At 42.5% G+C, this 256,611-nt stretch overlaps 1 protein-coding gene across 1 annotated transcript; it reads right to left on the bottom strand.

Annotated features, from left to right (window-relative positions):
- Positions 1 to 21,131: 21,131 nt before the first annotated feature.
- LRRIQ1 (leucine rich repeats and IQ motif containing 1) lies at positions 21,132 to 177,717 on the bottom strand. The gene is made up of 27 exons (XM_084811788.1): positions 177,646 to 177,717; positions 175,216 to 175,349; positions 172,580 to 172,691; positions 169,251 to 169,345; positions 166,611 to 166,731; positions 163,439 to 163,668; positions 162,591 to 162,665; positions 158,338 to 159,660; positions 153,927 to 154,079; positions 152,315 to 152,465; positions 144,096 to 144,289; positions 142,769 to 142,896; positions 131,611 to 131,684; positions 130,308 to 130,401; positions 123,845 to 124,027; positions 114,975 to 115,448; positions 111,040 to 111,238; positions 101,368 to 101,487; positions 93,626 to 93,715; positions 89,650 to 89,771; positions 88,998 to 89,093; positions 88,119 to 88,204; positions 78,609 to 78,710; positions 46,135 to 46,264; positions 42,603 to 42,663; positions 36,839 to 36,959; positions 21,132 to 22,329 (listed from the first exon to the last, which is right to left on the bottom strand). The coding sequence occupies exons 2-27, from the start codon at positions 175,345 to 175,347 to the stop codon at positions 22,196 to 22,198; spliced, it is 4,800 nt and encodes a 1,599-aa protein (XP_084667914.1). The 5' UTR covers positions 175,348 to 175,349; positions 177,646 to 177,717; the 3' UTR covers positions 21,132 to 22,195.
- Between the last annotated feature and the right edge of the window lie 78,894 nt (positions 177,718 to 256,611).

Here is a 256,611-nt window from a genome sequence, read left to right on the forward strand (position 1 = left end):
AATAAGCTTATGATTATCCACTAACAAGAGACTGAGTCTGACAAGAGAAGAATGATGGATATTTTTAAATGCTTGTTTTCCAGACTGGATATGAAATAAGCCAGCGAATTAGGCGAAGAAGAAGAGCAGAAAATCAACCGTTGTTGGGCTTGATCTAGTTGTCTAAATAATGAGAACATTTTCGTTAAAGTATATAGCACGTTGCTTGTCAAAAGGCCGCCAGTTTCAGGTAGGTTATCCCCGCCCACCGCGGGAGGAATTGTCCTTCCTGCCCTATCCGGATTCCCCTAGAGGGCTCCTATTCCTTAATATTACAATATTAAAGCGTTAAAAAAAAAAATCAAGGCTGGTATTCAAACTGTCTTATTTAAATCTCTCGGAAATCAAAATGGCATTCTGGGAATAATGCCAAACAGCGGGCTTCCAGGCACAAGTGAGTTAAGCCGAAATATTTGGATGTAAAGCCCCTTCGGACTCAATACGGGGGGGGGGGGTATTCTGGGTATGGACAAAACTGTGTGTGTGGGGGAGAACAAACAGGAAAATTACAGACATAATTTAGTTCTAAGCACATTTATTAAGAAGTACATCCTACTGAGTTCAATGGGACGTACTTCTGAGGAAATTTGCTTAGGATCCCTCTGTAAGAAAGGTACTTCCTAAAACACTAAATTTCGGTGAATTGTGGGATATTACATTTTACAGGTAGCGGCATAAAACATATTTGGATGGGCGGTGGATCTATGGCACCTCTAATTGGAACTGTCTGCTTTACTAAAGTATCCGATTTCACAGACGTTCTAACCCTAAACTCAACCAAGTAAACGCGTGCTGGATTTCAGTGTCGGGTTCAACCAAGTAAACGCGTGCTGGATTTCAGTGTCGGGTTCAGCTGCGACTTGCGAGGACCCGCGAAAGTGCTGCTGATCCACCTTTGCCGACTTCTTCCAGAGCACGGCCAAGCTGATCTGCAAGGATTTAAAGCGAGTCTGCCCTCTTGATATCAGCGGCCGTAGCCAGCTCATCGTCATACTTAGATTTACTTAAGAGTAAACTCTACTGCTTTGAAAAGAACTTACCTCCGAATAAGTGCAATCCTATGGATGTCTATTCAGAAGTAAGCCCCATTGAGTTCAATGGGACTTACTCCCAAGGAAATGTGTATTGGATAGCAGCCGAAATGAGTTTAGCATCCGTCCAATGCTTCCGACTGACACCCCGAATAAGTTTAAGTAGAAATAAATCCCAGTGAAAAATAATACTTTCGAGGGCATATGGTATTATTTGTACTTCTGTTTTACTATCTAGTGCCCTGGGAACATATTCGTTGCAAGCACGGGATTTTATTTTGGGTTAATCTGTAGGAAATAGGGACCCTCATTGGGTTCTGTAGGGAAAACCCTTAGAGCGGATTAGAATGCCCCTTTTTAGGCATTGACAACGTTTGGAGAGGCCCGCTGGTTGCCAGCGTGAAAGGGTGGTTAAAGCGTGTTAGGGGATAGTTGATGTGTTCCGTGCCTGAAGTGTTGAATACGTAACAGGGACACCCCGATCGGAAATAATAACACATTGACTTGGGAAATAAATTCCATTGAAATCAAGTTGGAACGCATTCCCTTGTCAGTGGTTTAGGATCGCAGCCAGAGGAACTAAGGCGATACTTCTCCTTGGTCCAATTTGTGCTGGAGAGAACGTGGGGGCTCCATTCGGCCTCATGGGAGGCAAATGGGACATTCTCACTCTGGGCCAAGATTGTGAAATGTCAGGGTTCCACAACAGACTTTTCCGTATGGACAATTTAATTATTATTCCTTTACTTTATTATTATTTTTTTTAATTTTAATCTCACCTGGAGCCCACAACGCGACTCCATCTAGATCCCATGGATTTAACACTGATCACTGGAAGGGCGAAATTAGGTTTCTGCCGACCTATTTCCTGAGCATTAAAGGGGTCCAATCTGGATAAATCATTTCCGAGTAGCTCGGCCGGCTTGACAAAAAAGTTTCCTTTCGGAACTAAGCCTGCTACGCTGTCCAGGTGTAAAGTGTGGGACTGGGCTCCAAGAAACAAGGATCCAAAGCCCTGCCTTTGCTGGAGAGAGAGGGATCGCTCTCTCCCGCCCTCTCTCTTTCTTCCTCCCTCACGGCCTCAGCTCTCCTTTCTCCAAAACAAGAACATCGGAGGGTCGTTGTTGTTGTTTTTTTAAAAAACAGGCACGATGGTTGGGAGGAGGGAGGGAAGCGGGCTGAGAAAGACCAGGTCTGCAAAGCATTGCGACCAAGGAACGCGCCGAGACGAAGCACGCTACTTGGGGCCGCTCGGAACCGAGAGCTTTGGCTGCCTGCCTAATCCGTTCAAAAGACTCCGGCACTTTTCTCGCCAGCCTTGGCCCAGCAGGGGCTGCAAGAAAACTCGCCACAAACCATTTTTCTATACGTCTGATCTTTACTAAAGGCAGAATGGGTCCCTCAAGTCTCCGGTCTTTAGCCCCTACTAGGTCAGGATGCTAGCATAGTTGTGTGTATGTGTGTTTGATCTATCTATTATCTGTCTGTCTATCATCCACATGTGGTGAGGCTGTCAAATACTCAGCGAGGGTTCTGGAGGAGGGGGAGGAGGGGGAGGGGCCATCCTGTATACAGTTCGCCTGCTTAAATCCCTGGGATAGAACTTCAGGGAATTTAAGCAGTGTGCCCAAGAGTGTAGCCAAAGAAAGACAATCGCCTCTCTGGACCAGACCAAATCCTATGCGCCTGCACTCAAAATCAAGTCCCACGGAATTCAAGGGGAATTAAACCCAGGCGCGGGTGCCTACGATTGGACCCCTTGTTTTGCATCCTGCTCCAAACAGCAGCCCTCCAAAGGCCCTGAGAAGTTCAACGGCGGGCCATGGATTGTGTTTGTCCCTAGCATCTGGTACGCCGCTGCTGTCCCGCAAGGTTCCGTTGTGTGGCTGACGTGTGCCTTGATTTCTCTAATCGCCTTTTGAGCTCACTGCTTGCTCTCACCCGATCTTGCGATGGGCGAAAGGGGTTAGCTGTGTGCGCGTCCAGGGCGCGAAACGAATCGGGGAGGTGAAAGGCACAACATCCCACAGAGAGGAGCAGTCTCTGTGCAGGGAGGTGCTCAGCACGTTTACGCCAAAGTCCCAGTGAGTCCAGGGAGATTTACTCTCTGGCAAGCGGGCACAAAGCTGTAGCAGAAACAGCGCGATCCCAATGCATGCCTTACTCTGGAGTAAGGCCTATTTCACGGCTTACTCTCAGGCAAGCGGCTATAGGGTCGCAGCCTTGTCGCAGCCTGCGACAACCAAGAATCTACTCGCCCCTTAAGACGTTAGTATATATTTCTGCGCAAGCTTTTTTTTTCTTTTTTCTTTTTTCTTTAAAGGGCTAATAGTCTTTGTGATGGATACATGGGATGAGGATAATCCAAGTTATCAAGGAGACAATACCTCTAAAGATTGCGCGGACGGGATTCAGCCCAACGGTTGTATCCAATGTTAGTCCTATTTCGAGGAGACCCATTGAAATGAATGGGGCATAAGTTAGACTAACATTGGATACAGCCCATGGTAGGCCATGTGCAACCCCATCGCCGTTACAGAAAAGTAACAGGTCCCCTTGTCTTCAGATATTTACTCAGAAGTAAGTCCCCCTCTGTTCAGTGGAACTTACACCCGGCTAAACGTGCACAGGACTGCAGCATTGCAAACCCACAAATGTGAATGCGAGAACATACGGGCGATGCGCAAACCCTCCCTCGACACGATCCAGCCCCTTGCTACGTGATGGGTGCCTGACTTCTCAACACGACAGCACGGGACGCTGGGACAATTGCTGGCGGGCGGGTGGCTCCTAGCCTGACCGAGGCACCAGCCGGGTGACAACCGCCACTTTTTTCAGAGCAAGCCTCGCCCTGCCATAATCACGCGGCGTGTTGGCGAGGCTGCCTTTTATGGCCCGTGCCTAGGGAACCCAGGAGGTCGCCGCGGCGAGGTTTCTTGAAAGCATCAGAAACGGCAAAGAAGAAACTAAAAATAAAGCGAGGCGGTGGATGACGACGCCGGGGATGCGATGCTCTTGAAGCTCTTCCAGAGTACCGAAGGGCCCAAGGCCGGCTTTAACACGGAGCGCCATAAACCTGTCAGTGTCATGTGCGGGAGACAGACGACGAGCGGAGTCAGGGGAGCGCCCGGCCGAGGCCGTCTTCCTGCTGCTTAATGTAACAAGCCGAGCTGATGTCAAAGCACGTTTGGCTTTGGATGACTTCCTCTCTCGCATGCCTAGTTCTGCAAGGATCTAACGTCGCTTTCTGAGAGAGAGAGAGAGAGAGAGAGAGAGGAGATAATATTCCAGGTGTGGATTCAATCTCTCTCTCTCTCTCTCTCTCTCTCTCCCCCCTCGCCCCCACCCCCGATCTCCGCAGCCCGAGGTCTTATCTTGATGAAACTGACCCGAAGAAGAAGGCCATTTGCGCATGTTCTCCGGCAGAGTGGAACAACCGAGCATCCCTCCCCGGGGAGTCGGGCATGTGCGGGCGTGGGACTTGGGGCGCGGCCCACGAAGCGGCGTCGCCTTTCGGCTCCGCTTCACACAACGGAGTCGTCAATCGCTCGACAAAGTCTTTCCTTAATAGCCCGCCTTGCTTGCTAGAAAGTTGGCGCGATTTCGCGTCAGCGGCCTCCACGGCAGCGACAAAATTCACACGTGGCAAACTCACCCCCGCCCCATAAAACCAGGCTAGAGCCTTAATCGCCCTTTGCGCATCAGAAAGCTGATCAGCACCTTTACCCGAAAGAAAGCCCCCCTGGCTTTCTATAGGCATCGGAATGCAGGCATGCCGAGCAATCCTCTGCAGGTTAACTCGGAAGTAAGTCACACTGTATTGTGTGAGGAGTGCAGCTGCAGCACATCCTGGGCGTGTTTACTTGGAAGTAAACCGCGGCCGCTTCGACGTGACTTGCTCCCAGTAAACTAAGCCTAAGGTCACAACTCTGAAGAACAAGCCTCTACAGGTTTAACCAGAAGTAAAGTGCCACTGAGTTCAATTTATACTTACTCCCAAGTAAATACCCGTAGGACTGTACCAATCTTATACATGTCTACTCGGGAGTAAGTTGGGAGTATGTCTGATTGCATTCAATGGCGTTTATTCTGACATAAGTGGACATAGGTTTCAAGGCGAATGTGAAACAGTGGGTCAGGCGCTTGGCAGATGCCGCCATCTTGAGAATGGAACGGAAAGTCACCCTGGAGTGAAGCGGGGCTCTTGCAACCCCCAGGCCCCAGGTCTCTCGCCATATCCTACGACCAGTGGCATAGTGGTGCCAGGGCTGGTCCGGACGCAGAGCCCGCGGGGACTCTTTGATTAGCAGGGACGCTGACGTCACCTGCCACCCGCTCAGACTTCCCTGTTCCCTCTGAACTTAGCTGCAGTCCTCATTGTAGGGGTGGAGGATGAATTTCCTCAACAACAATGTATTGTTTTGTACTGCTGCCTGTTGGAACGCAAATTATCTTCCGTGGCTCAGTCTTGAATGGGCAATTAAGACCCATTGGCCTTACAAAAGACCTGCTCCTGTTGGAGCGAAAAGCTGCTAGAACTCTTTTGTTGATATGGTCCGAGTCAGCCGCCTGCATTTTTGGACTCTCCTTGGGGACGTGGCTACGCCTCCGGCGACTGTCATGATCAGCGCCTCCACTTCAAAATTTTTCACCACACCACTGCAGGGGATTGCTCCAGACTGGACTAATATTACCAGAAGAATCCTTCCCCCTTGTCCCAACCCCCGTGGTCCTAAGGGGAAGAGGAAAGCGCTTCTAGTTCACACTAGGGCAGCCTGTTCTAATGGGGCCCCCTGGAATGGCTGGTTCCCTGCGTTTAACTAGGTAGACGTGGGCCAGGCCTGTAGATGATGCCGTGCTTTCCTTTATTTTTTCCGCGCCACACCCTCCTCTCTTTGATGCTCTGAATACCATCGCGAGTACATGTCAGCCGAAGTGCTTCCGATCCTAGGCATGAGTGCTCTCACGCATTTCAATATGGCTTGCTCTCAAGTCAATTATGGGAGGAGCAATTGCAGCCTTAAGGTGCAATCCTATGCATGTTAAGACAGAAAAAAAGCCCTACAACTCCCAGTATTCCCCAGTCAGCTGTCTAAATATGCATAGGATTGCATCCTTAGTCTTATTCAAATGAATGGGTCCGTCTATGGGAGTCGAAGTAACCTGTTGTGGATCTCACTAAGTCTGTCTTTTTCGAGATCTACACTGATGGTTTTTGTGGGTATTAAGTGCACTGATAACTGTTGGGGCACATGAGGCATTCTGTATACTGCTTTTCTAGCCTTATTTCCAGCTTGTTATTCCATATTATCCAAAAGACTGCAACAGATGTCATTGCGTGCTCTATGAGGTATAAATGCACAAGAGGGATATAGCATCACCATGATGGGATCCTATCGATAACGCAGGAGGTGTAGATCTCTCTGAAGACACTTTATATATATACCGAGCCATTCATAGATTTGAACACTAACGCTGAAAATAGTAACACAAACTCATTGGTCCTCTCTCCTCCCACCCCCAACACACAACTTCTTATTATTCGTGTATATTGCAGGCAGTAACTTACTGCCTGCTCAACTGAGTCTCAGACTGAGTCTCAACTCAATGGGACTTACTTCCGATTAAACATCCATAGGGGGTTGCACGGGAAGTGGTTTCCCGTTGTTATTTTATGCATTTGAATCCCCACATTTTAATTAGACGTTAATAATTCCTAAAATCCATGACCAGTTGTAACACTAAGAACGGATCCAGCTGGAACTGCACTTTTAAATCCCATTGATTTTAATGGAAGAAAATTAAGCACAAGAATAACTCTCCCACTGAAATCATCAACAGGATGGGAAGACTGAAGTTATAAGACTGGTAACGTGGATCCTAAATGCTGACATTAAGCAAGAGAAATAGGACTTACAAAATGATAATATGAATGCCCGAATCGCATTTACTTGGGAGCCGGGGTGGGGGGAAGCCCATTCATTTTGTTTCCATATTGGCCGCAACAGAAATGCATTAAAAAAACCATAAGCAAACGATATATACCAAAACTATATCTTACAGGTAGTTTACAAGGGCCCAACCAAAATTAGTTGAATTCAATTAGGTGAGCCAAAAAAATAGTTGTCATTTATTTTCAGGCATTAGATCTGAAGGTTGTGACCAAGGAAAGGACTTCACAAGTCCTTTGTCCAGTTTGTCTTAAGATTTAGGATGGGGACACAACAATGGTACCGCAGCGCAAGGAAAACGCACCAGCCATATAGGACTTGCTGAGGGAGCGAACAAACACAAATCTTGGCTCTCTGGCTGCGAAAGAGCCCCGATTTGCAGAACACGGCCTGTTCCCTAACCATACCGCCCAAGGTTTGAATAACCTGAGATAGAGCTGTTGACTGTGAGCCGAAAGACACTTAGTCGCGAGTAAGCCCGCCGGAGATCGGCAAGGGTGGATAGAAAGGTGACATTCCTGCTGCTAAAAATTGCCTGAGCAGTTTTGCGGTGATGGTGGTGGCGCGTATGTTTAAGGGAGGGATTCTGGTCCGTTTCTAGTCGCCGGTTTAGTCCCTATTCTTAGCTTCCCCCACCCCACCCCCACACTCCAAAGGGGAGCGTGCCCTTTTCAAATATGCCCTAAGCGCCAAGGTGAATACCGAAAAGGACTATGTGGTCGATCGGCTTGCTCATAATATTTTAGCAAACGTGCTTTCTTTTGCTTTCCACCTCTACCTCCTGGAAAAACAACATATTTTAAGCTCTCCATCTAAATATTGACGTTAGCCACCTCCCCCGACTGTCCAGGTTAAAAGGACCATGCTCATTTTGTCTGGAAGACCGGGGAATCCAATGAATGCCGGCCCCAGACTGTGGATATTCGACACGCGAATCAGCCTCTGCGCTCATTCCGCCGCGAAACTTGTAGGATTGCGACCAAGGCTGCAATCCTGTACCCATGGGCCCGCTGAATTCCACGGGACTTACTTCTGAGTAGAGGATTGCACTGCAATACGTAGAGGATTGCACTGCAGGTTATCAACAAGGCGAATCAAGGACCAATACCAAGGGAATGAATGGGATTCCGTGCATCCAGATCCTGAAGCCGGTGGGATCCGTGATGGGATGGACTACTAGAGATGGCGTTTAGGAGGATCAGTGCGTTAGTGTGTAGTCGGTCTGCTTGAAAGAATGAAGGATCTCCTTCTCCTTCTCCTGCTCCTTGTATTTATTTTTGGCATGGAAGATCATTCAGTCAGGTGATCCCCACCGCCTGCAGTTCTGACATGGTTTAGCCCAGACACAGGGGGTAGTATCTAATGGTAGTCCTACGTAGAGTAGACCCATTGAAATGAATAGGGCTTAGCTTAGTCACGACTAACTTCAGTTCCATTCATTTCAAGAGGTCTACTCTAAGTAGGGCTAACATTGAATACTACTCAGGTTCTCTACCACAAGGGCAACCAGGCCTCAGCGGGACTCACCTCCGAGCTTCCTAGGTGTCTGGACCTCGAGAAGGCAGCATTTCTAAGCATTCCTCCTTGTCCCACAGAACTGGGTGGGACTTCATTCCTAGTGAGCCTGGTGGGGATGGCACATTCATTGGTTGAGCTTGCCTGCCGTGGGCCAACAGCTGGGTTCACCATGTCGGTGATGTGAGTTCAGGAGATCTCTCTCTCTCTCTCTCTCTCCTCTCACAAACACACACACACTGTTGATAGACCCTGGAGTCCAAGCTAAGAAGAAGTTGAGAATGCAAGAGAGAGAAGATCAGTATAAATCACTTCCTTACACAGGGTTGTATCCACCATTACTCTTACCTAGAGTAGACCCATTGAAATGAATAGGACTGAATTTAGACTAACATGGGATGCAATCCACTAATGCAGATTAGTTGCTGGCCTGGCCCCCTTCCTTCCTTGCTCACACCCCATTCACTTTACCCTCTCCTATTACTTTCGTTGCTCACGTACCAGCATGCTTCCTCATTAAACAGCTGAATCCTACGCATGTCTGCTCATAAGTAAGTCCTACTGATTCAATGTGGACTTAATTCCAGGTAAATGTGTACAGGATTGCAGCCGGAGTGAGTAAGCCTGCAATCTATACACACAGTTATCTGCGAGTATCCTACTGAACTCGATGGGACTAGTTAAGACAATGCATAGGCTGTCACTCTAAAAGGGAGGTAAGGGGAGGGGCGATTACTTGTTTGTAGTGAGACAGCCACCCATGATCTTCGTTCAAGCCCTGAGTGGAGCAGTCAAATTCGTTAGCGGAAACTCAAATGCCTTTTCCTCTTGCTCCAGGTTCTTCTATTTGGACGGGGGCGGAGAGACGGTCTGGATGTGGATTTCCTGCCCTATGCTTGTATGACAAAGGGTATATGTCTGCACCTTCAACCTTGCGAGGTAGGACAGGCTGCAAGACACCCTTTGCAGCAAGCAAGTCCCGCTGACTTCAACCAAGGAAGTGTCAGGATTGCGGCATGAATGAATGAAACTCTTCATTGATGCCTGGGAAGTCCCGGATTGGCGTTTTGGGGATGAAATCCGGCTCCGTACAAAACAGTGGCACGGCATTGTAGGGATGCGGGGATGTGATGCGCAGCCCAGGGATCTCCTCATCAATTCCAACAACGAGATAATATTAGGAAAATGATGCTGTTCCGATTGAACAGGAGCTTCCATTGTTGTACAAAATGGTGGTTTGCAATGAAGGTGGGCAGCTGCTGGGCGCTCAATGACCCCAGGGTGCTCACCGAATGACTCTGTGAAAAGCCCATGCTCAGGGAGCAGGGTCCAGGGGGGTGGGCATGGGGGAGTCCATTGGACTGCATCCCCTCCCAGATGTTCATGGCATCCCTAGAAGGAAGTGTCATAGATATAGTGCAGGAAGAGAGAAATAACGTAAGTGGGACAGAGCACAAAATTAGTCTATGAGCCTAGTCTACTACTGAGGTCACTAGTAGTTACATGGGGTGGAAAAATGCAAAAATGTGTAGTCAAGAACTGATTACGCATCTTCAAGCTGAAAATGGAGGATCATATTTTGAGTGTTCCTTTATGGCAAATGTTTCCTGCAAATAGAAATGGGCGCACCCCCCCCCCCCAGATTATAATCCTGGAATAATTCGGATTGACGTGATCCTTTGACTTTAATTGACTTTATCACCCAGAGCACGTGTTGTTGTTGTCGTCGTCGTCGATGATGATGATGATATACCCCCTGCTTTTTTGTTGTTTTCTTTTAAATACTCAGCCTAAACCCCAGTGACGCAGAAGCGGGGGTTTCTCGATCCCAAAGAAGCTGAAGGGATTTATCAGCCCGTCCTGCGCCAGACAGAGCGGTCTTTGTGAACTGGCCAGGAACGAGTTGCGGCTGCAACCGTCGCTGCTCTCCTTCAGCCGCGAAGTTGCCACTTTTATTCCCCCCCCCTTTTAAAAACAGCTCTGCTGGTCTAATTTAATCACGGGAGACGCAGAAATTAGCACTTGGCTGATGTGGCCATGAAGCGTTTTAATTGGCCTGGATTAGCGACTCCCGCCGCCTGCTTAATGGTATTTGTTTTGAGTAGGTGGCGAGGAGACATTCGCCTGCCCTAGCATGGGGGAAGGAAAGAAGTCCTTTATGCTAAAAAGGAAATTGACCAGGGACAGGATGAACTAAAGTGAATTACGAATAAGACTGGCTTCCGGGCAGGGATAGAGAGAGAAGCGTGTTAATCTTTAGATTTTGCAGACAGCATGCATCTTGGAGGGGGCGTTGGAAGTTTGCAAGCAAGTCGCAAGAGTCAGGAGTCAGGACAAGGCACTGCCCAAGATCACCGCCAAGGCTACGATCTTGGGCACGCTTGGGATGGGAGTGACAAATTCCAGAGGTTAGTGGACCAGTTGCACGAAACATAACCAGAAGGACTGCCACACCTAGAAGAGGAGCACATTAATTGGGGAAGCGGGCTCAAGGTTTATTTTGACACAAGGAGGGTGCAGCCGCTCCACTCCACGGGACTCCCTTCTGAGCCGGCAGGTTGATTGCGCTGTAGGTCTGTGACAGCTCAGTCCAAGATACGTCTACTCAGAAGTAAGCCCCTTTGCGTTCAATGGGACTTACTTCCAGGTAACTGTGTGGGGGACTGCAGTCTTTCAGGTGCCACGTGTGACTCTTTTTGTGGGTGATTCTTTACAAAATGCTATAATGCAATCCCACTCAGGTTTTACCTGGAAGTGGCACTGATTTCAGTGCGGCTTACTCCCAAGTAAGTGTGCATAGGGTGGCAACCTTCGCGCGAAATATGTGGTTGAAAATGCATCCCATCAGCGCGGTGAGACTCACTTCTGAGGAAGCACACACACGGTCGGACTGAATGGCTGTAAGCTGCGCCGTCCACCCATAACCATCAGTGTTTATTATCATTATTATCAAGCACGCGCGCGCGCGCGCACACACACTATTTATTTATTTATTTATTTATTTATGTTATTATTGTTCACTGTACAAAATTAAAATGAACCGGATCCTGCGGCTCACTGTCTTCCTATGGCTTGCTTATGAATAAACACGCGTAGAATCGGGCTGGAGAGGTCTGACAAATCGACTCCGAACGCAATAATGTCTGTCTTACATTTATATCCGCCTTTATTCCTCCAAGGAACCCAAGGCGGTGTACATGGCGCAGCTCCTTCTCTCAGTTTTATCCTCACAACAACCCTGTGAGGCTGAAAGTCAGCAAATTCACCCGTGAGCTTCATGGACGAGTGGGGACTAGAACCTGGCCTCCCAAGTCCCAGTACAACGTTCTAACCACTACACCACGCTGGCTTCGACAGGGAAGCTGAGAACCACTAAAACGTGTTAGGAATGAGACAAGAGTATTAGTCCTGAACATAATTTCGTTTGTCTGGCAAGGGCGTTTTATTCACTGTAGATCCTTCCATGCAAAGGGCGAGGGGAGAGTTTTTCCTCCCTGCTCTTTTAGCCTGTTTCGACAAATCTTAATCACAGACTAAGAGGGTTTTTGCTTTGTTTTCCTGCAGAGTCAGGCGTCCGAAAGGTGTCCCCGGATCCTAAAGACGGTTTACTGGGAGCCAGTTCCTAACTGAAATCGGCGTCGATTTGTTTAGGGAAGGAGAATGATGGACTGATCATCTCTCTGGCCCCAGCCCTGGTCTCGCTCAGGGTAACCCTAAAACCTCTTCCTTGGGTGGGCCCCTCCCTGGGTTTCCGGGGAACGGATTTCCCAGTTCCAAACTGGCCGGCTTCACAGCCCAACTTTCGGAGAGTCCCGTCCAGTTCCGTTGGTCAACGAGCGTATTATCAAGAAGGCGACAAACGCTCGCCTTTGTTTCTAAGGGCAAAGATGAACTCGGTCTCAAGTCCCGGGGGTGTTTTCATCGCGGACGAGGCAATGAATTCCAACGACTACAGATGGAGGCAAAGGGGAGCATCATGGGAACGATCATAGAGGATACCTCCCCCGACCCAGAGTCCCGAAAATAAATCTTAGGCTCTAGCCGTGCACCTCAATCCTACTCACTTGGGCGGGGGGGGGGGGCGGGAGAGAAGCAAGTCTCTTGTATGCACGCAGACAAGCACCGCATGGGAGAGTTTCCGCTGGAAAGCGTTTTCCTGATGCAGCTGTTGACTCCCTCTCGCGGATTGGATCGTGTTCTATTGTAGCCCACCCAGGCCCAACGGCTCTGGGCGGATAAGGACAAGTTAAAAATAAAAATAGCCCATTCAAAAATGGAGGGTTAGGAAACAAAAAACTAAACAGAACAGAACAGAACAAAAATATGCATACTTATCTAGGGGTAGGTCCTACTGAGCATAGCAGGGCTTACATCCTAGTAAACATGCATAGGATTGCGCTGCACGGGTTTTATCCCAGGGAAGTTCTCCTGTGCACGTCCGCCGACTTGAAGGGGAAGGGTTGTCACGCTCATCAGGAACGATACTGGCGGCTGGCCTGACTTTCGGTAAAGTGTCTTACTGCCCCCCGGTGTTATACGCGTGCAAGGTCGTAGGACTTGCTTCCGAATAAACGTGTGTAGGAAGATTGAGGTGTATTGTCCAGGGTCTGCCATTGATGGTGTGTGTGTGCGTGCGTGCGTGCGTGCGTGAGGGGGGAGAGAGAGAGAGAGAGAGAGAGAGAGTCTTTGTTTTAGGATCTGTTTTAATTTGGCTTGTGTAGGAGGTTTTTGTTCAGGAGCTTGAAAAGCCATCCCAGTTTCCTAGGGTCTCCATCTTGTTCTGCTTCCACTCGGCCTCGCATTGGGCAGGGAAATGTCTTGGGAACTGTGCTCTAAGACTGACATCCTGCACACACTCAAAGTGGTCACAGGAGACCTCCGGCCTACTCTGGATTCCTCGCTCTTTCTGCCCCAGGGATAAGCCACGTTCATTTCTTGCAGCAAAAACACGCAGTCCTGTGGTATCTCAGATTTACAGATTTACAATCCGGCCCGATCCTATTTACAGTCCGATCTCTCCGACTTACTTCTGAGTAGGCATGCACAAGATAACGCTGCTATGTAGCATATAAGAGCCCTTTTCGTCAGCGGTCGGATATTATCATGTCATGTGTCCCTTTCAAAACAGCCACGACTCGTGTCATTTTCAGATCTCAAACTGCGGGAGGCGAAATGTGTCAATAGAATGTCACCGGGGAAGTGGCTCTTGTCTGTTTCCAAATTCCCCTACAAGGGAGGTGTATCCATTCGCGATCAGAGATTGGATTCGGTACTCCTCGGTTCCGCGAAAAAAGATCCACTGACGGTTAAAGGGCTCCCTCTCGGTAACTGGCTTGCGGGGTATCGGAGCCTTAAATTCAATGCAACTCACAAGAGAGGGAGAGAGACTCTGTCCTAGTGGCTGAAATAGTGGCTGAAATTCCAGCTGCCCTAGAACCCCAATCCCGACATCATTACATTCAAGACGCACACACACACGCACGTGAGTGTGTATGTGTGTGAGAGAGATTGAGACAGAGACAGAGAGAGAGAGAGAGAGAGAGGGTGCGAGCGCCAGTGTGGTGTAGTGTTAGAGTGTTGGACTGGGTTCTAGTCCCGACTCGGCCATGAAGCTCAGGTGTGACTTTGGGCCAGTCACTGACTCTCAGCCTAACCTACCCCACAGGGTTGTTCTGAGGATAAAAATGGAGAGGAAAGGGATCCTGGATGCCCTCTTGGACTCCTTGGAGGAAAGGCAGGATGTAAATGTAATACAAACACACACGCGCGCGCGCGAATATGTTTTAGGGAGCGACAGTTGTTCTACAAGCGGATCCTCAGCATACGCGCCCTTAGAAATAGGCCCCTCAAATTACTTCCATCGAACTTCGTTCCAGGCAAGCGGCTCAGGTCCACACACAGCCTTGGAACGGCAGTCTCACAGATTATACTTGCAAGTGAATGGCACGCTTGTTGTAGGAGGGAGGTATGCTACCGATTTCAAACGGGAGGGGCCGAGTGCAGCCCAGATTGAATTTATCCGCTTCTGCATAGGTTGTTAGAGGAGGGAGAGGTTCGCTTTTTCCTGATCTTATCTGAGACAGTCAGAGCCCAAATCCCTTCGGCAGGTCCTGATGTTGTTGGCCGGGATGGAGGGACACAATCCCTCCCTGTGTATATACATTTTCCATAGGATACGGACTGGGCTCTGCCCCGTGATCTCACGGAGCAAAATCCAAGGTAAATCCTACTTAGAGTAGACCCACTGAAATGAATGGGGTTTAAGTTGGTTCTGACTAACTGAAGTCCCAATCATTCAATGGGTCTATTCTGAGCAGGATTTATCTTGGATTTTATCCTTGGCCTTAACTCTCGGCGTGCGCTTGAAGGGAGCGGCCGAAAGGGCTGCGTCGAACCCCCGATCCTCAGTCTCACCACACAGTTCCCTGGAAACCAGGTCCGGCGATTGAACCAGGATCCTTTCCGAGGAGGAACCTTAGGACCCGGTGTTAAAAACGCTCTAGTCATTTATAGCGCAGCTTTTTGTTACGGGCCTTTGTCTTTCGCGGCTTCGCCTGGAAAATCATCTTCACGGCTGCGTGTGTTTTTCTTCTGTTACACCTTGACAAACAAGACAGGATAGGACGATCTATTCTTCGGCTAGGGGACCATGAAACAAGCAAACGAGGGATAACCTGTAGCTGGGCTGCGGCTTTTCATTACTCCCCCCTCTTCCAGTACTCCTAAAAGCAATCCCACTTTGATTTCGGTTCCTTTCGCGGGGGGCTCGCCGCTTCAAGATAAGGCTTCTCGTTCTCGGCCCCGCTTGGCTCTCATGGAGAGGAGAATGGCTTCGGCTCTTGGGCGGTATAGAAATGAAATTAAAGAGTAAATAAATAAATAAATAAATAAATATGGGCTTTTCTTGGTCGTGGCAGAAGAGTGAAAAAACAGCGGCTGCCAGTCCTATTAGAAAGCGAAGGGATCCATGTTTGTCTCCTCCGGTCTGCCCAATGGGAAGCTCATCCGTCTTCTAGGCAGCCCAACTCTAGACATCCTTGTGTCCGACGGGGCTTCCACCTACGCAAATGTGTGCATCCTAGACTTATTTACCTGGGAGTACGCCCACTGGACTCAATGGGACTTATTTCCGAGTAGGGATATACATTCGAAGGATGATTCCAAACGTTTAGGGCGCAATCCTATCCATGTTTAGACAGAAAAAAGTCCTACAACTCCCAGCATGCCCCAGCCAGCAGTTGTAGGACTTTTTTTCTGCATAGGGTTGCACCCTTATCTATTCTGTGAATGTATTCGAAACGTTCACACCCTGCCCTTCTATTCAAAATGCTCAAGACGGCTTACAATAACAACTAAAAGAAGAAAGAGGCAGTACCAGGGGGACTGCAACAAAATGTTGCAGTGCAGAGGGTTGCTGTTCAGGATTCCAGGCATTCCATTCCATCCTTTTGCGTCCCTCCTCCCCCAACAGTCAGTCAGCACACTGTGCCTACGGAGAAAGACCTCCTCACTGTGCTGTTTTGCCGCCCCCGCCCCGCAGCCGTTTTTGTACTTCTCCTTCTAAGCATCTCTGATGCAGTTTGGGCTACATAAACAAGGCACCAACAGTCTGAACACCAGAAACAGAAGGAAGTATTATACTTTTCCGTTGATGAACGCTTCAACTGGTTGATCCCTACGATTTAACCCAAGCAAGCTTGTATCTCTGCCTGGAATAGTTGTGGGTCACACAGATCATTCACAGCGCAATGACATCAGAGGGGGATTTCTGGTATACGCGGTTCAGCCTGCTTTAGTTCTGGTGCCTTAGAGTCAGACTAAACCTGTTCAAATCTGTTTTCTGTCTGGATTCAGGCAAGAGACCATATCCCTTATTAACATTCACACGTTGCTCAAATAGCATGAGCGTATATGTGCATGTGTGAAAGGGTGCCCGCCTCAGAAACGTCATTTAGTGTCACGCCGAAGAGGTATTGGCCCATGCTGCCCACTGTGATCCATCTTGGGTCAAATCGGATTTTCTTCCAGGCCAATACACAAACCGCCAGTGCTTTGATCAGTTATCACCATCGTCATCAATTACCTTTCTATACAGCCCAATAGCCAAAGCTCTCTGGGTGGTTTACAAAAAGATTAAACCCTTAAAACCCTTAAAAAATACAATATGAAAACCCATTTATAAAAGCAGTTTAAAGCTGCAATCCTATGCACACTTACCTGGGAGTAAGCTCCACTGAATTAAGTGGGCCTTACTTCCGAGTGGAAAAGCCTAGGATTGTGCCGTAAGACACTCAACGCTAAAAAATAAAATAACATCCCAGGGCCAAATAAGCACCATTAACACAGGAACGCTGTTGATACATTAACGCTCTTGATTTCCTGGCTTAGAATCGGCGCCCCGAATAACGGACCATTGGGTTCCAGAACCGCAGTGCTGATCAGCCGGGCTCCGAGCCCGAATGACACCCGGACCTGAAGCACGTCCCAACCTGAGCGCAAACTGAGACAATCACACAATCCCCGGAATCCAACGCCCTCCGGCGCGGTAGCCTCCGTATGAATAAGGCACTTGAGATGAATCCCCCCCGCCCAGCCCCCTCAACCTCCAGTACTGACGGATGAGTCGGTGTACTGAACTTGAGCTAGACTTGGTCTCAGTTCGATGCGTTTTGTAAGCCATTGACATTAATGGGACTGGGATATCTGTAAAGGATTCTTGTGTGTTTATCAGTTTTCGATATATCCTGACGCTACTCTCGCCATGATTTTCAGGACACCCCTTTTCATCCGTAATGATAGCGAACCACACGGAACTACCAGGAAGTCAAGTGTTCTACTTCCTAGCTACAGTTAGAGAGATAGCCTAGCTACAGTTGTCCATGCTCTGATAACTTCTCGTCTGGATTACTGCAATGTGTTATAAGAGGGTGGGGCTGCCTTTGAAAACGGTCCGGAAACTTCAGCTGGTCCAAAATAGGGCAGCAAGATTGTTAACAGGGACTGGCCTGCGAGCTCATATTACGCCAGTACTTTTCCAGCTGCACTGGCTGCCAGTCCATTTCCATTCAAATTTCCATTCCATTTCCATTCCATTCAGTCCATTCAAAGTGCTGGTGTTAACATTCAAAGCCCTTAACGGCTTGGGGCCAGGTTACCTGAAGGATCGCCTCCTCCCATATGTGCCTGCCTGGACCTTAAGATCATCATCAGCGGCCCTTCTCCGTGAGCCCCTGCCAAAGGAAGTGAGGCGGGTGGCTACTAGGAGGAGGGCTTTTTCTGCTGTGGCACCCCGGCTCTGGAATGAGCTCCCTAGTGAGGTTCGCCTGGAGCCTACATTGTATTCCTTTCGGCGCCAGGTGAAGACCTTTTTATTTTCCCAGGCAATTTAGCTTTCTAAATTTTTATCTTTGCTGTTTTAAATCTATTTTAAACTCCTGCACTGCTGCTAGATTTTATTGTGGTTGTATTGTTATATTGTGGTTTTAATGTTCTATATGTTTTAAATTGTTTTATTGTGTGTTTGGTTTTGATTTTTGTGAACCACCCGGAGAGCTTCGGCTATTGGGCGGTGTAGAAATGAAATAAATAAATGTTCTTGCCTTTATTGGACTGGAAGATGAGCTGCAATGAAAGGAACACTCTGACCTGAACATTTCCCGGATTTCGGCGATATTGCAAATGTTTTGGCACACAGTTCTAAGTAACTGGCAAATATCCAGGCTCCAGTGGCATGTTTATACAGTAGGTCATCTCACCTACCAGCAGCAGGGGCATTGCAAATCATGGAGACTACTTACTTCCCAAGTACTTATACCCAGCATTGCAGCCTTAGCATTCCCTCGTACCTTCCTGCAACAAATAATAGAACTGCAGCTAGATATTTGCATTCGTTTGCTTACTCTGAAGCAAGCACCACTGAGTTCTTTCACCTAAGGGTGCAATCCTATGCATGTTTAGGCAGAGAAAAGTCCTACAACTCCCAGAATTCGTCTGTGTAAACATGCATAGGATTGCACTTTAAGTATGTTTAGTATCCCAACGTGTGTGTGTGTGTGTGTGTGTGTGAGAGAGAGAGAGAGAGAGAGAGAGAGTGATGGTGGTGGGAGTTACAATTTCCTGGCAGAAGTTCCCTAGCCAAATAGGAATGATTCAACCAAAAGGAGGTGAACAGGAAAATAAATATTTCTCCACCTTCCTCTTTGAAATCTCCCCTAAATTACTACATGGTTTTGCTTTGCTTTCTGTAACACACAATGCTGGTATCCATTTAAGATTTTGCCTATGAGGGTTAGAAATGTATCTTAAAAACCAAGAAGCTGAAGTTCTTGGATTCTAATAAAGTTCCATAACGTATGGTGCTACAGTAACCATACCGATAACTGCATAACCAAAATAAAGCTAACATGTGGAACTACATGTGGCTGCAACTGTGAGTCCTCCACCCCACCCCAAAGCAGCCTATTCCCATTATGTTGTTTAGAATGCACTGAGATAACTCTGGCAATCAAGACCATTTCCATATATTTGATGCACAGAAACTGTGGGTAGTATCCAATGTTAGTCCTACATAGAATAGACCCATTAAAATGAATGGGACTTAAGTCTCATTCATTTTAATGGATCTACTCTACATAGGACTAACAATGGATACTGCCCTATGATGTTTAACTGTAATCAGATTTGAATTAGGTATATTCATAGGCACTTAATAACAACCTATTTGGAAGCAACTTCCATTGGGGTCAAAACACACTTACTTTCAAACAATATCCCAACTCAAATTCACAGAGCTCAGTTTTCAGATCATGTGTTTAGCCTTGCTCCATAATGGGTTTAGGATTGAGATGTGACAGTTATACTTTCAGTCATGTAACCACCATTTCCACTCAATTAGCCTCTTCAAGCAAATTTATGTTGATGAGAGACATCTATCAGATTTCCCCCCTCACCCGTCTTCCAAGTTCAGAGCAGCATACATACTCCCTCCTTTTATTTTCACACAAACCCTGTGATATAGATTATACTGAGTAAATAGCCAAAGGTCTTCCAGTAAGCTTTGTGGTGAGTGGAAATTTGAACCCAGGTCTCTACAGTTGAAGCCCTTGGAGTCTTCAACCACTACACCTAGGGATGTACGGAAGTTCCACCACAGATCTTGAGGAGGCCGAATGCCAGTGCATTCGGCCCCCCGAAATCAGTGGCGGAACAGCCCGCCACCCCCCCGGGACGAGACTTACCTTGGGCGGATCTTCTTGGAGGTGGCGGCTCCGGCTCCAGCGGCGGTTTGGCGGCGGTGGCCGGTGTTCCAACCGGCTGCCGCTGCCACCATTTCCAGGTTAAAAAAAAACCAACTTGATAGGCTACGTAAAGATTTACGTAGCCTATCACGGCTAGATTTTAAAAAAACACCATGATAGGCTATGTAAATCTTTACGTAGCCTATCACGGTTGACTTAAAAAAACCCAAAAAAATGCGCGTACGCAAATGGCGGCGGCCATGGCCGCCGCCATTTGTGTTCCTTATTTTGGCACGTCTTAGTCTACATAAACATTTATGTAGACTAAGACGGCGAAAATAAGGGGAACGCAAATAGCGTAGACGCTACGCTATTTGCGTTCCCCTTATTTTCGCCGTCTTAGTCTACGTAAATGTTTACATAGACTAAGATGTGCCAAAATAAAGAACGCAAATGGCGGCGGCCATGGCCGCCGCCATTTGCGTACGCGCGTGCTTTTTTAAAAATCAGCCGTGATAGGCTACGTAAAGATTTACGTAGCCTATCACGGCTGACTGCAGGGACGCAAACGGTGACGGCTATGACCGCCGCCATTTGCGTCCCTGCTAGCCAGCAGCCGGATGTCCGGCTGCTGGTGGAGCCGGTCGGCGGCTCCGCAGAATTGCTGCAGAGCACAGCCGGCCGGCCAGAATTCCGGGGGATAGGAACAGAGCGCCTCCCCCCCCCCAGCCAGGATTCCGGGGGGAGGGACGGAACGCCTCCCCCCCACCATCAACATAATCCGCGGAAAGGTAAGTCACTTTCGTACATCCCTAACTACACCACACTGGAAGTGGGTAGCATCTAATATTCATCCAAAACAGTATTCCCTGTATCAGAATTTGACCTGGCCAGCCCAGTTCTGAAACCCATTTAAGATGGGAATACACCAATTTACATCCAGATCTATTGCATGACTGATAAAGTCCTTTAGTGGAATCTATTTCCAAGTGAGTGTGTTCAGGATTTTGGCCTTCACTTTCTCAAATCCAAGGATTGGGCAAGTAAATCTGAAAGCTGAGGCCATCTTTTAAAAAAATGAATCTTGACATGAGACATTAAAATACAGATTGTAATTCAACACCAAAATCTTTTGCATGGCAAGATGATTGTGCGGATTTCTATGTATCACAAACACGGTCATAAAATATCTCAGATGTCCCTTCAGTATCCATACTGCTGTGGCTTTCCCTGCAGTGGTCTCAAAGAAAAGAGTTTCAATCCACATTAATCTGAAGACATTAATGAAAACAGACAACATGATGGGCACTGTACTGTGTCAGGGAATGTATAATATGCTCCAAACACAGCCACAACATATGAATAAATCATTTTTTTTTTTTATTGACCAACGTCCTGGATTCTCTTAGCTTTTCTATGTCAACAATGCTTCCAAGTGGGTCAAAGCTTCAGTGGGACAGAATTTAAAATGAAAGAGTTGTTTTCCCATATTCCATCAGCAATTTGTACCATCCTAACCAAAACATTGCTTCAGTAAGGATGGCATACATGCGTTGAAGCAATGCATTAGTATCACTGATATCAGTGGCATGGAAGTGGTAGTGAGGGTGCAAAAAGTAGATTCTTACTGAAAGAGAGAAGCAATAGGCTAGGACAAAATAATTGCATGATGTTTAACATTTATACCTTAATTTTGAAAAAAAAATGGGTAGCAGACCTGAAAGGTAAGAAGGCCGCCAGAGTACTACAGAATGATAAACATAATTTAGCATTATGAAACAGATCTTAATATCATATTACTGAATTTTTATGTGCTGTGAATTTTAATGTGCAACTGTTTAGTTGAATTTGAAACAGTTTTACACAAAACATATTTACATCATTAATATGTTTAGAGAAAGATGAAAATTCCACATTTTACTTTTTAACAGTTATACATTCCAACCTACAAAGCAGCTAAGCAATGTATTGAGATTTGGACAAGTTGATTTTGATTGCTGTCGGGTTTTTTGCGTGATTGAGATGTAGATTTAACAGTAAATGAGTTTAAATATAAGTATTTTAGTTCAAATGTGGATCAGGCCATCTCAATCACAGTCCACTGCACAATTGTAAACCATTATTGTATGTATTCATCCAAATTTGTTCTTCTGGTTAGGCAAATCATCTTTAAATAACTGCAGACGTGTTTTTGCATCTAAAACCATAATGTAAAATAAATTTCAGATACAAATAATGTTATTTCTCTGACATTTATAAAACAGCTTTGCCAAAAAATGAAAAGGTGGAAAATCATGCAGAACAAAATAAAATACAGCATATATGGTGCTCAGAATCTGTGGAATCTAAAAATGATGGCAATTCATAGGCGTGCTGAAGAGAAACAGCTCTCCATATGTTTTAAATGCTGAAAGTCCAACTACTATTTCAACGGTTTTGCTTTCTTTTTGCCACTTCCCCATCCACCGCTGAGCTGAACGGGATGGTCTCGAAATGATATCCGTTCTTTATGTGAGGGGCCCAAATGTGATCTCTCAGGTGCAGGTGCATCCTTTTCTACACAAGCAGAAATTGGTATTAAAATGCCATTGCTCAAATCCAGTCAACTCCTTTTAAATTTAGTAGGAAAGCAGCAGCCTCTCAAGATGCCCTAATTTTATAACTTAGTTCATAATTTAAAATGTTTCAGCAGAATATCTAAACTATATTTAAGCCATTAACCGATTAAAATACTTTGATCTCAATGGTGATTTGTGGATATTTAATATGTGTGTGAGACACACAAGCAGACACACACACTTCTTTTGACTAAATGCAGATTAAACTTTCATTGGCAGGGAAATCATATTGAACTCATTGACTGAAATAAGAGATGGACAGGGTGACAACAGTGTGATCAGCACTGACTATTCTTTCACACGGGAATACTTCTGATGAAACAAATACATTTTAGCACACAGTTAATGCATCCATAAATTATGCTGATAATACATCAACATTTACATGGTACCGCATGAAAGGAACAACTTTTATGGTAATTTCAGTGGAACCCAATTGCAAGAAATGCTCAGGATCAACTTCTTAAAAATAACATAAGCAAACTGAAGAAGTAGCCATATATACAACTTAGGTATTTGTTGCTTCCTATTGTGTCCAATTATTTCTTTGTAATTTACACAAAACATATATTTCATGCACACACAAATGACATAGAGAGATCATTTTCATAGCTTCTGACATCTTTTAACCACATGAAGAAAATTCCAGATGATTTATAGGTCCAACTGGTTACTATTTCAACTCCTCAGCCCAACATACGCTGGCCAGACTTCTACCCAATGAAATACAGGAAGAGAACTGCTGTTTATTCCATTGAATAAGACAAGGGGAAAATTGACCTAGATATGGAAATATGCAATTTTATTCAAATCTTAAGTCTTCAAAGGTAACTATAAATATCTAGCCGTCAATAGCATCTACAGAAGTAGCTGAGTACTGCAGACCTCTATGTATGTCTAAGGGCCTGACCCACACAAAACAGCCACTATATTAAGGCCACTGAAAAATGTTGGGGATGACATGGGAAACATTCCCTGGTTTGCAAAGCAAACCACTGCCCACAAACAGTTTGCCATGTGGAGAAAGCTGCAAAGGAGAACAATTCAAAGCAGCCTCTGTTTGGCAGCTACTTTGTGTGTCTGGCCCCTTTAAGCCTTCTCATACAGTGAAGATGTGTGCATAAACAGCTTACAGGACAGTCTATACACAACATGCCATCATGCATCTAGCACGTTAAATGCAAAGTCCTGCCTTAAATGGAATTGTACATCTCCTTCCATTGCCTTGACAACCATTATTCAAAATGGGGAGGGGGTGGGAAAGGATGGGATGGACCTGTGGTTTACACCATTGGCCCTAGTCAACATAGCCAGTGGTGTAGGATGATAGGAGTTGTAGGCCAAAACATCTGGAGGGCCACAAGTTGTCCCTCCCCGCTCTAACTGCTCCTCAATCTAGAAACATGGCTATTGACTAAGAAACAGCTACAATATGCTGGAAATTTTAAACAAACCTACTGTGTAAAGCAGGACGGACACACTGCATACTGGGAAATTCCAGGTAATTAGGGCACAACTGTAGATTATATATTTTATGTTTATTTTATTTATTATTATGTTTATATCCCACCTCTTTTCCTCCAAGGAACCCAAGGCAGCTTACATAATCCTCCTCTCCATTGCATCCTCACAACAACTTGTGAGGTAGGTTAGGCTGTGAGTCAAATACTGCCCCAAAGTCACCCAGTCAACTTCTTGGCCAAGGGGGGACTAGAACCTGGATCTCCCAAGTCCCAGTCCAACACTCTAACCACTACAACAAACTGGCTCTTTGCTGTTTAGTAGTATCGGAAGGGCATGATTTGGAGCTGAACAGCAGTGGGATGGGGGAAGGGAGTATTTAACTCTTCTCCTGCTCACTGCTTTGCACTACCAGGGATGGGGGTGGGTGTTCCAGAATCATGTTTTATCTTGCAAAAGCATGTCTGGAAGCGTGTGAGGAGAGAGGCAGCATTGGGTGGGGTTTTCAGAGGGAAAGATACTGGTATGGAAAGGATTACGCATGTATTTCTATGGAGACTTCTCTGCTCCAAACCACCCCCACCACTACTTTGCAGTTGGCTATTGAGGTTTTCTTACATGCATTTGCATGTAATGTGTTGCAGAGGCCTTAAACAACAGACAGGATTCCAATTTAGCTGAAGCCCTGTTTTCTGTAGAGTTCGTATAGCCCATTCTAATGCATATTTACTTAGAATTGTCCCACTTGCAATGGGATTTACTTCTGAGCAAAATATGCATCATATTGCAACCTAAAAATAGTGATCAATGGTAATATTCATTTACACTTACACTGCCATGATATTAACAACACTGCTTTAAGGCAGGGGATAAGGTTCATTGTATCATGATACCCAAGTCAATGTGAACAGAATGCGGCAAGGAATCCTGACATCAGCAAAAAGTCATTCTAATTTCACCATTTAGGGTAGCAAATTCTCTTTGTAGCAGTCTTTAACAGAAAGATAGCTTCTAGTGGCATACATTAATTCAAGGAAACAGCAAGGAAAAAAAATCCATATACATTTCCTTAGAAGGAGATCATATATATGTGGCAACCTGCAACAAAATGTAGCAGTATATTCCCAGCCTTCCCCAACATGGTGCCCTGCAGTCTGGCCAATTGTCAGGAATGCTGGGAGTTGTAGCCCAAAACATCTGGACGTCACCAGGCTGGAAACATCTGCCCTAACAGGTATGATCCTATTCAGGCTCCACCCACGCTCCTGAAACAAGAGTCTTGCAGCCTCTGGGGGGGCTAAGTAAAGGCATTCTTTTCTTTCTTTTCCACTCCCCCTGCTATGCTATATAGCGCTAATGGTCTCAGGATGAGGGCTGGCTGCCAGTCTTGAGTATTTTATTGCTATATACCTGGTGCTGGTGAAATATAACACTGGGAGGAAAGGTGTGTGTGTGTGTTTTAACCTCATCGCATGTATTCTGCCAAACTGCAATTCTCGCCTCCACAGAAAGATATGTTATTATAACATAAAAACGTTCTGTAATGTTTGTATAATGTTGTGGTACAGAAATTAAATAAATAAATAGATAGATTATAGATAGATAGATAGATAGATAGATCGCTCAAGCAAGCCAGTTTCCTTTCTCTCTCATCCTTTCTTTTCCTCCCTATGCCCATCACCTCCGGCATTCCATAGGACAACGGTCCCAGCTTCAGACTTCATCGCTAGACACACACACTGTGCCCAACATTTGTTGCCTTTGGACTAGGGGTGCACAACCTTTTCAGCCTTGAGGGCTGCATGCAGTGTAAGCGGGGGGCGACGCAAGGACCTCACCCCGCCCCTGGGGGGCAGGGAGGCTCAGGATCGCTGGAATGGGCAGGAGGCTTTAACCACCACACTATCCCAGTGATCCTGTGCAGGATCACTGGGGTGGGGGATGCTGTAGCCTTGTCCTCATTCCAGCAATCCTGCTTAAAATTGTTAGGGTGGGGTGGAGAGACTTTGGGGTCACTGAGGGAGGGGGATGCTAATGCCTCTCCCCCAGTGACCCTGAATGGGAGCAGTGCTTCCTTACCACCATTAGAGGCTCAGGCACAGAAGCAGCAAGATTGATAAGTGGCAGTGGGAAATTGGTGGCCATGGGGGGCATGGCGGGGTGCAGGTTGTGCAGTCCTGCTTTAGACACTTTCCTCTCCGCTCTGGATAGCAGTGAAGGCTGCACACCAAAAAACACGCAAAATTTAGATTTTTAGCACAGCTGTGACTGGGCAGCAATACAGGAGGGCTAAATGTGAGTAGAGGCGCAGGTTTGCAGCATGCCCTGCCTCAATGTCCTGTGTGTGTGTGGGCTCTTATTTCATGTTTAATGTGATTCTGAAAGTTCATATTAAACATCTCATCTTCAGACAATGAGATGAGTTACTCTAGGTCAGTGGTAGGGAGGCTTTTTTCAATCGAGGGCCACATTCCCTCAGGGGAAAGTGATAGTGGGTGGCATACTGGAGGCAGGCAATGACAAAGCCAGAAGTGGACAGGACACCCCTTGTCTCTCTCCTAGCTCATTTTCTTTTTCGTTCCCTCTTTCTCTCTCTCATCATCTATTCATTTTCTCTTTCTCTCACAGACAAGTTTTATACCCCATCCATCTATCCCATCCCCAGCCCTCTCACACACAAGCAGACATCCCATTCATCCATTCATATTCTCTCTCTCTCTCTCTCACACACACACACACACACACATTCACACACACACACACCATCCACCATCTACCCTGACACAAGCATGCACCTCTCTTAAGCAGGCAGGCAGGCAGGCAGGCACAGCAGGCACAACCACGGATCACAGATGTTAAGAGAGAGGGAGCAGTGGCTGCAGCAATGAACATGAGAAAAAACTGGGAGACAGGCAGTCAGGGGCAGGTTTGACCTCAGAAGCCCATCCACAGAATATGCTGCAGAAATAGAGCATATTTCTAGCCACCGAGCTCCATGGACAGGCTCATGCATGCCCCCGCCTGCCTATCTCCTGGTGTCTCCATGCTCTATGGTTGCGCCTGCCTGCCTGCGAAAGAGAAAACACCAGTATCTTGTTTGCCAAGGTGGAAGAGAGTGGCAGGGTTGAGGAAAAGGGGCTGGGACAGAGAGAGGAGAGGCAGTGGGCTGGATCTAAAGGCTTACTGAGCGGTTTATAGCTTGAAGGCTGCAGGTTCCTTAAACCTGCTCTAGAATTTTCATACCTATATGTGCTTAACATTTTGCAGGTCCTGGACACTCATAGGGTCTCAAAGCTCACAAGGCTTTTTTCTTTTTCTTTTAAATCGGTCTCACTTAATTTAGACACTTATATACTTCTGCATACCTGAAGGATGTAGAAACCAGTACTTTTTTTTTGAGTTGCCTCATTTTGCTGATAGGCACTCGACCACCCAAATTAGCTATTAGAGGGAATGAGTAATTTCAATGTAATTTCATACATTAAATTAGGAAAACATGCATCTTTCCATATGGATACATACCACAGGGAGCTGCAGCCAATTGGAAGTTCCCAGAGATGTTTACCTCTATCATATGCATATTTTACAACATGTGTTTTGTTACATTTTTAGTGTATACAATATGGCTACTATGAAGTGGATATTACATCAAGATATATGTGCTACAGCTAAACCATCCAAGGCCTCTCAGACAACCGATGGCCATTCTTTTATGTGTGTTTAGTGCAATTTAGTATTAAATCAGAAGAAATGAAAAAGGACAGCTTCCTTTGCAAAAGGAAGCTAGTTCAAGGATTTCAATACTTCGGCTCTGATCCAGCTAAATTTAGTCATGACTAACTAGTTCTACATTTGAAACTAACTAGTTGTACATTTAGTTTGATTGCTTTCAATGATACAGTTTAGGATACAGGAGATCTGTGATCAGGATATCCTGCATTTGTTCATAAGTTAAAAGCAGCTGAGTGAAGCATATCAGGGTGATGGCACTAAGGGCAGTGGGAGGGGGTGGTGGTAACCCTTTCTCCTTGTCCCATTTCCCCAATTTAAATCAGATGTACCCTAAGCTGCTAAATTAATCCCGCTGCATCAATCTCAATGGAAACTGCTCCTTGCGCTGCAGTTAGCCTTAGGAAAAAAAAGCTCCCCTTGGTGCTAATGGGAGCTTTTTTTGTCCCAAGGCTAACTGCAGTTCACGGGTAATAATAATAATAATAATTTATATAGCACTTTGTCACAAAGTACTGTACATAAAACAAATAACTCAACAATTCAAAATACATAATTACAATAATTTTAATAAAACCAAACTCAAAATTACAATATTATAATAACAGTCTTAATAACCCAAACAAACATAAAATCAGCGTACTTTACCTCAAAAACAACCAACCTCCTACTCAAAAAGATACATTTTCAAACCATTCTTAAACACCTTTAAACCCTCAGTTAACTGTAATGGTAGGGGAAGCAAGTTCCACAGCTGCGGAACAAGATCCTGGAATGCACGATAATGAGACACTGCAATCTGTCAAGTAGAGTGGGTCAGAAGAGCCTGGCCCACCTAGTGGCCTTACCTGGGACATACCAGGACAAGAGAGAGGATAGATAGGCTGGGTAATGCAACCTTAGGGCCTTAAAGGACAGGACCAAAATCTTGTAAAGGGCCCTGGCCTTCAATGGAAGCCAGTGCAAGGTGCTACGATAACCAGTAATATGAACAAAACGGGGAAGGTCCAGAACAATCCTGACAGCATTGTTCTGAACCAGGATTAAAGGACAGAGAGAGGAAAGAGAAAAGGCTATTACAATAGTCTGGACGTGAAACAACTAAGGCCTGAACCAGTATGTCTGCAGTCGCCTGAGATAGAAACCTGTGGATCTGGCGGATATTCATTAAGTAGAAATTACAAGTCCTCACTGATGTATCCAGGGTTGGGGAGGGAAAATCTTCTTTCCCCTAAATATGTGGCCCCAATGAAATCAGTCCCACCCCCCACCACCTAAGGTGTTTTTTTTTTTTTAATCCTTTCATGACGTGGTTCAAGTCACACAATTAAAGGTGCAATCCTATACATGTTTAGACAAAAACAAGCCCTACATCTCCCAGCATTGGGAGATGTAGGACATTCCCCATACTGCCTGGGGAATGCTGGGAGATGTAGGGCTTGTTTTTGTCTAAACATGTATAGGATTGCACCTTTAATTGTGTGACTTGAACCACGTCATGAAAGGCTTTTTAAAAAAAAACGCACCTTAGGTGGTGGGAGGTGGGGCTGATTTCACTGGAACCACATATGTAGGGGAAAGAAGATTTTCCCTCCCCAACCCTGGATACATCAGTGAGGACTCCCAATGCTGGGAGATGTAGGACTTGTTTTTGTCTAAACATGCATAGCATTGCACCCTAAGGCCAAGTGTAGTTTGACCTTAGAAGTAGTTAAACTATATTTACGTCTGTAAATAATATAAGCCTGCTTCTTTAACAGCTTTTAGTGAAATCCAGATCCTAAACACATAACATGAAATTGTGCTTAAAATCATAACCACAGTATAACGAAATAAATACATCATTGTCCATCCTAGGATTTCCTTTGGTTTACTGGCCATTGGCAGTGTTAATTGGGATAAATATTCAGATTAGCTGTACTGTACTGAATGTTTTTGTTACGCAGCTCAAAGTCTTGCTTTTTGGTTAATTAGAAATAACTCTGGACTTATAGTGAACTCTTTTCACTGCAATCATAAATACCAGATAAGAAACTCCATTCTATGAGCACCACAGATAATTCAGTTATGTCTTTGGTGAGATTTCTAATTAAGCCAAGTGAGAAAACAATATTACTGAGTTTGTCTGTTTCCTTAACTGAAGGCATAACTTTAAGGCTGGAAAATTCTGTTGGAAAAAAAAGAGGGAGGAGGAATAGCATCAGGGTTTTTGAAATGGCTGTTTTCTTGTGAAAGAGTCAATTCCTCCTTTGTGTTTAGACTGAAAAAAGAGCTTAAGGCTATTGTTTCTGTATGACATCCTTGATCCAATATTTGTCATTACAGGTTGCTGCCTATTCTAAATGCTGAAAGGGTATGGAATTGTTTCTTTGTCTATCTTTATGAAAGCAATTTTCTTTTCTTTCTTGCTTCCTACTATGTATTTGTGCCTCTGGAAATGTTTGGAACTGTTTTCATTTATCAAAAATATTGTTCTGAAGTGGGTCAGCAAATCTACTTTGGAAGATTAGGTAAAAAATGCTACAAGACAGCCAGTTAAACTCTATGGCCATAGGATGCAACCCATCATGAGCATGTTCTGTGAAAAGCTAACTGAAAGGAATGAAAGTTGTGCAAGAGAACAACTGTGCTCCCAGCATCCACTCATTTTAACATGGCTGGCAGAGGAGAAAATCCTGCTGGATTGCATCTAGAGCTTTGTATCAAGACTGAGAGAAAATCTGAATAGCGAAGAGGATTTATTGTTCATCTTCAAAATATGATTTTGTTTTGGGTAAAACAACAACAACATGTTTACTCCTGTTGAGTAATGTTATGAACAAAGCCCAGAGACCCACTATCTAGCCTTTTCTGAATGCAGTTTACAATACTCTCAAATAAAAGTTGCACTTCTGGACGAGAAAGAACAAACATGGTCAGCCTCTTTGCATATGCTTGGGGGCTTCTGATGCAATGAAGTGCCAGTGACGTCACTATCCCCTCACTGTAGCAGTATTTTAAACAGAACTTTTTTTTTAATCACTCATTCTGAAAGAGAAACATTTCCATAAGAGGTTTGTTTATTTTTCTTGCCAACGTTTTCCCCAATTTCTAATTAGATGGTGGGGGATAAAGGCTACTCCTTGTGGCTTATCTGAAGAAGAGCAGAGCATGCTCAGTGCAGGCAGGGGGAGTGGAGACGTAAGTCGTGACCAGACAGAGCGACTGAGAGACCATTAGCACAAGAATGATTCAATAACAGAATGGAATACAGGCAAGTAAGTGAGTGCAGAGGAGGCTCCTTTATAGGGCAAAGTTGGGCAGAGCACTACCAGCCAGACTCCATGATACCCACATACCCTCTATATTTTCCTCTGCCTCTTTTTCCCACCCAGTTCCCTGTAGGGGTGTCAGAGAATTTCTCACCAAAACTGCGGGGGGCCGAGTGCCAACGTATTCGGACCCCCGAAGTAGTTTCGGGGAGAAATTCTCCGCCCCCCCCCCCCCGGGATGGGACTTACCTTTCCCGAATGTCGCTCCCGGTGGCGGGTCGCAGCGGCGGTTCGGCAGGGCTTCGACAGGGGCGGGGGCGGCAGCCGGTCTTTCGACCAGCTGCCACCGCCACCATTCCAAGAAAAGTAAAAAAAAAAAACGCCCCCGTGATAGGCTACGTTACGATTAACGTAGACTATCACGGCTAGATTTGCAAAGTCAGCCGTGATAGGCTACGTAAATCGTCACGTAGCCTATCACGGGTGACTTTAAAAAAAAAAAAGCATGTACGGCTAATGGCGGCCTCCATAGGGAGCCGCCATTCGCGTTCCTTATTTGGTCGCTGTAGTCTACGTAAAGATTATGTAGAGTACAACGAAAATAAGGGCAACGCTATTTGCGTTGCCCTTATTTTCGCCATAGTCTACGTAAATCTTTACGTAGACTACAGCGACCAAATAAGGAACGCGAATGGCGGCTCCCTATGGGGGCCGCCATTTGCGTACGCACTTTTTTTTTTTTAAAGTCACCCGTGATAGGCTACGTGACGATTAACGTAGCCTATCACGGCTGACTTTGCAGATCTAGCCATGATAGGCTATGTTAATCGTTACATAGCCTATCACGGGGCTTTTTTTTTTTTTTACTTTTCTTTTGAAGTTTGCAGCCGGGGAGACGGGGCGCTTCTCCCCGGCCTGAATTTCGGCCAGGCGAGGCGGGAAGCCTCCCCCCCCCCGGCCTTAACTTTGGGGGGAGAAGCGAAGCGCCTCCCCCCCACTGCGAAGCAAGCTGCGAGACCAGGTAAGTGACTTTCGTACATCCCTAGTTCCCTGATCCTGCCAGCTGTTATTCCTTTAATGGCTAGCAGGATTTAGCTGTGCTACCACTCTACTGCTGGCTTCTGCTGGCTTCTCTCTATCTTCCTCCAGTAGCCTGATAGGTTCATTTTGATGAACTGAGCATGTGCAATTGCTGCACATGGGCAGATCGTTCAATCGGCAATGGGAAATTTCCTGGGGGCACCTGGGAGAAACGACCCCCTGTGAAAACTTGAAAGTATTTTAAAAGAAACAGAAATCTGCTCATAGTCCCTGGGGGAGGGGGTGTCCACCCCATTTGCTTGCTCCATGGGCATCGCTGCCATTGCACTAACCAATCAGGCACGACAATAAGAAAAAATATGCACACCATGTGGCTGCTCAGCAGCACAGAAGGGGAGTGTTGTGGGGAGGTTAGTTAAACTGCCTGTCCTGCTGTTTTATAGTTTCCAAATGCACTCCACAGGGACACTTTATTTTGTTCTGTAATTGCTATTATATAGTTTAGTTATTACTACTACTAACGGCTAGCATTTTTAATTGCTTTTTGAAGATTCAAAGCACTTATCCTATTGGCTCAGTAATCCTGAAAGCAACCCTATAAGTATGTTTGGGTCCATTTTGCAGAAGGGATGTAGACATGAGGCTGAGCACTGGTATAGTTAGCTAATCTTAGACTCTGGACTGAATGGTCTTGGGGGGCGCTATAGATGGCAATGGGTATTATTTCATTCACTTCAAAATATTTTTGCAATTCTTTTTTTGGTTCACTTGCTTAGACCCAAGGCATACAGTAACTGTACAAAAACCTTCCCTGCTCTGAAATGGGCATTTGTAATGCTTTTGTTGTTGTTGACTTGTCTGCATGATTTGTGTGTGCCTTGGGCCTACTATAGGTCTCTGGGTCTGAAAACCTTTCCAGCTCTGAAATGGGTGCTTGCAACTGTTTTGGGCTGACTTTTGTTGCTGTTGCAAATTTAGCGAATATTAAGTTCAGTGCTTCAAGCTGGAAGGTTCCCAAATTGTGGAATCCCCATTCCTGGAAAAGCTACACCCATTGAAAGCTTAAGGGCTCAATCCTATGCATGTTTAGACAGAGAAAAGGCCTACAACTCCCAGCATTCCCCAGCCAGCCTTGCATAGGATTGTGTTCTAAATGTACTTAGAGTCTTTGAAGGGGAAGAGGACGGGGAGAAAACAACTAGATCTAGTTGGCTCTGCCTACAGGGCCCCCCACCCCCTGCCCTGCACCCCACCCCCTGCCCTGCACCCCACTTGTCCCAATAGGCCAGACTTTTATGAGTTACCATTAGAGACAGCTGTTGCCATCATGTGATCTTGGGTTATCTATTGAAATTGTAGTTGCTTATAGAGCAGACAATACTGCTGTAAATTTTGGGGTAAAGAAGTCTGTATTTCAGATACTAAAAACACACAAAAATTTGTGCTGAGTTTTCCCGGATCCTGCTGTTTGCCAAACTCAATGATAAGTTTATCCATTATAGGATAGGAGGAGGACTCTGTGTGGAATTTGTTACTGGCACTCAAACTCAAGTTGGTATTATCCATGCCAACTTCATCACCCCACCTTGCCTCGATTCTCAGTCATTTGCCTTGTGTAGTTACCTAATTGGATAATGGCTAGGTAAGACTTTCAGAGCCTAGCCATACCAAATTTTGTTTAGGGTAGGTATAGCCATATGTCCTGTCCTAATTTGTCAGTGTTCCAAACTTTTTGAAAATTGATAGGAAAAAAGGAAAACTACCTGGCAATTCCCTTGTCCCCCTCCTAGAGACAAGAGGTGGGACCTGTCCGGGCCACTTTAGGAGCGTTACTGATTAGCTCTGCTATGTAAGAGCAATTGGTGGCAACAGCAAAAGTCAGGACAAGGACAGAAAAGTCCCAGTACCTTTAAATGAAAAAGGGAGAGAGAGAGAGGGAAGGATCTGTGGGCTCTGGGCTATTGTTTCAAGGTTCCCTATAGATACTTTGGAGGCTAGAATCTTCCCAGGGTTGTGCTCCACTAACCCAAAGTTAGTGTGTAGATCTATTATTATAAGACCTATGCAATGTAAATATTTATCTATAGATCTATCTTGGGGTTTAATGATTATGGGAGTGCCTAGGGCATACAAAGACTTTAATCTGGCCTGCCTAAAGGTCTGCCCCATATGCTATTTCCAGAACTGTTCTGAAATATCCTGGGTCTGTTTCCAGAAGTACTTCCAATTGGAGCCCAAGGTCCTGGATTTTGGTTGATGTAGAACTCCAACACATCCCTAATAGTTTCTAGCACCCTGGCAAATTGGATGAAGGTTGAGACTCATTGAAATCAATAGGATTTGCTAACATGTGTGTTTAGTGCTGGGATGTAAAATTGTGTGACTGCTACTGGCAAAAGGGGTTTGCTAGTCGTTCAGGTAACTGTGGGTTATTTGTCTTTCCTCTGACCATTCAAAACAATATTCTGACACAGTGTTTAAAGTGTCTGCATGTACAAAACAATAACTGAATTCAGTATCTGCTGAAAAGACTTCTTAAATTTCGAAATGAATGCTCATATTTCCATGCAGTAAGTTCTTAAAAAAAAAAAAATCTGTTTTCTTTGCTAATGATTTTTTCTGGTCTCTTTCTCTCTCTTCTGACTAAATCCTCTATTCTTTAACAGATGTCAAAGTTGACATATACTCTGTTTTGATAAGTAATGCCATATAGGAAATACTTGGAATCGCTAACAAAGAGAGAGAAAGAAAGGGGGGGGGGGGTCTTTGCAAATCAGTGGACTGATAACGCCAGAAAGTCTGCTAAGACGTCATAGAATTTTCACTGGCATATCTAGCACTGTGTGACTTGATTTATAATTCATACCAAAGCCCTTACCATATTGAATTACTTAACAGCAAATACAGCATAGAAAGAGAAAATCAACAGTTTAATGAAAGTGACCGGAACGAATTCTTAGCAGCAAAACTGTTTGGATCAATTTGAAATTTTATGAAATAAGCTGAGCTCAGAAGGTCTGGGTCGAAATAACTCTTACAATTATTTTTAAAATATTGTTTTTGGGGTCCATGCTGGAATTCCTTATTCTAAATATTGAATGTAAAATTTTAATAATTTTAAAAAATAGATTACCACATGTAGAGTGATAAAAATCAGTGGAAGATTATAAATGAAAGCTTCCTTAAACAGAAGCTATGCTCTACAATTGTAAACCTATTAACACTGCTGCAGACACATAAAAATTCACAGCAGAGGATCGGGTTCAGAGGAAGCATATTGTCTGAGTCCAGTTTCCCCACCCTTCACAATCCTTTAGCTAGTGAAGAGGCTGCCAATAGGATCTTTGGTAAGAGGAAATTAGGCTTGGAGGATGCTCCATTTGCCTTAAAAAAGAAAGAAAATAATTGGAATTGGAATACATAGAATATATATAATCTTTAAATTCAATTTAAAGAATGTGCCTTTCTACAGGTCCAAGTACAATGCATGACTGATTTAGAATTGCAACTCTTTTACACGGGCAATAGTATAGTACTTTGCATTATTATGAACATGTGATTTGCAAAAATGATCGTCCCATGCAGTGTAATCCTAGGCATGTTTACTCAGAAAAAAATCCAGTGCGCTCAATGGGCTTTTTGCCAGGCAGTGTGCATAGGACTGTAGTCAACAAACCTCTTTTGAAACTAAAGGGATGTTCATTAAGACATTCATCTTTGGTTCACATTAAAAATATATTAACCAAAAGCACTGGGGGCATAATTCAGTGCACCTAAATCAGCTGTTTGGACCCCAGTCTATAAACGAAAATGTACTTGGTGGAAATTTTCAAAATTATACTAAGTTTGAAAAGAGTATTCTCCAAATTCTTAAAATTAGGTAGAATAGAAATCAACATAGTAATATTGCCAAATCCTCCCCTTTATTTACCAATAAGTATTGTTTGAAACATGATTAAGCATCAACTTTTTTTCTTTACAGTTTTTGAATATTAAAATATTTTGAATGCCTTTTTCTAGAAAACAATTTATTTTTTACACACACCCCCCGCATCAATTTCTTTGTAAAAGCAGCATTTAATACTGGGCTTCTGATTAACAACTCCCTGGTTACTGCATTTATCATGCGACTTGATCCTAAGGATTTAAATTGAGTTATCTAAATATTACACTACATAGCATTTCTATGAAGGTAGCATAATTTCAAAGTGTGATGCTTCACTGGTGTGGTAGTGGTGTGCCCCAACTTGATAACTTGCTTGCTGACACAGCAGATGTTAGTACTGGTCTTAACAATGCATAACTAACTGGATCCCCACCCACCCACCCCCCATCTTCAGGTCATTATTGTTTAATATTTAGATGTTTAAACAATTAAAACACGTAGGAGATTCTTACTTTAAATCAAGGTCTCAATACATTTAATTAATTCATATTCTACCTTCTGTCAAATTATGGCACTTAATACCATATAAATTCATTTTGGTGAAAGCTGCTGGTGAGCAAGTAGTTTCAGGATTGAGGCCTAAGAACTAGACAAATACCTGTCTTTAGGAAATGAAACATCAAAGGATTCGAATGGCTTACAAGAATGAGTAATTAAATTACAGGTTTTAGTTAAACAACATCTCCGATGATTCTAATCTTTCTCATGATATTCAATCTCACGCAGAGAGAAACATACTCACAGCTCTGTCTCTCTCTTGTTACATCTAGCTATCTATTACATGCACAGATCTATATCTATAAGCGTGCACACACATAAATACATATTTTTATCTCTCTTTATGGGCATACATACATAATTTTATATATCTGTAGACATACATTTTATATCCATTGAGAATAACATTTCAAGTAAGGGCAGAACCATCACTGTGTTACTAAGAATGCAATGTGATGCTCAACCCCATCAGGTGATTTGAGTTTTATTTAATGGATTATTAAAAGGAAAGCACAACTTACTTGAAGACGCGGGAGAGTGTCTGTGTGGCTGATTATTTTTTTCTCTGTTCTGAGTCAAAGTACTTCCACTGGTCATGGAAACAAGCTCTAAATCCGTGTCTTCTCTCCTTACAGGGCTTGTCTGGAAGCAGTGAGAGAGAATGTACACAATCAAGAAACAAAATATGACATTTTCTGAATGCAGCTCACATTACTCTCAAATAAACAAGCAGGCTCTGTCAAACAATCTTCTTCAGAATGATCCCACAATCCTTTATTGCTGCCCAGTCTGAACAAATGCACTATGTCAAAGCATTTTTGTAAATAGGAGGCGATCTTAAAATTGTGGTTTGTGATCAGAATCAGTGCAGCAACAAAAGACAACATTTTAGTACAGTAATTTTGAAGAAAATAAATCTTGCAGACAACTGATGAAACCTTAAACAGCTTAAGATCATTTACTGAGCAGTCTATAATTTAAAGTCGGACTTGAATGCCAGAAATGTTATATTTGATTATTTTTGCCATATTTGTGCTTAATCCAGAGCAAGTATCAGTTCTATCCATCAAACATCTAGTAAGTAATTTCATCTTTGCTACCTAACCAAACCTTCAGAAGAGGTCACATATACAGCTTGCATAAAATAATTATATTAAAATGTAACATATTGATGGATTTCAAAGAATAAATAGAGAAAATGTTCTTATATGTCTATCTGATTTTAGATTTAGAATGGAGACCAAATAGTGAAACTAATTCAATGGTTTCAGCAAACACACATATTTGAAGAAAAATCTTACACTTCCCCCCAATGTTTTTATATTATAAATACTGGCATCTCAATCCTAAACACATTTCCTTGTTAAGTAAGGCAATTATTTAAGTTTGAATATATTTCTGTGTAAGGATCACGACCTTCGAAACTGAAATGTTCATGCTATTTTGGTTTTGAGTTTGAAAGTGTGTTATTTGTAAATGTAATGTTTATTAACTGTAAAAATTATATATTATATTACAACTCATATATGTACTAATATTTATGGTGAAATCTGTTGGTACAGCAGCAAGAAAATTAAGCACGTTTACATCCCAATGATGTAAATAGGACCTAGGAAAGGAAAGGTTCCTCCTGTGCAAGCACTGGGTCATTACTGACCCCTAGAGGGATGCCACTTACGCTGGCGTTTTCATGGCAGACTATAGCTGGGTGGTTTGCCATTGCCTTCCCCAGTCTAGACTACCTTTCCCCCAGCAAGCTGGGTATTCATTTTACCGACCTCGGAAGGATGGAAGGCTGAGTAGACCTGAGCCGGCTACCTGAGACCCGGCTTCAGCTGGGATCGAACTCAGGTTGTGAGGAGAGTTTTGGTTGCAATACTGCTGCCTACCATTTTGCGCCACACGAGGTTCTAAGGGCACAGTTAAATACATATTTAAGTGAATGGACCAAGTGCCCTCAACTTCTGAATGGGTGGGGGTGTCCTGGAGAAGATGGCTTTTGCTTGGTCCTCACCACACTGACTGCTTTGTTGCCCTATTTCTCCTGCCACCCATCCTGGTCAGTTGTTTGCTTATTCTCCCCTCCCACCCCCGGCAGCAGCAGCAGCAGCAGGAATGGAACAAACAGATCTTTTTCTCTTTCTTTTAGAAAACATTTTACAGAGATTGTGAGAACAAAGCTTCAGTGCACCCAATAATCTCTGTACAAAGTTTGGAGGGAGCCAAAAATAAAGGAAAAGAGAACTGTTTGTTCCTTTCCTCCACAGAGTTCTCCTTTCCCATTTCTTGTCTTCTGCTCCCACATCAATAGCGAGAGCAGGTGTTGGTGGCTGTGGTAATGGGCACCAAACAACCCCCAGACAGGCAGTAATGGTAGCAGGGCAAGGCTGGGCATGTAGTAAAGAAAAAAACCTGCTTCAACCAGTCCAGGCTGCAGCCGCACCGCATTTAAAATGGTCTGTCCTAAGTGTGAGAGTGGCAGCGAGCGGAACTATCAGTTGCTACTTTGGAGACACAGAGCTAATAAGGGCACTGGAAAGGGGAAGTCATGACTAACTTAAGTCTTATTGATTTGAATGGGTCTGCTCTAGGTATGACTAAATACATGATGATGATGATGATGATGACGAGGAGGAGGAGGGTTGTCACACAATTAAATAAACCTTAGTGGATTATTCCTATGAATTTAAATCAATTAATTTAACAATTGAATGGTTAAATATGCACATTGCAAAAGCAAGTTATGATGGAGAGAAAGCATATTTTAATTGTAGATGACACATTCTTGTATTACACCTTCTTTCCCCAAAGAATGCTTCTTCTAAGTCAGCACTTGCCCAGATTTTATAAGTACTTGTACATTACTTCATTCTGCTTATTAGGGAGGGGCTCCTTTTTAATACATCAACATGTTTTAATGGATAAATGTAACCAATTGATAGAACATTGTAGCCCTTATTATTTAATCCATGTGATTTGTATCTTGCCATTCAGGCCGCAGACTCCCAGAGAGGCTAGCACAAAATTAAAACACTCAGTTATCAGAAGTGGTCAAGGGATGGGGTGGTTCTATTGGTCCTGAAGAAGGCAATAGTAAAATCAGTGTGGAAGAAGCCAGATCTAGATCCCTTAGCTATGGAAAATTATCACCCAGTTTCAAATCCATTATTTCTGAGCAAGGTCTGAGTGGGTGGTATCATGTCAGCTCAAGACAGTTTTGGATGACACTGATTATTTAGATCCATTCCAGTCTAGCGTCTGGCTTGGCTTCGGGCCTTAGTTGCCCTGGTGGATGACTCATGCTGGGGAATGGATGGGAGGAGTGTGACCCTATTAGTTCTCCTGAACTTCTCAGTAGCTTTCAGTACCATTGACCATTCTATCCTTTTGGATTCTCTCTCTCTGGGATGGGACTTGGAGCCACAGTGTTGCAGTGATTCCAGTCCTTCCTGGGGAGATGGACCCAGAAGTTGGTGCTGGGAAAATCTGTTCTACTCCTTGGGCATTGACACTTCAGGTGCCTCAAGGTTCCATCTTGTCCCCCACACTTTTCAATATCTACATGAAACTGCTAGGAGAAGTCATCCGGAGGTTTGAGCTGACATATAATCAATGAACAGATGAGATGACTCTTTTCCACCATCTAATTCTAGGCAGGCAGTTGAAACCCTGGAAGGGTGTCTGGGTGCTGTGTTCAAATGGATGAGGGCAAACAAGCTGAAACTTAATCCAGATGAAATGGAAATACTGTGGGTTGGCAAATCTGCTAATCTGGGTGAAGGTTTAGATCTGACTCTGGATGGGGTCACACTCCCCCTGAAGAGTCAGTAAAGGAGTGCTGTTGGACTCAGCACTGTCTACAGACACGCTGGTGGTGTTGGCTGCCAGGAATGCTTTGTATCAGCTTAGGCTGGTTTGGCAGCTGTGGCCCTATCTACAGAAAGCTGATCTAGCCTCAGTGACAAAAGCCTTGGTTACATCCTGTTTTGATTACTGTAATATGTTCTACGTGGGACTGCCCTTGAAGGTGATTCGGAAACTGCAACTGGTACAGAATACAGTAGATAGAATGTTTGTGGGACTAGGCATTTGGAACATATTACTCCTATTCTGTATCACTTACATTGGCTGCCTGATAGTTTCCAGGCACAATTCAAGGTGCTGGTTTTGGCCTTTAAGGCCCTAAATGATTTGAGAATATGTTATCTTAAGGACCACCTAGACCTGTATAAGCCTGCCCAAGCATTAAGATCAGCATCAGAGACCCTATTCTCTGGCCCACCAGCAAGAGCCATTAGGCTGATGAGTACAAGGGATAGAGCTTTTTTGATGGTGGCACCACACCTTTGGAACTCCCTCCCCAGGTAGATATGCATGGCCTCATCACTGATGGCTTTTCAAAAACCTTGAAGACACATTTATTCCAGTCTGCATTTGGTGTTCAAAACATTATTTGCTGCTGCTGCTGCTGTGTGTGTTGTGTGTGTGTGTTTAATTGTAATTGTATGTTCATGTTTTATAATATTGTAAGCTGTCTTGTGAGAGCAATATGTCCTGAAAGGAAGGTTGAAAATCTTTTAAACAAAATAAATAAATAAATAAATAGATAGATAGATAGATAAAACAAGAAAATAACAATAGTCAATTATTAATTTTTCAAGACATTTTGCCATGGCCCAAGAGCCTTTATTATAATTATTTTTGTATTGATACTCGATTTTATTGTCTGTTTTCAAACAATTGTTTAGCTGCCTTGGACTTTCTGCAGTAGAAAGATGGTGCAGAAATGCTTAAAATAAAAACCCTATAGTATTCAAAGAAAGTAGTTTCTGTCACTTGTAATCGGCAAGGTGATCACAGCCATAACCTTTGCCTGGAGTTCTCCATTATTTTCTTAGCATAACTTCTCTCTACGGATACAACACTATACATAATAAAAGAGTTTCTTTATCTAGATTATAGAATAATGAGTTGTGTGGTTTTTTGTTTTGTTTATAAAAATGATATTTGGGGCTGAAGAAGTTATCATTGCAGGCAGAAAACTCCTGAAGTTTAGGAATTGCCAGAGTTTTCACATCTGCAAGGAAAATTTCATCAAAGCCATAACACATTGTCAATGAATAATACATCTTTCCTCGTTAATGAACTGAGTGATAATTGTCATGTAGACATATACGAAGCCCTAGGGCAGAAATTGGTAGTAGGTGCACTGAGACCCAGATGGCAACCACCAGTTCACATTCTGTGGTTGTAATTCTCCACTTCAGGTTTTATTGAACACCACTCTGTGATATGGCATGGGAGCAGGTGGGGAGCTATGACTGCCTTGCCATGAACAAGACACAGGAAAAAGGGCCAGTGATCCAGTTGCTCAAGTCCATAGTGGGAAGTGTAGACCACCTCTTTGGCTGTGTGTGCGCGCATGCATGTGTAGAATCACAACAATTCTGTATCCACAGTCACAGCCACCATTTAGAATCTTGATCCAGAATGATAAAGGGTGTGATCTATTTGCTCTATCTAGGCTTATGGCTTTACTTATAAATTGTTGGATAAACAGCATTTCTCTCCCTCACCCTGCTCTTAGATTTGCCACTCCTGGGTTTTCACAACAACTGCTGCTTCATCCTGAGGGTCCATATGCTTCACACAAAAACAGAGGGACAAATTCAGCTGTCAAGAAAACACACGCACACAAAAGGAAAAGGAAAGCTGAACAGACTGGTAGCTCCCAATGTTCTGTGGGGGAAAAAAGTTTCTTTATCAAGGGTCTGCTTTGGGAAGTTGCAGCATGAATGTTTTTCCAAGCAGTTTTACTAAGGCGTACAGTACAAATAAATGTCTGTGGATAAACTTTTTTGGGGGGAGAAATGCATTGGGAACTACCAATCTGTATAGCTGTCTTTTGTTTTGGGGTGCATATGGTTCCTCTTTTAGTTATGTACCCAGAATGCCTGGCAATTAGGACACACATGCCTCTCTGAAGTAGGAAACTACACATGTCAGGAACAACACAAAAAATTAGGTACAGGATGACAAATTTCAATGGCCTGATGAATGAACTCAGATTTGATTTTACACAGTTGCAAATATGACAGAATTTTAGAATTCAAATCAATATCTCATGCTGCTTTCAAAACCATTTACACCACATGCCTATGCATGTTTTACTCAGACGTAAGTATCACTGTGTTCAGTGTGGCTCACTTCTAGATAAGTGTGCAGAGGACTGCAGCCATAATTTATTCCATATTTATTTATTTTTATTGTGGAGAAATGTCTTACCACAAGCTGAACTCTTCCTCCCTTAAGAACTTCTGGGTCTATCTCAGGTAAGAAACGTTTGCTATACAGTGAGTAGAAAACAGGAAATATGTCAGTAACATACTAAAATGAAAAAGAATGAATAAGGTTGGGATCCAGACAACTATTTCAATTGCTCCAAGGGACTGGGCGTGTCCAGTGGGATGTTTGTTTTATCACTGAGCAGCAGACCTAAACCATATCACACACTGCTTTTCTAACTCTGCTCTCTAACTCTGGTTCAAAAGTGGTTTGCCATGCACGGGAGTTGGGGAATGAACACTGTTTGAGAAGCATAAGCCCAAAGCATCTTTAGGCACACAAAAATAGTTCTTGGATCCTGGCCCAAAGCATCTTAAGCACATTTACTTGTTAGTAAGTTTAATTGAATCAGTGGGACTTTCTTCAGGATAAACACGTTTAGAACTAGGCTGTACCGACACCTACTACTTGGAAACTACTAGTCATCCAATGTTTAGATAAATATCATTAAGAATTTTGGCTCTTATTTTCAGTGGGTTTAAGGAATATTATTTTTAACAATCTGGCTAGAACAGATAAGGTAATCAATTACTGCCAGGAAGTTTAAGATAAAATTCTCAAACTGCAAGTTCTTTAATAGCTAGAAATTTATCAAATTTACCAGTTTATTGAAGGAGTATAAATTACACCTATCATTATCTGATCTTATTCAAACAGTTTATTACAGAGCAATAATCTTGGGGTTTGTTAGATAAGTTTATCAGCTGTTTGACCACACTATTTCTGATTCTTTTCCAATTGATGTTTTGCCATCAAGTACAGGGTAAGTAGGATCAGACATAATATCTAAATGATCTTAACAACTGCTTTTACAATTATTAATGTGCTACACACATCTGCAGAAACAACTTAATAAGATTTAAAAACAATTCTGTTTGCATAAATGACATATTGCCTTACTTTTGAAAAACTAGATTTTTTTTCCTAACAGTGCAATCCTATGCATGTCTGCTCAGCAATAAGTTCATTTAGTTCAATGGAATATACTTTCAGGCAAGTATGTATAGGATTGCAGTCTAAACGTTTCTATGAAAATTAATAAGAAAGAATAGTGTGAAAAAAAGCAATTAAATACTTGGGCAACAGTGCTAACTGACAGAATATGTTTAAAAACAAAGTTCCTAGTTTATTGTTTTATTTTTTCACCTGATTTTTATATCTCTATATTAATAATATATTTTCTAAGGATATAGTAGTGTGGTACTCTTTGCTTATAATTTTTATTATGTAAAACATAATTTAAAGGATTATATTATGAGTTGAACTTCTATTTTTTTCTGAAGGCTAACACTACTTTCAAGGTTCCACAGCCTTGAGGATCAAAGTCTTAAATATATAATTGTATCTAATTTTTAAGACATTCACACAAGTTGTCTGGCACTTCAGCCCTAAATATATTTACTTGGAATAAGAAATCTTGCTTCAAATAAATGTCTTTAGGGTAGTAGCTGTGGTCACTGCCTTCAATTTGAAATAGTTACTATAAACAGCTGTTTACAATAAGCTTGTGTATAGGTAAAATATAATGTTCTGATTTTAAAAGTGCTGAACATCAGTAGTTGGTAATTATTTCAACAAGCATACTTCCTCTTCAGCAACTTTTCTAACTACTACAAAAATATTTCATATTTCCAACTTTTTGATACTATCAATACTTCAGTAATATTTAGAAATAGTCATGATCCAGCCTTTCACATAGATGGTAATGCTGAAGGGGAGTGCTGCCAGAATGGAGGCAGGTGAGACTATTAATAGAGCCCGACCTGCTCAGTAGTTACTCTGGTAGTGCACTCCATAGCAGTCATAGCATTGGATTGCCTGCTGGGCTAAAGCTGTATATGTTCACATTCCCTACATGAATAGCTTTCAAGTGAGGGAGGAGTCAGCCTTGAATGGCCATACTGTCAGCACATAATGTTGCATGGCTATGGTGTAGTGTAGGGATAGGCAACCTGGTGTCCTCCAGAAGTTTTGAACTACAACTCCCATTATACTTGACCATTAGCCACGTTGCCTGGGACTTATGGGAATTGTTGTCTTGAGAGCAACAAGTTGCCTACTCCTGGCATAGTGTGTGTTACTGAAAGTGCATACTCCCTGGCACAGGTTTCTGTGTGATATTTCAGGGGTGGGCAGAAAATACATCTTCAGATATTTTGGACTTCAACTCTCAGCATTCCTGACCATTGGCCATGCTGGCAGGAGCTTCTGGGAGTCAAAGTCCAAAACATCTGGAGATCTACCTTCTGCCCACCCCTGTGCTATGTCAATGATGTGTGCTAGCTCTTCTGATGTTCCACTGGTGGCAATGTGGTTGGATCATGCCCAATGTACTTCTGTAGCCTTGTGAAATCATAGCCTTGCTAAAAAAAATGTCAGTATGCTTTCTGTCTTTCAACCCTAGCCACTGACATAGGCCTGGATACAGACTTCCCTTGAGTGGTGTTCCGCTCATGAGACACCTCCAACTTGCAGAAAGGGGAGTGATTTTCTTCAATTCTTCCTTCCCCCCACAGCCCCCTATGCCCCCCCACTGTTCCCAAAAGTTGGGGGACCTTACAGAACAACAAAGGAGGTGATGCAGGGAAACTGGCAAAAATTGCTTCCCCTCCTCCAGCAGAAGCCGCCACTCGATGAGAGTTCCTTTGCAAATGGAAGGAACCCTTCTATTTGTGTAAGGGCAAGTCGAGATCCAACCCATAGACTGTAAAGAATTCCAAGGGTAGGAGTGTCTGTTTACACTGATCTGGGGATGGGTGGGAATTATACTTGAGTTATCTGCAGGTGGCACCTGGCTGCCTGCCTTGAAGTTATATACCTTTCCTCAAGGAAACTCTCCATTTTGGCTGTGAAAAGAAATCCACTTGTTTAGCTGGTGAAGAAACTATCAGCTAAACGAAGAGAAATAACTGCAGTTACAAATTTGAAATGCTGATTTTTTTAAACAATACAGACCTTTGTATTACTTTCCCTCCTAGAGTCCCTAATTTTGTGGAGTATTTCATCTGGATGCTATTCTTTTCTTTGCTGCTTGCACTCTTTTCCTAACCCATGCCTAGATCAAATACACGAATGATCATATCTCAGCGTATCAATGCATTATTTAGTATATCTGGTTAGCTATTATATTACAATAATTTGAATGCATTGGGTAATGTGAAGAGTGTAAGAAAAATGTGTTTTCCTGCATTTTCCATTTAATACAGCTATTTGAGTTTCTGACAGAAAAACAATATTCATGGATATTATGAAGGGATATTGCATGCTGGCATGTCATAGCAATTCACTAAGGTTTGTGGCAGAATGTGATGTAGAATTTATTAAATTAATTCTCAACGGGAGTGTGTTTGGAACTTGGCAATGTGGTCCTTGGCAAAAAAGGCATATTTGTTTTAGGACAATTAAGATGGGTTTCATGTTACATGATGTATTATAACAATCCAAAAATCTAATTTAAAGGCAATGATCTCACCATTTTTCATTTCTGGGACTAGCTCCTTCATAATCCCAAACCTGTGTATGAAGCCATTGGTATGTACGTTCTTTGTTTCTTTCCATCTTCTCTGCAGACACATCTATATGAGAAAATTCTTCTTCCTTACCTGAGGGGATGAGAGATATTTTTGGGTTCTAACCTTCTGCAAAAACTGTAAGAGGCATCACATAAAGAGCGACGACTTACAGCAAAATCCTGTGCATGATTATGAGGCAATGAGCCATACTGGACTCTACGGGATTTAGTAAATATGGATAGGATTGGGCTGATAAGGCGGTAAGAAAAAAGAGGCAATGGTAGAGTCTGTCATTTCTAGGTCTGGGCAGCCCCCCTCCCCCCAACCTGCTTTGGACTCTGGATCCAAAGCGAGATTCGGACATCCACATTCCTCTGATACACGCCCCCCAACTGCGTGAGACCCCTGATCCTTATCTGGATCCATACGGAGTGCCTGTAGCTGTCACCCTCTATGAGGAAGTCGCCATTTTCTTTTAAAATGGCAACTCTTCTTCTTCTGGTAATTAAATCCTGTGAGAATGGCAGCTGTAAAGCTGTCATGTACACAACATTGCAGGCATAAGTGGCCCATTTACCCTTGTAAAGTTGCATCCATGATGGTCTTACGGCCGCCATTTATACAGGATTTAATTACAAGAAGAGTTGCCATTTTAAAAGAAAATGGTGACTCCCTTGTAGAGGGCAACGGCTGCGGTGCTCCAGGTAAGGAGCAGGGGTCTCATGCGGCTGGGTGGGCACCTGTCCAGATGGGTCTGAAGTGTTTTGGATTGATCTGACCTGCTTTGGCCTGATCCCAACCCACTCCAGAACTGGACCACTTCAGGATTCAGACCGAAGCGGTGCACAGCCTTAGTAATTTCCTTACCTCCCTTCTCTATACTTTGCACCACATTGTACATTTACGAAATGTGCCTCCGTATAGAAACAAAGTTCAAAAAGTGTGTGTGTGTGAGCGTGTTGCGTGTGTGAGAGAGATACTGTTTAGTGTGGAGAAGAGACTAGACACAGATAAGTAAATACATAGACTTCTATTATTGCCTTTTTTTACATTACAGAAACACAAATTTTCCCCAAAATCATTTAAGAGGGTAGATTCCCTCTTTATGGTGCCTCTAAATGCTGGAGCTTTACTTTGTCTTCTACTTCAGGAAAGAGACCCATGGAATTGTCCAGTTTTTACTAGACAGGCTCATTCTGACAGCCTTAATTGGTCTTGAAGTGTATTCAGCATTCTTGCCTGGCCATTGGGTTCTCTTCCCCCCCCGCCCGCCACCTTTTCTCCTCCTGTGCTTCTACCTCTTGCATCCTGTCCTGTTCTCCCTGGGCCCCAGGATTTTACTCCATTTGTTTTCTCCCCATTTTGTGTTTGTGCCTTGAGTGACAGCATTATTACTTTTTATTGTGTATACCCTAGCCATGGCCAATTCAGATGGGCTCTGCATTAGGAGTTGGGTTGAGAGTAGGTAGGTGATAGATTGAGGTGACAGTGCTTATTTAAAAGCTGTTGCAATTGCACAGTTGTCTTCAGTGATGTAAAAAAATAAGGGAGACGAAGGTGGAGATGACTTATGCCAGAAACAAAATCCTGGCCAAACTCAATACATGTACAGAACAGGATGAATTTGTAATACAGAAGAACTAGAAGGAAGGGAACATCACATCCAAACATGTGTGAACCAAATACAGCGCCAGACTGTAGTGAGGTAATCTCCTGTACAGACATTGCTTCAGAAATGCAGGAGACACTCAAAAAGTTATTTTACCAACTCACACCAGCTGGTAGGAGTCAACGTAGAATGAAGAAATTCACATTGGAATATGTGATATTATATGCTAAATATGCGTACATATAGGGCGGGCCTTTTGTTTCTTGTCTTTTTACTCCAGAAAAGCCTGAATCCTCTGGCTGATTTTGTATTGTGTAAAAACACTTAGTGTAAGGTGTTGGAATGAACTTCCAAATTCATTCCTGATCTTCTATACTGTGAACTTGGATCACTGCACATAATCAAGTAATATCTCCACCACCTGCTTCCTAAACTCTATATTTTATCAGGATGATCTGTGGGAGCACTTAATCCTTTGTGCTGATTATGTGCCATGGGAAAGTACCCTTTGCTATCACTTTGATTCTCAAAAGCAATAAGGAAGCATCTTCTTTGTATTTTAAATTTTTCTTAATTGTTTTCCCTTGCCATCAGCAACAGCATAAGTCAATAGCAAAAGTTGTTTCTTCTGTATCAAGTATTTTTGGGAAGCTTTCCAGTTATTCTGTTCTGCTGATATCTAAGCCTGCAATCCTATGCACACTTACTTAAGAGTAAACATACATAGGATTGGGCTGTAATTTCTAAAGGAGAGAAGTTGCGAAGCAAATAAGGAAAATGAATTATGTGCAGATTTATGAACATTAATCATACTGTTGTGCACTCCCCACTTTGCTAAGTGGTGAAAGGTCCAAAGTGCAGTGCTACATAGGCTTGGTTTTCTTTGGATGTCTTTCTGATCATTGCTTTATGTTAAAATATACAAGAAGAACATACGTGGAGCACTCCTATGAGGTAGCAGGTCTGCTAACCCACACCAAATCCACACCAAATCCACAAAAAGACATATACACACACACACACGTGATTACACACACACAGTCTGCAGATACCTTCAGACCCCAGATGACCTCTGCACCCATATTGTATTCCAACTTGCTATCTTTTTAATGTTCACACACATGAACAGTCTCAGACCTGGCACCACCCTTTAGCTGGAAGGGTGCTGTCTTCTTCTAAGGTCTGATGGGTACCGCATTCAAACTCAGATATATATTTAACTATCTGCTAACCATTAACTCCAGCCAACTGACCATTCTGTGCTATTCATCAACCAATAGTTGCAATGATATTTAACAATTTTGGACAGTTATATCCTCCATTCATGCTTCATTTCATACAGTTGGTGTGATGAACATAGTCCTGAAAGAACATCTCTAAAAAACAATATCCTGGAACATTTGCTTAATTTGGCATTTTAAAAAGTGATTATGACCACACTGAATAATTTCATTTCATTTCGTATATTTCTATACTGCCCCATATCTGAAGCTCTCTGGGCAGTTCACAAAAAATGTGAACATAATAGCATATCTCGCTTTCAAACCAGATCACAACAGTTCATCCATTTCATTTTTCATCTAAAACCAAATTATCAAATGCCATTCTTATACTGGGAAATACTATATAATAACAATAGTATTGACTACTTGGTATAGTCAATTTCTATCCTAGTAACTGATATATACGGTACAATCCTATGCATATCTACATGGAACTAAGTCTCATCATATTCAATGGAGCTTACTCCCTAGTTAAGGCTCAGTCCTTTGCATGTTTAGATGGAAAAAAGCCCTACAACTCTCAGCATTCCCTAGCCAGCAGTCTTTTTAGGATTGCAGCCTAAAAGTCTTTTTAATGTCAAAATTGCACCAACATATGTACTAGCGCAGTCCTTTAGGGTGGATATGTTTATTTATAACAGGAGCAGTACAGGAAAGTTACAGTAACCTAGGCTTTTCCAGATGATTAAATTCCCCAGGATTTTTCCAACCCAGCCAACCAGCTTGAGAGAATAGCCTTGCTGCAGAGAGCATAGTTCCTTGAGGGGTGTGTGTGTGAGTGTGAGTGTGAGTGTTTTAAAATCCAGAGAGATGTATACTGCAGTGCTAGGGAGAAGAACTGAGCATGCAGCATTCAAAAAACTAAATAAAAAAAGAAAAGAAAAAGAAAACCTGAAGTTTCATAAAATGGAAATATATATCTATATATCACTTACTAGTATACACACACACACACACACACACTAGTGTGTGTGTGTGTGTGTGTGTGTGTGTCTATCTATCTGTCTGTCTGTCTGTCTGTCTATCTGTCTATCTATCTATCTATCTATCTATCTATCTATCTATCTATCTATCTAATCTATATCAGTTACTAGTATAGAAATTGACTATACCAAGTAGTCAATACTATTGTTATTATATAGTATTTCCCAGTATAAGAATGGCATTTGATAATTTGGTTTTAGATGTAAAATGAAATGGAAGAACCGTTGTGATCTGGTTTGAAAGCGAGATATGCTATTATGTTCACAAATATAAAGGATTGTGGCTATAGTGCCCTCAATCCACCATAACCACCTTATTTATTAACATTAAAAAAACCCTGGTTGTTGACCTACATAAATTATATATATTTAAGCAATACTAAATACACATTATAATGGGAAGAGGCACAGTTAAAGAGACACAATTAGCTTAAATCCATCTAGGTTGTGGTTTAGGTAGAAATTATTCAATTAGGTAATTGCATCAGTTAGATATGGCAGTAAGACTTGTCTGTACTGGATGGACTAGTTTCACTGTAGACTTTTTCAAACAGGGACAAAGAACCATATTGCTCACACCAGAGTGGAGAAACCAGCACATTTTAAGGAAATCCATAATCTTTCATCTGGAAATAGATACAAACGTGGGTATCAATTTTGTGAAGAGGGACCTTAGCCTCACCAAGGAGGCAGTGACATCATGTGAGTATCAGCCTAGCCATCTATTTGCAGATGCAGCAAATTTTAGGACCAGGCCATAAATATGGCCACAGTGTTGTCATATTATGTAAGTTTGGAAGATGATTGAAAGAAAAAAAATCATCATCTTGTAAAATTAGATGTGTCCCAGTCTTAAAATAATTGGAATTCGTATACTTCATTACTACATTCGCACAATTGTTTGTGATCCTGAGGTCTGCATGCATAAAATCTGCTTGCATATACCATACTGTATTCTTTACCACCACCATTAAACCCCCCAACATACATTTTATCTTATCCCAAGCATAAAAAGAGGCTTGATAGTTCACACAGTCTAGTCACACTACTACTTGGAAACATGTCCTAACTTCACATGTGGATTGAAGACATCATGAGTGCAATTGCTAGTGAAATCAGAGTTTCTATTTTTCTTTTCATATTAACTCTTTCAGCATATAGGTCAAAATAATTGCAGAAATATTACTGAACAATGTTCAGACTACTTTCTGACATTATAATGAACACCATTCAATGTGAACATACAGTAGTATCCATCTTCTTTGGAACTCAACTGGTTAATAAAATGACCAAATAATCTGTGTGGAAAGAGGAGGCTGAGTAAAAATGGGCATACATGGAGACTGCATAAATTCTAAGTTTTAAGCCACTGTTTAACTTTTCTGATTTATAGGAATAATTCGCCTCCCACACAAAACATCAGTGCTACGGCTGCCAAAGTAAGATTAATAAAGAAAGTAGTCATTCAGTTCATGCATCCTGGATGAATTTCAGAGCTTTGTAACACTGTGCCAGCATTCAGATCTAATGTTCAAGGTTTTTTTTGTTTTTGTTTTAAACCTGGCTTGAGGTTGCATTAAGAAAAATGGAAGACAGGTATCATGTCAATCTTATTTGTGGTCTGAAAGCAAAGCACAGTAATTGAGATTTTTACTTATAAAGGTAAGTGCCTTATACTTTGATCATAATGATTTGCACCAGGCTGAAGTCTTTGAAAACAAAGTTTACATTAAGGAAAGTGCTTATAAACAAGGGAGTAGGAAAATCAAATCTACCCAACATATTTCTTTTATTGTACCGTTACTTTCTAAACCAATGTTCAGGGGCAAACTGGGAAATGTGGACAATTGAAATAAAGTTATCTTTATTCTTTATTATCTGCATACCATACACACTTATTACAAACAGCTACTTACATCAGAGTAGAATGTGTTAACGTATGGTTAAAGCAACAATTATATCTATTGGATGTGCCAACCACTTAGTGCAAATGAGTTTGAACTGGTACACATTTTTGCACTTTCAGGAGTGAAAAATCCATCACTCCATCTGAACAAACAAGAACAATGCAGTGTTCTTGCAAGGGAACTCATAGATGTCATCTGTGGACAGATCCCCGATCTTGAATATTTCTTTTGAAATTTCAGAATCTTATTTATTTATTTATTTATTTATTTATTTATTACATTTCTATACCGCCCAGTAGTTGGAGCTCTCTGGGTGGTTTACAAAGATTAAAAACCTTAAAAATACAATATACAGAGATTAAAAACCATTTATATAAAAAACACATGTACAGACAAGATGCACAAAAGAAACATATCTAAAACAACTTCAAACAAACAATCTCAAAAGCAAACAACCATAAATATAAGACATTCCAGGACTGATTAAAACTTATCATATGCTGCCGAATGCCTGGGAGAAGAGAACGGTCTTAACCTGGCACTGAAAAGATAACTATGTTGGTGCCTTGTCGGGGAGATAATTCCATAATTTGGGGGCCACCACCGAAAAGGCTCTCTCCTTTGTTGCTGTCCTCCAAGCTTCCCTCGGTGTAGGCGGCTGAAGGAGAGCCTTAGATGTTGAGCGTAGTATATGGGTAGGTTCATGTCAGGAGAGGTGCTCCATCAGGTATTGTGGTCCCAAGCCGTGTAAGGCTTTATAGGTTAAAACCAGCACTTTGAATCGGGCTCGGAAACATACAGGCAGCCAGTGCAAGCGGGCCAGAGTCGTTCTTATATGTTTGGACCTTCTGGTCCCTGTTACCAATCTGGCCACTGCATTTTGCATGAGCTGCAGCTTCTGAACCTTCTTCAAAGGCAGCCCCACAGAGTGCATTGCAGTAATCTAACTTGGAGATTACCAGAACATAGACAACTGAAGCCAGGTTATCCCTGTCCATATAGGGGCATAGCTGGGCCACCAACCAAAATTGGTAGAAGGCACTCCTTGCCACTGAGGACACCTGAGCCTCAAGTGACCAAGATGGCTCAAGGAGAACCCCCTTGCTATGAACCTGCTCCTTCAGGGGGAGTGCAAACCCATCCAGAACAAGTTGAACACCCTTCATCCGGTCAAAAGAACCACCCACCAACAGCATCTCAGTCTTGTCTGGATTGAGTTTCAGTTTATTAGCCCTAATCCAGTCCATTGTCACAGCCAGGCACCAATTTAGCACATTCACAGCCTCACCTGAAGAAGATGAAAAGGAGAAATAGAGCTGCGTGTCATCAGCATACTGATGACAACGCACCCCAAAACTCTGGATGACAGCACTCAATGGTTTCTTGTAGATGTTAAATAGCATGGGGGATCGAATTAACCCCTGTAGAACCCTATACTGGAGAATCCATGGGGCCGAGCAATATTCCCCAAGCACCACCTTCTGGAGCTGACCATCCAAGTAGAAGCAAAACCACTGCAATGTAGTGCTTCCCACTCCCAGCTCAGTCATCTCAGAAAGATACCATGGTCAATGGTATCAAAAGCCGCTGAGAGATCAAGAAGAATCAACGTCACACTCCCCCTGTCTCTCTCCCAACATAGGCCATCATACAGGGTGACCAAGGCTGTTTCCATGCCAAAACCTGGCCTGAACCACAACTGAAATGAATCTAGACAATCAATTTCATCCAAGAGTGTCTCTGCAGCTGGTTGGCAACCACCTGCTCAAGAACCTTGCTCAGGAAAGGAACATTTGCCACTGGCCTAAAATTACTACGATTTTCCGGGTCTGGGGAGGGTTTCTTTAGGAGTGGTCTCACTATCGCCTCTTTGAGGCGGCCCGGGACCACTCCCTCTCACAAGGAGGCATTAATCACCTCCCTGGTCCAGCCAGCTGATCCTTCCCCGCCAGTTTTTATCAGCCAACAGGGGCAAAGATCTAGTACAGAAGTGGTTGCATGAACCTGTCCAAGCACCTTGTCAACATCCTCAAGCTGTACCAACTGAAACTCATCCAGAAGAACAGGACAAGGCTGTGCTCTGGATATCTCACCAGATTCACCTGCTATAACACTGGAGTCTAAGTCCCGGCAGATGCAAGAGATCTTATCCTGGAAGTGCGTAGCGGGCTGGCATGTAATAGCCCTCGGACGACACTGAAAAGCTCTGCTGGGTGGCAGATAGAAGATTCAATAGAGGCAGCAAGATTATTTTTTTTGCCGCCCTCACTGCTCCTGAATATACTTTACCATAGACACATACCAACATTCGAGTGCATCCACTAGGAGTTCTTCTCCATCTGTACTCAAGCCATCTCCTATTTTATTTCATTGCTCTCAGCTCTGGGCTATACCATGGAGCCGTTGGAGCTCTACTCAGGAGAGGGTGCTCAGGAGCAATCATGTCAACTGCCCAGGTCATTTCTGCATTCCACAGATCAACCAGGGTTTCGACAGGAGAGCCCGCCATATCAGCCGGAAACCTCCCCAGAGTCCTCTGGAAACCATCCGGATCCATTAGCTTCCTATACAAGACACTTGCAGCATGAGTGTACAGTAGATACTGTGATGGCTCTTAATGTGTGGTGCAAAGTACCACTGATAGTTCCAGTCTCCCATGAGAATCATGAGCCTCATTACAGCTGAAATCTGTGAGCTGCTTTTTTTACACATTTGTTGTAGTGTAATCCATCCCACGGGCACAGAAAGTCTCCCACATCTACACAACCTGCACAAATGTAAGTGAACCAGAGGGTAAAGACTGACTAAAATATAACTATCTTATTAGAGAGTGTACATGCCAAAGTGACAGTGGCCTGGTTCAGATGTACATTCCTGGCTTGCTAAATCATAGTTCAGCAAGCTCGGAATGCGTGTCATCTCCATGGGTTCTCTTCTCACTGCCTCCCTTCACCGGCTTGCCAATCCTGGTTGGTTTAAACTATAGCTCCCCTTTATGGATGGGGAAACTGGGAAATTGTGGTATAATGTCAGTTTATGAACCAGGATCTTATATCATTGGTTGAACCTTTGTTAGTAAACAGACATTAAATTACAGTTCCCTATTCAGACACAACAAGGAACTATAGTTTAAATCAGTTTTTTTTTCCTCCATACAACTCTCAGTATATCTGACTATGCTGGTTGGTGCTGATGGGAGTTGAAGTCTAAAATATCTGAAGCACACCAGGATGGGGGAGCCTGATACAAACGAACTACAATTAGCATGCTGAAGGCAGCTCATGAAGGGAGGAGCTAAGGGGAGGGAAAGTGACAGGGTGGGGGATACATAAGCCTGATACTTTTCAGCTGGGAATGTATGTCCAAACCAGCCCAGTGACATCTACAGTCAGGGCCAGAAATATTGGAACAAGAATAACTGTTTGGGCAGTTGGCCTCTGTACACCACCACATTTAAGTTGAAAGGAAACACATTGTCAGGAGCGCCCTAGCGGCCTCTTTCAGTAGACTCCAATAGCCAACTCAAGACATAGACGAGAGGATTCTTTTCAAGGCTTTAATCCTTTTACAACTTAATGACTCTTTCAGATGCTAATCACCAGCGACTAAGCAAGGAACAGCAGAGTGGCCTTTGCGCCGAGTAGGCAGTTGATCCCCATTTGAAGGAGAGTCACTTGAAGACCCTGAACTTATGGGCTAGAGAGAGATCCTCCCTCTTTCCCTTGGGTCCACGGCAGGGGGCCGTTGCTTGCGCATCAAATGGGCGCTATGCCTCCTTTCCGCGCCCTCCATCGCTCGTTGCTCCCTGCATCTGTGTCAAGCATCTAGCAAGCCCCATTCCCGCACTTTCTCACTGCTAGGATCACTATCTATCTCAGGAATGCCGGCAGGAGGAATCTCTGCCAGCTGCTGTGCCTGTGAGGGATGAGCTGGCTCCTCTCCCACAGATTGCTGATCCTCCTCAGAATCAGAACTGCTCTGGGGTTCTATCAGCTCAGTTTCCACCCTGACATCATCCCCACTCCCATGAGGCCCCCCCCTTGTGCTCTTCCCCTGAGGCCCCGGGTTTTTGGGGGTACAGCTGGTGGAAACGCCTCAGCAGCAACGGAGCATGCACATTTTCCGCGGGTTCCCAGGTTCGCTCATCTGGCCCATACCCCTTCCAGTCCACTAGATATTGCAGGTGGCTGCGAGAAAGGCGGGAGTCCAGAATCTCCGTGACCTCAAACTCCTTCTCCCCCTCTACCAGCATTGGCAGTGGGGGGGGGGGGACCGACCGAGTGATGAAGGTTGCCAGAAACCAGGGGGACAGCAAGGACTGATGAAAAACAGGATGGATCTTCATGGAGGGGGGGGGAGAGCCAGGCGAAAAGCAACAGGGTTAATCTGGGCCGTAATCTGGAAAGGCCCCGTGCGGTGAGGCACGAGCTTCCTTGTGGCTGAGTGAGAGGGGAGGTATTGGGTGGACAACCAAACCCAGTCCCCCGGTTGCAGAGACGGACCCGGCTGGCGCCACCGGTCCGCAGAGGCCTTGTAGGCTGCCTTGGCTTGCTCGAGGGAGTCCCGTAAGAGGTGGTGTACCGCTTGCAACTCCTCTAAAAAGTTATGGGCTGCTGGCACCGAAGAGGGAGCTAAGGTGGACAGGAAAGCCTTGGGGTGGTAACCAAAATTGGCAAAAAATGGAGTTTGGTGGGTGGAAGCATGGCAGGCATTGTTATAAGCAAATTCTGTGAGAGGCAGCAAGGAACACCAGTCATCTTGCTGGTAATTGACATAACAGTGCAAATTTTGCTCCAGAGTCGCATTGGTGCGCTCGGTCTGACCGTTCACCTGTGGATGGTGGGCGGAGGAAAGACGGAGCGTCACATGGAGAAGCCCAAGTAGCTCCCTCCAGAAATGGGCAGTGAATTGGGCCCCCCTATCTGAAATGAGACCCTCGGGCCATCTGTGGAGCCGGAAAACATGTGCCAAAAACAGCTCCGCCGTTTCCCTGGCTATGGGCAACCCAGAGCAGGGGATGAAATGGGCCATCTTAGAAAACAAATCCACCGCCACCAGAATGGTGGTCTTACCATGTGAGGGAGACAAGTCAGTGATGAAGTCAAGGAAGAGCAGTTTCCAAGGTCCAGAGGGGGTAGGCAGGGGGTGAAGCAAGCCTGTGGGCTTGCCTGAGGGGGCCTTCGCCCACTGGCAGGTTGGGCAGGAGGCAACACAGGTCTTGACATCCCAGCACACATGAGGCCACCAAAAATCCTGCATCACTCCGTGCAGGGCCTTGGCGAAGCCAAAATGGCCAGCGGTGGGGGAGTCGTGGCACTGATGGAGGACCTTCTCGCGGAGGGGTCTAGAAGGCACATAGACCTGACCGGAATGGTAAAGCAGGCCACCTTGCAAAGAGAAGGGGGTAGAGTGGGGGGGCAGAGGCTATCCCCAATTCCTCCACTTTTGTGTGAACAAAAGCAACCTGAGCCTGTGCAGAGTGAAGGAGCTCCTCCCAAGAGCAAGGTGTCAGGGTGGACACTGAGCCCATAGAATCCCAGAGTAGTTCTGATTCTGAGGAAGAGCAGTCACTCCTGGGAGAGGAGCGCGCTCCTCTTTCCCAGGACCAACAGCTGACGGAGATTCCTCCCACCAGCATTCCTAGTTTAGTTAGCAGTCCAGGGAGTGACCAAGCACAGATAGCAGACTTGGTGGATGCGTGACGCAGACGCAGAGAGCAGCGCCAGATGGAGGGCGCAGAAAGGAGGCGAAGTGCCAGGTTGGCGTGCAAACAATGGCTGCGCCCAGAGGCTCCAAGGGAAAAGGGGAGGGACTCTCCCTAGTCCTTAAGTTCAGGGGTCTGCCAGTAATCCCCTTTCAAACGGGGACGATCTGTTCCAACTTAGGGCATAGGTACTGTGCTGCTCAGATCTAGTTGCAATCGGTATAGTTGTTAAGTTGTAAAAGAAGAATAAAGCTTTGAAAGGAATTCCTTTGTCTGTGTCTGGACTTGGCTACTGGTCTAGACAGAGAGAGACCTCCAAGGAGCCTTTGACACAAGGCACCGCAGCTGCTGCCAGGCACTGGGGGGAAAGAATCAGAGAGGGGAGGATTTCCCTCACCCCCTGGCTGGAGGTCCAGCTTATGAGAAAGAGCATCTGCTTGTAGGTTGTTGGAGGCCTTCACATGGCAAATCTTAAGGTGGAACCGGGAAAAAAAAAGCAACAACCTAATCTGCCTCTGGTTTAAGGCACGGGCTGTCTGAAGATGTTCCAGGTTGCGATGGTCGGTTCTAACTTCAACTGGGTGCTGTGCCCCCTCCAGCAGATGACGCCAGGTCTCCAAAGTGGACTTGATGGCCAACAGTTCCTTCTCCTAGATGGCATAATTCCTCTCAGACATGTTCAGCTTCCTGGAATTGTAGGCATAGGGTTGCAACTGTGGTTTTAATGTTCTATATATTTTAAATTGTTTTATTGTGTGTTGTTTGGTTTTAATTTTTGTGAACTGCCCAGAGAGCTTTGGCTATTGGGCGGTATAGAAATGAAATAAATAAAAATAAATAAATAAACACGCCGCCTGCCTGATCTGGCTGAAAAAGCACCGCCCCCACCGCAAAGTCAGAGGCATCAGTTTGCACCACAAAAGGCTTCCTCGGGTCAGGATGTAACAGGATCAGCTCAGATCTAAAAAGCTTCTTAAGTTCCTCGAAAGCCTGTTGGGCAGATGCCATCCAATGAAAAGGAGATTTCCTGCCCTTAAGGAGGTCTGTGAGAGGAGATGTCAGCCGAGCAAAGCTGGGCAGGAGCTTTCTGTAAAAATTAGCAAACCCGAGAAAATATTGCAAGTCCTTCTTGGTGGATGGAGCCTGCCAGGAGAGGTCAGCCTGGACCTTTGCAGGATCCATCCTGATACCGTCAGCTGAGATAATGTAGCCAAGATAGTCCAAAGAGAAATGTGGTCAAACGCACATTTCTCCAGCTTGGCATAAAGATGGTGCTTGCGGAGGCGCTGGAGAACGGCAGAGACATGGTGCTGATGGGCGTGGGTGTCCTCAGAAAATATAAGTAAATCATTGAGATACACAATGAGGAAAGTGTCCAAATAGTCCTGGAAGATGGCATTCATAAAACATGAAAACGTGGGGGGGGGGGCCACAGGCGAGCCCAAATGGCATCACTAGGTATTCATACGCTTCGGCATCCATACCGGGTGCCGAAACAGGTCTTCCACTCATCCCCTTCCCAGATGCGAATCAGATTGTAGGAGCCACGCAGGTCCAACTTTGTGAAAATCTTGGCTCGCCCCAGGCGCTCCAGCATCTCAGGGATCAGGGGAGGGGGTACTTGTCAGGGATTGAGACTGAATTGAGGGCTCTATAGTCGTGCACTGGGCAGAGTTCTCCAGATTTTTTGGTCACAAAGATAGTAGGGGCGCAGGCAGGGAAGGAGGAAGGGCAAATGAACCCACGTCTGAGGTTTGTGTCCAAAAACTCTCGCAGAGCTTGAAGTTCCGGCTCTGACATCGAATACAGTCGTCCAGTGGGGATGGTCGCCCACAGAATGAGGTTAATGGCACAGTCAAATGGGCGAAGTGGGGGGGAGCTGGTCGGCCTCCTTCTTGTCAAAAACATCCTGAAAAGCTGCATACTTCTCTGGGAGGATCACAGTAGCTGAAGAACTGCCAGAAGCAGACGAGGAGGGGGAGGAAAGGGTTAAGGCCTGGGCTGGGACTGATGCCTTGATCGGGAGGCAATGCTCCCGGCAGTAGGGAAACACAAACTCCACTTGCTGAAGCTCCCAAGAAATCTGAGGATTATGCTTAGAGAGCCAGGAAACACCCAGCATGATTGGGTATTGGGGAACCTTGGCCAAGTGAAACTGAATCTGCTCAATGTGGGACTGGGCGTGCAGAGTGAGTGGAGCTATAATCCGGGTCACCGTGCCTGAAGAAAGAGGACGTCCATCGATGGTCTCCACTGCCAAGGGAGCAGGAAGAGGCAGGGTAGGAATTTTGTGGAAAAGGGTGAAGGTTTCATCCATGAAACTGATCGTAGCCCCCGAGTCCACTAAAGCCAGGGCCTCCACCCCACCCCACCCCACTGGGAGGAGTGGAGGTGAACATGCAATAGCAGATGGGAGGGTGGGGGGGGCTGCGGAAGGCACCCACCTGGTGGGGAACCGACCCCCACACTGGAGACCCCCAACAGGCTTGGGAGGCAGCCTAGTCAGGCCTGGGGGCGAGGAGGAAGAAGGAGAGGAGGGGGAGGCAGAGGAGCTGCAGGTCTAGCACGGCAGGTTTTGGCGAAATGTCCCAGTTTTCCACACTGAAAACATCGGCGCTCAGCACGCCACCACTCTAGTTCCTCCGGCGGCAGTGGGGCTTGGGTAGCTCCCAGCTGCACTGGGGTGTCCTCCGCCCCCACCGCAGGGGTGAGGCATGGGGAAGGGGGCAGGAAATGGGGGGGAATGGGAGGAGGGAAATCTCAGCCCCCGGCGCCCCACTGGGTCTGCCGGCGCCCCTCCAGCCGACTATCTATCTGGAGGCAGGTCTGGATAAGGTCCTCCAAAGCAGGCAGGCTAGGCGTGCATGCCAACTCGTCCAAGATCTCGTCGTTCAAACTGTCCAAAAACTGAGCCACCAGCGCGGCATCATTCCACTGTAAATCCTGCATCAGCAAGCGAAAAGTTGTCGCATACCTGAAAACTGAGTCCTTGCCCTGTCTGAGGTGGCGAATCTCCCGAGAAGCCATCTGCGTGCGCAGGGGGTCACCGAAAAATCTGGCCATCGCTGTCATGAAACCTTGATAGTCCCCGAGCAGGGGGTCATTAGCGAGAAGAAGTCCTGAAGCCCATTTAGCTGCCACGCCTGAAAGTAGGTTAATGATGAAGCCCACACGAACCTGTTCCGTCAGGAAATCCTCAGGTCTAAGGCGCATGTACAGCTCTGATTGGGCCCGGAAAATCTGAAAAAGTCCTTTCTCCCCAGAAAACTTCTCTGGCAAAACCACTGGGCACTTGTGGCGGGGGGGAATCGGAGGTGGTGGGGGTTGAACCGCAGCTTGTAGATTCTGTACGGCAGTCATCAGTTGAGCCACTTGATCATGGAGAATCTGGTTCTCTTGCGCCACAGCTTGCACCACCGGGTCCCTGGCACCCTCCATTTGGCAGTAGGAGAAGAGAGAGAGAAAAAAAAGAGGAACGGGGATCAAGCTGTCAGGAGCGCCCTAGCGGCCTCTTTCAGTAGACTCCAATAGCCAACTCAAGACACAGACGAAAGGATTATTTTCAAGGCTTTAATCCTTTTACAACTTAATGACTCTTTCAGATGCTAATCACCAGGGACTAAGCAAGGAACAGCAGAGTAACCTATGTTCCAAGTAGGCAGTTGATCCCTGTTTGAATGAGAGTCACTTGAAGACCCTGAACTTATGCGCTAGGGAGAGATCCTCCCTCTTTCCCTTGGGTCCACGGCAGGGGGCCGTTGCTTGCGCGTCAAACGGGCGCTATGCCTCCTTTCCGCGCCCTCCATCGCTCGTCGCTCCCTGCGTCTGCATCAAGCGTCGAGCAAGCCCCGTTCCCGCACTTTCTCACTGCTAGGATCACTATCTATCTCAGGAATGCCAGCAGGAGGAATCTCTGCCAGCTGCTGTGCCTGTGAGGGATGAGCTGGCTCCTCTCCCACAGATTGCTGATCCTCCTCAGAATCAGAACTGCTCTGGGGTTCTATCGGCTCAGTTTCCACCCTGACACACACCCAGATGGGAGCGAAATCAGGACTCTCAGCTGTAATTCAAGGGGTTTGACAAAAGTGGGGCACTAACCATTCAGGAAGGACAGCCAGTGGCATACACACACACTCGTCGTTGGTGGCTCATAAGTAATGGAACGAATGGCTGACAAGCAGCTGCATGGCCAGGTGTGGCCTGTTTCCTGGGTACTCCATGACCAATCAAGCAGATAAAAGGCCTGGGGGTGGTTCTGAGTGTTACATTTGCATTTGGTAGCTGTTCACTGGAACTCCCAACATGAGCCCCAAAGAGGTGTCCATGCGAGTGAAGGAGGCCATCATTAGGCTGAGGAAACAAAATAAACCCATCAGAGAGATAGCAAAAACAGTGGGAGTGGCCAATACAACAGTTTGGAACATCCTGAAAAAAAGGAATTAACTGGCAAGCTCAGCAACAGCAAAAGGCCTGGAAGACCACGGAAGACAACTAAAGTGGATGACCGCAGAATTCTGCTCATGATGAAGAGGAACCCTTTCACAACATCTAGCCAGGTCAAGAAGCTCTTGCAGAGGTAGGCATGTCATTGTCAACATGTACAGTCAAGAGACAGCTTTATGAATGTAAATACAGAGGCTTCACAACAAGGTGCAAACCACTGGTAACGCTCAAGAACCAAAAGGCCAGATTAGCCTTTGCCAGCAAACACCTAAAAAAGCCTGCCCAGTTCTGCAATAAGATTCTTTGGACTGATGAAACCAAGATTAACTTGTACCAGAATGATGGGAAGAGAAAAGTATGGAGAAGGAAAGGAACAGCTCATGATCCAAAGCATACCACATCATCTGTCAAACATGGTGGAGGCAATGTTATGGGATGGGCATGAATGGCTGCCAATGGAGCCAGGTCCCTGGTGTTTATTGATGACCTGACTGCTGATCAAAGCAGCAGAATGAGTTCTGAAGTGTATAGGGCTATACTTTCTGCTCAGATTCAGCCAAATGCTGCCAAACTGATAGGATGCCGCTTCATATTGCAGATGGATAATGACCCAAAAGATATAGCAAAAGCTGCCCAATTGTTTCTCCAGGCAAAGAAGTGGGATGTTCTTCAATGGCCAAGTCAGTCACCTGATTTCAACCCAATAGAGCATGCTTTTCACTTATTGAAGACAAGACTGAAGGCAGAAAGACCCACAAACAAGCAGTAGCTGAAAGCAGCTGTAGGAAAGGCCTGGCAAAGCATCTCGAGGGAGGAAACTCAGCATTGGGTCATGTCCATGGGTTCCAGGCTTCAGGCAGTCATTAATTGCAAAGGATCCAGGTATTAAAGGTAATTCTTAAGGTTGAGATGATGTTGGTTTGTTCCATTACTTATGAGCCACCAACGATGGGTGTGTGTGTATGCCACTGGCTGTACTTCCTCAATGGTTAGTGCCCCGCTTTTGTCAAGCCCCTTGAATTACAGCTGAAAGTCCTGACTTCACTCCCATCTGGGTGTGTTTCCTTTCAACTTCAATGTGGTGGTGTACAGAGGCCAACTGCCAAAACAGTTATCCTTGTTCCAATATTTCTGGCCCTGACTGTATAGAAGAAGTTTTGTTCTATGTGAGCAATGGCAGGGTTTTCAGTACCAAAAATACAGTCCATTAACAGATATTAATTGCTGTGGAAGAGAGCAGCTGTATCAACTACAATGCATCCCAGTGTGCAGAGAGTCCCGTTAGCAATCTTACTGATCAGTTGTTTGGTGGACAGGGACACTGGTTTCAATTCCCCTACTCCCACTCCTTAACTTATCAGTCTTTTACAGTCTTACAGTCTCTTGACTGTAGATGTTGACAATGACATGCCTACCTCCTCAAGAGCATTCTTGACCTGGCTAGATGTTGTGAAAGTGTTCCTCTTCACCATGGTCTTCCGTGGTCTTCCAGGCCTTCTGCTGTTGCTGAGCTTGCCAGTTAATTCCTTCTTTTTCAGGAAGTTCCAAACTGTTGTGTTGGCCACTCCCACTGTTTTTGCTATCTCTCTGATGGGTTTATTTTGTTTCCTCAGCCTAATGATGGCCTCCTTCACTCGCATGGACACCTCTTTGGACCTCATGTTGGGAGTTTCAGTGAACAGCTACCAAATGCAAATGTAATGCTCAGAATCACCTCTAGGCCTTTTATCTGCTTGATTGGTCATGGAGTACCCAGGAAATAGGCCACACCTGGCCATGCAGCTGTTTGTCAGACATTTGTTCCATTACTTATGAGCCACCAACAATGGGTGTTTGTGTATGTCACTGGCTGTCCTTCCTGAATGGTTAGTGCCCCACTTTTGTCAAACCCGTTGAATTACAGCTGAAAGTCCTGACTTTGCTCCCATCTGGGTGTGTTTCCTTTCAACTTCAATGTGGTGGTGTACAGAGGCCAACTGCCAAACCAGTTATCCTTGTTTCAATGTTTCTGGCCCTGACTGTATACGATAGGCATAGTCATTCATTCACTTATTTATTTAAAACATTTATATTCCACTATATACCATTAGGATCTTAGGGTGGCGTACAGATAAAATCAATTTAGACAGTATAAACAATAAATAATTTAAACAGCTAAAACATATTAAACCATTAAGCAAGCTAATACCAATTTAAAACCTAAAACAATAAAACAGTTAAAACAATGTTCTACTTCAGGGAATTCATTTAGCCCTCAAAGGCTTTGATAAAAAGTCATGTTTTAACTCGGCGCCTAAATGATACCAAAGTCTGTGCCAATATAGCACAGGATTCGGTGAAAACTTTCAGAGATGGCACATTATCCTGTTGCTTCAGTACTGGGCAAAAGCACAGCAGCATTACCTAAAGGTATTATTGGGAGTGAAAGGAGACTGGAACTATCAGTGCACTGTAGAACACATTAAGAGCCATCGCAGTATCTACACTCATACTGCAAGTGTCTTATGTAGGATATAATTTAGCTGTTGTAGTGGAAGAGCTAAAGGAGAGCAAAATGGGATCATATATAGTAGCAGCCCAAGGAGACATGTGATGCAAAAATGTATAGAAAATCATAATGGAAGAACGTTGGGCAAGAAAGAAGCACTTTGTGACAAAGAACTAAACAACAAATGTCAGGGTAACTAAGCTATTCTCATTTACTACTTAGGGAATTTGGAAGCTTTAAACGGACAGTTGAGTAAACTGGGCAATTTGACAGGCACTGGAGAGGGTGGGAGGATCCAAAGAAGTTTGTGTTTGGTGTTATTTGAGCTACATGGAGCTCTCCAGTTTTGAAGGGCTTGCAATCTATCCAGTATTTGACAAAAAGTAAAAATAAAACATACAATACATGGATGTCTAGTAAGAAAGTTACTTTTACATTACATGACTCCATGATATTTTCCATTTGCAAAATGCATACTCAAAAAAAAAACATTTCAAAGAGCATACCAAAATCACAGAGCACCATGACAGCTCAAGTAAATTTTAGCATATATAGAATGGACTACTGGGAAAGCCTGACAAAAATCTAAGAAAGCAGACCTGGCTAAGAGTCAGGAGTCATGCTTATTATATAGAAGTCCCAGGGGTATCTTTCAATCAGAGGTCACAATCGAGGCAACAGAAGCAGTGTCACGATATCAGAGAAAGGGCCAATTCAGACCTGCTCCCTGACAGTCAGTGAGGTCAGGGCTTGTGGCAAATCATTGTATTACAAGGGAATATTCCCTGTACACTTTTAGAGCTGTCATCTGAACAAACAAAGCCAGGTCAGTGGTAGGTTAAATCAGAAACCTTTGCTGACAGTATAAACCATATATTCTCTTTAATTCTTTATTCATTTTCTTACCTATAGGAATTATCCTTATGGGTGTCCTTTGCTTTCCTTTTGACACAAGCTGCCAATTAACAATTATCTTGTGATATATTAATTTTACTTACTCCAGTAAGGAACAGTTTACTATAATGGACTGTTAACCATTTTGTACAATTGTAATGCAACTATTTAAAGAGAAATGTGTATCTACAGTCAGGCTCCTAGTGATGTGGAGAGAGAAAAAGACAATTAACATTGCTGATATCCCCTTGTTTTTTTTATGGAGATTGCTGGCAGTTGTCCTGATCCAGCATGAACAATTCATATGCAGAATCAGGCTTCTGTGCACAGATTCCATTTCCGGGACTAGATACCTCCATAATACTCACAAGAAGGTGCTTGATAGGTTAATCCTCCCACCACCTCGGGCAGTCAGGACTATTTGCAAGGCGATCCATGTTGGATCTGATTCATGCATCCCCAGTTGGGGGGCACTAGAAGTGCTCAATCCAGGTCTTCCTTCCCCCCTCCCATCTTTGAACAGGTGACTAGGAGTGTCAAAGCTGACCTTGCCAGCTCTCTGCTTGCAGATACTTAAGGATCTGTTGATAGTGTAGGAAAATTACTCAGGCACAGACTGATTAGTTTCTTTGGCATGAGAAGCTAGATGTTTCAGAATGCATATGTTAATAGTTTCAAATGTGAAGAATCAAACTGGTAAGCATACTTCAGACATAACACATGTTCTAACTCTTATTAGAGAAATGTCAAGGGGTTATAGTGTTGTACAATCCCATTATTAAATATCTGAGTCATTTTTAACCATACCTACAATTTCTCATAAAAGTTCCTAAATATAGTGTACTTACTTTCTGTTTGTGCAGCTTATCTGGAAAGTGTAAAAGGTATACTTGTAAAAAGTGTAAGAGGACTTTGCTCCTTTTATTTAAGAACAGCACATTTTCAATATCTAGGCTTCAATTTTGTACAATTTTCACAGTATTTTGTTTAAAATAACATTTCACATCATCAAAAGAAGTTATAATGCATGGCTGATCCACAACTTAATTAGTCATAAAAAGGAAAAAATACATAAATGTGTGTTCAATATTAAAAACATTGTCACAGGAAACAGCCTTGTTGGAATGCTGCAGATCTCTGATCTCATAAGGACAATTAACCCTTCAAAATACTTGAGTTCCCATCCACAGGTAAAAAAACAGGAATTTCCACATAAAAGTTTCAAGTCAATCACATTATGGTGCCAACAAAATGCCCTTATACAGGGTTTTCCATGTCCTAATACGCACACCTAAAAGTGTTTTAGCTGCTAAGTTAAGCAATTAGAAACATTTCTATGAGCAATTCAGAAAAAGTTAAGAGCACTTAAGTCCCAGTGAAAAGTAAATATATGGTTAGTGCTTATACCCTCTTAGAGGTAGGTATTGCTCTCTGCATTGCATGATTAAAAGGTGAGTGTGTATGAAATACAGACCATAAGTACTTAAGTCAATAGGAAGATACCATGACACAATCTCAACAATAGCATTATCTCACTGGCAATGATAAGATCATGAATGTGTGAATTGTTTGAGAATTTGTAGCTCTGTCCACACCAACATGTTCGTGAAATTTATTTTCTTCATTTACATCCTGCTCATCTGCTAACACCTGCTATGTGAAGGGGTTATACACCAGAACACACCTTTTTATTCCAAATTAATTAATTCAGAGCAATTTTCACACCCTAATTTCACATTTGCCATCACCAATGCAAATCAGAAACCTCATTTCACACATCCATACTTCACACAAAGCAGATTAAAATCCCCGCTCCACATCGGAAAATAGCAGGGGAAGCTCCACTTTTTAATCACTCTCTAGCTAGCTACTTTCTTTGTGAATACAAAGTAATAGTTAATATGCATTGCAGATATATATTAATATATATAACCCATCTATATTAATTGACAGAGAGTATGTTCATTCTCCATGCAATGGGAGGTGTACAACTTGCTGGGATATGAACATTCAGGGCCACACTATAGAATATGCTGTTCACATAGTTAGCAATTGTGTGGAAAGCTTTAAACAATAAATAGCAGATGCACGGCAGATATGGACCCTGCATGGGGGTAGTGGGGCTTTATCCCTTTCTCCCCAGATTAGGCCCCTGCACCTGTTATTTGCACTGGAAGAAAAGCTTCCTTTGGGAGCTTTTCTTCCAATGTATATAACAGGCATGTGACTCTAATTCAGATTTAGATCACGGAGAAGGGCGGGGGGGGGGAGGTTAAAAAGCCTCCCCAACTCTCCTCCACCCCACATCAGTGTCCTGGTATGGACTGGGGAAAGGGGGCCATGCCTACTATTTACTTTGACAAGGCTACACACACAATTGCTAATTGTGTGAATGGTATCTATTCTAGTTTGATCGTCCATTTTCTAGGTGGAATTTCCATAATTGACATATATGTGTGAAAAAAGACTAGAAATATCTAACTGAGGGCAATTCATGGCTCACATGGCTATGTAAATAATAGAAATCGAGACAGTTAATTAACTAAGGAAAAATATAGTGTGGTCCTGTGGCATTTCTGTTTGTTCTTAAGAAGAGTTATTAAGCCCATGTATTATTATTCTATTGTATTTTATCCTTTTAGCTTTTGTAATCCACCCAGAGAACACTGGTTATTGAGCAGATTACAAAATAAATAAATAAAACAAATTATAATCATTTAATCTTTCTTGCAAATATGCTGTCTTTATTCATCTGTTCCCCGCTCCTCCCCTCAGCCAAACCTATTTGAATTTGTTACTAAAATTATCTGTCTTTTGCACTCTAAGACCTGGGTCACAACCTTATTTAGGGGCAGGAAATAGTCATCAGGTCACTGACTGGTCAGATGAAAAGGATTTGAAATGCTTCAGCACTCAGGGGTTTATTCCTCCAAATGACTGCCTTATGCAGTATAAAATATGTCAACATTCTTCCTTCCATTCCATCTATACTTTGTGTGTGGGATATGGAAAAATTACTGAGCTTTAGATCATGAGGAACAACACGTGGGGGAAAGGAAGAACACTCATAGATTAAGAACTGAATCGTTTGTACTGCCTGATTTATGTTGTCTGATAAAGTTTTAAAACTGCTCTCTGTGGAGGCAGGAAAAAAAATCATACTGTTATCAACAGAAATATATTTGTTTACTGAAAAAAGGAAAAGCATGGCTCAATTTTAAAAATGTGAATGCCAACGTCACTCGTGTAGTGGCTGCAAACTCAAAAGTAGTTATTTGGGAGTAAGCCCCACAGGACTCAGTCAGGTTTAACTTCTGAGAAGGCATGCATAGGATCATGCCCAATCCTGTGTTCAACAGCGGAACCATAGCAAGACCTAGGACTTAAACTGCATGCTAGGCTTTCAGTGCTAATAGGTGACACTTTCTTCACTCAGTGTGACAAGGCAGCAACAACCTTAAGTGCTGCAGAAAAGGGCACAAGAAGTGCTTTCTGTCTTTGTCAGGACAGCAGGTGAAGATGATGGTTGCCCCTGGTTCCAGCATAGCACAGCATCCTTGGGACAAATACAGTTACATAGGGACAGCTAGAAGGGTTTAGGAGGCAAGTATGGCAGAGTTCGACAGATGTGCCCCACTTCCCTTTCATATGATTCTGCCATAGTTGTCACAAAAGGTTTTGCTTGAGCCATAATACCTGCAGTAGAGAAAGGATCATGCTCCCTATTAAGTCAACATTAATGGAGAACATGATGGGGAAGCCAAGTACAGGGCTTTTTCAGTAAGAGGTGGTAAAAAAATGTAATATATTTTAATGACAACAGGTGTCAAAGGATTTTGCAGCAATTGGCCAGCTAATGTAGTAGTCATTCTGGATTTCTTTGTTTTTTAGAAAAAGTCCTTTGCCATGATGATATTGCATGAGTCAGTTCCTGATATTACCACCAATGTTAGCTAATCTGCTCCTACTGATGCATGCGTACTTGGAATCAAGTCACACTGAATTCAGCGGGGACTACACCTTAGCATGCACCAAATTGTAGCCTTCATCTTCACTTGAATAGATATGTGATGGCTAATATCTCCCAAAAGTAAGGTAATATAGGAAGGAACACATGAGCAGTAAGAACAGAAGAAAAGCCATGATTGATCAGACCAAGGGCCTATCTAGTCCAGCACTCTGTTCCCACAGTGGCCAGCCAGATGCCCCCAGGAAGCCCACAAGCAGGACGTGAGTGCAACAGCACCCTCCCGCTAGTGTTCCCCAGCAACTGGTATACAGAGGCATACTACCTCTGATACTGAAGGTAATAGTCATCATGAGTTGCTAGCCAGTGATAGCCGTATCCTCCACGAATTTGTCTAATCCCCTTTTAAAGCTGTCCAAATTGGTGGCCATCACTACACCTTTCAGTAGCAAATTCCATAGTTTAGCAATGCACTGAGAAGAAATACTCCCTCTTATCTGTCCTGAACTCCAACCATTTAGCTTGATGGGACGACCCCAGATTCTAGAATTACGAGAGAGAGAGAGAGAGAGAGAGAACGAACTCCAATCCACTTTCTCCATACCATATGCATCATTTGCTACAACTCTATCATGTTTTCCTCTTACTATTTCTAAGCTAAACAGTCCCAATCTTCCCTCATTGAGGAATTGCTCAAGCTCCTTGATCATTTTAGTTGCCCTTTTTTTGCACCTTTCCCTGTTTCGCAATAAGGATGGGTGAGAATTTTGTTTCAGGAGTTTTTGATGAATTTACCAAAATCTGCAAATTTCTTCACAGCTGGGACAGAAATAATTTGAGATTTATTTGAAAAATTGAATGTGGGAGAAACTGAAACTGACAGATTCATCCATCGAGGCCCAGGGTTTTGAGTGCTTAGCTCTTACAAGTCTAGGTTTGAACACCCGTGTATTCAACCATGTAGGGCTGAACTATGTTTGCCACCTCTTTTTTTCTGATAGGCTTCCCCATCTTAACAGCTATATGGTAGACAGGTACAGATTAGTACTCTTCGTGCTGGAAATAGCTGTACCTATTGAATTTGGCTGGTGCAGATGGATGAACATTTTGTTTCTATTTGTTTTTTAAAAGAACTTGCCAGAATTCACACATTTCTTCATATCCGAGACAGAAATAACTTGAGATTTTAAAAAACCGAATAAGGGAAAAAGTGAAACTAACAGATTTGTCCATTCTACTCAACAATATCTTTTTTGAGGCATAGTGACCAGAACTGTACCTTTGGCTTTATTGATACAATTTGTAGGCTACAATTCTATGCACATTAAAGTGAGAGTTACACCCAGTGAATTTGCATGTCCAAGTAAACATAACTAAGATCAGACCTCATGTGTCTTCACATATTTTCAAGCACAGAAGTACTTCTTTTTCATTAAATGTACAACACTGGAAGGTGCTGTTGGAGACAAATTTCTTCTAGTGTTGAATTTAAAAGCTAAATATTGTAATATTAACAAGAACTGACCAATCCACCTTCTAATTACAGTAGGGACATCATATTTCTTCATAGAGGGGTGTGTGAAGAGACATGAGTTTTGTTCAAAACAGAAAGATTCCGGAAACAGATTGGGACCTAAGAAATAGGGTTTATGACACAGCATTACCATAATGAAAACATTAGGCATATATTAGAGAGCAAATTAAAATAACTTCTACTCTAACTGCAATACAGTATTTACTGTCACCTCTAATGTTTCATGAAGGTGTTTCATTAGTTGACTTTTAACCTAGTGCTGAAGCTACACTACCGTTTTATTCTCTAGCATTTTCTATAAATACTACATATTTCTATAAGTCTGTATTTGTTAGTCACAGGCAGATTAGAAAATCAGGCACATATTTTATTTTTTTTATTTTAAACAATGAGAAATTAGACAATTTCAACTATGTAACTGAAGCTCCAGTTTGTGCACTGTACGGGCCCTGCTGTCTTACAACTTTTCAGAGCACTGCTGTTGTGAACTGGGTTTGCACTCTGCCAGCAAAGCAGCGCTGACCCATGGAGAGCACTCCTTCAGATCAACACTGCCTCAGGCTTTGCTGCGTTCTCCAAGAAGTCTTACATTTCAGGCATCAAGTTGAATTTCTTCTGGAGATGATTAACCCAAACCCATGACAGATTTTTTCCAAGATATCTAACTCCTTATGTTTATTTTATCCTGGCTCTTTTTGGATGTACTGGACACAAGTAACCTACTCATTTTACATGTTAAAGGAATGGTGGAGAGCCATTAATTCCTTAAAATGAGAAAATATTTCAATGTGCAGGGCTTTGTTGTGTGAGCTCACACTAGATAATAAGAAACAAAGCTATAGGACTGTGATACTTGAGCAAAGATTCCTTTCTGTCTTGGAAGTTTTTTTTAAAAACACACACACACACACACCACCACCACCGCCGCATTTTGAGATCTCAGGGTTTATGAGATTTATTGAGATTTATTAATCAATGCAATATTATAAAGGCCAGTTACATACAATTTGGTACCTAGGTTTGGAATAAAAAAGAATTCATTTTCCAGTAGCTAATTTTAGGAAATAGTTTTAGTGAACCATCTCTAAGTCAAATTAGATTTTGAAGATTCATAAGCAAGCTCTGATTTCAGAGGAAATTATGAATTGAATAGTTTATGAAATCAAGTTATTATAACTATGAGTTGCCATAATATCTTTACTTGCCTTTTGACATGATATAAACAACCTAATAAGGCTAAACGTTCATTGCAAGCTGCCTGAAAATATGTTATCACGATCATCTCACATGTTCTCCAAAAACTTTCACCCAATGATAATGTAACATCCAGATAACTAGTGATACTTCTGTCATTACATATTGTAAAAATTGACCATGGCATTCTTTTATTGCCAGTAATAAATTTATGTCATGGCTTTATACGTATTCACAACCGAAAATGGAATTCAGACAAACTGGAGGGCCGCACCGATGACTTAGCCTCAAAAAAGAGAGGGGAAAACTGGAGAGGTGCTGTTAAAATGTGTATATGTAAACCCAACCCAAACTCAAACTGGTTTCAATATAATTTCCAAAATGAAAGGGCTAGTCTGGCTAACCTGTGACATGTGGGGCTGGTTTTGCTTTCTTGGTGATGAGAGAAAGACAATCTGAGCATGCTCAAAGGCACTTCCTGATTTACTATTACTTCACATATAGCTGGGCTGAAATCTGGTACTAAAAACCTGCAGAAAGCTCAAGTAAAGCCTTGCTTACAGCACAGACAAAAACATGGTAAGAATAGTGGTCTAGCCCCTTTAAGATTATGTAAAATATGGATGAATATTTTAAAAGGCACAAGCTATCTGTAAATTCCTTTAGTCTGATTTAAAGAATTAGTCAAAAATAAGATATTAATTAGAGTGCCCCCTTCTAGTAGTTTATATTTTATAAGTGCCACCATATGCATTGGCACTTATAAAATAATCAAAAGGTAGAAGGTTCAGCTCTGTTACCAGGCAAGGGCAAAAGGTAAGACACCTGGTATTCATACCTGGCTGGTCCAATGATGAGGCATTCTCCTGCTTGCATCACAAGTTCTGGAACCTAAGCTCCCGCTGTCCTGGGTAACGCGCTAGATTAGATCATAGCCTCGGATCATAAAGTTTCTGCTTCAAGCCTTGGATCATCCCAGAGTACAGGACATGGAATAATGGGCTCAAGTTACAGGAAGCCAGATTCCAGCTGAACATCGAGAAAAACGTCCTGACTGTTAGAGCAATATGACAATGGAACCAATTACCTAGGGAGGTAGTGTGCTCTCCCACACTGGAGGCATTCATGAGGCTGGTCAGCCATCTGTCAGGGATGCTCTGACTTGGATTCCTGCATTGAGCAGGGGGTTGGACTTGTTGATCTTGTAGGCCCCTGCCAACATTACTATTCTATGATTCTATGATTATGTTAAGATCAGTGTGAGGTTGAGGAATCAAATTATTTCCTCTCTTTTCATATTTAGGCAACCTCTTATTTCGGACAATATAGACAATGGATGTTACTTCTGTCTAAAGAACCAGAGTCTTGCCTCCTTTCAAAGGATAGTCTGGCAGAACTAGGAATATTGCTTGTTCATTAATGCAGTGGTGCTGCAGGTGTGATCCTATGATCCAAATGCAAACAGAAGGCTGCTCATGGAAGACAGTGTAATCATTAAGCACTGGAAATTTTAAAAATATGAATAGTGAAATTCTTAAAATAACAAACAAAAGTGTGGCCACCCAGGAAAACCATTATATTTCCTGATATGACCAGGAGGTTGAATACTTTTATAGTTCAACTTAAAAGCAGTAAAGGTGGCATTATCTGCCTCACAGACTCAAAGACTGCAGAAACAGCAACCTCTTTATTTATAACAAGTAACTCAGGATATTCATGGGTTTGATTGTTTTGCCATATTTCATCTTCCCAACAATATTGTCAAATACATAAAGCTGGGAGAAGGCTATAATGCTAAATGGTAGTTTAGCATTACATAGATAAGCTTGGGCTCCTGGGCTCCTCTTTTCCTTTCCTCCCCTGGCATGGCTGCAGCCTGGAAGCACCCAGTTCTGCAGTACCTGATTAGGTACAAACATAGTTAATTTAAATTACGGTTAGTAAAGAAGCCAAGCTCATAAACCATGTGTTGATCCTGCCTTGTTTGTATTAAGCACAGTTTATTAACCAGAGTTCCTCTGAGTTCAGTTGTAATAGTGAACTCCGGTAAGCTTAAAAGCAAAAGGAAAAGCTTCTCATCTTCTCCTCGCTGCCATGCCAGAGGAGAAGAGGGGAAGTGTGAAATTCATGCACATAATGCTAAATCATAGTTTATCATTATTTCTGAAAAGGTCCAGTGACTGGCCTAAGGTCACCCAGTGAGTTCCATGCCTAAAGAGAGATTTGAATCTGGGTCCCCAATCCAAACCCAAATGGAGCACTTTATCTACTATACCACACTGGCTCTTTGAACAGAACGCATTTTCAAAATGGGACTCAAGAGAACAGTGGAAATGCCTACCTGGTACCCAATTACCAGCCTGCATTGGTGAAGTACAACATCAAAATTTGCACCTGGTATACCTACAAATCAGACAGTGATTTACAGCTCTGTCATTTAAACAGACCATGTGGACCTCGGCATGGACAATGTATGGAACTGAAGTACCAGATGGGGCAGCAACAACACTAGCAAAAGGGTGAACCATGATGTTCCATCATATGAAACCACTACGATCCCTGTATTGTGTGAATGTCTGGCAAGAGCATGGGATTCCTATAATTAATATGATCTGCACAACATTTTTACATCACACCCCATATGGTAGTTTTGCTGGCTTACCATACGTGCTGAAACAGCTTCAGCTGAATCAATGTGAGGCCAAGACTGTAGAAGTATGACTTGGCATCTATCTCTAGCTGTTAGAGAGCCACTGGTGCATTGTTTCAAGTATGGTCTATGCTGTTATAGTAGACAGCTGGAATTTGTCAGAAGGTCTTTGAACAGATCATCATAGATTTTATATATATATATATATATATATATATATATATATAATGGTTGGTTGCAATGTGTTTGTCATTATTATCATGCTCCCTCATTCTAACAAATCTGTAGAAAGCTGCAGTACATGGCATATTTGTGGTACATTTTCATATTCACTGACATAAATGTCCAATTATGTATATAATGCATACATATACTTACTAGTTAAACAGTAGTATCTCATATATGTAACTGGCATTATATATTGAATAACTACTCCATTTTTAAAAACCCTCGTCACAACAACTGACCTCAAAGGACTATATATGAGCCATAAAACTTGTCCCCCTAACCTGTGCCCCTTCCTATTCCATCTTCTACAATAAAGGGCTTGATCCTTCTGTGGTGTTTCAATCCTATCAACCATGAAGGAATTTGAAAAAAAAGATAATTAATTCATTTAGTTTAAATATTTATATTCTGTTTCTTTAGCACAAAGAACTCTCCAAGTGGTTTATAAACAAGTTAAAACTGTATAATATAAACATTAATATAGAACACGGTCAGTTGGATCCAGACTTAATCATACTTAGAGATGACCCACTGAAATCAATGGAACTTAAGGTAGTTTAAAGATCTAGAATGCCTGTGTGAATAAAAAAAATCTTCACCTGGCACAAAAAAGATCTCAAACCTGGCACCAGGCAAACCTCCTTGGGCTTTGTTGTTGTTAATAATGATTTTAAAAAAAAGTTATATAAAATACACAATGGACAAATCATTGGCCTGCAGTTACATATCTCATCTCAGACTCTGCCCACCAACTCCATCCAGTTTTCCTAGCCTGACCCTCAGAAAGTCACAGTAGAAGAAAAAGTGAGCAGAGAGAAGAAGCTGGTACTTGGGGGAAGAAATAAGTTAAAGATGTCCAGTTCATGATTGCCAGACCAAGTTACGTGGGTTAGAAATGCACATCTGAGTCACAAAAATGGTGCACAAACTCATGCCAGATGTCATGAACTTCTCAAGGAAGCCTCTTTTAAAGTAAGCCACTTTCTCCTTAGCCACCAGGTCTTGGATCCATGCTTTAGCTCAGGGCCTGTTCGCTCCTTCCAGCACTGTAGCCTGGGGCCAAGTGACAGGTACATTGCTCTCAGAAACCAAGCTTTTTGACCATTTTACAGTGCTTAGTGTTTTATTACAATGATATTGGGGTCAGTTAAATTCTTGTTAAAGTGAATTGGGAAACATGAAGATTTTACATCCAAAGGACCAGAGGACTCTAAATAACCAGAATATGATGAAAATTCTCACTTAACAACACAACAGCTACTTCATGTTGATGAAGCACTTAAGGGAGTGTTAACCATACACTTAAAAACATTTCATAACATAAGAAGATTCTAAACTGAGTTAATCATGAGTAGGGAAGATATCAGATGTCTGTTAGACTTAATGGAAATTAAGACTGGGTGTCATTACAGCCCCCAGATACTATCCCTGTATTGTTGTACTCCACTTAATTCTTAACACAATTTCTTATGCTTAGATTAAATTGGAGCCACTGTCAAATACATATAATCATTGTTTAAAACTATGTCTAAATTGGGCTCTATTTGACCCAATAATTTTACTAACATACTTTTTGCAAGCATAGGAGGATTAAGAAGTCACGTTAAAGCATCTAATCAATTACTGTAGAATTCATTGGCATTGCAAAGATAGTACTGGACCTTTTGGTACAAACAAAATCAAATGGAAGGGTATGAAAAGTATGGACCACATAATGCAACCAGTATAGGCATCATTTTGGTGACTTGTTATTCCCTCCTATTCTGCATAAGCAACTGTCCTGTGTAAAAATGTACTCCACATTGCTTTTTTATAATATTTTTTAAAAAGCTGAATAAACTACTTTATCTAGAGCAAAACTTTCAATGGTAACAAGAGAAACCAGTGGATGTCTTGTAGTCTGAAAAAAATTGAAATTTTTTTTTTACGCAATTATGAGAATGAAGTCTGATCTTTAAAAGCATGTAAGAACAATGCATTTCACTTATATCGTGCTTGTTTACTCTAAACAGCTGCTTATGTTGGACTAACATAAAATGTTAAAATGTGCCAAAAAAGGCAATGATAAGAGCTTGCACTGTACAAAAGGATTTCAAAATATTTTATCCGGTATAACAAAAGATTATACTGATGTTGCTGCATTGACTTCTATTGTGAATTCTACATGCAAAATTTGGCATGTGCTTTAGAACCATGTGGAATATGGAGCCACAGATACCTCCTGCATCTCTTTCTCTTTTATGCTTTTGTTATAGAAGAATAAATTATGAAAATCATATGTTATTTTACTACCCTCTTGTGCCTCGTGAAGATTCCCCAGGAAGAAGTTTGTGTATCATACTAACGGCCACAAGTAAGGCTCTTTATGTTGACCCAACGCAAATTAAAGAATCTAGAGGAACAAGCATCGCCTTATAGAAACAAAGACAATTAATTCATGCCATTTTGCTTTGTAAGAAGACATAAACATACCCAGAGCCTGAAAGTATAAAGGACAATACAATATGTGGAAAACAATTATGAAGAGTTTAGGCAATATATTTTCAATCAATCTTTTAAAAGTTTATCTGAACTGAAAGGGAGGAAAATGTAATATTTACGGAATTCACACACTGTATTTACACTCTGCAGATTAATATGCCTGCCAGGCTATCTTCATTCTCCTATTGGTTTTGTGTTATTATCATGAAAAATGTGAAATACTGAAAATCAAAAGGGGGACTAGAATTTGATGTCAGCTCAGAATAATTATTCTGACATATTATTAATCTCAATTTATAGTTAATTTTATTCCAATCCATTCAGTGGACTTTTCATAGTATATGTACAATTTTATTTCCTCCCATTATGTATTATGTAAGTTACTAGAAAGAGAATACTGAAACCCTGGAAGTCTGAAATACAAACAGTAAAGATGAAAATAACTTTAACCAAACAAGTTGGTCACGTATGCCTATCAATACAGCATCAAATACCCTTGGATATACGGTTGCCAGATATAATTTTGTACATATTGTGTTCTTCATTTCTCGTCTAGATTGTGCCAGGATTCATTTTAACACTGATAATTTTTTATCAGTCAAAATGACAAGGAACACTCAAGAAACATACCATATATTTAGATGTCTTATTCCTTATAATTTTTCACTACTGTGATATATTCTAGTTACAAACTAAAAAATGTTCTAATTGTTTCACTTCCTAGGGCATCCCCTTTCAAAACTAGTAACCCTTTTAACAGATAACATATGTGTGCTTGCTGTTGATGTTAAATTCCACCCTCCCAACTTTCAAGAAATGAAGGAAATATATTTTGAATGAAGCTATCACTTTGGTGGGCTCTCAGAGACTCTGAAGTTTAAAATTTCCACCTGAGTACGCCATGTCTGTGTGTCACCAGCAGATTTATATTAACTGCATTAAAGCTTTTGTCACTGCTAACCCAAAGCAAAGTATTTTAAGGAAATTGATCCACCTATCAGTATGATTTTTTATAATTTTGGAAGATCTGAGCACAAAGATAAACATAAAATGAAACTCCTGTGCTTACCTTCAAAGTAACCAGTTTTTGCAGTCTGTACCTTCTTTGGTGGTTTCATAGGGGGATGTTTATTTTCATTGTTTTTGAACAACGCCAGGCGCACAGCTGGGTCTAGACGACAAGAACAAGTTAAAATCAAAAGGTCAGATCTTGCTCATTCATTCCCTAAAAGAAGTATTCGCCTTTTAGCCATTTATTAAAAGAAACAGAATATCTTCTGTAGGTTTTACATTAGGAAGGAAAATATACTATTTCTAACATTAAAGAGTTAAAAGGATAAAAAAGAAAGCACTTTGATTTAAATGACATATTTTAAACAATTCTTCTATGGCCCAATTATTCTATGGGCCAGTTACTAATGTAAAGCTAAAGGACAAACAACATTTGTATATTTGAATTAACATTTGAGTCTTCTAGTTGGAAACTGCATTTCCTATTGAGAAAGAGATTCATAAACTATTGAGAAAGACTATAAACTCTGTAACTGCACCAACTAGTTGAGAATGCTGGGGATATTGAATAAAGATGTCTATCTCAAAATTGAGAAGTACAGGTATCTTATTATTTGGTGCTAAAGCTAAATAAGAATTGTAATTAATTAAAGCCTTTAAAAACAATATATCCTGTACAAAGCAGATAATAGGCCTAATCAGGTAAGAGACCATCGGCCGATAAAAACAAGATTCTTCTATACATTAATATTATTATCCCTTTGCACATACAAAAAAATGCTACGAAGGGAACTTCCCTTCCCTTGAAAAAAGATAACTCCCACTGCGTCCAGCACCTGGAGTGTGGGAGGTGCTGAACAGATGGTCAGTGCTATAGGCTACTTGTGGGCTGCTTAGGGGGAGAGTGACTGTTTCTACTTCCTGCCTCCCATTTCAATAGGTGATCAGTGCTATTAAATATATCAGCACGAACCATCTGTTTGAAAGTGTGAGATCCTCATCCGCAGCATTTGTACATATAGCTCACTGCTATGCACAAGAACCTCTCATGTGCCTTCATTTAAGCTTATTAAGCCCCCCTTCACACTCACAAACCCAGTGGCATAGAAAAGGCTTCCTTATAATACAGTACCATGTGGTTGTGAGTAGAAATGGGGGTGGGGCTAACTGTATGGGTCTTTCACACTTGATCAGCCCCTGCAGCATCCTTATGTGTCACTGAAATTGGGAGAACTATACTGACATGCCTATGGCTCTGTTTCTATGGCTTCACCCTTATCAGCCTTCAACTATAACATTCACTGCAATTGCCACAGTTAGCATGATACCATCCCCTGGCAAACATGACAAGTGACCAGGCTTTCAGCAGCGACTCATTGTTGGGAGTCAAAGCTCCAGCACCAATCATAAGCAGGAATCTCCACTCTCCTCATCTCTTTCCTGCAGCAGGAAAGAAAGAGAAGTGGGGAGAAGAAGGCTCCTTCAGCTGCTGCTCGCTGTTGGGCAAGCCAGAATGCTCCCCACCTACCTTTCCTGCAGGAAAGGTTGGTGGGGATGTCTTTGCTGTTGGGCAGAGGTACTTGTCTCTGACCAATATGTCTCTGTTGGGGGGGGGGCACCTGGCAACCACAATTTTTGGTTTGGCTAGCAAGGGCAGACCAATATTGTGGACCCTTGGCTCTTATAGAGATCATATACATATTTTATTAGATCATGTGCTAGAAAAGGAAAGAGAATAAAGTGTGTATTACCTAGACTACAATACTGAACACCATTATTTGGAAGTGGTGCCATTAATACCAATGGGGCTTGACGATTAAAAACTTTTATTTGGATTGCAACGTAAAATTGGTCAAAAGCCCTTGGGATAGAGTGGACTATAAATAACAAATAACATATTGATACTGCATCTACCACATTCATAAAAATGGCATTACATGCAATATATAAATTAGTGACAGCCCTATGACTCAGGGTATATATATATATCTATCCTTTGAACAATTTGCCAATCTGCTCATTGTTGCATTTTTGTTGCCTGTTCTATGCATCCAAGCCTCCCTGTTTGTTCATCAGAATCAAAATGATCAGTGGTTGGAGTAACTCCACTACTAGGAAAGGCTGCACTGTTTGGGGCTTTGAGGGGACATGATAGAGTTTTTATAACATTATGCATGGTGTGGAAAAAGTGGAGAGACAGAGAGTGTTTTCTTCTTTTCTCATAATACTATTACTGAGGGTCATCCAGTGAAGCTGAATAGAGGGAGATTCAGGACATTCAAAAGGAAAGACTTTGTCACATAGCACATAGGTAAACTATGGAAGTTGCTACCACAAGATGTGGTGATGGCCAGCAACTTAAAACTTTTATGGCTATGAAAGCAGATTAGACAAGGAGGATGGAGGATACAGCCAAGATGGTGCCTGTGTGCTACATCAGGGATCAGAGGCAGCATATTGCTGGGGAACAACAGCAGGAAAGGGCCATTGCCCTCACCTCCTGCTTGTGGGTTTCCCATAGGCATCTGATTGGACACTGTGGGAAACAGGATGCTGGGCTGGACAGAGCTTTGGTCTGGTTCAGCAGGGCTCTTATGTTAAAGTTCTTGAATGGCACCATAAAGACTGTAAGGATATAAAGAGTAAACTGAGGCAGCCTATTGGCCTAATTAACCAGTACTTTTAATTCTGCTTTCCAGATCTCTGGTAAAGGCCTTTACCAAACTTACCACCCAAGATCCTTTAACTGCATATAAGAGGGATTGAAGTGAGGACCTGTGACAATAGGGATGGATGGACTCACTTCCATCCAGGGACACCAGTCACTCGCCGAGCCACCACCGCTGCCTGCGCCCACTCGTCATGTTGTGTGAGCCCTTAGATGGCCTGGCGAGCAATTGGAAAGCGCTGTGGGGCTGCCCGCTCCTTCCCCAAGCTGCCATTGTTATGCAAAATGGTGCCTTGCGTCTTTCCAGAAAACTACTGTTGTGTAGGTCCATCTACGCAACATTACAGGCATAAATGGCCCATCCTCAGAAACCTATGTCCCTTTGTTTCCTTAACATGATCCCAAGCAGAGCTGGAATCTATGTCAGCCCAAGAGGTAGGATAGTAAATTCCCGTCCATTGGAGGGAATAGGGAGGAACCCTCCCCCACACACACTTTCTGCCCTGGTTGGCACAAGCTGTCAGGGCTTAGGAAGTGGTGGTTCTCCTTCCAGGGAATCCACACCCTCCTTAGGATTGTTCTGCCTGAGACTGGGATTTAGAAGCTAAAAATCAAATCTACAAAAATCAAAGTAAAATTGAGAAATACAGTTCTCATTCTTTATACTTGGGAATATTTTGACATTTCGCCCATTCTCTATGGCTGTAAAATATTTTGGTATCCTGCCCACACTTTTCCCATTATCTCATATTAGAGCAAAGTAGTTGATGTGGACACAGTATATGAATAAATCACAGCACACTTTTAGTATGGTTAAACTGTGGCCACAACTTATTTAACTGCTTGAACAAACATTCATAACTATAATGGATTAAAGCAGAACAGCCCTCTGAGCCATTACTTGACAGCACTCATATATTCATACAGCACAATGTATACAGAAAGCTAACCTAAGCCTTTCCTTTTGAGAAATGCAGTAAGAACTGTGTGTGTGTGTGCGCGTGCGTGCGCGTCTGCCTGTCTAACTAATATATTTATTTCCCACCTTTCTTCCATCATGGAACTCAAGGCAGCTTACATGGGGTTTCCAGGCCGTCTCCCATCTAAGCATTGGCTAAGCAGCAGCAGCAAAGTTGCTGCATCATGTGCACTCAAACCATGTCCTGAGACCATACATGCCAGAATCTAATTTCCCTACATGCAAACTTTCAGATTTTGACAAAGACAGACTTGGTAAAAGAATGCATACATGCAAATAGCCTGGGTCACTTTCCTTCTTTTTTGAATGCGGATTAGTGCTCAATATCACTGTTTATTTATTTATTTCACCATTTATTTATATCCCACTTTTCCCTCCAAAAATGGAATATATGACCTAGACAACTATTCCATAGAGTCAGTGAGCAAAATATTCCTGAAATGGAGAAGTGCCATTTAACTTTGAGCATGATTCAGTCAAAACTACAGGGCAGTACCCAATGGGGCCTTGATTATGTCGCGTCCGCAGGACCCACTGCTGGTGCGACAGGAAGCTAGCATTTCCTAGAGCAACCCGAGAAACAAGCTGAAATGTTCATTTCCAGACTGGGAGAGGTCAATGCAGCTTTCTTCTGGCAAACTCCATTGACCTGTTCTGCTCTGGAATCAGCCTTTTGGCACATTTCCACTTGCTTTAGGAAGTGCTAGCTTCCTGTTGCACTGGCAATGGGTCCTGCTGGAACATGGGCAGTGTTGGATACTGCCCATAGTCTTCCAGGCTTTAAACTGACAGGCAAATCTTCTGGATATGAGCAGAGGGCGGAAACCCCAGGCCCTTTACACCCAAATGTTTTAACCCCTTTTTCTCTTCTCTTCCACCCCAGACTCGCCTCCTAGAGCCAGGTATCAAGGCTGAGTCCTGACACCTTATAGGCAGCAGCTTCTATGGCCAGTGGAAATGCTGACATGTCTCAGAACCTGCTGCCACTCTGATCTTATGAGCATAGGATGACTCTACCAGTGATGAGGGATCAAACCAAAGGTCCACCTAGCCCAGCAACTTATTCCTTACACAGCCAACCACATGCCTCTAGAAAGCTCACAAGCAGGACTTGAGGGCAATAGCCATTTCTTGTTGCTGTTCCTCTTCTAATTGTGCTGCTCTGAGCTATGTAGGCAGGGAGAAAAACTGTTTTCCCCTGCAGTTCCTGATAGCTTGTCAGTTCCTAGCCTATGGTCTTGGCTGCATATAGCTCTGAGTGTAAGTAGAATAATAGAGGAAGGGAGGTATGGGTGAAATCCATATGGCACTCAGTGCTGAGTCACACAGCGGTACCATTTCTCCACATTTTCCATTAGTTCTGTTATGCTGCAGCTACCTGGATCATATTGCAGTGTGACAGAGAGAAGAATGTCAGTGTGAGTGTGTGAATGTGTGTATTTGTACATATGTATATTTACTTAAAAGATTTATATCCCGCCTTTCATCAAATGAACCTCATGGCATATATACAACCCTCTCTCTCTCTCTCTCTCTCTCACACACACACAGACACACCCAGTGTAACAAGACAATTATAGCTAGCAACATTAAAAAGCAGGAATATCAGCTATTCATCTGCCTCCCACAAAGCCCTATGAATAAAAAAGGCTTTGCTACCTAAAATGTATCAGTGAAGAAGCCAGGCAAATCTCTCTAGCTATTGCTACTAAGGAGGCTCTGCTTGGGTAACTACCCACAGTACCACAGATGCAGTCTCCAAAAACGATCTGAGTGAACACATGGGTTCAAATGAGAAGTTTCTATTTAATGCTGATTTTATTTTAGTCTGTTTGTAATAACCTTGAGCACTACATTAGGAGGTATATACATTTTTAACACAGCAATCTAAAACTACCTTCTATATAGCCAGGAGTTTACAGAAACCCTTAAAAAAGAGGACTAATTCATATGGATACCACTTCCATGTAAGAAACTCCATATACTATGCGTATACCACCACAGGTGATTATTCCACACATATGCAGTCTTTGGGAACCTGCCACCAGTCAGGGATTCTTGTGGCATGAATGTGTAAAACAGACATACTTGCCAGCATACATGCAAGAGTATATGCCATTTCTCACACAGAAATTATCATTTGTATTGGAAAAGGTTTTCATGTGAGGTGGTCCAGATACAGAGATACAGGCCTGAGAAAGTTACATGTGCTGAAATCAATGGGACTTAAATACACAGCTACCAATTCAAGTCTGACTGATCTCAATGGGAATTATGTGTGACTGGACTCATAGGAATGGATTAAAGCAGGGATGGGGAACCTGTCACCCTTATGATGCTGTTGAACTACAATCCATCATCCTTGACCACTGACCATGCTGGCAAGGGCTGATAGGAGTTGGAGTCTGGAGGGCCACAGTTTCCCCATCCCTGGACTAAGGTAGTGATAAGGTAGAGCAGCTTGGATCTTGAAGAGATATGGCATTGTCTTGCCAGTCAAGCCAAAATCTGTAAAAGTTTAGGTTGTTTCTGGTTCATTGCATGAGTGTGTTTAAGACTTAGTCTTAGTCACTTGCAGCAAACAACAGGGACATGCTGTCCACACTATGCCTTCACCACTTTTGTAAAGGTTTATTCCATTTAAAAAGTAAAACTTTATAATTTATACAACATTTTTAATAAGTGTTCAAAGCATTTCAGATACGTAATCTCAGTCATCCTTATAGCAGACCTCTAATAGCCAGCAGTATTAGCCTCATATTATGGATAAAGCCATATCCAGTGAACTGAAATTAGGCTGAACTGACTTCCAATGACTTCCAGCTCACAGCTGATGCTCTTAACCATTATGCTACAACAGCTGTCTGGTTATATACTGATTATATTCACATCCAGTTATGAAATTAACACTTTTTAGAAGGGAAATGTAAAAACATACAAGAAAAGTATTCCCAATCTTGTTACTATTGGAATATCCAGAAGTCCTTTATAGGAAACAAAAACAGAATAGCTGACTTTGATATGCTTTAAGAAATAACCATTTATGACTGGATCATAAATAATAACACAAAACAGACCACATATGGAAAAAAGATGATACACTCCAATGGGTTCCATTAATTACAAATGATATGTGGGCCACCAAGTTGTACATATGTGAAAGATTCAGCTGGACACCAGATATGGTTCTTCCTTCCCCTGAATAGTATGATAGAACAAGGTGGGAGGCCATGAGAACTGGTGAACTTGTCTGCACTCTTTTGGGGCTCCCTCTATTTTCTTTTCTTTTGCCACATGGTCATGGTTTTAAAGTGCATTTCTTGAAGGTGAATATGATTTGGCCATAAGAAACTCAGCAATTGTGATACAGCTTAAGTCACATTCCCCTCCCCTCCAGATCCTTTATGCAATTAATTCATGTTCTTGAGCTGATTGCAGTGTACAGCAGAGATATTGCACTAAAGGCTAAATAAAATGGCCAAAAAGAGCACTTCCATCATCCTTATACTCTCTCTCTCTCTCTCTCTCTCACACACACACACACTGTTTATGCATTCAAGAGCAAACATCAAAGACAATATATATCTCCAGACATTTTGAGATGAGTTAGTCTACATGATTAGGAAAAAACCCCTTCCTAAATCTATAAAGAAAATTACAGCTGATAAATATGAAAGAATCTGATTATCTGGCACAGGGGGTGTTCATCCTTTCTAGAAATATCAGTCTGCAGAAGTATCAGATCTTCAGTATATTCTAAATATTTAAGCAAAAATAATGACAGCCGACTCTCCATATCCATGAAACAATCAACCATCACCCAGAATGCCTTGAATAGCACTTGTGGAATCAGGAAAACGTATAAATACTAGTACTTTGTGAATAGCTATTCAAATGCTGCAGCAATGGCCTGAGAGCAGATTCTAGAAGAACAGCAAGGATTACAAATACCTCTAGAGATTCAGGTGATTTTATTTATTTATTTATTTATTTATTTATTTATTTATTTATTACATTTATATTAGGGATGTACGAAAGTCACTTACCTTTTCGCAGCTTGGCTTCACGGTGAGGGGGAGGCGCTTCGCTTTTCCCCCCGAAGTTCAGGCGAAGGGGGGGAGGCTTCCTGCCTCGCCCGGCCGAAATTCAGGCCGGGGGGGAGGCTTCCCGCCTCACCCGGCCGAAATTCAGGCAGGGGAGAAGCGCCCCATCTCCCCGGCCGCGAAACAAAAAGTAAAAAAAAAAAAAGACCCCGTGATAGGCTACGTAACGATTTATGTAGCCTATCACAGCTAGATTTGCGAAGTCAGCCGTGATAGGCTACGTAAATCATCACGTAGCCTATCACGGGTGACTTTGGAAAAAAAAAAAAAGCGGGTACGCAAATGGCGGCGGCCCATGGGCGCCGCCATTTGCGTTCCTTATTGCGTTCCATTTGCGTTCCTTATACGTTTCTTATTGCGTTCATTATTTATAAAAAAGATTTACGTAGACTACGGCGAAAATAAGGGCAACGCAAATAGCATGCCCTTATTTTCGCCGTAGTCTACGTAAATCTTTACGTAGACTAGATGTGCTAAAATAAGGAACGCAAATGGCGGCGCCCATGGGCCGCCGCCATTTGCGTACGTGCTTTTTTTTTTTTCAAAGTCACCCGTGATAGGCTACGTGACGATTTACGTAGCCTATCACGGCTGTCTTTGGAAATCTAGCCGTGATAGGCTACGTAAATCGTTACGTAGCCTATCACGGGTGTTTTTTTTTTTTTACTTTAGTTTTTTTTTTTTTGCAATGGCGGCGGCGGCAGCTGGTTGGGAGACCGGCCGCCGCCCCCGCCGAACCGCCGCCGAACCGCTGCCGGGACCCGCCGCCGGGAGGGACATTCGTCAAAGGTAAGTCCCGTCCTGGGGGGGGGGGGCGGAGAATTTCACCGCCGATTTCGGGGGGCCGAATGCGTTGGCGCTTGGCCCCCCAAAGTTTCGGGAGAAATTCTCCGCCATCCCTAATTTATATCCCGTCTTTTTTCCGCCTCAAGGAACCCAAGGCAGCATACATAGTCTTCCTCCTCCATTTTATCCTCACAACAACAACCTTGTGAGGTGGGTTGGGCTGACAGTCTGTGACTGGCCCAAAGTCACCCTGTGAGCTTCCATGGCTGAGTGGGGACTAGAACCCAGATGTCCCGACTTCCAGTCCAACGTTCTAGTCACTGCACCACACTGGCTCTCACTGCATCACACAGGTGATTGATGGAGAACACTTTATTTACAAACACACATGCATGTACACACACACACACACACACACACACCAATAAAAATTCTTATCTAACATTCATACCCAGCAAGCAAACTCCACAGTTCCTAGGAGGCATTCTCCTGACAAAAGTTCCTGGGTGGATTAAAATATGTTATTTTTTTAAAATAAATTTCACCTTAGGAACTATCATTTCTTCTTTTTAAATATAGAGCACAAACATCTTTCAAAAATAAAATTGATTGCTGCTGGAAATATATATATATATATATATATATATATATATATATATTCATAAATGTATTCAACAGTACACAGCCATTGGTCATCATCATTTTAACCCCCCCCCCCCCGTTCTTTGACTGTATGAGGTATGAGGGGCTTTTGTTTAGTGGGAAGGAGCCGTTGTCCATCGCACCCCACTTTGCACAATTTGGTGGACTGTAGCAACTCGCTGCAATTCAGAGAAAGTTAGTTGTGCCTACGTCTCTGTGAAATCAATTATACTTAAGCTCAAATCCCATTAATATCAATCATCTTAGGGTTTGTCTATGGATCACACTCCGTACTTTTAAAAGAAAGAAGTCCTCTTTTTAGAAGCACAAATATACATATATCTATTTAAGTAATTTATATCACATAGTTTAGCAGGCATATTTACTCACCAAGCTTTTTAGTAGTAGATTTCTTTGCTTTCATTTTATGTGCTCTCTTTAGCATCAGCTGTGCAGTAGAAATATCTTTAAAACCCCTAAAAGAAAGGTGATTGTAGTCACTTGGGCAAACAGAAATGTGCATCTACTAAACATACAGTCTGGTATCCACAGAACCCCTTCCATGCTCCTAAGGAGCTTCTGTGCACACATGGAAGGGTCAACAATTTTCCCTTCAGGTTGCAGCCCTCCTGCCACATCGAACGCTGCTCCAGAGAGTGTTCTGACATTCAGGTAAGGCTTTTCAGAGAGGGCAAAGGGCAGGTGAGAGGGAAGGGCCTGAATAGCTTGTGTGCACATGGAGAACACATGTGTGGCTTTCTGGATTCCATATATTCCATTGTTTCACATAATATGAGCATAGTGTATACTACACCTGAAATATATATGCAGTGCTTAGCATAAGCTTCAGTTCTCTATATGGTTACACTATTGTTCGCCCACTGAAATTGACAAGTCTTATGCATGCACAACTGCACAAAATTACACTCAATGCTGACTGCAGAACAGGCAACAACTCTCACAGATATTGATGCCATATTTCACAAATGCTGAAGTATGAATCTACTTGCCTCAATACAACCATTATAACTGCAGCAGCTGCACATCTGTCCTCAGTATAGGATTACCATTAGTTATGCTGACGCAGTATCAGAAGACCTAATGCTGAGCCCATCACATTGCAAGGATGATATAATGTCACAGGACACAGCAGGACAAGTACTTTGGATTAGGACATCAACAGCTAAAGTGGCATTCACCTAAATCTAAAGTTTCAAGCCTAAGGAAATAGTTGTCATTAAAAATGTAAGCACAATGAACTGAACATACCATTCTTCTGAAATTTTTTCTTCTTTTTCTAATCTTAGTGATGACTTTTGAGGGAGCTGCATGTTGGAGAGCCATGAGAGAGTGCTGTTCTCTGACCTGAGGAAGGTAACCAAAAGATGTTGAAAGCTAGCCTACTAACAGAAGTCTCTGCAGCCTTTATTATGCTACAAAGTGCCTATGCCTTCTGAAACTCAGAAATAAATCTATTTTAATGGTCCAAGAAGACTTTATCTTGGAGAGTAATAGGTCAGACTTCTATATGAAATGTTTACACTTTAATTAATTGAAGCACATCTCAAGATTTTTCTACAAAGGAATGCAGAGCTGTAAGAAAACCATCTTTCCAGATCTATCTTAGCTATCTGCATTTTAAGGCCTACTTAATGTTGTGCTTTTTTAAATTTTAGGACATGAGTTTTTAGTACTTAAAAAAATAATGAGCAAACACTGGCTCATTAGAGTTACTATTCTGCATGTGATTTGTGCCATTTTATTTAGAAGCACATGTGCTTAAAATGTAATTAATCACATGAATTAAAAATAGCAAGGCAGCAACAAGATGTTCTAATTAGTCTTCCAGTACCTATTCTGGTTCTCATCAGGGTGCAGTTAGCTACAGACAGCAGCATTTGAAGCAATTTATTTGACTTACATGTTACTAATCTGGCTGTTTCCCGACAAGGATGGTTTTAGCCTTTCCTTAAGCTGCCAAGTTTTATGTGGAGGATGCTTTAAATGATGTGAGTTGTCCTCATGTCTTGCAGGTTCATTAGACTTGAAAATGGAAAGAAAAATGTTTAAATAAATAGTTATTTAGTACTACTTGGGCATGAAAAAAGAATAAGGGTTGACTTATACATTACCTTCATTTAATTAAAACATTTATAAGCTGTTCTTTCCCTTAGGCTCAAGGCAGCCTACAAGTAACTTAATAAATACTTCAAAACAGGGGTCCCTAATAGGGCTCTAGAGGGTGCAGGTGCACCCATGAGGCCTTTAATGTTGCCCTCGAGGTTATTTATATGTGTACAAGGCATGTCTGCAAACTTCCTTGTTGCTCTATATTTTTAAGTCTATGGACCTGGTTGGTCTATATTTTATGTCTATGGACCTCACAGTTTTGACATGTCCGTTTGCTCTCTGATTGGCCAAAGTAATAGGTTACATCATCCTTACTCACATTCTGTGCCTGCTAGGAGCAGGTGTGAGCAGTGGGTAGCTGTGTTGGAAGGGAAAGGTAAGTGTTCCCCTTGAATGCAAACCAGCAGTATTGAGATGGGACTAAGTTGGCTGGGATCTTTTCCATCTGAGAGGGGAACACAGGCAAAGAGAAGGCATTTCCTGCCTGCTTGCTCACCCTCCTATCTGCATTGTTTGGAGTGAGGGGGATGGTGCTCAGTCTCCAACTCTTCGTTTCTCTGCATTGGGAGTTGTGGTGCATGTCCTCTGTGCCCTTCTCTTTGTTTGTGGAAGGTTGGTGGATAAAGCAATGGAATTTCCATCCTGTTCATTCATCTGCTCATGTTGCTTTACCACCAGGCTTTTGTGTTTAGAGTGGTAGTGATGTGGGGGCATTTCCCATTCTCCCCCATGGCCGCCTGCTTTGTGTTTGCTGCAGTACTCTGGATGTTGTTTGGTGCATGTGAAGAGCATGTGCAAAGTTAATGATTTTTTTTGCATGCTTGCTAACATGCCTACACAGTTCTTGTTCATTTTGCGTGCTAGATTTCTGGGCTTGCTGGCTGCTCCATCCAGCCCTGCTTGTTTGTTTCGCAGTGCATGGCAGCAGAGGCCTTTTATGGGGGAGGGGGGAAGCCAGAGCCTTTCGCTGCTTGCTTCCCCACCCAACTCCTTTCTGTTGGTGGTGGCTGCCAGCATTGGCACTTCATGTGGTGGGCAGGTGGCATGGGCGAAGCTAGGGCATTTCCCCACTCTCTTCCCTCAATGTTGTTTCTGTCCACCCCAAATTTCCTGGCCCTCCTCTGCCCTTTCTGGCAGAGAGGCATCCGTGCTTAGCTCAATCCTTTCACCATCATGTTTTTGGAGACTCCTCAATGGCACATCTCTCTCTCTCTCTCTCTCTCTCTCTCTCTGTGTGTGTGTGTGCATGCACTTATGTGATATGGAGTGTCTTTGTGTGTGTGAGACTGAAGTTGGCTATAGCCTATGAAAGCTTATGCCAGTTAGTACTAACATGTTAGTGGTCTTTTATGATGCCACACAAGCATCATTGTTATTTTTAAAGTTGAGTTTCTCAGTAGGATTAAAAATGGGCACTCTCTTACTCATGATTTCTACATATGATCTCCCCCAAACCACCTTAAACTCACAGAACTGCAATGTGAGCTGCAATTTCAGGTTCGTTTGTGGGAGAACTCATTAAAAAACTGTGATGATCCATGCCCCTGATCCTTCTGTGCGTGCTGTGGTTGTGCTGGTAAGTTTGGATGTTTGTATTTCTATGGCAGGGATGTTTGGATGTTCATATTTCTGTTATAACTATTTGTTGATCATGTTTAGATATTTATTTGTTTTATTTATTTGTTAGTAAATTATTTCATATTTGAACTATTTTGCAGTCTTGTCGTCTTTCTGATGTGACCCCCCAAAGGCCATCTTGTAAGTAGCCATGCCCCCCTCCATGGTGGCCATTTTGTGAGTAGCCACGCCTGCACAGTGGCCATGGTACTTTGTCAGGACTCAAAATGTGTCCACAGGCCAAAAAAGGTTGGGGACCCCTGCTTTAAAGATCAGAATAATAATACCAATAAAAACACAATAGAAAAAACAGCTTCTACTGTCTCTCAGAGTTTGACCAATGAAAGTCATGTAAAACCTAGCCAACCGAACCAACAGCCAACCAAAGTAGGAGTCCCAATGCCCCTTCTGAAGCAACTAAAGCACTCCAACATTGCACCTCTGAAGGAAGACTATTACACATCCTCGGAATAATCACTGGAAAGGCCTTGCTTCTAGAAATGGAGCTTCTCACTTTCTTCACTACTGAAATATAAAGCAGGGCCTGATTTGAGGAATATAATTGGCAAGGTGGCTGAGATAGAGATAGGTGGTCTTTAAGATGTGTAGGTCTCAGACTGTGAAGGATATTAAAGGTTAAAACCAGCAGCTTTGGTTTTGCCTGGAAGATCACTGGCAGCCTGTGCAGATGATGTAACACAGGCTGAATATGTGCATGCCTCCCAATATTCATAAGGAGAGTCACATCTTTTCATTAGCTGAAACTTCCATGTTGTCTCTTCAAGTCAACCCCACGTTGAAAGTTATTTCCATGGTAAGGTGCTTTCATGTGGTGAGATTCTTCACCCTGCTGTAACAATTAGCGAAGCTAAATGTGTAGATCTTCTGGATCACAAGGAAAGTTTCTTGATCAATGAATGATGCTTTCAGTAATATATAGCGTTGGTGAATAAACTTTCCACATGAACCATAGACCTACGTGACAAGTATTACTAGAAATTATGCCAGAGGACAAGGAAAGCCAGCACATCAAAGTGGTATGCCACAAGAATAACAAAATGTGTAGACCAGCCCTGTTGTATTTTGCACAGACTACACCTGTAGGCCATGACACAAGTAATACACACACACACACACACACACACACACGAGAAAACCCTGTGAGGCCGGAAGTTTGAGGTTTTCACCACAGCTGCATCTTGCAAAGGCAAGATGCATTTTAAACCCCAAAGCTGGCCTTTGTTGCAGTATAAGCACAGCCTTGGTGGAAACTTCAAAGAAACATCCGGCTGTGTGTGCAATTCTCCCTCATGCACATTCCATTTTGTTGGATCACAGCCACGGACTTTAACAGGATCCAGTCATTTTGCAATAATCTGGAAGGCACTTAACCATCCCAAAGTACCTAAGATGCGAGCAGGTTATGATCTGGAAGCAGTTTGAAATTAAAATGAAAGCTACAGTCCTGAAAGCACTGGCTAGCACTCTGAACTTAAAACACATTTACTTGGAGAAGAATCCCACTTGGAATCAGTGAATTCACTTCCAAGGAAGTGTGCTTCAGACAAGGATGCAAGACTTCCATTTAATTACTCCCATCAGAGAAAAATTAACATACATTAAGCACTATTGTCTGCAGTTTATGACTATTTTCTATCTTACTGCTAACACAAATGTTGTTGGGAACACACTGCGTACAGAAAAGAGAATTAAACATAACATAAAGCTGAAACTTCAAAGTTTATCAAATAGCTAACAGACATTACAGTTCAATGATCTTTAGCTGCTCTGAAAATCCTCAGCTGTTGCCATATAATGCAGGCTTCAGTATTTTTAAAGCACTGTCAACTACCAATTTTTAATCCATTGCCAAATCTGCAGCTGAGGCACATCATCTTTTCTTTTTCTTTTTTGCTACTGTGAAGGAAAGTGTTGAAAGAAATCCAAAATAAAGGGGGGGGGGGAATTAAGCAAATGAAAGAAAAGCTACATGAAAAATTACATCTGGGGGGGAGGAGGAAGTCAGAGGCTTCTAAAAGTAATTATGTTTTTTCAGTCAATAAATTGCAATATTAATCACACCAACTGCAGCAAGATCCTCAAGGAATGAACAAAGGCCAAAGACGAAGAAAGTTTCTGTGACATGTTACCTTTGGCAAGGGCAATCGGTCTGAGAATAGTGGTGTTTGTGAAAGGAAGTGGGTGGAATCCAAAGCTGGCCATTCGTTCTGTATGACAGCCTGTTTAAAAAATAAATAAATAAATAAAGTCAATCGTGCAAGGATAATATCAGTTACGTTTTGATAACTTTTATAAAGTACTATTTTGACCGTGTTGCATGCTGTTGTTTCAGGGCCGTATATTAGAATTGTCACCTGTAGCGCAATCATACTTAGTAAAGCCATAAGAAAAGGTTTGGGATCAATTTATAAATTTTAACTCCCACCACCAAATTACAGTTATTTCAGTGGGAACAATCTGGATTCTAATTATGTTTGAAAAACAACAATTGCTATTTAGCCACTAATGTTGACAGAGCCACATCTGAGCCTAAAAAGATGCCTTCTGCATGTTCTGGTTTTTATATATAAAAATGCCACTCAGGAATTTTTGTAAAATTTGGAATTGCAGAGCTAATTTCCTTTCCAACTGGCAGCCAAAACCTTATGCCTCTGGGCTGGCCCAAAACATTTTGCTGCCTGAGACAAAGGACAAGATAACACCCCCACCACCACCCTGCAATTCCATGTACATGAGCTGATAAGACTGGCAGCTGAATCTTACTTTAATGTTGGCTGCCTCTACTACCCAAGGGCAGGAGGGGAACTTAGGGGGTGTAGAGTAGGCTGTGTGGAAAACATACAGCTCTTTCCTCCAACACCTTGCTGCCACTTCCCATCCCTCAAGATTTGCCGCTTGAGGCAGCTGCCTTACTCTGCCTAATAGTAGGGCCAGCCCTCCTGTACCTGCTTGCAATGACCTGCTATTGCACCAGGACTTCTATTATTGCAAGCTGTGGAGCATCCTTCTGTCTGTTTATTATTATGTTAGCAAAAGCAGAATGCCCACCAGATGGTGCAAACGTGTACACAAATGCTGCCATAAAGGTGAGCTTCAGCAGAATGGACAGGAATGTGCCTAAACCAATCCTTTGTTTCCAGATACCTTTGTCCCACCATCCCACCTTCCTTCCCCTTGACCCTTCCTTCCTTCATACCTTTGTTTCTTAGCTCTCTTGCCTGTTTGTCATTGTATCTGTCCCAGTCCTTAGATCACTGCTGTCTCCACAGCACTTTCCTTTTTCTAGGCATCCTAACTAATCTAGCCTACCTCCTTTTCCTTTGTCCTTTGCATCTACTCTAGGGGTGTTGGAGAAATCCACAACTGAATCAAGTAAGTTCAGATTTCTCTGAATTCAGCCTGTGGATTCCACAGCAGACCAGCTTTTCCCAAGCTGCATGGATTCCACAGATTTGCAGACAGCTTTTTTTTTACTTTCTAGAATGTTATGCAAATTTACTTGTAGAAAAATACGTAAAATAAAAATAACCACTGGCTGAAAATGCGCGTTTCACCCATAGGCTAAAGCATGAAAATGCGTGTGGGGTGTGTGTGTTGCAGATTTTCCAAGTGTGAATTTGCACAGATGTGAATTTGTGCAAATTTGGGAAACTCCATCAATGAGCCGACCATGGAACGAAAGGCATGTGGAAATCTGCAAAATGCAGACAGAACAGATTTTACCAAATCTGTTCATCCATAATCCACCCATTCCTTTCTAAGCCTTCTGCTTCCTCCTTCTTCTGCTACCTTTCCTCTTCCTCCGCTACCTTTGCTCATGTACCACAGAGCCCTCATATCCATCCTTTCTCTCTTTCAGCCACAGCCAATCCCCCTGCCCACCATAATGAAGAACTATAGCTAGGGATGTTGGAGAAACCTGCATTAGATTCAGATGAGTTCAGATTTATATGAATCTGACCTGCAGATTCTGCAGTGGGCCCACTTTTCCGAGTTGTGCAGATTTCATGGGCTTGTAGACTGGGTTTTTTACTTGGGGGGGGGGGGATTTGCACAAGTGCACACTTATGCTAATGCACATCAATGCAAGTGCATATTAACACAAATGCACATTTGTAAACTGGCACAAAATTCTTGTACATCCCTAAAACAATCCAACTCTGTCAATGAGCTGACAGAATGAAAAATGCCTGGCAATCCAGGAAACATAGATGGAACAGATTTAACGTACATGCCTAGCCATAGCAAATGGGTGTGAAATGCCAGTCCAAACATCCCACCTCAGTTCCTATCTTACTCTGCTCAACCATAGGGTTTCATCCAATGCCACATGTGGAGACATCCACTTGTGCAATGGGACTTCCACTTCCTTATCTCCCCCATGCATCTCCTGTGCAGGGTATCTGCTCAGATGGTACTCCAACCCTTCCATGCAGATTTGAGGAGCACGGAGGGCTAAAGAGCAGGGGGTACTTGTTCCAGCAATGGTGTCTGTTTCATTGGCAGATAGACACAGTTGGATACAACTATTACTTTCCCTTACTTCTGCCAGTCTTCCTGTTTGTGGGTTGTATCCAGTGGTGTCATTCTGCTCATAGAAGAAGGTGCATGGGCAGAACTGCTCGAGGGAGATGACTTCCCCTCCTCTTCTCCAGCAGCCCCCTGGGAAACCCTCCAGAGCATATTTTCAGATAGCACAGAGGGCTGCAGGGAGGAAGAGACAGGAAGAAAATCTCATCACGCTAGCAGACACCCACTAACGCAACACTGGATTTAAATCACAGTTTCTGAAACCTAACTCACATGCTTGTCTACAAAAAAGGAAATGGGTATCTACAGCATGATCTTTCACATTATTTTCACCTTAGTTCCCTCTCTTCTTCCTTCTCTTTGCCCCTTTTGGAAATATGGCCAGATCTTCCCTCTTCAGCTCCACAGATATGCAAAGTCTCTTGTGCTCCCCAAATTTGTTTGTTTGCTTATTTATTTATTTACTAGATTTATTAGCCACCCATCTGGCCAGCTACCCAGCCACTCTAGGCAGCGTACAATACTAATAACAACACAATATACAATGAATTTATATAATCAACTGAACAAAACAAAATAAGAAAACACTGCTCTAAAAAATCCTAACCCACCCCAAATCCCTGCCTGAACAGCCAGGTTTTTAAAGCCTGGTGAAAGCTCATCAAAGAGAGGGCATGGCAGAGGTCACTAGGGAGGGAATTCCACAGAGTGGGGGCCACCACAGAAAAGGCCCTCTTCCTAGTCCTCACCAGGCTAGCTGTCCTGGCTGATGGGACAGACTGAAGGCCTACTGAGACTGATCTCGTTGAGTGGCATCCCTGGTGTTGTTGGAGGCACTCCTTAAGATAGACTGGGCTGGAACCAAATAGGGTTTTAAAGGTCAATGCCAACACCTTGAATTGGGCCCAGAAAGCAACTGGTAACCAGAGTAACTCCTTCAGCACTGGAGTGATGTGGTCTTGCCAATGCCTGCCTTTAATCAGGTGGGCTGCCGCATTCTGCATCAGCTGCAACTTCTGAACTGTATTCAAGGGTAACCCCACATACAGCGCATTACAGAAGTCTAGGTGAGAGGAGACCAAGACCTGAAATACCGGTGGGAGCAGATGGTTAGGGAGATAGGGGCACAGCCACCATATCAGATGGAGTTGGTACAGCACTGCCCGGCTTACGGCCAACACCTGAGCCTCCATGGACAGCTGGGAGTCTAAAATGGCCCCCAGACTGCGGACCTGGTTCTTCCGGGGTAGCCGCACAGCTGAGGAATGTGAGGGGAAAGAGAGGAAAAGAGATAGTCTTTTTCCTCTGTGCAGTCCACCCCTCCCTTGCCTGAATTAATGTGGGTTTTCACTGAATCAGAAAGTATCCTAAGAAAATAAGAAGAGCCATGCTGAATCAGACCAAAGGTCCATCTCATCCATCATTCTGCTCACACAGTGGCCAACCAGCTGTCGACCAGGGACCCACAAGCAGGGCATGAGGACAACAGCACCCTCCCACCCATGTTCCCCAGCAACTGGTGTACATTGGTTCACTGCCTCTGGGACTGGAGGTAACACATAGCCATCAGAACTAGTAGCCATTGATAGCCTTTTCCTCCAGGAATTTGTCCAACCCCCTTCTAAAGCCATCCAAATTGGTGGCCATCACTACTTCCTGTGGTAGCAAATTCCATAGTTTAACTATGGGCTGTGTAAGAAGTACTTCCTTTTATCTGTCCTGAATCTCCCACCAATCAGCTTCATAGGATGACTCCAGGTTCTAGTATTTTGAGAGAGGGAGAAAAATGTGTCCGTATCTACATTCTCCACACCATGCATAATTTTGTAGACCTCCATCATGTCTCTCCTTACCCTCCTTTTTTCCAAGCTAAATAATCCCAGCTGTTGTAACCTTCTCTCATAGGGCAGATGCTCCAGCCCGTCAATCATTTTAGTTGCCCTTTTCTGAACCTTTTCCAGTTCTACAGTATCTTTTTTTAGGTGTGGTGACCAGAACTGGACACAGTATTCCAAGTGTGGTCGCACCATAGATTTGTATAGGGGCAGTATGATGTTGGCAGTTTTATTCTCAGTCCCTTTTCTAATTATGCCTAACATGGAGTTTGCCCTTTTTACAGCAGTTGCACACTGGGTTGACATCTTCATTGAGCTGTCCACCACAACCCCAAGATTTCTTTCTTGGTCAGTCACTGCTAGCTCAGATCCCATCAGGCTATACTTAAAGATTTTTTGCCTCAACGTGCATCACTTTACACTTGCTTACATTGAACCGCATTTGCCCATTCTCCCAGTTTGGAGAGATCCTTTTGGAGCTATTCACAATCACTTTTTATTTTAACCACCCTAAATAATAATCCTGAGCTGTTCGCAATTATAAAGAGTGGCCCTGCCAATCAATAACACTTTAAAAACACATGAAAGAAAAGGAGAAGGAAGAGAGAAGGAAAACAGTACAGAAGGTCTCTGATAGCACGGACTTCAATGTGCTGTGTTCCTTGAATGTTTCAGAGAAAACCTACCCCTTTCTGGTCCCACTTTTCCCAGAGATTTTCCCTCCATCATCTGCATTTTTATCTTTGTATTTTATTTCCCTTTTTCTTCCTCAAGCATATTCAGGTGAAAGATCATATTGTACACCCATTTCCTCTTTTTCTAGCAAGGCATGTTAGACAGGTAGATAGGAAAAAGATGGGTGTGTGTGTATCTAAAATGCCATAGTAGTACACTGGTGTGAGTTTCTTCATTAACAGTGCAAGCCTATACATGTTTCCTGAAAGTAAGTCCCACCGTGTCCCATGAGGTTCACTCCTAAGTACGTGTGTCTATGACTGCAACCTAAAACTAATAAAAAGTTTACATATGGAAGACAACGTTCACACTTGATGCATTTGCTGGAAGAAACACCAGTGCATCCACATCGATTGCTTGTACTCCATAAAGTGCAGAGCTGCCCTTAGTTGTTCAGATTGCTCTTATGTTAGTAAAATCCTGGTGTTTCATTTTGATTCAGCTCCTTTCCCTCTCACATCTAAAGCCTCTAAATGATGTGGCCACAACATCTTTCTCCTATTCATGCACTATCGCTAGGTTGTATTTATTTCTTTGAGATGGTGATCCCAGCTTTTGGATACCATAAGATAGGATTACTGAAATTCTATATTGGCCTAGTTAAGAACAACCCATGTTGGCAAAAACGAGGACTGCTACGTTATTTCCCTCTTAATGAAAAATAGAAGGACAAGCTCATATTTCACCTTTTTTTTGGAAAGAGATGACATACTGGATGCTGGTCAAAAATGAAACTGATTTTTGGAACTGCTCTTTATTTTAACAAAGACTACATGATATGATTATATTCTATGATTCTATGATTTTTGGACCATTACTCTTAGCCACACTGTTCCTAGTTATTCTGGAGCCATTATTATTTTCCAGAAGTAGAACTTTTTCCATCACTTATTACCTGAAATTTACAATTGCGAAATATCACCATGATTGGTTATACATGATTGGGTAAATGGCGAGAGAGAATCGGGTGAACTTGTCCTTTAAATATCTAGACAGAATTGGTTGAACTTTCCCTGAAATAGTATGTATAATTTCCCCTTTTCACTATTTTTATTTTAATAGCAAGAACGAAGTTACCCTAGTATTCCTTGGACATAATTTAGAACAAAAAAAGTGCTAAAACACCAAACTGTATAAGAAATTGCAGTTCCATGTACTTTCTTTCCTATACATTAGGATGTATAATGTCAGAAGAGAGAGCACTGGAGACATATGGTACCTTTGTAATAATGTTTGTTTACAGTGGACAGGCTGCGAAAGTATTATGAAGGCAACAGAAGCAAGCACACCCAGTCAGGCAATGATAGATTTACAACAATTCCCCCACCCCAAATCACTCCCACTTTAAATTAGCTCTCAGCCCAGAAATCTTAGTCATGCAGTGAGCAAGGGTGTTTAGGACACCATGAAAAACACAGCAACAGTTCATATATTCACAGGGACCTAGCACAGAAGCAGCATGATGGAGAAGCCGCTCAAGACCTTTCCCTCTGCCATGAAAACAAGCTCCTGTGTGTACTGGGGGTTCCACACCAATGCCAATTGGCAGAGGCCCTCTCCATGCAATTTCAGAATACAGAATACCAAGTGCTTTCCAATTTGCCAGCAGTTTAGATGTTAAGGTCCTCCACTCAGTTCATGATACAGACTAGGCAACAGTTGAATTGCGGAGAGAGAGATATTTTCCTTTAAACAGGAAAAAGACAGTATCTGGGGCAAACACAGTATTAGCTGGAATAATAAATACATCAATGATTTTAACACCATGCTATGCTACACTACCTATCATTAGGGATTTCTTCAGTAACAATTACTTTTAGTTATTTGCCCACCTTTTTAGAAGTTCTCCCTGAGTTATGCATGTGCGCACACTCACTTCCACTGGCACCCTCCCAACATATATACTTTGTTATTTGATGCATAAGAAAGCCAAGCCTGAGAGTTTGTGGAAGTCAAGCACACATAGCACAGGTGCCTGGCTCAGTGCTGTGCTTGCCAAGTAGAAGCTCACAGACTCTAAAGCTGAGAGCCGGTGTTGTGTGTGGCTAGGTTATGTTGGCTAAGGATATGAGATGTTTAGAGCCCAACCCCCGCTCACCCATAAAGCTCACTGTGGGTTATTATACAACCTAACCTCTCACAGGTTTGTTGTAAGGACAAACTAAGAAAACCCCCATATATGCTTCTCTGAGCTCTTTGGAGGAAGGGTGAAATACAGTCTATGATAAACATCACATACGTTGGGAGGAAACCTATGTAACCAAGTCACCCTGCCATTACTGCATTCCCCTCACTTTCCAATGTGTTTTTGATCTGGTTCACAATTTTTCCTGATCTGCCCTCTTGTCACACTACAACTGACCTGAGATACCCAAATTGTAGACAAAAATATTTCTTATGGAATTACAATCCCGGCCAATTGCTCCACACAGACAACTCTCCTTCTCCTTATGATTCACTCTTTCTGAATGCACGTATTTATGAATAGGTCTACAAATGCATTGTATTGGTCAAAATTCCACAAAAGGAATGACAGTGTTAGCATGGTTGACAATAGTACAGCTTAGAGAACAGGAAACTATTAGTTATAATGTAACACAAGAAGCAGTAAGAAAGTACATTACAATAAATATGTGAAATGTTATTTGTTCGCCAGGTGTTTAAATGACACAACTTTAAAGCCAGTTACATTTTTTAAAATTTAAGCTTGTTTTTAACAACTGTAGTAAATAACTTAAAATCAGATATTAATATTAAACTATCCTACTTACTTCATCAAACATAAAGTCATCCACATTTACTTCTCTATAGTCATCCTCAACTTCATAAGTTTTAACAGCTGCGAGAGCACTGGCTAGTTTCTTTCGCAAACGGAAACCTTTCCAAAGTGCCTAAACAAAAATGTAAAGCATGTTATATGAGGCCATAGATCAAATCCAAATCCAGATTCTCTATGTTATCCCATTAGGAAGATAAAACATTGTAGGCCTTTCTTTCTTTCTTTTTTTGGTAATAGCTCAATGATCTGTGTTTTGAACTTTATGTGACATTTAAAACTACAAGATAAATTAAATATCAGCACATGTCTAGAACTCAGAATACTCTGGAGGCTTGGCTCAAGTAAGCAGAATGGAATCCTAAAACTCCCTCAACTACAAACCAAGGTCAACTAATTAATTATTTGACAATTCCTTCAGGACTTACTATAAGCTTACGAGGAGAAGATATATGAAAAATAATTAAGTGTTAACTTTCACATCACTAAGAACAAAAATAAAAACACACTTAACTAAAAAATTTCTACTGATTACACCTGACAACATATGTAGACGTACCAGCAATTAATTTAGGCCAGTCATTTTCACCTTCACTATCACCATCAAGACTAAATTTTTAAAGACGTAATTTATTTTATGGGAAAGACTTACAGTAACCCCCCCCCCCAAAAAAAAACCCCAACTATCGGGGGGAAAGCAGCAAAGGCATCAGGACTACCAAGAACATGACACAATGATTTGAAATATCATAAATGTGTGCATTAGTTTTATTACTATGCAGATCAATTTTAGAGAAGAATTTATGCTGCAAATGGACTTCACAGATAAATGTCACAGTATTTTTTTATTATTATTCATCAACACTCCAATTCTAAAGTTCAGGTATATTTTTATCTGTATTAAAACATCTCATGCCCACCCTAAGCATTTGACTTCTGCATTAGAAACTTTTAGAATTTAGATTTGAAAATATTTCTAATTACATAAATTAATAAAGGCACTGCCATTTTCTCTTCCTTTAAATGTATATAAATAATGATACAGTATTTGTTTTGCTATATTACTTATAGTATGACATGTTGTCAGATTATATCTGACAGGAGCCTGGGGAAGGAGCCTGGGGAAGGAGGACCAGCCAGCAGCTGCACCGGGTGATCCTGAGCCTGCTTCTGCCCCCGGCAACACAGGTACTTAAGGCGGGGCTGCCAGAGGCTGCTCGGGAAGGAGCCTGGGGAAGGAGGACCAGCCAGCAGCTGCACCGGGTGATCCTGAGCCTGCTTCTGCTGTTCTCTTTTATCTCTTTTATATTCTTTTAAACTGTTGTATATTTTATATCTTAATATTTTAATATGTGCCTGGGAGGACTATTGGACAACTCAGGGGGTGGGGGAGGTGCCACCATAACTGTGGTCACGGGCAGGGGGAGGTATGGCGTTGGGGGATTAACAGGTCAGCTGAGGAGAAGAGGGGCTAGACACCTTACAGCTGTCCCCTCTTCTGGTTCTTCCCCCAACCTGATGGTTCCTGGCAGCCTTACCAGTCTGCCCTCGGGTCTGGTGGTGCTGCTGCTGAATGCCAGGTCGGCCCAAAATAAGACCTCCCTCATCCATGATTTGATTGTGGATGAGGGGGCTGACCTGGCATGTATTACTGAGACCTGGGTGGGGGAACTGGGAGGGGTCACTCTCTCCCAGCTGTGCCCTCCTGGGTACTCGGTGCAGCACCAACACCAACTTGAGGGCTGGGGAGGGGGGGTTGCCGTGGTCTATAGGAATTCAATCTCCCTCTCCAGGCTTCCTGCTCATTCGAGTGCAGATCTTGAGTGTCTGTACCTTGTGTTGGGTACCCGGGACAGATTAGGGATTCTGTTGGTGTACCGCCCACCCCGCTGCCCATCGGACTCCCTGCCTGAGCTGACGGAGGTGGTCTCGGACTTGGTGTTGAGGACCCCCAGGATGATGGTCCTGGGGGATCTCAACTTCCATGCCGAGGCCGCTGTATCCGGGGCGGCTCAGGACTTCATGGCCACCATGACAACCATGGGGCTGTCCCAACATGTCATCGGCCCAACGCATATAAAAGGACACATGCTTGATCTGGTTTTCTCGACTGGGCAGGAGGATGGTGATCTGAAAGTAGAGGAATTAACATCTGTCCCTTTGTCATGGTCAGATCACTTCCTGCTGAGGTTTAGACTTCTGGCGGCCTTTCCCCTCTGCAAGGGTGGGGGACCTATTAAAATGGTCCGCCCCCGGAGATTAATGGATTCCGATGGATTCCAGAGGGCTCTGGGGGATTTTCCTGCTGGTATGGCTGGTGCTCCTGTCGAAGCCCAGGTCGCTCTGTGGAATGCAGAGATGACTCGGGCGGTTGACACGATCGCACCCAAGCGCCCTCTGCCTCTGAGCAGAGCCTAGCCAGCTCCTTGGTATACACCTGAGCTGAGGGCAATGAAGCAAGAGGGGAGACGGCTAGAACGCAGGTGGAGGAAAACTTGTGCTGAGTCTGACCGAACACAGGTAAGAGCCCACTATCGAGCCTACTCTGTGGCGGTGAGGGTGGCAAAGAGGCAGTTCTTTTCCACCAGCATTGCATCTTCTCAGTGTCGTCCGGCGGAGCTTTTCCAAGTGGTTCGTGGCCTGTTACATTCTGGGCCAGGGAGAGAGACGGTGGAACCCTCGGTAGCACGCTGTGACGAGTTTGCGCGGCACTTTGAGGATAAAGTCGCTCAGATTCGTCATCAATTGGACACCACCATTAATGCAGTTCCATTGGTAGAGGCGTTCAGAGCACCGTCTGGTCCAGTTTTATTGGATGAGTTTCAGTTACTGAGGCCTGAGGATGTGGACAAGGTGCTTGGCCAAGTCCGATCGACCACTTGTGTGCTTGACCCTTGCCCTTCATGGCTTATTAAATCAAACAAGGAGGGGTTGTCCGGCTGGGTCCAGGAGGTTGTAAATTCCTCCTTGAGAGAGGGAGTGGTGCCTGCTGCTTTAAAAGAGGCAGTAATTAGACCACTCCTGAAAAAGCCTAACCTGGACCCAGAGGATGTTAACAATTATAGGCCAGTGGCCAACATCCCCTTCCTGGGCAAGGTGCTTGAGCGGGTGGTTGTAGGACAGCTCCAGGCACTCTTGAATGAAACGGATTATCTAGATCCATTTCAATCGGGCTTCAGGCCTGGTTTTGGAATGGAAACTGCCTTGGTCGCCCTGTGGGATGACCTCTGCCGGGAGAGGGACAGGGGGAGTGAGACCCTGTTGATTCTCCTGGACCTCTCAGCGGCTTTCGATACCATCGACCATGGTATCCTTCTGGATAGGTTGTCTGGGTTGGGAGTTGGAGGCACTGCACTACAGTGGTTCCGCTCCTACTTGGATGGCCGATTCCAGAAGGTGGTGCTGGGGGATTATTGCTCTGTGCCATGGCAATTGTGCCATGGGGTTCCACAGGGCTCTATTCTATCCCCCATGCTGTTTAACATCTACATGAAACCGCTGGGGGAGGTTATCCGGAGGTGTGGGCTGAGGTGCCATCAATATGCGGATGACACCCAGCTCTACCTCTCTTTCTCATCAAAACCAGGTGAGGCAGTGGCTGTTCTGAACCAGTGCCTGGGCACGGTAATGGACTGGATGAGGGCTAATAAACTGAAACTCAATCCAGACAAGACGGAGGTACTGTTAGTGGGTGGTTCATCTGCCCGGCTAGGTGATATTCAACCTGTTCTGGAGGGGGTTGCACTCCCCCTAAAGGATCAGGTTCGTAGTTTGGGGGTGCTCTTGGATCCAGAACTGTCACTTGAGGCACAGATGAACTCAGTGGCACGGAGCACTTTTTATCAGCTTAGGCTGGTATACCAACTACGCCCTTATCTGGACAGAGATAGCCTAGCTACAGTTATCCATGCTCTGATAACTTCTCGTCTGGATTACTGCAATGCGTTATACGTGGGGCTGCCTTTGAAAACGGTCCGGAAACTTCAGCTGGTCCAAAATAGGGCAGCAAGATTGTTAACAGGGACTGGCCTGCGAGCTCATATTACACCAGTACTTTTCCAGCTGCACTGGCTGCCAGTCCATTTCCGGGCCCGATTCAAAATGCTGGTGTTAACATTCAAAGCCCTTAACGGCTTGGGGCCAGGTTACCTGAAGGATCGCCTCCTCCCATATGTGCCTGCCTGGACCTTAAGATCATCATCAGCGGCCCTTCTCCGTGAGCCCCTGCCAAAGGAAGTGAGGCGGGTGGCTACTAGGAGGAGGGCTTTTTCTGTTGTGGCACCCCGGCTCTGGAATGAGCTCCCTAGTGAGGTTCGCCTGGCGCCTACATTGTACTCCTTTCGGCGCCAGGTGAAGACCTTTTTATTTTCCCAGGCATTTTAGCATTTTAGCTTTCTAAATTTTTAGCTTTGCTGTTTTAAATCTGTATTTTAAACTCCTGTACTGCTGCTAGGTTTTATTGTGGTTGTATTGTTATATTGTGGTTTTAATGTTCTATATATTTTAAATTGTTTTATTGTGTGTTGTTTGGTTTTAGTTTTTGTGAACCGCCCAGAGAGCTTCGGCTATTGGGCGGTATAGAAATGAAATAAATAATAATAATAATAATAATAATAATAATAATAATAATATTAACAATGATACACTGAAGTTGAAATTCTGCTGTGCTACTAGTAAGCTATAATGATCGACTAAGCTTGGAAATGCACATTTGATTGGGACTTTCTGAAAGTCCATCTTCAGAATTCAGGGAAAAAGAAAAACAGGCTTTCTTTTTCTCGCCCTCCTGCCTCATTTTTGAAACCAAAGTGAATTCTAGTAGACCACATCCTGTATGTTAGAAAGTGATCTGAAATTATTGGATGGAATCCAAAGGTGCAATTCTATTTGCTGAATGGGTTTTGTTTCCAGTGGAACAAGAATAAGCCTGTAATCTATCTACACCTTCTTCCACACTGTTCTGGAAGGTTCCCCAACCACATAGAAATTTTTCAGGGGATGCAGGGAGAAGAAGGAATTGGTGAAAATTAGCCCTTCCTCTTCTGTTAGCAGAGGCATCCACTGGATCAAAAGCTGCTCAGCAAGTGGAATATTGGATTCCACTCACTGCCTTTAAAAAGTAATGAGAAATCAATGAGAAATTCAAAAGGGCAGAAGAAGCTTTAGCATACTCAAGAGGTTGTTTCAAAGTTAGGAGGCAGGTTAGTATTTCATTTATTTCACAATTCACAGAATGCTCAACACTACTGAAATGTTGCTGAGGTTCAATGGAACTACATCAGTGTAAGTAGCCTATTTAATAATATGCCAGTGGTAACCAGATATGGACTTCATTGTCTGACGTTCATACAAGCTAAATGTGATTGAATCTCCTAATTTTTCTTTTAAAAAGAGCAAGGAAGGTTCTCAGATTGGAAAGTGACAGCAGCAATAGGGGAGGGGGATTTAATCCCCCCCCCCCAAAGCTGCTATTAGGTCTGTTGGGGGAAGAAAAGCCAGGCCATTGTTGTTCAGTCGTGTCCGACTCTTTGTGACCCCATGGACCATAACACACTAGGCCTTCCTGTCCTCCGCTCTCTCCCGGAGTGTGCTCAAGTTCATATTCATTGCATTGGTGATGCTATCAAGCCATCTCATCCTCTACTGTCCCCTTCTCCTTTTGCCTTCCATCTTTCCCAGCATCAGGGTCTTTTCCAGAGAGTTTTCGCTTCGCATTAGGTGGCCAAAAAATTTGAGCTTCAGTATCTGTCCTTCCAATGAGCACTCAGGGTTGGTTTTCTTTAGGATTGACTGATCTGACCTCCTTGCAGTCCAGGGGACTCGTAAGAGTCTTCTTACAAGACCAGCACCACAATTTGAATGCATCAATTCTTCGGCGCTCAGCCTTCCTTATAGTCCAGATCTCACAGCCGTACGTTACTACTGGGAAAACCATAGCTTTGATTAGACGGACTTTTGTCGGCAAAGTGATGTCTCTGCTTCTTACTATGCTGTCTAGGTTTGCCATAGCTTTCCTCCCAAGGAGCAAGCGTCTTTTAATTTCATGGCTACAGTCACCATCTGCGGTGATCTTGGAGCCCAAGAAAATAAAATATGTCACTGCTTCCATTTCTTCCCCTTCCATATGCCAGGAAGTGATGGGGCCAGATGCCATTATCTGAGTTTTTTTAATGTTGAGTTTCAAACCAACTTTTGCACTCTCCACTTTCACCCTCAACAACAGGCTCTTTAGATCAACTTCGCTTCCTGCCATTAGGGTGGTATCGTCTGCGTATCTGAGGTTGTTGATAATTCTCCCAGCAATCTTAATTCTGACCTGTGATTCATCCAACCTGGAGTTTCTCATGATGTACTCTACATATAAGTTAAATAAGCAGGGCGACAATATACAGCCTTGTCATACTCCTTTCCCAATTTTGAACCAATCGGTTGTTCCATGTCTGGTTCTTACTGTTGCTTCTTGACCCTCATACAGGTTTCTCAGGAGACAGGTAAGGTGGTTCGGTACTCCCACCTCTTTAAGAATTTGCCAGAGTTTGTTGTGATCCACACAATCAAAGGCTTTAGCGTAGTCAATGAAGCAGAAATAGACGTTTTTCTGGAATTCTCTTGCTTTCTCCATGATCTAGCGAATGTTGGCGATTTGATCTCTAGTTCCTCTGCCTCTTTGGAACCCAGCTTGTATTTCTGGTAGTTCTCGGTTCACATACTGCTGAAGCCTAGCTTGTAGGATTTTGAGCATCACCTGTCTGGCATGTGAAATGAGCACAATTGTGCGGTAGTTGAGAGGTAGGACACTCTTTGGCATTGCCCTTCTTTGGGATTGGAATGTAAACTGACCTTTTCCAGTCTTGTGGCCACTGTTGAGTGTTCCAAATTTGTTGGCATATTGAGTGCAGCACTTTAACAGCATCATCTTTTAGGATTTTAAATAGCTCAGCTGGAATACTGTCATCTCCGCTACTTTGTTGTTACTAATGCTTCCTAAGGCCCACTTGACTTCACTCTCTAGGATGTCCGGCTCAAGTTCAATGACTGCACTATCATGGCTATCAGGGACATTAAGATCTTTCCTGTATAGTTCTTCTGTGTATTCTTTCCACCTCTTCTTCATCTCATCTGCTTCTGTTAGGTCCCTGCCTTCTTTGTCTTTTATCACGCCCGTCTTTGCACAAAACGTTCCCTTGAGATCTCCAATTTTCTTGAAAAGATCTCTAGTCTTTCCCATTCTATTGTTTTCCTCAATTTCTTTGCATTGTTCATTTAAGAAGGCATTCTTGTCTCTCCTTGCTATTCTCTGGAACTCTGCATTCAGTTGGGTATATCTTCCCCTTTCTCCCTTGCTTTTCGCTTCCCTTCTTTCCTCAGCTACTTGTAAAGCCTCATCAGACAGCCACTTGGCTTTCTTGCATTTCTTTTTCTTTGGAATGGATTTAGTTGCTGCCTCCTGAACAATGTTACAGACCTCTGTCCATAGTTCCTCAGGCACTCTATCAGGTCTAATCCCGTAAATCTATTTGTCACCTCCACTGTATATTCATAAGGGATATGATTTAGGTCATACCTGAATGGTTTAGTGGTTTTCCCTATGTTCTTCAATTTAAGCCAAAATTTTGCAACAAGAAGCTCATGATCTGAGCCACAGTCTGCTCCAGGTCTTGTTTTTACTGACTGTTGGCTGCAAAGTACATAATCAATCTGATTTCCATATTGACCATCTGGTGATGTCCATGTGTAGAATCGCCTCTTGTGCTGTTGGAAAAGAGTGTTTGCCATGATCAGCTTGTTCTCTTGGCAAAACTCTATTAGCCTTTGTCCTGATTCATTTTGTACACCAAAGCCATGCTTGCCTGTTATCTTGGTGATTTCTTGACTTCCTACTTTAGCATTCCAATCCCCTATGATGAAAAGGACATCTTTTTTTGGTGTTAGTTCTAGAAGGTGTAGTTCTTCATAGAACCAATCAACCTCAGCTTCTTCGGCATCAGTGGTTGGGGCATAGACTTGAATTACTGTGATGCTGAATGGTTTGCCTTGGATTCGTACTGAGATCATTCTATCGTTTTTGAGATTGTACCCCAGTACTGCTTTTTCCACCCTTTTATTAACTATGAGTGCTACTCCATTTCTTTGAAGGGATTTTTGCCCACAGTAGTAGATATGATGGTCACCTGAATTAAATTTGCCCATGCTTGTCCATTTTAGTTCACTGATTCCCAAGATGTCGATGTTCAATCTCGCCATCTCATGTTTGACCACCTCCAGCTTACCTTGATTCATTGATCTCACATTTCAGGTTCCTAAACAATATTGTTCTTTACAGCATCGGATTTTCTTTTCACCACCAGACACATCCACAGCTGAGTGTCCTTTCGGCTTTGGCCCAGCTGCTTCACTCTTTCTGGCGCTACTTGGAAATTCCTTCTGCTCTTCCCCAGTAGTATATTGGACACCTTCTGACCTGAGGGGCTCGTCTTCTGGCGTCATATCTTTTAGCCTTGTGATATGTTCCATGGGGTTTTCTTGGCAGGAATACTGGGGTGGGTTGCCATTTCCTTCTCCAGTGGACCACATTTTGTCAGAACTCTCCGCCATGACCTGTCCATCTTGGGTGGCCCTGCATGGCATAGCTTATGGCTTCACTGAGTTATACAAACCCCTTCGCCACAACAAGGCAGTGATCCATGAGGGCATAATATGGTTACTGACTTTTCTCCACCGGAACTAATAGCAGGCTGGAGAGAAGGGGAATTCCATCAGGGAAATAGTGTGTGTGTGTGTGTGTGTGTGTGTGTGAGAAAGATTCGGCTGTTGGGCGGTATAGAAATAAATAAATAAATAAATTCTTCCTGTCCCAGGCACTGCTCTTCGAATCCAATCCGGGGGGTGGGGGAAGGGCTGCTCTTAAGTTTAAAAAAGACAAACAACCCACAGGTAATGTGACCACATATCTCCCAGGTCATATGTAGTTTGTCCCTATGTGTTGTTTCTCCAACAATTCTTTTCTAAGACAATAAGCAACATTTTATTTATTTCAGAGGATTTATAACCTGCTACTTCAGGCTATTATCTCTCAGAACCATTTTTATAAAACAGTAAAAATCCAGACAATAAATTCATATGATAATGAACGGATGCGTGAGTGACTGATGGAGTGTCTATGGAGGAAAGATGGTCAAGTTGATTTGCAGTCACAAAACGGGAGAGCGTGCCAGCATAGTAAGTTGCCATGTGTGCATATCTACATTTCTGTGTAGCAATTACTAAAGCAGCCATTTTAGTCTGTTACAAAATAAACAAGATGGACACCTGTGGCTCCTTGAAGACTAACAAAATAATCTTTAAGGCGTCATAAGACTCTTCCTTGTTTTTGTGTGCCTCTACATGATGTTTGGCCTTAGTATCTGGTTGGCCCCTATGGAGAACCACCAGGAGGCATCCGAAAGAGAGACTTGGGCTATACTGGTCCACTATTTGAGCCACTGGTAGCAGAATGTGCATGCCTGGGCCATGCTGACACACACTGTAAATTACATTTTATTTTTCAGTTTCTATGCATTCCACTTCTGGTGAATACTGCCCCATCCATATGCCTTGTTTTCTCAATCTACCTGTCTGTCCAAAGTGGATGTGAGAGGGCATGCATGATCAAGGATTGTAGACTGACCTGAAGTATAGTAGCAGCTTTATGCATGTCTATGAAATGATCACCATCTTTGCGGTAGCCAACTATTTTTTTTCTGACCCGGTAGCTCCGCCAAAAAGACTGGATAACAGTTGCTGCCAGATGTAGTCTTGTAAATAAACTGATCTCTTTACGAACTCTATAGCTTTTCCAGAATGATTGGATAACTGTGGCTGCCAAGCTATAAATATCATAAAAATAGCATATTACACTTAGGAATTGTAATTTGTGCCAATAACTATACATGGTTACTCTCTGGATTTTTGTTATGTACTTGGACACCATTTACATGCTACATAGAATCTAAGATGGATAAAGCAGTGAACTACAGATCATTATCTTACATTGATTTAGGGAAATGGGGACAAAATGAGAAAAAAATAAAAGTTGAAGAGGGTAATGTGAAAGAAAGACATTAGTAGATTTGGGGCTCAATCCAGTTTCTCCCCCTATGGATTCCCTGTTGTGAGCACAGCTTTCCAAGCAGGGGAAGGCTGCTAAATGGGGAGGGGTTGGTGGTAGAGGGTTACTTCATGTAGAACTATAGCATCAACAGGGGAGGATGAACCAGAGTGACTGGATTGCTCATAAGGTATTTTGTTTAATACTGTATAATTTTGATTAATTGTTCAGTCTTATAATTCTTATAAGACATAATTATCCACAATTGTTTTGCAATGTTTCCAGATAGTTCATGAAAATGAGATTGGAAGTTTATGTGATGTCAGATATCATGAATGAAAATTATTTATTAAGTAGACGTAGGGCAGAATCCAACAAGGCACTTACGGCCCCGCCGATTCTCTTATGCCCCGCCAATTCCATTGCACAGGCAGCCCCCACTGCTTGCACACCAGCTATTTACCACTTCTGGGGCAACCCAAAATGAGCAGAAATGCTCATTTCTGAAAGGAGGAAGGTCAGTCGAATTCGCATAAGGGAGCACTGCCAACCTGCCTCCTTCCAGAAACTAGCATTTTCACTCATTTCAGGGCTACCCCTAGGAAGCGCCAACTCTTCCTGGTGTAAGGGGAGGGTCCTGCTTGCACAATGGAATTGGCGGGACCCACCGCTTGAGGAAGGGAATCGGTGGGGTGAAAAGGAATCAGTGCAGGTGGAAAGGAATTGGCAGGGATGGAAAGGAATCTTGTAAGCACCCCATTGGATCCTGCCCATAGACTGCTATTGTAACCTTTTGATTATGAGCAGATTTACAGATGCAAAAGAGGCTTATTTCACGGCAATGGCTGCTTCTCTTGTGCATTGCATTTTTCAAACTGTTTCCAGACATAGGCACATCTAGCCCCCTTGGACATGTGCCTGTCTGAATGGTGGGCATTATGTCTGATTTTGCACATGAAACTCCATTCTATTATATTGTGTTTCTCTCTCTCTCTCTCTCTCTCTTTCTCTCTCACACACACACACACACACACACACAACACAGAATTAATCACACAGGATTTCAGGGCAGGCCAGGGCAGGGGATTGTGGACAGTATATTTAGAATACCGTATCATGTGTGGAGCTTTGGGTTTGTCAAGTCCACATGATCTGGTACTATTGTGATACCAGAGCAAAGAAGAGCTCTATTATTGTTCTTCTGTGGCTCTGTTAAGTCGCAGAATATAAACGTGACCAATGAGATGGCAAAAACAATTCTGTCTCTTTGTCTAGGAACACAACTTCACTAGCTTAAGTACTGTACTTTTGTATTAGCAAACCTGTGGAGAGTATGGACACAATGAGACCACATAGCTCACCATAATGGCACAAGGAGTTACCAGAAAAGCAACAAAGAAGGCAGTCATGGAGACAAGCAAAGCCCTTCAGGCTGAGAGGGAGAAGAATGACTAACTGCGGTACACTACAGTACTCTTATTATGTTACACTACTTAAATCTGCTCAAAAATAACTCCTTTTTATAAAAATTGGCAGGATTCATGGCATCAGCAGAAGTTTACCATACACAGATCACCTATGAAGGTTATTCATGCTACAGTATAACCTAAGAATATATATATATCTGTGAAATATGCTTTGGACAAAACATCAAATGCACCAAATGCAAGATACAAAATACTGGAAAAACATTCTATAGAGCTTTTGTAGTTTTCCTGTTCCAATGGTGATGGTTAAGCCAGTAAAAGTTCATGAAAATATTTAAGTACAAGTGATCCATTTAAGTACAAGTGATCCACTTAAACATTTAAGTACAAGTGATTAAAGGCCATCATTGCACCAAGTGCAAAGAAATCAACATATCTAACCTCCACAAACTCATGCCACTATGTTCAGTTGGACTTACTCCCTAGTAAGTGTGCTTTGTTTTGCAGCATTAAGAACAAGCCATTATCAAATTGGCTCAAAAATGGATAATCCACTATAGGAAAAGCCACACAAATACTTAGCTTGTCATGCCCAGTTTAAAACTTCATCCTTTGCAGATCGAATTGCATGTTTAGCCATTTGTCTATAGCATCCAACCACAGGGTGACCCATGTATTCCCTTGCATCCCCCTCTCCAGATTTTCAAGTGGCTGTGGGACATGATAATGCTCTACTCATCATGTGGTCCAAATAACAAGACAGGCTCTCTACCTGATAACAACCACAAAATGTGATGTTTTAAAGTAAATGGGTGTGTCATTTTACCCTACAAAAGGTACGTTGGCTGTACTGGATCCACCAAGGTTCCCACCATTCATTCATTCATTTATTTACAACTGACTTATAGCTGAGTTGCCATACAGTGGTAACACAGATCTGTGTAGGCTGGGAAAAAGCCCTTGGTAAGGTTCAGTACAACCATAGGCCTTATGCTGCCTCTCCCTAGCCTCAATCAAATTCCAGTGGTTTGTAAACTGGGCAGATTTTATTTTGGTCAATTCACAAGCTGTGAGATTGTCTGACAATTGGTTGAATGTATTAAGTCAGTATTTGGATTTGTTTTCCATATAATGAAATATTTGGGGAGCTGGAATTTGTTGGCTAGGTCATATGTCTGTAGGGTGTTTATTTTGTTTTACTATACTTATGTTATATTTCAGTTTGAAAATGTTATCAGATAAAAAAGTAACTAACACTTGACAGTCATAAAGGTAATGTGGGACAGAATAAGTTGGAAGGAGGTTAATTTCAGGTGAACTGATTATCAGAAGAGGAAGCCACACACTGGGGCTAAAGTAAAGAGATAGTTAAACATGATTCTGAAAAGGACACTAAGTTCAGGCTTTTGGTTTACAGGCACTCTGATCCTATATCATCCATCCATCCATCCATCCATCCATCCATCCATCCATCCATCTATATCTATATCTGTTGTCTGATGTATGACAAAGAAAATCACACACCAACATAGTTACAGAGCAAGTCCATACTATTATTCTGCAAGCTGGGTGAGATAATTCTGAATCAGCTTACTATTTTATTGCAGGAACATTGTTTGTGTATATGCAACTAGCTCCATAGTATCTCCACAATTTTTAGAACAGCATTTAAGTGAGCCATGCTTAGCATTGACACACATCATGTGCTGTGCTTAACCAGCTTTGGGCTTTGCAACAGCTTTGTACAATGGCATTTGCACAGAATACAGCAAGGTTAAATGGCTGTTTCCAATCTAGGAGCAAGGACTCTGAAGTGATACCCTACTTCAGGGCCACTGCTTCTAGATCATGGTTTGTGTTGTTAAAATAGGTGTTACACTCCTTCCTAAGCATTTATTAGATAGTAAAGAAAATGGAATTTTGTTACCTATCAATCTTGAATTGAGGGGAGAATAAATAAATACATCTTACATGTAGTCTAACAGTTTTAGGATTATGATTAATCCAGTGATACCCCTGCCTGTAATAAGAGTACATAGTGATATGGTTATGTTTCCATAATAAAGTGGTTTGACCTTTGGATCTTACTTTTGCAAACTGTCAAAATGTTGAAGGTAATTTCCTCCATTACTTGCCATGATTTTCTTGCTGAATTTGTTTCTCTTAGGACTGATTAATACGTTGTTATTTTTGCTTTGTTCATCGTGGTTAAGGGAACACTGAATAGTCTTCTTTTGCCCGTATTCTTGATTCTTTCCCATTCCAGGCACAGCCATGAAGGAGTTAACAGACATAGTCTGAGTGTGGCCAGAAGTAATCCATCTTTCAGGCGTATTCAACGAGACCTGCTTATTTTCTTTTACACCAGTGATAAAGAAGTTATTTTTCTCTATGATGTTAATGGCTTCTTGGTTCAAATCATATGTCTGTTTTTCTGGTTCCTCTCCTTTAGTAGTGTTTAGAACTCCATACTCATGTGCATAGCGGTGCTCACTACTAAGCTTCATCAACTTCTTAAAATACCAACACTGCAGCTGTGCAGCTTCCACAGAGAATTCATCTCTGGGGAGAGAACATTGAAAAATATCTAGCAAATTCAGATTAATAAATTGTCATTCTATAAATATTATATTATTAGAAAAAAATAACTTCAGAAAAACATATATAGTCATAACATATAAACTACACTTCCATTCTGCATATCTACTGTAAACCAAAATATTGCTGAACCACAAGCTAAAATGATAGAACCATTTGCAAAATCACCTCTGCTTTTTGGTCCATGATGACACACAGCAGTATCCAACTGTGTCATTCCATTAGCGCAAATGGCACGTTAGTGGAAACTAGGTTGCAACAATGCACAAGAGGAGAATCCAACTAAAGTTACATTAGAGCAAGTGCAGTTGTACAAATGGTTGTGCAGTATGCTTGTGCAACCTGTTGTGCATTACACTTGTGCAATCCATTCTGCAATCAGTTGCACATTATGGTTGCGCAACCTGTTGTGCAACCAGTTGCTCAAGTGTAATGCACAACCGGTTGTGTAATGGAAAGTTTCGGCAGAGCTCCGCTAGTGCTATTTGAGTTTGTGGAATGACACCATTGGATACTGACCTTAAAGTCATGTTGCCACAAGTTGTGGCATGCATGTGACTGATGATGGCATGCAAAACATTTTCATAGGAGCAGAGTTTCTTCCTTCAGTGCAAACCTCCCATAAAAATCACATGTATGAAGTACATAAAAATGTAAGGAAGAAACCCTCTAAAAGCAGCAACGTCATCATCATCATCATCATCATCATCATCATCACGGCTTGAATCCAGGCTTAGTCATACGTGGAGAATTCTGACTGAAATCAGTTGAATGTAAGTTAGTTATTATTCGCTTAGGTCCCATTGATTTGAATGGATAGAATCCGACATCACACAAGTGAACTTCCATCTGTGCAATGGGACTTTTCTTCGCCTCCCCCCTAACCCCAGATCTGCTCCAAAGGGTCTAGGAGGGAGGGGGAATATATTCTACTAACTAGATCTACTCTGTTGGCACCATCAGCTTTCCCCCAGTGGGTCTACTTGAAATATGAATAAGTGCTGACCCAACCTTTAATTTATGCAACCACAGTAAAAGGCTCTCATGCAAAGCTAACTTTTTCAGTGTCTGCCAAAGGTGAGCACAGATTAGGATAGTTGGGCCTCTCTTGGGAGATAATTCCATAAAGCTGGTGTCACAACTGATAAAGCTATGTCTTTCACGCCCAGCCATCTCACTTCTGAAGGCAGGAGAATACAGAGTGGGGATTTATTTATTTATTTAAAAAAGATCAAGCATTAACCAAATTCAGAATATTTATTTATACAAAACTATCAGTGTATATGGTGCTTTATAAAATTTCATAAGAAATAAGAATAATAAAGAATATATAGACAGGTCCCTGCTTCTAAAGAATTTATAATCTGAAAGAGACTATGTGGGAGACAATAACATTTGGGATGAGATGCAAGGGTAGGAAAGGATGAAAGTAAGAAAATGAATGTACACATACTTGATAGTCACATTCTGAATTTTAGGGCATAATCCTATTGGGGTAGTCAGCTGCCTCTGAACTCAGAGACAGCTGACTATCCAATGCAGGGTGGGCACAGCATGAAGGGGATCCTCTCCTCCATGCTCTGGACACCCTGCATTTGCAGCCAGACAGCTGATTTTGATTGCCTAGCTGGGAACATTGGAGCAGGATGAGGGGAAGCTGGATGGCACATAGGAAGTGTCATAATGACGCTTCTGCAGTCTCCTCTCTGCCTGGCCCCCGGGAATGCCCCCTTTTCACCTGCTTCGCTATGTGGTTATGAGTGCGAAGATGAGGAAGAACTGTGCCATCTATGAGGTGGTGAGGGAGGGGGCAGGGAGCGTGATTTTTGGGAACCAAGCTCAGAGCCCTGGCTCCAAGCTCAATTCCCAGAAACTGAAAAATCCTATGGCTGTCCAGACACTGTCTAGTGGCCACAAGATTGCTCTGCCCATGAAAGAAAAGAACCAAACTGTAAAAATGTATTGGACAAGATTATTCTTTGGAATACATGAAATAGGATATGATTGTATAGAATATTCAAAAGAATATTCCCTGGAAAATAGCCAAAAGGTACCTTTATCTGGTGTGTTGTATTATTGTTTTGTTCAAGTCCAACAATGCAAAGCAGTAATACTTTTTAATAAACTTAGATGCATTTTAATGACCGTTCATATGTCCTTGGAGTGCATGGAACTGGTTTTAAAGGTTACTCTTTCTGAGCAAGGGTAGAACAGCTGCCACTGACCTTGAACCAGGATTGGATCCCAACCCCAAATGCTGCTATAGCAACCAGCTATCAATGATGCTTTCCAGTACTTAGCACTGCTCTGGATTTAGGGCACAAGTTCCACAAACAGGAAAGTTCCACTCTGACTTAGGGATGGGTGAGAAATTTGTTGTGAACTTATTCACACTTTCTAAACCTATACACAAATAGGAAACCAGTGATAACAGCAATATTATGCAGTGCAGTTCCAAATTTTTTAAAAAAATGCACACAAAAATGCATATAGTAAGGAAAGGTGTGCACAAAAATGTGTATAATAGGGGAATATGCACAAAAAAATGCATACAATAGGGGAAAGCGTGCACGAAATGGCATTAGATTAGAGGAAATCACTTGAAAATGTATAATTTTAAAAACGCTACAAAAATTCATAGATGTGGAAAAGTGAATTAAAATGCATTTGTTGTTCAATCGTTAAGTTGTGTCCGACTCTTCGTGACCCCATGGACCATAGCACGCCAGGCCTTCCTGTCCTCTGCTCTCTCCCGGAGTGTGCTCAAGTCCATATTCATTGCATCGGTGATGCTATCTAGCCATCTCATCCTCTACTGTCCCCTTCTCCTTTTGCCTTCAATCTTTCCCAGCATCAGGGTCTTTTCCAGGGAGTTTTCTCTTCACATTAGGTGGCCAAAATATTTGAGCTTCAGCTTCAGCATCTGTCCTTCCAATGAGCAGTCAGGGTTGATTTCCTGTAGGATTGACTAATTTGACCACCTTGCAGTCCAGGGGACTCGTAAGAATCTTCTCCAGCACCACAGTTCAAAAACATCCATTCTTCGGCGCTTAGCCTTCCTCATAGTATAGCTCTCACAGCCATACGTTACTACTAGGAAAACCATAGCTTTGATTATGTGAAACTTTGTCGGCAAAGTGATTCTCTGCTTCTTACTATACTGTCTAAGTTTGCCATAGCTTTCCTCCCAAGGAGCAAGCGTCTTTTAATTTCATGGCTACAGTCACCGTCTGCGGTGATCTTGGAGCCCAAGAAAATAAAATATGTAACTGCTTCCATTTCTTCCCCTTCCATATGCCAGGAAGTGATGGGGCCAGATGCCATGATCTGAGTTTTTTTAATGTTGAGTTTCAAACCAGCTTTTGCACTCTCCACTTTCATCCTCAAAAAGAGACTCTTTAGATCCTCTTCGCTTTCTGCCATTAGGGTGGTATCGTCTGCGTATCTGAGGTTGTTGATAATTCTCCCTGCAATCTTAATTCTGACCTGTGATTCATCCAGCCCCGCGTTTCTCATGATGTACTCTGCATATAAGTTAAATAAGCAGGGTGACAATATGCAGCCTTGTCGTACTCCTTTCCCAATTTTGAACCAATCGGTTGTTCCATGTCTGATTCTTACTGTTGCTTCTTAACCCTCGTACAGGTTTCTCAGGAGACAGTTAAGGTGGTCTGGTACTCCCATCTCTTTAAGAACTGGCCACAGTTTGTTGTGATCCACACAATCAAAGGCTTTAGCATTTAGTCAATGAAGCAGAAATAGACTTTTTTTCTGGAATTCTCTTGCTTTCTCCATGATCTAGCGAATGTTGGCGATTTGATCTCTAGTTCCTCTGCCTCTTCGAATCCCCGCTTGTACTTCCAGTAGTTCTCGGTTCACATGCTGCTGAAGCCTAGCTTGTAGGATTTTGAGCATAACCTTGCTGGCATGTGAAATGAGCGCAATTGTGCAGTAGTTTGAACACACTTTGGTGTTGCCCTTCTTTGGAATTGGAATGTAAACTGACCTTTTCCAGTCTTGTGGCCACTGTTGAGTGTTCCAAATTTGTTGGCATATTGAGTGCAGCACTTTAACAGCATCATCTTTTAGGATTTTAAATAGCTCAGCTATAATACCGTCATCTCCGCTAGCTTTGTTGTTGGTAATGCTTCCTAAGGCCCACTTGACTTCACTCTCTAGGATGTCCGGCTCAAGTTCAGTGACCGCACTATCATGGCTATCAGGGACATTCAGATCTTTCCTGTATAGTTCTTCTGTTATTCTTTCCACCTCTTCTTAATCTCATCCGCTTCTGTTAGGTCCCTGCCTTCTTTGTCCTTTATCATGCCCGTCTTTGCACAAAACGTTCCCTTGAGATCTCCGATTTTCTTGAAGAGATCTCTAGTCTTTCCCATTTTATTGTTTTCCTCAATTTGCATTGTTCATTTAAGAAGGCGTTCTTGTCTCTCCTTGCTATTCTCTGGAACTCTGCATTCAGTTGGATATATCTTCCCCTTTCTCCCTTGCTTTTCGCTTCCCTTCTTTCCTCAGCTACTTGTAAAGCCTCATCAGACAGCCACTTGGCTTTCTTGCATTTCTTTTTCTTTGGGATGGATTTCGTTGCTGCCTCCTGAACAATGTTACGGACCTCTGTCCATAGTTCCTCAGGCACTCTGTCTATCAGGTCTAATCCCTGAAATCTATTCCTCACCTCCACTGTATATTCATAAGGGATATGATTTAGGTCATACCTGAATGGTTTAGTGGTTTTCCCTACGTTCAACTTAAGCCGAAATTTTGCAAGAAGCAGCTCATGATCTGAGCCACAGTCAGCTCCAGGTCTCGTTTTTACTGACTGTATACAGCTTCTCCATCTTTGGCTGCAAAGGACATAATCAATCTGGTTTTGATATTGACCATCTGGTGATGTCCATGTGTAGAGTTGCCTCTTGTGCTGTTGGAAAAGAGTGTTTGCTATGATCAGCATGTTCTCTTGGCAAAACTCTATGAGCCATTGTCCTGCTTCATTTTGTACACCAAGGCCATACTTGCCTGTTATCCCGGTGATTTCTTGACTTCCTACTTTGGCATTCCAATCCCCTATGATGAAAAGGACAGTGGTTGGGGCATAGACTTGAATTACTGTGATGCTGAATGGTTTGCCTTGGATTCGTACTGAGATCATTCTGTCATTTTTGAGATTGTACCCCAGTACTGCTTTTCCCACCCTTTTGTTGACTATGAGTGCTGTTCCATTTCTTCAAAGGGATTCTTGCCCACAGTAGTAGATATAATGGTCACCTGAATTAAATTCACCCATGCTTGTCCATTTTAGTTCGCTGATTCCCAAGAGGCCGATGTTCAATCTTGCCATCTCATGTTTGATCACCTCCAGCTTAACTTGTTTAATTGATCTTACATTCCAGATTCCTAAACAATATTGTTCTTTACAGCATCGGATTTTCTTTTCACCACCAGACACATCCACAGCTGAGTGTCCTTTCAGCTTTGGCCCAGCCGCTTTACTCTTTCTGGCGCTACTTGGAAATACCCTCTGCTCTTCCCCAGTAGTATATTGGACACCTTCTGACCTGAGGGGCTCGTCTTCAGGCGTCATATCTTTTAGCTTTGTGATACGTTCCATGGGGTTTTCTTGGCAGGAATACTGGAGTGGGTTGCCATTTCCTTCTCCAGTGGACCACATTTTGTCAGAACTCTCCGCCATGACCTATCCGTCTTGGGTGGCCCTGCACGGCATAGCTTATGGCTTCGCTGAGTTACGCAAGCTCCTTCACCACAACAAGGCAGTGATCCATGAAGGGGTAAAATGCATACATTTAAATAAATGTGCATGAAAATACATATGAAATTTCATGAAGGCTTTTACAAAAAATCACAGACTGAAGTGGAAAGTGGACAGAATCAATTTAATGTTGGGAAAATAGGGAACTGAGTGGAATTCAAATATGACAGATCCACCTATCACTACTCTAGTGCCCTTGTGCAACACCTTATCCTATGGAAGCACTGATAGGATTCCTCCACTCATCTCTGCCTTCTAATAATGGAGATGGTGAAAGGGGTAAGTTGTCTGTCATACAGAAAGAATTCCATCATTTGCCAGACATGGGTTCTCAGTTTAAGCGAAGTGGTGGAAATCAATTTGTATTGCAGTGGCTGCAATACAATCAGGCAGGAACATTTATACCATTGTTTCTAAAGAAATTTAGTAATTTACTAGTGAAATTCAATATGACAGAAAAATATTTAGAAATATTTATTTCTAGTAATATTTTCATATTTCATAATGTCACCATTATATTAAGTGATACAATTTCAACTGCAAAAATCCGTAACATGACAGTATGAGCTCCAGTAAAGTAGATGGTTTCATTTATCAGCATTTTCTCATCGGGGGACCACTTGTCATCTCAACGTCTTATTGTATTGCACAATACATTATGATAAAAGTGACACAAGTGGTACAGTTTGTTATATAGTTGGTTTCGCTTGAGGGGCTGATTCTCTAGAATTATAAGACCAGTTTTAATGACTCCTAATATTTTTCTAATGTTCTATGACTGTAGAGAAACAGCCTCTTGGGGGACGGAAATAGCTTTCAGGCAATTTTGCCATATGAAATATTATCTTCAGGAAGAATTATTTGTATCACCATTCAAGAAGACTTGAAATGATGATGTACTCTAGCATTTAATCTTAATATGGAGATGCTTCAACATTACTTCTCTTATGAATATGTAAAGAAGTAAGATTATTTGATGTGATTAGATGTTAATAAATTATTATAACTGTGTTAGATACAGTCATATTTAAAATTAAGTATTGTTTACTATATTGTGTTTTTCAACTTGAGAGATGACAAACGATAGTTTTCTGAGCTGAATGCTTCCCAGACATGAGAACTGTTCTCATTTTCTTTCTTTTTAAAAAAAGATAATACATATTATACCAAGCAAGGTAAAAGCTGTGACAAGTAAATATTATAGTAGTATTATATAATTCTATATACATTGATATATGCCACAATATCATTATTGTACCACTCTTGTTTGCAAAAGGCTTTTAAACTCCATAAAGAGTTTTAATGTTTATATTTCTTCAGTTATATTTCCTTTTATAAGCTTTTATGTCATTTACATCTGTTTAAAGTATGACTGTTTAAAAGGGTTTCAACTTCCATTAGTGTCTTTTATTTCCAGGCATCTGTACAAGAGCCTGTTGAAAGCCAAAACACTGAAACGGAAGTGCATTTTAGCATAGCTACTTACAACTAAGTGTCAAAAGATTAACTGACAGACATTTATTAGAACAGAGTAATTAATTTTTTAAAAAGTACATAATTCTTAAACATGGGTAGGCACAGTGGATTTGAAAGTAAAAATAACACAGACAATTTAATTGAGCAGCTCTGGTATATGAAACATGGATTAGGAAACCTCGCAGTGATTACCTTTGGCAGCTTACATACTTGAGGTCATACCTACAGGGCCTCATAACTTAGTGAGATGTCAAACAGACAAGAAACTTGCTTGGTTTTGTTCTGTTATTTAGGAATGTTGTATTAAGGCTGCAATCCTATGCACTCTTATCTACAAGCAAGTGCGTTGTACACTGTGGGGGGCTTATGTCAAGTAAATATGCATAGAATCATTCTACATGTCACTTAATTTATGGAATGTAGATATAGGCTTAGGCATATATGAATAGGAGTTGCGTATGATTTCTTATATGATTTCTTATATTAATGTTGTTTTCCACATTTAAAAAATATGCCACTATGAATTTTGTTTTCCATATTTAAACCACAAATATACCACAGAGTTAGGACATTAGAAGGGCCATAGATTAGTGGTGGAACATATGTTTTGCATGCACAAGACACCAGATTCAACCTGTGGCATCTCCAGGTAGGGGTGGAGAAGGTTCTTGTCTGAAATCCTGGAGTCAGTGTCGACAATACTGAGCTAGGTGGACTAATGGCTTGAGTTAGTAGACTGTGGGTATGATCCAACTACAATTAATCTCTTTTCAGGCCAGTTAATTTCATGTAATTAATTAAAAACAACTCAGTAGGCACAAGCAATAATTAGGCCACATATCTGTGTTGGATTCCTTTAATTCAGAAGGAAAAGCTACATCCAACTGGTAAGTGTTGAGACTTCCCAAGTATTTTTAAAGGTGTCACAAAGCATGAGTGAATTAAGTCAAAGAAAAACTGAAATGGATATTTCAGCAACTTTTCACTTTCATGTGATCCTAATGTATTTTATTTTGTTAGAGTAATATGGAATCTGGGCACATCGAAAAGCACATGAAACATGTAGGAAAAAAACAAATTCTCAGGAATGTATTGTACTTACATTAACCTAGTTGTAGCTTTTTTGCTGACTAAGTCAATATCTTGAATCTGAGCTTGACAAAATGCTGCAAAACTTCCTGACTCTGTTTTATTTTTAATTCTTTCAGCTGGGATTTCTGCATCAGAACTTATGTTTTCATCGTTAAGTATCTTCAAACTAGGCAAAATCTTTAGTAAGGAGCACCTTTAAAAATGAGAGAAAGAAAGTAATGTTAGAATGGTTATGTTTTATTCCAAGCTTTGGAGATTCCGATGAGCTGTGCAGAGACGATGTGTACATTAATTTTTTAAGTATAAGAAAGGTTACAATCCAGCAGACTTAATCCATATGTGTTAGTGAAAGGTATTTCCCCCGAAGTTGGCTATGGAAAGAAAAAGAATTCCATGTGTTCACAAAGATTGCTTTCCTGCTTCCAGACAACCAACGGCTTTCCCAAGCACTAACAGACTGGGTTGAGACAACATGCCACAGCTCATTGTGGGTGATTTAACCCATGATGAGCCGCAGTGCCTGTGGGAACCAAGTTGCATATGCAACCCCCACTAAGGGGTTGTCATGTCATGCAAACCCAGTGAACCCAGAGGGTTAAACAATCCTCACATAACTCTAAAAGAGACCATGTGAGGGTTGTTGAACCCTCGCCTAACCCATGCTTGCTGGGCTCGAAAGACTCAACAACTCATGAGTGGGGGCTGCATATTGAAAATGGCAGCCACATGCACCACAGCCTCCCCATGGGTTAAATAACCCACAGTGGGCTGTCATGTCATGCGAACAACCTAACAGCATAAACCTGTATCTATTGTGAATTTTTATTATATTTGCTAGTAGCAAATCATGCCATAAAGGATGATAAATTCTCTTTTTAACTATGCAAATGTTTACTAGAGAAAATATTAAAGCATTTTGTGATCTTTTGAAGCTGGGTCCATGGACTTTATTTGATTATAGGATCTGCTGCCCGAAGTTCTATCCAAACCAGAATGCAATTTCACTTTAGGAAATTACTTGTTACATGGAAGATCCATGATCGGATCTCTTGACAAAAGTACCTCAGCCCCATACCACTTCCACAACTGAAATTTCCCCCCTGCAGCCCCACTGGGGGCGGGGGGAAGTAGGTACATTCCAATCTCCATTCTTCCATATGGACTAATTGTAGCTTTGGGGTGGGGAGGGCTATTCCAGTTTGGCAACATCACAGGGCCAATGCTCCAATCAAATATGTACCCCTCTGGCTGCTTTTGCACTTGTGGAATGGAAGAGGTAATCTTTGCCTATTCTCCCTCCCCCTGCAATCCCCTAGGCTCCCCAAAAAACATCCCTGGAGGGTTGGGGGACAGCATAGGAGGCTGAGCTGGAGCCTGCAGGGGGAGTGGGTATCTGGAAAATGTCCTTACCCCGTCTTCCCACCAGCCAGAGCATCCCGAGTGGAATTCCACTCACAGACCTGATTCACATGAGCGCAGGGTGGCTAATAATCCATGATGGCTTGTTAACAACCCTGTGTGTGCCAGTCACATGCCAGGAGGATTAGCATCATTACCCTCGGCAGCGCAGCTTGTCATGTTGTGTTAACCCCACCAGGGTGGCTTGTTGCATAGGTAACAAGCCACCCAGAACCCTACAACAGCCTCTGGGTTCTGGGTGGCTTGTTACCCACAGCAACAAGCCACTGTAGCGGGGTTCGCACAATGCAACAACCCGCACTACCAAATATAATTATGCTAATATCCCCAGCATGTGCAATGGGGGAAATACTCCACCATGGCTTATTTCTCCAGCTACAATTGTGCAAATTGGGCCAGAGATTGTTCAAACTGGCGGGGGGAAACCCTGGATCTATCCTACTCTTTTTCTTTCTTCCTTTTTTGGAAGAATTGACAGAGGGATCTCTTTTCATATAGTGTTCTATTAACTCCCAGGCCTGCTTAAATGTAATTACAAAGGATAGGCCTTTAACCCAAGTTCCATGGTCCATTATAATATCACCAACTGTAAACACAATTTAGTCAAGGAAAAGCACTTTCAAGTTGCACCGATTTCACTGAAAATATTAAAAACTATGTTTAGCTCGCTTCCAACTGAAAACAATGGACTCAAGAACATTTAATTTTGGCTGGCTTATACTCTTTGCTTCAGTAAACATGATTAGAACTACCATTCTAATTTATGTTAGAACAAAAAAAAATCATTTCTGTATTTTCTTGTTACAAGTGCAAAAGTGTTAGATGAAAGTACTAAACCAACAGCCCTGAATATGCAGTGTGGAGTTAGAGACAATGTTGAATAATTATATATTGAAAAAGTGCAATATCAAGTTGATTAATGTTGGAAACTATGGTTTCTAAGAGCCATGGGATCTTAACACTAGTTTTTCCAGCTGGGTTTCTCCTGGTGACGGCTGAGTCAATATTTCATTTAGTGAAAACTTCCTGGTGAATATTCTGTCACTTAAGAGGTTCTATTAATCATTACTGCAATGAAACACATTCCCCCTAGGAGTGCTCAAACTGATCCCAGGGTTTAATTTCTAAAAAGTGATTTCTTAGTACTTCAGCTTCTTCAGTGTTATCACTGGCTGGACATGAAAGTAGGAAACCGATTGGGAAATTTTACAACTAATTCCTTTGTTGGTATCAAGGGGTTATGTAAAGTTCATTGAAACATATTGCCTGAAGTTATAGCCAATGCTGAATTCAACAAATCCATACTTTATAGTATCCCATTAGATAAATTAATTTCTTGTCCAATCATGAAAGCTCAATTGGTCAAACAGTGTAGGAGGACCTTGATGGCTCAGGAATTTCAAGGATTAATTTTAAACTGAGCTTACATGGAGCAGCAATTAATTATATGCATTTCAACCATTAAGAACAATACAACCACAAATAGTAAGATTGCTGTGTTGTTGTACAGTGTGCAATATTTTAGCAAAATTGGTCTTTGGTTTTTACAGTCAAAACACAAATTGTCTCCATCATGCAAAAAGATAAATATATTCTCCCAGGTAATGCTATGCTAGTCAAGTCCTGTATTTTTCAGAGTGTATGTTATCCCTATCCCCATATAAAATATTAACTGACAGTTTAAAAACAAAGATCCACTCATTTGATATCCTCTGGAACCTGTTCTCATGATGAGATCAAGAATTGGTATTGGGCTAATAGTCTTCTCCCTGCCTCCTCCCTCAATTCATGCAGAAAGTTCTAGTCCCCACTCGGCCATGGAAGCTCACTGGGTGACTTTGGGCCAGTCACAGACTCTCAGCCCAACCCACCTCACAGGGTTGTTGTTGTGAGGATAAAATGGAGAGGAAGAGGATAATGTTAGCCGCCTTGGGTTCCTTGCAAGAGGGAAAAAGGCGGGGTATAAATGCAATAAATAAATAAATAAATAAATAAATAAAGTTAATAGCTGAACTAAAATACTGTGTTTATTTGAAAGAAGGATCTCTCTGATCCCGTAATCTAAACACTGTTTTCAAGCACGACCAACAATTCTGTTTGTTCCCAACTTTATAGTGAATGATGAAGTTCCTATGTATACCAATGCTCTTCTATGCACTTGCCAACTCTTGGTTAAGGGGATCCAAATGCAGAAAACTGGATTTTGAAAAATGAGTTAGCCAAGTTCCGTGGAAAAAATAATAATCTGAAAGAGCTGGAAGCATACTTGTAAACCAAATGTAGAACAAAATGGGGAAAATGGAAGAAGACCAGTCCTGCTGCAGAAGGATTTTATAATTATTTGTAAACCAAAAGGAAAATACATAATAAAGAGAATGGTCAAATTATTAAGAATGGGTACTAGTGATATAGTTTGCCAGTGCTTGCACATGGTGATTGGTACTTTAAATCAGTGGGTGGGTTCCCACATAATGCTAAGCCACCCTGGAGGATAAACCACCGTGGGTTGGTTATCACTCGCCAATCCACATTACTCCTGACAGATGATCGGGCGAGTGGCAGCTCAGCATGGCTTGTTTCCCTCTCAGTTCACAGCCACTCCCCACATGCATTCCGGTGTCCTTTGCAGCATAACCCATCTCGTCTCCTCATCCCAACCCCTTCTCCACTTCGATCACTACCCCTTTTCAGAGCACTTCCTTCACCACCGTTTAAAAATTATTTTCTCGGTGCCTCGAAATTGTGCCAATGGGTAATTCTTTTTTTAAAAAAATTTTTTGTCAGTCCTTCACAAGTGTGCAAAAGCCCCCCTTTTCATGGCTCCTTTTTTGGAGTAGTATCGTCAGTTGTGCGAATGTCCTCTCCATTTACTTCCCAGCCCTTAATTTTTTTATAAATTTCCCCTCCTTCTACTTCCCAGCTTTTAAAGTTGTGCAAATATTCCCAACATTTAAAAAAAAAAACTTAGAGGGTGGCTGAACCAGACTGAGCAAATGGGGTACCTGCACCAGCAGTACTTACACCACCCCTGCCCCATGAAGCCCCATTCACTCCATCCCATGTAGCCACCTTCTAAGAGTTTTTTAAAATGTCAGGGATATTTGCACAAATCTGCTGAAGCAAAGTAACTGCCAGAACTGCTCCAGAAAGGAGGTGCAAAAAGGGGTGGGGGAGCCAATAACTCCCATTTCTGGACTAGCTGGAGACTTGGGGAAGTGTTGAAAAGGTGGAGGACACTAACAAGTCTTAAAAGCAAGAGGATAAAGAGAAGTATGTAAGGACTATGGGGCTCCAGTCTTAGAAAAATGATACATATAAGCCACATAGACACAAACAAGGAGTGCATAGCTGTGAACCATAGACTAGGATAACAAAGTGGCATATCCAAAGTAGATTGCAACATAAGTCTGAATGTGATCAAGTAATCAGGTCTGATGACATATATCCAAAGATCCTCAAAACGCTAGTTGGTCAAGTGTCAAAATCTGTAGCAGTCACACCTGAGAACTCACTAAAGAAATTGGTTTGGTCCTAGAAAAGTATAAAACAGCTAACAACCCTGTCAGCACATAGGTAAGACAGGGGATCTCAGGCAGAGGAGAAAGTATAATTGGTCACTCTATCCACCAAGGATCAGATAGAAAAACTAGGGGAATGTAGATGCTGGTTAAACATACAAAAATCTTCCTACCTATAAAGGCAGCTAGAAAGATTGTGAAATATTTGAAGGTTGCCACACAATAAGTTTGTGGAGGGATGCTTTTTTGCAAGTATAAAAGAAAAAAAAAAAGTAGCTATTTAAATAAGGCAAAACGGAAGGCTGAACTTTACAGTGGGATCCAGGACCAAAAGATTCAAGAATGGGGGGGAAAAATCAACAACTGCCATAGGAAGAGAGGGCAAAAAGATCACAAAGGATGGAAACAAAAACCAGCTAAGTCATCCTTTGGTAAATGTAAGGTCATAGAAAGGGCATACAGGAGGCAATACTGAAGTTGTCAGAGGGGGAATGTAGAGAAGCAGAAGTCAAAAAGCAGTTGTTTTTGAGTGTTTGAGATAATCAAATGTACTACAAAATGGAGTGTAAAGGTGATGGTGTGTATGGGGTGGGGGGATATTCCTGAGATGAAAGATATTGGAAGATTATGATATTGAAGAGGTATGTTAATAGGGCATATTCAGTCCTTGTTTGTGTAGATACATACAGGCACAAATATTAATTCTGGTGACAAGAAGCCAAAGAGAATAAACATAACTATTTCCATATAATCCATCTACTTTTAACTACTATGAATATATGTGAAAAAGTAGCTAGCAAGGGAAAAAAACCCTGACTTTGGGGGGGATGTTTTCCAAATCTGTTGGTAATTCCAAACTACATGAATGTAAAAAAAACCCAGGAAAACTTGTTTCATTGGCATTGTATCTGTTTTCATTCATTATTTGAATAACTGTATGCTATCACTGACACAGTTTTGATAAATATATTTTCACCTCTTCTCTGGAAGTGCTTCCCTTTATTTCAGCAAAAGGTAAGTATCCATCATTATCAAATTTATACTGGCTAACTACCTAACACAAAAGGAGGTTGGATCCAGATTAAGTTAGCTGAACGTAGGTCCCACTGAAATCAGTGGGACAAGTTACTCATGATTACGTTCCCATTGAAATCAATGGTGCTTAAATGCAACTAACTTAGACTTGATCCAATGCACAAAACCAGTTTGACTTTTTTTTTGTAAAAATAATTGTTGTAATCAAGACTTCTGGAAAAAAGTTTTGATCCTAGAGATCATCATGGTTTTGCCCTCACCTTCTTGTCTCAAACTCCCTTTCATCTGCAATGTAAGCCAGTTCTATGAAATATTGGAGGGAGGAAGGAAAGGAGGGGGAAAGGGAAACTGTTCTGCTAAGCAACTTCCCACTATTACTTAGTTAAAGCAGTAGCTGCCAATCCTATCCCTAAAGGTTATGGAAGGCAAACAACATCTCATCCACCCACTGTATCAGTTCTGAGCTGCATTTGTCACACTCCCTTTCTCTTATCTGCTTACCTCCAGTTCTCTTCTTGTAGAAGCGGATTTCCATGTAGGGACAATTCTTTTAGACTATCACAACTGCTGAGGCACTGAATGATGCTCTTAAGATCTGCATTTGGTAAATATAAATGGAAACAATTCTAATATTTCAATTATGATCAAAACAAAACGCTTTCGAGTAATTGTCAAATAAGTAAAAAAAAATTAAATCAGAGTTTTGCAAATATTTTTAGTAGACTATGAAGTGGAATCCCCAAACAACAACTCATTCCACCCCTCCCAATCACTCAAAATAGATATTTTGGCAGGTTATGTTCCACACAGATGATGTTGGATAGTGCTAGGCACTAATCGGAACATATTTTATGCACTCATTAAATAACCTCATGGAACGTATTCCTCTCTTTCCTTTTGATCTGCTTGAAACCGGGGTTTGCATGAATGTAGTATTCATGCCATATTCCTAATATCTTTATTATACTGACAGATGCCTGATCAGCCTTTTTTCTTGACTAACGGTGCAACCCTATGCACGTTTAGACAGAGAAAAAGCCTACAACTCCCAGCATTCCCCAAGTCATGCTGGCTGGGGAATGCTGGGAGTTGTAGGCCTTTTCTCTGTCTAAACACGCATAGGATTGTGCCCTAAGTTACTCAACTAGGTCAAAATCCCATGGCCTACTACATGAAGGCATGAACACTGAACTAAAGAAGCAGCTGGAAATAAAGCAACAATTATATAATAACTGTTAGTAATATAAGTGTACAAAATAATTTTGGGCAAGTTGCCTTATTAAAGGAAGATTATTTGTTTACACTACATCAGAATGGATAATCTCAATAAGAAACACACAAATTAGTGGATCCTATTAACACCCAATAGTGTTCTAAGCTGAACTATTATTTATGATGTAGTGATACACATTTAAATATTGCCCATTCTTTAAACACAGTTAAGGGATCAGGAGAGAACCCTGAACTTGCCCAAATGCTTTCCCCCCATTTTTCAATAGTCCTTAAAGGTGGTTAAAGCTTATGACCTTGACTATATTTCATATTAAACAGGGTTTGCTGTTAACCAGCTTCAAACCTGGGTTAAAATCTTATTTAAGAGTAAATTCTGATTAGCATGGGTCAGTGCCATTGTAATCCTCAACCATGGTTAAGGGTAGAGGAATTTGTGCTGGTGAAGAAACCATGTGATCCTGCAGCCTGTTTTTAAAGCCTCCTTTTGTGTTCACTTATAAGTTCACTTATACTAGCATTTGTAAATTCATGACAATTCAAAACCACTTTTCCCTCCATTTATCTTACTCACCTAATAAGCAGTTGTTGCTGATATCTAGCTTTTCCAAAGACACGTATGAAAAAAGAGGTGCAAGCTGTGTCAAACTAGAAGAAAAACAGCCAATATTTTTTACAGTGATATGTGTCAAAATATCCTTAGTAGTAGAGGCACAAACATGGGACAAGTAGTGCGGAACTATACTTTTAAAATTCAAGCATTTATGTGTAACTTGGTAGCAGACGGACTGCCTGTTAGCTATCCAAGGTGCTAGAAGGGAATTGTGAGTTTTCCTTTTCTTAACTAGATAACATTTCTTGGGCTTCATGTAATATCATAAGAGCTGTAGTTTTCAGAATAACAAGATGAACTTCCTTTGAGGAACAAACAGTTCCATGAAAGACTTAGCTTCTTCATGGCTCCTTCCAGTGTATGTTACCCTTGGGCCAGAAAGAACAATGCCAAACTCTTCCAATTAGAGCAATGGGGCTGACACAGTTTTATCTGGATTGCTAGAACTAGGAATAAATGGGACAATCCTTGATTATGTCAAGCTAGTTGAGTCTCTGTGGTTCTTTCCCCAGAACCACTGTGCATACTCTCTCTTTAGCCTCAGGCTAAAGATGAAAGGAAGAGCACCACCCCTGTTGTAACCTAGTTACACTTTGAGCCTCCTCAAAGAGTTGTTTTCTTGCCTTAAGGGGGAGCTTAGTATTAGGAAAAAATAGGCCAGAGATTTGTAACTGTAGACAGTGTGCTCCTTGTGCCATCTGTTTGTTTTATAGCATTTAACTCAAGTAGCACCAGAGGGCTCAGAAAGTGCTTTCCATGCTAGATGTTCTTAAATGCATGACAATACAGACTTTTGGCCATTCTGTTTCCAAAACATGACTCCATTTTGACATATCTTGGCTTTTTTCTATTTGTCTCCTGCTACCGTGCAAGTAAATGTCTTTCTTAGAGTGCAATCCTATTCATGTTTAAAATGAAAAAAGTCCTACAACTCCCAGCATGCCCCAACCAGCCATGTCTAAACATGCGTAGGATTGCACCTTTAACATACAAATATATTTTGGAAAGATTCAACGAGAATTATTGGCCCTTATGAAGCAGGGGGTCTGGCAGTTAGTTTTATGGATAAACAAGATTCATTTCAAGAAGATAATATGTGACATATGTATCTGATTAATTTAGTTAATGAGATTATTTGTAGAATTTCAGCTCAGGAAGATAGGAAGCTGCCTTATAGATCAGACTAGGCCAGTACTTTCCAGGGTCCCGGGCAGATAGAGGCATTTACTATCATTTGATCCTTTTAAATAGTGAGTGAATCTGGGATCTTCTGCATGCAAAGTACGTGCTCTACTTTGGGGCTAGAGTCCTTTCCCCTTGAATATTCAGCATAAATATCTTTCTTATAGAACAAGAAACTTTTTTAACAAAAAGAAAGAGGCCTTGATTCTGGTGTGATTGATCTATTTTTTTCATGTTTGTCTATTTATTTTTTTTATTTTTCCATCTCAGACATTAGTTCTCAGGCCTTAAAAATGCCTTGGGGCTATAAATATATACTTATGTCATTCATCTGCTCTGCAGATCTTTCAGTATACCTGGGTATCAATGATCACCAAGTTCCACAACAGTGCTTGTACAATTCCCTTGGATTGTCCTAAAAGTGGCAAAATTCTACAGTCCCCAAAGACATGAAGTATAAAGAAAGCACTTTTAGTACTACACAGGAAATGGCCAGGGACATTACAGCTGATTCTTGTCTGACTAATTTATGGAAGAGGCAACACAGGAAACCTCAAAAGTGCATTGAAGATATATTTTATTGAGCTCAAATGAATTTTGAGTCAATGACTGGTTTAAAACGTTTTCTTTAAATATTGTTCCAGAGTCATACACTAGAATACTTTTTTGTTCCATCACTGCCCCTGAAGAAGACTCACTGACTCAAAACACATTGGGCCCAGTAACACATACCTTTAGTACACCTTGAGCTTCCCTTTTGTGGTGTTTCTGCACAGTACTATCTTGTCTTTCTTTCCCAAATCTATTGAAGGGCACAGCAAATGCCAAATATTATGGACTAGTATTTTAAGAAAGCGATCCTATGATCCTAAGAACATAAGAAGAGCCATGCTGGATCAGACCAAGGTCCATCTAGTCCAGCATTCTGTTCACATAGTGGCCAACCAGCTGCCCATGAGAAATCCACAAGAAGGGCATCTGGGAAGGGTGTCATAGGATATGGCACTTTTTCCCCTCTGAGGGTGGAGAGGACCACCCTTGTAGAAAAAAATGTAATAACGGAGCCCTGCTCCCAGCCACTATGGAAATTTCCATGATGGCTTCTTCCTCAAGGCTAGTGCGATGACCTTGAAAAGTGGGGAAAGGAGGCATGTTGGGTGTGTGCCAGAGGATGGGGAGGGCAGCAACCACACCTCTAACACATGAAAACACTTAGACCATAGATGATGCTTGTCATTTTTGTTTAGTTCAAAACAATCCATGGAGGGGACAAATGGGAAAACACACACTTCATGCTCCCTTTTTCACTGCAGGCAAGATTCCGGCAGGGCTTTGGATACTTCTGAGGCTCTGATACCGAAGCATTCCATTGGAGAATACAGGATTGCTCTCTAAAAGTGTAAATGTAGTTACTTCAAGAGATCTCACCAGAGAAAGGTTCCTCAAAGAATACTTTGAAGAAAAAGAATATCTAATCCTTTTAACCCCAATAAAGATTACACTGAAATGCATTTGACTTTTTGTGATCTTGATTCTGCAGGAATCACACCAACTTGAAAATTGATCTCCTTTTGTGGTTTTCATTCCCTGGTCCTCTCCATGCCTTTTTCAATTAATAAACATATCTGCTTCATGTCTGATTAAGCATGGTCATTCTTATGTGGAATTGTGAATCTCTGGCTATGTTGTAAAACTAGATATTTGGGGGAGTAGGGAGACAGGCAATATATGTCTCAATATGTTATTTAATTCTCTCTCTGTGTACTTTCTAAGTTATATTTGCTCTTAGAACATGTTATGTTAGCTTTCTAGAGATGAGAGGACAAAAGTGAAAAAAATTGTGATTTTTTTTTATGGCAGCTAACAATCCATGTTTGAGGGGCTTCAGATATAAGGTAGGCAGTACTCTGTCCCCACATGCTACAGCTGCTACCCACATGCCTGGCCAGGTCTGAAAGTTGAAAGCCAGTAGCTTTCCGATTTTAGGGGGAAGTGTCAGCTGTAATGGTTTCCAGCAAACTGTTCAATACACTCCAGAACACACAGGTAGCAGTGAAGAAGTTGCCAAGCACTTCCATCACGAATAGCTCAAATTGTGGCCATCCTGATTTATAGAGGTTAGGCTGTTTGGAGTACTTTGGCAGCAGACAAGCTGAATTGAAAATGTCCAAATCTCTGAGTCAATATAATAGTTTTGGTCATTGTACTGCTAAGTTTTGAAATGCTCTGGTACCATGAGCATGGGCTGCACAGTAAAATCATAGACATAAACAAAAGGCGGCAGAACAAATTTGAATAGCTTTCTGCTCTCTATATAATACATCATAAGTTGCTTGTTAATACTGGCATGTAGGGTATTGTAATTTAGAGAACTGAATGTCTTATTTGCTTTCAGAAGTAAAATTCTTCCCCTGTACTCTACTTCTATATAAGATAAATCCTTTTTCAGTCTGTCATTCTATAGCTTCCTTTTCACTAGCGGTCTTTGTCTTTTTTTTTTTTTAGAAAACTCAAACCAGAAAGACAAAGGACATTACAGAAAACTTAATACCACTTGACCTTGTCCCACTAGCCCTGGGCATTAAAAGGATATAAATTACAAAGACGACACAAAAGCAAAAGATATTTTTTTAAAGTCCAATAGCTTCCTTTTTCTGGTATTATTTAAAGACAAAGACAGTTGGAGAGACTTACAGGAAGAAAGTAAATTTGAAAGAAACTTGAAAAATTAATGATTGCTATTAAGCATTTATATACCACTTTATCTGCTAAAAAGCCATCAAGGTGGTGTACAACAATTTAAAACAATAAAATCTTAAAACAACAAAAACAAGAACATTAAAAACAGTAAAAACATTAGAACAGTAAAACTATACATTTTGAAAGGCCAAATTGAAAACATCGGTATTTACACCCTTCCTAAAGGCCAAGAGAGCGCGGGACAATTGTAGTTCTTGAGGGAGTGCATTCCATAGTTTGGGGACAACACAAGAGAAAGCCTTTCACATGTCCCCAGCAAACAGGCCTCTGCAGGTAATGGCAACATCAAAAGGGTGTCTCCTGCAGATCTTAATAGTCAGGCAGGTTTATAGCAAGACAGGAGACCCCTTAGCCAAGTCCTAAGCCATTTAGGGCTTTAAAGGAAAACACGAACACATTGAATTGTGCCTGGAAAGCAACTGGCAACCAGTGTAGGTCTTTCAAGACAGATGCAATGCGGTCCTCATTCCGTGCAGCGGTTAGCACCTTAGCTGTCACATTTTGCACCAAGTGAAATTTCTGAACACTCTTCAGGGGTAGCTGCATGTAGAGCTGCATGTATACAGTAGAGAAAAAGAAATGTATAGCCTGTACGCTACAATAAGCATACTAAATATAAATTTAGTCCCAAATCCAGTTATTGCTCTTCTCTTTGAACTAGGTAGGTTTTTGAGGATGCTAATAGATTTTTCTTCAAAAGAGCAAAAACCAAGGATTAGATATCATGCAGTTGACCTGTTACATTGTTTATTAATCACAATAATGAAATATCCACTTTCATCAAGTTAAAATGTATCTAAGTATGGTAGCTTATATAAAGTAAAGGTAATACATTTTCATTTATAAAAAGGAATAAACAAAAATTCTAGGGCATTTGATTTGTTACAAAGCTCATCTTGCAAAATATTCAGTAGGGCCATGATTCAGCCAAAACTAAGGCCTTTTAAGTCCAAGCTCAAAGAGAGTTAAGCATGTGCTTAAGGCTGCAATCCTAAACTCACTAATTTGGGAATAAGTTCCACTGAACTCAACGGGGCTGTATAGGATTGTGCTGAAATCTCTCACAGTTAAATCCTATTGATTACAAAGACCTAATTTTGACTAATCTTGCCCTTGTTTAGCAAAACCTAATTGAACCAGAAATACTATTTTAAAGCCTAACTTGCTATCACTGGTGCCTATAAACAAGGAATATTGTTTCTAAAAGCTTTCAAAACTGAGTTGTTTCCATTCTGGGCACCTATCCTTCTGTAAACTGTAATTCAATTATTTCATCTAACACAAAGTGATTTTGCCTCCAAGGGAATGTAGCAGCTATCTGCATAAACTATGCACTAGGAGTTAAGTTGCCCAGGCTTGGCTTGATTCAGGCAATGAAGCCCACAGGTGCAAGAGGCAAAGCCACAGATGCACACACATATCAACAGCAGAGAAGCAAAGCAGATAAAGGGCCAAAGAGAGTCCAGGGAATCTGGCCAAATATTATGCAAGGTCCAGCAGATCTGGGACTAAGGAGCTACACAAGATCAGTTAGGTGTTTTATTGCTTTTATCTGTTATTGTTCACTGCTCTGGAATCTGTCTAGATTTGGAGTGGTATGTAAATGTTTAAATAAATAAATAAATAAATAACCAACCAACCAACCAATGACATGGAAACCAGCAACAAGAAGCAAGGCCAACAAAGATACTGAACCAGCTATTACAGCCCCCATAGTACTTATTGCCTTCATAGTACTTTATCCTCTGTGGATTTGTCTAATCCTCTTTTAAAACCATCCAAGTTGATGGCCATCACTACATTTTAGTGAATTCCATAGGTTAACTATGCACTGTGTGAAGAAGTAAAGAAAGGAGAAAGATGTCTGCCTATCCACTTTTTCCCCACCATGCATAATTCTATACACCTTTGGCATGCCCCCTTTACTTGCCTTTTTTCTAAGCTAAAAAGCCTAAAACATAGCCTTCTTGCATAGGGGAGTTGCTTCAGCAGTGTAATCATTTCAAGGCCCTTTTCTGTATTTTTTTTCCAGTTCTACAATATCTTTTTTGAGATACAATGACCAGAACTGCACACCATATTCCAAATGTGGTCACACCATAGATTTGCATAAAGGCATTATGATAATGGCAGTTTTATTTTTCTATTTATTTCCTAATGAACTCCCACATTGAATTTGCCTTTTTTCACAGTAGCTGCACAGTGAGTCAAAGTTCCATTAAGCTAACCACCACAACCCCAAGATCCCTTTCCTAGTCAGAAACCACTAGCTCAGCATATATGTCAGGGGTGTGCAACTTGTCACTCTACAGATGTTTTGCCCTACAGTTCCTATCAGCCCTAGCCAGCATAGCCAATAGTGAGCGGGTTGATGGAAGTTGTAGATCAAAACATCTGGACGGCCATAGGCTTCCCTCTTCCTGCTGCAGCCCCAAGCACCACCCTCCAGAGCAGATTTGGTACATGCATGGGCTGGGGTCCATGGGAAGTCCTGTTGAGCAATCAGAAGTCTCGTTGCATGAGTGGGCTTCTGCTCACATGCAGTTTGGATCCAAACCAAATAGAACAAAGTTTGTGGACAATCACAGCCTACTTCTGTAATATATGGTATACAGGTTTGGAAGCACATTCTTTGTACTCTAATCTCTTTCCACTGAAGTACATTACTATCTCAATAAAATAATAAAATCCTGGTTCTATCTTTCCACCTTCTGATCTGTGCTTCACGAATCTTGAAACCATGACAGGTTCACTGGCTGGAGCTCTAGCCTTTCAGAATTGAGACACTCTCATTTTCTGATAAGATGTACTATACTGCTTGCAGTAATGCTCCTTATGAGGAAACATGTAGGTGGAACAATTTCTTCAATATTCAGGGGGCAGGACTTCTTGGGGATTGAAGGTGGAACATCCAGATTTAAGTTAGGGCCACCTAATAAATTACAGAATTCTGGAAGTAAACTGGGAATCTGGGATCAGACCGCTGCAGCATGTCACTCACTTCTTCCTATTATGTGCAAAGAGGTTATGTAAAAAAAAAAAAAAAAAAAAGAGGAAATACTCACATGTACAATGGACCATACTGACATGGTTCACATGATTACAATGCATAAACAGATAGTCCAACTATAGGCCATTGGTTATTTGAGGGTTGTTTCCCCCTCAAACAAGCCATGCCACCTGTGTTCAGATAACGTGACAAGCTGAGCCCACGCAGGAAATTAGGCAAATGGCACCTGGCATGTGACACATGCCAGGCTTGTTTAAGCCACAGTAATCATGCAAACTGGGCCAGTGTCAACAATACTGGCCTAGATGGCCAAGTATAAGGCAACTTCCTATGTTCCTATTAATAATGATCTCAAGTTTCAATTTGTTGTCTGTGATTGCTGCATCAGAGAGCTTCGGCTATTGGGCGGTATAGAAATAAATAAATAAATAAATAAATCTTTATGCACTGAAGAAAGGAGAATCACTGTTGCTATTGCTAGCTGGTCATAAAGATGCCTACGGGCAACCCTCAATGATACATTGTGCAAATATCTGAATAAACAGAGCTGCCAGTATTGTAGAATGATTCAACTTCCAGTTTGGTTCGTTTCTCTACACAGAAAGTTACCGGGAAGACATCTCCTACGCTTAAGGCATGTCATAGGCTAGTCCTGTCTTTATAGCCTGACTTTAAGAAAATCCTGGTAACACTCCACATTTCACAGCAGCCATAAAACAAACTCTTTTTTGTTGTTGCATATCTCTATTACGGTAATTTGTAATACAAAGAGGGATAGAAATTGCTACTGAAATGTTTAAAGAAGGACATTCCAGAGGAATTCAGCTGGAATCACCAGAGTGTCAGCCATGGATTGTTGATCAATGATTTGGCAAGGAAGCTCTGGCATAACTTAAGGATCATATAAAGGGGCAGAATTATAGCAATAATATAGCTATTTACCAAGCAGTTAACAGAGCAGATGTACTGCTTCCATGTCTCTTAACAATGGTTCAAAGATCAGGAGAATTCCCCAGACCTGCATGCTTCTACCCCTCCTTCATTGCCCCTCAGGCTCATCTGCCCCTATCCTTTTCAAATTACCCCCTTCACTTTTCAGGACTCACTACAGTTAGCAACATGTCTGTAACAAACAAAACATTGACCTTAGTTACATTTTTTAAAACCAGAGTTTGAAATCATAGCTAGGAGTGGGTTTTAAATAGTTGTTTTGAAGCTATCAATGGTTTGCATTCTACTCTGAGCAAACATTAACACTAATCATTATGTTAGAAGGGTAGGGGATATGAAAGGGAAATGGCAGGCAGGAAGGGGAAAACTTGCAAGCCAGAGTAGGAAGCAAGAGGAGAGGGGAACATAAGAGCCCAAGACGCTGCTCTCTTAACTCCTATATGACAGCAACGTTTATTAAAAAATGATGGATAACTCTTAAAAACAAAACAAAAAGCATTCCACATAATACAAATGAATCTTACATACAGACATTTGAGGGGGGGAAATGCCCCTCTGACTGGGTATAGATATAGTATTACTTAGTTTTTTAACAATGGCACTGAGCCAAAGGCACATATTGTTCAAATTTCTGTATTTAACACACATTTCTAATGTGTGCAATGCTATAAAAAACGTAGGAGTTATCCAGGATTTTCTGAATTAAAACTTTATTAGACATCTATGTTTACCTTTAAAAATGAATTCTTCCTACTACAAACTAAAGATGAAGAGCTGTTATCAGCTATTACTTGCAAATTAGGCTTTCCTACTTGGAGCTTTATTCATAAGGAATATATGGATTCACAATCCTAACATTCATAGGGGCTTCCTGAAATCAACAAAAAGGAAATGACACTCAGTGCACACTCTTAAGAAGAAATCACACAACTGCATCAACTGCAGGATAAAAGCAAAGGAACAGCTTTTCTTTCAACAGCTTACTTCATTACATTCAGTCCTTCTGTATAGAACATCCAGTCACTTATGCCATAGCAGAGGCATATGGAGTTGCTTAGAACATGGCCATGTTAGTAAAAAAACCCAAAACTATAAATATCAACTACTGAAATACTACTTGTTTTCTGCTTTAATCATCCATTCTGTTGATATTGTTATCCATTCTAGCTATATAGACATGCCTATCCATTGTGTCCTCATTCTCACTTTTGCCCAAATGATTTATGTTAAAGACATCTACAGCAGAGGTACGGGAAGCTTTTGCTGTTAGAAATGTCAGCCAGATATCCACTCAGCTATTATGACAAAGTGCTTCCTTCCATACAACAGGAAGTACTTCACCAGCTGTCGACTGCAATATACAGCATCAAAAGGGGGAAGGGGAAGACGAGAAGATACACAGCAGGGCTCAAAATAGGGCCCGTAGCTCAGTGCTGTTGTAAAGCATATGATTTGTATGTAGAAGTTCCCAAGATCAATCTCTGATATCTTCAGTTTAAAAAGTTTGGAAAAGTAGAAGATCTGGAAAAGATCTCTGCTAGAGAGCTGCTTCCAGACAAAATAGATCATGCTGGGTTAGATGGATCAATGGTCTCAATCAGTTTAAGACAGCTTCTTATGTTCAGGTGGAAACAAAATTAGGAACTGGCAGAATAATAAAAAAGTGTTCAATAATATTGAAAGAAAAAAATGGAGTGCATAAAATAGATAAAAATACACTACTGATTGGCATCCACCAGTTGCCATAGATTTTTTAGAGATGTAGCTGTAATCCTATACCCGATTACCTAAGAATAAGCCCCATTGAACTGAATTTGATTTACTTCTGCATAGGGCTGCATCATTAAGCTACAATCCCATGCACCCTTATCTCAGAGTAAGTTCCATTATACACAGTGGGACTTCTGAATAAACATGCATAGGATTGCACTGTGAACTCAGTTGTGATGATACAAGTTGTATTCCATCCACCCATCTTCGATTCTTCAAGGAACCCAAGAAAATACAAGTAGCTTGTAAAATAATGTGATTTAGTGGCACTCACTTTAATGTTGGGTGTAATGGCATTTATTATTTGTTTTAAGTAACACAGCTCACGAGAATATGCAGCTGGAATTCTAAGGTGTTCACAAGGCAGTAAAAATCCACAGTAAGGAGTCTGAGTGGATACATGTCCCAATAAAAAATTTGTTGTGATACAGTCAAGCATGTAAGTTGTGAAGTCCTGTTTCTGTTGTAAGGAATTCAGTAGCAAATGAATGAAAAAATTCCTCATGAAACACTTAAGTTTCAACACTATTCATTCAACATGAATCTTGCCAAGTATAACAAGTGTTTAATTTCTGTAGGACCTTCCGACATTTAAGCAAGCCAACATGCATTGTCTTCTGTACAGAAAAGGTTCCCTACTACAGGAGCCATTTCCAGAGGCACAGTGACTACTGAACACTTACTTCTATCCTTTCCAAAGAGTTTTGGCTTAAAAATATAAATCAACATTTGTAATTAATTTTTCATCTCACTCCAGGCAATATTCATATACTGCTTCAATGCTAATTTTTGAAGTTATGATGAATATTTATGGTGAATATTTATTTAAGGAATTTATACTCTACTTTTCCCCTGCAGAAAAGGAGTCCCTCAAAGTGGCTTACAAAATATAATAAAGCATAAAAACGATTAATAGCAGTCATTTAGCAATGATTATACCGTATTCTACAGCTATCTGGCAATGGCATGATGGGATAGGTCCGCCCCCCCGCATCTCTAACCATACAATTAAATTTTATACTTCTTTAACTTTTTGCTAAACCAGCCTTGTATTTAACTGGCCTGAGAAGTAAGTCCATCAAGGTGAGTGAACAGACTGGTGAAGGATGGTTTTGTCCTTCCTCTGCCTGTCCAGTTAGTTTCCATGCTAGTCATGGACAAAGAGAAGTCCGTCCCTCAGCTCCATCCCTCCTCACCCAGCCTGCTTGGTAGAAGGCAATTTAAAAAAAATAGCTTATGAGGTTAGTTACTTGTATTTTCATGTTGGCCACAGAGACGGTTTTCCTTCTTCCACGGCCAGCATGGAAACTAACTGGACAGGCAGAGGAAGGACAAAACCATCCTATCAGGTTAGTAACTTTTTTGGGCTTATTTACAAGGCAGTGTTAGAAAATAACATTTCACTATCTTTCTGGACCTCATCCCCCTGCTAGATAAAAATTGTACCTGTTTTGTGAGAGAGAAAGTATCTGTAGCAAAGGTAGCCAACACATAGGAAGTTTTTCCAATGTTGAGATGCTATTGTCTTCCAAATATAATTCTCTTAGCAAAACATGATTTTCCAGTCTGGGGAACTAAATATAAATCAGCAATATATTAACAATATGTTATACTACATTGTATGTCAGGTTAAAATTACTAAGGCTTGGATCCAATGGTGCTGTTCCACCAATGAAAGCAGCTCTATCAGCAGAACCCGGAGAAGGATGATTCCCCCTCCCCCGCAGCCACCTGTGCACCCTCAAAATCTGCTCTGGAGCGCTGGGAAACCCTCTAAAGTAGATTTTCAGATAGCATGGAGGGCTGCAGCAGGGAGGAGAGAGGGAGAACATCCTTTCATGCTAGTGGACATCTATTAGTGCAAAGTTGGATTTACCTAAGGTTGCAATTGCACACACAGTTACTGGAAAATAAGTTCCACTGAACTCAGAGGGACTTGTTTCAGTAAAAAACATTCTCAGGACTGCATTGTAAGTGGGCTTGTCAGCTTACATCAAATTCCAGAGAGAGATAGCCATGTTACCCTGTTACAACAAAAACAAGGGTCTTGAGGCATGTTAAAGACTACCAGATTAGTTGTGGCAAAAGCTTTTGTGGAATAGTATCCAGTTCATCAGATCCATGAATTCTTATCCTCAGCTGGATATATATGTATCTTCATGGGCAGAGAGAGAAAGAATGGAAACAACGGGGCAAAAAGCAAGTGTAAATACAGACTGTGAAATTCCCATGAAAAATTCCAATGGCAAGCAGAGAGACAATTCCCAACAGCAGCAATTGGTGATAACACATTCTCTGTACTGTGTGTGCGTATGTGTGTTTACATCTGCCCATGACTCTCTCTCTCTCTTTTAAATTTGCTGGTTGCATTATTAGTCAAAGCAATGTACATGGATGATATCCACTCCCATGCTTTCTTCATTGACAGAACTGCCATGGACATAAATTGTGGCCAATAAGGAAATGTGAATAAAACATTTTTCAGTAATAACATTAAATTTGAAGTATTAAAAAGCAGTTGAGTAGCTATCTTAGGAGAGGCATTCCCCTTCCCTCTGGAACAGGAGGGAATGCTTTGTCTAAAATGATGTCTGCTACAGCACACTATACATCATCTAAAAACAAAGAAAAGATGCTGTTTGATTTGGAACTATTGGTTTTATTATATGCAAATGTAATCAATTAATCAACTCATACTCATGATTAATCAGACTAAGATTTTGTTAATGGACTAACAGCTAAAGATAACCTATGTGAAGCAAAGTTTGTTTACCTCATTGAGGTTATTTCCCTGTAAATTCAGAATTTGAAGAAGGCCACAGTTTTCAATGCCCTCAACATGAGTAAGATGATTAAAGGAACAATCTATATAGACTAGAGTGGGAGTATCAGAAAGCCCTTTGGTGCTGATCAACTGATTGTGATTCACAACCAGTCGCTGGAGGTTTTTCAATGACTCCAAGCCACCTAAAAAGAAAAGTACAGTATTTTAAAGCCTGTTAAAATGCCTTAGCTTTGACTTATATATTCAGGAATGCAATAGGAAGATTTTATACAAACATAAATATGTGTCTGCTTCAGTGTTTTCACTTTTGCATAAAGTATTTATAGTTTTTCTGCATTGTTACTAAGCATCAGAAAACAGGAACATACCTAGTTTATATAAAATAAACACTATCCAATTATTTTGAAACCAGTAACCAATAATAGCTTCATATCAGCACATTCCAAAATGTATTTTATTTTCTATTTCTTGAATTATACACCACATTCATAAAAATCCCACAGGCTATTTTTTGAAAGGAAGTGCATTTATTTATTGAGTATGAATACACTACCCTTCAATGAATTCTCGGGGCAACATAATTAAAATACACAAAACAAAAACATTAACAATACAATTTACAAGAGCGGCATAACTTCACATGGCAGAGATTTTTTAAAATCTAATTTGAAACTAAAAAAAGTTAAAAGGACTGAGAAAACCAAAAGGTATTTGCGGGTACCAGAATGATATTAAGGAAGGTGCCAGGTCAGCCTCTCTGAGAAGTGTTCCAAAGCCAGGGCTCCACCACAAAGATGACCCTTTCCCCAGGAACTATCCATTACATTTCACTTGGTGGGGATACCTGAAGAAGGGCTGCGAATAATGTTCATAGTGTCCAGATAAGCACATATGACAGGCGATCCTGTCAGTGGTGTATGTCAGTTGTGTGCCTTTTTCATTAAGGAAAATGTGACAAAAGCACAGAGCAGTAAACAAGTGTCTGATCATGGTCTCTGCAGCAGCATTTGCAGTTTTAAAGCTCCACTGATTCACTGAACTACTAGTAAGGGGAAGTGTTGTGCTGCTACCTGTTAGCAGCATTTTGTCTGCGTAAGGACAGGTGCATTCTAATCACATTAGACTACAACTCATACAAAGTGGGATGGACTACAACTCATACAAAGTCATTACAATAGACCATAACCTTTGGCTCATCAGTGCAAGATACTTATTTTGAGTACTAAAACTTTTTGAATTACACTACTATTTGAAATGATTAAAATCATTTAAAATCATTTAGAAACATGCATTTGTAAAACAACACACACCCAAAAATCCATACCACAACCCTCTCCTGTATAGATACTTGAGATTTACTATGTTCCCATGCATCCTGACATTTCTCAAAAGTACCATGAAATGCATCTTTGAGGCTCTCTTATGCTATTTGTGACAAGTTAATGTAGATTATAGTGATAGAGAGCAGATTAAATTCACACCAAAATACATTTGTACAATAAGAGTGATTTACACACAAATTTAAGTTTCATTTGTGAAATAAACAACCCCACAAGTTCCTCTACAGTTTGAACTAATATCCCTTCATCTACAGAAATTGAACCAAAGGAGATATTTCCTCCCCCACTTTCAACTGCTAATTTTTCAACTGCTAATATTTTGGTTTGTCTAGAGGAATATGAATTAATCATGCTGTCAATTAAAAAAAAAAGAAAGAATCTTACAGTTTCGATATCAAGTAAAACATGTACTATGTAAGAGCATTGTAGTATCTTGAAAGGCACAATTTCTGGAACAAAAAATATATTTTTATTAACTTGCACTAATATCAGTTACCATGTTGGCCAGTAGTATGGTGCCAAAAAGCTGGTGTGGCATACACATACTATTAACTAATCAGAAACGGGGGAGGGGGGTGACAAAAGAGATTTTCTGATGGTTCTTTTGTATGTCTATCACTCAGAAGGATACAATGAGCTGCCATGAACTACAGGCTGATATGTTGGTGCTTATATAACTGAATGATTTCAAAGAACAAATTACAAGGGTGGTGTGCGCGCACTCAAATGGGGGCAGCTGATATTTTCCCAATTCCCACATGTGTCTTTTGGAAGGAAAAAGGAGTTTATAACTGATGTGATGTGTGTGCTTCCTGCTTGTTTCCCCCCACTCCACCTGCTGAATGCAGATTAAGATGTGGTTTACAGAAGGGACAGATGTCAATACACTTACCTTTCTATTATTTTAAGTCCAACTATTGCATGGACTGCAAAATCCACGGTGCATGCTTCCAACATGCTCCAATGTGAATGCTGTCGCATATAAACAGCACTCCTATATACTGAGTATCTGCTGAACACCATAGGTTTGGGTGTTCATTCTTTGAATAGATTCTTTGTTAGAACTATGGATATGATGCAAGGAAGAGATCACATCCTGTGCAGCAGAGAACTGTGTGCCTAATGGAAATTTGCTTGAAACTTTTGTGATAGCAGTTCCCACTGCAAATACGGCTCCTCAGCACTGGAACTGCTATGATGAAAATTCTAATAAAAGTTTCTTTGAATTTTGGCCTATGTTTCAAATTATGCTTAGTATTAAAGGATATAATACCCATAGGCATGACGTCTGCCCACATGTACAAAAATATTTCTAATATTAATGCAGCAAACAGCAGAAGCTATCCTACCATCCATATATCCTAAATACATTGGATCTAAATGTTACTGCACTTAGGTTGCATCCTATCCTATACGCACTTACCTTGAAGTAAGCCCTATTGAACTCAGCGGGACTAGTTTTGAAGTAGACATGTGCAAGATTGCACTGCAGAAGTCATAAATTCTATGTTATCAACTTTTTAAAAAACCAAACTTTCTTAGTTCTTCATACTAAGAAGTGAAATCATGAGTTAAATATCAGGGGAGATTTGGTCCCTTTCCTCAATTACTGAGAAATAATGTCAAATAGACTTATTTTATACACAAAATAGCTTGTTTGGGTTTTGTCTGAAGTGAAAATAACTTCAAAAGCTAACCTGCACCATCTAGTGGATTCATAAAATACACAAGGAAACAATCACTGGATCTTACACATACTCATTTTCTTCTTAGAGAAGTCCGATTATCGTCCTCTGTAAAGTCCCAGCTTGAATAAAGCAGTGGAACTCGAATTAGAGTATATATAATAGCTAGCTAATGAGCTACAAGAAGTGGCATTTTGCTTCTTCTCTTGGTGACCACATTCTCACCTTCTCTGGAAGTAATATTAGTGAAGGGGAGGGTTTTGGCCAGGACAGTAACAGGGAAAGAAAGGGCTAAACCTCCCCTCCCCATATACTTCAGTCCTCATAAAAATCACCAGTCCTGCACCTGCTGTTATTTAAAAACCCCACAAACGACAGACTAATCACACATTTAGTGTCACATGTGTGTCCTTTTTGAGAAATTTGGAGGTGTGAGATTACTAACATTTCAGTGATGATGATGAAAAAGTGTACATTTCTATTTCTGCCTCACTGATTAAAATGTGTCCCTACTCACTGAGCAAGTAAGCCTTGGATAAGTTAATCATCGAATCATAGAATAGTAGGGTTGGAAGGGGCCTACAAGACCATCCAGTCCAACCCCTTGCTCAATGCAAGAATCCAAGTCAGAGCATCCCTGACAGATGGCTGTCCAGCCTCATCTTGAATGCCTCCAGGGTGGGAGAACCCACTACCTCCCTAGGTAATTGGTTCCATTGTCATATTGCTCTACCAGTCAGGAAGGTTTTCCTGATGTTCAGCCGGAATCTGGCTTCCTGTCACTTGAGCCCATTATTCCGTGTCCTGCACTCTGGGATGATCGAGAAGAGATCCAGGCCTTCCTCTCTGTGGCAGCCTTTCAAGTACTTGAAGAGCGCCACCCTATCTCCCCTCAGTCTTCTCTTCTCAAGGCTACACATACCCCGTTCTTTCAGTCTCTCCTTATAGGGCTTTGTTTCCAGTCCCCTGATCATCTTTGCTGCCCTCCTCTGAACCCTCTCTATTATACCTATTGAAGGCTACAGCTTGTTTCAATAATTTGACTCCTGTTGGTATAAGAATATAAAATGTTTTTTTCAGGAGTTATGTGTATGTCAAAAGCTATATTTCTCAAACTAACATTGGTCAAATAAGAGATATTGCCTTTTTTGGAACAATGAATACGCTAAAAATACTTGCCATAATTAATTACCACAAGTATCAGTGGATAGCCAGAACAATCCCTTGGACAGCTGCTTGAGGAGGGTTAGTATGCAGCAGGGCCAGCCCTCTGCAGGCAGAGGAAGAAAGACTCCAGAGGCTCCCATTGCACCCACAGAAAGCTCTGGGGGCATAAATCTACTACCAGCAGTAGACTCCAAAACGGGTTCAGTTCTGATTTACAAAGATCCACTGGGCTGAAAAGCTCAGCAAAGCCCTTCCTGCCCTGGCCTGCATGCGCTGGATGGGCTTTGGAAGTGGCAGGTGATCCACCACTTTGCTCCCGCCCCCCCACCCATTAGGATCGCTCTCTTACTTGTAAGTGAACATGGTCAGGATGGTAATCACCAAGCATGTTCAAATTATCTCACAATGAGCAGAGACATAGTACACAATACAGAAACTTTTAAACATCACATTTTATCAACAGCTTTCTATATTCCTCTCTACATTCAGTTTGATATGATGTGGCAAACAAAGCAACACTAAGAATGAGTAAATTATTAAAATGTTACTAAGCCTCATTTTAAAGGAACAGCTGCAGAACCATTTTAAACTGAACGTAGTAAACTAGGGTGGTGGGGGGTGGGGTGAGTGTGTGTTGCTGCATTGCAGCTTTCAAATCTACCTATGGAAATTCTACAGGATTTAGAAATGGAAGAGGCGGGGGGCGGGCAAATCTTTAGAAACACAAGTCTATCTTTGTGCGATTCCATATAAGTTTTTTTAAACTATCAATATGTTATTGTGTAACACGAAATGTATGCTATGTAGCTTACTAACCAGACCTCCCCAAAGCAGCTGACGAGGACAGAAAAGCAGGCTCCAAGTGGTTTTCTTGAACATCTACTTTCTCATTCAAACCCATCTCACTTATGGCCAAGCACACTGCTTTCATTGTATATACAGACAGGACAGGAGGCTTTTACCCCCTTGGCTCTGTAGTCTCCATAGCCAAGTCTCATCAATTCATATTATGTCACTCTCACATTAATCTTCCAGATATTCTACCTAAGGAAATCCATCCGAAACAAGTAATCCCTTACAGTACTACTGGCGTTGAAGACAGATTGAACACAGATTCCAGCATTTCTGCTACCAATCAGTCCACTTTGTTGGTTTACCTTGGATTACTGATATTTGAGATTTAATGAACACCAACATTTACTATTTCATGCAGAAACTTTTGCCTAAGAAGTTGATGTCACTTTAATATGGAGGAGTTAACAATCCAAAACACAGCCAATTGAATTGGCTGCATGGCCATTATAAATACTCAGATTTAAGAGCACTATTTCTTAAGTTCTATTAACCTACTGAAGATCAAATGGCTTCTTTTAAACATTCAGTTCTGTAGGTGGTACAGAAACATTCATTTGTTATCATACAGAGAGGTTTTACTGAATAGAAGCATTCATTCAGCTACACCGATACAATTTTGCATAAGAGGACAGCAACTGAGACTTTTTGGAAACAGAAAAAAAGATTCCAATGTTATCTCCTGTTCATACCTCCCTTTCTTTATTTGTTTCTTTAGACAAACCTCTAATTTGTCTAGTTTCTTGACTACATTCTTTGCCTTTATTTAGCGTGTTGTATATATCGTTGATTCATCACATGAATCCATGAGTTCTGACAACCAGTTTCCTAATATTACAGTACCTCTTTTACAGTGTCATAAATTAAATGCACATATTATTTTACTAATCACAGTCATGTACATTAATGCCTGTTCCTGGATTCTATTTCTTTGCCACATTCCAGCATGATCAGTAAAAGGAAACCTAGATGGGGCTATGCAGACAGGTATTCTTGATGGCTTCCATTTAAATGGGGGGAAGGATTGGCTGTGTATTTTTCCCCATTTATGGGAGAAAGTAAGCAGGCTGCGATTTGAGATGTGTGGGGCAAAGCCCAGATACTGGGATCAACATATGTGGAATGAAAGAAAAGTCCCCCTCAAGTGTGACCCCAATTATTGCCAGCTTTCTTGCTTACTTTACCTTGAAACAAGTAGATCAGTGAGACTGACCATGTACAAAACTTGTCTGTACAAAATCTGGCCCTCGCCATAGACACTGGGTTCACCAGAGCTTGTGCCAAGGGCACGTACTTGCTTTTCTCTTTAAATGGAAGCCATTTACTTGGACTACCACAGGACTGCCCACCTCTGATGTAGTTCTGTGATGCTGAGACAACCATCAAACTCTCCTCTGGTTGACAGTACCTAGAAATGACATCTGCTGGTATTGTTTGTGGACCAACCCCAAAGTGGAAACAAGGTCAAGGAGACTCATATTAGGAGCAGGGAGAATGGCCAGTATGTTACAGTGATGGACAGAAACATTCAAAAGGAGAATGCAGAAGTTGGGAGAAGACAGGTGTAGATGGTCTGATGAAAAGGGACAACTCCTTCCTACCACTGGCATCTCCAAACTATCCAGGGAATCTACAGAGGGCCTGGAAGAGGTAGTGCTCCTTCCTGGGAGGGAACATGGAGGAAATTGTAAGTCCCCACCATGCATCCCTGTGGGGAAGTCAAGAAGAGAAGGGCTGCTGGAGAATGGGGGGAAGGATTGCCTGTGTACAGCCATATGAATACAATGGCCCTTACCTAGCTGTTCATCCCACCTCTGGCTTTCTTGATCTGTCTAGATAGTTATGAATCAAGCCATGCCTCTTCCCTATCAAAGTAGAATGCATTGGCAGAAAAGAAAGTGCTGTGCCTAGAGACTATTGTTGTAAGATTGCAGTTTTCAAACTTTTTACTTTCAGGGAGTCATTACCATATTGTTTAATTTCCCATGGAACCCCCCACATACTGCAGAGGATTCTGTAGCATGCACTCAGTTCTTGCAAGGTATTGGCCAGGTCTAAGGGGGATCACTCTTTCTCCCTGTAAGAGGGGTGGACAACCAACAGATCTCCAGATGGTGTTGGGGTCCCTCCTCCCTTCATCCATGGCCATTGGCCATGCTGGGTGGGGTGGATGAGAGCTGAAGTCAAACAACATCTGGAGGGCCACATGTTGCGTGCCAGATAACACACCCAAATCTATAAAACACCTAGTACTCCCCTATAGCTGCACACACCAAGGGAAGATTAGCAGTGGTGGTCAAACTGTCTTTCAGAAAAGTTTTCTGCCACTACAGATTTTCTCACTGATAAAACCCCACTAAATTTCCATGGAGCCCCAGAATTCCTAGAGTTAAAACCACTGTTTTAGGGGAAATCTGCCCCCATCCCAGACTACATATGGCAGAACAAACAAACAGACCTGGTTTGCATGATCACCACAGCCCACCATGGCTTATTAGCCATGGTGGGTTGCAATGTCAGGTTGGCAAGCCAAGCGCCTGCTGCAGTGGCTTCTTGTTACATGTGAACCTAGTGAGGGTGGGTTGCTGGAGTGGTTGATAAGCCACCCAGAACCCATGGGCTGTTTTAAGTTTGTGGACAGCTTGTCAACCACCTCAACAAACCATCTCTCTGGGTTCACAAGTAATGAGAAGCTATGGTACACCCTTGAATATTCAAAATGGCCACCGCAATGAGAAAAAGGGAACTCCACCAACAGTGACTTCTTGTTATGTGCGAACCAGGCCAGTATCTTTGCTCCCAGTTCCTGTAACATTTGCTCCCAGTTCCCATCATAACAGCCATTTCATGAGTGTACTTTTTAAAATTATGAGTGTTGGGGGAGCAGAGGCCAAGCTTGAGAGGCCAGTATAATTATTTTGCATACTTTCCCACCTGCATAATGTCTGCGACCATATTATTCCTGTGTGTGATATCACTGTATGTATAACATACTCTTATTTTTAAATAATAAAAAGAGCAAAGAGACTACAAACCCTAACCATTTAAGCTGAAAGCTAATTTTTAATCACACAAAAAATATTTTATTAATCACATTTATTAATCTGCTAATGGTCGCAGCTCTACTATTTATCATTTGAAATAGTCACTGTTAGTCCCTTACCAATTCGAGTGATTTTATTGTAGGAAAGTTCAAGATTCCAGAGATTACTGCAGCCAAATAAACCATGAAGTGATGAAATATTATTTTTGTTCAGAATTAGAATGCAGAGATTTTGTAGATTCTCACAATTAATCATTTGAATATTGTTCTCCTGTAAAAAAATAGAAAATAAGCAAAAATGGTATACAAATCTTTTTTAAAAAATCCTTTCACTTTTGGATTGAAGAAAAATAATTTACAGCACAAGCCTATGTATGTATGTATACTCAGAACTAAGCCCCGCTGTGTTTAGTGAGATTTACTTCCAGGTAAGTGTGCTTACAATGATGACAGCCACAGTCTCCAATGTTCAACTAAATGGGTAAAAATCTATTAAAACCAGGCTGAATACTGTTGATACTCTTATAGAAATATGATATAGACACACCAATGTATGTTCCATTTAGAACTGCAAAGCTGTCATACTAAACATTCTTTTTCCATTAAAACGGTGATGGAACTATATTTCGGACTGCTACCAATGTTTTCAAGTTTATTTATAAAGACATAAACACATGCACACACGTATAAATACTGATTGCTAAAAAGTTAGCAGATAGTTCAATCTATCGAATTTCATTACTGCCTTTGTTTTGCTACTGCTGGACTATCATTTAGACTTTCAAGGAACCTCTGCTGCATAGAGGCTTATGTAAGCCCCACTGGAATGAATGGAGATTGCTTAGCAGCAGTATTTGGAGAGTCATACCTGGGGGAAATTTATGGTGTGTGAATCACAACCAGAGATTATGATCTTCAAATTAACTTCTTACGACTATTTTCTTCTAGCTCTGTCCAAAGCGCTGAGTTGGTACACACCAGTGTATTTGGTCCAGTTCAGGCAATAGGAAGATTTTAGTAATTATAGACAGGCCATGGAATCATGCATACATTCTCCCCACCCCTCCTTCCCCTTCGCAAACTCAAATCCCTTCTATCTAGTTGGCCATTTGATGTTTTAAATCAGGATTCTCCAGGTAAGTTTGAGAATATACCTGTAGATGTTGGTAACCAGAATTAGCACTACAGTTATATATAATACTGCTCTCTGTTAAAAGGGAACCGGTGGGGAGTGGGGAGGGTTGGGGATGATCTGATATGTTGTTGTTGTTCAGTCGTTCAGTCATGTCCGACTCTTCGTGACCCCATGGACCATAGCATGCCAGGCCTTCCTGTCCTGCACTCTCTCCCGGAGTGTGCTCAAGTTCATATTCATTGCATCGGTGATGCTATCTAGCCATCTCATCCTCTGCCGTCCCCTTCTCCTTTTGCCTTCAGTCTTTCCCAGCATCAGCCTCTTTCTAATGCCTGGTGCCAGTGTTACTTCTGAAATGGGCCTTTGTGTCCTTTATTCTCAGTTCAAATACCATAAGTGATGGGAGATTAGAAAGTCTAAATTTTAAGCTTCAAATTAGGGAACAGCACAGCTTTTTGAGCTGTGCACAAGCATGTTTTAAAAAAAATTTGCTACTACATATGTAATGTGCATATGCATACCTATATCCAAAAATACTGCATTTGAAGTAGGATGCAAAATAGTTTCCACTTTAATATAGAGTAAAATATGTGGTACCTCTACATCTATATACTTCAGATCTTTGCAGTTGCTGAGTCCTTCCAATGCAAGTAATCCACAACGTCTAAGACTTAAGAACTGAAGCCCTGGACACTGTGACAATGTGGAGAGGCTGCAGCCAGGCAAATCTTGAAAGGTAACTGTGGTGACCTATATGCAATCAATAAGAAAAGAATATATACACTCTAACAATATTTGACTTACTCTTGCATTGGTAATATATAAATTGCAGTTCCATACCACCCAATGTATCATCCCTAGCCACTCACAGAAAAGTTATGAAAAATCCAAAATCATAGTGGTGGCATGATGGGGGTGGGGGAAAACTATTTCTGACTCTCAACATACCACTACAGAAAACCACGAAACATATTACAGAATATCACATGACATATGAAGCTGCGTTATATCAGATCACTGGTCTATCTAATTTAGTATTTTCCTACAGTAGTCTTCAAATTTTGGGGTTCTGGATCCCACCTGCTTAATTTTTATCATACATTTGTTTGGTGGTAATGGCACCGTTGCAGTCCACCTTAGGTCAAACTGCAATCCTGTACCAGGTCCTGAACCACTAGCTGAAGACCGATAGTCTACACTGACTGTAGCTCCCCAGGGTTTCAGAGGGCAGTAGTGCACAGCCCTGCCTGTTGAGGATTAAACGTGGAACCTTCTGCACGGAAAGCTTGTGTCCTACCATTGAGCTATAGCCCCCGTCTCCAATGGTTCCAACTTTGAGCACCAGTGAGGTGCTTTCTGCCAACAATTGTTCTATGCTACAGTAACTCTCATCTTTCCCATACATGCAGCTTAGGTAAGCAGCATAAAGTCTCTTGGAGGCTTGGAAGGAAGTGCACTCCTCCCTTTTGCCTAACTGTGATAAGAGCATCCAGCTCTTATCTAACCCAGCTCTGAGAATCTCTGTACCATTGTGTAGTTTCAGCTGTGACTTGAACACAGCCTAACATACAGGAAGAAAGAACCTAGGCACATTTTTCTATGAAAGTCAGTAAATTATTCAAGTCTTGTTAGCTTGATGTTAGCGGTTCATTGCACACTTCCTCCAAGGGGAGAAATGTTAATTAAGTGCTAAGAGCCTTTGAATAGCCCACTTCACTTAAGTTCACTTAACTTCAGTCGTTAAGTCGTGTCCGACTCTTCGTGACCCCATGGACCATAGCATGCCAGGCCTTCCTGTCCTCCGCACTCTCCAGGAGCATGCTCAAGTTCATATTCATTTCATCGGTGATGCTATGTAGCCATCTCATCCTCTGCCGTCCCCTTCTCCTTTTGCCTTCCATCTTTCCCAGAATCAGGGTCTTTTCCAGGGAGTTTTCTCTTCGCATTAGGTGGCCAAAATATTTGAGCTTCAGCATCTGTCCTTCCAATGAGCAGTCAGGGTTGATTTCCTTTAGGATTGACTGATTTGACCTTCTTGCAGTCCAGGGGACTTGTAAGAGTCTTCTCCAGCACCACAGTTCGAAAGCATCAATTCTTCGGCACTCAGCCTTCCTTATAGTCTAGCTCTCACAGCCATACGTTACTACTGGGAAAACCACAGCTTTGATTATACGAACCTTTGTTGGCAAGGTGACGTCTCTGCTTCTTACTATGCTGTCTAGGTTTGCCATAGCTTTCCTCCCAAGGAGCAAGCGTCTTTTAATTTCATGGCTACAGTCACCGTCTGTGGGGATCTTGGAGCCCAAGAAAGTAAAATCTGTCACTGCTTCCATTTCTTCTTCTTCTATATGCCAGGAAGTGATGGGGCCAGATGCCATGATCTTTGTTTTTTTAATGTTGAGTTTCAAACCAGCTTTTGCACTCTCCACTTTCACCCTCAACAACAGGCTCTTTAGATCCATTTCTCTTTCTGCCATTAAGGTGGTATCGTCTGCGTATCTGAAGTTGTTGACAATTCTCCCTGCAATCTTAATTCCGACCTGTGATTCATCCAACCCGGCGTTTCTCATGATGTACTCTGCATATAAATTAAATAAGCAGGGCAACAATATACAGCTTTGTCGTACTCCTTTCCCAATTTTGAACCAATCGGTTGTTCCATGTCTGGTTCTTACTGTTGCTTCTTGACCCCTGTACAGGTTTCTCAGGAGACAGGTAAGGTGGTCTGGTACTCCCATCTCTTTAAGAACTGGCCACAGTTTGTTGTGATCCACACAATCAAAGGCTTTAGCATAGTCAATGAAGCAGAAATAGACATTTTTCTGGAATTCTCTTGCTTTCTCCATGATCCAGCGAATGTTGGCGATTTGATCTCTAGTTCCTCTGCCTCTTCAGAACCCAGCTTGTACTTCCGGTAGTTCTTGGTTCACATGCTGCTGAAGCCTAGCTTGTAGAATTTTGAGCATAACCTTGCTGGTATGTGAAATGAGCGCAATTGTGCGGTAGTTTGAACACTCTTTGGCGTTGCCTTTCTTTGGAATTGGAATGTAAACTGACCTTTTCCAGTCTTGTGGCCACTGTTGAGTGTTCCAAATTTGTTGGCATATTGAGTGCAGCACTTTGACAGCATCATCTTTTAGGATTTTAAATAGCTCAGCTGGAATACTGTCATCTCCGCTAGCTTTGTTGTTAGTAATGCTTCCTAAGGCCCACTTGACTTCACTCTCTAGGATGTCCGGCTCAAGTTCAGTGACCGCACTATCATGGCTATCAGGGACATTCAGATCTTTCCTGTATAGTTCTTCTGTGTATTCTTTCCACCTCTTCTTCATCTCATCTGCTTCTGTTAGGTCCCTGCCTTCTTTGTCCTTTATCATGCCCATCTTTGCACAAAACGTTCTTTTGAGATCTCCGATTTTCTTGAAAAGATCTCTAGTCTTTCCCATTCTATTGTTTTCCTCCATTTCTTTGCATTGTTCATTTAAGAAGGCCTTCTTGTCTCTCCTTGCTATTCTCTGGAACTCTGCATTCAGTTGGATATATCTTCCCCTTTCTCCCTTGCTTTTCACTTCCCTTCTTTCCTCAGCTACTTGTAAAGCCTCATCAGACAGCCACTTTGCTTTCTTGCATTTCTTTTTCTTTGGGATGGATTGAGTTACTGCATCCTGAACAATGATACAGACCTCCGTCCATAGTTCCTCAGGCACTCTATCCAGCAGGTCTAATCCCTGAAATCTATTCCTCACCTCCACTGTATATTCGTAAGAGATATGATTTAGGTCATACCTGAATGGTTTAGTGGTTTTCCCTACGTTCTTCAATTTAAGCTGGAATTTTGCAACAAGAAGCTCATGATCTGAGCCACAGTCAGCTCCAGGTCTCGTTTTTACTGACTGTATAGAGCTTCTGCATCTTTGGCTGCAAAGATGGAGAATATCTGATTTCGATATTCACCATCTGGTGATGTCCATGTGTAGAGTCGCCTCTTGTGCTGTTGGAAAAGAGTGTTTGCTATGATCAGCGTGTTCTCTTGGCAAAACCCTATGAGCCTTTGTCCTGCTTCATTTTGTACACCAAGGCCATGCTTGCCTGTTATCCCGGTTATGTCTTGACTTCCTACTTTGGCATTCCAATCTCCTATGATGTAGAGGGCATCTTTTTTTGGTGTTAGTTCTAGAAGGTGTTGTAGGTCTTCATAGAACCGATCAACCTCAGCTTCTTCGGCCTCAGTGGTTGGGGCACAGACTTGAATTACTGTGATGTTGAATGGTTTGCCTTGGATTCGTACTGAGATCATTCTATCGTTTTTGAGATTGTACCCCAGTACTGCTTTTCCCACCCTTTTGCTGACGATGAGTGCTGCTCCATTTCTTCTAAGGGATTCTTGCCCACAGTAGTAGATACAATGGTCACCTGAATTAAATTTGCCCATGCCTGTCCATTTTAGTTCACTGATTCCCAAGATGTCGATGTTCAATCTTCCATCTCATGTTTGACCACCTCCAGCTTACCTTGATTCATTGAGCTTACATTCCAGGTTCCTAAACAATATTGTTCTTTACAGCATCGGATTTTCTTTTCACCACCAGACACATCCACAGCTGAGTGTCCTTTCGGCTTTGGCCCAGCCGCTTCACCCTTTCTGGCGCTACTTGGAAATTCCCTCTGCTCTTCCCCAGTAGTATATTGGACACCTTCCAACCTGAGGGGCTCATCTTCCGGCGTCATCTCTTTCAGCCTTGTGATACGTTCCATGGGGTTTTCTTGGCAAGAATACTGGAGTGGGTTGTCATTTCCTTCTCCAGTGCACCACATTTTGTCAGAACTCTCCACCATGACCTGTCTGTCTTGGGTGGCCCTGCACGGCATAGCTTATGGCTTCACTGAGTTACGCTAGCCCCTTCGCCACAACAAGGCAGTGATCCATGAAGCCCACTATACACAGACACAAATAATATTCACAAGATAATACTTACATGACAGCTTTTACATTCTTGCATTTACTTACGTGTTCTAGAGCATTCCAAGGGCCAGCCTGAATTATCATGGCAGCACTCAGTGGAGGCATCAGGCCAGTTGAACATTTCCGTGGTCTGCTTCTTTCAATCATTTTCTTCCTCTGATGTTCTCTATAAACTCTAGACCAGGATTTACAAGTTTTCATCCACACTAATCTCTTTTCTTCAATAGAATCAGAAAATGAGACCGGTTGTTCAAAAAAATTGACTGAGTCTTCACCTTTGGCCCAGCAATGAGTGACTTCCTTATGAATTTCTTTTAGAGTTAGCTCTATTTTATTATTTGCAGATGCGTAAGAGCCATCTATCTGTCCAGTGTCTCCAGAATCTAACTGAACGTCCATGTAATTGCTACGTATGCTGCTTTCTTGATGAACTACTGTAATAGTTTCAATATTGAGAGCATTTATGTTACTATTTCTCTGAAATTCTGCAGTTGCCAAACAATGATCTTTTGCATCACAGTCTACTGATTTTTCTTTATTTATCTCATTAAGATGTTCTTCCTTTCCAGATTTCAGTTTTCCATCTTCATTTCCTCCAGTGTCATACCATACGTTCTCATGCATCATTCCATGTTTTTCATCATGTTTCTCTTCCTCATACTTTATCTCCTGTGTTTGTTTATTCTGTTCCTTTTCCGCAATTAGTTTTATTTTTTCATTGTTATCTTCCCCTTGTTCTTTCACCTCTTTGATTTCTTCTTCTTTATTTGCTATTTCTAAAGCTGTACCTGTGTTTTGGACCCCTATGTCCCTTTTTATTTTGTCAGTTGTATCTTCTTTTGCTTTTTCTCTTTCTTGTTCCTTCTTAGCCATCTGTATTTCTTTATCTATATTTTTGGAGTCCATTTCCTTTTCTATCACAAATTTTAGTTTGCCTTTTTCTTCCCCATTCATTTCTTCCAATGTTAGTTGTTCTCGCTGAAGCCTCATAATTTCTTTCTTCTTTTCATATTCTTCATGCCGCTTCATCTTTTCTGCATGTTCTTCCCTCTCTTTCTCTTCTCTTCTCTTCCTTTCTTTGTCCTCTTGTTCCTTCTTCTCTAGAGCCCACCTATTCCATCTTTCCTGCTTTTCTTTCATTTCCCTTTCCATTGTTTCTTGTAATTCTCTTTTCCTTTTTAGGTCTGCTCTCCATTGTTTCAAGACAGGAGCACATTTTTTGTACACCACAAATGCTCTAAATGTAGCTTGGATTTTTACAGCTGCCATATTCTGCTGTTCTTTCCACTGTTGTCTTTCCATGGCTTGCTGTTCTTCAAAGGCCCTTTTTTCTTCTTCTATTTGTATGTGTAAGTTGTTAATCAATTCCTAAACCCAAACAAGAAAGTGCTTTTGTAAAAAATATCAGGTATATAACTTGCAAAGATATACCACACAAATTGACATTAATATTTGCAAATTAACTATTCTAAAATAGGCAGGGAAGCAAGGAGGAGCATATCACTGGCAAATCTACTCTAAATGTGTAAATACCCCCATTTTTTGTGTTCCAAGTTTTGTGGACAAATGTTTGTTCATATATAAACATTTTCCATTTACTGGTCAATATATTGGTGTTTTATGGGCTAGTATTCGTGAAACTTTTATAACTGTACGAATACAAGTCACTATCCATAATAACAGGATTTGGTCAGCCACACAGAGGAGTGTCACTTAAGTAGAAGGAGACTGTTGGCAGACTGGTGTTCTCGTCTCTTCCCTGCTCTCAACTGCTTCTTTGGATTTGAACTCTCCTCTGGCTTTCACTTAGAGAGTCACATGTTCCCTTAGCTAAATGCTTTGGATTAGGTTGATCTTATTAGCGTTGATCCTATCCTGCCTTGATCATGCCTTCACCTTCTTTTAGATTCAGCCCAGTTCTTAATGTGAGGGAGTGGGAGAAGTAGGATACTTTTTAAAAAGAGAGACTTGTGCTGCCAAAGAGCCAGTGGTATAGCTTCACCCAGGCCAACATGTAACACTGATGCAATTGCATTAAAGTGTAGCCCTATTCAAGCATTCCTAAAGTGGGCATAGGTAACACATGAGGAGACTGTGCTAGCCCTGCCTCCTGTGTTGTCACATTCATCACCCCTCTACTCATGGAGGGCAGCTGTCTGAAGAAGAGAACTTCCTGTATCCATGCAGGCTCTCCACATGATTAAGTGTGCTGATTTTCCACCATTCTTAATCACATGGAGAACTTTCAGAGATAGAGGAGAGTCTCCAATTCAGTCGTCGTTCACCAGTAAAGGGTGACAACAGAGGGGGCGGGGCTAACATGATCCCTTCTCGCATGTTACCTATAGCCACTTTAGGTATGGCTGAATGGGACTACCATGTGATGCAAATGCAACAGTGTTGCCTGTTTGCCTGGGTAAAGCTATAGGGTTAATGATGGGAATGTTTCTCCAAAAAGGGCTAGGGCTAGGCTACAGATATAGCTCTCTCCCTTTTGAAAGAAATCCCACTGATGTTATGCTAGGCAGCTGTAATAGGCACTGTAATATGTACAGTAGTCTAGAATCCGACAGTCCTGGTTGCCAGACACACCCTTTTGCAGGTAAGAAAGGAGTTTTTTTAAAGTCAGCTTACTACTTGTCACTCATATGATTTCCTCTAGCCTGTAACTAATCAAATACTGGAAAACAACTTAAACGGATAGAGACTAAAACTTATAAACCATTCATTCTAGAGTAGTCCTATTAATGTGACTGCTACATATTGGGCTTAGATGCTTCTTCTTCCCCTCAGTTATTCCAAATCAATCTCTGAGCTTCCTGATTCATAACATATGATAATTTGTTTATCAAGCAAACTAGGCAAACTTTGATTCATGTAAACCAGTTTGCCCCCAAACCAGAATTGGAAACTATGGCTTGGAGTGAGTTTCAAATTCTGATTGGCATGGTTTCCACAAACCATAGTTTGCTCAATTCTGATGTAATGGCAAACTATAGTTTGCTACAGACCAGGAAGTCTGGGAGGGAACTGGAACATATGAGAGGAAGAGGGTGTTTATGAGCCCAAGGCACAGTCCCAACATCCAAACTATGGTTTGGGCATTACATGTACTTCCCAGAGAGGCTTGCCTGGTGCCTACCTTGTGGTCTTTTCAGTGCCAGATGAAGGTTTTTTCCCCTAGGCATTTTCATATTTTGGTTTCTGTTTCAGATCTGGTACTGTATTTTAAATCTTTCCACTGATATTTGGTTCTATTTGGTTATTATTTTTTATACTGTAGTTTTAAACTTTTATATTGTATTTGATCATCTTATATTTGATGGTTTTAATTGTTGCGAACCTCCCAGAAAGCGTTGGCTATTGGGTAGTATAGAAATAAATAAAGAAATAAATAAATGTGAATTGAATCACTATGCAGATTGCAGCATTATTTTTCCATAAACTACAATGCCAGCATTTCACATTTAACATAAATACTTTTCAGCATTCCTATATGTTGTTTTCCGGGCCAAATTCAAGGTGTTGGTTTTGACCTTCAAAACCCTATATGGTTCTGGCCCAACCTATCTTAAGGAGTTCCTTGGATGGCCTTCTCTCTGTCCCATCAGCCAGAACAGCTAGACTGGTGGGGACGAGGGAGAGGGCCTTCTCTGTGGTGGCCCCCACTCTGTGGAACTCCCTCCCTAGGGAACTATACCATTGTTGTTGTTGATTCGGTCAGTCGCTTCCGACTCTTTGTGACTTCATGGACCAGCCCACGCCAGAGCTTCCTGTCGGCTGTCGCCACCCCCAGCTCCACCAAGGTCGAGTCCGTCACCTCCAGAATATCATCCATCCATCTTGCCCCTGGTTGGGCCCTCTTCCTTTTGCCCTCCACTTTCCCTAGCATCAGCATCTTCTCCAGGGTATCCTGTCTTCTCCTGATGTGGCCAAAGTACTTCAGTTTTGCCTTTAATATCATTCCCTCAAGTGAGCAGTCTGGCTTTATTTCCTGGAGTATGGACTGGTTTAATCTTCTTGCAGTCCAAGGCACTTTCAGAATTTTCCTCCAGCACCACAGTTCAAAAGCATCTATCTTCCTTTAATGAGCTTCCGCCGGGCATTAAAAACGTGGTTGTTCAGGCAGGCATTTGGGGCCGGTTAGGGTATTTTTAGAAATATGGTGTTTTTACTGTAGAATTTTACTGTTTTAAATTGTTCTATTATATACTTTGTACACCGGCCAGACAGGCGATTAATAAAGAAAGAAAGAAAGAAAGAAAGAAAGAAAGAAAGAAAGAAAGAAAGAAAGTTACCTTGTGGTGTCTCAGTTGTTCTTTCCAAGCCTCCTCCTCTTTCAGCAGTTCCTCTTCCATCATAGCCTGTTGTTGCTGTACAAAACACAGAACTTTGTTGTTATCCCCTTAATGAACTGTAGTAACATGAATAATATTATGGTCTAAGCAGTAATTCTAGTAGATCAATACATTATGCAGTCCTACTACAATAAAAATGTTTTTATTCACACTGATTTCAGTGGGAGAGATAAGCACAACTTTTACCTCCAGAGAATCATTCTGGTCCTTTGGATGTTGGTGCTTTTGTTGTTATATTTTTATGCACTACCAAAGCTAAATAAGATCCTTTTTGTACCCTGGTTTCTGCAATATGACTGTCCCCCAGTATGACACATCTTAAATACATCACCATCAGCTAGGTTATTGGTGACAAGCATTTAAGTATAAATCGATAACTAACATATTTAGGAAGATCATGTCATCTCTTTAAGTAGCATCTAGTTTAGCTACAGATAATCTGTCTATGTTACATTAGCATATATACCAACACCATCCATGCACAAGAAGGAGGTATCAATAGGTTCAAGAGAACCTCAAGGTTTGCGGAAGTACAAACAATATCTAGAAAAACACCAACCCCAAAACAGCCAATGTGGACAGCGCATGCTCAGTAGTCACAGAATGCTGAATGACTGCTGAGGAAAGAAAACTGGATGGGTGGGGGAATTGACTGGAGACTGAACTATCCTCAACACAAGCACTCCAGACTAAAACATTTTGTTGCATTATCCACTTGTTATGCTATACTTTGCATAATTTGACCCAGAGGCATTAAGATGCTTCCATTATTAACACTAAAATATTACCGCATGAAACATTTCTAACTTCATCCGTTCAGCCTCCAGTTCCTCCTGACGTAGTTGTCTCCTTTTCTCCTCCTCCTCACTTTGTGTTTCTTCCATATTCCTCTTAGCTTTCAGCTGCTTTATTCGTTCATGTTCAAGTTCTTTTTGCTTTTCCACCCAAAGCTCATATTCTTGCTTGCATCGTTCTTCAACTTCTCGAAAAGAAAAGCTAATGATGGCGTCACCATCATCTAGAAGAATGCACACATGTAAATTTGGTAGCACTGAAAATATTTTTCCCAATAAAATTGTGGCCAGCTCATGGAAGTTTTAAGGAATTTGTACCATTCTATAAAATCTAAAAAAAGAGTATGGTCATTTCTCTCTGGAATAATCTAGTTTAACATTCTGCACTAAGGCAGGATGCTTCATTAGTCTAAATATAGCCTGTGTCATGTATTGTACAGTACATCACAAACACTGAAAGTAATTGCAGCCCTGTGACTAACAACATTTGCTCAGAGACCTGGGCTCAAACCTCACCCAAGTCATGAATAAGGTTTTTGGTAAATCATTGCCTTTCAGCCTTCACCATAATCAATCAATCCCTTCCTAGTGGAAATAAATGGCATAGGAATTGCAAAGCACTTTGCAATGTTATTAGAAGCACAAAACAAGAAAGACCAAGGTAAACCATGTCACAGATGTTGAGATGTTTAAATTATTATTATTTAATAATAATCTAAATATTATTATTAAAATGAATAGATTGCAAATAATTTGTCATGGGTATTCTGGGAAACAAAGTCAAACACACATTGTTTTATTTAATAAGAAACTGCAATTTTTTCTATACAGTACAGACAACCAATCTTACATGAGTGGAACAGTTGATTAAGACCCCACATACATCACTTGGTGGGAGGTGCAGTACTTTCCGTTCCAACAACTCTGCATCTCCTTGGGGGTAATACAGTGGGATAATTTAGCATCAGCTTTATTTTTCTGCACTATCAAACCACTGCAGGAAAGTGTATCATGCCAAGCCCACAGTAGCCTAGACAGATACAGTATATGGCCAGACTTCCTGTCTTTATTCTGCAGGTTGGGAAGTAGATTGGGACCAAGCAACATATCCTCTTCTACAAAATACTTAAGGCTACTTGTACATACAACACTATCACACTCACTAATGGCTGGAAGTTACAGCTGCACCTTATTTAGAGGGCCTAAAATTTAGATCCAATGCAGCTTTGTCAGAAGTTAATTTCACTGCGTTTAATAGGAACCTCTCAGTAAGTGATCATAAGATTGCAATTTAAATAGCATTTACACGTTATAATCACGTGGAAGATTCTCCTTATCAAAACATGGGATTTGAACAGTGTTCCTGATCTTATAAATATGCACCTTCCACTCATTTTTTCCAGAGTTACAGATACAGAAGCATCATCCACCTGCAGCATCCCTAAATATGGTTAACATTCTAATAAAGTTGTGTTTGTTTGTTTAAAAAGGCAGAATACATTTTTGCTTCTTAGCATCTCACTTACAACCCGGCCCTAATTCTTACTCAGACATTCCACTGAAATCAAGCCCCATTGCTTCCAAGTAACCATGCTTCAGATTAGGTCTGAGCCAAACATTATTCCACTAACGTATTCAATGCAAAATTAGCACTTTGGCTGGTGGGGGAAAATATTTCACAGAAGAAGAAAAAAACTTAAATATACATTTTCTATAACTCTTTATGGCTTTTCACATCCATTGTTACTTATTCATTTGTATGATTTATATCCCACCTATCTACCAAAAAATGGCACTCAAGGAAGCTTACAAAAACAATTTAAAATAGATTAGGATGATAAAAAAATACAAGTAAACATAATTATAGAATAAAACAGCACCTAACCCACAGACCCATTTACAGGCCAAAGGCCTTCTTAATTAAAGTGGTTTTTGCCTGCAAGCAGGACAGCAGAGAAGGAAGTGAACCTAGCTTCCCTTTGGAGGGAGTTCCACGATCTGGGAGTGGCCACTGAAAAGGCCCTCTCTCATGTTGCCACCAAACATGTCTCTGATGGTAGCAGTCTCAAAAGAAGGGCCTCTCAAGGAATCGTAAGGACTAGGCAGGCTCATAAGGAAGAAGCAGCCCAGTCCCAAGCCATATAGGGCTTTATAGGTCCTAACCAGCACTTTGAATTCTGCCCAGAAACAGACCGGTAGCCAGTGAAGCTGCTGTAACAAAGGAGTTGCGTGCTTCCTGTAAATGGCCCCCATCAACAGCCTGGCAGCAGCATTCTGGACCAGTTGAAGTCTGAACAGTTTTCAACCAGTTACAACCATTGTTGTTGCTGTAAGCCATTTCTTTAAAAAATGTCTTCATTATGTGATTCCAGCTAATCAGGGATCATGTTATTTGAGTAATAACATCATGCCACTACATAATCAATCACATCTGGCCATGTGAGGATGTTACTGATGGAAAATGATGCCAACTCACAGTAAAGGCGATGAGGACGGTACTGCCTTTAGTCTGAACTGACTTGTCCTTAGTGATGCCCATTCATCATGATAGCCTGTGTGAAAACTACTATGCTAGTTTATGAAAAAAACTAACTGAAAAAAGAGGCACTTCCCAGTACTTGCAAAAACTGATTTAGGGAGCAATCCCATGTCCCCTAGACAATGTCTGGGGGATAGGATTTTTTGGTTTCTGGGCTCAAGGTAAGAACCTGGACTCTGACCTTGGAGCCCAGAAACTGCACTCCCCACCCCTGCCCAGCCAGCACAGTTCTCTCTGCGCCACCTACATCTCCATGCTCAGAAGTGGAGTGCAGAGACAGGTAGAACGGGGCAGTCATAGGGAGAGGAGGAGACTGTGGAACCTGCACTACGCAGCTTCCTATTCGTTGTGTGCCCTTCCCCCTCCCGCTCTGAAGCTCCCCAGCTAGACAGGTGAAACTGCCTGTCTACCCATAAATGCAGGGCAACTGGAGCACAGAGGCGAGGATTGCCTCTGTGCTCCAGCTGCCCTGCATTGGATAGTCATCAGTCTCCATGTTCGGGGGCTGACAACTATCTCCATAGGATTGCGTCCGTAGTGTTCCTTCATTTCAGCTTAACACTAACTAGGACTGAAGCACTTACTTCTGAGTACACATGATTAGGGCTGGGTTGCAAATTTGTTTACCTGCCAAAGAATATACATCAGCAATTTCACTGGAGGGAATGTCTCCACTGCCATTGGGCTCAGTGATATTTTCAGAAGCCTCACTCATCTGTTGTTCCTCATGTTCTATTTCAGATAACACCTGAACAGCAACAAATAACTTCATGTTAATGTAGTTGAGCTTGGAGCTATTACACTTGAACAACAGCTAGTATACAGTCAGAGCCAGAAATATGGGAACAAGGATAACTGTTTTGGCAGTTGGCCTCTGTACACCACCACATTGAAGTTGAAAGGAAACACACCCAGATGGGAGTGAAGTCAGGACTTTCAGCTGTAATTCAACGGGTTTGACAAAAGTGGGGCACTAACCATTCAGGAAGTACCGCCAGTGGCATTCACACACACACACATCGCTGGTGGCTCATAAATAATGGAACGAATGGCTGACAAGCAGCTGCATGGCCAGGTGTGGCCTGTTTCCTGGGTACCCCATGACCAATCAAGCAGATAAAAGGCCTGGAGGTGATTCTGAGTGTTACATTTGCATTTGGTAGCTGTTCACTGGAACTCCCAACATGAGCCCCAAAGAGGTGTCCATGCGAGTGAAGGAGGCCATCATTAGGCTGAGGAAACACCATAAACCCATCAGAGAGAGAGCAAAAACAGTGGGAGTGGCCAACACAACAGTTTGGAACTTCCTGAAAAAGAAGGAATTAACTGGCAAGCTCAGCAACAGCAGAAGGCCTGGAAGACCACGGAAGACCATGGTGAAGAGGAACACTTTCACAACATCTAGCCAGGTCAAGAACGCTCTTGAGGAGGTATGTCATTGTCAACATCTACAGTCAAGAGACGGCTTTATAAATATAAATACAGAGGCTTCACAACAAGGTGCAAACCACTGGTAACGCTCAAGAACAGAAAGGCCAGATTAGCCTTTGCCAGCAAACACCTAAAAAAAGCCTGCCCAGTTATGGAATAAGATTCTTTGGACTGATGAAACCAAGATTAACTTATACCAGAATGATGGGAAGAGAAAAGTATGGAGAAGGAAAGGAACAGCTTTCCAAAGCATACCACATCATCTGTCAAACATGGTGGAGGCAGTGTTATGGCATGGGCATGTATGGCTGCCAATGGAACCGGGTCACTGGTGTTTATTGATGACCTGACTGCTGATAAAAGCAGCAGGATGAATTCTGAAGTGTATAACGCTATACTTTCTGCTCAGATTCAGCCGAATGCTGCCAAACTGATAGGACACCGCTTCATACTGCAGATGGATAATGACCCAAAACATACAGCAAAAGCTGCCCAAGAGTTTCTCAAGGCAAAGAAGTGGGATGTTCTTCAATGGCCAAGTCAGTCACCTGATCTCAACCCAATAGAGCATGCTTTTCACTTACTGAAAACAAGACTGAAGGCAGAAAGACCCACAAACAAGCAGGAGCTGAAGGCAGCTGCAGTAAAGGCCTGGCAAAGCATCTCGAGGGAGGAAACTCAGCATTGGGTCATGTCCATGGGTTCCAGACTTCAGGCATTGACTGCAAAGGATTTTCATCCAGGTATTAAAGGCGATCCTTAAGGCTGAGATGATGTTGGTTTGTTCCATTACTTATGAGCCACCAACGATGGGTTTGTGTGTATGCCACTTGCTGTTCTTCCTGAATGGTTAGTGCCCCGCTTTTGTCAAGCCCCTTGAATTACAGCTGAAAGTCCTGACTTCGCTCCCATCTGGGTGTGTTTCCTTTCAACTTCAATGTGGTGGTGTACAGAGGCCAACTGCCAAAACAGTTATCCTTGTTCCAATATTTCTGGCCCTGACAGTATAGAAGAATTTTTGTTCTACGTGAGCAATGGCAGGGTTTTCAGTACCAAAAATACAGTGAATGAACAGATATTAATTGCTGTGGAAGAGAGCAGCTGTATCGACCACAATGCATCCCAGTGTGCACAGAGTCCTGTTAGAAAAGTAGCAATCTTACTGATCAGTTGTTTGGTGGACAGGGACACTGGTTTCAATTCCCCTACTCCCACTCCTTAACTTATCACTCCTTATCAGTGATATCACCAATTTTCTAACAGGTCTTTCTGCTCAATCACAGCAGCTAGATTTGGAAAAGATAATGTGCATGCAATACAGCATTTGTTATTCCTCATCCCGTTTGGGATGTGTGTTGGGGGGGGGGGGCTGCTTCCTTATGCATATTGCCACTAGCTGGATAGGGGCCAACCCCCCCCCCATAAGTTTGTATTTGTATGTCAGTTTGTATTTTAAAGAGATACATTCAAAACGTAAATTTAAAAGACATTTAGAGTAACCACCAAGCTTACCAAATTACTTCTGTTATGACATTCCATTTAAGTATTTCTCTGCATGTCTGACATTTTCTGCTACACTATTCCTATTCTACACTGCCAAAAACTAATCAGATCCCAATATTTTTTTCCTACATATGAAACTTTAATTTTATCTCTCTCACAATGCTATTTAACTGTATGCAACTAACCCGTTTCTAAAAAAAATGTCACTAGAAATGGTTTCCTTAGAAACATATTTTAAAAGTGTGTTCTAGTGAAATACTAAAGAAGGAGATAAAAGTATTTATCAAATCAAATATATGTATTTGAAAACATCCATATATGTATATATAATACCCTCTTTTTTAATTCTTCTGGATCTTCATTATATTCAGAAGCCAACTGAGCCAAGCATTCTGAGGCATTATTAGGAACAACACTGTAGATATCACCTGCAAAAGAAATCATATAATTTAATCACTCCTGAAGAAGTTATTGCTCTAAGCTTCGAAACACTGATTTCAATACAATACCCTACCAGTGAATATTCAGATGAGATATCGAGCACTCACAAGTGGGCTCAACTTCTGGATCATATTGTTGTACATCTGAAACATTTAAAAAATTGCATAGAGCTAAAATGTTCCATAAAATGTCAAGCCTGTGTAGTCTACTTAAAACAAAATGTAAAGTTCCAGTTAAAAGGATCAAGTATGTATTTTAAATTTACAAAGCACAAGTGCATTCTTTGATATATTAGGTATAATCTGTCAGACATTTTCCTGTTAAAATTTACAAAAGTCTAAAAAAAAAGTGGAGAACAGCTGCCACCACCCAAAATGGATCTTAATATTTATTTAGGATATTTTTAGCCTGTTTTCAATTAGAAATAATTCCAAAACCTCTCTGTGCATTTCGGAATGCCTTTGTTTCCCCTATAAAACATAAATATCTTATCTATTTACCAGTAGTAAAACAAACTAAGCACATAAGTAGAGTGCATTACACTAATCCGATATTGATGAGACTAAGGCACGTGTTGCTGTAGCTGCACCCATTTCCTCAGGAATGGGTGCAGCTAGCATAGTAGCCTAAACTGGGAAAAGGCACTTCTGGTCACTGCTGCCACTTGGTCACCCATATGAAAAGCCAAATCCAGGAGCCCCCTCCCCTCCAAGCCCTTGCAAAGCTGATTTTTCAAGGGGGGGGTACAATCCCATCTAAAACAGATTAAATCCCATCTCCCACCTGACCAGAGCACATCTGTCTTGTAAGGATTAAGCTTTAATTTGGTAGCCCTTATCCAGCCTGTAACTGCCTCCAGGCACTGGTCAAGAACCATAACAGCTTCCTTGGTATTAAATGAAAAATGGGCATCAACACCAATACATGGATCTCATGGAGTTCTATTTCCTTAAATGGAACTGTGTGAAATCCACGTATTGGTGAGGACACTCTCCAAACCCTTGGACAATCTCTTACAGTGGTTCCATGTAGAATTCTAGATTTAAATAACATGAGGGACAGAAATTATTCCTGAGGGACACCATTCACCAATAGCCAAAGCATCAAACAAGAGTCCCCAACATCACCTTCTGGAATCGACCCTGAGGAAGGGCCAGAACTATCACAGTACGGTGCTTCACACACCTATCCCTCCCAAGCAGTCCAGAAAAATACCATGATTGATGGTAACAAATGCCAGAGAGTTCCGGAGGAATCAATAGGGTCATACTCCCCCTGTCTAGTTGCCAGTATACATTGTCCATCAAAGCAACCAAAGCTGTTTAGTCCCAAAACCAGCCCTGATGTCAGATGGAAATGGGTCTAATTAATCCACTTCATCTAAGAATCCCTAGAACTGAGACACCATTACTCAGCTGATAAATGGCACGTTTCAGACTGATTAGATATTATTCTGCACAGTGGGATCCAGAGACAACTTTTCAATAAAGGTCTTACTACAGCCATTCTGTGGCTCGATGGAACTACACCCTCCTCTAAGGAGGCATTCACCACTCTTGTCACCTACTTGATCAAGCCTCAATTGGCTGCCTTAATCAGCCAAGAAGGTCAAGGATCAAACACATAAATGGTTGATCTCACGCTACCAAGGATCTTGTCCACATCCTCAGCCTGTGCAAATTGAAACTTAACCAATACAATTGGACAAGCAGCTGCCAGAAGTACATCATTAGGAACTACTACAATCATGGTGTCTAAGTCAGAGTGGATGAGAGTGATTTTATCCACAAATTGTCTAGCAAAATTGTCACAGTATGCAGAATCACCAGCCAAAGCAGCAGAAAACTCCCCTGGGGCAGCCAGGCAATAATCTGGATCCATCTTAGCCCCTTAATAGGCCATACCAGCAAAGTTAGGTGCTCCTGTACTTCTAAACCCAATCAGGTTGTCCTCTGCCCATGATGAAGGGGCCACATATTGATCCTCCATACCCAGATCACTCTCCTCCTGTCCAGAATAAAAAACCAAGTAGAGTGCAATCACACTGAGAGACTCCCAACACCAAGACAACACCAGCTAGCTGGAGTGGGGAAACTGTTGGGCAGGGGGGCAGGTAGTACAGCAGCAAAATTCCTATTCTGTTCCAGCCACCTAACATCAAGCATAGCCCCAACCTGGTGTTCTCTGGATATTTGGGACAACTCCCATCAGCCCTAGCTAGCTTGGCCAATGGTAAGGAAAGCTAAGAGTTGTAGTCCAAAACATCTGGAGGGCACCAGGTTGGGGCTATTCTTGATGTTAGGTGGCTGGAAGACAGCTCAAGAACAAACACTGAAAACTAGTAGATTGCTGGACAGAGCAGTTGGTTGATGGTATGAAATCATGAAAGATCATAGGCGCTCCACCTCCCTGAATTCTTGGCTGATGCTATACAAAGAAATGTGGTGGACATTGCTGGAAGAAGTTCATCCCATCCCCTTCTTCCAGCCAGAACCCTATAATTACAAGCCTGGTCAGATTCCTCATCCAGGATCATATCCTAGATGGTCATGTTCTTACGTTTCACTAAGCTGCCATTCAAAAGTACTACCTTTGGACCCAAGGGATTGCCACCACAACTCCCGAGCCCTTGGTTGACAGATGAACTAGAAGGAAGGGAGAACACCATCCTGTTCTTCCCCCTTCTCCTGTAACAGCCAGTCCATCTGCAATCACCATTCCGCCCCCCTCTGCCCCCCAGAAACCTCTCTTTTTCCAAAACACATGATAAAGCAGCACACGTCAACATCCTCAGATATTTACAAGGTACTTCAGAAGGAAATACTGAGAACAGAGAAAGCCACAATTGATATGCCCATCCAACAACCAGCTAAGATCTTTCCAACCTTCTTTCAAGAGACGAGTAGGGTAAATATTATTGCCCCCATACACCCACCAGCACTCCTCTCACTGAGGCACATTAGTGGAAAAGGTGAAGGCACATTATAGCCTATGGGCATTACACAGTTCACCAGAAATTGCACTGTGCTCACCAACCCCTTCTGCATAACATGCTGCTTTGGAAACAATTTTAGAATTTTCTAATGAGAGGAAGTGCAATGCAAATGTATGTTGATGCAACTGAGTATGCATGCTAATAGAGATTAGTACTACCTGAAGAGAGGATAGGGATTGCATTGGCAGACACATATCAAAAGATACCTTATTAAATCACTACTTACTTGATATTTCATCATTTTCGAGATCTTGCAAGATAACCCTTTCTGCATTTTGACTTCTGCTTCTCACAAAATTTAAATAATGGAGGACTGATTCTGGCAGTTCATCTGAAATCTAGATATACACTTTAAATTAAATTTACATTCTGAATTTTCAGCATTATTTTCAAATTAAGTTTGTCTTCTGCTAAGTTACAAGTAGAAGCCAGAACTAACAGAATACAAGTGCTGCAACCTCAAATCCTAGTATCAGTTAGTAGTAACAGTCGCATTTTGTTTGTTTGCACTTTGATGACACAATTACACACTATTTGAAGTGTTGGTCCAAATGGGGCACTCTTTTTATTATTTTTTACTGCATTGATACTCCACCTTTCTGTCAAAGCACTCAAGACAGTTAGCAATTGAAAATAAATGGCTTACAATATAAAAGACAGGGTACAAAACTGAGTGCTAAGGAAAAGGAAAATAAGCAAAATTCAGGAACAACCCTTTATGCTATTACATAATGGCGTTCTATAATTACCAGCTAGAATAGTGACTGCAGACACAGTTCAGGAAGTGGAGGAGCCAAATGGGAGTTGATCCCAACCAGGCTGATGGAGGCCTTGATGCAGCACCTCTCTCATTTTTAAAGTTTACTTCTAATGGAAAATTGCTCACGAAGAAGGATTATGTTTCAACCAAGTATACAGTGAACCAGCTGGCACAAATATACAGGACTAACCTATGAGTGTTTACTCAAATTCATTTATTTCACACATGGATGACCCGTGGCCCACAGGCTTTGGAGGCCTTCCGTACAGCGTGCTGCAGAAGCCCAAGGCCCTGATACAAAGTTCTGCCCTCCCTTCCCAATGCTGCATTACCCAGCTGTCTTGCAGGCTTGAGGGAGTGCAGTTATGACAGGCAGTATGGCTCATGGGGAGAGTCATTCCTGTGCTCCATCCTCCACAACACAATTGCAGTAATGTAAACCCACAAAACAGCTTTTGGGCAGGCTAGTAGGAACACATTTTAAATGTAAAAAAAATGTGCAGGGACAGTCATTCCTACATGCTGCCCTCCCAGTTTAAATCATGTACCTCCACCACTGACCCCAGCTGGGTAGCAAGAGGGAGGTGCACTGGGATCACAGTATATAGGGAGGGGATATTTAAACCTCCCCTTCCCTGTATGTTGACACGTAAAAGGGGGAAGTGTGTGCGTGCGTGCAAAAAGGGTGTGTGTCTCTGGGTGTGAATAGAGAAAGATGTGTGTCCACAAAGTGTCAGTGACCTGGTTTGCATGTCACGATAAGCCACCGTGGGTTAACTCACCCATGTGTTGTTCTAGGGTCATCTGAGAGTTGTTTAAACCTCAAATAATCCACAATGCTTGGGTTCACATGACATGACAAGCTGTGGTGCACCCACACCACAACTTGCATATTCAAAATGGTGGCCGGAGCACATCTTGGAGCCTTGTGGGTGAATTAAGCCATGGTGGCTTATTGTGACATGATAACTGGCCCAGTGTATGTGTCTATGTCTGGGTAAGAAGAATGCGTGTTTAGGTCTCTGGGTGGTGGAAGTGTCTGTGTGTGTGTGTGTGTGTATGTGGGAGAATGGCAGGTATCCCCACCCACCCTGACCCTACCCACTTCTGGCCTCCTCCCACCAATGCACATCCCAAACAATTCCCAAGCCACCAAGACAGCTCTCCACCTAAAAGAAGGTTGTCCATCCCTGATTCTTAAAAAAAACAAAAAAAACCCACCCTGCCTCCCCATAAGTGATAAAACACCTTACAATACTGTTTTTTAAAAAATGTTTTAATTATGGGGTTTTATTCTTTTATCTAGTTGTTCACCGCTCTGAAATCTTTGATGGGCAGCATATAAATACTGTAAAATAAATAAATAAATAAATACTGAGTTAAAAGCTGGAGTGAGCAAAAATGTATTTCCCTGGTATCAAAAGAGACATAAGCGTAAGTCCCAGGATTACAGAGCATAAGGCTGCATTCCATAACTGGAATGCCATCACAGAAAAGGCTTGTTTCCCTGTCTCAAAGGACCTCAGGAAGCAGGAGGACTCAGAGGAAGGCCTCACTAGATGATCTTATAGTGCAGACAGGTTCATGTGGAAGCAGGCAGTCCTTGAATGCAATGGGACTTACTCCCACATAGATGTGCATAGGGTTACATTCTTAGATTCATACATCACTCCTTCCCAAAAGTTCAGAGTTCTTCAAGAGTATTAATAAGCATGTGGATAGCAGTGTTCCAGTAAAAAGCCATTGGCCATGAACGCAAACTGGATCTACCATGTCCAAAAGCAATACCCTTTTGATTACCAGATGTTGATTTCAAACAGAGGATTAGATTTATGTTTCTGTGGAACTTATTTTATATGAATAAAGCACATTTTAAAGAAGTGTCCTTCGGTATCTTTCCTTGCCTAAGTTACCAGGAGAAACAGGGCATCCATCAAGCACCCCCCTCCCCCCAGAATTTCATTGCATACAATGTCCTGTGCATATCTACTTTCAGCATCAAGCAGCCTAGTAAAGATAGCCATCTACCAAATACTATATGTATGCTAAGTTTGTCAGACAAAAAGATAATTCTCTCTCTCCCAGCCAGATGGAGTACTTACTAGTTCGCTGTCACTTGAAGCTTCTGCTGATAAATCAGCATCAGGATCATCTACTTCAGAGGAAAAGCTGATTTTGCTTAATTCAAGTTCTATTTCTTCTTCAATTGCTATATCATCACAATTGTCCTCCATTCCTTTCATTGTAACATGGAAAAGGCAAAGGAGACATGTGTTACTGAACTCCTTGTCTCTCTACTGTTAGGGAAACGCTTTTCTTCAGGGTCTCTAAAGGGACTCACAACTAAGGCTTTGTACAGGGACAATTAACATATATCATTTTAATTTCTTAATTATTAAGAAATAATAACGAACTCGTAAGAATTTTACATACATCACAGTTCACTTATCACTAAAACAATAAAACAGAGCACAGCCCTCCCAAAGTTCTGTCTTTCAGCTTGAGTCCACAGCAAAAATAGAAATAAAACTTCTCTATGATGCTTGATTTGTTTGCTGGCCAAGAAGAAAAAAACAGTCTCTACTCAGTTCACTCCAGCTCCACAGCAATCTTCTCAAAATGATCAGGGTCCAGCAACACAGGAACAACTAGTTAAACAGACCTGTCTCAAGGGTTCAGGGTCTTACCGATAGGAGAAAGCAAGCTTCTTTCACACTGCATGTTGGTAACTGCCTAAAATGGTGGCCACTCCCTATCTCACTCCTTTACTGAGCATATGCAGGAATATTCCTACTCAGAATTCTTAAAGAAAAAATATACCAATGGGTTGCATTAACATTATGTCATTAATAAAGGCACAATCCTAACTAGATAGGCAGCCGCCTCCGACCTTGGAGGCGACCGCCTATCCAAAGCAAGGCAGGAGAGGCACGGGGGGGTGTGTGTGTGTTCCCTCTGCACCTCTCCTGCCTTGCTATTTTTCACTAGACAGCTGTTTTTGGCTGTCTAATGGCAGGGGGGCCGACTGGGAGAGGAAGCTGCTGTACAACACATTGGATTTGTTGTACGTGCAGCTCTGCTCTCCCCGTCCCGGAACGCCCCCAGCCCCACCCCTTTTCATTTGCTCCGCGCTGCCTCTGAGGCAGGGCAGATGAGGGGGGCAGTCAGTTTTCCGGGAACTGACTGAGTGCAGGATCTGAGGTTGATTCCCAGAAATGAGCATATCCTATGGCCCTCTAGGCAGTGTCTAGTGGCCATAGGATTGCTCCCTAAGACCACTATAAAATAAATAAAGTCATGCTATGTCTCAAGCAATGGAGAAAATAACTAGTGGTGGTGATGGCTTGGGGAAAAACACCAGGCAGGCAAGTATCAAGAACGTAAGAGCTGTGCTGGATCAGACCAAGCGTCCAGCTAGTCCAGCATCCTGTTCACACAGTGGCCAACCGGCTGCCCATGGGAAACCCACAAGCAGGACATGAGTGCAACAGCATCCTCCCACCCGTTTTCCCCAGCAACTGGTGTACATGGGCATACTGCCTCCGATACTAGAGGTAGCACATGGCCATAATGACTAGTGGCCACTGATAGCCATGAATTGAAGTTTGGGGAGGGGAGAGTTGCCTACCTGTTCAGCTGTAGGCACTGCCACCCCCTTGCTGTACACTGGTTAATCCTTGTCCCTTGCTGCACAAACAGCTACTGATTGGCCACTGTGGCTCACCATTTCTGTGGCCACTCAAAGGTTTTCTAAGTATCACTTCACAAGATCTCAGCAACAGAAATGGGGAAAGGATACAGGGCATGTTATAAACAGTGTTTGGGGTCGTCGTCCCCATCAACGGGGAGGCAAAGTACAGGTAAAAGCAACGTCAGTATCACCTGTAAAGGTGTTTTTAATGTCCAGTACTTACAATTAATAAGACCTGTTATTAGCTGTTTGTTTATACAGTACTAACGCTGCACGTGGCATTTTGCAGAGAAATACAAAAGAAAGGTCCGATCCCGCTCTTGAAAACAAAACCCCAGGCACAGGCTCCTGGCAGACCAGCCCCGCTGTGCTAACCGGACTTACAGGTACAGAGAACTCTTAACCTATCCAAGTTTGAGGCGGAGCGCCTGGGGCATGCGCACTAATTCAACATCGTTCACAAAAGGTGAACAAAGAGCTCTGCCATACTCAGCGAGCTTTGGCTCGAGAGCGCGCGCACTCTTATATCATGTTTTAAAAGGCAGCAGCAGGTTTGCAATTAACCCGTGCCTGCCCTGCTCTCGCAACAAAGGGCACGAAGACTACAAGCCCCAGGATGCATTTGGGGCACCCAAGCCTTATGACATTTATGGGCAGTGTCCCACTGCACGCTGGGACTTGTAGTTCTACCCACTGCCCTCAGTGAGCCGCGGTCCAGCTCCGTCCCACCGACGGAAAGCCCCGCACCCCTGCATGGGACGCAACCCCATCGCTGCCCTCGCTGTCGAAAAGCGCTTGAACCCTCCCTACTTCCCGCCGCCGCCGCTAAAGAAACACGCACCTGCTTCAGAATCCGAGTCTTCAGCGCAGGGCGCCTCAGTGTTACAGGAAGTGTAACCACGGCAACAGCGAATGGGGAGCGGAGGGGAGGGCGACTTCCCTACGGAAGCCCCGATGGGCTAAATAAATTCACTTTGAATCCCTGTCCAGAGGAGGGAGCAAATGAGCCGAGGAAAGTACACCCTGTGGGGGGTCGGAACGATAGCTGAAGATGAGGGGATTTTTCCCCTTCCCCTTTTTGCTGCTCAAAAAAACGTGTTTGTTTTGCAGTTTTGTTTTCTTTCGTGTAGACTGAGAAACATTCTTCCCTATTTGTGACTGACTAATAACAGCAACCCCTTCATGGATCACTGCCTTGTTGTGGCGAAGGGGCTTGCGCAACTCAGTGAAGCCATAAGCTATGCCGTGCAGGGCCACCCAAGATGGACAGGTCATGGCAGAGAGTTCTGCCAAAATGTGGTCCACTGGAGAAGGAAATGGCAACCCACTCCAGTATTCTTGCCAAGAAAACCCCATGGAACGTATCACAAGGCTAAAAGAGATGACGCCGGAAGATGAGCCCCTCAGGTCGGAAGGTGTCCAATATACTACTGGGGAAGAGCAGAGGGAATTTCCAAGTAGCGCCAGAAAGAGTGAAGCCGCTGGGCCAAACCCGAAAGGACACTCAGCTGTGGATGTGTCTGGTGGTGAAAAGAAAATCCGATGCTGTAAAGAACAATATTGTTTAGGAACCTGGAATGTCAGATCAGTGAATCAAGGTAAGCTGGAGGTGGTCAAACATGAGATGGCAAGATTGAACATCGACATCTTGGGAATCAGCGAACTAAAATGGACAAGCATGGGCGAATTTAATTCAGGTGACCATCATATCTACTACTGTGGGCAAGAATCCCTTTGAAGAAATGGAGTAGCACTCATAGTCAACAAAAGGGTGGGAAAAGCAGTACTGGGATACAATCTCAAAAACGATAGAATGATCTCAGTACGAATCCAAGGCAAACCATTCAACATCACAGTAATTCAAGTCTATGCCCCAACCACTGAGGCCGAAGAAGCTGAGGTTGATTGGTTCTATGAAGACCTACAACAGCTTCTAGAACTAACACCAAAAAAAGTTGTCCTCTTCATCATAGGGGATTGGAATGCTGAAGTAGGAAGTCAAGAAATCACCGGGATAACAGGCAAGCATGGCCTTGGTGTACAAAATGAATCAGGACAAAGGCTCATAGAGTTTTGCCAAGAGAACACGCTGATCATAGCAAACACTCTTTTCCAACAGCACAGGAGTCGACTCTACACATGGACATCACCAGATGGTCAATATCAAAACCAGATTGATTATGTCCTTTGCAGCCAAAGATGGAGAAGCTGTATACAGTCAGTAAAAACAAGACCTGGAGCTGACTGTGGCTCAGATCATGAGCTTCTTGTTGCAAAATTTCAGCTTAAATTGAAGAACGTAGGGAAAACCACTAAACCATTCAGGTATGAACTAAATCATATCTCTTATGAATACACAGTGGAGGTGATGAATAGATTTAAGGGATTAGACCTGATAGAGTGCCTGAGGAACTATGGACGGAGGTCTGTAACATTGCTCAGGAGGCAGCAACTAAATTCATCCCAAAGAAAAAGAAATGCAAGAAAGCAAAGTGGCTGTCTGATGAGGCTTTACAAGTAGCTGAGGACAGAAGGGAAGCAAAAAGCAAGGGAGAAAGGGGAAGATATACCCAACTGAATGCAGAGTTCCAGAGAATAGCATGGTGAGACAAGAAGGCCTTCTTAAATGAACAATGCAAAGAAATCGAGGAAAACAATAGAATGGGAAAGACTAGAGATCTTTTCAAGAAAATTGGAGATATCAAGGGAATGTTTTGTGCAAAGACAGGCATGATAATGGACAAAGAAGGCAGGGACCTAACAGAAGCAGATGAGATTAAGAAGTGGTGGAAAGAATACACAGAAGAACTATACAGGAAAGATCTGAATGTCCCTGATAGCCATGATAGTGCGGTCACTGAACTTGAGCCGGACATCCTAGAGAGTGAAGTCAAGTGGGCCTTAGGAAGCATTATTAACAACAAAGCTAGCGGAGATGACAGTATTCCAGCTGAGCTATTTAAAATCCTAAAATATGATGCTGTCAAAGCGCTGCCCTCATTATGCCAACAAATTTGGAACACTCAACAGTGGCCACAAGACTGGAAAAGGTCAGTTTACATTCCAATTCCAAAGAAGGGCAATGCCAAAGAGTGTTCAAACAACCGTACAATTGCGCTCATTTCACATACCAGCAAGGTTATGCTCAAAATCCTACAAGCTAGTCTTCAGCAGTATGTGAACCGAGAACTACTGGAAGTACAAGCTGGGTTCCAAAGAGGCAGAGGAACTAGAGATCAAATCGCCAACATTCGCTGGATCATGGAGAAAGCAAGAGAATTCCAGAAAAACGTCTATTTCTTCTCCACTGACTATGCTAAAGACTTTGATTATGTGGATCACAACAAACTGTGGCAAATTCTTAAAGAAATGGGAGTACCAGACCATCTTACCTGTCGCCTGAGAAACCTGTACGAGGGTCAAGAAGCAACTGTAAGAACCGAACATGGAACAACTGATTGGTTCAAAATTGGGAAAGGAGTATGACAAGGCTGTATATTGTCGCCCTGCTTATTTAACTTATATGCAGAGTACATCATGAGAAACGCCAGGTTAGATGAATCACAGGTCGGAGTTAAGATTGCAGGGAGAATTATCAACAACCTCAGATGCGCAGACGATACCACCCTAATGGCAGAAAGCGAAGAGGATCTAAAGAGCCTCTTGTTGAGGGTGAAAGAGGAGAGTGCAAAAGCTGGTTTGAAACTCAACATTAAAAAAACTCAGATCATGGCATCTGGCCCCATCACTTCCTGGCATATGGAAGGGGAAGAAATGGAAGCAGTGACAGATTTTATTTTCTTGGGCTCCAAGATCACCGCAGACGGTGACTGTAGCCATGAAATTAAAAGACGCTTGCTCCTTGGGAGGAAAGCTATGGCAAACTTAGACAGCATAGCAAGAAGCAGAGACATCACCTTGCCGACAAAGGTTCGTATAATCAAAGCTATGGTTTTCCGAGTAGCAACGTATGGCTGTGAGAGCTGGACTATAAGGAAGGCTGAGCATCGAAAAATCAATGTCTTTGAACTGTGGTGCTGGAGAAGACTCTTACGAGTCCCCTGGACTGCAAGGAGGTCAAATCAGTCAATCCTAAAGGAAATCAACCCTGACTGCTCATTGGAAGGACAGATACTGAAGCTGAAGCTCAAATATTTTGGCCACCTAATGCGAAGAGAAAACTCCCTGGAAAAGACCCTGATGCTGGGAAAGATGGAAGGCAGAAGGAGAAGGGGACGGCAGAGGATGAGATGGCTAGATAGCATCACCGATGCAATGAATATGGACTTGAGCACACTCCGGGAGACAGCAAAGGACAGGAAGGCCTGGCGTGCTATGGTCCATAGGGTCACGAAGAGTCGGACACGACTGAACAACAATAACAGTAACAACAATAAGAACAATACACAGATAGGCAGTTAAAAAAAAAACAAAAAGCAACCGAAGAACGACAGTAGTGCAATAGAACAACAAAGGGCTCAATCCTATGCATGTTTAGGCAGAAAAAAGTCCTACAATTCTCAGTATTCCCCAAACATGCATAGGATTGCATCCCAAAAGTCTTATAGCGCCTTACAGACTAACAGCGCAGTCCTATGCATGCCCAATCAGAAGTAAGTCCCGCTGAATTCAGTGGGTTGTGTCCACTGTTAGCCCTGCTTAGAGCAGACCCATTGAAGGGACTGGGTTTAAGTTAGGATACACCTCTTAAATACAACACTGGATACACCTCTTAAATACAACCCACAGTCTGCACACACATTGAGCCATTCACAAGACCAGCTCGCCACTTGCAAATCCACCCAAGAGGTCAAACTGTACAGACTTCAGAATAAACCACTCCTGCAAATAGGGCTTACAAAACATTCTTACACTTATCTGGGGATAAGTCCCACTGAATGCAATGGGAGTGTCTTCTGAGGAAACATACATAGGATCGCACTACACACTGTAAGCTGATAAACTGTCAAGCAATACCAATTCTAATGGTGCAGTCCTATGACTGTTTAGACAGGAAAAAGGCCTACAACTCCCAGTATTCCCCAGACATGCAGAGGATTGCATCCCCAAAGTCTTATAACACCTCAAAGACTTAACAGTGTAGTCCCTATGCATGTACGCTGAATTCAATGGGTTGTGGCCAATGTTAGCCCTACTTAGAGTAGACCTATTAAAATGACTGGGACTTTGACTAACATTGGACACAAGCCAGTGGGATTTATTTCCATGTAAGTGCAGATAGTGTTACTTCCTGACACGTTAAATGTGGCATAAGCTTTCATGGACTAGAGGCCAGTTGAGGTGCTTCAGTTTCACTTGAAGGGGACTCTAGTGCGCTTATGTCTATGCCACAATAAATGTGTTCCTCTTTAAAGATGGATGTGTTAGAATATAATAAATGTGTTATATAGTTTAAAGGTCTGCTACGTGACTTGCTGTTGTTGCTGCAACAGACTAGCAAGGCTGCCTCCTCTGGAAGTAATATAATACCACAAATGACAAAGTCACAAAGAAGTGAAAAACTCTTCACTAAGCTTCATGAAACAGAAGAGGGAAAAATATCTGTGAGGGAGTTGTTGCTGGACTTGAGAGAAAGCCTGTGCCTGCAGTTGGGATGGAAGAGGTGTTAACAGACGTGCAGTGCAATCCTAAGCATGTTTACTCTGAAACAAGTCCCTCAGTGTTCATGAGGACCTTCCCTTTATGAACACAGTCCTATACATGTCTATTCAGAAGTAATTCCCATTGAATTCAATGGACTTACTCCTAGGTAGGTGTGTATAGGATTGCAGATTTAGGGTGCAATCCTATCCAGATGCCCATCAGCCTTCGAATGTGGAGGATGATGGGCATCCTATGCAGAGTAGGAGGAGCGTGGAGGCAATCGTTGCCTCTGCATTTCTGTTACTCTCCATTGTTGCTAGACGGACGTTTTTGGCTGTCTAGCTAGGGCTCTGTGGAGGGGGAGGGAAGGAAGCTGGGGATAGCTCATATCTTCACTTCCCACAAAACCGTCTCCTTTCCCTCCCTTCCAAGGTTGCTTCTGCGAGCTCGGGGAAGCAGTTGGCCTGGTTCTTTTTGCACTGGCAGGGAGAGGGAGGGGGCGGGGAGCTCGGACTCCTGGATCCGAGGTTGGAGAGCTGTCTCTGACGTTAGATCCAGGAATCCGAACCACGCTATGATCTCCTCCCCTTGACTCTTTCTAGGGGCCATAGGATTTCTATCTAAGGGCGCAATCCTATGGCTGCTAGTCAGTTCCCCGAGAACCGACCTTCACCGCCTCCCACACTGCCTTGCAGGCAGCGCAGAACAGTCCCGCACTCCGCACTCGGAAGAGGAGAGCAGAGCAGCAAAAATGGGGCGTTCCTGGGGGTGTGCTGGGGTGCGGAACTCGGAAATGCCGGTACGACACATCCAACATGTTCTCCAGTCACCGCGTCCCCCTCTCCAACTTCCTGTGGTTACACAGCCGAAATCGGTGGTTTCCCAGCATTTGTGCAGTTTTTTTCCCCCATTCTAAAAAGTTGAAATGCCTTTCCAATGGCTTGCCATTGGCGGTAAGAGCTTTAAGCTAAAATTTGCTGGTGTTTTTGGCCCTGCCCCTTTTGCAGCCCCCAAGAACTTATCCGAAATTGAATTCAGCCCTCAGGCTGAAAGAGATTCTTGCACCCCAGCTGCAGAACATGTATACTGCTTACATTGCATGGAAATTAAGCCTGGGTGTCTTCACTTGCAATGCCCATGCTTTGGGGCACTTACAGTGAATTTGCTAGCACCTTCATTCTCTTTTAGTTTATTTTTAATCCCAGAAGAGAGAGGGAGGGGGAGAGAGAGAGAGAGAGAGAGAGAGATTGCCACTGAGAGCACAATAAACATCTATACATGTGTACACAGTTACCTCAGTGACAAGGAAGTAAGTCCTCATCAACACACTTAACGTTAACATTAAAACTGGAGTATCTGTCAAGAAGTATATCCTGGGCTTGGGTCTTTACAGGTGAGAGAAAATAATAATTCTTTTGAAATCATATGTATTATGAGACTACTAGAACAGGGGTTGGCAACACGTGGCCCATGCCACACTGCTGAAATTTGCAGTGGCAAAAAAAATTGCCCATTTACCACTACAGAGCAGTAAATAGGTCAAATGTAGCATGTTCTCAAGCTTATTCTATATTAAATTTGTTAGTCTTTGAGATACCACAAGACTCTTTTTTAATTGTGAAGGTGCAATATTCTGTCCACACAGGTGTTGGTGGCGGGTGTTGGTGTCGTTGCTTGAAGGGATATTCTTGTCATTGACACTGTCCCCTCCCACCCCAGCTTTTTTAAAAGCCTCCAGAAGGTGTTTTCCAGTGCATGGGGGGAGGAGGAGTACTCAGGCCTGAAATGTTAATCCCACCTTGTGATCTAACACCAGAGTGCAACTTGCAAAAATGGAAGTCACATTAGGAGTGAAACTGACTAAACGTGTACCTAGAAAGACTAGTCCAGTGTTTACCAACATGGTGCTCTCTAGAAGGATTCAAACTCCCATGAGCCCCAGCTAGCATGACCAATGCACAAGTATGATGGGGTTTGTAGTCCAAAATGTCTTGAGTTCATGATGTTGGGGAAAACAACTGTAATCACTTTTACCTGAGCAGTGAGTCCAGCTAAAATGGCAACACAAGATCTGAAAATTCTCTGTCAAGGATCAAGCTGACAAGGCACATGTCCACACTTTACCTTGATACAAATCAATTTCAACTCCCCCATATGCCTCCTTATTACAGCGTATGCACTGGCACTAAAGCAAATGTAGGCACAGGTATGGATGGGGAGAAGAGTCATTTCTCTCATCTTCAGTCCTGTCGCACAGCCACTATCCAATAGATGCTTCATACTAGTGGGAAATTAGAATTTACTGGTGATTTTTCCTCAGAGCACCTGTTTAAAATTATGACAGGTTCCCATTTCCTATCTACTAAAATGTACAGTTGGAAAAGACCCTAGGAATCTGGAATGAAGGCAGAATGTGCCATCTGGGGCAAGACTCTGTTTTATACCCTTGTACAATGCCTATTTCCATTCCTGTTTTCATACTTGGTAACTATTATGTTTTAAGCTTGCTAACTGGTTATCATAAGGTGGTCTAGCTCCTTCTAAGCCCCTTACTTTCAGTCTAAGTGCCTCCCATCTACTAATATCTTTGCTGATGTCTTTGTTAACTCCAAAGAAACTTGAAAAGTCCCCAACTTCTCCTTTGGCATCCTGTCTCCATACGCTGTGGTTGGCAACATACCTTAAAAGAGGTGCATCAACCCAAACTTTCCTCTTAAACATTTTTTTCTTTTTCAAAGTTGAAATGCTCTGCTACCCAAACAAACACTTCTTGAAATCCACTGTGGTTCATACTAGGCCCACAGAACCATTAATTTATCAGGCCTACTAATCTTTGGTGCTCATCCTATGCCTATTTTATGATATCTGTGCTTATATGTAAGCAAAACTTTATAGCAGGTTCAAATCGCCTTCTTCCTTAAATAAGCTCAGTTACAACGCCCTTTAAACTTCTTGCAATACCCTAAGGGCGCAATCCTATCGAGATAGGCAGCTGCCTCCAAACTCAGAGGCGACCACGTATCCAAAGCAGGGCAGGAGAAGCATGAAGGGGATAGTTCCCTCCAAGCTCCTCCTGCTCTGCATTTTTGACTAGACAGCCAATTTCAGCCGCAGGAGCACAAAGCCGCAGGAGCACAGAGCAGGGAAGGAGGCTGCTGTATGACACATACGATGTGTCGTACAGGCATTTCTGCCCTCCCTGCCCCAGAACTCCCCCAGCCACGTCCCTCTGTGGCTGCTCTGTGTTCCTCTTGCGAGCGTGGAGGACGGGGCTATTCCGTACTGCCTCCAAGGCAGCGTGGAGGTGGGGGGAGGTCAGTTCTCCAGGAACTGACTTGGAGCGTGGGCTCTGAGGTCGGTTCCCAGAAAACAACATATCCTCTGGCCATCTAGCCACTGTCTAGCAGCCATAGGATTGCTTCCTGAATCACATTTTCCCTGCCAACAATATAGTGCAGTCTGAGTGTAGGGAAAACATCAAACTGTTTTCTCAAAAAACACTTCATCATCATCATCAGCGGCCCTTCTCCGTGAGCCCCTGCCGAAGGAAGTAAGGCGGGTGGCTACTAGGAGGAGGGCTTTTTCTGTTGTGGCACCCCGGCTCTGGAATGAGATCCCTAGTGAGGTTTGCCTGGTGCCTACATTGTACTCCTTTCGGCGCCAGGTGAAGACCTTTTTATTTTCCCAGGCATTTTAGCTTTCTAAATTTTTATCTTTGCTGTTTTAAATCTGTATTTTAAACTCCTGTACTGCTGCTAGGTTTTATTGTGGTTGTATTGTTATGTTGTGGTTTTAATGTTCTATATATTTTAAATTGTTTTATTGTGTGTTGTTTGGTTTTAGTTTTTGTGAACCACCCAGAGAGCTTCGGCTATTGGGCGGCATAGAAATGAAATAAATAAATAAATAAATAAATAAAAAAGACTTCTGATCCAACACAATAAATCAACAAGAACTGAGTATTGTAAGCAAGAAAGCCCCTCATCACTGAGTGAGTAATCAAAATGTCTAGAATTATGGGTAGGACCTGCTGGAAAAGAGGACCTCTGTAGTTCAATACCCAACCTCTTGCGTTCATGGCAATTTTGATCCAAAGTAGCATATTTGGGAGCAAGGATATGTCCCAAATATCCTCAACGACATACCTCAACAACACCATGGAATAGAGGGCGAGAACCTTAGTTTTATGACTGCTTGTTCACATGTCATGTCCCTTCAGGTCCTATCACAAATGTTACATTTCCAGCAAGGCATTTCATTAACTTTTAGAGATGTGGAATCTTGATGTATTATTATACTTGGCCATACAGTAACTCTAAAGATTTGTTTGAGTGGTGTTATGTACATATATATTAATAGCTATCATGTCTTAATAGTGTGGAAAAGCATAAAACTTGCATACTATTATTAATAGATGACTTGAGCTAATTTAATACTCTTATTTTAATTCCTTTGTTTAGATTCATTTAAAATTATTTCTGGGCTGCCTTTAATCTTATATGATTATATGTCTAACAAAGAATTGTTATCAATAGGCAGAGAGGTCATCCTTATCTGTTAAATTATTTTTTATTTATTGTCATTTAGTAACACCGAAACAATTAGTTAACAATTTTCATCTTTACAATGTTAGCATTGCTACTAGACAATTAAGGGAGCAATCCTATGGGGATAGTTGGCTGCCTCCAAACTCGAAGGTGGCCACCTATCCAATGCACAGTGGGGGAGCACAGAGGAGATCATCTCCTCCGCGCTCTAGCCGCCCTGAATTCACAACTAGACTAGCTGCAGGACATCAGAGCATGGGGTACGGAGGACGGACAACACATAGGAAGTGTCACACTGGCACTTACAAACTCCCCACCCCACCCCTGGGAATGCCCCCTTTCCCCCCACTTTGTGCTGCTCTTATGAGCGCGGAGCACGGGGACGATCCGTGCTGCCTATGATATGGCAGGGGAGGGGGTGAGGAGGCTGTTGTCCAGGAATTGACCAGTCCTATGGCAATGTAGCCGCTGTCTAGCGGCTATAGGATTGCGCTCTAAATATCTGCTGGACATTGACAGCATGTGCATTAAGTTTTTTTTTTAATCTTGCTGTTATCACCAGAATTCCACCTGCAAGTGAAATTGAAGAAAGAAGATGTTCTAAAATCTTGGATATGTTTATCCCCCCTTTCAAAGGAATTCTATCTTCTTAATTAACTATGAATTTACAGAAGCAAAAATTGTACTCCTGTTGGGATAGGCAGCTTTAGCTGCAAAAGTATTTTGCCAACAAGAAGTCTATGAACTTTAACAGGTCTTTTGCTAACAGAGCACTTTGAATCAATGGTGTAGCGTAAATCTTAGCAAACAAAAATCAAAGAAAAGCAGACTGCAGAAGACTGAATTAAGTCTGCCCCTAGGGTTTGTTTGTTTTTTGTCTCTTAGATAAAATGGATGTTTTACTGAAAATACACATTTTCAAGAGACCTCTGCTCTGGCCATGAATATTTATTTATACCCCTCAATTTTGTAGTAGGAATCTGCATTAATAGGCATTTTAAACATTAACCAAATGTGAAATAATTATTTTCAGGTGCCATTTATATAAAAAGGAAAATGAGAAAAAGAGACAAACTCTTCATAATAAAATACTTCTTAAACATCTTCAATGGAATTTTCTTGGTAAGAACCTATTGTATACTGCAAGACAAATGATTAAACACTGGCTGATGTATCCTACAGCATCATTCAGATGCAAACCATCATTTTTATTACTTTCAGGTCCTAGGTCTTATACTTGTGGGTTTTGGTCTCTGGATTTCAATTGACAGCAACAAGTTTTTAATTCTTTCGTGTGAGTATACGCATCTGAAGATATATTTTCCATTCTCTTTAACTTGCAACATATATGCTCCATTTAACCCAAACTATTAAAATGTTGGCTTCCCACAAGGTGGCAGTATCACACTACAAAGTCAGTTATCCCAAACAGTGATCAAAGCTTTGTTGTCACTTTATAATGCACTTCATCACACAAACTTCTTTTTAAAATCAATGAAAGAAAGCAGATTGCTTGAACTAGGGGACTTTAAAGCCAGAATACTTGGCTTCATACCAACTTAGCATCACTGGCTTCAATATATACTATAATATACCAATGTTCAACATTGTGTATGGTTTGCTTCCCCAGTGTTTAGGTAGAAATCAATGCAACCATTCTAAAAAAACTTTTTAAAGCCTTTTCAGACTGGTGTACGTGCTATGGCCACTATTTGTGGAGGCTGCTTTAAATCACTTTAAATTTCAAGCTCTTTGTGTGGTTGGGTTCATCACAAATACTGGGTAATTTTCTCTGTGCCACTGCAGCTACTGAGCGTAGACAGAGGGCGCAGGAGGAGCATGGAGGGGATCGTCTCCATGCCGTGCTTCAACCGCCCTGCATTCACGGCTAGACAGCTGATTTTGGCTGTCTGGCCGTGGGAAGGTGGAGTGGGGGGTGGGCGGACATTGGACAATGCATAGGAAGCGTCAGAATGGCACTTCCACCCTCCCCCGCCCTGGCATGCCCCCAAGAATGCCCCGTTTTCACCAGGAATGCCCCGTTTTCACTGTGGGGCCGTTCTGCGCTGCCTATGAGGCAGCGCAGGAGGGGATGGAGGTTGGTTCTCAGGGAACCAACCTCAGGCCGCAGCCTCCAAGGTTGGTTGTGGGGAACCGGCCTATCCTATGGCCGTCTAGCCGCTGACTAGCCGCCATACGATTGCGCCCTTATTTATGGTGCCCTTACATAGCAGCTGTGTGACCTGACCCTTATTGTAGGGGTTTTAAGTGAAAATAGGTATTGTCTGACCCTCCAGAGCACAGCTTCATGATATGTTATAATGAGCAGTAGCAACAGTAAGTAGCTCTGCCGAGGAAGGAATTTTGCCCATTTAATCCCTAGTAACATACCAAGACAAGTTAGGACAGAGGTATCATACCCAAATGGGGGAGTATCAAGTTCACATCCATCATTAACCTTCAAGTTTTAAACAGCTTTGGGCCTGGTTATATGAGGGACCTCCTGTTGGTTTATTCATTTACAAGGTTTATATACCACTCTACATCCAATAAAATACCCAAGCGGTGAACAATAAGAAGGCAAGGAAAATAATAATAATAATAATAATGCTAACTGAAATACAGAATGAAAACCTTTAAAACCGGATTGTGTCAATAAAACATGGCTGATTAGTCAGCAAAGACTTATTTAAAAATATCTTCAGCAGGCACAAAAAAAGAATGCCTATCTCAGTGTGAACCTGCCTGTTTATTAGGATTAGCAGGAGTGGGCTTTTTGAAGACACCCCTGCTTGCAGAAGCCTGCTTCTCAGGCACACCGGAAAGGGCTTCCTCCTGTGATGCTCCCGAATGTTGGAGTTGTGACTAGTCCCCATGCTGTCTGCACTCAGGAAGGGGGTCAAGATGCATCTTTTTACCTTGGCTTTTAAAATTATCGCTATCGTTTTTAAGGTTGTTTTTAGTCTTTACTATGACTTTACTTGCTTATGTTTTTATTTCTGGAAATCTTTGTAAACCACCTTGGTTGGCTTCAGAAAGGGGATATAGAAATCGAATAAATAAATAATAAATAACATGATAAGTTATTTTCATTGAAAACATCATTTGTTGTTGTTCAGTCGTTAAGTCGTGTCCGACTCTTCGTGACCCCATGGACCATAGCACGCCAGGCCTTCCTGTCCTCTGCTCTCTCCCGGAGTGTGCTCAAGTTCATATTCATTGCATCGGTGATGCTATCTAGCCATCTCATCCTCTGCTGTCCCCTTCTCCTTTTCCCTTCAATCTTTCCCAGCATCAGGGTCTTTTCCAGGGAGTTTTCTCTTCACATTAGGTGGCCAAAATATTGGAGCTTCAGTTTCATTATCTGTCCTTCCAATGAGCACTCAGGGTTGATTTCCTTTAGGATAGACTGATTTGACCTCCTTGCAGTCCAGGAGACTCGTAAGAGTCTTCTCCAGCACCACAGTTCAAAAGCATCAATTCTTCGGCGCTCAGCCTTCCTTATACTCCAGCTCTCACAGACCTTTGTTGGCAAGGTGATGTCTCTGCTTCTTACTATGCTGTCTAGGTGTGCCATAGCTTTCCTCCCAAGGAGCAAGCGTCTTTTAATTTCATGGCTACAGTCACCGTCTGCAGTGATCTTGGAGCCCAAGAAAATAAAATCTGTCACTGCTTCCATTTCTTCCCCTTCTATATGCCAGGAAGTGATGGGGCCAGATGCCATGATCTTAGTTTTTTTAATGTTGAGTTTCAAACCAGCTTTTGCACTCTCCACTTTCACCCTCAACAAGAGGCTCTTGAGATCCTCTTCGCTTTCTGCCATTAGGGTGGTATCGTCTGCGTATCTGAGGTTGTTGATAATTCTCCCAGCAATCTTAATTCCGACCTGTGATTCATCCAGCCCGGCGTTTCTCATGATGTACTCTGCATATACATTAAATAAGCAGGGCGACAATATACAGCCTTGTCGTACTCCTTTCCCAATTTTGAACCAATCAGTTGTTCCATGTCCAGTTCTTACTGTTGCTTCTTGAACTTCATACAGGTTTCTCAGGAGACAGGCAAGGTGGTCTGGTACTCCCATCTCTTTAAGAAATTGCCAGAGTTTGTTGTAATCCACACAATCAAAGGCTTTAGTGTAGTCAATGAAGCAGAAATAGATGTTTTTCTGGAATTCTCTTGCTTTCTCCATGATCCAGCGAATGTTGGCGATTTGATCTCTAGTTCCTCTGCCTCTTCAGAACCCAGCTTATACTTCCGGTAGTTCTCGGTTCACATACTGCTGAAGCCTAGCTTGCAGGATTTTGAGCATAACCTTGCTGGCATGTGAAATGAGCGCAATTGTGCGGTAGTTTGAACACTCTTTGGCATTGCCCTTCTTTGGAATTGGAATGTAAACTGACCTTTTCCAGTCTTGTGGCCACTGAGTGCAGCACTTCCAATTTAGACGGAAAGGGGGTACTGTAACTTAATAGCAGCAACTAGTAGTATGTGACAGGGGATGCTCTTTGCCCTAAGGGCATCTCTTTTGTAGCCTTGAGGATGGCTCAATAATTAATTAATCTGGAATATGGCTAGGGCTTGCATGGGCTCCACTGAAGATCCCTAAAAGCCTAAAAATTCCATGCCTAATGTCTGATAACCCTTTGTTAGAACATGCCCACTCATCATTAAAATAATACACGAATTAATCCTTTCCCCCTTCCTCAGTGGAGGAAATATCCTATGTTTATAATATTCCAAGTCCACCCATGAACATGCCAGATATTATAAGCTACCTTCCAAGAGGACAGGATATAGCAAACAAGAAATGATGTACAGGGTCAAGCCTGCAGGAATGGTTCCTTTGTTCTTTTTATAGTGTTAGGGATGTTTATACTAGGGATGTATGAGAATTCTGTTTTGGGGGGTGAAAACTCGATGGATTTTTCTGGTTCCGCCCTGGTGGATTTCATTCTGTTTCCCCCAGCCCCGCTGTGGTCGACCTGATCTGTAGCAAGCTGATCCAATACATGGATTCCATTTTTAAAAAAATGGTGGCAAGTTGCACAAATTGGATTTTCTTTTCTTTTTTTGTGGATCTCGAAATTTGTGTAAATGGGGTCATATTCTGCCCCATCCCCCGGTCTTTCCGAAGTGCGCAAAAGCGCAGATTTAGGTGTCCTATGTGTAGTCTTGCCTTGTCAATTTCCTTGTATGTTTCAGCTGTCAATCGGATCACTGAAGTGGAGTAGGTAACATTGTGCAAATTACTATTTGCGCAAATGACGGGACCTGGAAAAAATATGTTGAAAACATTTCTGGAATTGGGAAAAAATCTGCTACAGTTTGCCGACACTTACCTGAATAGAAAACATTGCGGAATCCTGTCAGGCTCAAACAGAATGGAATTCCTAGCATTGCACATCCTTAGTTTATACTGCCCCTTTGGCCTTCCTCTGTTCCCAGCTCTGAATGGTTAGCAGAATGAATCACAGACCTCAAAATGTTTTTTCCAGTGGATGAGAATTCAACACTATTCTGTGTATGAGAAAGGGGTGTGTGCAGAAAGGAGGAGAGCTTGACGAAAACTCATCATTGCAGAACGTCTCTTTATAGACTGAGTGATTCCTTCAGATTGATACTTTTTTTTTGTACAACCGCAGTGCATCCAAAAATGAATATTTCACCTTTTATCATTGACAGCATTATTACTGGTGATAATATGAACCTCAGAGTCTCCAATCATATGCTAACCTCTTAAAACATCAAGCAAAATGCCCTGTAATTGTTTTAATTTCTGTGTAATGAACTTACTGTTGCACAAGGGTTGCTTCTGAGGATGTTAGGTTTACTTAACTGTTCCCTTTAAAAGCACTTTTGGGGGGTCTTTTTCTATAGAGAGATGGAATACAACAAAATTCTGCAAAATTAGATTATTACAGTTTTACACTTCACACTGTATTTGTCAAGGTGGAAACTGAGCCCAGAGAGCCTCAGAGCAGTTCGGATTCTGAGGAGGAACAGCAATCCGTGGGAGAGGGGCCAGCTCATCCCTCACAGGCTCAGCACCTGGCAGAGATTCCTCCTGCCAGCATTCCTAAGATAGATAGTGACCCAGGCAGTGAGGGAATGTGGAAGGGGGGCTTCTTAGATGCTCAACGCAGACGCAAAGAGCGACGAGCGATGGAGGGCGCGGAAAGGAAGCGTAGCGCCCATTTGGCGTCCAAGCAACGGCCGCCTCCCATGGACCCAAGGGAAAGAGGGAGGATCTCTCCCTAGCCCATAAGTTCTGGGTCTTCAAGTGACTCTCTTTCAAACGGGGATCAACTGACTACTTGAAGCTTAGGCCACTCTGCTGTTCCTTGCTTTAGTCGCTGTTGATTAGCATCTGAAAGAGTCATTAAGTTGTAAAAGGATTAAAGCTTTGAAAAGAAATCCTTTCGTCTGTGTCTTGAGTTGGCTATTGGAATCTACTGGGAGAGGCTGCCAAGGCGCTCCTGACAGTATTCTAATCACTTTCATGATTGTCTCCTAATATTCCATCTACATACTTGTTAAAGGACAATTTTACTTGGTTATGAATGTTTTTGAGCTCTTTTAAATTGCATTTTGTTGTAGCAATGAGATGGCGCTTCAAGTAAATTATTTCCATATTAATTGGCTGTTGAGATTGATCTGCCACCACTGTGGCTACATTTTTATTATTAGTTATCCTGGGATACCTACCCCTGGATGGTCCAATTTCCCATTTGTTTACAAAAGTATGAATCAGACAACTGATCACATACTTGTGATTCACTTCTCTGTCATCCTAGGATAAGTGATCATGTAAACAATAGCAGAGTGGAATTGACAGTACCTTAGAGAAAAAATTACCTCTGAATGACCCAAGGTCCATGTAAGAGCATGAGACTAAGGACAGGAATCAATAGGGGCCTTGTGCACACAGCCAGCCCTGCTGGTCACAATCCCCTACTGCTTGTAGGTGCGATGGAGTGCTTCCGGGGCAGGCCCCAAAATGAGTGGAAACATCCATTTCTGGAAAGCATGACCTGCCCCTTTCAGAAACTAGCATTTCTGACCATTTTGGGACTTGCCTCCGGAAGCGCTACATCGTGGTCACCAGCGGCAGGGGCTGCACATGGGCCACAATTGGAATCAGCGGTGCTAGCCATGTGTGGAAGAGCCCTATTAGATACTGCCCAATGACTGCAATCCTAAGCACAGTTGCTAGGGAGTGGGCCCCATTGGATACAGTGGGTTTTATATCTGAGAAAACATGCAAAGGTTTGTACTATAGAACATCAAGGAATTCCTTTTCCACTTGGGTAAAACCAATGTTCTCAACCCACTGGAAAAGACCCTGATGCTGGGAAAGATTGAAGGCAGAAGGAGAAGGGGACGGCAGAGGATGAGATGGCTAGATAGCATCACCAATGCAATGAATATGGACTTCAGCGCACTCTGGGAGACAGCGCAGGACAGGAAGGCCTGGCGTGCTATGGTCCATGGGGTCACGAAGAGTCGGACACGACTGAACAACTGAACAACAACAACAACAACAACAACAAATGTTCTCAAAGAGAGCAACCCTGGGGTAGGAGCCTCTAGAATGGATAAGCTAAACATCAGTTAGAGAATTTCAGACGAATCAGTCTGCACTAAGCAAAACGTCCTTGTTTCATAGAACCACATAACCAATTCTGCATGTTTAGAAGTTCAAAATATTAATGCATTTTGTATTAGTATCCACAGGAGAACATTCTTTGATAGCTCCTGTTTCTCATATGTTGCTTGTGACTGGATCCATCATTGTTTTCATTGGTCTCTTGGGATACTTAGGCAGCCTTCAAGAAATCAGATATTTAGTACTCATGGTAAGTCGAACTTCTGAACGTCCTTAGCACAGAGGTATTCTTACAATGCACACTAAGGGCTTCCCACAATCATCAATTCACAGTGTGGCTTTACCTTAATTTAACCTTTTCAGGATAGTCCTGTTCCCCAGTTCAACGGTGATAGTGTTATTTCAAATCCACACATAACAGACTGGAAGTTTGCTGTGTGTGGCATTGCAGCAGCCTGCTTGTGGGGAGGTAGATACCCATGCTGTTTCCTCTTTTTAATACAAGATTATCTTGTCTGTTGAGCACATGGAGCGGGAGAGTACTCAGCCTGCGAAGAGGAGAGTAGATGGGAGCCTCAAGGCAGTGACCTGGTTTGCACAACACATCAGCCCACCATGGCTTAATTTAGCTGCAGGAGCTATCATGTCGTACTGGGCACCTATGGGTGCCATTTTTGCATGGCACCCACAGGCATCTGGCTTGCTGTGGCTTGTTGTGTCATGCAAACCCAGGCAGCAGGGGTTGTTTAAAGATGGTTTAACACTCAAACAACCCCTGCCACTGGGTTTGCATGACGCAACAAGTCATGGCAAGGTGGATGTCCATGGGCACCCAGCATGACGTTTCAACCCCTGCAGGTAAATTAAGCCATGGTGGGCTATTGTGTCATGTGAACCAAGTCAATGTCTAAAGATGCCCCCTTTCAGTTTCACTTTGGCAAGAATTTCTGCTGAAGTCTCAACACAACATAAAACTATTAAGTTTTCTCCAAACTTTGTCTTGGAACTGGTCAGATTCAATGTCCATGTGAGTGTCCTCTTTAGAAAGCAAATGCTGGACTTATAGGGAGGGAAGGATTTTTGTTTCGCTTCATTTATATGCTGCCCTTCAATGGAAATAACCAGGGCAGTTTGCATATGTTGATAACGAAATAAATAATTGTAAAAACACAATAAATAACATGAATTGAAAATAGCAGAATAAAAGCATCATAAAACAGATATTCAGATTAGTACTAAAACATCAAATATGAAAAGTCTGGGAAAATTAAAGTCATTGTCTGGCACCAAAAAGATAGTAACACCGGCATATGGTGAATCTTTCAGGGAAGAGAGTTCCACAAATAAGGTGCCACCACAGCAAGGGCCCAATCGCTCTCTGACATCCACCTTAACTCAGTTGGCAGGGACACCTGGAGGAGGGCCTCTGAAGAGGATTGCAGTAAAATGGGGATGTTGTTATGGCTGAAGGTGTTCTTTCCGGTATCCAGGTCCCAGGCTGTGTAGGGCTTTAAAGGTTACAAGCAAGTTGTATGGCTTATCAATTATTTCTTGGGATCTAGTCAGTCGGTTCATGATAAACATACATACAGTCAGGTGCCATTTAGGATGGCATTCTAAATCACAGTGACTTCATTAGCTGAATACACTTCCTTCTCAACATTGTAGTTTGAGTATTAGGGAAACGTGATTTCCCTGAAGCAGAAGTGTTTCTGGATCCTATGCAACGAATGAGTAACAACCGTATATTGTTGCATTATAAACTGATGGTCCGGAAAGACATTTCCCAAAAGTACTAAAGATGCAACTTGTTTCAACCAATTTTGGAACAGTGATGACAAGATGTCTGACAATGACACAAGAAAAACCACGTGTGTCTAAAGGAGCTTATTCAAGGAGTGTAAACTTCAGCCAAGGAGAGTAAACTTCAGCCAAAGCCTTTAGTAGCTTGCTTAGAAAACAAAGGCTCTGCTTGGCATTGTATCTTCTAAGCAATTTTGTGGTAGACATTTACAGTACTACTTTGATGTACAAAATCCCTTCAAGGAAAGGAATATATATACTAAAGTGCTAGAAGATCCTGTGGTCTTCATCATGCTACTGCTTTGTCATTGCGCTAACATTTTGGGCTCTCTTAAAACAGTAAGGGCATTTCTATACCAGCCTACAATCCTGCATTTAAAACTGGGCTTTCTACTTCCATTTTAAATGCAGGATCACCACTGACTCCCTTTACACGTTCTCCCTTTCCCCCCTCCCCTTCCCCATATCTGAGTCTTTCATTGATCTGGCTCCCCATCTTCCCGCTTTAACTCTTTTGATGAGGATACTGAAGCGGAACACAACGGGGTAATTTGATAGCTCATTATCTGTGATCTATTTAAAAAATGGAACAAAGGGCATTTAGTGCAGGAGGGTCATGGCAGGGTCACTGCCTCATGTAAAGAGCCTGCAAACTTCTGTGAAGGAGCAATCTCAATCACAGGATAAAAGACCGGTGTGAAGGAGCCCTTAGGCTTTCTTTGTTTGCTACCAGGCTACAGATGTCAGAAAAATCTGCAATGGATTCAAGGAAATGGGATTTGTATGAATCTGACCTGTGGATTCCACAGTGAACCAGCTTTTTCTGAGCTGGATGGATTCTGCAAACTTGCAGATGGTAAAAAAAAAAAAAAAAACCTTTGAAGGGGATTTGTGCTAATGCATACTTGTGCTAATGCACATTTGTGCAAGTGGAATGAAATTCCTGTACATCCTTTAAAAACCCAATTCTGTCAACAAGCAGATGATGGAATGAAAGATGCCTGACAATCCACGAAACACAGACAGAACAAATTTAACAAAATCTGTACATCCCTAAACCAGGCTAATACTGTGCAAAAACACCATTAATTAAGAGTTCACTGGTATGCAAATTAAGATGTTATATCATTCCCTTTGGTAGCCTTCACATGTAAAGCACTGGAGAATATATGCAAACTATTACCAGTTTTCAGTATTCAAAAGCTGGGGTAGTAATCGGGAAGGGGAACATTATAATACCTTCTGCCCTACGGGCGCCTGTAGTAATTTTGTTGTAGCCACTCACTAGCTTATAGTAAATATATGGATGCTGGGGGGAAGGAATCATGAATCTCTTAGTACTCACATATGACATGGTATCTCATAATTTGAACGTGAACCTGCAACATGTAAACAAAGGCAAGACAGCTCAATTTTTACTTTCATTTAAAAGCTCACATGCAACTTAAAATCAATAGTTGTTTAAACATGACCTGATCCGCATATAATGATGACTCTTATCTCTATAATACAAGGGTGCAGAACCTCAGGTTGGGGGCCAAATCTATTTCTCCAAGGGTTCCAATCTGACCCTCTGGGGTACTCCAGGAGATCAACCCCCTTCTCCTGGTCCTACCACCTTTTCCTGACCACCAATTATTTGGTGGTTTCCTGGCTTTTGTACAGTCCCCCCCAATTCTAAAAGGTTGACATGTCTCTCCTAAGGCTTAGTTATCTGGCAGTAAGAGCTTTAAGCTCAAATATGTTGATAGTTTTTTGGTATTTTGGCCTTGTCCCTTTGCCTTTGGTTCCATCCCCTTTGGTCTTTGGCCCCTCCCAGGACACCCGCTGGAATGGGGCCCCCAAGAGCTTCTCCAAAATGGAATTTGGCCCCTGGGTTGAAAGAAGTTCTGCACCCCTACTGTAATACATTGATACAAGTACCACCATTTCTTGTAACTGTAAAGCCTTTCTATATTAACTGCATAATTTCTGAGCTTATTAATGATGTTTTTGTGCAGTATTCAGCTTTGCAGTAATAGTTTATTCATTATTATTTTTCAGTATATGGGTCTTCTTATCCTTGTCCTCATTAACCAAGTTGCAATGCTTGTGCTACTATATTCAGGAAGGGATATGGTATGTATCTTTTTCTTTTCTTTTTTACTAAAAAGGTATAGTGTGGCAAAGTTCAAAGTGCCCACTGGTGAATTCTCTGGAGCCATCTGCAACTTGAAGAAGCTGATGCAGTTTTGTAGTAGGAATCCATACAGTTCTGTATGTGCATCCCACAACCCTTACTTGTCTCAAGAGCATTTCTGTATCTGTCATAGGGATGTCAGAGAATTTCTCCACGAATCTCGGGGAGGCCAAATGACAGCGCATTCGGCCCCCTGAAATTGGTGGAGAAACGGTCTGCCCCCCCCGCCCCCCCCGGGACGGGACTTACCTTGTGCGAATGTCCCTGGCGGTGGCAGCGGTTCGGCGGTGGCTGCAGCGGCCGGTCTTCCGACCGGCTGCCGCCGCCGCCATTTCCAAGTTAAAAAAACAAACAAACAACAAACGGGATAGGCTATGTAAAGATTTACGTAGCCTATCACGGCTAGATTTTTAAAAAACACCATGATAGGCTACGTAAATGTTTACATAGCCTATCACGGCTGAGTGAAACAAACAAACAAACAAACAAACAAACTGCGCGTACGTACCGCGCGTACAAACAAACCCATGGGCGCCGCCATTTGCGTTCCTTATTTTGGCACTGTAGTCTACGTAAACATTTACGTAGACTACGGTGAAAATAAGGGGAACGCAAATAGCGCAGATTTTTTTTTTCTTCACTCAGCCGTGATAGGCTACGTAAACATTTACGTAGCCTATCACGGCTGACTGCAGGGACGCAAACAGCGGCGGCTACAGCCGCCGCCATTTGCGTCCCGGCAGGCCAGGAGGATTCGCGGCCGGAGGGACAAATTAGCGCAATTAATGCAAATTAGCGCAAGCAGAATGAAATTCTGGTAAAAAAAATCTAATTCCATCAGTGAGCAGAGGACAGAACAAAAGACACCTAACAATCCGTGAAACACAGATGGAACCAATTTAACAAAATCTCTACATAACCCTTATAACCACTGATAATTGGCCATGCTGGCTAGTGCTTATGGAAGTTGTAGCCCAAAATATCTGGAAGGTTCCAGGTTCAGTATTCCCACCTAAAAGGTCCATATTCAAGAACAGTGGGCAAATTACCTAATTCCAGTCAATTGACCTAGTGATATTTTGCATGCAAAAATTGCTATAAATTATAAATTCATTTAAAACTGAAAAAACATTTACCTTTTAGGAGCATTGCCCATTCCCTTTGGAGTTTCCCACCCACCTCCCCACAATAATTCTCAGCCCCAGTTTAAAAGGAACACATTTGTAATGCAAAGCAAGGAATAAAAATCATTGGGCTTGTTTTTGTAACCTGGGCTTGTTTTCTCAGGGTTGTGAGGAAGATACCAGGATGTGGTATGAAGAAAATATTTGGCTATTAATTTCAATTAATGTTGGATTGCTGTCAGTAGAGGTAAGAATGATATTTCCTTTGGAGATGATAGTGACAGTGTTTTGCAGGACACCAAACAAGAGCTACTTCACACATTACCTTTACACTAGATGCATACCATTTTTGTACATGTCTCTGCAAAACTGTATTGCATACATGAGGCAAGCACACATATGTTTTAAATAGGGTACACATTCCAGGGAGCTGGGATTTGCTGTTGTTCCATGGTATGTCTGCATGCCATGTCCCAGGCATGGTCTGAAGGCAAATGAGGCTTCATGTCCCAGGCATGGTCTGAAGGCACATGAGATAGCTACGTTGTTGAAGCTAAGGTCTGGGTCTGGTCATTGCTTGGAGGGGAGACCACCTGGGAACCACATGTAGCCACTGTGAGTTCCACTATGGAAGAAGGGTGGGATAGAAATGAAATTAATACAAATAAATACATACATATAATGAAAACAGGCTGAAGGTGAAGTAACCCTAAGTGTTTTGATTTCTGGAGTAATCCTGTAATTTAGGCCAGGGGTCCAGAGCCTCAGATTTTTTTGATTTGATCCATCTGCAGTCCCAATCTGGCCCTCCAAGGTTCCCAGATTGCCCCACCCATTTCCCTGGCACCATCCCTTTCCCCCAACCACTGATCATTGGGTGGCTTCCAGTGTAGTTTTCCCCATTCTAAATGGCTCAAAGGGCTCTCCTAAGACTTAATTGCCAGCAGCACGAGCTTTAAACTAAAATATGCTGGTGTTTTTGCCCCCTCCCCTTTTGCCTTCAGCTCCACCTACCATCAGAATGCAGCCCCTGAAAGCTTCTCTGAAATGGAATTCAGCCCTCAAGTGGAAAGATGTTCAATACCCCTGTTTTAGGCAATATTTTACTACTTCCCATAGAATTTGAAAAAGTTTTTGGGTATGCCAATGGGTTTAGAATGTGCTAGCCACTGTTTCTGGCGAACCTGAGGCAGGACTCGTGGTAGCCATAGATGAATTGCTTGCTGCACAGAAGGGCTGGCTTTAGAATTCTGATGTCAACTTAAGTGCAGAGTATAGGATGGATCACTCATTTAAGTTTTTGGGAGCAGCGAGGCTGTTTATTATCTTTAGCACTGAAAGAAAAGTGGCAATGTTGTTAAACATCATTCAACATATAGCTATTTTCTCCCATTTTTACCACCTTTTTAGATTCTTCAGTTTATAGCAGCAGCCTGGCTGTTCAGATTAATGAGGAAGAATGAGATTTTGCCCACACATTAACAAAAGACTTGTGTTATATTTGTAGTGCATGCATGCATCATGATCTGATACTAAACATTAAAGGCTTTTGCATGAAGCCTTAAATAATTCATTTTTCAGTATGTTGTTTTCAACTCCGTATGTATGCACATTGATCTCAACTTTGAATACTATCTTAACAAATGATTGATCTTTAATATTATCTGAGTCTACCATTCAGAGGAAATGTTATGGTAGATCTGTATTCATCATGTTTCACACTTCAACATTCAAAAAAAAAATAATCTTGGCTATATCTCTCTGGTTTGGCTAAAATCCATCAGGTAGCTTCAATTAACATGTGGGGTAATAAAGTGAGAGCAATTATTACTATTCGTGTATCCCTGCAAACTTGAAGTGTATCTCTCCTAGTTTGTCTCTGTCAGAATACTCACTTCCTCATGTGGCCAGACATAGTGTGCATGCAACCAAAAACATGTTTGTACTGTAAGCATTGCACTTTTAGGAAATGGAGTTGCATAAGGACTAAGTAATTAAGTAAAATGAAGACTGCATTCAGAGTCTTCAATCCTATGCACACTTATCTGGGATTAAGCCCCACTGAAGACACTGGGGCTTTCCCCCCCTTCATAGTCATGCACAGCGTTATACTATGTGTTCAGTATGCACTTATTTCAGCTACAAAGGCTAGGATCAGCAACAGCATGGTTGTGGTTACGCATGTCCAAAGTCTGAAACATCAAACCCCTCTCTGTTAGGAACTGCATAGGCTACACAACCAGGAGTCCTCAGTCCTCAATACTGTGTGCAGTTTCATGTGATGGTGAACCACCAGAACCAAAGGTTGTGGTATTTTCTGGGGCAGGGGTGGGCAAAAAGTAGATCTCTTGATTTTTTGGGACTTCAACTCCCAGCATTCCTGACCATTGGCCATGCTGCCAGAGGTTTCTGGGAACTGAAATCCAAAACATCTGAAGATCTATGTTCTGCCTACCCCTGTTTTGGGGCAGTGACAGTTTCTCAGGTCTGGACCGGCCTCACCCATCCAGACTGGCCACTGGGACCTTCCTAGACAAGAAGGGCTTGAAGGGGCTTCCTGTCTGAACTGGGCATTTGCATGAGCAATTACGATTTTCCTGGCTTTAATGTTCTCAGGGCTGGAGCATGGACACCAGCCCGAGACAAGCCAGGAGGCATGGGGTGAGCCAGAAGTCAGGACTGATGAGTATGGACAGACCAGGAGGCAGGGCTGAGAAGCAAGGCAGGATACAGAACCAAAGGCCAGGACAGAAAGCAAGCCCAAGGAGCATGCCAGAAGCAAAGAACAACCAAGAATACAGGAAGATGTCAGAGCTGAGGGAGAGCTTTTTGCTTCAGCAAGGTTCAGCTGCAACAGGAAATCCACTTATACTCCTTCCTGGTTAGGAGGATCCACTGGCCAGCCTGGGTGGGCAGTCAGTCTAGAGCCTGAGGTTACTTCACTGAGATGCTGCCACTTGCAGTTCAGTTGCTCATCATGTGGAACAGCTGTCTGCAGATCCCAACTGGTCATAGAATCATAGAACAGTGGGGTTGTGAGGGGCCTACAAGGCCATCAAGACCAACCCCCTGCTTAGTGCAGGAATCCAGGTCAGAGCATCCCTGACAGATGGCTGTCCAGCCTCCTCTTGAATGCCTCCAGTGTGGGAGAGCCCACCACCTCCCTGGGTAATTGGTTCCATTGTCATATTGACCACCTGTGGTCCTCACAGGTGTCTTTTTGTGTGTTCTGTGACTCCCTGGCACAACTCTTGGCTCCCCTCCAACAGCTGCCTGAGTCTCAGCCTTGATACTCTCTTTAGGCCAGAGTGAAAGCTTTTCAAACCCATCCTTACAATGAGCTAAAATGCTTTGGGGTCTCTCCCAGTCTCATGGTCACAGCATACTAATGGGTGTGGGGGCAGGGGATTGCATTGCCTGTAGTGTCCGTCAGGAATGGGGGAGAGATTAACCCCCAACCTGTCAAAAGTAATATTTCTTAGCTGTTAGGTCAGGAAAGTCAAATAAGGTGCAAACAATACTAGGCACAGCAGACAAACTCATCTTTTTGACTGATTCAGCAGCACTAGAGTACAGATGCTTGCTGACTGATTGATTGAATGTATTTCTGAATCATTCCCACACTCAATGAGTGTTTGATGTGATTTACAATAAAATCGTACCAATAAAAAAACAATTTTCAACAAAATAAAAGTTAGGAAGCAGAGGCAACCCCAGTGACTTTTTTTGCTGTGTAGAGAAGCCAAATGGTCCTACTGGATTCCTAGCAGGTATTATCAATTTGGAATATCCAAGCCATAGCTATTCAGGAAGTCTCAGATGTCTAGTACTGCCAAACAAACAAACAAAAAAGAGGTTATCCATTGAAAAACATAATCCCCAAAGTGGAACATAAGACACAATCTATGATTCAAAATAATACAAACTCCATCACCTTTTGTTTTGAAGAATCAGTTATTTTAAACAGCCATCATTTTGAGTCTATTGAAATGCATGTACTTTTGCCATTCAGTTTATACAGAAAATTTACTTATCATTGATTGCTATCCCTGATGCTTCACTTGTAAGGTTATGTCTCTCGGTAACAGCCTTGGGGGTTTTGTCCCAGTCACTCTGCAACAGCTGGAAAGTGGGGCTGCTGAAATAGCAGATGAACCAACCCCAAATTTGCCCCAAAGTGTCCCAAAGTAATTGTGTAGATAAGGCAAAGAGACAATGCTGAAGAGACACTGACAGATTGTCTCAAAAAGATTAGCCTTTTTCCTTACTTGCCACTAGATGGCAAAAACCATAGTTTAGGAAGATGCACAGACACCATCCCGCTTGCTTCACAATAAATGGAAAAGTCCTCTACATGGCAGAAATTATGGATTTTTCTTGTCAAAATCCTTCAGTTTTCTTTTTGCAGTTTTTAAAATATTGCTTTTTGTATTCCCATTGTTAGACTGTCTCCTGTGTTCCAGTGATCTATCAACCCCACATTCATTCATTTTGATGTGTAATAGAACTGTAGAGCTAGATGAGACCTGAGATCACTTGGTCCAAAATTCCTTCATTTGTAATCAAATACTCTTCACCAATTAGATTATGTCATAGAAAAATATAATCTGTGATTATATTGCAGCATGTCAGGTAAGCCATGAGCAGGTGGGTGTGGTCAGGGATAAGCAGAATCAGTAGTACCAGGAATAGCTCTAAGACAATGCCAGGACTTCGTATTCATTGCCATTTAGTAATATCAAACTGTTATGAAAAGTGATGTCTCACTCTTTGGTCTTCCCCCTACTTTTGAATGGACCATATTTATTGCCTTTATCCACTTGTAGATATTAGACTGATGAATATTTTTATTATCCAATAACACTGCAGTGCACAGTTGCTGTTCAGTCATTAAGTCGTGTCCGACTTTTCGTGACCCCAAGTACACAGTTGCCCCAGTGCAATTTCAAGCTTAAGATAATCAGCTTCAAGGCCCTACCATTTTTTAATGGCAACAATTTTGTACACAATAAGAGAACATAAAGAACATGTTTTCTGATGCAGTTCCAAATCAGATTTATTTACAAATACACTGGAATTTGTACTTACAACGGTGCCACTTACCATAATACTTTGGTAATCAATCATTACATTAACAGTAAGCTAGAGCTATGATGACAATGGCATAAGGGCTATGAAAGGTAGGGCCCTGTTCACATATCCACTCAGTGATTTTTTCATCAAGTGATGAACTCCATGTTCAGGGGAGCCACCACAGAGGAGACACTGCTGATTGTGGTTTTCTATCATTGGAGTCACAAACAATAATTTCAACAGAGGCAGTTCATAGTTTGAGTAGCGAGTAGAGAGCCGTCAAATGTTAGTCAAGCAATGAGAGATCAGACATTAATGTATTAACTGATACTAAGTGGTGCGTGTGTGTGTGTGCGTGTGTGTGCGTGTGTGTGTATAATGTTAGCATGTCTGTTGCTCTCTGTGCTGGTTATAGATCTAAACATGTTTATATAATGAATTTATTCCTTGGCCTCCAGGAAAACTTGTTCAACTTATACTGCAATTTTTTTTTTTAGCATAAAACTAAATGTAAAGTTATTAGCACGCACATACAATGATCTTACATAATCTAAAATGAAAAGCAATTTTCCCCGTTAGCGGATGCTATTAATAACCCTCTAGCATGGTAATCAGCAAAGGCAATGACTGATCTAGGCATTTATTGCAGGTCACTGCTGATTTGTGGCATTCGTAATATGCATTGAAACCTACTTTGTCTAAACTGTAGCACGCATGCAGCTCACTCATCCTTCCTGGGGTATCACCCACACTGAAAGGAAATGGGCATCTTTGAAAGATATTAATATAATGCAAACAGTTACAAAGGGCTTGCATGGATGCTCATTTTTTGTGAGCAAGTAGCTTGCTTCAGAGCTGTGCCATCATACTATCAAGACTTCAGACTTAATTGGGGGACAGAGGCGGGAAGCTTGCTGCAGGAGCGAGACTTTTTACCAGTCAAAAGCTAGTTTGCCCCTTTAAACATAATAACAGATTTGAGACTGCAATCCTGTGTTGGAGACAAATGTGCATCACTCCCTCTAATATTAAACTCAGCTGGTGAGTGATGTCAGGATTATAGCTCAAATGGGGCTATGGCGAAACAAGGGACAGGTAATAGCATGCTTAGGAAAACTCCAAGGTTTTCAAAAGTACAGATAATCTTTAGGAGAAAAGGGGGGGGGCAGCCCACTCCCAAACCAGCCCAAAGATGACTGAGCATGCCCAGTGGCTACAGAATGCAGAATATCTGGGGGATGGGAAGAATGGAAAACTGGGGTTGGGGAGAGGCATGCAATGGAATATCCTGGAAGAGGGCATGGCTGGCTGGCTGGCTGGAACCCTGAACAATAGTACATTTTGTTGCAGGTCGCACTTGGTCCTTCATAAAGAAGAAAATATTCTGCAGTGGAATGGTGCTGCATGAGAGAGGGAAAGTTTTACTCGAGTTCCCCACTTTATTTTTTTTCTTCATGTAACAAACACATAACTTTTCATCCCAAGAGACATATGACAGGCAAACAATGATGTTTCACTGATGGAAGGGAGGATAATTGCTTTTTTTCAAAGCCACCACTAATTCATGTGTCATTTCTGGATTTCTATTAACAATGCTAGTGTGACTGTGGAGAGAAATTGTCTGTATAGTGTATATCCCACAACTAAAAAGTGACAAGTGTGTGATCACCTCCCTATAACTATTCAATACCTAAACAGTGCAAAATGGTTGTATATTTTTGTATGTAAATGGTTGTATAGTATGTTATTATATTGTATTTTGGGGGTTTTAAACTTTGTAAACTGCCCAGACAGCTTTGGGTATTGGGTGGTATATAAATGCAATTAATGAATGAAGTATTATTATTATTATCCCGCCTTTTTCCCAGGAGTGGGACACAAGGTGGCTTTACAACATTAAAACTTGCACAATTAAAACCTATAAATAGAAGTATAGAAAAGTTTAAAATATAATTAAATAATAATATTAAGATTGTATAAAATATCAAAACGTTAAAAGACAACAAGAAATATAGTATCCATCCACCATATTCTCACAGGTCCAGACTAGCTATCCCCAAAGGCCTGCCAGCACAAAAAGGTTTTTACATGCCTGCGGAAGCATATTAAGGAGGGTGCCACTCTCGCCTCCCGGGAAGTAGGACATTATCCAAGCTTCTGCTCCCACTGCCCCATTTGCAGAGAGAAATAATGGAAATGTAATAACATGATTATGTGGCATGGCTGCCAGCATTCTCTCTCTTGTTCAAAAAGATAGGATTTAAGGCTTATTGTTATGTATTTCTTCTTTTGGGTTAGATACTGCAGAATAAGCTTGTATGCAATATTTAAAAATGCGAAAACAAATGTAGCCATTATGGGAAAAGAAGACAGCACCTCTTACTGGTTGATAACTGATTAGAAAACAGAAAACAGAGGATGGGATTACATGTTCTTTATACATGATTCATAAAGTTGTGAAAATGAAGTTGCACCATGACGGAAAATGCAGAAAGGCAGGAGGAATGCATAATTGTTCAATTCATGCAGTAATTACAACAGAGCAAACAAGACATGATGAGGATCTTGGAAACAGAAAATCATGGCAAAGCTTCCCTACTCATTCACTGCCCAGTTGTCCCAGTATAACCCAACAGCATGTAAAAATGGGATACAATTCCAGTTCGAACTGGAGAAACAGATAACTAGATTCATGTCATCTCAGTATGAAATCCAATGCGGTGAACCAGCACTGCACCAAAAAGGAGTTCACTTTCAGTGCAGACATGACCTTACAGTCCAGCACAATGCTTTGATCACAAGTTTTATGGAACTGATCTCTCATGACAATAAGATGATTAGAAAGGTCTGTGTTGTAAGTTGATATTTGAAGTATAAAGCCTGTAGGCTTGATTTCCCACCACTCATTTTGGCTTGAAATAAATACATGTTTATATCTCAGTTTTCCTTTAATGTCCTGGAATTTCACATTTGGAAAGTAAAGCTTATGAAGACATAGGATCAAAGTTTTGCTCTAGGCGAGTTGGCAAAGAAAAGTGATCAGATATCAGCATCTCTAAGATATACAGAAAGGCTATTTCATTTATAAATTACATAACTGGAAAGTTCAGGTGGGCTTTCAGAAAAAAGACTGCTTTTGTGGTAGGAAGTGACACATAAATTAAAATTAACAATAATAGCTATAATAATAATCAATAGACTACTACTACTACTCTAAGGCTGCAATCCTATACATACATATCCAGGAGGAAGTCACAAGAAATCCATGGGACATACTTCCCAGTAGACATATGTAGGATTGCACTGTAAGACACTTTGGGGGAGGGAGGGGATGGGTGTATATTCACCAAATGAAAGCACGGATGAGATTTTTGTTGAGCATAAACACTGCATATTTCTGAAGCCTTCCTTGCCATTAGTGCAGTATTTGAATTGAATCATTTCTGCACAGCAACAGCAATGACTTCCCTCTTTTTGCTACAGTGACATTAGCTCTGTTCCAGATAGGAATGGTAGCTTGATAATTTGTATAATTGCAATAGAATGCTCCTTACCAGAGGGAAAACCCTCCAACCTATTCCTATTTGTCACCACTTCCTTCAGTACAACAGGATAGCGAAAATAACTAGACTAGATAGCAAGTGGCATTCACATCTGATTGATTTCATTCCACTGGAGCAGGGGAGTCTACCAAATTCAAAGAAAAAATAGATTTTCCACAAAAACGGAAGAAGTGATTAACTGCATTTTAGAGTAATAAAGGAACTGGCAGAAGAACTCTCAGAACCGCTGTCTATTCTCTTTGAGAAATCATGGAGGACGGGGGAAGTGCCAGATGACTGGAGGAGGGCTAATGTTGTCCCTATCTTCAAAAAGAGTAAAAAGGAGGAACCTGGGAACTACAGACCAGTCAGTCTGACATCAATCCCTGGGAAAATTCTGGAGCAGATCATAAAGCAATCCATCTGGAAGCACATTGAAAACAATGCCGTGATTACTCGAAGCCAACATGGATTTGTCAAAAACAAGTCCTGCCAGACAAATCTGATCTCATTTTTTGATCAAGTAACCTCCCTTGTAGACCGTGGGAATGCTGTAGACATCATATAGCTCGACTTCAGCAAAGCTTTCGACAAAGTGCCCCATGATATCCTGATGAGCAAACTAGCTCAAAGTGGGCTAGATGAAACAACGATCCGGTGGATCCACAGTTGGCTACAGAATCGGACTCAAAGAGTGCTTATCAATGGGACCTTCTCAAACTGGGGAGAGGTAACGAGTGGGGTACCGCAGGGCTCAGTCCTGGGCCCAGTGCTCTTCAACATTTTTATTAATGACTTGGAGGAGGAGGTGCAGGGAATGCTGATCAAATTTGCAGATGACACAAAATTGGGCGGGATAGCTAATACTTTGGAAGACAGAAACAAAATTCAAAGTGATCTTGATAGACTGGAGCGCTGGGCAGAAAACAACAGAATGACATTTCATAGGGATAAATGCCAAGTTCTGCACCTAGGAAAAAGAAACCAAATGCACAGTTACAAGATGGGGGATACGTGGCTCAACAACACTACAAGCGAGAAAGATCTTGGAATTGTTGTCGATCACAAGCTGAATATGAACCAACAATGTGATGTGGCTGCAAAAAAGGCAAATGCTATTTTGGGCTGCATTAATAGAAGCATAGTTTCCAAATCCCGGGAAGTACTAGTTCCCCTCTACTCAGCACTGGTTAGGCGTCACCTGGAGTACTGTGTCCAGTTCTGGGCACCACACTTTAAGAAGGATGCAGACAAACTGGAGAGGGTTCCGAGGAGGGCAACAAAGATGATCAGAGGACGGGAAACAAAGCCCTATGAAGAGAGACTGAAAGAACTGGGCATGTTTAGCCTTGAGAAGAGAAGACTGTGGGGAGATATGATAGCACTCTTCAAGTACTTGAAAGGTTGTCACAGAGAAGAAGGCCAGGATCTCTTCTTGATCATCCCAGAGTGCAGGACACAGAATAAGGGGCTCAAGTTACAGGAAGCCAGATTCCGGCTGAACATCAGGAAAAACTTCCTGACAGTTAGAGCAATACGACAATGGAACCAATTACCTAGGGAGGTGGTGGGCTCTCCCACACTGGAGGTGTTCAAGACGAGGCTGGACAGCCACCTGTCAGGGATGCTCTGACTTGGATTCCTGCATTGAGCAGGGGGTTGGACTCGATGGCCTTGTAGGCCCCTTCCAACCCTACTATTCTATGATTCTATGAGACGTTGTTTGCAAACGGGTAACCCCTTTCTTCTTCTTTGCTTTTTAAGGGGCTATGTGGTAAATGGTATCTTTGGTGGTGGTGCTGGTGATTGCTGCTGCCATCTATATACATGGTGCTTAACCAAGAACAGGTATGAAAGAATACTATCCGAAGGGGTTTACAATCTAAAATAGGCACAGGAAAACAACAAAGGAAGGGGGAAATGGGTAAGCAGGAGGAGTAGATGTGATTATTTCAATTGCACATACTTTGGCTTAGTTACAATAAGGTATAGGGAGTGGATGAGGGGGTGATGCAGAGGCTTACCAGCTAAAATATTTTAAGCACAGCTTTGTAAACTGCTCTGAGTATGAGGAATGAATAGAAATGCACACATCAGTTACTGTATTTCAAAAAAGCGGGGCGTTGGTTGTGGTAGGAAATATGTTATCCATCACCAGTGACATCATGACCACTGTTCAACAGGGTCCAACAACAACTCCCGTAGCTATGCTTTTCTAAGATAGCGCTCAAAATTGTATAGAAACTGGATGAGTCAGTTTGACCAGATAATGTAGCATGACAGAAAAATGAAGTGTGCAACCAACCTATCAAGGCACTTAGATAACACTAGGCTATTGCAAAGATAGGATCCAAGTGCTTTGTGGACTCGTAGCTGTTGAAGACCAAAGTACCTTCTCCTAAGAAAGCTTGCATTTCCAGACAATTCTATATTGCCCTGACACCTGTGATATAGATCACACGTTGATACCTTCCCATAGTTGATGGGCAAATATTTCAGCATATATATATAACAGTACACATTATACTTCAAAAAGAATTATTTGAGGTAATTCAGAATTTGATTTTAAAGTTGTTAAGCTATGGGCCACTCCATTCACTACCTTGTTCTTTTTTCATTATTTTAATCAGAAGGGCATGTCTTTGTGGCTGCCAAGACATTTGTCTGAACTTCATAAATGGAAAATATTCTAGTTCAAGTAAGGATTGTTGTGCAGGGCTGCTATTTACCCCATGGAGAAAAAAATATACAGGAATTATATGCTATTTCCAAAGGGGTAGCTGTGTTAGTATGTTGCAGCCAAAACAAGAAAGAGACTTGCAGTATCTTAAAGACTAACACATTTATTGTGGTCTACGTTTTTGTGGAGATGCTCCTAAGTTATGGATGCATGTCAGTTTTTCCACACAGGTGAAGGACAACTTTGGGAAGGAGGCTTTAATTGGGAAAATTAAGTTGTGGTCCCAATCTAATGCGTGGCGGGGGGCTGGGGGAGCTTGCAGCTCAATTTAAATAACTGATCACAGACCACCTGTATCACATCTCACTGTCTTACAAGTGGGTATTTTAAGATGGTTATTTGGGCTAATTATCTTGGATTTCAAATTACACTCCCCAGAGAATATGTGCAGTTTTCTGTGAGAAAAAATGCCAGAGCTCAGGCAAAAGCTGTGAAAAGCCAAGAATTCAGGCTCACAATTAAAATTGTGACTGCTCCACTCTGTAAAGGTCATTAAAAAATTTGAGATATTATATTATTTTTTACCCATCACACCCTGCTTTCTGTAAGATTTATTCCATTCTAGACCAATGCTGCTTTCCACTTGCCTAGTGCACAGAAAAGAAGCATCCTGGAATGATCAATTTTGATATTTGTTGGTGTTCAAAGTGTTAGAATCACTGCCTTGTTGTGGTGAAGGGGCTTGCGTAACTCAGTGAAGCCATAAGCTATGCCGTGCAGGGCCACCCAAGACGGACAGGTCATGGCGGAGAGTTCTGACAAAATGTGGTCCACTGGAGAAGGAAATGGCAACCCACTCCAGTATTCTTGCCAAGAAAACCCCATGGAACGTATCACAAGGCTAGAAGAGATGACGCCGGAAGATGAGCCCCTCAGGTCGGAAGGTGTCCAATATGCTACTGGGGAAGAGCAGAGGGTATTTCCAAGTAGCGCCAGAAAGAGTGAAGCGGCTGGGCCAAACCCGAAAGGACACTCAGCTGTGGATGTGTCTGGTGGTGAAAAGAAAATCCGATGCTGTAAAGAACAATATTGTTTAGGAACCTGGAATGTCAGATCAATGAATCAAGGTAAGCTGGAGGTGGTCAAACATGAGATGGCAAGACTGAACATCGACATCTTGGGAATCAGCGAACTAAAATGGACAGGCATGGGCGAATTTAATTCAGGTGACCATCATATCTACTATTGTGGGCAAGAATCCCTTAGAAGAAATGGAGTAGCACTCATAGTCAACAAAAGGGTGGGAAAAGCAGTACTGGGGTACAATCTTAAAAATGATAGAATGATCTCAGTACGAATCCAAGGCAAACCATTCAACATCACAGTAATTCAAGTCTATGCCCCAACCACTGAGGCCGAAGAAGCTGAGGTTGATCGGTTCGATGAAGACCTACAACACCTTCTAGAACTAACACCAAAAAAAGATGCCCTCTTCATCATAGGGGATTGGAATGCTAAAGTAGGAAGTCAAGAAATCACCGGGATAACAGGCAGGCATGGCCTTGGTGTACAAAATGAAGCAGGACAAAAGCTAATAGAGTTTTGCCAAGAGAACATGCTGATAATAGCAAACACTCTTTTCCAACAGCACAAGAGGCGACTCTACACATGGACGTCACCAGATGGTCAATATCGAAATCAGATTGATTATGTCCTTTGCAGCCAAAGATGGAGAAGCTCCATACAGTCAGTAAAAACAAGACCTGGAGCTGACTGTGGCTCAGATCATGAGCTGCTTCTTGCAAAATTTCGGCTTAAATTGAAGAACGTCGGGAAAACCACTAAACCGTTCAGGTATGACCTAAATCATATCCCTGATGAATATACAGTGGAGGTGAGGAATAGATTTCAGGGATTAGACCTGATAGACAGAGTGCCTGAGGAACTATGGACGGAGGTCCGTAACATTGTTCAGGAGGCAGCAACTAAATCCATCCCAAAGAAAAAGAAATGCAAGAAAGCCAAGTGGCTGTCTGATGAGGCTTTACAAGTAGCTCACGAAAGAAGGGAAGTGAAAAGCAAGGGAGAAAGGGGAAGATATACCCAACTGAATGCAGAGTTCCAGAGAATAGCAAGGAGAGACAAGAAGGCCTTCTTAAATGAACAATGCAAAGAAATCGAGGAAAACAACAGAATGGGAAAGACTAGAGATCTCTTCAAGAAAATTGGAGATCTCAAGGGAACGTTTTGTGCAAAGACGGGCATGATAAAGGACAAAGAAGGCAGGGACCTAACAGAAGCAGATGAGATTAAGAAGAGGTGGCAAGAATACACAGAAGAACTATACAGGAAAGATCTGAATGTCCCTGATAGCCATGATAGTGCGGTCACTGAACTTGAGCCGGACATCCTAGAGAGTGAAGTCAAGTGGGCCTTAGGAAGCATTAGTAACAACAAAGCTAGCGGAGATGACAGTCTTCCAGCCGAGCTATTTAAAATCCTAAAAGATGATGCTGTTAAAGTGCTGCATTCAATATGCCAACAAATCTGGAACACTCAACAGTGGCCACAAGACTGGAAAAGGTCAGTTTACATTCCAATTCCAAAGAAGGGCAATGCCAAAGAGTGTTCAAACTACCGCACAATTGCGCTCATTTCACATGCCAGCAAGGTGATGCTCAAAATCCTACAAGCTAGGCTTCAGCAGTATGCGAACCGCCGAGAACTACCGGAAGTACAAGCTGGGTTTCGAAGAGGCAGAGGAACTAGAGATCAAATCGCCAACATTCGCTGCATCATGGAGAAAGCAAGAGAATTCCAGAAAAACGTCTATTTCTGCTTCATTGACTACGCTAAAGCCTTTGATTGTGTGGATCACAACAAACTGTGGCAAATTCTTAAAGTGATGGGAGTACCAGACCACCTTACCTGTCTCCTGAGAAACCTGTACGAGGGTCAAGAAGCAACAGTAAGAACCAGACATGGAACAACCGATTGGTTCAAAATTGGGAAAGGAGTACGACAAGGCTGCATATTGTCACCCTGCTTATTTAACTTATATGCAGAGTACATCATGAGAAATGCCGGGTTGGATGAATCAGAGGTCGGAATTAAGATTGCTGGGAGAATTATCAATAACCTCCAATATGCAGACGATACCACCCTAATGGCAGAAAGCGAAGAGGATCTCAAGAGCCTCTTGTTGAGGGTGAAAGAGGAGAGTTTAAAAGCTGGTTTGAAACTCAACATTAAAAAAACTCAGATCATGGCATCTGGCCCCATCACTTCCTGGCATATAGAAGGGGAAGAAATGGAAGCAGTGACAGATTTTACTTTCCTGGGCTCCAAGATCACCGCAGACGGTGACTGTAGCCATGAAATTAAAAGACGCTTGCTCCTGGGGAGGAAAGCTATGGCCAACCTAGACAGCATAGTAAGAAGCAGAGACATCACCTTGCCGACAAAGGTCTGTCTAATCAAAGCTATGGTTTTCCCAGTAGTAATGTATGGCTGTGAGAGCTGGACTATAAGGAAGGCTGAGCGCCGAAGAATTGATGCTTTCAAACTGTGGTGCTGGAGAAGACTCTTACGAGTCCCCTGGACTGCAAGGAGGTCAAATCAGTCCATCCTAAAGGAAATCAACCCTGAGTGCTCATTGGAAGGACAGATAATGAAGCTGAAGCTCCAATATTTTGGCCACCTAATGCGAAGAGAAAACTCCCTGGAAAAGACCCTGATGCTGGGAAAGACTGAAGGCAAAAGGAGAAGGGGACGGCAGAGGATGAGATGGCTAGATAGCATCACGGATGCAATGAATATGAACTTGAGCATGCTCCGGGAGAGAGCGCAGGACAGGAAGGCCTGGCGTGCTATGGTCCATGGGGTCACGAAGAGTCGGACACGACTGAACGACTGAACAACAACAAAGTGTTAGAAAAAGAGACTCCGTAACTGTTGGCGTCTCAAGTTACATAAAAGCCCGAGTGGCGAAAAATGTAGGCAGAGCAAAAAGAAAATCATACTGACGTGCTCATGACTAACAGTTTGGTAAGCTGATACTAACTGTTTATTGGCTATTGACTTGAATGATCCAAATAATTTAAGGATCCTCACGACTCAGTTCGTGGGAAATAGCTGCCAGGACATCAGAAAGAAGTTGCAAAAAGTTGAAGGAGGCTTGGCAGCTGACCTAGGAGTTTTAGTTGAAGTAGCTCAAAAGGTTTATGAGAGGCGAGAAAAAGAAAAAGACAAGAAGCAGGCCAAGCTCCTTGCTGCGGTTCTTAAACCTGACAAAGAGGGAGCTAGAAAGGGGAGGAAAGGGGGAAGGAAAGGATTTCCCCTGGGGAAAGATCAATGTGCCTTTTGTAAGAAAATGGGACACTGGAAGCGTGACTGTGAGGCTTTGAAGCAGAAAGAGAGAGGGGAAAATACGGGAGGAGCGCAGAGAGTTCTGTATGAACAGGAAAGAGATTAAGACAGACCGGGGCCCGGCCCCCTCTTAGCCGTCTCTGAGGCAAGACGGGACCCCATGGTCAAAATAAAGGTTGGGGGCCGCTCCTACAAAGCCCTTGTGGACACAGGGGCCGCCCCATCCGTCCTCCCCCTCAGTGAGCCCCCAACGGGAGGTGGGGGGTTCACCACCATAATGGGGGTCGAGGGAAGGGCAACCCAAGTGCCCCTCTGTCGTCCCCTGTTCACCAAGGTTGGGAAAACACACCTAGAACATGCATTTGTCTGTACCCCCTCCTGTCCGGTGGCATTGCTAGGGAGGGACTCATTGACTAAACTCCAAATTGAGATTGCTTTTACTCCTGACGGAAGGATGGAGATACGGCTCCCTAAACAGCAGAGTAGTAACTACCAAATGGCCCTTTTAAAGGTTGCAGAAAAATCCACCCCAGAGGCCACCGAGGACTGGAGCCTAATAGAAAACAGAGTCAACCATCTAGGGGGGGTTATAAAGTGTCAAAAGAAAAAGTACAGTTGGCCCAACCAACTGTAAAATTCCTAGGCCACCACTTAACTAAAGGGACTCGGAGCCTAGGGCAAGAAAGAGTCGAAGTCATCTGTGACACTCCTGTCCCTAAGTCCCCCCGCGAATTGAGGGCCTACCTGGAGTTGACCAGATTCTGCCGACTATGGATAGCAAACTATGGGGAAACAGCGCGGCCGCTGTATGAGGCGCTGCAGAAAGAATGAATAAGTCTTTCCTCAGTCTTAAAGCTGCTCTTGTGTCACCACCCGCACTGGCCATACCAAATCCCAGCCGGCCATTTAGACTTTATGTGCATGAAAATAAGGGCATAGCTTGAGGAGTGCTTTGCCAGCGAAAAAGGCCCTCTTGGAGACCAGTGGGATATTATTCCAAAGTCCTAGATGTCGTAGCATGAAGATGGCCAAGTTGCCTAAGAGCAGTAGCGGCAACAGCTCTGATCTGTACCAAAGCCAAGAGAATGACAATGGGAGGACCCATTGAAGTTTGGGTGCCGCATGGAGTGCCGCAAATTTTGGGATCAGGAGGAGGAAGAAAATTTCTCAACCCAGCCCGGCATTCCCGATATGAAATAGGTTTACTAACAAACGAAAACCTCACTTTTAAGGCTTGCTCTAGCTTTAATATCGCCACACTACTGCCAACATTACTGGGCACAAATGGATCAGGACTCCCAGTTCATGACTGCCTTGAAGTATTAGACCTAGACACCAAAGGCCGACCGGACCTTGAGGATGAACCAATAGAGGGAGCCAGAGATCTGTTTGTAGATAGGTCTAGCTATATGCTAGATAGAAGGCGCTACACAGGAGCGGCCGTCGTTACTCTAGACAAAAATGTGCATGAAGAAAGGTTGCCTCCTCATTTCTCCGCCCAATCCGCTAAGTTGGTAGCCTTAACAAGAACCCTGCAGGCAAGCAAAAGGAAGCGAGTATACCGATATCAAAAATGCCTTCGCCGTTGTGCATGCTCATGGGCAACTGTAGAAAGAGAAGGGATTCCTTACAGCAAACAGATCTCCAGTGGCTAATGGCGGCCTAATAGTGGATCTTCTGGATGCCCTCCAGCTACCCTCACAAGTAGCTGTTGTCCACGTCCGAGCCCATGGGAAAGAAAAAGAGGAAAAATGGAGACAGGGAAACCAGAAGGCAGATGAGGCCGCAAAAAGAGCAGCCAGAGAGGGAATCCAAGGAACATTCCTCATTCTACCCAAAAGAAAAGAGCGCCCCACATACTCCCCTGCTGAGTTACGGATGGCACAAGAACACGGAATAAGTCCCTGCGACGACAGATGGATCCAGATGACAGATGGAAGACTGCTTCTTCCACAGACCCTGCAGAGGGTTGTTCTAAAACAAGTTCACCATTCTCTTGGACACCCTGGAGCATCAGCCATGATTGACTATTGCAAGAGGCTGTTTGTCTCCCCTAGCATAACTGTATGTGCCCACCGACTGGCCGCAACCTATAAAGTCTGCCAGAAAACCAACCCTCCCAGGGCACCCCCTCCTCCAAAAGGAGGGCGACCATAGGCCTACTATCCTTTCCAGAGGGCGCAGATTGATTTTGCTGAGATGCCACCATGTAGGGGTTACAGGTATTTGCTTGTAATAGTATGTCAAATGACAGGGTGGGTAGAGGCGTTTCCATGTAGGAACTGCCAAGCTAAAACTGTTGTTGCTAAATTGTTACAGGAGGTGGTGCCCCGGTTCTCCCTGCCCAAAGTTATAGAGTCCGATCAGGGCTCACATTTCACCTCAGTTATTACACGGGGGATGGCACAAGCTCTGGGAGTAGAGTGGCATTTACATTGCCCCTGGAGGCCCCAGGCAAGTGGACAGGTTGAAAGAATCAATCGGAGCCTCAAGGAGACTTTAACCAAACTCCAACGAGGGGTGAAGCTCACTTAGGTTGAGGCTCTGCCAATAGCTTTAACGAAGCTTCGAAGGATGCCAAGATAGGACATAAAATTGTCCCCCTTCGAACTGATGTTTGGGTTCCCGCCTCGGGTACACTGCGGAAAGAGGAAGTCAAGTGGGAGGTGGGTGATCAGATGCTAAGGGATCAGTTGACTTCTCTACAGTCTGTTCTTTCACAGCTACGAGCTTATTCCGTTCCGTTACAGAGACTGCCGTTAGATGCACCTATCCATCTCTTCCAGACGGGAGACGAGGTGTTGCTGAAAAAGTGGAATAAAGAAGCTTTAAAGGAAGCGTGGGAGGGGCCTTATTTGGTGAGACCAACCAGCCACTCGTGTGTAAAGCTTGTGGGTTCTAGCAAATGGACACATTGCAGCCAGATAAAGCCATTTAGGCGACCCTTGCTTCCTTCTGTCACCTGGAAAGAACAGAAGGACACGGGCAACAGTCCTCTGCTCCCTGGCACCCCTCCAGAAGCTGCCAGGGACACAGGCGAAGAAGCCATCCAGGAGCCACAATCACCTGTAATATACAAGTCACAACATCTGAGAGAAGCTCGGGATCGAATTACAAAAAACTTGTAATATGAAGCAAGTATTGTGGGTGGTGTTGGTAATGTTAGTCAAAAAATATTAACATAGATGGCGATACCTCAAGGACTTGGGCTTGACAGCTTTAAGATAAAACCCCAAAATGTCACACCTACAGCCCTCAGACCACTTCTGGTACAGATCCCTGAGAAAGAGAGGCATCCCTGGAGAACCAGGTTAGGGATCCCAATAACAGAGGAAACTGATAATGTGTGGTTAGAGTGGATAAAGTATACAGCCAAGTCTTTAAATAAGTCTGACTGTTTTGTTTGTGCCACAGGGAGATCTGTAGCAAAGGTGCTGCCCTTTCCACTGGGATGGGACACTCCTTCCCTCCTCACCTGTGTGATCCGTTTGTTCCAGCACCCTAACGCATGGGAAAAAAAAAAAAAGTGCCAGACTCTCAATAAACTATACCCGTGATGCTATAAAGAGATTGGCTGAGCAACTAGATGCCACCAGCCAAATGGCTTGGGAAAATCAGCGTGTTCTTGATATGTTAGTAGAAAAAGGAGGGGTTTGTGTCATGCTAGGTAGACGGTGTTGCACCTTCATCCCTAACAACACTGCCCCAGATGGCACGGTAACAAGGGCTTTGCAGGGCCTCACCACCTTGTCTGAAGAATTAGCCAAGAATTCAAGGATTAACAACCCCGTGACTGCCTGGTTAGAGAGATGGTTTGGAAAATGGAAACACCTAGCGGCCTCAATCCTTATTTCGCTTGTAGTGATGATAAGAGTTATAGTGTTATTTGGTTGTTGCATTATCCCCTGTGTTAAAGGCTTATCCCAGCGATTGATAAAAACCGCTCTGTCAAAACAGATGCTCTTGCTGTATTGTACCAATAAAGAGGCTCCGTTTTAAACGCTTTAAGACATGAATAAAGACATAAAGGAGGGAATTGTTAGAAAAAGAGACTCCGTAACTGTTGGCGTCTCAAGTTACATAAAAGCCCGAGTGGCGAAAAATGTAGGCAGAGCAAAAAGAAAATCATACTGACGTGCTCATGACTAACAGTTTGGTAAGCTGATACTAACTGTTTATTGGCTATTGACTTGGTGAGCCGATGTACTAACTGTTTCATTGGTTACTAGTAAGAACAATAGAAGCAATATGGTATAAAAGGCTTTTGCACACGTGTCTCGAGGTCCAGACTGCTCTGCACCCGTTTTGCAAAACGTTTCAATAAAATAGTGTTGGATCCACTGCTGCCTGCCTGGCATCCTTTCCTTCTAAACCGAAAGCAAGGACTATTTTTATCTAACAAAAGGGACCAGATTTGATCAGAAATTTATCTAGGCCAGTTTTGAATCAACTATATGTGATAAAACGTCAAGATAATCCAAAAGGACTGGCTTTGAGCAACAAAGGGGATCTTTAAAAACTTGCAATTTTTGCGGGAAATTGCTGATGTTTCTTTTTAATGCATTTAGGGGCTGATTTTAATACTCTGGTGATAAATTGAAACATAGTTTCAGTAACGTCAAGAGCTTCGGTATATCTTCTTCTCCATTTGACTTGTCATCAAATCCCTGCTTTTTTCAGGCAGATAACTGATGTTTACTCTTAACAATACAACACTAAAGAGGCACTGAGGGAAAATACCTAAGTAATGTACACAGAGATACTATCCAAACTTGGGTCTTTCTAAACTGGATTTACTATTGAGGGTCTAATCTTTGCATAGATCTGCTGGCTGAAGCTGTCTGGTTTTTGTCTGGATGTAGACAGTTTTAACAAAAGGTCCTCACACAAACTCCTTTCTCTCTAGTTGAAGGCAGAAGCACTGGCTATTGCTAATTGGAGTGGACACAGCATGCTGATGGCTGGAGTTTAAGCAATTGCACTTTAATTACATTTGATGGGGGTATTACTGTGATCATGAGATGTGAACTGTAACAATTACTTTTTTAAAAAAGGACTTAACCACACAGTGTATTATATTTTACATCACTTGCCCTCAGCTACCATCTGAACCAGGATGCTTGTCATACGTGCAACTCACCATGTATGATTTATCCAAATGGTTAGTGCTGATCTCTCTGTCCAGCCTACTTATCTAGCAGACAGGCCAATGAATATACCCTTGTCCCCCAAAAGGAAGGTGAAGAAAGGGAGCATGTAAGTGTTGGGGGCAACTGGTGCTCTCTGGCAACATATATGCCTCATTAATCATGCCTGAGGAACCACGGTAGGCCTAACTCTTGTTCTTCTGAAGATGGGTCTTGTGGAGGTTCACTGATGGTGAATTTGCTTTCTGCTATGCTGAACTAGGGTTGAAGCCCGTTTGTTGGCGAAGCCTCTGTGTGGGGCAAGGAAAAGCTGTGAAGATCAATCCCTTCTTCAGCTTCATCAGCAACTCACTGCTTGCTCTTCATTCCCTCATGATTAAAGGTAATGTTCTGCATTAATGTGTCTCCTTTTCTAAAGGAGACCTTCATCCCCTCATCCCTGTCACAACCCCCATAATGTGCTTCTACATCAGCCTTCCCTAACCTGGTGCCCTCCCAGATGTGTTGAACTACAACTCCCATCCTCCCCAGCCCATGTGTTCAGATGCAACACATCAGGAGGGCACCAAGTTGAGGGAAGGCTGCTTTACATGGGCCCATCTTCTTGTCTCCTAACCGAATTCTGAAAGAGCATGTATGAAATTCCATGTGCGAAGCAACTAGGGAACTAGGACTGGGCGAGGGGATCATAGTGGTTGAGCAATGGGATTAGATGCCTGTGAATTAGATTGATTGCAGCAGGTTATTATCTCTGTCAAAGCCGACAATAAAAAAACCTTCTAATTGGCAGAGAAATGCATGAAAATACAAGCATGAATCTCTATAGAGAGGCTGTGGATTCACCTTTTCTGGCCATTTTAAAAAGGACTGGATGGGGATCCAATAAAATAATTGAGAGCAACTGAGGCTTCAGCATTTCTAAGCAGGGGTGGACCTGGGTGGGAGACTACTAGGAGCCTGACAGTGGATAAATGGATGGACGGACGGACAGACAGACAGACCGACAAGAGCGGGTAAGCATATGTCAAAACAATATTCTTCACTGCAAGGCCTATGGGCTGCTAGCAGCTCACAATTAGGGATATACAGATTTTGTTAAATCTGTTCTGCCTGTGTTTTGTGGATCGTTAGGTATCTTTTAATCCATCGTCTGCTCATTGACAAATGCACTACTCCACATTAACTAATGTGCAATAGCGCTAATGTGTATTTTAATATGAATTTGTGCAAATCTCCCCCAAAGTGGAAACAACTTTTGAAAAATGCACACAGACACCCATCTGTATTTTCATGCTTTAGCCTATGGTGGAAAATGAACATTTTTTGTTGGTGGAGTTCTTTTTGCCCTTTATATTTTTTAATGAGTACATTTGCATACAATTCCCAGAAAGTTAAAAAAAATCACACACACAAGTCCGCAGAATCCATGTGGCTGTGAAAAAGCCAGTTCTCTGCAGAATCCGTGGGTCAGATTTATAGAAATCCAAACTCATTTGAATCTACTGCGGATTTCTCCAACATCCCTACCCACAATCCCTTCAAGTGCAGCTCTCCAACTCTGTAATTCTCTCTTTCTTCTCCCCCGCCCCTCTTTTTGTGGGAGCTGCTCACTCTCCTCATGGACTTTCTAGCTTTGTCTTGTTGTTTACTTTTAGGGATGGTTCAGGTACTGTGATCTGGACTACTGGAGGAGGCATTGGGATTGGGTAGTCAGGAGACCCACTGCTGTAAGGTGGCAGTGTGTGTATGTGTGTAGTGTGTGTGGGGGAAGCAATGCAGGAGCAAAGAGCCAATTAGTGGGTGAGGGGGAGGATCCCAAGAGGCAAGGAGCAATGTGACTTGCTACCTGCAGTGGTGCACTGGGCAAGACAGAGGTAGAGGCAAAATTAAATGTGCCGGCAAGAGAGAGAGAGCAATGTGGACCCTGCCTGGAAGATTTTGCAGGATGGAGTACAGCAGAGCACTCCCTCAGTGATGAGAAAAAGATCTATGACAATTCAAGGACCAAGTAAGCCTGTCAGATTTTCCCTGCCTGGTGACTTGGTGACTGACCGATGGGTCCTTGCTTAATGACAGGGATGGGGATGGGGAGAAGAGCCCCCTCAAAGGCCTCCAGCTGAGTCTGGTGCACAGCATCACCACTTGACTGTGGGTGGGAGAGAGAGGAGAGGGGTGCCCATAACTTTGGAAAGCCCCCAGGTGACCTTGGTGACAATACCTGGAGCCAAAGCAGCTCTTGTTGGAAAAATAGTGAAGATCACTATGCTAAACATAGTTGAAATGGAAATCTAAGAAATGTTGCAAATTCTAGGTGATCCCCGAAATGCCTTCTGCGGAGAATAAGATTATAAGTGGTGGCAGAAGAAATTATAGAACAAGGCTGACTTTCCTACTTTGCAAGCTCTTGAGTAAGCTAATGTGGTTCATTTAATTTTCACCTAGCAACTGATAATCAGTGAGTATGATTTTGTAATCCTAAACACTGTGTTAGTACTTCAGTTTTTAAAATACATTTGGCAGAGTTTGGATCCAAAATACACACTGCTAAATGAAAGATTGTGACCCAATTAAGAGTTCTCAAGGCTTAAACTTACCCTAGAGTCAACCATTGCTTTCTAAGAAAGCGTCTTGTTGCCAACCACTCTGATTTTCGAACAGGATTACTTCTGATACCATCACATTTTTAAAAAACACTAGATTAACCTTACAAAACTGTTTGTATTCTCTGTGTTTGGTTGACCCTCTTTGCATTTACTAATTAGGTGAACTAGCTTGACTAATTATGCTGTCACTAATATAAAACATATTTGATTCAAGTGTTTCTAAAGCTTATGGTAGAAGAATATGTGCGTTATTATAGCCTGGGAACATATTCCGCTGGCCCTGCTCTTGACCTGAGTTGATGTTCCTTACATATTTAATCATATTTTCAAGGTATAACTCCAATGTTATCTGACATAAAATAGCCATTGCATTTTAAATTATTGATCTGGAATAAATGGTCAAATGCACAATCTACATGATACTGTTAATCAAGGGTAAAAAAAAACCCCATAGGGTTAAAACATAAAAAAAAAACCTGGTCAGGATATAAAGAACCTGGTCACAGTCTTCCCCATGTATTCTATTTCTATTTAAATTATAGTAAATATCTCTAAATTTGGATCTATACCTCTTTTTTTGGTGATGTGTAAGTGGTCCGTCCAATAGCTATGTATTTATTAATTTATGAAAGGATGTCTACCTTGCATTTCAGTTTTAATGAAAAATGCCCAAAGTGGCAATATCAATATATTTTGGTCACGCTCTAGTGTGACAAAGAACAGGGTGGGGTGGGGTGGGGTGGGGCAGGCAGGAGGAGGCTCACTTCACAGTAGTTCCTATTGAGGTTTGTGGGAAAAGGAAGACTGGGCTTTGAAACAGCATTGGGAGAAGAGGAAAACTTCCTTTTTTTCAGGAAACTGTTTCCAGAGCCAGGGGAGTGGTTTAACACTCATTACAACAATGCCCCTTCTAGACATAGTTGTAGTCCTGCTGATTAATTGACTCTGGCTTTTACAATCTTGGCTGCCTTTTAATTTTTCTGTCTATTGTAATTGTTTGGATCCCGTATTATCTGTATTTGTACTTTCTTCTCATATAAACTGGCCTGAGAATTTTTATTGGAGGACAATCTTAAAAGTATCTACCCTAACGGTGCAATATACAATGGCTGGCTGGGGAATGCTGGGAGTTGTGGGACTTTTTCCTTCTAAACAGGCATAGGTTTGTACCTTCAGTTATAAAACTCATATAACCAATAGTTTCTGCAAGAGGACATTTCCAACTTGGTTCAAGACATTTCAGCTGCATATGGTCTTAAAAATTTTCTGCAGTATTTCCCATGCCAAATATTGCATGCATGGATTATGAATTTGGCAGGTTCTGGCCTGAAATATTCATTTTTCGCATTTTATTGTTTAAAACTGTTCTGTTGTTGTACATCGCCCAGGGTGGCTGGGTGGCCAGCCAGATGGGCAATTAATAAATTAAATAAATAAATAAATAAAATTTGGATTTATTACCCATATGGCTATGACTTCTTTCTAACCACACCTTGATCGTCTTTGCATGGAATGTTTTTTATGCTTATGCTATCTTCCTCCCTCCCCTGAAAAAGGAGTGTGCACCTAGTCCCTTCCAAAATAGGCATCTGCAGCATGGGCAGCTCTTCCTAGATCCATTCAGGTTTCCCCAATAATTTGGGGATCTCATCAGGGGATGCTGCAGCTTCTGTATCAAATATTTCTAATGGCCACTTACCTTGCCTGCCTATGGTCATGTGGGATGGCCATTTACACATCACTTACCAAAAAAGAGGAAATGCATCACCAAAAAAAGGGAAAACAAAACAGGTTACAAATTTGCATATGTTCATTTTGATATAGAGATGCAAATTTAGAAATAATTATTATAATTCAAATGGAAATGCAATAAATCTCATCATAGTGGGGAAGACTGTGGAGGTGACCTGTATACCTGCTCAATCTGCTGTGCAGGTGCTAGCTGTTGATGGGCAACTTCAAGGCCCCTGATCCCCCTTCTTATGGTTCTTTATCTTCAAACTGGACTTGGACTGGGCAGCTTTTCAAATAGTGGATGCCTTCAAATAGAGGACTGTCCGTTGTAAAGTAGGACCTATGGCCACTATATGGCCACTGTAGCCTGCTCAGTCTGCTGTCATATTTCCAGATTGCCATGGCCTGTTCCTCCATGCATGTTTGTTTGCAAAATGAGAGCAAGGCATACATTTTTGGAGGCCAAAGGGAGAGGTACTTAGGCAAGTAGACGACTTGAGGTCCCCAAGTTACCATGAATGCAAAAGGCAGTGAGAAGGAAGGGAGAAGGGATGTTTACCTGATCACTGGACCCTTTCCCCCACATTGGAGGCCTAGGATTGGTGGCCCCGGATACAATGGTGGCTCTTGGGAGTCTGGGCCTCAGAAAGTACAAAGTTGTAGGGAAGATATGTGAGACCATGGTTTGCATGTGACACAGGATGAACAAAAAGAGTTTTTTATGCTTCCTCTGTCACTGCTCTGAAGTCCAAAGCCACCCTTTCACCATTTCTTTTAAATCTAAGCTGTCCTTAAAGTATTTCCACTCACTTTGAAGATAACCCAACTCATCAGTCCTCAGGTATGCAGTTTCACTTTTACTTTTCCATGTATTAAAAAGGAGCCATTTAAAAGAACGTACATAATCCATTTAAATGCGAGTATGTTTCCCAAGGGGCCCAAAACTCACTCAAGTTTAGGTGGATGCTTTCAGTGGTAATTAGTAACTGTTATCGTTCCAGCAATTATCTTTCCTGTTTGTTACAGTAGCACTGCTAATTGAAATCTGTGGGACTTCTTGCAAACTGAAGTACCACTTGCTGGGAGTTATGGCATCGCATTCTGGCTCCACAGGAATAGTAACACACTGTGCTCTACAGCACTTTGTTGTGAAGGTTTCATCCTTGTGCTTTGTTGCTTCGATTTAACAAGAGGAAGCATGCCACACACTTCCCAGTTTTGTGCATTGAGGCAGAGAATGTCTGCACCAAGGAAAACCAAATTATTTATAATGATGCAAGGTACTGATGCAAGTCCTTTTCAGATAATTACTTTAGTTTTAGTGAATGCACTTGGGGGTGGGTTCCAAGGGAGAGGCTCTACCCCCCACTTTACATGTGGTCACTACAATGGGTGAAAGGATGCCACTAGGGATGTACGAAAGTCACTTACCTTTTCACGGAATTGATTCACGGTGTGGGGGGGGGAGGCGCTCTGTCCCTCCCCCCGGAATCCTTGATGGGGGGGGAGGCGATCCAGTCCTCCCCCCCGGAATCCTGCCTGGCTGGCTCCGCTCCGCAGCGGCTCTGCAGAGCAGCTGGCCAGGGCCATCCGCAGCCGGACTTCTGGCCGCGGACGGGCTGTTGCAGACGCAAATGGCGGCCACCGTAGCGGCCATTTGCGTCCAGCCAGGCTGCCGTGATAGCCTACGTAAATATTTACGTAGGATAAAACGGCGAAAAATAGGGAATGCAAATGGCAGCCGCCATAGCCGCCGCCATTTGCGTACGCTGTTTTTTGTTTTTATTTTGCTTGGCTTGCCGTGATAGGCTACGTAAATACTTAGATAGCCTATCACAGCAAAGACCAGGATGCAAATGGCGGCTGCGGCAGCTGGTCGAAAGACCAGCCGCCGCCGCCGCCACTGCCGCCAGAGCCGCCGCCGTCCGGAACATCTGCCCCAGGTAAGCTTCATCCCGGGGGGAATCCGTGGGGGGGCAGGGGGGGAGGCCGTTCGGCCACGGATTTTGGGGGGCCGAATGCCAGTGCATGGCATTCACTGAAATCCGTGGCGGAATTCTCCGCCATCCCTAGATGCCACATACATACAAATTGTATATACATATGCTCAGTATGCACAATCAGGGACCTTGCAAAAAATATGTAATCAGGACAACATCACAACAACACTATGTAAGTAATCAAATTTGGCTGTGTGATAACAGTGCTGCAGGCAACTGAAGTCAATGGGGAGTGAAAGCAGTGCTTCCTGGATTAGTCATATGGAAGATTACAGCCAGTTAGGGAGCATCCTGTGAATAGGGTAAAATGGCTACACAATGTAGCCAGTCAGATCTGGCTGTATACTACACTGAAGGCAAATTAATCAACTGAGAGACAGAATAAGACAGGGCAACCTGAACAAGTAGGCAAACATTTTTACAAGCATTGCCCCAAAAAATGGTTGAGAAGAAGATGTCTTTTTACACTCCCAACTGTGTTCCCAAGACAGTTAGTACTTTCAATTCATCCCTAGTTGTAACTAAATTAATTTATGGCAGCCTTCCCCAACCTGATGTCATTCAAATGGATTGGACTACAGCTCCCATCATTCCCAGTCCCAAGTTATAGTAGTTGTGGTCCAACACATATGGAGGGCCACAGGTTGGGGAAAGATGTTTTATGGAATCCACTGTCGTAAGGTTGATTGATGGATTGATTTCATTTCTATACCGCCCAATAGCCGTAGCTCTCTGGGCAGTTCACAGAAATTAAAACCACAGAGTGCAGCATAAAACAATACAAAATATGAAAGCTTAAAACCACAATAAAACAATACAACCAGAATAAAACTTAGCCACAATGCAGAGGTTTAAAAGACAGATTTAAAACTCCAGAGCTACTGTAAAAGATTAGGAAACTAAACTGTTAACATACTGGGAGAACAAAAAGGTCTTCACCTGGAGCTGGAAGGAGTACAGTGTAGGTGCCAGGTGAAGCTCTCTAGGGAGCGCATCCCTCAGCCAGGGGCCTCAGCAGAAAAGGCCCTCTTCCTGGTAGTCACCCACCTCACTTCCTTTGGCAGGGATGTGCTGATGGCCATGGCTTTAAAGGGGATTAGACAAATTTATTTATTTATTAAATTTATTTATTAAATTTATTAATTGCCCATCTGGCTGGTCACCCAGCCTTCTGGGCGATGTACAACATATAATAAAATAGTTTAAAACAATAAAATTCTACAATAAAAACATTTTCTAAAATACCCTAACCCACCCCAAATGCCTGCCTTTTTAATGCATTGCGGAAGCTCATTAAAGAGGGGGCATGATGGAGTTCCTTAGGGAGGGAGTTCCACAGAGTGGGGGCCACCACAGAAAAGGCCCTCTCCTTTGTCCCCACCAGTCTAGCTGTCCTGGCTGATGGGACAGAGAGAAGGCCATCCAAGGCTGATCTTGTTAAGTGGCCTGTCTGGTGTTGCTGGAGGTGCTCCTTAAGATAGGCTGGCCTGGAACCATATAGGGTTTTAAAGGTCGAAACCAGCACCTTGAATTTGGCCCGGAAAACAACTGGTAACCAGTGCAACTCCTTCAGCACTGGAGTGATGTGATCTGGCCGGCAGCTGCCTTTAATCAGGTGAGCTGCTGCATTCTGTACCAGCTGCAGCTTCCAAACCATCTTCAAGGGTAACCCCTCGTAGAGCGCATTACAGTAGTCTAAACGAGAGGAGACCAGGGCATGTACTACCGATGGGAGCAGATGGTCGGGAAGGAAGGGGCGCAGCCGCCGTATCAGATGGAGTTGATACAGCATTGCCTGGCTCACAGCTGACACCTGAGCCTCCATGGACAGCTGGGAGTCCAAAATGACCCCCAGGCTATGGACCTGGTCTTTCAAGGGTAGCTGTACCCCATTCAACACGAGGTCAACAGCCTCCTCTTGTCTCCCACCAAAAGTACCTCGGTCTTGTCAGGGTTCAGCTTCAGCATATTCCTCCCCATCCAGCCACTCACCGTCTCTAGACATTTGGACAGGGATTCTATGGCCAACCTTGGTGAAGATTTGAACAAGAAATAGAGCTGCGTGTCATCCGCATACTGATGACACCGCACCCCAAACCTCCTGATGATAGCCCCCAGCGGCTTCACACAGATGTTAAACAGCATCAGGAAGAGGATGGAACCCTGTGGTACCCCACAAGTGAGTGGCCACAGGTCCGAAACCTCCTCTCCCAGTGCTACCCTCTGGTACCTGCCGGAGAGGAAGGACCGGAACCACCGCAATACGGTGTCTCCAATATGGTGTCTCCAAATCTTTGGTTTCAAAGGCAATGTGCCTCTGCATACCAGTTGCTGGGGGTCAACAGGAGGGTTGGGCTATTGCCTTCATGTCCTTCTGGTGAGTTTCCCCAAAACAACTGTCTGGCATGTTGGGAACCACAGTACTGGAGTAGATGAACCATTTGTTTGGCCTGCAGAGCTCTCTTCAAGAACCATTTGAACTGACAACATGAACAGGTCAATGCTAGTCCTTTATGCAATACTATTCCATTTATCTTCACTGATAACATGGTGATCCACCCCTGGAGAATCTATCTTATTCAAAAGAAGAACGATATGAACATAAGGAGAGGCATGCTGCATCAGACCAAGGGTCCATCTAGTCCAGCATTCAGTTCACATAGTGGAAACCCACAAGTAGGACATGAGTGCAATAGCACTCTCCCACTTGTGTTCCCCAGCAACTGGTATCTATAGGGATACTGCCTCTGATACTGGAGGTAGCATATAGCCATCATGACTAGTAGCTATTGATAGCCTTACCCTCCATGAATTTTTCTACTCCCCTGTCCAAATTGGTGGCTATCAGTACATCTTCCAGTAGCAAATCCCATAGTTTCACCATGCACTCTGTGAAGAAGTACTTCTTTTTATCTGTCCTGAACCTGAGTCACCATTTAGCTTCATTAGATGGCCCTGGATTCTAGTATTATGTGAGGGGGAGAAACGTTTCTCCTTATCCACTTTCTTCATACCATGAATACGTTAACCTCTTACACTTCATATATTGTCTAAAGAAAGTAAGAATTATATAGCAGCCACAGCATTAAACTTTTAAATTGTACCTTTGCTGGGAACATAAATTAAAAGCTGGAATTTAATAGATCAGGGTATCCCTTTTAAACATACATTTTACAGCTGTTTTTCCCTCCACCTGGTGCCCAGAAGCCTTTGGCAAGGACATTTTATTATTATTATTATAATTTATATGTATAATTATTATAATCTTTAACTATCCAAACTTGCAGTTTCCCCACACAAATAAAAATTACTTTTGGACTGAATTATTCTGGCCAGAATGTTAGATTTCTATGTTATGAGAAGTACAAATTATATTTTTTGTTAGGACATGCTGAGCTAACAGTAAGTCTTTTCACTGAAGATTACTGTTTCACAATAATAAAACTCAACAATTTGGACTTTTAATAATAACTTAGTCCCACAGTAGAACTTCCAACGATCTCAAGTGTTTTTTCTTAGCCTTTATCTCATTTTAGTTACTTCTCAATAAAAAACTATTTATATGGGCAGCTAAATGAACTACCAGGAAGAAAGCTACATGTAATTTGTACACCACTCAGAAAACTTTGGTTATTGGGATAGTTTAAAAATGTAACAAATAAAATAATAAATAAATTATATATATATATATATATAGGGAGAGAGAGAGAGAGAGAGAGAGAGGGAGGGAGAGGGAGAAGGAGAGGGAGGGAAGGAGAGAGAGAGAGATTAAACTTCTGGTTAAGTTATTTGGAGTATTTTTGTGTGCTTTCTACCTCCCCTAGTATTTAGATAGAAAAGTAGTATTGCATTATATATTTGCAGGGTATCCCAAACTTCTAATAGCTATTTTTCTGAATTAAAATGGAAGGCACATTTCACTCTTACACCTGATAATGTTTTCTTTCAAGTGTCTAAGAATAAAAACTACTTGTTGCCCTCAGAGATGCCCTTCCTCTCTGTTTCTGCATGAGTCATTCATTGATTTGATTAGAAGGAGAAAAGAGCAACGCAGTGACAGCAGAAGAGACGGTCTTCTCTAACAGCTGGTAGGGCAGAGGCCATAGCTTAGTGGGAGAGAGCACATGCCTTGCGTGCATAAGATTGTAGGTTCAATCCCCAGTGTTCCCAGTTTAAAGACCAGATGATAGTAAATTATGGGAAAACTGCTACCAGCTAAAATAGACAACAGTGATGTACCTGGGTCAACAGTCTTAATATAAGCAAGCTTTATATGTTCATAGGTAGTTTGTATCAGAAATGAATGAATTCTCCATTCACAATCAGGGCTACCTCCACGGGAAGCTGTTTAGGAGGACGTAAGGCCAGCACAACAAATCAAGCAGAGATCTAGTATTATAATAGGTAGATACCATTGCTTTGGGGACCATATTCCTTCCTTCCAGCACTCTACAATTTCTTTTGCAGCACACCGTTTGGGAACTGAAGGCAAGGACTATAGCTGAATATTAGCAGAAAGCAGAATGTGTGGAAGTATACCACCTAAGGACTTGAGCATGCTCCGGGAGAGAGCGCAGGACAGGAAGGCCTGGCGTGCTATGGTCCATGGGGTCACGAAGAGTCGGACACGACTGAACGACTGAACAACAATACCACCTAAGAGACATGCTCTCTTTTCTCTTTATTAATTTGTTGATGATTTGCCTAGATTATGTTGCTAAGACTTCTTTGATGAGAGGAACTACTCAACTTGGCTGCCTCTCAAGTCATCGGATGATTATTCGTTGCCTTTGGTGCTTTCCCGCTCAGCTCTATCATGGCAAAAAGGGAGAAGCTTGTTACAGAAAAACTGAGACAGAGTGAGAGAGAGTGAGAGAGAGAGAGAATCTGTTAAATCGGGGGCAGGCAAATTCTAGGGGTTGGGGGCACATTGTCCCCCGACCCCACAAGGGGCTGCACCACTGCCACCACCATGCTGCTGAATTTGCTGCTGAAATTTGGCGGCACGGAGGCACACCCAGCAATTTTGCTATAAAACATCTTGGAATAAGCAACAGCCATTAGTTAAAACCTACTGTATGGAGGGGGAAATAACTGGCTGAAAGGCTGCTAAATGGTTAGTGCATGTAGGGAGTTGGGGTGTTGGTTTTGGTTTCACGTTTGCCTACTTACTTTGCCTGTTTTAGTTGTAACAGCAAGATGCCTGTTAATATTAAGGGAGGGAGCAATCCTATGGCCATCCTAGACAGCAGCTAGACGGCCATAGGATATCTTGTTTTCAGGGAACTGACCTCCCTCCACTTCCACTTCTTCTGCACTCACAAGACAAGTGTGGAGCAGCCAGAAAGGGGCATGTCTGGGGGTGTTCTGGGGCAGGGAGGGTGGAAATGCCTGTACGACACATCCAATGTGTCGTACAGCAGCCGCCTCCCCTGCTCTGTCCTCCCGCGGCTAGACAGCTGCAATTGGCTATCTAGCCGAAAATGCAGGGCAGGAGGAGTGCAGAGGGAATGATCCCCTCCATGCTTCTACTGCCCTGCATTGGATAGGCGGTCGCCTCCAAGTTCAGATAGGATATGAGCCCTATCTGGATAGGAATGAGCCCTAAAGGTCCTCTTTAAAGGTTGCAGTTGTCTTCTGTCTCAAGTGTAGTCAGACAAAACTTTGCAACAGAGTAAGACTTCTTCTGCTTCTGGACCCAGGAGTCTTCAGTAAAACCTAGCCAACAGCCCAGAATAACTTTGTAGATTTGTTGCTGCGTGACAGGAGTGCCGGCCACAAGAAAACTCTCAGGAAGGTCTGCTGACTGCAAGTAAGCTAAATAAGAATTCTCAAAGAAAAAAGTGGGAGAAAGGGGGAAGAAAACATAGCCAGCAGCTCTGAATTTAAGTTTTCAGGAGGCAAGCTGAATAATGTGAATGATCAATTATGGAAATTTAAAGTTGAAATGTTCCTATCCAAAGATGACATATGAGAGGCAATCACCACAAAGAGGCCAGCAGAAAACCTCCAGGAATGGGACAAAAAAGACAGATGGGCAAAGGCAGCAATACATTTATTAGTGGAAGATAATCAGTTAATCCACCTAAGGAATGAGACCACAGCAAAGGGCATGTGAAATGCACGCAAAGGCTGCATGAAAGAAACAATTTGAACAGTAAGCCAAATGAGACTTAGCAAAGGAAAGGACATTCAAGACCACATAAATACAATCCTAGATGTGTTGGTGCAACGACATGGTATCGCCTTACTCCTGCTGCAGCCTGCTTGAATCATATAGAGCCCATATGGTGCCTTAGAAACAAGGCCTGAAGTAGAACTGATGCTGGAGTTTGTAAAGGGCTGACCCATGACAAGTTCCAATGCATAAAGGAGATTGCACAGGACAGTCAGGACAAGGACAGGGACGCTGCACTAAAAAGCATTGATAACAAGGTGCAAAAGAAGGAAAGAAGGGCATGTTTCTGGTGCAAGAAAGCAGGATACTGTAGTAATTGGAAACTATAGAATTAAATACTGGCTCCTTTTATTGTGGATTGGAGATAAGACTCCACCCCTTTAGCTTGTGCTTACTTTCATTTTCCTATCTAGTTCAGTGTTAGCCTGTTCCTCAATAAACAGCCTCTTCTTGTTTGGGCCTACAAATGAGTACTCTGTTTCATTTATATTACATAAATGAGAACGTAACAGATACTTAAAGAAAAACTCCCTATGGAAAGCAGAAGAACAAAAGCAGTCTCTACAGACATCAAGGCAAAGGGGCTAGGACCACAACCAGTGAGACAGTAATGGAATGAAGGAGTGCATGCTTCAAAGCAATCAGGAAAACTTACCCCAAGGCTGGTGTGTTGACTTGACCTAAATAATAAAGAAAAGATCTGGCTTGGAAATGGAAGCAGCATCACCTCAGAAGTAGGGATGGGCAAATTTACCAGTCTGGGTTGCATGCCGCTCACCAGACCCCCACCAGCTGCCTGCCCTTGCTTGCTGCATGTGGTGAGATGCTGGGCAGCCTCCTTATAGAGCCTCCATTTTGCGTAAAAATGGGAGCTCGGCCTTTTTTGTAAAGGCCAATTTTATGCAAATGGCAGCCAGAAAATGGCCATTTATGTAAGATTACAGGTGTAAATGGCTATTTACACCTGTAATCTTGTGTCAGTGGTTGCTTTACAGCTGCCATTTGCGTAAAATTGGCCTTTACAAAAAAGGCCAAGCCACCATTTTGTGGCTTGGTGAGGGATTGGGGATCCCCGTGCTTCCCCGACTCGGCATGTGCCAAATCGGGCAAGTGTGGGGATCTGTGGATGGGTGTCACCAGCTGAGGCCAAGCTGGTGATTTCTTGCTGGGCCTCGAGACCCAGCTGGATGCCTGTGACATCTTTACACCGAAGGAATCGGACAAAGATTTCTGCTTTGCAACAAACTACATGGAGGTTCTCTTAATTATACCAATAAAAGTTGAGCCGTATGCTCCTGAGTTAGAAGGGGGGCTCCTGACAGTTAAGCACAAGGCAGCCAGGGGCTCACCATCAAATTTTAGGGTGACGAATGTACAAGTCAGAAGGGGACAAGAGCTTTAGCTAGTGCAATAGCAGATGAGCACTTATATCGCTTAAGCTCAGCAAAAGAATAGGTGAGGCTCACTGCACAGAGGCAAGATAATGACTGCATTCACTTGTGGCATCAACATCTGGGCCACAGGTACCCAGAAAGCATACAACAACTGCAGAGACAAAGGACCGTAAGGTAGTAGCCTGCCCCATGATCATGAGAGGTGACTGTTTTATCACAGCAGAAGCTACAAGAGCATCACTCCCCAAGTAGGGACATACAACTCTGCCTATATCCTGTCCGAGTGATGTCCATTGTAAGGAAATCTGGCCCTCTTGGGGCTTGACAAATTTCCCTGGAGCCCCCAAATATATAAGCAAATTGCAGCCGCAATTTGCTTATCTTGCCATTTTAAGAGAAAAGATAAATAAAGCCAAACCCCACAAGCCGCACACCAGCTGGGAGATCCAGTTTGTTGCGGATTCCAAAGGTAGGAGTCTTAGGAATCCAATGTATGCCACAGACTGTCATAACGGATGACGCGGAAGTGGAACTAGAGATGGAGGCACTGATGGGGACAAGGGAGTTGACCCCAATAAGGCCACTCCCTGCAATGGAAAGGAAGAACTACAACTCCTATGTTATGTGTGAAATATCTTCAACAGACCTAGAAAGGACACTGGATGAGATCCAGATTCGGAGGCCTCAGACTTCTACTGAGAAACTTATAGAAGGATTACAAAATTCAACAAGTATTCAGCTTAGTACAGAGCCAGATGATGCTGCAGAAGCAGACTGCCAGGCCCCTCCGATACTCCAAGTCAGTGCCTCCAGCCCTCAAGGGATGACTGGACACCATTTAAAATCAGGTGTGATAGATCCCCAAGTTGATTCCCCATTGGGAGAGAATTGGATGGACTCACCTATCCCCTCAATTGGACTGGCCTCAGAGCTAACAACTGAGCTGAAGGAAGAAAAAAAGAGTGCCCAGGAGTTGGAAAGTATCACTCCTGAGTCCCAATGACACGCAAACAACCAGCATATAAATAAAATTGGCCTTACAACGTGGAATATAAACGGCTAGGCTAGAATCCTGCAGGACCCTGAATCAAAAGACTTTCTCTCTTCCAAAGATATTGTACTGCTACAAGAAACATGGGTCCAGGAGAATTTGCTGTTTAATGGTTTTCAATCATATTCTATTGGAGCAGTCCCTGGGGAGGGACACGGAAGATGTAAAGGAGGTTTAGGAATCTTAATTGCTACGTCTTTTTGCGTAAGCACAAGGATGCTGCCATCCTATAAATGCAATGGCTGTCCTTGCTCATTTTGATCGATGGGATCTGCTGATAATAAATGTTTATCTTCCCCCTCAAAAGAAGAAATTACAGACTGGGGAAATTTGGGGAGAATTTGAAACATACGTAGCAGATCTGCTCCAATCCTATCCCAATACATATGCGATTTTGGGAGGAGACTTTAACACCAGGATGGGTCCAAGTGATCACGCCCTATATTCCCAGCAAAAAGCTTATCCCCCTACACCTAGTATAAATGGCCTTCCATTTACTCGACAATCTAAAGATATAAAATCTAACTATTCTGGGCTCTTACTACATCAATTGATTACAAGGCTCAACCTGCACACTCTTAATGGTGCATTCGGGAAAGAATATCCGGCGGAATTAACCTATCTGGCGGGAACCAGAATGAGTCAAATAGACTATCTCATTGTATCAACAAATTTGATTCCCTTTTTGAAGGACATGGAGGGCGTCCCAAATCTTCACAGTGATCATCTCCTGGTCTTATTGTCTTGGAAAACCCCGCACCCCTATCTACGAAGTGCCAATTGCTATATGCCTATGATACTCCCTGAGGGGGAAGCTTACTGTGTCAAATGGACCCCAAGGATGGACATGGAATTACGGGCCGTTCTTGCATCAGACAACATGCAAAACATTAGGACATCTCTAATACCTAACACCCAAATAATGAGCCCAGTGGAATTATATCAGGAGTTTGCCTGAGAATTGAAACAAGCCTTCACTCGGAGAGCAAGGGTAACTCAACAACGGCACCATCCCCCCTCGAAGCCCTGGTTCGATAGGGAATGTGTTCAAGGAAAAAAAGCCTTACAGAAGGCCTATCAAAAGTATAAATTTAGTTCTGATCTGAAGGCAGCTCAAGATCTTCTTGAACAGAAAAAATCCTACAAACAGCTACTGATACAAAAGAAAAAAAAAGGCTTGGAAGGAGAACTCTGCGAAACTGATTCAAGCAGCCAAATCTAAGGATCCGACCATGTTCTGGCGGTTGGTAGAGATCTCACCAATTTGTGGAACAACATTGCCAGACTGCTATATTCATCCAAAGGCTTGGGAGAAGCATTTCCATCAATTATACAGGGATTCTGACCTGGAACATTGCACTTGAAGGTGCTCCACCTTGGCCCCCGGTCCTGGCTTCAGAAATTTATGATCTAGCTGCCCAGATGAAAACGGGCAAAGCACTGGGTGAAGATCTGTTCCCTCCAGAGGTGGTCAAAAATAACTTAGAATGGTGGGCCCCAGCTCTAGCATCGCTATTCTCCTACATTGACATGACTGGGCAGATGAGATACTGGAAGATTGGGGCTCTGTCATTATTGTTCCTATATTCAAGAAGGGAAAGAGAGACAACCCCACAAATTACAGACCCATCAGTTTATTAAGTACTATCGGTAAATTATATGCCAGGCACTTATATAGGAAGCTTAAAGACTGGCTGGAACAGGATATGATATTGGCGGAGGAGCAGGCAGGCTTCAGGGAGGGTCGCTCTACCATAGATCAATGCTTGGTACTACAGCATCTCATTGAGAATACATCTCGAACAAGGTCACCTCGCTCTATGTAGCCTTTATAGACCTTAAGGCAGCTTTTGACTCTTATCTCGAGGGTCGAACTATGGAAGAAATTAGAGGCCTCCAGCATTGATAGGCACCTGCTCCTACTCATTCAGACTCTATATAGGGACACTTCCCTTCAGGTCAGATGTAGTGCTCACGGCCACCTTACAAAGGCTGTTCCAACAAAAAAAAGGGGTCAAGCAAGGCTGCATTCTCGCCTCACTTTTGTTCAACTTCTACATCAATTCAATGGTAGACCAGCTAAACCAAACCGATTTTCATCCCCCCCAAATTGCGGGGAGGCATATAACTACTTTACTATATGCAGATGCTGCTGCTATTATCTCAAGGACTCCAATTGGGTTTACAAGAGCATTGCGGAAGTTGACTGAATACTGTGAGGAAGAAGATCTGATGATCAAAAAATCATCAAATCAAAAAACAAAAATCATGACATTTGCAAAAAGACCAAAAATCAGATCATGGATGATAAACTAGCATAAGATTGAGCAGGTCTCCCAACTCAAATATTTAGGGGTAGTCTTCCAAGCAAACGGTTCCAGGAAGGCTCACGGTGAATATGTGGCTTTAAATGCACAGAGAAGCTCGTCAGCAATAGCACAATTTATGAGAATGAAAGGTGACCACCATATCCTTTTAGCCCTCCAATTATACCAAGCCAAAGTACTAGTGCAATTATTGTACGGCTCTCACTTGGGGCCTTTCCCGAATACCCAAACATTAGAACGTGTACAATCAAAATTTTTGAGGGCAATATTGGGTGTTCCTAGGGATGTCTCTAATGCAAAGATAAGATTAGAGACTGGCCAGATCAAATTTGAAGCTAGGGTCTGGGTGGCTATTCTTGTGTACCGGCTTAGACTGTCATATTTTCCTACTGGCCTTGCCCCACTAAATTTGCAAGACAATTTTAAATCCAATTGGATTCAGTCAACTGAACAGAAAATAGCTTTCTTGGGGCTTCCCTTGCGGACTTTATTAAATATGGGTTTTGAACAGGCAATGGAGACTATCAAGCAGCGCATTGCAGATATTGAGAGACAAAGTGACCTCAATAGTGCCCCAGAATTCTATCTCAGGGAGGACTACAGATATATCGTAACAGCTGCACCCTATCTTGAACAACTGGAAGTGCATCAACATAGAAGGGCATTTACCTTGGCCGGTCTATATGGACTCCCCTCGGCAGTTTTGGAGGGACGGTACAAAAAGATCCCCTGGTCAGACCGCCTCTGCCCCTGTGGCATGGAACAGATAGAAACTACAGAGCACATTTTGCTGTGGTGTATATTTTATAGAGATATTTGTGCCGCACTCATCTCCCAACTGATGAATCGCTTTCCGGGACATACAGAACAACAACATGCCTACATATTGTTTTCTGACACTAATTCGACATTTACATATAGTGTCGCCAATTTTTTTGCGGCCGCGAAGGATGCTGAGGGAGCTTGGACTTACCTAGCTGGATGAAAGACAAAGTCTGGAGAGTAATGCCATTCACCCAATATGGCTGATATGCATTACATTAGTACTACACTGTTTTGAAGTGTCTATTAACTTGATTGGGGATATATGGCAGATAATTTTAATGTAGTTCCTTTTTTGAGCTGGTCTTTGACCGTAATAAAGTTCTATTCTATTCTATTCTATTCTATTCTATTCTATTCTATTCTATTCTAGGAATCCAATGTCCTTTTAATCCAGTGAGGATTTCTCCAGCATCCCTATCCACAAGTCAAGCCAGAGTATATCCTCAGAACTAGTTGACCATGTACACAATGATGTGTGAGGCCCAATGATGGTACCCACACCAGGAGGCAACAGGTATGTAGTGATTTTCATAGATGACTACTCAATGTATACAGTGACATATCTCATGAAAAGTAAGGATGAAGTGCTGGACAAGCTACAGGATTATGTAGCTATGACAAGGAACAGATTTCAGTGCAAGCCTTTCACGCTAGGAACTGACAATGGAGGACAGCTTACTGAGAAGAAAGTTGAGGACTCCCTGAGAACCCATGGGATAGAGCAACAAAAGACAGTGCCATATATGAAAGAAAAACATAGAACTTTTAACTGAAATGGAAAGATATATGTTGACAGACTCCAAACTACCAGAGAGGGATTGGGATGAGATGCTACTCACAGCTACATATTTACAAACTGACTCTATTCCAGAACAATGAGGAAAACTCTGTATGAACTATGGCATGGAGAAAACACCAAGGCATATGCATATATCCCAGAAGAGAAACACAGCAAACTACAAAACAGACCAGCGGAGGGGATTCTTGTTGGGTACAGTAAGCATTCCAAAGGTTACAGAATGTTGTATCCACACACAGACAAAGTGATCGTCAGCAACACTGTGAATTTTGAAGAAGACCCAGGTGAGAACATAATGTCTTTACAAGTTCTAGCAGAAGAAGAACACCAGGATACAGATAGAATCACTGAGGAAGAAGGACCTTCTGAGCAAGCACTTGAAATCAGCATACAACCAAATGAAACAAAGGAACAGCTCTGGAGATGTTGAGATCAGATGGTCAACCAGGGAAAATAAAGCAAACCTCCTATCTGTCTATCCTACTACAAAGCTAGCTCTAAATAGGCTATCTGAACCATCGTCCTGGGAGGACATGTTGAACATGCCAGAAAGGGAAGCTAGGAAGTGGATAAAGGCAATGAGGAAGAAATGAAGTCAATGCATGACAATCAAATGTGGACACTCACTCCCCAGGCAAAAAATAGAAAACCCATAGGACAGTACTCACACAAACTGAGAAAATCAACCCCAGAACTTCTCATCAATGTGAAGTATCATTTTTTAAGAGATTCACAGGAACAGGGGTGTATAGACCTGCAGTACTGCCCTACGGAAGATATGATAGCAGCTGTGCTAACAAACCTTTATTAGGGGAACATCACTTTAAGCTATTGAGTAAAATGGGTCTAGTGGGTTAACTGATGGTCATCTTGAGAACGGGTGTTGGAATAAGCAACAGCCATTAGTTCTATGAAGGGGAAATGAACAGCCACTAAATGGTTAATTCATGTAGGGAGATGGGGTGCTAATTTTATTTCACTTTTATCTACTTACTTTGCCTGCTTTAGTTGTAACAAGAAGATGCCTGTTAATATTAAGTAAAAGGCCTGTTTAATGCTTGCAGTTGTCTTCTGTCTCAAATGTGGTCAGACTAAACTTACCTGGCAACAAAAACAAAGTGCATCCCATTTTCAAGCAGAATTGCTCTCCCAGGAAGGTTCTGATATTGCGATTTGCGATTTTGCTTGAAAACAAAACATGCACTATCCACATACCTTGTTTCAAAGCAAAACTACCAGGGATGTTTGCCACTGCCGCACCACCAAATTTCAGCAGCAAAATCAGTGGTGTGGCAGCAAGTGGGGGAGGAGTGGGAGCTGTGAAAAAGGCAAGGGGAGGGTACATGCAGCCCTCAGGCCCCAGGTTGACCACCCCGAGTTAATTTGTGAACTCTTGCTTCCTGTCCCTTCCCAGAATGATATAATTTTAAAACCATCTCAGGGCACAATCCTATGCATGTTTTAGACAGAGAAAAGTCCTATAACTCCCAGAATTCCCTAGCTAGCCATGCTGACTGGGACATGCTGGGAACTGTAGGACTTTATTCTGTCAAAACATGCATAGGATTGAACTCTCAGGGATGTTACATTCATCTTTGAAGGAAGACATCCTTGGATTTAAATACCCCAACTTTTTCAGAAGTGGTGGGGAAGACTGGAAATGGGTTAAATGGAGTGTTGTGTGCCATAACATATTTAGTGTATATCTCCAGCACAGCTGATTGTGTAAAGAGTCCGTGAAGATCTTGTGTAAAGCTTGTCCATCAGTATCACTGTTGAAAATTTACTGCATGATGGTACCAAGTAAGCTGGATTGAACATAGGCTAAATATGTTAAATAGGCCCTACTCATGAGAGCAGTCAGGTGGGTGACCACACGTCAGAGGGCCTTCTCTGCAGTGGCCCCATAGCTTTGGAACAAGTTGCCATCGGAGGTCCACCATGCTCTGTCATTGCAGACTTTTAAGAAGGCCTTGAAAACATATTATTTTACCGTGGCCTTCTCTTGATATGACTGCTGTTGTTGCTGTTACTGCTGTTAACATTGTTGCTGGTTTTATTGTTGGCTTTTGTTGTTTTTATTGTTTTTATTTTAAATATTTTAACTGTTTTAATGTATTTTATTGCTGTAAGCTGCCTTGGAGGGCTTCTGCCCTGAAAGGCGGCCAAGAAATATTTTAAATAAATAAATAAATAATCCTCTCATCCCATTGTGACATGGTTTATACAATGCTGCTATACAGTGGTTTATACAGAGTCAAACTCATGCTACATACATGTCTTAACCAAAGCACAGTGCTGGTTGGGAGTGGGACAGAAGCAGAAAGGAGGAGGGCTACTGACATTTCTTTGTGGAACAAATAATCTGTACAGACACAGTCCTGTCTGCCTCCCATTTTTGAGCTGTAAGGAGAGATAAGGTAGCTTCAGGACTGTTCCAAGCACTGAGAAGGTATTTATCTCATACCTTATGGCTGGATACACACCTTTATATTACTTGCCTTTCTACAGGCTGGACATATGTCTATTTCACCACATGTGCATAGCAAAGTCCTGCTAAGAAGATTGTGTTTGGCTGTGGCTCCCTGTCAAATGTTTTTGTGGTGTAGACAAGATGAAATAAACTTAAGAATCAGGATTACATGAAATGGGGTTCAAGGTACATGCTGAATTCACAATATGTGGTTTAAGTATAAGTGGTTCTCGGAGGACATTGGACTTTCTTCCAGCTGCCATATCAAGGATGGGATCAGAGAGAGCGTGTTTTCAATGGCTGTACCCAGACTTTGGAATTCCCTGCCCATAGATATCTGCCTCATCCCTTCCTTGATGGTCTTCTGTCATTCCTCTTTAGGAAGGCCTTTGGGTCATTAGTGATTTTAGAGAACTTTGGTTGACAGTGTGTGTGTGTGTGTGTGTGTGTGTGCATGCGCGCGCGCGTGTGTGTATTTACTGCTGTTCTTCCGGTTTATTGTTCTGATTTTTGTTGCTGCTGCTTCTTTTAAGTAATGACATTTGAGCATTTTATTGTATCTTGATCATGGATGCTTCTAGACAAAGCTTTTTTCACACCGTCGTTGTGCCTCTTTCATGGAATTTTACTGGGAGACCAGATGATGATATCTCCCACTTGTAGCCCTCATGTGCTTTCCATCTGTTTTCTTACTGCAGAAAATCCATCAAGTAAGAAAAGACAGAATAGCTGCATAATGCCTTCTAAGTGGTAGCGCTAGGAGCCCTCTATCTGGAAGCACCCCATATTTTTCTTTTTATCATCTATCTATCACATCTATTTTTCTTTGTTAGCTGCCTTGAGCTTTTTGGAAAGGCAAGATACATGCCTACATGCACATATTAGTTGCAATGGCACAGGACTTTGATTGTTGTAGGTATGGGCCAACTAGATAACATGTGGAAGCCCATGATGGGCTGCGAATTCTATCAGAACAGCAGCAGCAGTGTGTCCGAGCATAACCCTTTCTTACGGGTATTTTTTCCAATTAAAACCCCCTCTCATTTGCTAATCTACCCACCGGGGGAGAGATACAATCATCCCATGTCTTATCAAACTGGTTGGAACTGATTAATGAGACTGTTTTCAGCTGACATCATGCCTCCTTCTAAAAATGCAGTGCCCTTTAATATGGATCATTCCTTACCCCTTGCTATATTACTGACATCCTTATTTCCAACTGTAACAAAGCCTAAATATATGTAACTGGGCCCAGTCCTCTTTTGCTTAAGAAAATTCCTTAGAGCACAATCTATATTGATGGTTTAAACAATTAACTAACAAATCAACCATCAACTTTATATCTTCTATATTCTCTCTTCTTCTATCCTATCCTTTCGTCCTCTACTTGGAGTTTGTGTATTCCAGGATATGAACATGTCCTGCTGTGTACTGATTTTAGGAGCTTCTCCATTACCTTAAATAAATGCTTCACTGGTTTCATTCCACTGCTAAAATGGGCTGTTGCGGGTGCATAGGGGGGAGAAATGACGAGACAACACAAATAGAGTTGGGATAAAACTGGGCCACATTTATTGTCATATTACAATCTGCGAAGGAAGCACCGGTGGGCACATAGAAAACAAGTAATCATGACAGGTATAGAGTGAGGCATTCGTCGTCTGAGGCATGGCGTCTACTGTAGCCACCCTGCAGATCGATCCACCCAATTCTGGGCTGGGAGACCTTCCCCTGTCACCACCCCTCGAGCCACGGAACCCGAGTGGGGGAGGAGGGTCAGCCTCAGAGGTAAGCCTTATCTCCCAACTCAGGGCCACAAAACCCAGAGCCGAGAGCCTCGGGCCTTACCAGTCACCTGAAATGGTGCCCACGAATGCTCACCTGTCCTCTCTCCCAGTGGAGTGCCCACCCGGAACCGCCAGTACAGTTATGTGACCGGATAAATAGCAATCGGATGATACCAATTAGCCTACATTACTCCCTATCCCACCAGCAGTATGAAGTAGGCAAAAAACCCATAGCCCGGCCAATCTGGCTAAGAGCAAAAATTCCTACTCGGCCCCCAGTAGGGCAACCAGTACAACCCACACTGCATGTTGGGTGGGAGGGAGGGAGCCCGAAAAGCCAGAATGAATGAGGAAAGGGGGCGGGGAGGCCTAAGTATCGGCCGGCTCAGCCCCCACCCCACCTGGACGTCGGGAGCGAAGGCCAATGGCCTTCGATCTTGTCCCGCCCTTCCCCCCCCACCCGCAACATCCCCCCCCCACGGCCAGGCAAGCCGGACGCGGGGTGAGGGGACTTTTGCCAGGTCTTAAATATGCAGTTCTCTGTATGCAGTGAACGGATTTCATGATACCACTTTGTCTTCTAATATACCTTGCACATGTTGTTTATGCTAAACAGTCATGGACCGCGTAAAGAAGGTGGCTGTTGTTCTCATTCCTGCCCTTCTGTTCCATCTATGTGGTCATGTACTTTTCTCCTACACTATCAGGCTGCACAATTTCTTATTGCAGAATCACACATTTTTGTTTTGCCCATATATCAGCACAGAAACAGAAACCTATATTGCCTTGGCAATATAGGCACCTTGTTTTCTACTCTCCCACCCAGACTTAGGGATCTGACTCATCAGTGCAATGCACTGGGAAATTCCAAGAACCCAGATCAATATTCTTGTCTACTTCATTTTGCTTAAAGCTTTCCACTCCCAATCGCAGGGCAGCTATACCACATAAGAACAGTCACATGCTTCTCTGTTGCTAGGGGTAACCAAGGAAAGGGTGAGAACTGGCTGCTGCTAGTCACATGACATCCTGAAAAATATAATACATTCAGACAGCTCGTCCTTAGAATGTTTAAGCCTTGTTATGATCACATGATCACATCACTCAAGTAATAGATGACTGCCAGTTAGAAATAAAGCGATGTATTCTATATTACTGGAACACAGCTGACTAATATTGCAATGTAACCGTGCCTCAGTGCTCATCTCTATTAAATGGAATGACCATAAGTCAAGTGTATGTTTTCGGAATATCCATTCACAATAGATTCTACACTTGTTTTATTCTGTTTTATAAGCAGATTTTTTAAATGATCCATTGAGCTTGTATACAGAAACCTGGGGGCATTTTAGCATTTAGTAGCAAGCTATTATTACTTTCCTCTCAGTCACTTTCTTCACAGCAAGTGGAAATGAGACTCTTAGTTTCATACCTTACAAGATATCTGAAAACTTAAGACAGTACAACATAAAGAATAGAAATAAACAATCATATGACAACATATTTTTTAAAATGGCAGGATAAGACAGAAAAAAGCAATTTCCATTACTAATTAAATGCCTGGGAAATTTTGCTGACACTGAAAAGACATCATAGTGAGTACTGTGTAAACCTCCCTGGGATGAGCATTCTGTAAGTAGAAATCCACCATTGAAAAGGCTTTCTCCAGCCACACCTGCCTGTATTAGATTGGTGGGCACTCAAGAGAAGGCCTTTTCAGTGGTGGCCACACACCTTTGGAACTCCCTCCTAAGGGATATACATATGGCCTCTTCTTTTTTTATCTTTGCAACAAGCATTGAAAACTTTTCTATTTTACAGGCTTTTAATTAAAATGCTGTGCTGTGCTTTTACTGTTTTACATTACTGCTAGTTTAATTTGTTTGGGTTTTGTAATTATACTTACACTGCTTTTATGTCATTTTTGTTTAATGAGCATGTTTTATTATTTTAAATATTTGTGTTTTTAAAGTTTGTGTAAGCTGCTTTGTGAAGGCTCACTTTGAAAAGTGGGATATAAATATGAGATTTTCTACATGAGGCATTTATTGTGCACTTGTCATTTCTTCTCATGGGTGTTTAGGGATTCTTTAGATGGCATCATGACCCTTCAATTTCAATTCTGTGTTTTTAAGAGCACTTTCCTGGTTTTTTTCAGAGCAGGGAAAATAGATATTATTTGTGAAAAAGAAAACATATTTTCCTACTTGTGTAATTGTGATATTCCTATATAACACAGCACCATCTAGACGTTGTGTAGCAGAAAAGGAGAAAAGGGAAACCTCTTTGTGTAGAGCTTGGATCTTAATTCTGCGATGGAATTGAAAGTAGGTGCAGTGGATTAACAGCCTCGGGTAGAAAAGATCTATGTAAGCAAAGAAATACATCACTCTTCAAAACCCACCTTTTCAGTGTCGTGTTTGGCATATGTAACTGAAATAACCATATTATTTCTCTGTTTTCTCCTGCCTCAGTGGAAAGCAATGAGAAAGGAGATAGCATCTGATAACCTGCTTTGGGAAGCAGGCTTGAAGTATTGTAGTTGAGGCCCATTTCTTTCCTAAACGTGCATAGCACAGCTGTATAGGAAGTTACTTTGCAGTCAAGTCTTTTTTACTTCTGTGTGTGTGTATACACACACATACACACACATATTACATACACATAACAAGCATATTTTTTCTTATGTGTGGAAAGAAACTTCACAAATATGTGGATTCATTATTAAAGGAGCCTGCGGTAGAAATTATACCCTGTCATATGTGAATAAATTAAAGAGGCAGCTCTGTTATACGAATGGCCTGGAGCATCCAGCTGTGACCACTGTATAGTCAAGTCTGCACTTCTAAAAGTTTCACCTCGCCAGGCATATGAGCATCTATAAAAATGGTTCATGAAGGCAGACATAATTATGGCACATTCTCTCAGAAGCCTGAGCTTATGAGCTCATGGGGACATGAAAAGTGGCCAAGGGCCAGGTGGCAACGTCGCTACTGCCAAGGGCCAGACTTCAGATCAAAAGAAACATGCAATGCTTCTAGTCTCTGGATCAAAGGTTGATGAAATGTGAGTGTACTGGCAATTCCTGCTCAGATCTATCATTCATTTTAGTCAGACTCCTGGTGCTTATTGATTAATGACGATAAATGATGATGATGATGTTTTTAAACAAACCAGAGCGGGCTATAGATTTCAGCAACTGGAAACAAGTCCTTAAAAGAAAATGATTCGCTATAGTAGTTAATGATCTGCAAACACATTGTATATAGATATAGATACACACACACAGCTCTACCAGCATGTAGAACGTCCAGGGGTGGGGTGAGATTTGGCAGGCAATCCCAAGGTCATCGGAAATAGCCCTGAAACAGGGCTATTAAACCTCAGGTCTGTGGGCCAAGTCCAGTCTTGTGGTCCCAATCTGGCCCATCGGGGTTCCCCTGATGGCCATGCCTCTTTCCTATGGCCCCCCCTCCCCCCCCGACTGCCAACCTCATGGTAGTTTCCTGGCTTTTGGCACGTTCCCCCCCTCCCCCCACCTCTAAAAGGTTGACGTGCCTCTCCTAAAGCTTAGTTACTGGCAGTAAGAGGTGTAAGCTAAAATATGTCTTTTGGCCACACATCTTTTGCCTTTGGCCACATCCACAGTTCGAATACAGCCCTTGAGAGCTTTTTCAAAACTGAATTTGGCCCTTTGCCTGAAACAGGTTCAACAGCCCTGGCCTCAAAGAAGTGTGTGTGTGTGGGATCATCTTTCACTTGACCCCAAACACAGTGCAGTTAGTAGTGCTGTGCCAAATTCCACCTGCCTTTTTGCAATCTCCTTCGTTTCCCTGCAAAACAAGGCAGTCGTTTTTCTGCCTTTTTCGTGGGGATTTTGAGAATATCAGACAAAGTTCGCAGTGTGCAGGGCTTCAGTACTTATGGTAAGGGGGGGGGGAGTGCCCTCTTTATTTCACACATTTTTATCCAGTTCTGTCCTTTCAGCCCCTCTGACTGCTTGAGCTTTCTGAAAAGCCCCCTAGAAGACTTAACCAGGGCTAGATCTACACAACTGCTTTATAGTGGTATTGAAGTGCACCGATAACAGGTGGGGCACGTTACATGATCTATATACCACTTTTGTAGCGTTATTTCCTGCTTTTTATTCAGCATTATCCAATATACCTCAGCAAATGTCATTGTGTGTCCTACGAGGTATAAATGCGCAAGAGGGATAAAACGTTACCATGATGGCCTCGTATTGATATGATGCAAGGTGTATATCCTTCCTCCCTTGTGGGTTTCCAGTGCTGCTGCCTGCTCAGTACCTGAAAGCTGAGCGAGGGCTTCTTTTTCTTCTTCTTAGGCCTTTTAACAATAATAAACAAAACCCAAAATGCCTCGCTCAGCTTTCAAATATTTTGATGTTTTGAAGAGACATGTTTGTGTGCGTCACTGAAACAATCTGCCAAGACATGCTACGACCAACTGCTAAAAGTTCCCTTACACACATGTATCTCTGAGCATGCATGTTCAGAAAGGATTTCATTAACAATGAAGAACGTAGATATGTACAACAGCCCAGAGTCAAGTAACACAGATGTGGCAATAACAAACAGGGAATCATAATAGAAAATGATACAAGGACAGACCCATGACTACAGAAAATGGAATTTGACTACACATTCTAGATCAGGCTTCCTCAACCTGGCGCCTTCCAGGTGTTGTGCATTACAACTCCCAGGATTCCGACCACTGGCCATTTTGGTTGGGCTGATAGGAATTGCAGCCCAACACATCTGGAGGGCATCAGGTTGGCTGTCCTAGACTATATATTGCAGATATTAACAAGTAAGAAAAGTACACATTTCAAAAAATGGATAATGCTCTTCTACTGAAAAACATAAATGGGGATGGGAAAATAGGAAAGAACACAAAAGACAGTATCCAATCATTCTCACATGCTAGCAGGACCCACCGCTAGTGCAAAGGGAAGCGAGTGGTTCCAGGAAGGGCTGGAAACAAACAGAAACACTCATTTCCCCAAAGGGGCAGATCAGCGGAGCTTGCAGAAGGAAACTCCGCTGACCTATCTGAATCTGTAAGCAAGTGTTTCTGCTTGTTTCCAGGGTTGTTTTTGAACTGCTACCTTTCTGTTGTGCAAGTGGTGGGTCCCGCTTGGACAACACATCGAGTGGGTGCGCAGTGGCGGTACTGGATACTGCCCAATGTATTTTAATTTAGCAACGAAGTCTATGGAAGTATAAAACAGCAAAAATAGTCATGGAACAGTACTTTGTTCTACAGGGATTGTTCCTAAATGAACGTTTTACAAATCTATAGAGCCTAGAAGTGCCAGTTCCAGGTTTTTTAGGCCTTTGGCAAGGCACCCTCAGTGGCCCCTTCCATCAGTGAGTCTACCTTCGCACCACCATTGTCTTCAGCTCCTGTTGCTCCTCCTCCTCTTTCTCATCACTGTTTGCTTGTTTGACAGGCAGAGAGCCAGCAAGCAAGTGGGCATCTACTGCTCCTTCTTCTTACCTTCTCTGTTGTCTGGGCCAGAACGAGAGGCAGGTAAAAAAGCAGCTTGCAATGGTGAAGAGGAGGATCAAGTCCAGCAGGGTTTGTAAGTGGCTTCCTGCTGGGGTGTGGGTCTTGGCAAGTGCCCAAACATGCCTATCCTTGATGCTGGCCCCAGAATCTGGAAGTATATCAAAGCATTGCTGTGGCAATGCAATAGTGTTTCAAGTCTGCCATTCCTTTTCCTCTGAAGTAGCAGCATTTAGCTTCCTCAAGCAGTTCATTTTGTATACACTGAAAGGGCAGACAATGGTTAGTTATTTAATTTACTATTATTGTGTGTTTACTAACAGGGTACTACAGGGAGACACGCTTTGGGATTTTCAGTCTCAGGTACCAAAATAAATTGGCTGGCTTTGTGTACTAATAACTTGGGGGAAGAGGTGTGATTTGGTGCTCTACCTCAGGCAGCAAATGACTTGTGTAGGCCCTGCCAAGGATATTGTATGCTGAAAAGTTATGTGAATAATCTGTAGCTTGAATTTGGATATACTCTTACCTCATCTAAATTTCTTTCTTGTCTGGTTGACTTTTGGCCCTCGCCTTGCATGTCTGCCGAAATCCATAAAGATCTCGTAACAATAATATACCTCACCAAAATGACAGACAGAATGCTTGTTTTTAGTGGCATGTTTTTCTTAGTGATGGAGTTGGATGCGTGCATCAGTATAGGGCTGGTAATCACCCATTTAATGTAATGAAATGGCTTGTTGAAGAATGTCTGTAACTCACCTGAGAAATGCATGAGCCATGCTACTATAATAATACCACTGGTCGTTGTGAATTCAGGAAGTACATTAAACTAGTAAACTGGGTGCATTTCTCTGTTGCTTGCAAGGAATTTTCTAATGGTGTTAACTGAGAATAAAATATTTAAAAACTCAATCTTTTGCCATTTGAGATCAAACTTTTACCAACTGATAGGATCTCATAAAAATGGTGATCATTATTACTAGGGATGCATGGATTTTGTTAAATCCACTCTGTCTATGTTTTGTGGATTGTCAAAGTGTCTTCTGTTCCATCATCCACTCATTTATGGAATCAGATATTTTGATGCACGAGAATGTCATTCCACTTGTGCAAATGCAGACCTGTATTGATGGGCATTAGCGCTAATGCGCACTAGCACAAATATGCACTAGCACAAGTACACAAATCCCCCCCAAAGTAAAAAAAAGAAGCCTGCAAGCCTGCAAAATCTGAGTGACTTGCAAAAACCTGGTCTGCTGCAGATTCTGCAGGTTGGATTCACAGAAATCGAAACTCATTTGAATCCATTGCAGATTTCTCCAGCATTCCTAATTATTATCCTGTCCTGCAATGGAAATAAGAATAAATATTTTCAGACGACTCTAGTTTCAATGCAACTTAGTGGGTTGTATTCCTGATGTGCAACAAGAGCTGCTTTGTTGGTTGGTGGATTACTGATGTGCAGTTTCAGTGTGAGTTCTAGGTACAATGTTGATTGGTGGAGGAGCTGAACAATTCTGATGCAATGGGTGTGTCACAATTTTTGTAGGTAAAGTTCTTTTTATGTTTATCGGGATTATGTAGAGCATTGGATTTGACTAGTTTGTACTCGTGCAAGCAGGTGGTCAAGGAGTGACTATCTTAGCTGGAGGACCGTAATGCGCTCTATGTGGGGTTACCCTTGAAGATGGTTTGGAAGTTACAGCTGGTACAGAATGCGGTGGCTCGCCTGATTAAAGGCAGCTGCCGACGAGATCACATCATTCCAGTGCTGAAGGAGCTGCACTGGCTACCAGCTGTTTTCCGGGCCAAATTCAAGGTGTTGGTTTTGACCTTTAAAACCCTATACGGTTCCGGCCCAGTCTATCTCAAGGAGCGCCTCCAGCAACACCAGACAGGCCGCTCAACAAGATCAGCCTCAGATGGCCTTCTCTTTGTCCCATCAGCCAGGACAGCTAGGCTGGTGAGGATGAGGGAGAGGACCTTCTCTGTGGTGGCCCCCACTCTGTGGAACTCCCTCCCTAGGGAACTCCGGCATGCCCCCTCTTTAATGAGCTTCCGCCACGAATTAAAAATGTGGTTGTTCAGGCAGGCATTTGGGGTGGGCTAGGGTAATTTTAGAAATGTGATGTTTTTAATGTTGAATTTTATTGTATGAACTGTTTTTATTGTTGTACGTCGCCCAGAGTGGCTGGGTGACTGGCCAGATGGGCGATTGATTAAATAAATAAATAAGTAAGTAAGTAAGTAAGTAAGTAAGTAAGAAAGAAAGAAAGAAAGAAAGAAAGAAAGGGGTGCTACCTAGCAGGTAATAAAATTTTCAGCCATTTCAGTCACTTCTCTTAATCCATTCATTGTGTGCCTCCTTGATTACAGCTTGGTACATTAGTAAAAATTTACCTGGCAAGCCAACCTAACCCTGCATTATAAGAGAAAAGAAATCCTGCTGTGTTCAAGATTCCTAAGCTCAGGGCAAAAAATTAATTAAAAGTTCAAAGGAATGTGTAAGAAGTTTAAAATGTGCAGCGTAATAAAGTACATAAAGAAAATGTTGACTGTTATTTCCTCCTCCCACCTCCAGTTTCTTTTCAAATGGTGATTATCTACTTCTGGGTAAAAGCGCTCTCAGGCAGTCCCAGTATGGCTCAAATTCATTATCAGTGGCACACACAACAGGCATAATGATATTAAGTTTGTGCACTTACTGTCTTGTTGTTCTTCTTTGCGTATTCCACCCTTAAAAGTGGCCTAGAATAATTTTAAATAGATAGACATTACAACAAAGCAGGATGATAAGGAAATTAATTCAAGGTGGACATCCATGTGTCTCAGAGAGTTTGTGTATCAGAGTATGCTAAATATTCATTAATTTTAATCAGATCTGTTGTAACAACCAATGTGGTATAGTGGACTGCATTTTTTTGGAGTGGGGAGGGGAGTTAGGCTTCAAAATATACTCAACTATGAAATTCACCAGATAGCTTTGGAACAAAACAGCATCCCCTTGTTTCATTTTCTTCAAACAATATTTGTTGTGAGGATAAAAGGATCAAGCTAGATATGAGAATTTTGTTTCAGTTCCTTTTTGATCAGAATTTACCCGGTTCACACCTCCTGAAACTGAACACAGAAAATAACACAATCTGCAGCCAAAGTCTGTATTTTTCCAAGCTTGAAATGCGATTTATGGAACAAAACAAATCTTTTTAAAAATGTGAACTTTTGAAAAATGCACACTAATGTGCTTTAATCAATGGGAGAAATGTGTACACTGTGGCCAATGATGTAGAAATGTGTACATCACTGGCCACAGTGATCCATGCATTGGTAACTTCATGCCTGGACTGTTGTAATGTGCTCTATGTGGGGCTGCCCTTGAGACTGGATCAGAAGCTGCAGCAAGTGCAGCATGCGTCAGCTAGATTGCTCAGTGGTGCTTCTTACCATGCACATATGACTCTTGTGCTGAAGCTCTGCATTGGCTGCCAATTAGCTACTGAGCCACATTCAAAGTGTTATTGCTAGTTTATAAGACCTGAAAACAGCTCAGGACCAGATTAACTGAGAGACCACCTTCTTCTGCATAGGCTGCCCTGGTCTCTGCATTCTGAGGGGGAGGCCTTGCTGACCATACCACAGCCTACTGAGGTCCATTTGGCCATGGTGCAGAGGAAGGCCGTCTACTGTGGTGATGATCTCCCTAGGAGATCAGGTGTTCTCCTAGGGTGGAGTGCTTCTACCAACAACTGAAGACACACTTGTCTGTCCAGGTGTTTCCCTGACTGCTAGCTACCCTCTGGTGATTTTATTGTTTTTGTCACAGTTTTAATGATTGTTTTTATTGTATTTTATCATGTAAACTACTTTGGGATTATTTTTAAATGGAAAGTGGTATAGAACGTCTATGCATTTCAAAAATGCACACAATTGATGCATACATTTGGGAATATGTGCATGAAAATACACACAAATCTCCATGTGAAAAGAAAAAAACCCCCAAAGCTCACAATCTGATTCAGATACAAGTTGGAATGAGGTTTGAGGTGAAATTCAGAGAACCCGAACAAACTTGGGTTTTGCTGATCCACAAACCCATATAAATCCATCCTAAACTTCTTGAAGGAAGCTGGAGAACAAACAGGATCTAGTACAGTATTCAAAGAGCATGTATCTTCAGTCAGGCTTAGGGATGGCGGAGAATTTCTCCCCGAAACTTCGGGGGGCCGAGCGCCAACGTGTTCGGCCCCCCGAACAAGTTTCGGGGAGAAATCCTCCGCCCCCCCCCCGGGACTTACCTTCCCTGAATGTCCCTCCCGGCGGTGGGTCCGGCTGGCGGTTCGTCCAGTGTTCGAGCGGGGCGGGAGCGGCAGCCGGTCTTTCGACCGGCTGCCGCCCCCACCATTGCAATGAAAGAAAAAAAAAAAACACGTCCCCTGATAGGCTACGTGACGATTCACGTAGCCTATCACGGCAAGATTTGCAAAGTCAGCCGTGATAGGCTACGTGAATCGTCACGTAGCCTATCAGGGGACGTGTTTTTGTTTTTTTTTTTACTTTCGTGTTCGCGGCCGGGCGAGGCGGGAAGCCTCCTCCCCGGCCTGAATTTCGGCCGGGCGAGGCGGGAAGCCTCCCCCCCGGCCTGAATTTCGGCCGGGCGAGGCGGGAAGCCTCCCCCCCCCCGGCCTGAACTTCGCGGGGGGAGCAGCGAAGCGCTCCCCCCCACCGCGAAAAAGCTGCGAGAAAAGGTAAGTGACTTTCGTTCACCCCTAGTCAGGCTACGAGATGCAATGAGAGATGTGGTGGAAATGAGAGCTGCTTAAAGCCACTTCCATGGCTGAAACAACATGTACTGTCTTTCAAGAAGCATCTCTTCAAATTGTTGATAATGACATGAAACATGAAACATTTGTACAAATGTCTGAAAATACCTAAAAACATATAAAGTACCTTTGAGTCCGTATCAGTTTCACATAAAGCGGATTGCTGTCCTGTGGCTAATACGATGCATATGGCCCAGAATTCGGAATCAGTTCTGTATGGCTAGATCTTGAATTTTCTTTCTTTTTTGTGGACAATCTCAGGTCTAGACTACAAATACAGGATATGAGGTAGTAGAATAATGAGATGGTTAAATGGTCTGCACCACTTCAGATGGCATGTGGGGATCACCTTTTTTGTGTGCTCCCATATGTTAAAAGAAATCCCTATGGAGAGGAAAACAGAAGGACATACAAAGGACAGTGATGGAGACTTCCTTCCTAGTTTTCTATTTTACAGGAATAGAATGTAATATTACATTATTATTACATTTATTTATTACTATTAATTATGTGACAGAGCAGGCAAAAATGATACCTTGTGATGTGATATGGTACAGCCTGTTCTGTTGCCTCAGTACTCTTACACCTCATTCATACAGCACGCTGCTGCTGCTGCATACGTAGATCAGGCCTCGGTTCCTGGTTCAGATTCTAGAAAGCTTGCAATGGCAATGTCACCCCCAAATCAGAAGATATAGAAAATACAGAAGAAGAGCCCAATATATTCTATTTTAAATCCCAGCTCAGCCCATTTAGGACTGTGGGTGGCCTCAGAGCCCTCTTGAGGCGCAGAAGGGGTTAGAGTACCTATAACTGACAGGGAATATGAGGTCCAGGGCTGGCAACAGTGACTGTCAAACCTGGGCACCTTCTCTGGCCCAAGCAGGACAGAGGGCCTACCTTCTTGCCGAAGCATCCAGTTGTGTGTTTATCCAGCAGTGGCAGCAGCTGGGAAGCTTCCTGCCATCTTCAATTTCCCACTGTTCCCTAGAATGTCCAATCTAATGCTTCTCTGGTGCACTGTGGGAAATTAAAATGGTGATCAGTTTCCCAGATACAACTACTGTCACCAGGTAAACTCACAGCTGGGAGAGCATACAAAGGGATTCACTGATATGGGTGGGTGGGGGGCACCTATATGTCCACCAGAGGGAACTTAATCAGGAGCACTACTAAGCTGAAGTTGGACCTAATGAAGCCTGTAAATTGGCCAAGCCTGGTATAAATATGGTTTTCCCGCTTGCGTAATCAATGGCACTCCCTGCCAATGGTATTATCTGCCTTTTGCACTTTGGGTCCTGCAGTAGCTTGTGTGACAGTGAGCAGATGTAGTCTGGATTGAAACCCCCAATGTCAAGTCTGGATTTGGATATGACTGTCAAGATCCATGGCCTGGCCCAGACAATATTGTACAAAACAATCCGATTTAAACTTTTGATTCACAGCTTTCAAACACCAGGAGATGTAATATCAGGGCTATTGATCAAGAAACTCAGTTGGTGATATAGCAACTAGTGGACAAATTCCATCGATTTCATAGCAGGCCCCATTCCCATCTGAAAGACTGTCTGAACTCTTTTCATGGTCAAAGATACAGATTTGCCTATGACTAATTGATTGACATGTATGGGTGATCAAGAGATTCCAAATAATTTTTCATTAGGAATTATTTCCATTTGGGAAATCAAAACAATACTTTGTGGTGATCATTTTGCTGTGCTACAACAAAGCCTCTTCCTTTAAACCTAGCTTTTAAATTAATCTATCCTTTAAAGCTATGTGGCCACCCTTATAAAGTAGATAAGGTTTTATGATGGCCATTCACTATGTTCACATAGACTGTTGCATTCACTAGATAAGACACCAGAAAATCAACAGATGCTCACACTAATTGAACTGCCTTCCTGCTGGTACTCTCAGTTGAATCCCATACTAATTATCTTTTTATACATATTCTAAATGGGACCTATTCTTTGCATGTTAAATGGTTTCCGAACACAATGGCGATTTAGACCGTAGTGCTGCTACCTAGTTATCCATAGTTTGCCTAACAGAGTGATAGACTGGAAGAGGACAGAAGGTCAACACAGGACCCTTACCAAATGAGCCAGTTCAGGCCAGTGTATTTTACACAAAGTGCACAACAAAAAGGCATCACAACAAAGAGTGGGGCACTGAGGAAACCTTGTCCAAGAGAGGACGCTTCAGCCAGCACTGCTAGTTGAATTAATTACATGTACTAACTTAAAACCAACTAGGCCACCTCTCTCTCCCATTCTACCTAGTTTCCCAGTTATTTCCTTTTATTCTTCCCTGGCCTGTATTTTATGCTGGAACAGGGACAGTGTGCCAGAATTTTATTATTGATTTACAAATGTATAACATGCTTTTCAATTTTTCATAAATTCCCAAAGTAGGGAAGCTGAACTTTAAAAAAACCACCCACACACAACAAAGCAATAGTTCAGCCTCCTTGCTTTTTTTGCTTCTCATTGATCCCAGCTGGGAGCCATTTTTCCTTGAATAACTTCTTTCTGAGTTATGTTAGTTTGTTAGTTTCTGTTCCTGCAAAGGGGGAAGAAGGCTTTAATTGGCTTGTTTGTTT

The sequence above is a fragment of the Heloderma suspectum genome, chromosome 7, assembly GCF_057233095.1.
Source record: "Heloderma suspectum isolate Gila_16-S chromosome 7, 16-S_ref, whole genome shotgun sequence".
In the NCBI taxonomy this organism is placed as follows: domain Eukaryota; kingdom Metazoa; phylum Chordata; class Lepidosauria; order Squamata; family Helodermatidae; genus Heloderma; species Heloderma suspectum.

What these genes read in the sequence shown, in the direction of transcription:
- LRRIQ1 (XM_084811788.1), bottom strand. Translation starts at nt 175,347, where the DNA reads ATGGAGGACAATTGTGATGATATAGCAATTGAAGAAGAAATAGAACTT. An exon ending in CTTCAAGTGACAGCGAACTA is followed by an intron (nt 172,692 to 175,215) that starts GTAAGTACTCCA and finishes GTGTATATCTAG; the next exon opens with ATTTCAGATGAACTGCCAGA. An exon ending in GAGGAAGAGTTCAGCTTGTG is followed by an intron (nt 36,960 to 42,602) that starts GTAAGACATTTC and finishes CACTGCTTCCAG; the next exon opens with ACAAGCCCTGTAAGGAGAGA.